General features: G+C 39.4%; 1 long non-coding RNA gene across 1 annotated transcript; it reads right to left on the bottom strand.

Annotated features, from left to right (window-relative positions):
- Positions 1-59,140: 59,140 nt before the first annotated feature.
- Positions 59,141-59,753, bottom strand: LOC148158736 (uncharacterized). The gene is made up of 3 exons (XR_015763151.1): positions 59,581-59,753; positions 59,306-59,509; positions 59,141-59,238 (listed from the first exon to the last, which is right to left on the bottom strand). It is a non-coding gene; the product is annotated as an uncharacterized LOC148158736 (long non-coding RNA).
- Positions 59,754-288,358: the final 228,605 nt, after the last annotated feature.

The following is a 288,358-nucleotide window of genomic DNA, read 5'->3' as shown; positions in this document are numbered from 1 at the left end:
AGATTTAAAATTCTGACACATTTCACTAACAGATTCTGAAGCTCTTGACCTCTCAGAGACAAAATGTGTTGCTGTTTTTTCTTGCTTCTTTTTCTTCCCGAGGAGCAAAGTTTCATGTTTGAGTATCACCTGCTGTAAAGCAGCAAAAGCCAAGGCAGTACTGGTTCAGCTTGGCAATCTGTGCGATAACCCCTGGAGAATCGGCTTTAGTCAGAATGCCTCTCTCTCTCTCTCTGCTCAGCTTTATGCAGTGGGTGGCATGAAGTGGCTGTGCTTCTTTGAGCTTTTGCAAACGGGCTCTTTTAATTCCTGCCAGCAGGCACGCGGGGTGTCCAGGTGCACAGTGTGCAGACGCGCCCTCCGAGAAATCAAACCTTCATTATTTATTAGGCTACAAAACGAGGCAGCAAGAAGAGGTCGGTCAGCCGTGAAGCCAGCAGCAGGATGGGGGGGGGGAACGCTCCTCGCTTCCCTTGTTTTGCCAGGGATGCAGGTTGGAACACCGGGCATGTGCCGCTGACCGCACGAGCGGAAGATAAGAGAGACGTGAGATTGAATTCCACCCACCGTATGTGTGTGTGTGTGTGTGTGTGTGTGTGTGTGTGACTGGGCAAATATAGACTATCAGATGGAGTTCTTAATTATAAGATGGCACGCCATTCTTTACCCCCCAAGAATTGACCATTTCAGGTCGTAGATAATCTTTAATCGGGCCAAGTCATTCTCTCTCTTTCTCTTTTTTTTCTCTATTGTAAAAGCTTAGACTTGGATTCAGCCATGATTTTTTTCCCTTCTCCTATTCATGGTAATTTCTTTGCTTTCATGAGCAATTTTCTATTATCCCTGTCCTGGCCTTATGTGCTCAGTAAATGCCATTTGACTTCCCTTTTTTCTGTGAATAGTGGAAAATAAAAAGGAGAAAGTAGGAAGCGGATTTTAATAATCCTGCCAATGTGATGACTCAGTTGATTTTCTTCCTGTTAGACTTATAGAAAAAAAAAAAGCCTTGTTCCCATACTCTTCGCTGTACCTAATTTATGTTTTCAGAATGGCTTTACAGAGAAAGAATTGCTAATTTTCCCTGTACAACTTAAGATAAGATCTTCCATAGTTTAATTTAATTTCCTATTTAAACCTGCAGGAGTTTCACAAAAAAGATTTTATTCACATATTTGTTGAAACTGTCTATGTCATGATAGTATGGTATGAGACAGATAATCGGCAAAAAACGTTTGCTCTCTGGCTCCTAGAATAAACCAATCAAAGCCAGGAGGCGGGTCTTAGTGCTGTCAATCACCCTCCAGGTGCATAGCCTGTCATAAATGCTAGCCTAGTTAGCATGGCCACTGATGAATGGTTTCTTTGTAAGTTGTTTCTCTGCCATTAGCACATTTAGGAGCGCGCTCATGAGGTTGATTGACAGCGCTAAGACCCTCCTCCTGCCTCCGATTGGTTGTTTTTGGTCAGGAGCGGATGGTTTCTTCAGACAGCAGCAGTAGCTCAGGGAGGAGATCAATCTTTTCTCAGATTATCAGTCTCATACCGTACAGTCACAACATACAGATTAAACAAATATGTCAAAACATGTCTTATAAAGGTTCAACACTGCAGCTTCAATGTGAAAAATTCCAAACCATGTTAAACAGTAATATATCCTGTACACAAGATGCTTGTTTCTGTGATTCAGTGGTTATATTCTGCTTAGATACTGTAACTAATTGCTAATTAGCTTTGCTTATTGTACCATTCCTCAGCTGCAGTGGTAATGGTCATCCTCGCAGAAGCAAAAACAAGCAACTTTCTCTGGATAGACGTTCAAAACATGCAGCTATCTATACATAAACTCCTCAGTGGATCTCGTCTTCCTTTTGATTAACATTAATAGGCGACTAAAACTGAATGTTTCAAAGCACTGCTGTTATTTTTTTTCCTGTCTGGTCCTCTGATGTCAGTCTCTCTACTTCTTATACCCTCTTCTAGTTTGTATTTACTTTTCAAAAGTTCATGCATCGCACTCAGCCCTCGTTGGCAGAACCCAAGGGAAGGCTAAGATATATCTGCACAAGCTCATACAATGTTGCTTTTCAAACATACTGTGATGAACTACCTATTCTATGTTGCTACCTATTCTATGTTGCTACCTATTCTATGTTGCTACCTATTCTATGTTGCTACCTATTCTATGTTGCTACCTATTCTAGATGCGTAATAAATCAGAAGTGTTTTGAACATGTGGTCAGCAAGTGGGCGAAAGTTTTCTGTTTGGACATTTAGTTGTTTTTTTTTATTAACTACCCACGGCTTTGTTCCCAAGAGACTCTGAAAGCAGACAAGCTGTCGGACGTTATAATTACTTCCACTTGGGGAATATTTAAGAGGTGTTACATTTTGAGGCCTCAGAGGGCTCACCAGTTCATTAAAAGAGTCTCTGAGGGCGTCTGACCAGCCTCACGGACCGTGGATGTGCCTGGCTAACAGAGGTTTATCGTCATCAGAGCTAACGGCTGCTGGAAACCTGAGGTTGTCAGGTGATCGAGATATTTGGATTGTAGTTTTCCTTGTTAATGTGTTTCAGGCTGAACTTAGCTTCCTGAAACATCCCAACCTGCTGAGGTTAATTTTTACAGTTTTGGATTTCAGACAACTGTCTTTGTTAAAGAGAAGCAGAGTGGACAGTTCATGTTCATCCAATTAAAAATGTTTCATGTACCCAACTAACTCTACACGCTCTGATCAGGGGATGCTTCGCTAGCCGGCTGTGTGGACAGGACAGGAGGTTTGCCAGGAAGAGGGGCACTGAGGGGTGGAGGTGGTCTACGTCGAGAGGCGATCATCAGAGCAGATCCGTTCTGGTCCCTAAGGGCCGCAGAGAGGAAGAATAGGGCAGACTATGATATCACTGAAATTTAAGGACATACTAGAGGAAAGTAAAGTTTAGCATCGAACACACACAAAAGATCCTAATAATTTATATCATCCTACATACAGGAGCTAAGCAGGATAATCGTAAAACTCATGATACGGACAAAAGAAACTTCCACACCGTACAGGAAACTGTATCTGCATTTCCATGGACCTTAAAATTGAACAAATTGAAATTAGGAAAATAAATTAGCTTATCGGAAACATGGCAATTATGGAAAAAAAAACATTTTGTGATAAAAAGTTTATTGCGCTAGGATGAATTGGTTTTTCGGCTGTATTGAAATTAGTGTATTTAGCAAAACTGCAATGGAAACGCTTTTTTATTTTTGCATCACCAGTGACTTGATCAACAGCTGGATGTTACTACTGGCGGAAAAGACGAAGAAAAAGACGACAGGAAGTTGTAGGGGGATGATGACGCGGCATGTTTTTTACTGACCCAAACTTATTCACTGCGTTTGTTGTAGAGATGCACAAGATTGTGAAATTTAGTGCGAGGCACGTGCTGCAGCTATGGAGGGGGGTACTGAGGAGGAATCACTAGAAAAAACATAAATCACATATCAATCAAGATAACAAAAACATTTGGGAAAAATTGACCCAGGAGACAAGGACACACTGAACCAGAAGAACCACAAACAGAAAACAAGACAAAAGAATATCCTCTCCTATTCCAGGTTGAGGAAGAACCTTCAGTCTTTAGACCTGGTTTAAAGCCATGTAGTTTAAAGCCATGTAGTTTAAAGCCATGTAGTTACATCACTTTCAAGACCGGAGCATCTCTCTCCAGATTAGCACAACATTTACCTAAGAGGTAAATGCAACAGCTAATGGCTCTCAACATCAGATGTTTCATCTGGTGCGTAGCACATCAGAAATTAAAGCTGTTGGTCTCACCGACAACCCTTGTGACCCGACAGAACAAAGATTATGTATTTTTAAATCTGCACAGGACTCAGGGTTGTCTGCTATTTATATGTGCCAGGTTTCTTTGTTCAGGAATAGAGATGTAGAGAAGTTTAAAGCAGGGCTTAGGTTATGAAACAACATCATAAGCTTTGAATATGTTTCAGCGTGCTTTTTAACCCATTACAGGAAAATGGAAAGACTGAAAACCTGCCAACACATGACTGAGGCGACGTTCAGCCTGGTCATGTCCATCAGCTGCAGCTCATCAACTTATCAGTTCACAATACAAACAGACCAGTGAAACTCTCTCAGCTTTTGCTCGTCACTGTTAGTCGCAGAATTCAGCATCTTGACTCAAGTCTGTAGTAGTCTGCTTGGTACTAACTCCATGTTTTCTTGTGCCCACAAATAATGTATCTAGAGCGTGCCTCCAGGTACAGAATTCTCTCCTCGAGTATTTTCTTAGTCCTCTGTTCACTTCCTGGGAAACTCAGTTCACAGGAGCTTTCCACTCACCTGTCAGTCTGGCCGCTTCACATCACATCACCTGGAGAACAGCAAACGTTTCTGCAGGTCCTCTGTCAGGTGCAGCCACCTCAGGTGTAGAGAACTAAGCCTAAATTAGTTCTCCTTACGTCGGAAATGTATGTAAACTTGTTGCCTCAAAAATGTCTTTAGCTTTCATTAAAGGGGTGGTGTCATGTAAAAATTGACTTTATTAGCTTTGCGTCATGTTGTAATGCTGTTCACTCATCATAAACATACCTGGAGTGTTGCCTTGATTCTTTCATGCATTTTGAGAAATCCTTTAATCTCCATGGAAACCATTGAGTTGAGCAAAACGCCTTGGTGGACCTAGCTCCGCCTTCAAGGACGAAGCTCCAGCTTGGAGCTGCAGCTTCTGGGCTTTGCCTCACAGAGCAGCCCTCCCAGGCAACTCCATCGCTCAGCTCCTTCAGACTAGCCAGCAGCAATTAGCAAACGCCTGGTGGAACTGCTGAGCTCATTATAGGAGCCACTTCTCAGTGCAACGCTGGTAAAAACATTGTTAAAGGGTTAATAGAAGAGCCATGTTGTGATGACTTCCTGAAGGCGGAGTTTTGGAGAGTGCAGGAGTTTTTAAGGAAACAGAGGCCCAATTTCAAGGCGAACTCAAATATCTTCAGCGTACGCTCAACTTAAATAAATCAGGTGCTTAGTATAGCTACTTTAAAAAGTTAATGTATTTGAATAGAGTCAACATTGTAATTCACTATATGCTTAAATTAATTGAACTTGGTTTAATTTAGTGCCAGCAAAACCTTCTCCAAAGTCAAGTTATATTCACTCATCTTCCGATAAGATCCCGCAAATTAATTAGATGCTTAAACACCTCCACTAACTTTCCTCTCCTGTGCCTCACATATTACCCCCGTCTGCTGGCTGTGAACACAGGCATGAATCAGAGCATCCTTAAAATAAGTGCAACCAGTTGCCTGTAGGGCTCACCTAATTAGTAAACACAATCCACCAGTGAATAATTTAATCTCGGCATAAATACAGCTGTTGTTTCCTCGGTGGCTTCGTCGGATATAAACCGTTTCATGAACACCAATGAACATATTAAAAAAAAAAAAAAACATGAGAAAGTTGTGGAGAAATTCAAGGCAGTTTTCCACCTCACAGAATGTCGTTCAGTCCACTTTCTGAAAAGCATTAAATTAACCAGAGCAGCACCCAGGAGGTCAGTGGTGCTTCAGTAGGAGCTTCAGAGATCCACAGCTAATTTTGGGGAGGATCTGTTGGCATGACGACTAACAGCGACGCACTCGCATCGCCTTTATGCTTTACAGAAGCCTGTCACGAAGGCTATTTGAACAAAGTCACAGGAAGTCCTGTTTATAGTTTTCCATGAGTTTTACCATTTGCTTGTGGCAAGACCTGAACATTTTACTTTGCACACATTGAAAGCTGATAGAGAAACGTCCAAAAGGCCGATTCTTCTGAAAATGATGGCACTGGGGCGCTGCATGTAAACAATGTGGCAAACTATATTTTATTTCCTTCTGCCCCAAAGTCTTGCGGTATTTTGTTTTGCTCTGCAACACAAAATCCCAGTGAAAAACCTTAAAGTTTATGGATGTAATCTGACAAAAAGTGAAAAGCAAGGCAGCATGTGTGTTACTCGGATGCATAGTTCCTCTGTCACTTTAAAACCTCTGTGAGGCGGAAGCTTGGAAATTTTGAGCTCAGAGGAGGAGCTGCGCCTCAAAGGCGGGGCTAGGTCCACCCAGGTGTTGTGCAGAGCTGAATGGTTGCCATGGAGTTTAAAGGATTTCTCCAACATGCATGAAAGAATCAAAGCAACTCTTCAGGTATGTTTTGGATGAGGGATTAACATTATAACATGATGTAAATCTCAAAAACGTCAAATTTACATAACCCTGCCCCTTCAAATCAAATCAAATTTTAATTGTATAGCACATTTCAGCAAAAAGGCATTTCAAAGTATTTTACATCACAAAAACACAAAATTACAAAGTCAGCAACTCTACATTTTGCACATCAGATTATTGATTAATGTTTCATGATTAGGTTTCAAAAGCAACTCTAAACATCTGAGTGTTTAGTCTAGATTTAAAGGATCTCAGGGTTTCGGCAGTTTTGCAGTTTTCAGGAAAAGTTTGTTCCTTTTTCCTAATTCACACAATTATACAGTCAATGTAAACGCAGCTGTTGGGGATTTTTGATTTTGGTTACGGTTTCAAATCATACCCGGATTGTGTGTGAAAAGGGTTTTTCTCTCCATAAATATGTCTGAGAGAATGTTTTAATCGGGTTACATTTTTGTTGTTGTTGCTTAATTAAACAGAAGGCTACACATGAGCTGAGAAGGACTGAAACAAACTGGTGAAGCCGCCAGCAGTAAACGCTTTGGCAGATGGCTCCGCGGCTCCGGCTTCATTCCTGCTCCGGCTGAAATTGCCTTTATAAATCGCGGCGAAAATGGACCACTTCTAACCCTTGTCCTTTCTCCCCTCTCCGGCTGGCTTTGTCCTCCGGGGTCCTGCCTCGTTCTCTTTGTCCTGACGCTCTCTCTTCCTCACCTCATTCTCCTCGCTGATGCACTCATCCCCTACCTCCATCCCCTCCCCTCGCGGCTTCTGACTTGATTTCCCACTCTTCAACTCCCTCACACGCTCTCATCCTGTTTCTATCTCATTCCGTCTCTTTCTCTGCGTCTCCCTTTCTGGTCGTCAGTGTGGGAGTAAAAAAAGGATTAGCCACAGAGAGAGAGAGAGAGAGAGAGAGAGAGAGAAAGAAGGAACCAAATGATGGTATTGAATTCTGGCCAAATAAATGTGAGCCTCTCACGCCAAGTGAGAAGTTAAGTCGCAGCCACTCGGGTTTCTAACACATCTAACGTGATAACGGCGCATAATGAACTCATTTCAAAATGACAGTCACATTATTAAAAAGGCCTGCCATTATGCAGGCTTACAACATTGAAACTTCAAGAAAAAAGAAGAAAAAAAAAGAGGTGGAGATGAGAGAAACCGGGTAAGTGTCTCTTAAAGGGCTCATTACCGAGTGTTTTTTTTTTTTTCTTTTGTTCTGATATGGCATCAATTACCTCGTCCCAGTCGTCCGCTGTGCAGAACACAGTGAGGTCAAGCACATAACAGCTGTTAGTTTTACGAGCCTTTTACGTTGTTTTAATCTGTAAGGTTTCAACAGATGTCATTAACTGTGATTCTATTGAAGCAGCTCACGAGTCGCCTCCTGAGTACAACTCCGCTGTTTGTAATATTTAAAAGTGTTGCTGAGCTCTGTGTCTTGAAATAATCAAAACCTTTTTTTACATTCCAGAAAAAAAAAGATTATTGAGGGAATATGATTTTTTTTTTTTTTTTTTTTTTTGCTGTGCACAGTATGTACTTGGGACATGAAAGGTGAAAATAAGAGTCGCCTCCTGCATGAAATACTAACAGCTTTTTCTTCCTTGGTAGATTTAGTGAGCAAATGCACATTTCCAGTTGGAACTGGATCAACGTTTTGTATTTTTGTAGGGGAAAAGGAAGCAGCTCCTGGTCTGGGTCGACAGCGGCCAACATGGCCGCGTCTCTGCAGCTCCACAGGGTCAACAGTTCACCTCGAGCAGATTCCAGCCAACACCTTGAGCTATTACTTATCTATATTTTTTACAAAAAAGTACATATCAAAAGATGCTTGTCAATATTAGAAGCATAAAATCAGCATAATATTAAAGGTCACCTGTTATGCTTTGAGTAGATAGGATAGGCTACAGGTAACACAAAACATGTTCAGTAGCTTTTTTGTTTTTGTTTCCAGAAAATCACTCTTAGATGATGATTGCCATGTTGTGACGACTTCCTGAAGGTGGAGTTTCAGAAAGAGCAGGAGATTTTAAAGAGACAGAGGCCCAGTTTCATTGAATGCACATTTTTTCATATTTGATTTATATAATATATGGAGTTTTTTATAACTACTAAAGTTAACATAGTAACTTGGCTGTGCTATAAAATGGCACTATGTGCCTGGAAAACACATAATGCTGCCCCTTTAAACTGCTGAAGACATTGATGCTGGTCCTGATAGAAAGCTGGTTGTGAAGCCACAGACCGGTGAGGTTGAACACGCTGGTCAGAATGTCAAGTATTGTTCCTGAATGCAGTTTCAGACTCCTTTTTGACACCGTAACATACACAGTGAAACTTCCAGCAAAAAAATTCACACAATTTAGCGCCATCCAAACCACACAGAAACACACGACTATAAAAACCAACGACAAAACAAAATGTTGCAGCAATGGCCCAAAGTCAACATTTCTTCATCTTACACTACGCCTGCAGGCGCTCTCTCTGCAGATACAGTTCACTTATATTTACATGCTGAATGCTGAAACTGACCAACTTCACAATTGGTCCGGCTAACACTTATTCGACCAGTAGGGGGGCGATAATAGAGCAATGCACTAATCCAGATTGCCCTGTTAAAACACTGACAGACACTATTAACCACTTAGGGAGTTTCATGTAGCATTTATCATTTGACTACTTTATGAATATTATATGTGAGGCTATGCATTTTTGAAATGCACAACAAAGAGAGGTTTCGGTTCTCTTTGTTGTGATATTAATATTGTGGTATTAACAATATTTTGACTTGCATTCATGTAGCAAAAAAATGAAAAAGACTTAAATACATACATATTCACAAGTTTTTGCCTATTTACTTTCTTTATGTAATCTGTCCCATCTACTCTTGCCAACATGAGGATCTTCCACCCATCAAGCCAGAGTTTGATTTAAAGACACAGAGTTTTCTTCCAGAAATATAAACTACTGATGGGTCTCACCAAATACACTGAAAGAGGACTAGGTTGGTTTTTGTCATCATGGTATGCCAAGGTTTTAACAAGTTACTGTTTCAAAAATGTTTTCGATTTTCAGTGGTGCCGCCCCATCAGTCCATCCATTGATCCTTCGTTAAAACCCACTTGTTCTTAAAGTTGCGGGGGGGGGGGCTGGCGCCTATTTCCAGCAGTCATTGGGTAATAAGTGGGGCACTAGAAGCTGGATGGCACTATAGAGGGGAAGAGAGCTTTCTTCACAGTCTCACACAAAAAAATACCCTCCAGCAGTCCTAGCATGGTTTTCAGGAAGAGTGTCTTTCATTGCTCTATCATTAAGAAATTAAGTTTGACTTTTTCTTGTGTGTTTTTAGGCTGTATGTAAGTATCTGGTTTCAGCTGTATCTTCTTTGATCCATTAAATCCAGGCCATCAGGAGGCTGAAGCTTTGCGCTCATCACAAACTAGTTAGAGTACATCCTGCTTGTTGTCACAACCGTTTGAATTTTTTAACCGTCTGAGCGTCTTGGACGATTCCCAGTCCACAGCAACTAACATTTGCTCTCATATGCACAGTATGTTTCTCCAACTGCTGAATTGCCTCTCTTGACAAGACCTCCTTTATGTGTGGGAGTAGGAGTGTGTACATGTGTGCGTGTGTGTGTGCGTGTGTGTGTGTGTGTGAGCGACTGTCCCTTGTAGGATGCTACAAAAACTAACTTGTGCCACAGGGTGCTTTGCTGTGCCAGGAAAAACAGCAAAGAGCAGCCTCCAACCAGCTCGCTAGGATTCTGTGGAGGTTGTGGGGGTATGAAGTGTCCTGTGTGGGTGTGAAGGAGGGGTGGCTGCTGGGTGTTAGGCTGTGGTGAGAGGCCTGAAGGGGGTTCAGGAATGCTATGCTAAATGCGCTTATAATTTATTGATTGCTACATTTTTATTTAAAGGGGCACTATTATGTAAGATTGACTTTTTTAGATTTACATCATGTTATAATGTTATTCCCTCATTACATACCTAACTGGAGAGTTGCCTTGATTCTTTCATGCTTGTTTGAGAAATCCTTTAATCTCCCGTGGCAACCATTCAGCTGTGCAGAACGCCCGAGTGGACCTAGCTCCGCCTTTGAGGACAAAGCTCCTCCTCTGAGCTCCAGGTTTCAAGCTACCGAGTTTTTTTTGCCTCACAGAGAAGCCCTCCTCCACTCAGCTCCTTCAGACTAGCCAGCAGCAATTAGCAAACACCTGGTGGAACTGAGCTCATTTTGGGAGCTACTTCTCAGTACAATGCTGGTAAAGAAAGTTTGTTAATAGAGGAACAATGTGATGACTTCCTGGAGGTGGAGTTTCAGAAAAAGCAGACATTTTTAAAGACACAGAGTCCCAATTTTAAGGCGTTAAACTACAAAGTCAAAATTCTTATAAGTCATATTTTGTAATTTTCCTCAAAATAATGACCCAAGCATTTTTTTCTACCAAAAAAATAATTACCCCCCCCCCTTTTTTTTGTCCAAAAGAATGATTTAGGGAAAAGAAAAAAAACACTTTTGGCAAAAAATTATTTAGGTCATTATTTTAGGACGATTTGATATAAGTAGCATTTTTATAACCACTTTAGGTAATATAGTAAATTGTGCTATCAAATGACACTATGCCTGAAAAATACATAATACTTCCTTTTTAAGTCTGTAAAAAATACAGGTGAGATTATGTCAAAATCAACTAGTGCAAATGATTTTTCCCCTCCCTAAGGTTAGAGTCGTATGTAACTGCTGCTCCCATCAGCGGCAGATGTTCCACAACCCGATTTGGAATAACGAGCGACAAAGAGCGATTATTTTCTCCACATGGCGACATTAAAAACACATTCCTGCGTTTCATTTTCGTGTTCACCACTTCGAAGGCGGATGTCACGTGTGTGTCTGCGATCACGGCCTGTCTGTTAACGTTCTGCGAGGCATGTGTCTAATGACTTTCACGTTCTTCACCTCCGGGATATCACATCTCCTTATGTTGACAGAAAGCCCGCTGCCAGGCTTCAGAATCAGAGCAACGCGGGGGAAAACAACTCACGGAGATGCTGTGCGCATTGTCAACATGTCTGCCCGGCTGCCTCCGTGAGGTATTGTTTTCATTATGTCACGGCAGCTTAAAAACCCAATCTGGAATTTATTTGGCCATTCAAGGCTCAGCCGTATTCAAATGTGGCTTAGGCTGAATCATGGGCTTATATAGATTTTATTGGAAATCGTAATGGGATGGTACCCGAAAACGTCAACAAGCTGTAAAACACTGAACAGTTGTCAGATCAGTTCCGTTTAGCGAAAATCCGCCGGCACAGAGGGTCGTGAAGACAATACCAACGTTTGTCCAAGTCCTCTGCAGACTAACTTTATAAGTGCTCAAACACCAGTGAAAAATAATTATTAGAATTTTTGTTGTTTTTTTTTCAGCTGAGAACAGAAACAATGTTTTGTTGATCAGTAAGCATATTGTTTTTGGTCTAGAACTTTTTTAAGCTGTCAAAAAAAAGAAAGAAAAGCATCTAAAAAATACCAGTTGTTCCTTTGATCTCAGCAGATAAAGAGCAAAATTAGGAACGCTACAATCAGATTTTTTTTCCAATACACTTGTGCAAGGTATTTGTTACTGCCGAGTCATGATCAAATATGACTAATAAAATCAGATATACTCAGTAGATTAAAGTAACATTACATTCATTGGTATTACATGGTATTGTGATTGACGTCGATACCTGACTGTGATAATCAATATGCTTCAGTACATGACACCAATACTATTATATGAACAGGAAGACAAAATAAACACATAAAAATGTTTTTAGTTAATTTGGACTTTGGATGTGGGGATGATTTATTATTTTATTTATTAGTATCCCCTAAAGTTAAGTGGTTTTTTTGCTAGCTTGTTTGTCCGTTTTGTTACAAATATTCCAGAAAAAAATCACAGACATACATGATACTAGCATACTAGATGATCCATCCTGCTACCCTCCTGCAGAACATTAAGTCAAAAGGAAAGAGGGCAACTTGAGAGGGCAGGAAAAAGCATCTAGAATTTTCCTCTGCTAATGGCTAATGGCTGCGTTACTCTGTAGATGTGTCACAGTGTTCTGATTCAGTTTTACTACTCAGCTAATAAACACAATCGGACAAAAAACATTATCGGCCCACTCCTATCAAAACTGTAGCTATAAGGGGACAGTTCAGGATAATGCAGTGATTGCCACCAATGCCATGGCCAATTCAGAAAACCGAACATATATTTACAAGTATAAAGGTGGATGATCAATTAAAATAATCAAGAAAATTTGGGTGTGGACTTAGAAACGTTACTGTTAAAAAATGTTCCCATGCAGATAGATGTGCCATGATCACACGGAAAAGCTATTTCAGGTGACCCTCACCGTCTTTTGTTAACGGGTCCCAACGTGGACATTTCGCCCTCACATGGTGGACAAAGGAAAACAGATCATTTGCAGAAAAGGCTGACATATTAGCTAACCTTCCAACGTGGCATATAATCCCAAACACATCTTACAAAACAACAACAGTAATGGTGGACTACGTATCGGTCTTCTTTGAGTAGTTTTATAATCCAGTGTGACACGAGGAAGAAGTTCAACGTTAGCTGCGTTTCCATTACAAATGTGCGCAAAACTTTGTCCGTATTCTGCTAATGTAGAAAAAAAACACGATTCCGCTATTGTGTTGTTTCTTTGTGTTTACAAAGAAACACAATGAAAATCTTTGTCATGATATGTGATTATAAAACAACCTGCATCATCATCCTTCTACCACTTCCTGTCGTCATCTTTGTCGTTTCCAGCAGTAGTAAGCACCACATGTTGATCAAAAAAGTGCTTCAATTGCAGTTTTACTAATTTGACACAAAACACACACAAAAAAACACCTCATTGTAGCTCATAAATATTTTATCGAAAAACTTGTTTTTCAAAATTGATGTGTTTTATATTAATCAAATTGTATTTCTGTTAATCAAATTTGTTCAATCATGTGACCAATTGAGACGCAGCTGTTGGCGTCATTTCACAAAGACTCCCATTGTGCTTTTAGGATCGACATGCTGTGGCGCCTTCCTCCATGTTTAGCTCCACCTACAGGTCAGAGGGGGTAGAAATGACGGTGTCACGTCTCGGGTCGACGGGCGTTCTTCAAACAGACAACATGCTTTAGAAAACAACGTCACAATTTGGATGGGGCCTTATTATTTCCACCCTGGAACTCTTTGCATGAATAACCTTTCTTTAATATTTTAATCAACTTACTCAAATTTAGATGTCTGCTTCAAATGTGTTATTTACTATTAAAAATATGCCTTGGCTTTAGTTTTGCAGCATTTCCAAACGCTAAAGCTTCAAAACCCCTCTGACTTTTTAGGTAACTGAGCTCCACACAGTCCATAGGGGCAACATTTTTTTTTCTATGTGATGCTATCAGGCTGAACATCAGTGCTGTTCACTGTCACTGGTTGCAATTTAGCTCTCTGAACCTCCGAGCTCAAAGCAGATCTGTGACTTCTGTACTTCAAAGACGGCGGCTTAACAGACATGAAGGAACGAAGTCTGAGAGCACATAAAGCCTTCTTCAAAAAGGAGATAATTGGCATGGCTGGATTATGAGGGTGATGAAGATGAGAAAATTGTTTGTTATCTTTGTAATGCCCTTATCGAACGGACGCTGGCCTGACTTTATCTTGTCCGTACGCCGTCTCCGCGGAGCCACTGAAAACGGAACAGGGAGCGAGTTGGATACGAAACTTTCGAAACCATAAAACTCCCCGCTAATGTTTTTGCCCACTGTGAAATGAGGCTCACACCTCTGGTAAACCATCTGCCTCCCCAAATAGAATCCTGCCGCCTTTGGATGGAGCTTCCCTGTGCAGCAGCGTCCTCCTTAAATCAGCCGCAGACTTGACAGTGGAAGCCCAGACGCTGTGTGAGCAGAATGAAAGCACGGCATCCGGGCAGCAGGCCGGCGGGGGGGGGGGTAAGAAAAACCTCTGCAGAGCGCGCGCAGTACCACAACCCGTCACCTGGGGGCCACATCGTGCTTCAGTAGCTCACCTTGTGTTTTTCTGTTTTTTTGTTGTTTTTGTTTTCTCTCCCCCGTTTTAAGTCAGATAAACATGGCATGAAAGCAGAGCTCACCTACCATCAAATGCTCGATAAACGTATAGCTTTGCGAGAGGAAGCGAGAGCAGCTGATGGGGAGGGATTTCAAAGAGAAATCCCGGGTTTTCTGGTCTCTTTGCAGATGGAGCAGAGCTTCCCTCGTGCTCTCTCAAACCACTTGTTCTCCATCATGGCGTCTGTGGTAATGAGAGATTAGTGCAGAGTAATGAAGACGGAAAAGAGAACGGGAGAGGATGACAGGGAGGTGTTTGCAGAAAAGTGGAGGATATAGGCAAAAGAAGAAAGATCAAAACACAGGAAGTGAAATCTAGTGGGAAGTGGAGGAGTACAGTTATTTAAGTACTGTACTTAGGTACATTTGCTTGAGGACTGAGTATTTATTTTTTGGGGAACTTATGACTTTCGACTCCACTTGTTTAAAATAATAATTAAAAATAGTGAATATAACTGATTTTTTTATTGCATTTTTATGCTGAAGGTGGTGCAGATGTTTTGTGGCGCAGTGGTTCTACGTGTCAGTGAACCACGAAGTAGTTTCAGCAAGTAATAAACCCATAAAACAATGCAGCGCGGTACTAATACTAGAAAATATCATTTATACTTTTGTATACTAGGAAAAGTAAGTACTTACGTTCCTTAACGTGAGTACGCTCAAGTTACTCATGGTTAAGATCTGACCAGAAATATCAGCACTTTTAATAAAGCTCTACATTTCTGTCCTTTGTTTTGTACGCGACACAGGATTAAAATGTTTAATCGAATTGAGCATGATGAACAGATTATTGAAATAATGAACTAATTTAGTGATCGACTAATCTGAAACTGGAGCATACAGACTCAAAAGCCATTTGCTGAAAGAACAAAACACTCAGAGCAAAACTGTGCAAAAAAACAAATATACAGGTGCTGGTCATAAAATTAGAATATTGTGATAAAGTTCATTATTTTCCATAATGTCATGATAAAAATTAAATTGTCATATATTTTAGATTCATTGCACACCAACTGAAATATTTCAGGTCTTTTATTGTTTTAATTTTGATGATTTTGGCAAACAGCTCATGAAAACCCAAAATCCCTGTCTCAAAAAATTAGAATATTATGAAAAGGTTCTCTGAACGAGCAATAAAAATAATCATCTGAATCAACAAAGTAACTCTAAACACCTGAAAAAGATTCCTGAGGCCTTTAAAAACTCCCAGCCTGGTTCGTTACTCAAAACCGCAATCATGGGTCAGACTGCTGACCTGACTGCTGTCCAGAAGGCCATCACTGACATCCTCAAGCAAGAGGGTGAGAAACAGAAAGAAATTTCTGAACGAATCGGCTGTTTGCAGAGTGTTATATCAAGGCACCTCAGTGGGAAGTCAGTAGGAAGGAAAAAGTGTGGCAGAAAACGCTGCACAACGAGAAGAGGTGACCGGACCCTGAGGAAGATTGTGGAGAAGGGCCGATTCCAGACCAAATTAAATTTTCATCTCCATAAAACTTTTCAGCAGATGGAAGCATGAAGTGCTCCAAAATCTTCTGATAGCTGCTGCATTGATCCTGCCCTTGATAAAACCCAGTGGACCAACACCAGCAGCTGACATGGCTCCACAGACCATCACTGACTGTGGGTACTTGACACTGGACTTCTGGCATTTTGGCATTTCCTTCTCCCCAGTCTTCCTCCAGAGTCTGGCACTTTGATTTCCGAATGACATGCAAAGTTTGCTTTCATCCGAAAAAAGTACTTTGGACCACTGAACAACAGTGGTCCAAAGTGCTGCTTCTCTGTAGCCCAGGTCAGGCGCTTCTGCCGCTGTTTCTGGTTCAAAAGTGGCTTGACCTTTGACCTGGGGAATGCGGCACCTGTAGCCCATTTCCTGCACACGCCTGTGCACAGTGGCTCTGGATGTTTCTACTCCAGACTCAGTCCACTGCTTCCCCCAAGGTCTGGAATCGACCCTTCTCCACAATCTTCCTCAAGGTCCGGTCACCTCTTCTCGTTGTGCAGCGTTTTCTGCCACACTTTTTCCTTCCTACTGACTTCCCACTGAGGTGCCTTGATATAACACTCTGCAAACAGCCGATTCGTTCAGAAATTTCTTTCTGTTTCTCACCCTCTTGCTTGAGGATGTCAGTGATGGCCTTCTGGACAGCAGTCAGGTCAGCAGTCTGACCCATGATTGCGGTTTTGAGTAACGAACCAGGCTGGGAGTTTTTAAAGGCCTCAGGAATCTTTTTCAGGTGTTTAGAGTTACTTTGTTGATTCAGATGATTATTTTTATTGCTCGTTCAGAGAACCTTTTCATAATATTCTAATTTTTTGAGACAGGGATTTTGGGTTTTCATGAGCTGTTTGCCAAAATCATCAAAATTAAAACAATAAAAGACCTGAAATATTTCAGTTGGTGTGCAATGAATCTAAAATATATGACAATTTAATTTTTATCATGACATTATGGAAAATAATGAACTTTATCACAATATTCTAATTTTATGACCAGCACCTGTATATACATTTTATGAGACGAAAAAAACCTTTGTCTGTAAATATGTTTTAGCCAAAACTAAAGTGGCAGTTTTAGCTTCACTCGGTTCAAATTCTGTAAAAGAAAAAAGATTCCTATTAAGCCCTTTTTGCTATACAATTATTAATCAGTTGGTATAAAAACAATAACCAGATCAGCCCACAGTGTATTGAAGGAAAGGGCCGAGCTTCACATGTCGATGGTGGAAGTCATTCTCATCTGTAGATGCATCCTTTGCTATAAATGATTAAGCGTTCACTAAGAGAATGATGTTGCTGCATTTTAGGCAAAAAAAGAGACTTTTTCTTATTTCAAAAAAGGAATTAAATTGTGTATTTGTATTTATTATGTATTAAATAAAATCTGTAGAAAGTGTCAATTTCTTTCACCGCTTAATCAACAGAATAACTGATAGAACAATTGATTACCTTAATGTGACACCTAGATGATGACGCAATCGTTAATCAGCCTCGAGGATGCGCAGCAACCAGACTGCCGTTTTGTGCCGCACTAACAGTTGTGCTGCCTGGTGGAGGAAAAACGGAGTCAGGCCACCAATTAGCTCATCAAACCTGCTAGTTTCCATTTGGATTTTGGGAAATGAAGGAATCTGTCACGAGAAATGCAGGCGATCGCATCTCGTGAAATGTGTGCATGGAGTTTACACAGCAAACATAATACAGAGAGTTTATGGAAACCCTTAGGACCAAATCAAATGTTTTATATCTACCTAGAACATTTCTACATAGCACTCCTCCTCCACCTCCTTGATGCTTAATTCAAGAAGTGATGAAAATACACCTAGAAATGGGACATTTCTTCAAGAAGCATGAATCCCTTTCCCCTAATCTGCCATGTAAACATTAATGATCAAACAATCAACTTCTGAGCCTCTTCTTCCTACACCATTGAGAAAACAAGCTAACATTTATATCAAAGCATTCATTCATACTCAAGGGAATCAAAATAACTACTAAAAAAACTTTAAGTTGTACCTAAAAACTGAAGCTCAGTGGGTCAAACACACACAGGCATTGCATACAGAGAAACGTTGAAAAATGCAAATGTATTCAGCGACTCATCAGTGAGCGAACAAACGGTTTCCTAGTTGGGTTGTTTGATTGAAAACGTTTTTCGTCCTGATCTAAAGGAGCCAACAGTTTCTGCACCTCTCAGGTCTTCAGAGTTCGTTCCAGAGCTGAGGAACGTAAACGCTAAATCAAGCAAGCACGTCTCTGGGGACCTGAGGGGTCAGACTTGGAAAAACAGCTTATAGATGTATTTTAGACATTTTTGGTGCTTTATAGACCAACAGAAAGTGCAGCAAAAAGTTGTTTATGGAGGTAAAAACAGAGGCGTAAACATAAAACCTTTAAAACACTGGGGACATGCACAACAGAAACGGTCAAACCAAGTAAAAACACAGAGAAAACAAAAATAACTTTTGGCCGCTGCAAATTCTCACACTGATAAATAAAAGGATTTCTATAGCGCTTAGTCGTACCAACCACTCAAAACACTTCACACTACAGCCACTTTAACCCAGTTGCACTCGCATACATACAATGATACGCAGATCGCTAAGCAACCTGGGGTCTAGCGCTTTGGCCAGGGCGACATTGACATGAGAAAGAAGAAGAAGGCTGGAATTGAACCCAAAACCTTTTGATTGCCATCGTTCCAATCATGAGACCAAATCTGCTTCTACCATCACCAGAAGAAATTCTGGAGTGAAACGTGAAAACCGTGGCGTACTGGGAAGAGAGGAACTGGGATTCAAACCTTCTTGCAGCACTAAATCAATAAAATGGAGAGGCCAGCTGCATTTCCATCGACTGTATAAATGCTCAGTTTGACATTTTGAGCATACAATTTATTCATGCAAACGGCAATTTATGGAAAACTAATTTTCCAATAATGTTTTGGGGTAGCAGGAAGTGTTGTTTTTCGGCCATATGGAAATTGATTTATTGCATCAAGAACCGGCGCAAACCATGAAGAAGACGACGACGGGAAGTAGTAGGAGGAAGATGGCGCAGCCTGTTTTAATGACTTATTTATTGACGTGAACAAACTTATTCACATGTGATTTTTATTGCATTTCTTATTTAGCGGAAACACTGCAATTGCAAAATTGTGGTTGTTTTTTTTTTGTCAGTGGAATATTGACAGTTTTGCACACATGGAGGCGCAGCTAGTGACAACATGCTAATCAGACATTTAGCGTCTCCCACCATGTCAGATTCTTGCTAAAACCAACCACAGAGATGGAAGCGATGCAACTCTTCAAACACCCAGAGGGAGTTCTAAAAAATTCATGAGCAAGATCAGTTTTCCATATATATTCAGTATATTTTTATTTCTTATAAACCAGCAGATATATCGTGTGCAGCAGAGAGGTTTAGCAGAACCCAGGGGCCTCCATTCACCAGGCCTGAGGCTCAGGCCCCATGTTCATTGAAAGCTTTGCCAAACTAGAATCAAACCGAAACCATAACAGTGATTAAAACGAAGACGATTAGGAGCAGGAAGCAACGGTGGCAGATGAAGACAGAGGCTGACATGAAGGTTTAAATCAAAGTTACGGACTGGATTGATGATGAAAGGGTCAAATTACCAACATGCTGTCAGTGTGATTATTTAGGATCAGCCAGATAAGCAGAAGTAAAAATAAAACAACAACAAAAAATCCAACATTGTCACTTAAAAACCTCACACAGAAGTAAATAAATAAACAAGCATTGCAATTTAAATGGCTAAAAAACCCAGTTTTACAGAAATCTTATCTTATACTGAAACTTTTAATTTGGAGAAAACAGTCTTACAGTAAGATATCACCAAAGCTGGAATATTTTTGTTTTATTAAACCATGTTGTGCTTTCTCTCCTTAAAGAAAAAGCTTTTAAGTTTTTAAACTTATAACATGAGACAAATCATCTGTGAAAAATTCAAACTCCTCCACCTCCTCCCTGTGGTCCTACTGCCATCTGCAGAAATCCACCGCTCTGTCAGAAACAACCAATCAGATTCAGGAGGAGGGTCTTAGCGTTGTCAATCACTCTTGTATAAGAACATATTCCTTATAAAAGAGTTACACGCTGCAGTCGTGACGGCTTGCAGGTCATTTTAACTCATCTGAAGTCGCTTTTCAAGTCGACTGCTGCACATCGACTTGAAAAGTCGGGGAAGGAGGGGAAACAGGAGCACAAGCGCAAATGAACGCAGGGAACCTTCGTTCTTGACACTTTGTCCATTGAAAGTTTTCCGAAAAGCTTCAATAAAAATCTAAATGGATTCACAGGAAGTCAGTGATCCAGGCATGAGGAGGAGGATGTGATTTTTATTTAGTTGGTTTTTTTTTCATGGCCCTGGGGATTTGAGGGGGGGATGAGGGAACTGCATTGCACCGAAAAAGTGCACAGTGTATCTGATTCCTCTTAGCTGGGTGCTCCCTGCGCCCGTCTGATACCGATATCAGTGCCAGCTCTTGCTCTCCTCCTGCTAACACTCGTCACCCTTCCTCCTACTACTCCACCTCCTCCTCCTCTTCCTCAATCCTGCAGGGATGCAAAACGCTGGGCAGCTCTCGCCTGTGACAGAAGGTGAGGAGAAGCCTGTAGGAGAAATGTGGAGGGGAGAAAAAAACAAACCAGAAGAAGCAAGAAGAAGAAGTAGAAAAAAACCCGGTGTATATAAAGGAGAGAAAGAAGGAGCAAAGTGGGAGTTAGTTGAGGTAAAGACCTTGACAGGGAAGAGGCTGAAAGCAAAACATTCTTTGCTCACCCTCTGTGGTGGTGAAACATCGCAAAAAAGTAGACAGACAGAGAGGAAAAGGAGGACAAGGGCTGGGAGGAAAACACGAATTACAAAGGCGAGGAGGAGAAAAAAATGAAAAAAGACAGAGAGACAGTGACAGAAGGTTGAGATCTACAGGAGCGAGACAGCTGTTGTTGGAGAGGAAAAAAAACAAACAAACAAAAAAAAAAAAACGGCACAAACAGTGAAAAAGCAGGTCGGTTACACAGCTTCAGCACAACTTCTGTTTAGACAAATAAAGCCCCCAGGGCTGTTTGAGCGTCTGCGTTTGTGTGTTTTCACTGCTTCCGCCTTCATTTGTGCAAGTGGCTGCGCATGTGCTCCTGTTTCCCCTCCTTGCATGAGAAACACAGTCGACCAACACATGCAGCTCAGGGCGGACGGGCGGGGAAGCGTCGAGGGGCAGCAGCTGCGTAGCTAAAAGCCGACCCCATGTTGCAATCAGGCCAGATGATTGCGCTCAAGTGCTCCCCCTGGGGGGCCGTTTTGACAAGGGAAATACAGAAACTCGGCAGCGACGACGACGTCAACGAATGCGCTTTTCTTTTTTTGCGACCCTGCGTTTATTTTTCACTTCCGCATGTTTTCTGTATTTGACTCATAAAAGCAACAAAAGAGGGAGATATACTCGAGTCATGTTGTGAATATTGTATTAATGTTGAACGTTTGATTTATTTGAGCTTTTTTCTTTTTCCCTCATACTATATAAATAATACAGGCGCAAAAGAATCGATTCTATAGAGAATCGCATTTTGTTGTCCTGAGAAGTAAATTGATTCAAAATGTTTTCATTGATTTTAATCTGCTTAATTTTTTTTAAATATATTTTGAATAATATATTTTTATTTAGGAAAAAGCCAGACCACTGACCTTACGTAATGCTGGTAATTTAAGTCACAGAATTGTATGCAAATTTGTTTTTGTTTCAATATAAACTTATGGAATTTGATACATTATATCATATAATTGTTTTAAGTAAATGTTTTGTTTGTTTGTTTACACTCTTTTCCTCTTGTCACTCGCACTGAAAAACTGTTTCAGAAACGAAAATCGCTTCTGATTATTAAATCAGAATCATTTGCTCAACAATTGATTTCACAATTGATCATTTTTTTACTATTGGACTTTGTTCCTGAATCAAATTGTTTCACAATTGAAAATCATTTTCATTGAATTGTGACGCTAAAAATCGGACCGAATCGGATTCACTAAACACCGAAAGATTTGCATGTCTACTAAATACAAAAACCATCATTTGAGATGAAAACAATCATTCAGACGACTGCGGATCTCCTTGAATCCTAACATGGTCAAACATTTTTATACTGGCTCAAACATTCACATTGACCTTAAGTATTACTTCAACAAATACATAAAAACTTCTTCTTAAAATGTAGCTGAAATGGCACAACCCCAACGTTTAAACTGTCCAATTTTTCCACGGCACGCAATTGCAGATTATTCACAGAAATCTCAAATATTCCCAGAAATATATATTTTTTTGTTATAGACATCTAAAACACCAGAGAGAAAATGCATCTTGGGAAACTGACATTCCCGAAATACCTAGACGCATCACTGCTCAACGTTGTCGTTTGCAGTGCAGCCAATCCAGAAGCGCCGCTTATTTTCCTGCCTCTGATTGGCTGCAGTGTCTCCCGCGTTCATTTGTGCATGTGGCTGCGCATGTGCTCCTGTGTCCCCCCCCCTAACGGGTGATAACATCGTCCAACACATGCAGCTAACGGGGCGCACTGGGAGCGTTGAGGGGCATCAGCTGGGTAGCTAAAAGCCGACCCCATGTTGCAATCAGGCCAGATGATTGCGCTCAAGTGCTTCCCCTGGGGGGCCATTTTGGCGAGGGAAATACAAAAACTCAGCAGCGGCGACGACTTGGACTTGGCCAAACGGCGCTGCTCTTTTCTGCGAGCGACAGGCTCGTGTTTAATCATCACTTCCGCTTGTTTATGCCACAGGCGACATGTCGTTCCATGGAGGAGAACCCCAGCCAACTTTGCTGATGCAAGGTCAAGCGCACAGGCGCACGGGCCCTGGGTTTGCTTTGAAACAGATGTTACCCCCGCGCAGATGCTCCGCTCCCCCTTCTCCCTCACACACCCCTCCTCCAAAAAATATATATATCGCTCAAAGAATCTATTGCCTGTGACAGCTTCTGTGCAGGGATGATGTCTGATTAAATTCATATGACAGACAACACAGATTTGGCTCCCTGACCAAAGTGCACGCCGCTGGGTATAAAACCACCTCCTGCATGTTAAAACGTGGGAGACCCCGGGCGTTCACACGCCCTCTCTGATTCGACAGAGATGGTTTCACATTTAACTTGACTCTTCTGTTTTTCTCTGTTCTTTTTCCCCCCATCTTACGGTCACATCTTGTCAGGTTTTGTCTGAACAATCCGGCAATTATGAGGTTCGGGGTTCCGTTCTGTCTGAACGCGTCAATGGATCAAAGTCAAATGGGTCTTGAAAAATGGGGTGTGTTTCAAAGCCCTTTGTTGCCCATATGAATCAGAGTCTGAACAGAGACGGTTTTGGTCGTTTTTATGTCGTCGGCCTGACAAAGCCGGCGCTCAGACGTAGTTGCAGAGTGCAACTAGTCTCTCATAATGTCACTTTCTTCCCTTAGGTTGACTTTCTACATCCTACTGCATTTTGCTGGGATATTACAAGAAAAATTAGACTTTTTCTATATTTGATAACATAAAAAGCAACAAGAAACGTGGATATGTTCTCACTATGGCATAAATATTATATTAATGTTAGACTTTTGAGTTGCTTGAACAGTTTTTTTCCCCCCTCATACTATATAAATACTACAAAAGCTCTGGTTTGAGCTTGAAAACAAGCATTCAGATCACTGTGGACTTTCTTCAATCCACGCAGAATCAAAATGTGCATTTAGGCTCAAATACATACATAAACCTTAAATAATATTTACATTTTTTGTTGTGTTTTGACTAAAAATGCATCTTAAACAGCAGAACCCCAGCGTTTAGAGATACAGTCGACTCCGGCCCGTTTGCTCCAGCTGTGTTCCAGTTGTTAAGTTGGGACTCAGAGTTGGGTTTGACCTCAGACCCGAGCTCACAGCATCATAATCAGGAAGACTGAATTTCAACATAGACACGGTTTGCAGAAGCTCTTTCAAACATCATCTTAACCTTTACTATCCATAAGGAAACATCACTTTTAATCTGTGCAGTTTAGAGCTACAAGCGCTGCATGTAACGCTGATTTAAGATGCACTCTTAATTATATAAAATAAAGGTGTCCACCACACCATATCGAAAGGCAAAGTTCGCCTTGCATGTTGTAACTTGGAGTTGCTCCCAGTTTTCCAGTGTGAATCCAACTTCAGAGTTGGGTTCCTGTTGATTTTTTCCCGACTGAGAAGTCGGAATCTCCCGGTTCCAAGTACGACTGGATCTCAGCGTAAGGTTTAGCCATTCCTAAATCAGCTTTGATGTTTGTTTTGAAGCATTGTCCTGACAGAATAGTGGAACTGATTTCTCTAAAACTCCTGCCAACATGTGTGTTGGGGTCCCGTTCAGCGTTCTCTAAGTGGGCCTGGGCTCTCAAACTGTGTAGGGATCATTTTTAACCAAAGCTGCCATGCATGAAAACCTCAGAAGCCTTTGACCCATTAGCTATGTTGTGGACAACCCCACCAACCACATGTTGGTGGCGTATGAAAATGCTGGCTTGAAGAATTTGGGGATGGTTGTCTTTTTTTCATAATTTGATCGTCTTTGTTCAACGCACCAGAGACCCCGGTCCCTCACCATGACGCTACTGCCACCACACTTAACAGCTGATAGACAGTTTGAAGGTTGAAAGACTCACACAGTGCATGTCATCATTGAAACTAAACAGCTCAGTCTTTGTCTTATCTGATGATAAAACATGTCTCCAAAACACTTACCCAAGTCAATCAGTCAAAAGGTGAAACATTTAGAGATGAAAGACCTTCAGCCTTCTGGAAATCCCAAACATAAAAGTACTTGGCCAGACTCAAGCCTCTTGGCATCACCAGTTTTCTTTAAATTGAGTTTGGATTAGTTTGTTATTTAGGTTTAAGCCAAATAAATGGACTATGATCCCAAACACATCGAAACTGAAGTGGTACTGGACGATACGGGCCAAACTTTGACCGAAACGGAACCAAACCTAAGCTGAAAATCTATTCTCTGTGTTTACGGGTTCAATCAGCTAATTGACATCAGCGCCATCAACTCTAAGATCAAATATCTGCCCAGAATTATCGACATGACATTCACATTGACGTGTGCATCCCAACGTCTGTTAAAAACATTAAGCATGTGAAAACTCATTGAAAATAATTTTCACCTTCCTCCAACAAGTGTTTAATTTACCCCAAAACAGCAGGAATTAAACATTTAGTGGAATCCGAATCCATTACGCAAGTATATTTCTATTTAGGTCAATCAAAGATGTGCTCTGCTTGTTTTCCTTTTAAATGTGTGCTCCAACTCTGTGGTTGTTTGAGTTTTTCTGCAGGCGATGTGACTCAGAGTTGCACAAAAAAAAAAAAATAAATAAAAATCTGAGGTGTAGAGAGTGGACAGGAATGGAGACGGTACGCTCCCCTGTGGAGCTCCTGACTTACTAACCGCATCATCAGTTTAGGATCTCCCTCGACATACAAGGAAGCCAAGCAAACACCCTGCAGAGGAGGTAGAAAGTGAGCATATTGTGGCAGATAAAAACAAAAATTGTCTTTGGACACTTTAAAAGGTCAAAGTAGCTTCCATGTGTAGTCAAATTTAAGGTAAAACCAAGTGATCCAACAAAGCAGCTGCAAAAAAACGTTCAATTTCAGACACCAGGTTCTTTATTTTGGAGGTTCTGTCCTTGATTAACTTTCTTTTCACCGTAGAAACACAGAGCTAAACACAACTATAAACCAGATCTAATAAGAGTTTTATTCTTCTGAGTACCTTTGAGACTTTTAGGTGGAAAAATCTCCTTTGGTTCATCAAGTCTTCCCTGGATTTGATTTATTTTCTCTCTGTAGCAATGATTTCACGTTTACTCGAATATTACACATTGTGTTAGGTCTGAGCTTCGCCTCAGGTGTCGTTTTTAAAAATAACACATTTAAACTGAGAGCCAGAGAGCGGCAAAATGAACGAAAAGAGAGAACCGTAATTAAGACGGAACGGAGAACACAGGCGAACTGCTGTTGGAGGGACGATTGGTAAAAACAAAGCAGTGGTTAGAGTTTTAAACACTAACCTGCAAAAAAATGCTATATCTGAAACACTCCAAATAATTTTCATACTATAATAATTATTTCATACTATAATAATTTTTTTTTTTAAATAATCAAAGTCTTCCTACTTCCTAAAGAGCGACACTGATCATTTTGAAGCGCTGGTCAGTTCCAAACTGCCCACTTGTTGAAATGCTAAAACATATTGATAAAAAATTAGACATAAGATGTTTTCAGTGTTGAATAAAGTACAAAAAATATATATGGAGGTTTTTCTTTTTCTCTTGAATAAAATATATTAGAACACCACCACCATCCAACTCACCTCGATAAGAACTTTAAAATCAGGAAGCCAAAGAGCTTCAGTCTCTTGGTGCCACGTCAACGTTAGCTTCGTTAGCATCATTAGCGACAGTTAGCAACTTGTGGTATTCTTCTTCTTGATTCCTGCAGGACAGACAAAATGCTGTCACACATGCAAAATAAAACCACCTCCCTTTTTACTTCAACATTAAACATAAAAACCATGAATACACACTGATAAACCTGCATTAGCTCTCTGATAAACCTGCATTAGCTCTCTGATAAACCTGCATTAGCTCTCTGATAAACCTGAATTAGCTCTCTGATAAACCTGCATTAGCTCTCTGATAAACCTGCATTAGCTCTCTGATAAACCTGCATTAGCTCTCTGATAAACCTGTATTAGCTCTCTGATAAACCTGTATTAGCTCTCTGATAAACCTGCATTAGCTCTCTGATAAACCTGTATTAGCTCTCTGATAAACCTGTATTAGCTCTCTGATAAACCTGTATTAGCTCTCTGATAAACCTGCATTAGCTCTCTGATAAACCTGTATTAGCTCTCTGATAAACCTGCATTAGCTCTCTGATAAACCTGCATTAGCTCTCTGATAAACCTGCATTAGCTCTCTGATAAACCTGTATTAGCTCTCTGATAAACCTGTATTAGCTCTCTGATAAACCTGTATTAGCTCTCTGATAAACCTGCATTAGCTCTCTGATAAACCTGCATTAGCTCTCTGATAAACCTGTATTAGCTCTCTGATAAACCTGTATTAGCTCTCTGATAAACCTGTATTAGCTCACGTTGAAGTGTAAACACTTCTAGGTCTGTTTAGGCCAGAATAACTTTGTTGCATGTTTATTTTTAGAAGACTATGACATCTAAAAACAATTAAACACAGTCTTTCACATAGAAAAACAGTCTTTCCATTTCCAGTTTAGCATAGAATCCCTGTTAATCTAAATGAAGCTGACATTTTGAGAGAGCAGGAGCGGCCATGTTATTCAATCAGGACTCCATCTTTCTCAATTACAGCTGGAAAGTCATCAGTCTTATTTTCCACCAACATAACCATCACCCGTGACGACTGTTTCCGCCTCATATCTGCATCCACAGCTTCCTCCTCAAAACGCAGGTCCACCTCCAGGCAGGAAAGTTGATTTGGAGAGCTTTAACAGCTGGTGCCTTCCACTGCCAGCAGCAAATTGAACAAACAGCGAGCCAACAGCTGGTCAACTCCACAAAACGCAGCCTGCCCTACGACTGCAAAGAGGGAAATGAGGAGAACAAAAACAAAGTAAAACAATGTTTTATTAGTAATAATGAAACTAATTCCATTTCTAAACCATGACTTAGAAATATATAAATATATGCTTTAAATTTGTGGTTATAGTTGGGCAACAAAAAGTTTGCAAACCTTTCCTTAATTCACTACGTTCTGACTACAAACTTTATTGTTTTTTGTTAGTTTGATTAACTGAGAACAGTGAATAAAAGATTCACAAGGAGCCATTAGACACGTAAATCTGGCACAAAATTTTTAACAACAAAAGAAAAAGTTTAGAACCTAATCCTGAACGTTATCAGGACAATATAGACAAGCCGCCATTTTTAGCGCGTAAAGAAGCATCACTTCTGGGTATGTCAGCTTCATTTCCTTACATTTTAGAAATACTCTGATCAATCAATAAATCGGGACATTTTCCATGAATAAGTTTAAGTTATGCTCAACAGAAAAATCTGCAGACAGGTGAATTTGTGAAAACTGGATGCTGCATACAGCAGTCGTGTCAGAAAATGTGTTCAAGGCTGTAAAAGACTTTAGACTGAGGTCAAGGTTCACTAAGTATGCAGCCAGAGTAACAGAGGAAGGGTTCAGGTCATGTGACCTAAATCCTGTCAAAAATCTATGGCTGAGTTCAAATGCATGACACAGCTTTGGATTTTTATTCCAAAGAAACTTAAATTCTTATTTTCCTTCCACTTAAAAAACATACACCATTTAATATTGTCCTGTTGCAAAAAAGCCTCAGAAAATCCTTCCTGGTTGTAATGAGAGAACATGTGACAAAGTCCAAGCGCTATGAATACTTTTGGAAGGCATTGAAACAATCAAATTTTCCACAGGTCATCATTCATTTATTTTTTAATCATCTGTGAATAAAATTATACTCCCATCAATGTTTGTGTTTGACAAAAAGTTTTTTTTTTTTTTTTTTTTAAGTTAACCTAAAGGCCGCAGTTGCTTCCTGGATTTGGAAAATTAGCAGAAACAAGTTTGTAATTTGTCCTTTTTACTGTTTTGTGACCCTACAATAGATCTTCAAAGACTAGATTGCAGTTTCTCCTGTGATTTATTTTTTTATGAGCTCCCATGATAACCTAGAAATATGTAAGATATGCGAATACGACGACACGTACGCGCACTTTAGCAGTTAGCAGCTTCCCCCCTTTAGCCATGACTGAACTTGATTTAACACACACTCACCACCATATTTCTCACAAATATATTGCCTGTGACAAAGCTGCGTGGGGCTGATTAAATTTATACGACAGATAGCACAGATTTCACTCTGCGACCAGAGTGAATGCCTCTGGGCATCCAAACATCTTCTGCATCTTAAAAATGAGACGAACCTTAGGCACTGCATTATGCTCTTCTCGAATTGGTTGGATCAAACAAGATTTAAATTGATTTTTTTATTTTTTTACCTTTTTGTCGTATGTCACTATTCATGTCTAAACAGGACCGCCGTCCAGAAATTGTTTTTCCATCTGTGACGGATATAAAACCCATTTCAACAGGAAGAATATATTAACTATGAACCGTCTAAAAATGAGTCACAACGAAGCTCCAAGTGACGGGCTAAATTTTGTTTTACTCATTTATTATTTTTCTTTTTTTTTTTACTTTTACCTACATTTTTCTACTGGTTTGATTGCTAATACTTTAAATTTGGCAAAAATATCAAAGTTCTTTTTTAATAATAGAGAGCTTTTATGCAAATGGACATATGGCGGATTTGCCATGGTCCTGCTAATTTGCTGGCTGTATTTTTCCAATTTGAGGAAAGGGCACCTTGCTTTTTTTGTTCTTTCTGTCCTCCGGAGCCAACATCGGTCTCTGGAAATATGAATCACAAATATGGTTTTCGTTTTTTTTCTTTTCAACTTCCGTTCTTAGTCACAGCCAAATGATGGATGAAGTAAAGCCTCTTTTTTTTATCCCATTTGAGAAGATAAAATGTTACCCTTTCTAACCACTGTTTGCCTTCTTTTGAATTAGTCAATTTTCAGCTTTTTTGGCTCTGACTAGCCGGTGAATGCATGTTTAGAAAACGAAAAATCACATCTTCTTTACATTCAGGGATCACAACATCTTTAAGGGCTACCAAGTCACGCTGGCAACACTTTTCTGTGTTGAAGAAGACTCAGAGTTGGCCATCGTCAGCCTGTGAGCTGATTAAAATTTAAGAAAGTCGAAGCAAAGGCAAGAAGATATTGAGAAGGAAGTTTAGGCTGCGAGAGCAGATAACAGGAAGCCTTACTCTTCTACCAAACGCAGGTTAAAAATAAGAATAATTTAGTGATAATCATAACTCATTTGTCATAATTAATGTAAAGAAAAAATCACCATGTAGTTCAAAACTTCTTTGCAGTTTGTGTCGATGTATGCGTATTTTATTTTGAAGGTGAAGTCAGTTGGGAAAAACATTTTTTTTTACTGACAAAATCTGCTTAAATCTGTGATTACACTTTCGACAGCAATGGCAGTGAGTCTGCTCTATGTTTGGGTTAAGTTTGTATATTTTATAAAAGCGACTTTAGTGATAGTTTTTGTGAATGTGATGGTACCAGGAATTAGCCTATCCCAGAAGCTCATTTTGTTTTGCTGTTTTGGTACTAGCATAGCAACGATGCTAACGATCTAATTAGCATATGAAAAGATCACTAAAATGACTGTCTTAAGTAACTGCTAAAGTTGACTTTTATGCAAGCTTTGTGACACTAGCAATTGTATTTAGTTAATTTATTTCAGATAACAAAGAGCTAAAGCAAATGTGCCGCTCGCGTTTTTACTGATATTAGGAGAGAAGATCACTCAAGTTCTAAAGTCCTTCCATTGACTCCCTGTAGCTCAGATAATAGGCTTTAAAAGACATTTGTTAGTTTATAAATCACTGAACAACTTGGCACATCAATACAGAACATGTTGTTGCTGTTGTATCAGCCTTCCAGACCTCTCAGGTCTTACTCTACTCTGCATCCCCAGAACCAAACATGAAGAAGCAGCATTCAGTTTTTATGCTCCATTGATCTGGAATAAATTTCCAGAAAACTACAAAACTGCTTAAAACAGAGTTTCTTTAAATCAAGACTACAATTCCACATGTTAAGAACTGCCTTTGATTAATAACTACAACATCAACAATTGCAGTCTACATTCCAAATTTGCCTTCAGTGTAATGTAATCTGTTTTTATAATATATACCACTTTAAATGGCCTTGATGCTAAGTCCAGGTAAAGCTACCTGTGCTTATCGCTAATGTAGAACACCAAACTCTGTAATCACTTTTTCTTCTTTAATACTCCAGTAAACCCTGCTGTACAGCCGTCGCTCTCTCACACGGCAGGGGTCAGGGTTGGAAAACATGAATGTGTGGTTTACTACGTTTGCTCTTTAACAAAACATCTCAAAGGCTAAGAGATGTTCTACAGGTGACACTGATGGCAGTTTGATCAATGGTGCCAGACAACATCAACAAGCAGCTAACCTCTTGGGCCTTGCATGCTCTGCTGCTCTTCCTTGTAAATGTTGAGGACAACAAAAAGTCTGCAGTGTTTTTTGGGCCTGGAAAGGCCAAGATCATAACGGGACGTTTCCACCACCTTGTCGATTACACGCCTCAAAGAGCTGAGGACGTAAAAGCAGAAAGAGGTTCTTTCTTCGAGGTGAGTAACACTTTACTCTCTGGCACTCTGCTGAAACTTCTCGAAACTCTCAGAGGGAGAAGTGATGTGACACAAGGAGGATGTTTATTTAAAAAAAATGACATTGTTGGTGCCAATAACATCAGCACAAACCATTTGCTGCAAATTTGTGAGTATGGATGAGCTTCAGTCTTGTTGAGCGTTATAAATATTCCATTAGACGTCAAGTTTTTCTCGGTGGTGTTGCTGTAGTAAGTCATGTTAAAAACGATGGTCACTTAGTTAAAAAGCTCTATTCAGTCAGTGTCAGTTTATCTGTGTTTTATTTTGAAGGTGAAGCAGCAGTTGGCTGGTAAAAACGTTTTACAGAGAAAACCTGCCTATGCATGTTCAACCTTCCCTCGTCAGACCGTCAGTTCCCAAAACACACACACAAAAAAAAATCCTTTTAAACCTCTTACACCCTCAGGGGGTATAAATAAATTTAAACTTAACATTTTGGGCAAAACCTTTATGCGGAATAGTTTTTGAAAGATCAAAGCCTCTTTTAGCGGAATATAAAAAATAAAAAAAAAATTTAAAGGCACGTGGAGCCTTTGTTTACAGAGCGAGCCGAGGTCGTGGCAGATGGACCCACCGGTGGGTCCATCGGGTTCTAGGGGCTAAAAGCGCGTCATTTACCACATTAGTCTGTTTTGTGTTTGTTTTTTTTAATTATTACTGGACTACCAGTAATTTATTTAGAGACTTTAGGAAGATCTGCACTTCTCACTCTCTATGCAGTTAAAAAGTGAATGTTGTCTTTTTCACAAAACATTCGGTGTTGATCTATTTTATGACAGAGTTTTAGGTTAAGAAAAAATCAATATATCACAAGAATAAAGTTTTCGTATTATTTAGTTGTTTAGTTAGTTATTAGTTATTCTTATTGTTATGATGAGAATAAAGTCATATTGCAAGAAGAATTATGACTTTAATAATATTTGCTTTATTTATTTTTTTATATTTTGACTTTATTCTCATTGTTCGAACTTTACTCTCGTATTATTTTGACTTCATTCTCATACGGCTTTATTTTTCCTATTGTGGCCCTAATACTCCATTTGTACTATTTGGATATGAGTGTTATTTATACTTTTCAGAAGTTTTTTTAATCTGGTAATGCAATTCTTTATGCTTCTTCTAACAGAAAATAAGGACATACTAGTTAATGCTGCTCAGATATCTCACACAAAGAGTTTCTAGCTAAAGTAAGATTGAACATAGCATTTAGCTTTAGAGAAGAACAAAACAATTAAATCTGTCCATGTTGTCTTTTAATTAATGTCTTTAGTTTTTTTTTTAGCGCACTCATTAGTTGAGAAACAGTGTTTTCAAGATTAGAGGATTCCCAACAAAAGTTACTAACGTAACAGACTGGAAAGAAAAATAAATAAATAAATATAAATTGTGTGTGCTTTTTTAGAATGTGTTTATTCAAAATGCAACTTATTTTTCAGGAGTTTCAGACAAACTAGGAAAAAAGCATTTGCACTACATTCACCATCGTCATCATAACTGAGGTAACATTCTGCTGCTGTAGTTCAGCTCCTTTGTGACATGGAGAACTCCAGTTTGTCTGAAACTGTTCACATTCCTCTTCCTACCTTTCTGGAAAATTTTACTCTGAGTATTTACAAGCCCTCCTACACCAGGTAGTGCTAAGTGTGTGTTTTCAGCAATAATGCTAATTTATGCATCTCATATCACTTTCTGTGCCTCACAAATTCCTTCATTCTCGTAAATGTTACTGTGAGCGTCTGAAAAGATTGCCTATAAAACAGAAAGAAAAACCAATGTAGCAGGTGGAAAGCTAATTATATCCACTTATGACCATTATTTGCACCCTTCTAAAGGGCATTTATAATCATTTTGACAACTTTGTCTTTTCAGTTACGTCTTAGCTTTGAGCTCCCAGTAGGGACAATCATGTCAAAGTTGAAATTGAAGAAATATCTTAACAATCATGGCGTTCTGTAAGGAAAACTGAACTAGGGGTGAGCAATATGGACCTGGTTTTATCACAATATTTTTTGGTTCTATTGTGATTACTATAAAAATGACTATAAGAAATACTTATTCCTACTTTTTTCAGTTAACTGCATGGCACAGCAATCATTGACCCACAAGCACAAAACACAAAGAAAAATCACAATTCTTATCACAATAAGATATTTATCCTGAGAAATGATAAATTATATGATAAATACTCAACGCTACACTGAACTCGGTGCCTAAACCTATGGCCTCTCAAAGTTACAAACGTGATGAAAATGTTATTTGTGACCTATAGCTTGGATATGTAACCGATTAACTTTCTTCAAAAGGATTATAAAGTGCTACGTGTTGATTGTAGTGGTGAAACCCTGCAGCTTTTTAAGATGTAGTTTAAAAAATAATAAAAGAAGTTCTGACTGCTCCAGTTCTGACCAGCATCATATCTCTGATGCACATTTCTTACAACTGTTTTTAGTTACCTATTAGTAAACAGTGAGGTAATTGTCTAAAGCAGAGCAGCAGTGAATAGAGGAAGCTGAAAGTCTTTACTTCACTTGGTCTTTCCTTCACTCATGTGGGTTTAACTGCACACTAATCACTATCTAAATAGCAACATGCCACAAAGGGATTTAGCCCTAAAATATGACGTCAAGCTAATGCTACATATGTGATGGCTGGAAGGGAAAAATGCTGATAAACAATTTGTTGTTTGTATAATTACGCCAATATTAGTGACATATTCTGTGAACATCAATTGAGGTTTTGTACTGGTAGAGGACAAAAAGTAAAAAAGAAAAGAAAAAAGGAAAACAATATAACAAATTTGACTTTAAGCTCACAAACAACATCCAACATACTCTAGTGTTTTGGTAAGAAGACATTTCTTTGTTGAAACCAGTAGACAGTGGTATTTTAAAATCAAGCATTGTCAAATTTGCTTTGACAGGCAGAATGTGAAGTATGGATCCCCAAATTTCTTATTTGGGAAACTCATTTTAAGATAATTGGTTACTCTTAGGAAATTATTATTATTATGATCTTAATGATGATGATGTTTGTTATTGGTCTTAATATATTTTATATATTTTACCCTGTAAAACTGTTGAATGATCTCACAATCACAGGAAATGACTTTCATTTTTCTCTATGTACTTGGATTCTTGTTTTCGTCAAGTTGAGTTGTATCTCTATGGTGTGTGTGGCTGCAAAACATAATGCATTTTAATTTGTCATTTTTTATTTTCCCAGCAAGTGCAGTGTACAAGTCAGCTTCTCCCTGTTCCAATTAAACATGCTTGCTCATGTGCATTAGGCATGAACAAAAGAAAAATCCTCCTGAAAAGGAAAGGAACGCTTTAATGATTAATATACGGGGCTGACAGAATCTAAACCCCTGAACTGACAGATTAAGTACAGCTACTCTTTGCTTACTGGAAAGAGGAATTATTAAATAATTACATTTTCGGGGAAAATTGAATTCTTATTGAAGTTTTTCATTGTACGTGGAATCCTTACAAACTTCAAACTGCAAACGTTTCCTCTCGAGTTCGAAGTGGACTCATTTTTTCTGCCCTATAGTCTCCCTTCATCCCCACACACACCCTCCTTCCTATAAAACTTAATCTGTGAGAATTTATCCTCAATCTCTTTGCCCCTGAAACATTCACTACTTACCAGGCTTTTCAGGAAAGCTTTCACCATTTCAGTTTCTCTCGGCAAAAATCGTAACTGCGCCAGCGTCCATAGAAACGTTTGAACAGCCACACCAAAGATGGATCGACTCAACATCGCTCATCTCCAGGTTATCTGTTTGTGCAATCTTACATATCCAGAAAAAAACCATGACCTGTCATGAGGGCAAAGATTGCAGCCATGCTGCATCAAGTGATCAACTGAGCTCCACTCAAAAACCTCAACATCATCAGTTGGGTTTCCATTGACCATGTAACTCTTAATAAAGTTTTGCAGCTAGGATGAGGTGGTGTGTTTTGGCCGTATCGAAATTGGTTTATTTTATAAAACGGCGATGGAAACATAAGTCACATGATCAACAATCGGATCTTGACAGGAAGTAGTTGGAGGATGATGGCGGGAGCATGTTTAGGACTTCTTCATGTGTTTATTATTTACTGGAAACGCCACAGTTTGCTAAGCTGTGATTTTTTTATGTTAATGTAATCTTTACGCACATTTGTTATTGAATCGCAGCAATTGATTACCTTTTACTAAGTCATGTTGTAGCTTAGCTGTCTTTTGGGATCAGCAAAGCAGACATTTTGGACAGTACTGAGAAATAATGAAAGTCAGAATAACAAAAAAGTCGTTCACCTCTGCTAGAAAATCAACGTTCAGTGTTTCGTCCATCTCATACCTTTTTTTTTTTCCAACCATCTGCAAGAATTTAATGTATCACCACACTGAGACGAGAGCACAATATGAAACAGCATTTTCTTTTTTTAAAAAACAATCCCACACAAGTTTAAGAGAAGACAATATGATTCATAAACAGGATGAGTCATCCACCAAGTGTTTGTTTGCCTGTTGGGATGCGGCTGCATATGAAGCAGAAAAGCACCAAACAAGCCTCGCATGAGGCAGAGGGAAACCTTAATCACTTTCTGCTGTCTGGCAGAGGTTGAAAACATAAAGTGAACGGCCCTGCTTGTCTCTTCGCGTCTCGCCCTCGCTAACCTGAGCCCATGTGTTGTGGGGGACACTAAAGCTGAGGAAGTTCAGTATAGCCTCATTATGTCACTGCTCTTCTCTAGATAATGCATTCATGTCTCAGAATGATTCAAAACTTCAAAGTACCCTTATGATGTGTGCAAAACCTGTGGTGCATATTTTAAATGTAATTTGATTTAGCTCCTGTTGCTATGTGAATTGCATGTCCAGTTTCTTGCCAAAGTATTCTTTCCTTATTGGTGTCGTTGGTATCATTAAGTCCAAGATGATACAAATACACAAAGTCCACAGCACATCTGCAGATCTACCAAGACCAAGGGGTATCCTGGAGAGATCAGGTGACAGGACAAGTTTTAATCATGGAAGCCACAATTCTGGCCTTTATTGAAATGTGACAGGAAAAAAATAATAAAATAAAACTGAAAAATGTCCCATTTAAAGTTCATCGCAAGCCATTTGAAAATGTGGAAGAGTGTGGTCAGGTTACCATTCATATTCCCCTAAACCTAAACATACTGTCCTCATGGGGAAACATGTTGGTGGTAACATCGTTCTGTTAGGATATTTTCTTCAACAGAGAAAAGAAAGCTGCTTAGAGAATCAGTTAGTTACTTCCTGGAGACATGGACTATGTTGAGGTTTTAAATTTTACCCAGAATTTGCCCACGGTGAATGTAATGTGTCCGTTCGGCGCTATGAAGCTTACCAGAAATTGCCTGTGCTGTAAACGACCATCCTCCACTACAAAGAGAAAGGTGTTGAGCCGAACGAAACAGCTGTTAATGTTTATCCAATATTTGGAAGCGTGGCCAACACGGACTGAAAGGATTCGTTCACTTCCTCCAATGACATTATCAAAACTACAGGCAGACTACAATTCCAAACCGGCGCAGAAAATCAACGTCATCGTTTGCTGATTGGCCCGGATGAAATTCTACCTGAGGAATCCAATTCAATGGGAGAAATCCCAGACAGAGCTGTGAAGGGAGATCAGGATCCGCAAAAAAAACAGGATAGTAAGTGACCAACCAGGAAGCACTGAATAAAAAGGAAGCAAGGATTCATCTTCAGAGACTTAGATCTCGAGTATCTGTAATCAAGTATATGGAGGTTTGATAGTGGAAGAGAATAAAAAGTCAGTTTACTGGGGATTGTTTCACCCACATAACGTACAGAGGAGGAGACTCTACCTACTGGAAAACGTGGATGATGACGTTAAGTAGTTCAGAAAATCCAGTAGCAGGATAAGCCGGTTCACACTAACTACTAAAACAACCAAAGCTTCACCTGGTGGAAGTGAGCGACCACTTTGTCCATTATCCAGTAGCAATAATAATAATTCATTTTATTTCAAAGAGCCTTTCTGGACACTCAAGAACATTGTACAAAAACCAGCAATTAAAAATAAGAAACAGATGTTCAGCGGTCAGGTAAACAGACCCGGTCAGCAACGGCAATGAGATTGAACAAATTAAAAATGTTTACGGCAGAGCAGGAGTTGATGTAGGAGCAGAGTGGGGAGGGACAGAGCTGTGGAGTAATACGAAACCCAGGAACGCTGAAGATCGTGACAGTATCGGAGTAAAGGTTGACAAAGCTTTAAAAAGATTTCCATTGAGCTCGTCTATTAAAGTATATCTTCTGGTTCTGGTCTGATTTGCATCCCCAGAACCAAACATGGAGAAGCAGCATTCAGCTTCTATGCACCACAAATCTAGGATAAACTTCCGGAAAACTGCAAACCAGTCGAAACACTGACTGAACGACAAAATACAAAAACATATTTGATTTGTATTTGCTTGATGACTTTGACAATGGCACTTGACAAAACGTGTTTGTTGGTTGTTTCATAATTGATGACGTTTTATGATGTGAAGCACTTTCAACTGCCTTGATGCAGAAATGTTTTATGCAAATAAAATGCCACTGAAACAAATTGAACTCTGTCTAAAAACATGAAAAGGTTTGAAGAGTGGATGAATGTTTCTACAAGGTAATGTGTTATTTCAGGGGGGCGACTGAACTGTCACCTTCTTCTCTTAAATAAGAGCATTGCTCTGTTTTCTTTAAGTGAAGAAACAGCGGTGACAGGGACGTAGTGAACATGGCTTCACTATCATTTTGTTGCTCACACAGTTTACGCAACCGGGATTCTGCCAGAGCCTTTTCATCTTCTTTACCCAGATTTATTTGCCCTGCGTGTAATTCAAAATGCTGACTCTATGTATGCATTTCCCCCCTCTGTGTTTGCAGTGTGAAATGCTGCCCTGAACCGGTTCATCTTCAGCGCTCGTTCACATTTCCATTTCAGTCATGTATCAAACATTTCTCTTTCAAAGCGAACACTTGTATGCTCGTCTGCCAGCTATTGTGTCACAACTCGTGTGGATTTATGTTGAAAACCACTGTGAGGATTGCTGATAAGTGTCTGCTGGAACGGGATAAACAGTCATTGGTATTTGAAACTGTCAGTCCGTCATGCGATTGAAAAGGTGCATTAACATATTTTAAGACCAGTGAAGGGTGAATTCAGCGCTTTTCTCTTTGGTTCAAATTAGGGATTTTTCACAGCCGATACCGATATCTGATACTGTATCGGCCGATCCGATTCAGAAAAGTGTTGAATTGACTTAAAACACTTTTTTTTTTCTTTTTTTTTTTACACAGACATTAATGTAATAAATTACAAATTTATGTGATAACTCTGCTCTGCTCACTGTTCATTTAAAGGGTTAACATTATGTATTTTATAGGCACATAGAACAATTTTATGGCACAGTCAATTAACAATGTTAATTGAAGTTGTCATAAATATGCTACATATATCAAATATGGCTTAAAAGAAATTTGACTAAGTAATTTAATGCTAAGAAATTGGGCCTCTGCCTCTTTAAAACATTCCTGCTCTTTCTGAAATTTCAGGAAGTCAGAAAGTGCAATTAGAAATTCTACATATAACATAAAATAAATAATAAAGCATAATGTCACTTAGTGCACAAAGCATAGAATTGGCTAAATAGATCCGCCCTTATGGATCAGGTGCATTGTCATATTGCCTCATCTAAAAAAAATGTTCAATCCAGTAACTGAGTCAGATATTAATGTTGTCGCTGCATCTCTAATTCAAATAGTCCTGAACAGTTTATCTGACATAAACTAGTATGTTTCCTACTTAACTTCTAGTCTGCAAGGTTAAGTCAAAGACATCTTTGTGAACTACGGAAAAAATGTTTCAACCTAAACTGAAAACAAAGTGTGCGCTCGACAGCTTTCTGAACATGCTTTAGACAGGTACAAAGGAGGAAAAGGAAAGAGAGAGAGATGGTTGGAAATAGCTCAAAGACCCAGAGCTTCTACCGAATTCTCAGATCTGTCAGAAGCCGAATTGAGCTCACGTGCAGACTCCCACAAGCGTGGCAATGCTTCAATTATTTGAAAGTTTGCTGCTCAACCTGAAGACACAGTTAGTACACTGGCTGTTCATGAACATCTGCTTTGATTCTCTGCTCATCTCGTCTTCACAGGTTGGTAGTTGCCCTTTCTTGTCCGCCTTTTTTTCGTATAAATAGCATAAGAATTTGTTTTTGTTGTTGCTGCAGTCCATCCTGAAGGGTGATATTAGTTTCTTCTGTAAGAATCGAGCAATGCGAGTCCATAGGTGGCTCACGAATTCGATCTTCTTCCCAGGTTTGCAGGGCTGTCAGTGCTTTGCAGCTTTGTGGTGTGGAGTTATTTTACAGTTCTAGTACAGAGCCCGTCTGATGGGAGGAGAAAACACAACAAACTTGTGGCCACAACTTAATGTCTCGTGGGAACGACTTTTTAAATTCGTGACCACGACTGAATCGCTAACACTTGTTAGATTATGTCGTTCCCACAAATTAAACAAGTTGTCCCCATTAGTTATAACGTTGTGGCCACAATTATTATTATTTTTTCCACGTCACCAGAGGGGCTCCGTAGCCTGGTCTTTGTTTCTGCCCAAATGTATTTCTTTAGAGCCTTGTTCATGACAAGTAGTGGTACTAAAGTACTCAACTTTTCTAAAGGTATTGAGACTCATGGTCAAATATTACTCAACTGCAAGTAAAAGTTGCTTGGTCAAAAGTTTACTGAAGTTAAAGTACTGAGGTACTTTGAAAATACTCAAGTTTCAGAAGTACAAAGTATATTTTCTGTATTATTTTCTGACTGCTTTTATAGAACCTTGCTGGAACCGCCTCATGATGTATTGACATGTAGAACCACTCTGTTACAGAAAGTCTGTAAAAACCCATAAAAACTTCAGCATGAAGACTGATTTAAAAAGGTAATCTTTTTTAGTTATTGAAAACGACTTCACTCTCCTGCCCCCCACCCCTCATGCTAAGATACAGCCGCTGGTTTCTTGAGTTTCTCCACCGTCTCCATTCTGTTTGATCGAAAGCGAGGAGCTCAGTTTGCGACACTTAACCAGAACTCCAACTCCCAGGTGTGAGCCGTGGCTGTGATTGGTTCTCCGTCTTGTGAGGAGCATCCAAAGCTACGCTGAGCCTAAAGGAACAAGTAACGACAAGCTTCGTAGAAATGCAGCGGAGTCACAGGTTATACGTTCCCCAAAAAATTAAATACTCAAGTGAACATACTCAAATGTACTTAAGTACAGTACTCATCTTTCTGTAATAGGCAAACCTCTGAGTCCCCAGGTGAAGTAGATGCTTGATGTCAGCTGTCTCGTGAGGGTTAGCCGGGTTTGTGGCTTGAGGGTTTTGATGTAGTGATGACAGACGGTCTGACAGGACTTAAGGCTAATACTTACAAAGGACCACAGTGATGTAGTGTAACACACACACACATCCTCTCTTACGATTAACACACACACTGGACAGGTGCTGCTGCTGCAATCCATCAAACCAGAAGAGATTCCTGAACTTTTGTCAAATGGTGGCTTTCTCTGTAGCAGCTAAACTAAAACACACGACTGACAAAGACATCAGGCAATGGAGATGTGATTTAGCCTTAGGAAAAGGAGAACACTGACTTTCTATGTAGAGCACTGAGTTGATCTCTCCTGAGTTGCACTTCAGATGCCTTTAATTTTTAAAGTTCACATGTGTGCTGGATATCATTGACTTAACACTGTGAGTAATGAGTGACCCGAGGTAGTCTAGAAAAGGTCTTGTCTTCATTGGCTAATGAACCTTTAGTCCGAAAGGCATTTTTTACATTTTAAATTTGGATAAATAACGACACCATTATTTACTAAATGTCTCTTCATGACAACAGTCATAAACATTCATGAAGACGCCTTCATGCTTATGACTGTGTCACGTCAATTTTGTGCACACCCCTTCAAGTAAAGTGTTACCATTATATTTTTGTACTTGGGTATTATCAGTCAGATTTGTAAAATTATTCATTATTATGTTAGCAAACATAAAATTCCAGATCCTGCAATTGTGAGCAAAACCTCTGTATATATTTTAATGCTGCAGGCCTGAAGCCTTTTCTCTTCTGACGTAGTTTTTTTCTGAGCTCCCTCCCACCACCCGCTTCCAGTGCTCAGGCCTCCAGCCGCTGTCCCCAAAGCTGCAGGTTAGGCTGACTGGTGACACTAAATGGTGGTGTGAATGTGAGCATCCATTGGTGTCACTCTTTGTATCAGTCCAGGGCTTCACTGGCGACCTCTCCGGGGTGTTACCTCCCTTTCGCTCTCTGTCAGCTCGAATCGGCTCAACGTGTTTCTCCACCACTGCCGTTTTTGTGATCAGACCTGCCCTGTCAAGATTTCCCTTCTGTCTCAGACATTCGTAGCCATTACTTTGTAGCCACAGTTTAAATTTTGAAACTGAAAATCAAAGCACGTGTAAAAGCAGTGTCTTAAGGCCATCCGTCCGTCATCCATTTTCTTCCACTTATCCCGAGTTGAGTCGTGGGGTCAGGAGCTTAAGCAAAGAGGAACAGACTTTCCTCTTTCCAGCCACGTGGTCCAAAGTGAGACCATATTAAGATGTTATTTCATACTGCATTATATCTATACCCACTTCTCTTTGCAGAGTCTCACAAGGTTGATGCCTTTGCTGCGGCAATCAGTGGGGAACCGAGAGTTCACCCTGGACAAGTTGATGTCAAAACAGATGACCAAAGTGTGTCACGATTTACGCCAACCATCATAACAAAGATTAAAACAATAAAAATAAAACAGACATATTAAACAGAAAACATGTTGAGTATAAAGGTGTTGTGATGACTTCCTGAAGGCGGAGTTTCAGAAAGAGCAGAGGTTTTTTAAAGAAACAGAGGCCCAGTTTTGAGGTATCAAATTACAAAGTTAAACTTCTTTTAAATCATATTTGATATAAGTAGCATTTTTATAACAACTGAAGTTAACATAGTTACTTGATTGTGCTATGAAATGACACCAAACCCAGCTCCACTTTTCTCAACGGATTACAGATGGTTTAAAACAGAGTTTGAATTTGTGAAACCTTTGTTGAAGAGTTTTACTCTAACAAAAAACTGTAATGTTTAGTTTTTCTCTGAATTACAGTGAAAGTCTCCCCTTGTTCTTCCTAAGCCAGTCTCGTGTGCTCCCTCAGAAGGCAGGTCTCGCCCAGAGACTTGGCTTTTCCTCTGGACTTTTAGAAAGCCTTCACCTTTTCCCATTTGTAAGCGAATTAACTTTATGGAATGCACTTTTAAACTAAACTCAGTCCTTTCAGGAAGTTAGTGGGTGCGTAAAATATCTGTTGTGGAAATGTAAAACCTCCTTCTCACACACACGCTGTTCTGTTGGTGATAAATCTGCAAGTACGTCCTTCTTCCAGGAGGTGCAATTATGCCTGACAAATTTAGACCGTCTACCTGCTCGCACAGTGGTGACGACTCCTGTCATTTTCTTCCAGTTGATAGTAAAATTGCCTAAATGCCTTGTTACCAAATTGACTCCAGCAGACTTGCTCTGCAGCCGATGGAAACGCGTCAGTGAGGCGTAAAAGTGGCCTATTTCCGCCCTGGATTGACAGACCAGCTGACAAGAGAGATGACGAGCAGATTGGTGCTCTCATTCAAAGGTTTGAGGAGCAGAGAGCAGCAACTTGTCACTGTGAAACGTATCGGCACAAACAAGTGGGGGCCATCTTTGTGAGGCTTGATGCCTCGCTGCGGTGAAAGTGAGCATCTGTGCCGTTCAATTAGCTGGCGGGTGTTTACGTGTGTAGAAATCTGCTGTGGGTTGAGAAACTGAAACAACCAGAGGGTTTTTTGTTTTTTTTTCATTTTGCTTTCTAACGCAGCCAAAAAAAAAAAAAACAGGAATCCTTCACTAGTCTGGAAAATTTGCTTCAATGCTACAGTGTGACATAAACACAAGCGGCCATTTTGTGATCGCTCTTGTGATTTGGACTGTAGGAAAGAAAACTATGTGCCACCACAGCTATAAATGTTGTGAAACAGTTTAAGGGTATTTTCACAACTGAACTTCCGGTTTTCTGACTTTGGCTGATACCATTTTTTTTGTCTGAAATATCGTCCACTCAGCAACTTTCTTGCTATATTCAGCAACAGTGGGGTGACTGTCGTTAATTGTAAATGTGCAGATGTGACTTGGTGGTTGGATCTCAGTCAGTCAAACCAGAAGAAGATGGTGACTGATTTTTAGACCAGCTTCACATGTAACTGTTGGCCGATCACCGATCTCCTAAATTAAGGAAGTTGGCACTAATAAATCAGTGCACCCCCTAATCCAACCACTTTGAAAAACTTGTTCACCTCCTTGCCTGTGGTGGCGCTGCACCAAGACCCACTGAAGGAAATGACACTCTGAAGTGAAATAAATCTCTGAAGGATAGACTGAGCGCAACTTTAGAAAACGTAAACAACAATGGAGTGGCGTCAGATTTTAGCCGTTTTAGGTTTTCTCTTTTGTCTTTGATAACCACGACCTATTTGTCCCTGTAGTGCTAGACACATGCATTTGTTTTGGTTGTATTTACCCAGAATGCCCTGCTTTTGGGGAGCGGTCTTCGATCCGCTTTTCATTCACATATGCACTTGAACCGTGCCAGAATTCACTTTAACCGAACCGAGACCAAGGTTTTAGGCGGACCAGAGTTTGATCACTCATTCACACCTCCCCAAACGAAATGGACTTCCCAGGCAAACGAACCAGAGCTGGATTAAAGCGGACTAAACTGGGCTGGTGTGAATGAACCCTGAAACATCGCATTCAAGGCAATTTTTCACTGTGATTCAAAAGGACACTCGTCGGCACGTTTGGGCCGCTGTAGTAAGTACATCACGTTCAGCATATAGCAAATCATCTGCATTTAATCTAGCAGGCCCTTTTCAACACTTTACTGTTTAGTGAGTTCAGGACCTGACATTTGAATCAGGTCATTAACTTATAGGCCAACTGAGTGTGCCACTCTGCCAGCATATAGTTTGACAATGCCACAGCATCCTTTTGCTACAGTGGACACTGTTTAACAGCTGTGCAATTTTCTTTTTTTTTTTTTGGGCCAAAGAACTCAAACTGCTATTTCTGTAATGTGACATAAGAGACTAAGATTGGCAACAACAGCAACGGTCCAAACATGGGTTGCAGCAAACGGCGAGATGCAGAATCTGGCCTTTTCACGTGGCCGCAGTGCTGACATCTCCGATAACATGATCGCCGTTGTCATGCAGAACTTCTCATCTCCGACCGGATTCTGTCTGACACTGCAGACAAAGAAAATTATTCTTCCTTCTGGTCCCCCGAGGTCAGACTGAATCTGCTGATTCTTTCCTTGTTGTGTAAGCACTAAGTGACCCACGCCTGGCACCGGTTCTCCTCGGCGACATTCACCGTGCTACAAGCAAACAACAGGTACTTCCTGGGCAGTGGAAGTGCGATTCAGCTGCCCGCGACGCGCTAATCTGATTTAGCGCTTTCTGTTCCTCACATTTCGTGTGCCTGCCACCGGCACCTGTCGAGAACATGCATCACGCCGAGCAAGAGAGAAGCAGAACCACTGACACGGCACCATCTGCACACGCAGGTAGCAATCTGCGCCGTCCTCGCCAAGTCCTGGCCTGAAATCAGTGTCTTCCAGCGTGCGACTTATTGATTGAAATCTGCAGCTGCTCTTAAAGGTAGCTGCTACGAGTTTAAGGGGAGGAGGGGAACTACAGCCCTGCTTCTCGCCCATAAATTTCCAAGATTAATGGCTATAGAGACAAAAAGCGGAGAGACTGTTCAGAGACGGAGATGCATCGTTAAAGGATTTCACTTAATTATGTGGGAACTACTACACATTTATTTTCATGAGATATTCAACCCAATTTCAAAGTAATATAAATGAACGTGTTGTCATTTGAAGACAAGGATTTGTTAACTTGTTAGTGTCATTAGGAGAAATTTTTGGTTTGTTTTGGGGGTTTTTTATCTTTGATGTTACAATTTTCTTTTAACATTTTGAGTCATTTCTGGTGCTAATTTGTCTTGTACCACTCAGTTTCTGTCCTTTTCTAAAACATTGTTAGCCTTTGAGAAACAGTTAAAAAGGCAATTCTATGAAATTTTAAGTAAATGTAAAATGTTTTACAAAATATCTTAACTCCTTCTTAGATGTGTTATTTGACCCAGATTAGATCAGAAATACAGTTCAATACAATGAATAAAAACAACATGTAACATTACTTCTGAAGAAAATATTATGCATTTAAATTTATTTTTTAAAAAAAATTCCCTTTTCACCTCTGCGGGTGGTCTCTTTCATCCTCTGAGCTCGGGTCCTCTACCAGAGGCCTGGGAGCTTGAGGGTTCTGCGCAGCATCTTGGCTGTGCCTAGAACTGCACATTTCTGGACTGAGATGTCTGATGTTGTTCCTGGGATCTGTTTTAGCCACTGCTCCAGTTTGGGGGTGACTGCCCCGAGGGCCCCGATGACCACAGGCACCACTGTGGTCTTCACCTTCCAGGCCTTCTCCAGTTCCTCTCTGAGGCCCTGGTATTTCTCCAGTTTCTCATGCTCCTTTTTCCTGATGCTGTAGTCACTTGGTATTGCTACATCCACCACAACAGCTTTCCTCTGTTCTTTATCCACCACCACAATGTCCGGTTGGTTCGCCATTACCTTTATATATATATATATATATATATATATATATATATATATATATATATATATATATATATATATATATATATATACCGTATTTTCCACACTATAAGGCCCACCTTCAATGAATGGAATATTTTAAAACTTTTTTCATATATAAGGCGCACCGCATTATAAGGTGCATCGAACAGACGCTAAAGTAGAGGCTGGAGTTACGTTATGCATCCACTAGATGGAGCTGCACTAAACAGAACGTCAACAAAACGGTCCGACTCCGGTTGGCGAGGAGAGCCTTCCGACTGGGCCGGGGCGGACGATGGTCACCGTCACCCTTCTCCGTTCGCCAGTATGTTGGTGGAGAACGTGGTGCTAAATGCCCTGCATACGACCTGATTCTAGACAGTCTGTAGGTAGATAGGTCAGTCAAACTTTATTAACAAACCAGCGTTCTGACAACTATTCCAGCATGCACCGTGCGCTTCTTCTTCTATGGGAGAAAATGAAGTCGGCGGCTGCTTACCATAGTTGCCAATATTGGTCCATATATAAGGAATACCGGATTATAAGGCGCACCGTCGGCTTTTGAGAAAATTTAAGGTTTTTAGGTGCACCTTATAGTGCGGAAAATACGGTATATATACAATTTCCAGGGACATTAAAACATTATTCATAAAAATACATAGTTTCCAAGAGAAATCCACTGATTAGATATGGTTAGGTAGATGGGTATGAAATGTTAGCGGCTAGCTGCCACCTAGAAGGAAAACAAATATGAAACATTATCTGAAATTTGAGTTTTGTGAGACAATACTTGTTTTTAAGACAAACTACTTCTCAGTTCAGGATTTAGGGTTGTAAATAACAAAATGGCTACATTTCCATTACAGATGTGCGTAAAACTTGGTTGATATTCCTCTAACTTAAAAAAACAAAAAAAAAAAACAGAAACATTTCACGGTGTTTCTATTAAATAAGAATTGCAAATAAAATCACACATGAATAAGATTGTCCATGTGATGAAAGTCATGCTGTGCCATTGTTCTCCAACTACTTGTCTTCTTCTTGGTTTGCCTCAGTGGGAACATCCAGCTATTGATCATGCGACTCGTGTGAAGAAGTGTTTCCATTGCAGTTTTGAGAAATAAACCAAAGCTGACACGGGCAAAAAAAAAACTCAACTCATCCTAGCGCTGAAACCTTTTATTGAATGACGAGTTTTTTCATAATCAGATTTTTTCCATTTAGCAAATTTATGCCAGAAATGTGAAACTGCACAATTATATGATCAATGGAAACACAGCTACTGAAAGAACATAGTTACATGTATGTCTTGCAAAATCCACTTTTTTTTAGCCTTACATAAATTTTTGGTGTACTTTGAGTGTGTGAATGCAAGAAACTGAAATATGTTCTCTATTTAATTTTTATAACTGTGTCTGGAAAATACATAACACCCCCATTATTAAGATAGTCAAGATGGAGTTAATGTACAGTCTGATGTGAGACATTAAGTACAGCTGCCGTATTGAGATTGAGTTAGTTGTACATTGATGTGGATTTCAGTCATGGACTCTTTTAATGTGAGGACTTGTGGTTTTGTCCTACGCTTACAAAAAAGGTAAATTAAAGAAGGACTGGACTGTTTTGGATGGGACATTTGTGTAGAATTAATTGTCCTTGTAAGCTGTGATTTGTTTTTTAAAGTTGCTAACTTTAAGAAAGCAACAAAACGACTGAGTTGCTCTTTTCAGAAAGGACACTCGTGTTGTACAATAAACTGTTTTGTCCCCAACACATCATGAAGCTCAACACAGTAAATTCTCCACGGGATTCAAAAAGACGTGGCCCGCGTTCAGGTTTTGTCTTGGCAACTCAGATTCTGTGGCAAAGATGCCTCGCTGTGGTGGCTCGTACAGGCTGTCACAGTCCCTCTAAATACAAGCTTCCAAACGAGATTATATTAAAAAGTCTGTCTGACCTTGTTGAACAGTCATCACTCTCCTTGTACAGTGTGTACTTTCTGCTTAACCCACCACTGGCACAAAGAATAAAAAAATGAAGTGTCCAGAGATGGATTCACATAAAACTTGCACATGGTCAGTGTTGTGTTTGTTGACCCTGAGCCCGTATTACTGTTGGGTTCCTCCATGGTTTTTTTTTCAGTACATCTTTCGCCACTTATCCACTTATCTTATTGTGCTATTTCAGCTTTTCAACTTCGACCATATTCTGCTCTTTCAGGACGTTACTGTGACGTCTTTTGGTCCTGATGTTGTCTACGGTTTATGTAACATTCAGCTTTGTGTGATCATTTGGACCCCATTAAAATGAGTGGGTGGGCCTGTGCCACTTTATACTTACATTCCCGGAAAACAGGAAACATTTATTTTGTTGTCTGAGATGCCAGTAAATGGTAATTTTACTCAACATTTCTCTACTATGTTTGTTCCAACAAGACAAATCTAATCAAATAAAAGGGTGGATTATTTTATTGCATAAATGAATAATATCTCTTCATACTTTTTAAACGTGTGCCAATAACCGGAGGGCATTGTAAGAGATGCAATGACATGAGACAAACCAGGTGGTTTTACAATTGCCAGGCTGATTTATTTACCTGAGGTCCCTGGCAGGGAACCCACTTCTGGTTTACTGAAACAAACACAGAAAATAAAGCAAATAATAAAAAACCCTCCATAATTAACTTGTTTTAGCCTCATTGTAGCCTCACGTGTATGACACCTGCAGAATTTGTAATAAAAATGTCTGGACTCTGTTGGTTCTAAAGAAACGACTTCTGTGTTTTCAAAGTTACCATTAAAGTAAAGCAATTTCTTTAGAACTGGCTGAGTCTAATAATCTATCTAGAAGTAGTTCTGCCTATAAATTTCTCCACATAAATGAACCTCAGTTTAATTCATAACAGAAAGTAGTGGTTGTTTTTATTTTTAAAGAAATCTGATTGGCTGACATAGGTTTTAGCATTGCGCTACACTGCCCCCTATGGGTTTGGCATGTTTAAAACATCGTTCAGGGACGGATTTGTGCATGTTCATGTGGACAAATGCTTTTTCTGAAAGTGATCCAGTGTCTCCGACGTTTTAAACGATGAGCCGAGATATTTGTTTTCACAGGACTTATGCAAGTTTCACCAGCTCAAATTTAAAACTTTTTAATACCATTATGATGTAATTTAAGACCTACTTCGCCAAAGAAATGTACAAACACCCAGTGGTGTTATCTCCGCCCAGTGTCTGCAGAACCCCACATGCAACACATACAGGAAACCCTGAAGAGTCTCTGAAGCCAATTAGCATCACATCAGACACAAACGCATCAAGCTCTGTCTGCTTTATAAGGAAAGTGTTTGAAGTTTGTACCTCATGAGCCACCATAGAATGTTGCTCCCGCTCCTCTGGCCCATTCGCCCAACACTGAAATAAACAGCAGCAGTTTGAGACCAAGGCTAAAGGTTTTGGGGGGGATTTGTAGGATTTTGCTCAGTTTTTCTTTAATATTTAAAGCTTGTCTGTCGACTAGTGTCTGCATTCATATTTACAATTTACATCTGTGTTTCAATACAACAGCATTAAAAATATCTTTTATTTCAGTAATTTAGCTTTGAGCTTTTCTTTAATGTTGGTGATCATGGCTTACAGCTGTCAAAAAAGTCAAATCTTTCTGTAAAACCATTTTCCTCTTTCTAATTTACACTTCCTTGGAAAGTGGCAGATGTGTGAACCAACACATCTGGGTCAAAATTCCCCTTCTGCGTGGCAGCTGCTTTATTAAATACACTCTTTACATAGCTGGCAAATCAGCAAATATCAGGCCAGCAGTTCAATACACTTCTGCATATAGACATGGTGGAAATGACTTGCTGGAGTTTAAATGGAGCTTCAGAGTTAGGAGGAAAGGGAGATGTGAGTGACTTTGAACAGAGCATGATTGTTTCTGCCAGATGGGCTGGTCTGATTATTTCAGAAACTCCTGATCCACTGGGATGTTTCCTCACAGCCATCTCTCTGGTGAACATAGGATGGAATGAAAACGAGAAAATATCCAGCAGTCGTGTAGATAAAAATGTCGTCTTGATGTCGGTGGAGACTGGGCCGACTGGTTTCAAATGACATTAATGTTGGTTACAACTAAGGTATGTAAAGTAACGTCCCTGTAATGGACAAGACAGAGGTCAGTGAACCAGACTAGGTGCAATGCCTGTGAGCTAAAGGGGAAATGAGGATACAATCCACATAGGTTTGCCTAAATTGAACAATGAAAATGTAGGAAAACGTTGCATAGTGGTTTTTCATTCCTCCACTGAGAAGAGATAAGTGCCGAGCCGAACGATCTGGCTGTTGATGTCGGCTTTGTTAATTTCCTCCGCTGCTGCTGCTAAAAACTACAAGCAGACTACAAGTCTAAAACAGGAAATGAACGTAATTGTTAAAGACTTCTCCTCTTCACTGAATAATCACATTGAAATTCTACTGGAGCAATCCAAGTGAATGGGGGAAAAAGCCCAGACAAAGCAGCTTGAAGGGAGATTGGAATCAAGCAAAACTGCGTAGGGAAGATAAGGCCAGAGACTATGTAGGAGGGGACTGTGATTTAAACCTTGCCATGTTGCATTCATGGTCCCGCAAATAAATAGAAATGCCCACGATTAGAGCTATACGCTGTCTTGATTAATATGTATGCTGTTGTGATTTCATGATATTTTGGCAGGATTGTGACACCATACAGTAGATTAAATGATGGATGATTAAAGACCTTTCTGAGTCCAGCAAGTGGATGATATTAGCATGGTGTACCTAATAAAGTGAACGGTGGCTGTACATCAATGTGGTGATCAAAAAGAAAAAAGAAAAAAAAGTTGAACATTTTGAAAGGTTACAAACAAGAGATTTCAGTGAGATTTGTAATCACGTTTACCTCAGAGGAACCCATTTGGATGCTGGACTAGACCAGAGCCGAGCGGACGGAGGCTTTGATTTAGTGGCAGAGACAAAACCACAAAGGTTATAACTTGTTTCTGTCTAACAGCAAGAGAAATAAACACTACCCATTGTGACACAAATCACAGAAGGAAATGTGCAGGGTACATAAACATTTCTGCATGTGCATAATCGATGTGCGCACAAAAGATTTACTCGTATTTACCTCAGAGTTGTTGTCCGTAAGCGTCGCCAACTGAGGAGGTCATCATTTAGCAGAGCTCCCTCGTTGCTCTCCGTTGTTATTGTCCCCTTTTCATTGATTCAGAGGCCGGCCTCATTAAGTTTTCGCTACAGATTTCCCACACAGGGGCCCACTTTGGAGCCGTCCCTCCAGGACAGGTTACGATGAGTCTAATGCGTTGTGTGGCGACGGTGCCCTTTAAGATCGGCTCTGTCAGAGACTTTAAGCCAGCGATCCCTGTTTTGATGTTAGGAACACAAATGGAAAATGCAAAGTCATGAGGGTTGAGGCAGACGAGTTGCTTTGACTCACTTTGAGGGTTCTGAAGTGACAGGACGCCCATCGTGTCCGTCTCGTACCGGGAGGACCCGGCGCTCAGGCCGGACGTACGCAACGCGACAGGCTGCAGCGTCAAGCAGGCTTCAGAAACAGACAGCCAGGCATGGCTTGTGTGGTTATGTGACGCACTTTAAAACGTCCTGATGGGAGCGTGTGGAACGAGGCTATGCAGAGTGGCATTAGTGTTTGCACTGCGACTCAAAAGAAAAGAAAAAAAATGCCAAAAGGTCTCTCTTAAAGGAATATTTGTAGTCTACAAAATACTCGCAAAATTTCAGGTCAAGTCAAGCTCAAACATATGCTTTCCTTCCCTCTTTCATTACCCGTGACATTCAGACGCTCTTCTTAAAATTGGTGCGTGTCAAAGAGTAAAATTACTTATTGAGCAGGTGGAGTTCAGGACTTTCAATTAAATGATATTGACTTGCTGTACTTTTTGCTTTGACACGGAGTCCTCAGCCGACTAATCCCCCGATATTGCTTTTTATCCGTGGATGAGATAAAATAAATGAAGAGACTAGAAATGCAACCAGATAGGAATCCAAAAATATACATTTCACATACATATGTTATTGAAATATATCTATTTCTGGATTATGCTTGACAGTCAGGTCTTCACTAGAGGCCTAGATGTATGCAACAATATAAATATGAGTATGAAATCTTTAAATACAAATACAAGTTTTGTGAAGTGGCAGGATTGTTTTAAAGTAAAATAACAGTTAATCTAAATTTATGATGAAATTGTTTTAAAAAAAAAAGGGGGCAAGTGAACTCTAAGATCATAAAAACTCCAGAAATTGCTGAACATATTTGAAAAAATAACCAAAAAATAACCCCTGTAACCTCATAAGTAAAAACTGATTTCCAAAAGATAAATAAAAATATGTAACATGCAAAAAGTGTATGTTTTTACTAATCGATTTCTTTTATACAAAAGTACAACAAAATTGTTTTATGTCCAAATAAAAGCTGATTTCTAAACAGTTTTGACAATTGCATAAAAATATGTTGCATGAAATAAATGACTGCATGAATATTCACTCCATTAAAAGCGACTGACCTTATTCAATAGAGGTTCAGCCAAATGCTGCCAGGTGTCTCAAAATGAGTTGATTTTGACATTAAAAGCTTTTTTTGTGTGTCAAAAAAACAAATTATGTTGATTATGATCGCCTTTTAAAAGCAGTAAAACATTCAAGCGAGTGAGTAATTTTGATAGGTCTGGTAAAGCCCTCCAGGAAAAAAAGCAAGAGATTTTTCTCTAGCTGCAATTCTTAGGCAATTTTAAGATGTGCAGTACCTATATTACATTTTTAAAATGTGTAAGTTAATTCAGGAGTTTGCATTCTTTAATTGTGAACAAAATGTAACCCAAACATTCCTAGGCTTTCACTGTGAGTTCTAGGTAGAGTAAGTCATCCCTCAGCAGATTTAGGAAATTATAGAGAAAAAATACGTTTAGGCCGAGTCACCGAGCGCTACAAAAGGAAATGACAGATGGGCTGAGAGACAGAAGCCTGTTAGGAAGCAGATAGAGGCTGGTAAATGGAAAGAGAGAGAGAGCGTCAAACCAAAGTGAATAAAGATGGCAACACAGAATATGTGGGTCATCCGGCCTGCAGTGAGCGGTCCCTCAGGCATACACCCTGATGGAAGACTTTGAAGAACTTTAAAGATGGATGTCGCAACGAAGACGGCAGACTTGGCTCACACGGAATATTGGAGGATCTATTTCAGATAGTTCAGAAGGAATTAATATGGAAGCAGGGAGGTCTTGGCCCGACTCATCATCTCTTGAAAGAGTTCTGATCCAAAATCGTTTGCCAAGTATTTTTTATTTATTAGTCAACTTTTCTTTTTTTTTTTTTTACGATATACAAGATATAATTTATGTTACAAAACATAAATAAATCTCATACTGTCAACAATTTCATACACATATGAAACTCATCAAGGAAATATCTTCATTTCAAACGAGACTTTAATTCACTTTCCTAAAATAAACAGCCGCCATCACAGCCTTACTTCTTCTCTTCAATACTTTTTTATTCTGAGATACATTTCATCTAGGGATGTGCCGATCAGGTTTTTTCCTGCCGATACCGATCACCCATGAGGGCCGATACACCGATACCGATCACATAATTATTTTTATTTTTTTTATCATAAACCCTACCAGTTACATTATGTGGAAAAAGGAACCATGAATTCACCTTAATTTAGACAAAAACTTGTTTTTAATAACTTTTTTCAAGAAGAAAACTAAACCAAACAGGCATTGTGCAAATTGTACTGCTATCAATAATACTGTCTTTAACAGACTGATAACATATGAAGGCTCTGAAGAGGCTAAATAATGCAAAGAGCCAAAATAAAACCTCTCAACATTGCCAAAAAAAAATTCAAGTATAAAACTTAACATTCAAAGGCAAAAACAGGTTCCATTACAATAAACAATCCAGAGTTACTGAATGAAAACTTCCTGATAGCATGGCGGCTAGCTGATTACTGCTAGTTCTGATTGGCTGTTTCTGACTGAGCGGAGTAATTATGCAGATCAGGGAGGAGATCGATTATTATTTTTAGAGATTATCTGTCTCATGTTAGGACAGCGAAAGTTTTAATACGTATGTAAAATTTATTTTTTTAGTTTAGATGCTGCAGCTTTAAACAGGTTCGGTGTGAGAGTCACTACTGTGAAATATTACTACCTGTAGCGTAGCAGCGGTTCAACAGGAGAGCAGAACCAGCGTCTGACATCGCAGCTCGAAGACTTAAATAATTTTCCAGGTTATTTGTTTAGCTTTCTGACCGTCATGGTAATCCGGGTGAGTGTTTGTAGCTGTGCGCTGCTTTACCTGCTGTCTGATCCTCCGTATGTCTTTTTTACTGCAGTGAGCCTCGATGTAGCCAAACTCCGTCAAGTATGGCATTGTTTTTATGTCGTATTAGCTTCGTTGTGTTGATGCATTTTGACCTGCTTCAATTTTCCGCCGCAACACGCAAACTTCCCCATTCACTCAGTGCGTTATAGTTCCACATCGCTTAGGATCTGTTGCTGCGAGTTTGCGCATTGTGAAGGAAAGAGGAGACCAGCTGCACAGGCAGGCTGGAAATGAGATGATCGGTATCGGCAACAAGAGCCAATGATCGTCGATCACCGATCATGCACTTTTTCACGAAAATCGGCCCGATTATGATCGGTGACCGATCGATCAGCACACCTCTAATTTCATCACATAAACAATGTGTGCTTACCAATCTTTTAATTTATAAAAATGATGTGTGCGAAGGTCTCATTGTCATTATATAAACATTATTTATATGTCATTGTTCACTGACAAGCTATACTCTCATTCAAAACGTTAAATATTAACTATAAATATAACCATTGGTTATGTCAAATTTATAACACTGGTGCGAAATTATAAGTAATTTTTATTATCTAAATGTAAAATCAACAAAAAGGGAATTAAAAAAGACAAGTAAGTACACAGAGACAAGTGAATTTGTCATATTTAATCTAGTCAGCATTATTGTTGGTCACTTGATATGCAAATGTAGCTTTTAATTCCCTCTTAAAAATGCAAATATATTTGATCTCAAATTATTTTTCAAGCCTGTTGCTGCTTTTCCGTTGAACTTAAAATCATCAAAAAGAATCTAGATTCTTGATTAGCAACTCTAACATATTCATATCTGCTTTTTTTAAAAATTATTTTATTTTGGTGTCTTTCATAAAACAAAGTGTGGTGGCCATTTATGTAATGTTTGCAACTTGTAATTTCTACTAATTTAGTTTTCTATTTTGGGAAGTTTAGAATTAATTTAAGTTAAGTTTAGATCCACAATCTGTAGTTAATTTGTATATTTGAATTGATTAGGTTATGTTGGTAATTGGTTAGACCCTCCCATTAATTTGAGTAATTAAAACACACCAGGTGCTGAGTGGAGCGATTGTTTGGCAAATGTTTGGTGTATGGATGGGAGGTTTTTTGTAAATGATTTTTTTGACCACTTTCACTTTTCATTTTTTTGTACTTGAAACGTCATATTAAGTTTACTTTCATTTTTGACTAAGTTGTAGGACATTTTTGGTAATTTTGTCGCTATTTTTACAAGAAATATTTTTTTTTTTTCTAACAAATTAAGTCGGAAGTGCGTTCAAATCAAAAACCACCTGTTAACATCCACGGCCTTTGTTGGAATATTGTTTTTGGAAACGAGAAGGCCGCGACACAAAGTGCTGGTTAAATTTTTCCATGAAAGCATAAAAATATGAGCCAATAAACATTGCTAAGTACTGCAGCAGCACCAGCTGCGTGTCCATTACGAAACCAAACTTTGTCGATATTTCGCTGTCGCCGAAAAAACAATTTCGCAAATACGGCGTTTCGTAATAAAAATCTCACGTCAATAAGTTTGTTCATGTGTTAAACCATTAAAAAAAAAAACAACAACATGCTCCTATCACTTCCTGTCGACTGGGCCAACCTTTGCTTGTCCATCACGTGACTCGTGTGATGCGGGGGGAAAAAAACGTTTCCTTCGCAGTTTTGCAATAAACTTTAATTTCAATACGGCCGAAAAACAACCTCATCATAACGCAAAAATCTTTTATCAAAGAGTTTTTTCTTTAAAAAAAAAAAAAACTTAAAGATTAAGTCATTTATTTTCGGAATTCCAATTTACACGATTTTGCAGTCAATTGAAACGCAGCAACTGAAGGGTAAAAAACCGAGCAGCTAACCTGCAGCGCTCCATCTGGCCAAACGCTCCACAGTAACAGTAACTCATTCTGATCAGAGGATCGACTCCTTCCAGCTTCCAGCTCCTCATGTCTCGTCTTCTTAGTTGATGTGCTCCGTCCCTTGAGGCCAGTTTAAATGTCACAGGAGGACTGTAAGATGAGGTCTGTGTCGAGGTCACTGTCTTATGCCCGAAGACGAAGCGGCAGATGCTATGGCTCGAGCAACGAGAGCTCATGGCGAGCAAACTCAAAAGACTGCAGTCAGAAATGGTCAGCGCGCTGCAGACTAAGAGTTCATAGGCAGCAAAAATGTCATAACATTTGTCACGTTGGGTTGAGATTGTTGGGACAAGATAATGTCAAAGAGCATTGAAGCTGAAAGATTAAAGCGCTGTGCTCTTTTTGACGAGCGCTGCGGTATGGCGTGTTTGCCTTGACCTGGAGACGTGAAGAAACGTGAGAGAGGAAGGGAAAATAGAAAATCAGAAATCTGTTTTGGACTTTAGTTGGAGAAAACTGTTCCAACTCAAGGCTGTAGCCACAGCTCTGAGTTGACGTTCGGTGGTCAGAGTGATGCTCAGCCAGTCGTCCAAAGGCTTCACTCTTCTCAGGCAAGTTGATGAAGCTAATTTTTTAGCTTTGGAAAACCTTGATTTGTACACAAATAGCAGTCATTTTCCATCATTGGCTACATATGTGCTGCACAGATTTTATATTAGTCCTACTAATTTTTAGTAGCGTTAGCAACATTAGTCAGGAGTGAACGTTGTGGCATCTTAAATGATTCCTCATCAAGAATCACTATTAAACTAAAGCTTAGATCAAAATTAAGTTATTTTAGTGAAAGAGACAAAAATGATTGTTTTTCTTAAGGTTCTGTTGGCAAAAACAAAATTACAATATCAGCAACTAAACATGATAAATTTGACTCAACTAAATAAGCTAATAAAATTTTAGCTAAAACCAAGAGCAAGTTTCAGAAGATTTTTTTTTCTTTTGGTCTTAAAATACATCTGAATTGTCCCAAGGGAATTGTTTATTTCTTATTTAAAACACTGATCAAAAACAGTATACTAAAATGTGGCACCAGCTGTTAAAGAAACAGTGATACGAACAAGACCGTTGTTCTTTTGTTCCCCTTTTCTTTTAAAGAAATACATCATGGGGGAAATCTACTCATTCTAAATAAATTGTTTATTCAGAAAAAAAACTACAGCGATATCTTAGTGAGAAAAGACTTTTTAGTTCCTTTCTTCTTTTTCTCTTCTGATTAGATGAGGTACAACCCGGCGCATTATCGCCCTCTATGAAGCTAAAGATAAACGCAGTGGGCCAAAACTGAGCAAAAAAAAAAAAAAAAAATGAATGAGGCATTCACAGACACGAAGAGGTATGTTCGGACCTGAACTCCCCCCTGGGTCAGTAATGAGGTCCATCCGTCAGTTCAGATTTCATCTTCATGAAAACCCAATGGTTGCACTGGCCGATTGATAAAATGGTAGGTCTCCACCACATCAGTGTTTTAAATCAGAGCTTCGCCACAGCAAAAAAGATTTCCACCGCTTGGTTATCTGGAGAGAAGGATGAGCGCTGCGAGCCGGCCGGGACGTCCAGCTGGACTCAAGAGATACGGCAACAGAAACCATCACGAAGAGAAACACGACGGCCTCCTACCAGCGGAGGCTCCTCACGCGTCTGGCCAAGCCACGCTAATTCACATGTGATTTTAATTTAATTTCTTATTTAGCAGAAACAAGGCAAATTGTGAAATTCTGTTTTTTTTTTTCGACATTAGCAGAATGTAGACAAATATTTCCGCACATTTGTGAAGGAAACACAGTTTACATGAAATGTTAGCTTCATTAGTCAGGAATGAACGTTGTGGCATCTTAATTTATTCCTCACCAGAAATTACAGTACATTCCCCCCCAAAAAATTTAAAGTACTGTATTTATTTTATTTTATTGAGGTGTTCAGAACAGATAAAATTTATAATATCCATGTTTCAAAATTTGTTGGAAAACCAAAGGTGTCCTGTTTTTTTTGGCTTCAGCTACTAAAATCCTTCTCAGATTGGGATTGTCAACACATTTTTTTCATCCTTCAGCAGGAGTAAGTCAAGTATTTCAAAATATAGCGTGTTATCAAAACGAATAACTTGCGTAGCATTTTGACCGTTGATAATTACAGACTTGGTGATGTAATTTTTGCTGCGTTTTGAAAGCAGGTGCACTTCTCCCCGTCCTCTGCAGCCACAACCACCGTCTCATCTTGCTTGTCTTCGGGTTTAACTTTTCATGTTAGTCACATTGCGCCACGTTAATGGAATATTTGACTTTGATATTGTCACTGTCAAAGCTGAGGCTGACATCATTAGCTTCCCCCTTTGAGTCCTATTGCAGGATGGCACAGCGAGGAATCTGTCAGCTTCCCTCCGTGTGCGTCTCCAGCAATCGGTAGGAGGGCCTGAACATGCACTGCGCACATGTGGGTGTTTCTCAGTGGGCTGCGTGTTTGTTTTCAGTCTTTTTTTTAATTTTTATATTTTTCATTTTACACTTTTAGCATTAATTGACATGAGAGAATATGTGAGCAAATAAACGTGTTTCATGCCATGAGATCTTTTTTGTTTTCTCTTTCCAACAAACTTTTTTTCCTTTCTTAGAAACTTTGAATCATAAAACCAATTTGCAACGATTCATGGTAACCGATTTAAGCTCAAGTCAGAGAATTTGATTTGAATTTTCATTAAAAAGTCGCAAAAGGTTTCTTCAGTGAGTGATTTAAAGTGATCAAAATGAAGTTTGTGAAACAAGATGTCATGTTGAGGTTAATTTGACGAACCCACATGCGCAGAACGCACTCAGGAGAACCGGTAAGGTTTAAGTCGATTTATTGAATACAGTGAGAACAGATATATTTGTATACACTAGATGGTCTGGAACTGGTGCTCGTCCTCGGTGGTTCAGGTTCTCTGGTGAAGATAACACAGGTAAGAGGCGTTCAGGGGTCGTGGGAATTTCAGTTCAGTGGAGACCTACTTGTTGAGGATTACGTCTGAGCTCGGGAAGGAGTACCGCAGGGATCCGAGGCTGCAGGCTGGACAGAGGGCCGGAGCTTCTCGAGAGGGCGGACAGGTGAGTTGGAGGGAGACGTCAGAATAGGAGCCGGGAGGGAGCCGCTAGACCGGGGAGCTGCCGAGGTTCGCGGAGGTTCAATGAACTCAGGATTTCACGGAAGATGACCTAGGAGAGTCAGCACAGAAGGAGATCACTAGGAGAACAGGTTGGTCGGAGGTGAGCTATCTATGATTTACCATCACAGGCTAACACTCTGGCACCGGAGTGTCGGCGGCTCCGTCCTGATAAACCCCTCCAAATGATGGTAAGTGGCAGCAGGTGTGCAGCTCCAGGTTCACGCCCTCCAGAAGGTCCCAGGATGCCCCCTGGTGGAGAAACTAGAGACCCCCAACCAGCCTTCCCCAGATCCTAACACAAGATAGTTTCATCAAAGTTCATCCTTCTTATCAAAACATCTACATTTGATGTTCAGCATCAAAATGTACATTTTAAAACTAATAAAATCCACCAACCCTGGCCATTGACTTCCTTCGCTGTTCCACTCGATTCTCATCTCTCATCAGTTCTCAGTCTGGACTTTCTCCCATTCATTTGAATTCCTCTGGTAAAATGTCAAGAAGTTGTGAACAATGTTGATTTTCTTCAGCCGTCTTATAATTTTATTCTGTTTTAGCAACATGAGAACGTGAACAAAGCTGTTAAGTCCAAAAAAAAAAGATTATGTCAATTGTTTCTTATAGAGCGCTGCCTCCATCGTGTGTTTAAGCTAAAGTTGGCTAAGACTAGTAATTAGGATGTTCTTTTGTTCTCTAAGAGTAAAGATTACATTTCAATACTTTGTTTCATCAGTAAATCTGGGTTAATGTCTTATATGTAGGTGTACTAAAGTCATTTTGACTCCAGATATAACTAAAAACAAGATTAAACATTAACATGTGAACATTTCTTTTAAAAGAGCTAAATGTCAATCCAATTTTTATTTTTCACTTTGAAGATTCATGGAACTAACTACAGGCTTTCACTAGAGTATGTTAACGTGTTTAAAATTTGGCCATACGAGGATCTTACGAGGTGTCTTTCTGAGCGGCTCAAATGGATTACATAACACATTAAAGGATCTGAAGGAAGAGAGAGTTTAAATTGAAAACTGTAGAAAATCACAAAGGGTGCAGGGCTGTGACCTTTAAGACATTTACCAAAAGCTGAGGAGGCTTTTTTTCTTTTTCTTTTTTTTATCCTTTACTAAGGCAGCTGTCGGCTGGAATGCCAGACAGTGACTGTGACAGAGATGGGGATGAAAGGAAAAAAAATAGGAGAGGAAAGCTCCGTCCAATCTGCTTCGCCCAGAGGACTTTACTGAGCACCGAATGGAACTGAGCAATACCATTTTTCATTCTCAAATAAATATCTGTGCTTTTTAAATTAAGATAACTGTTATCAAGTAAAAATATTACCTTGTAAAAAATGCAAAATATATATAAAGATGTATATAAATGTATAGACATACAGTAGGCTGTTAAGCTCTTCAGAGATACCCACAGAGTTTCTGTTTGAATCCTGGGAAGAACATTTCATTTCTAACCTCAAAATATTGACCCTGAAGTAGTTCTGAAGTCCTGTGTTCTTTACTTCTGCAGCTGTGACATGAAAATTAAAAGGCTTTGAATATATCCCTTCAAGGGATGTCCTGACATTTCATTGCCCAATCCAGACTATTTAAAACTATGTACAAGAAATAAAATAAGTACTGGAAATGTCAAAAATCTGGTAATTTCAGGTGTTTTACCTTATTTCTCTGTTCAAGATTTTTTTTTGTTCTTTTGAGAAATCCACACTCATTTCATCTTTAGCTTCTTATCAAGAACACCCCAGTATATTTCTACATTCTGCCAGTACTACAACTCACCAAAATCATAATGTTGACATTTGATACGCTGTTTTTTGGAGTAACATGTTCTTTCTCCAGATATGGTGTGTGTGTGTAACGTCATCCAAAGAGTCAACCCTGTTCCTCATCCGACCAGATTATTTTCTTCCAGTATTTTCCTGGCTTGTGCAGTTGGTGGATAGAGGTTCTTGTACATGAGTAATATATTCCTGAAGCAGAATTAACGGATTTCTCTAGATGGCTGTTTTCCCCCATGCAAATTCATAAATCTGTACCTGCTCTATATTGGTGCTGAAACATACAATTAAAGTCTTTATTAAACTTACACGCTTGTGAAGATGATGGGTTTAGCTTGCTGAGGTGTTAGGCTAAAGCTAACATGTCAACACAGGATGGGCATTGTGTATGCTTGGGGCCAGGGCCAAAGTTGAGACGACTGCACACCCAGTGAAGGCTACTTCCTTGTCACATGAAGCTATATCCATCTCAAAGCTAGTTAGTGATTTGATTAAAGATAAGCTGACATTTTTTAACTAAGCAGCTGGCAAACGAGAAGGAGGTATACTTGTGTTAGCTCTGGTCAGGCTGGTGACTAGCATGCTAGGCTGGTCGCCCACTGGGTTCCCTGCTTCCTCTGCTGTCCATTAGCACAGACAGGCTAGCATTAGTTTTAGATAGGCTAACAATTAGCAGGTCACTCACAGGACAGGACTGCCTACCTCCTCATACACGCTGGCATTAGTTTTAGGTAGGCTAACGACTAGCATGTCTAGGCTTATCAGCCACTGCTTCCTCTGCTGTCCATTAGCACAGAACGGCTGACATTAGTTTTGGTTAGGCTAACAACTAGCCTGTCTAGGCTGGCCACCTGCGTCTTGTACTTTTTTTCTTTAAATTAAACTATAAAGAAAAATTATTGGCATTCAATATCTGTGAGTCACACAACATAACACAACATAACACTGTGAATTAAATCTTTAGTCCCATTATACATGGTCAGCTCAGAATGGGAGCACATTAAAAGTAAACACAACTTAACATATTTTAATCTGGTTCCAGTTAATCATGATAAAGTTTATTTTCCCTCCTTGTTAAACTTCGCGCTCTTCTCTAATTGCTGCTTTCTGAGCTCTTCTTCTTGGATGCTGGGAATATCTGACCTACATAGTCTTACCAAAGATCACATGTCTGTCGATTGTCTGCACCCGCTTGTCCATGCAGCGTCGCAGGGGGTTGGTGGCTCCTTGAGCAGGAAATTAGTTGGGCTCTGCTGATCTCCCACATAAATCAGTTTTATACTGAGATAGTTACTCACCACCACAGATGCTGTCAAATAAACCCCCCGCAGTTAAGCCTCCAGAATGGGCATCCACATCTGCAGACATTTTCTTACGCGTCAACATTAGACCATTTCTAATAACGAGAGCCAGAACGGAGACGTTTGCCATTGCAATATTGACGGAGGAGCTCGTTAACGTCGCGTCTCGCAGCTGTAGTGCAAATAGCTTGTCAATGAAACTGTCAAACGAACAACTTGGTGAATATTATTAACTTAATAAGAACACACTTATGGGTTTTGTATAGTCGAGCAAAGAATAACAACCGTTTAATGTTAACAAGCGGATTTTATTCGTGTTGTCGGTTGGACAGAAACAAAAAATAACACGGTTCTGTTCAGTTCATTCCAATATCCAAACCGTAGGTCCTAAAAGTGGTATGAAGATAACGAGATAATAATAAAAAAAAATAAAATACACCACTTGTTTTAGTAGTGAACAAAACCAAAACAAGTATAGGTTCTCATAAGAATTTCTTTTTTGAGCGACACAATGGTCAAGTTGTAGAAAAATGTCATCAAAGGCGTGTTAAATATAATATTGATGAGAAATTAGAGTTTATTCAACCAATATCTGGACTTTAAGGGGTAAATGACAATATATCAAAAGGGGCAGCAAGGCCTTGTTCCAGTTATTGAATTGCTCCGGGACTAGTTTGGGAATTTCGTGAAGAAAAAAAGCACAAAATGCTTTTTTTTCCTATTTTATAGCAGCAAAAGACCCCACGGGAATTATGACAGACTGCAAAAAATCCATAACCCAGGTGGGAGAATCTGTTGATGGCACAACTGCTTGTGCACTTCTGCAAATCTAGCATTAATGGGAGACTGGCCCAGAGAAAAATCCTTCACTTTTAAAGTGACTCCAAAATGACTCCTTTGAGTCTCTCCAGCTAAAATGAATTTCTTTGTCACAGTGACTTTGTTCAACATATTTTTTTCTCCTTTGTGCCTAAGTATATGCTTCAATTTCTCCTTGAGAAATGTTGAGTAGTCCTCAAAAAATGAATTAAAAAAAAAAATAAAAAAGTGTTGCTCCCACACGAAGGCACCCAGCCTGCACAAACTCCCCGTTGCTCTGATTTGAGCGAATCACTCCTCCACCAACAACACAAGTGATGTCACGGCTCTTCTTACCTAATCCCACCAAAGATATGGACTGCTAATTGCATGTGTGGATGCAAATGTGCGTGTGTGTTCATCAACTCAGCAGCTGATATTGCTCCCGGTGGGCGGCTCATCTGCTAGTGCTGCTATAATTCACATCAGTAGGATGGAGGCTCCTGTGCTGCAGTCCAGTCCATACAGATCTATAGGAGACAGGCTGAGGTTAATCTTTAGCTTTGTCATTAGCACCTATTTTGGTCAATTTTTTTTTGCACCCTTCTCCCCTCTCTCTCTCTCTCTTAGCATTCTTGCAGGGAGACGGAGTTAGAATGCAAAATCAAAATCGTCTCATGGTATAACAGCTGTCTCTTTTGTCATGTTCCACAGCCTTTGCAGACGACTTACAATAGGAAATGACTGACAAGTCTGTAACTTTTTTTTATTATTATTTTCAAGCCAAGCAAGATAAACCTTTTTTTTTCTTTTTCAGACGGCGACAACAGCAATGCAGTCCAGATGCTTGCAGGTGCCACATTCATCTGTTCAAACAAACATGTGCATTCATAAACACAGCGGGAATGCCATGTCATCGTACCGTTCAGGAACAACTGAAATGTGAGTTTCAACCAGAGAACAAAAGCAAAAGATCATTTCAGGGTGCTGACTGAGTCTGGTGAGAGACATGGGCTGAAAGACCAGTCAGCAAAAGAAAAAGTCACTTTTCCAAAAGCAACAGAAGACAGATTGCAGTTTTGAAATGCACTCAGGAACAAGGACCTTATTGTTTTTTTTTTTTGGGGGGGGGGTTAAGTTCTTTAGTCTGAAGGAAGTAAGGCAAAAGTGTTTGACTACAATGACTATTTTGAAGCTACCTACTGTGAAGTTCACAGCGGCAGCCGCATCCGTGTGATGTGCAACAAGAAGGACCGGTGCACTTCATACGATCGGTGGAGCAACTTTTATAGAAATCTGCCAGGGAGGCAAAGTTTGGGCACAAATGGGTCTTTCAAAAGAAGCAGGGAAACCTAAAACCTAAGGCGCAATGACTCGAGGATCATGGTTGGGAAACATTGATCTACAGGACTGTTAACCTTACATACTCCATGTGTTCGAATCTCGTCTAAAGAACTGGGATTTCTGTATGTTGATAGGTAACTAACTTCTTATTGGAGTGGACAAAAGTCACATGTGGGGTAAGCCAAGGGTCAATCATGGGACAAATCCTATTTTATATCTACGTGCATAAGGTTACAATAAATGATAAGATTTGCTATCATAACTATGCAGATGACACACAGCTCTACATTACGATGTCACCAGGTGACTCTGAACCCATCCAAGCTTAGAATAGATAAATGTCTGGATGTGTCAGAACGTTTTTCAGCTTAATAGAAATGGCTGAAGTTATTATCTTTGGACCCAAAAGGAACAAATTAGACTCGGCACTCAGCTTCATTTATTACAGATAGCAACTTGTGATCAGCCTGAAATCTGGGTGTAGTGATGAAATTCAGACTTGAACCTTCAGAGTCACATAAAGACAGTAACAAAGTCGGCCTTCTATCACCTGAAGAACATTTCCAGGATTAAAGCACTAATATTCGAAAAGATCTAGAGAAACTCACCCATGCGTTTATCGCATTGATTACTGGAATAATGTCTTCACTGGTCTGCCTAAAAGTCAATCAGACAGACGATCGTCCAGAACGCTGCTGCTCACGTTCTCACTAAAACCAGCAATACAGAGCGCATCGTACCGGCTTTCAAAGTCCTTCCACTGGCTCCCTGTAGCTCAGACAAGACTTCAAAATCCTGTTGTTAGTTTATAAGTCACTTGAATGGCATAGCACCACAATCTGCTGTTTCTGTATCAACCTTCACATCTTCTGGTTCTGACCTGCTATTAATGATTTTGATTGTGGCTTTTGACAAAATTATATGTTCTTTGCTTGTTCCATAATTGCTTATAATGTGATGTTTTTGTGTTTCAAAGCACTATGAACTCTCTTGTAGCTGAAACGTGCTGTGCAAATAAACTTGACTTTAGTGCTCCTTACGTGTTGAATTAAAGCACATGAAGTGCTAACTGGAGCAAGATAAAGGCAATGAGGCACCAAGTTCATTTTTTTCACTGAAAGACACAGCTAGCTAATTTTGCACCCAGCATTTACGTTATCAAACCAAATCATCCCAAAGGATCTGTTAAACAACCGAAGGAAGGTGTTGCTGCAGCCAATTATCACATGTTGACTTAATTTATATTGTGCCAGGATAAATTTAGCAAAGCAAATGCATGTCGAATTTTACACTCCAGTTTCTGTCTTGATTTTGAACAGGTGCAAATTTGTACTACTTTTATTTTTTTCTGTGAAAGATTATGATTTCTTCCAGCAAAGCTTGGCACCAATCGTACAAAAGCGTTTACGTAAAGTGACTATGGTAAAAGCATCCATGTTGTTGCTTGCACAATTGAGATTTTCCATGTGGCTCAAACTCTTTGCAGTCTGCACCATCACTCTGCCCTTCCTCAAAAATCCTTCTCTCCGTTGATGAAGGAGCAATCTTTACCTCTTTAGCAATCTGGACGGCTTCCTCCCCGTCTCCTTCTAATTCTGCTCAGGCGGTCGAAAGATCGTGGTTTGGTATTTTAACATGCCTTCTCGGAGAGGGTTATTGGCTCCTCATACAAGTATACCCCGAGGTGCGATTCAAAATCACACTCATAAAATCTGGAGATATCAAAACCAGCAACGGCTGACGTGGATTGCATCAACACTTGCTCCCTGTGAAATACCCATAGGGGCGCGCAGCTGTTTCATTAAAAAAATCGGTTGGATTGAAGAGCACACTTGTGTGAAGAAAGACTAATTATTCACTTGGGCAGATGGATAGCAGCTAGAAGAAGTCTTTTGAAATGATATTTGTTGAATTCTCAGTACTGACAGCGCCCATAATCTGTGAGGCATGACAACGACCTTTTGGTGCTTTCACAGAGCAGACAGCAAGCCTCTGTCACCAAAAAGGACAAGACGAGCAGAGTTAACACTTGTAATTGTGTCCGACTTTGGGCCGCCTCTGTTGCACTTCAACAAGTTCAACTTCCCGACTCGCTGTATGACCAATTAAGACAGAAGTAGGGTACGGCGTTGATGTGATGGATCATTGAGTTATCTGGTCAATATGCATATTATATGCTCACCACTTAATGTCATCTCCACACAAATCAGGTTAAGTCAACTAGTCACATATCAGCAAATCAATATGTGACTGATTTCATGTGGTGAAATTGACTTGTGGAAGTTGAATCTGAATGGGAAGGATAGGGAATTTAAATGATGTTGAATGTAATGTGGTCATTTATACCAGACTGACCCGGTAAAACAGCCCCTTGTTCTACGCTTCTCTTCGTACAGAGGTTCTTGACTCTCAGTTATTGAGAAACGATTGCTCTCTGGAGGCGTGGTCTCTGCTGAAGTTTTAAATTTTACCCAATCAATAACGTCTGACTGTGACGTGTGTAATGTGCTGGTTCGACAGTGTAGCTGTGTCTGAATTCAAGGTCTGCGTCCGTGAATAAACGAAGACCGTAAGAGAAAAGCTGTCCCCTCCCCCACCTTAGTGCAACTTATGTTGCTTAGCAACCGTGACAGCGTGAAGCGGAGAGCGGCGAAGAAAAATACAACACAGCCAAAGTTTGTCTTTTAGCCATGTATTACTCCTGATTTCTGTATTATTCTTTACCTTCATAGTAAAGGCTGTTCCATAGTTAAAAAAATAAGAAAGAATTCTGTTAGTTTCATTCTAAGATGTTCAAACCTATATTACATATTTCTATCAGGAATAAATATAAAACTGTTATGTTTGAAGGTTTAACTTTAATCAAACCGATTTGCTCAGGAATAAATGAAATACTTAGTAAACCACACATTTTACAACTAGATATTACTTGTCTGACTAATAACGGTGTTTAACTTCCAGTCATTGGAGAAAACTAACGTCAGTTTTTAAAACAATGTGCCGGGACCCTTACAAAAATATCCAATGAAATTCACATGGGATCACGTGTGGTTTCCATTTTCCACATGTGATAAAGTATTTTGTTCATCTGATCCATAGTTTATTCAACATGTGATCACATATTTTTCCCATGTAAAGATTGGGTGATCATACTGAATAAGTAATAAAAAAAAAAAATCTCATTAATTTTACACGTAAAAATCACATCTGAACATACTGTACCACAAAAAAAAATGCACATGTGGTTCACATAAATTCTCATATGTTTACGTGTGATTTTGGAATACTTTATGGTAAAAACCCATGTGATTCCCATGTGTACCACAATGTGTATCGCATGTGTTTTTACCACAAAGTATTCCAAAATCACACATATGCGTGTGCTTTCACATGTGATTCACATCATTCACATGTGAAACGTTGTGTGAACCACATGTGCAGTTTTCATGTGGCACAGAAATTAATACTGCCTTTTTGAGGACAATTTACAATGATCAATCACCCCAATTTACATGATTTGGGAAATTTGGGGGGAACCAGAGCACCCGGAAAAACCCCCCACTAACACGAAGAGAACGTACAAACGTCCACAGAATGAGGCGCTTGGTAAAGAACTAAGTCTTCTGTTCTGTGAAGATGCAGTGGTTAGGACTGAAAATCAGAATGCAAGTCAGGTAGACAACCAATAAGTAGTCTCTCAATAGTCCAAAGTTCAGATGGCCGATCAGGCGACCCAGCAGACCACATAACACAAATGATGGGGCAGCCAAGAGATCCCTTGGCCGAGCCCAAGCCACAACAGGAGGGCAACCAGCAGGCCACTAATTTAACAGAGGAGACAGAGACAGAAGACTAAACCCATGAAACAAAAAAAACAACACTACCTTCCAAAACACTGACATCGTGACACAAACGTCCACAGAAAGAGGCGCTTGGTTCAGAATTTAATTGTAATTTGAGGTTTTGGAAATGGCTCTTGAACCATTAAGGATTGAACCTTAATCCTTAATGATTCATCCTTAATGAATCAGGTCCTCTAAAACAAGCTTCTTGCTTTTCTCACTGCAAATGACTTTTTTTGTTTCTCCAGTCTGAATCGTTTGCAAATTAAATGTTCTAGAAATTAATATGACCTTTTTTGACGACAATTTGCATTGGTCGATCACCCTAATTTGAGGTTCTCCTCAAATTATTTTGGACATTTGAGGGGAACCGGATCACCCGGAGAAAACCCCCACTAACTCGGGGAGAACATACAAACTCCCACAAAAACAGGCGCCCGTTAAGAACAAAGACCTCTTTCTGTGAAGATGCACCGCTAACCACTTCATCACCGTGCTGTCTTTTTTTTTTTTTTTGGTCCAAAATATGAGATGTAACTTCAAATGGTTCTGACCTGGACACTTTTAGCTACTTGCTTGTTTTTGAGGTTTTCTTGCGCCTCTTCCTTTTTGGTTGTTTCTTAAGTTTCAAAGTGTGTTGCATCATTTTCCACACTGAAGATGTTTATTCGGCGACTGCCTCCACTGTGAGGTGGAGCCACTACCCCAGCAGCTAGCAGTGAACAGCTTACAGCCACGGCTAACTCCGAGAGCCAAGGTAGAAAAGTCTTTTTCCCCATAGTCCAAAAGACTTTTTTTACTCCAAAATGCAGCCACAGTATGTCCAGAAGAAAACATTTGCATATTGAGAGTCTACAGAGGCTGATATTCTCCTCACTCAGCTCCTGGATCACTGTTGAAACTTTGAGTTTTATGTCAAATCCACATTAATTAAATGACAGAAACTAATTTTCTCATTGCATCTTTGATTCATTTTGTCCAGCTGTAGACTGTTAGACTTTGTCCAATCAGAGTCAGGTATGGTGTAGTTGGTGCTTTTTAGTTTTCAGTTAATTAAATTCAAGTCTATGGAACATGAAATTTCACTAAAATCACTCTGTCCTTCTAAAATCTTTCAGAAAATCGTAAAAATGCATTAAATCGTATCAAATTATATAGTTTACCAAATATCGTGATACATATCGTATCGTGATCAGAATATCGTATCGTGAGATTATTGTATCACTACACTTCTAATTTGGTCCAGCTCTTGTTGAAGGGCGTCACTTTTTTACTTTTTCTGCCTGGATTTCTGATCTGAGTGCTTCCTCGTTGGCTGCCTTCAATTTCTCAAAATGCTGCTGCAGCAGCATTTTCTGCTTGTGAGCACCTGGGAAACGATAACAGCAGTGCTGACAGACTGAATTGGAAAACTCTTCTTCTGTTGGTTGTTGTCTCTTCCTCTCATTGAGTCTTATCTGCTTTTGTATTGTCCAGTTCTCTTTGGACTTAGGCAACCTTTTGGTTTTCCTCAAACCATCTGGCTCTCTCCATTTCCAAAAGAGAGTCAAGTTTCTGGAGCTCCATCTGGAACTCAGTGGGAAGTTGATGTTGTCCGGCTCTCCAATCCCACGGTTGGGGTCTCATTTCATCGATGAAGTACTGTAGCCTTTAACATCCCATGTCTGGACAAAACAATACTTGTTCAAATCAGTCTTGAAAAACGATCTCACCGTTCCACTCTCAAAGCGCTTCGTATACGTCTGAAGTCGTCAGTAGTGTAGCAAGCAATGACAGGAAGGTAGAAGTTTGTTACATACATAGATACCCTTCTCAATCTGTGCACTTTAGGAAGACTGGGGAAATCGTTCCCTTCATCGGCGGTGTCTCTATCAGAGTGATCTGAATGATCTGTCCGTTTGCTGTGGCCTGATGAGCTACAGTAAACTACCCCAGCCGGGGAAGTTTGCTGTGAGTTTCGCTGTGAAGTTTGCTTCACAGTCGGGGAGAGTTTGAAGAGATAAGCGTCAAACTCATCGTACTCATACTCATCCTTATAGCTACTTATGTCAAACGTGACCCCAGGAAGCAGCTTGTTAAAAAGCTTCCTCACTCCTGTGATCAAATATCCTGCGCCAAAAGTCAGGGGGAAAAACATGGTAGTTGCGATCTGTTCCATTCTCAAAATCTTTGTTAAACACGGTGCTAATGGTCAAAAAGCTGCTTGTATATTAACTTCCTGTTTTGAGATCCAAGCATTCATAACCTGTGATCTATGTCATAGATAAGGTCGTAGCTACAGTGAGTCTCTGTAGTTCTGGGGGAATGTCTTGCTTCTGATCGTTGCTATGGTAATGGTCAAATCACTTCTGCATGACTCAAACTATTAACCCTTTGCATTCGAGGCGCCATGACGGAGTTCAGAAGGGTATTTCAGGAGGCTAGGGATTAAAACAGGGATTTTAATGGTTAAATATTAAGTTTAGATTGACATTGGTATATTAAAACCATTACTTTAAGTAGGATTTTTCATCATTCTATCACGTTTAAAATTTTGAATCATACTTGACTTAAAAATATCTTAAAAGTAAAATTAAATGTAACTTACAGATATGTATGCTGCTGCTGTTGCTGTAAATTGTGACAAGAAATTTTGCCTGCTTGGAGAAGAGCTACAAAGAAATAATTTTGGTTTAATAATTTTAAGTTAGCATAAAAATAGAATAAAGGATGATCCCAAAGAAATGATGCTGCCGCTCCATATTTGATGGGTTGTAAACGACCCACTCGAACACATTTGTTCTGTACGGTGCGGAAACGTAAACAATAGACAGAACGTAACGTCTTCCAGCTTTTTCTGTGTAAATGAGAGCTTGACACCAACAGCAGCACAGCGTCAGCCGCCAACGTTGCTGATAGCCGGGAAGGAGATAAATGAGTCCATTTCTATGCTTTCCTGTAAACTGGTTATGAGTCTGTTGGTTTTTCACTTTTCTTGTATTTTAAACCAACTGGTAAACACATGTTTCTATCTGTTTTTAAAAGAATAATAGCTTCTCTCTTATGTCTCCATCAGATGAGCAGCATTAGCAGATTTTGGTGACATTATTATTAATAATAATTAGATTGTTTTTGAATACGATGCAGGATTTAAAATGAACTGATGAAGATGGTCTATGTGTCTAGTCTGGCCTGGGAGAGATGTCTGTGGTTCCCTTCTGGACCTGTTAACCCATCATTATCACATGAACAAGCTTATTCACATGATTTTAATTGTGTTTTTATTTTTTATGGAAACATCCCATTTGAAAAATTTGGTGTTTTTTTTTCTCTACTTTTAGGTATATATATATACATAAATATAAAGTTCTGCACACATTTGTAATGGAAACAAATGTTAGCAACGTACTTTCCTTTCTCAGAGGAAAGTACGTTGTTGACACATTGTTGAATCATTGCCACACAGAATTAAGGCAGTGCTGACGTAAAAAGAGGGTCAAAACCGTCACTGGCTCTTTCTAAAACGTCACCATGGAGTGTGTGTCACAGATGCATTTGAACTTTTACACACTGTTCCATTCCAGGCACATTCTACTGAGAATATCTCGCCAAGTCAGATTTCCTTATAAGCTGATTTAAAACCAATGCAATACAAAAGTGCTGCAAGTAAACAAAATGAAAACACAAAATATCATAACTCTGTTTGGTTTCAAAGCCGAATAATAATAATAAAAAAAGTTTTGATTTGAGTTTTGAAAGTCTTGAGTCCAACTGTGAAGGGACATATTGTTCCAGAGTTTTCATTACAGCGGCAACAAAAGCCTGATGTCCTCTGTGCTCTCCTCAGCTCCTCAATACGTCCAACTCAATCTACTTCCCTGACCTTGGCGATCTGGCAAGAATGTGCAAAGTTAGAAAACTAGAGAGAGGTGACGGTGTTAATTCAAGTTTATTTGTACGGCACATTTCAGCAACAAGGCAGCTTAAAGAGCTAATGAGTTTAATAGTCCCCAAACAAACAAATGGGTCATGATTAATTAATAAATGAACGGGGAGCCTGGGCAAAAAGTCAAGAGCAGTCTCACTTTTATCTGCCTTTCAGTGAGGAGCTGAACCATCTGGTTTAATGAGTGTTTATTTGATCACGTTACTGACTAAATTACATAAAGAACTATTTTTAGATAATATGGTCATTCTGGGCCTTTGTTAAAGGGGCTGTATTTTATGTTTTCCATCCTCACATAATCATTTCATGCCACAATTGAGTAACTATGTCACCTTCAGTTGTTTTAAAAATTAGTAAATATCAAATGTGACTTAAAAGATATTTGACTATGTGATTAAACGCCTTGAAATTGGGCCTCTGTCTCTTTAAGGAACTTCTGCTCTTCTTTCTGAAACTCCACCTTAAGGCAGTCATCACAAGATGGCTCCTCTATTAACCCTTTAACAACGTTTTTTACCAGCGTTGCTCTGAGATGTAGTAGCTCGTATAATGAACTCCGCAGATGAGCAGTTCCACCAGGTGTTTGCTAATTGCTGCTGGCTAGTCTGAAGGAGCTGAGCGGGAGAGGGCAGCTCTGTGAGGCGGGAGCTCGGAAAAGGCAGCTCTGTGGACGAGCTTCGTCGTTTTTCACTTCTGAACGGTTGCCATGGGACCCGAAAGGATTCCCCAAACATGCATGAAAGAATCAAGGCAACACTCCAGTTGTGTTTTGGATGTTTGAATGGCATCATAACAAAATGTGAAGCTAAACAAAGTTGATTTTTCATAAAGCTGCCTTTTAAAGAAGAGGGTTGTTAGCTGTATTGATTGGTTTTATTTCTCAAGCCACTGCAGGCTCATAATAAATCTGGAATGCCATGGAGAGAAGGAGACTTATTTAATTATCCTATAGGTAACTAAAACCTTCATAATAATAATTGTGGCTCTGCCTTTATGACTGCCTCAGGCCCTTCGAAGTTGCAATGAAAGGTGGATATTGTCGAAAGTCTCTTTACACTGCAGTGTAATATATTAGAGCAGTGATTCTAAACCCTCGGGGCTCAAAGTCATTCATGTTTTCAACGTTTCTATGATTCAAATTATTGCCAGAAAATCTTCGCATTTCTTCAGTTTGTACAGTCGTGTCACCTGCTTCATAACTCCGGTTTTCCAGATGGCATTCCTCTGTTAAATTGTCTCATCAGAAACACCTGGCGAGAGGGAAAGAAAAATACCACCAGTGGCAATTTCCCATTACAGACGCCTCAAAGGTGTGACTAATAAAATTTAAACATGATTCTGTGACTCAGAAGACGAGCCAGGAAAGAATCCACCGGTGAGTCAACAAGCGCAGTAAAAGGACCCGACACTGAAAAACCGAAATGAAATGAAGCTTTCGTTAATGTTATTAGTAGCACTGCCGTTTGGTGAGGCAGCGCGTCCTGTTGCCGAAAGGCTTCCGAAACACTTTGATTACTGAAATTGTTGCTGCGAGATTTTTCTTGGAGGAAGTAAATATGATGACCTTTACACCTCACATCAACAGTCACATTTCTGGCTTGTTAATGTTGATTTGTGGGTCTAATTTGATCGACTTTGGTAGTGTTTTTGCTCTTGTTGGGAGGAGTAGCATTTTTATTTTCTGAAAGTAAAAAAACTTCAGCTATAGATTCCTGAGAGTATTGAGGCAGATAGTTGTAACCAAAGATCTATTTAGCCTCACTTATGTGTTTATTTAGATTCACGGTGAGAAGAAAATCAGCAGTGAGCCACATTTTGTCCAATCGGGACAAATAAATTAGTTTGAACTGAAGGGCGTTCTCACACGTTACTTTTACCTTATTTCAAATAATTGAATAAACTGAAGCGTATAACTTTTACCAAACAATTTTCCCCCATGTTAGTTAAAACTGTTGCAAAAGTATAATTCACATTATACTGTTGTATATATATTATACTGAAAAATTAAAGCTCCTCCCTGAGCTACTATCACCATCTGAAGAAACGCACCGCTCCCGGTCAAAACCAACCAATCAGAGCCAGGAGGAGGGTCTTAGCGCTGTCAATCACACTCACATACACGCTGCTAACCATGCTAATGGTGGAGAAACTCCTTAACCGTTCCAGGGAAACTATTTATCTGCCGTCATCGGTGGCTATGCTAACTTGATTAGCATTTGCGGCAGGCCATGTTGTGGACTAAAATCTTTGACAAACACGTCTAATGCTTTCTATAATTTATGTATTAAAGAGGCGCCAGGTATTTTCTTAAACAAAAATACCTGGTGAAGGTGAATCATTTTCTAATGATTCACCTTCTGTTTTTTTTTGTTTTTGTTTTTTTTTAATTAATATTATTTTAGGCGTCATAACAATCGGAAAATAAATGCAAAAATCATTCAGCGGACTAACACCACAGCAGTGTAGGCATGGCAATCTGTGTGCCATGATCACTGACTGGTGTTTTTGTATTTACCTATGCAAATACAGTGGCTGTGTTCGACAATTATCACACCCCTGTGCTCAATTAATGAAACAATTTGCATTTTAATAGGCAATTGGAATGGGGTTAGCTAAATAAAGAGCTAAAGGAAAATAGCTGTTACCCGTTCAACCTCATCCTCTCAATCTACAGCGTTTGACAAGGAGGAGGTTCATCTGTGGATGGAAGTGGCAGGTGGATAACCCGTCTGTTCTTCACTTCACCTCTTAATTTAAAATCCTAACAAACATTTTTTAAAAAAGTCCTCATCCATCATCCATCATCAGCCCGGTTAAGATTGTTCATGATGTTTGAAATCTGACACAATATGTCTAGTTTTTTTTTTTTTTTTTTTTTTTTTTTTTTTTTTTTTTTTTTTTTCAAAAAAAGAAGACGCCTGAGCAACACTGAAAGGAAGCAGGGCTTTAGGAAAGAGAGAGAGAGAGAAAAAACAGAAAACAACTTTGCTGGATCGATGTAATTAATTTATTGACTGGGTGTCTGGACAAGAATGAAAGATGGACAGAGAAAATCAAGGTAACCCCTTTTGACAACCTGTTTATGAGGTGTCAGTTTGGATTTGGATCAAGGCTTGTAGGGCTCCGCAAGGGCAAGTGTTGGCTGATTTCTAGTGGCTCCCGCTGGCTGCGTGCTGGCCAGCTGGACAGGCAGACGGCTCCTTTTCCTTTAGCTTACAGTCATCAGGATCAGAACAACAAACCTGAGCAGAAACATGAGTGACCTTTGAACCCGACGTATCTCATTGGTTTCACTGCAGAAATGTAGTTAAAAATGCTGGTTAGAAAAGGGAGGAAAAAAAGACAGTTTCACAGCAGATCACAGCAATTATTGTGATCTACTGTTTAAATGTTATGTTTAAACATCATTAACGTTTAGAATTCCTGAGTGAGTTTTGTCACTCAGTTGACGTAAATTCAGGTTTACTTCTGCAGATGTCACATTTTCCTTTGTATTATCCTTCTATATTTATACGTTAAACCTTTTCCATTTCTGTTTTGCAGTACAAATACTAACTTTTTTGTTTTACTGGGATTTTATGTGGTTAGAAAACAGGAAATAGCACAGAATTGTGTTGTGAATGAAACATGACATGTAGTTTAATAACATGTTTTTTTTTGTTGTTTTTTTACAAATAGAACATGGTGACAACCCAAAACATGTTGGCAGCAGCGTCAGGGTTTGGAGATGCTCTTCTTCTGCAAACACAGGGGAGGCGGGTCAGAGTTGATGGAGCGAAATACAGTTCAATCAAAGCAAGCCAAGCCAACCTGGTTGGGTTTAACCTTCCAGCAACAGAGGAATGGTTTAGATCAGGTATTACAATGGTCTAGTCAAAGTTCAGACCTAACACCACTTGAAATGTAGCTAGCTATCTGTGTGAAGCCGTGTTGGACTTTCTCGCCAAGAATTCCAACTTTCAGACAAAGCTGTGACATTTTCAAACTACAATCTTGGCAACTTCAACTTTTGAGAATGTTTTCCGCTTTTCACTTATTTCATTGCATTTAGTATGTCTTTTTTTATTTTGTAAAAAACACTTTGGTCAATGTGAGGCACCGATGGAAGGTGTTATACAAACTCAGTTTGATTGATTGATTTAGTCTTATGTTGCCTCACAACAAACTGAGAATGTCCAGCGTGTCTTTAAAATCTTCTGTACTGATGTAGTATCTGCTATAAATAGTCTGAGCACCAGTTCAGTTCTCTTGCATATGCTGAGTCAGTTCTCTGTACAGCACAGAACTGACTCAGCATACTGCTGCAAAGGTAAGGAGGGACAATCCTAAATTATTTTAAGTTTCACGGACGGCGAGTTTCTTCTGAGACTCTGTAGCAAAGCTAGTTGTAGCCACCATGACAGATGCAGTTCTGTGACAGGGAGCAGCGGTCAAGGTAAACCTTTTCCTCACCTGTCATTACAGTGCTCGTCCAAACATGCTAGGATTTATGCCGTCATTTGTATGAGGCGATGCCTCCTTAGGAGCCCATAACGTGGAAGTCGGGACCATGAAGCGGGCGTGCTAACGGCTCCTCTGTGTGTCGGCGCCAATTTATTCGACACACAAAAACAACATCCTGCTCTCGCTCACATGCCATTCCCCTGGAATAAAGCGGTTACCTCCAAGGTCCCTTCCTTCCGTCTTTTGGGTCTCGTCCTAAACTCCAGTCATGACTCACCGGGTTTCCAAGGGGGGGGGGGACAAACGCATCGCAACCCATTAATATTCCAGCAGCTTTGCTGGTGCCATTCTCATGTTTTATGCTTGCTCGCTGCGCCTCCCAATTCTTTTTATACTTTCTCTTCCCCCCTGCTCTCTCTCTCTCTCTCTCTCTCTCTCTCTCTCATCTCTCATTCTGCCTTCTTCTAGTTACACATGCAAAGTCAGCTGGATTATCCGTGCAACACTTTTCTTTTTTTTAACGAAAGCCTGCTTCATTCTTTGTGACACATCATTTGTTTTTGTTTTTGTTTGTGTGGAGCTGCTGCTGCTGCTGCTGCACAAATGCTGATGCTCCACTTCTGGGCCGGCTACCTTAGTGCTGTAATTTCGAGAGCAGCCGCCTCATATTGTGCCGCCTGTATAGACTTAATTAAGGTTTTAATTAAATCTCCATTTAAGTCCTGTGTAAGTTGGAGTGATGAAGAGATCGAGTTAACGCTGGAACAGATGGAGGTTCTCTAGTTGGGTCTGAAGGGCTTGTTTATGGCGAACATCAGGATGAGTTCCAGCGTGTTGTGTGTTTGCTGCTCCGATGTGAGAAGAAGAACAAGGATCCGATCAGCAGTATACGCTGAAGATTTCTCCCGTCCCATCTCGCCCAAGACTGATATCCACAACTCTGATTCAGAATGTGATTCACACTGATTCCTGCTTCTGGAACATTTAGTATTCAGACGGATCAGAGCTGCTCCCTTCGGCTGTTTTGGGGTCCGAGCTGAAGCCAAGGAATACTCATTTCTTTTGTTTATTTTTATTATTTTTTTATTTTACCAACAATGGAGGTCAGAGTTTAAACGTTACTCCCGAACTGTTTCCTCGGGAGCCGATTGGTGGTCTTGCTTCCAGGCCCTCCAGCAGGACAGATGGCTGGAAAGGCTTTATACAGACGTTATAACAGCACCTGAGGCATGAAATAAGACGTTCTGTAAAAGGCAGGAACGGGAGAAAGGTTATTTCACAAAATTCTTCTAGTTTTTGTCAAATAAGCGTTGTGCTCAAAAACATGTTTTGACCAAATGCCTCTCAGTGCTTATCAAAATTCTCATTTGAAAATGTTATTTTTCAGAACTGAGTAGTTTGAAGAAAAAAAAAAAATCTGAAGCCATTGTTTCTGTAATCGATTAGACTAAAGATGGACACCTAGATGAATTTCTCTAGATTTGGGAATATTCTTTAGGTGATAGAAGGCCGACTTTGTAACTGTCTTTCTGTGACTCTGACGTTTCAGGTCAGAGTCCATCACTACACCCAGATTTTGAGCCTGATCACTATTTTCTAGGTGTATAAGCTGAAGGTGCGTACTGACTCTTCATTGTTTCTGTTCAGGAAAGAGATAAAAACTTCAGTTTTGTTTCTGTTCAGCAGGAGAAAGTGACGACACATCCACACACTTATTTGTTCTAATCGTTTACTCCAGTGTTTTTCAACCTTTTTTGAGCCAAGGTACACTATTTTAATTGAAAAAATCACGAGACACACCACCAACCAAAAATGTAAACAAAAATACTCCGTAGCCGCCTATATTAGTCATTCTTATCAAAATGTCTTGAATAGGAATCAAATAAACACAAAAATGTATTTTTATCACATTTTACATTTCTTATTTCAATTTTCATGTAACATGTGCACTTCAAAAATACACCTGAACACCTGAACAGGGCCACAACAAGGTGGTCTTAAATTTGAAGAAGTTGTAGAAAACTTCAAAGTGTTGTACAAACTAATCCACAAGCATTCTTTTAGCCGGAATACAGAAAATAATTCTTATTCTGAAAGAAGCAATAATATTTGGGAACTATTTCACTGTTACAATATGAAGATTTGCATGTACAAAATGTCAATATCTGTATATTTTACCCATCTAGTGTGAAACCTGTGCATGTTTGGATGAAAACAGCTGATTTCCTGGCAGAAATTGAAGAAAGACAAAGCTCTTCCTCAACAGCTCTCAGTCTCTCTCTGGTTTCAGTTTCAATAGTATCCAGGCTTGAGAAACTCACTTCACACAGACATGTTGTGGGAAATGGACCCATGTTCTTTCCAACTACTGCTGAGCTTCACTGTCTTTTCCATCACTGTTGTCACAGTCTTGCTAGATACGATGCTCTCACCGCTACCTGTAATATTCATGCATCACTAATTCTCTTGTTTTAATGTAAAATGCTTTGTACCTACTGCCATCTAGTGGTAAGAAAATTACATGATTACGCCGCTAGCCACTACTACAGCAGATGCTTGAAGATGGCATTATTTGCAGATAATTCATTTTCAAAAAATCTTTTAAAACCAATTACCGTATTTTTTGGACTATAGAGCGCACCATACTAGCACCTTCCATTTTTTTTTTGAAAAAAAAAAACAACAACAAAAAAACAAAAACAAAACAAAAACAAAACTGGAAGCTGCTCTCGGTTTTTCATCAGGACCCAGCAGAGGGCTGCGTCTTAATAAATATGCTGGATTCAGTCTCCAAAGCCGAACCAAGGTTTCGTTCACACCAAGCTTAAGTGCAGCAGCTCTATTTCCCTCCTGTAGTGCCAGATCGACAGCCCTCAACTTAAAAGCTCCACCATACGAGTTTGAAAACATTTCTCCGTCGTGCCTGCTGCTAGCATGTGGTTGTTCTAAATGAAAATTAACGCATTCTTCTTTGATCTACAATTTTGACTTCTAATGATTCACTTCCTGCTAGAGAGCCCCCTGGTTGTTGAAGAAAAATACACAGAAAAGCCTCACCGGGCTACAATCCGCATGGTTCAAAATTTAGGAAAAAAGTAGCAGCTTATAGTCCGGAAAATACGGTACCATAGGTGAAATTGGATCATTTCCACGGCACACTAGTGTGCCGCAGAACAGTGGTTGAAAAACACTGGTTTACTCAATTCTCGTATGGGTTGAGAGTCGTGTGGCGACTTTGAAATGTAGATCTGTGTAGTTATGGTAGGCATGTAGATACCAATTGATACCAATTAGAAGGAGTCCCAGGATCGAACCCTGTGGTGCCCCGCAAGTGAATTAACCCTTGTGCGTGCGAGGACTGAGGCAAACGTGGAGAACTGTGGCAAATGATACAAGTTTTATGGGTGTGGGGTCGGTTGGACCCCATTTGTAAACACAAGGGTTCAGTCCACTCTGATGAGAAATTCTCTATTGACACCAACCTCAGCAAAATCCTACAGAAATACTCTGATATTTTATTAGCTTCCTGCTAAGATACAGTTTTCTCTTTATATTAAATAATTTGCTATGACTGTCAGCCTCATGTATTTATTACATTTTGGTGCTTCGTTTTTAAGGAGCTCTTCAGTCGCTGATACAAGTGAGAAAAGGTGACTTCTTATTTCAGTACATCAATCAGTAGTTACAGCTCTCTTGGTAATTTGTGACAACTTATCTCTGGCTTGATTCAGTGTGTGTCATTTGAAGGCGTTTCTCCACATTTATCTTTGATTTCACCAAGGTTGGCTCTGTGGCGAAACAACATTAGGCGGCTGAGATTTATGGCTGTAAATCCACCTTCCATCCTCTCTTCTCCATTCTCCGGACTCCGGCCGCCTGTCCGCTTCGTGAACAGTTTCATTTAGGAGCAACCAATCGCGGAGAATGGCCGTTAGCTTCTCCTGCTGACGGCGATGGTTTGTTTCCTTCCAGTAAACGTCTCGTGCTCAGACCGTCTTTGTACGTTTCGTGGACGCTGGCGTCCTTAAAAGTCAAAAGCGAAAATCAGAAGGTCCCCTCCAGCTCAGACAAGTCAGGAATTGCTTCTGACATTTTATCAGGCCTCGAATGATGTCTGTAATTCTGGATTAGTCCCTGAAATGGCCTTTCGCAAATGGAGGAGAGAGGGACTTTCATTGTGTGTAATGACAGATTGTATCTGTGGCCACTGCTGCGCCTCGCTGTGATGGAGCTCTGCCTTAAAACCTGTCATAAATATCTTATTACTGCCTGGGATTTAGCATGTTCATGGGGAGGCGGCGGTTTATATTCCTGCATGTGTGTTGCACAGTCTTGCACTAAACGGACACAATTGACCTTTGTTTTTGAAAGCTGCTTATATTTATGTTGATTCCGAACGTAGCGTGTGTTAAAAGCGATCACTTGGAAAAGCCAGTGTATTGAAATCCCTCGCTGTAAAGTCGAATCTACACCTCATAATGGCATCCCAGACGAGTTTGAGTTCTCGAAGCGCTTTTGTGTTCGTGTCAGCAGCTTGTAATTTGGAAGAGATCATGGCCAACAGCAAGGACTTCTTCTTCTTCTGTGATCCTTTGAAGGATTTATTGAAAACGGGAAGCTGACGTCCTCAGAATTGAGACAAAAACATCTGACGGCAAAGTCACTCTGCTGCGAAACAAACGACTTCAAATCAAAAACAAGTGGAAAAAAAATAATTGAAAATTCATGTGAAGAGATTACAGCTGCTAATATCATAAACTGGTTTTGCCCCAAAGAGGTTCCTTAGCCTTAACTTTTAAAATCCGGCCGAAAGCAGTAAATTAACATTTTGAGACATATGCTGATTAACTTTGATTCCATCGCTGGATCCAAGGAAAAAGTCAGATCATTTTATTTTGATCATGTCGGAAAAAGTCGTCATGCCCTTTCATAGCTACCGTCTCGGGACAGATGTCAAGCTAAATGTATATTTGAGCTTTTGTAGTGTAGCCTAACTCATAGCGGCGCACGACTGCTTTCCGGCTTGACTCGTGGCCGTCATGACGTCATCACGAGATCTTGGCCGTGATTTTTTGTAATCATTACGAGATCCCACTGTCCTTCACTCACCAGCACACGCCACGGAAACGTGCGCAGAATCGATAACGCCCTCCTCCGAAGCCACACGATTTCATGGCGCTGCAGCCATGGGGGATGTGCACAACCTTCATTCACCCTTCCGGTTCCACAGAGAACCCCAACACACCACAGCCGAGGCCCGGCATGCAGAGTCCCAGGTGACACGGGCTTCTCCGAAAAGATCAAAAAGGAGATTTTCTTAAAACAGTTAGGATTTATTAGAAACAGGTAGGATTTATTGTTTATTAGAACAATCTGAGGGTTTCCAGACCAGCCATTGTTTCTGCCTTCCTGTCACAGATGAATATCTATTGGATTAAATCTTGACTCCTGTGCTTTTTTCTATTGGAAAATATAAAGACAATCGTGTCAGAACCAACCCATTCATTGTTTTTGTTTCCAAACTGATTTAATATTTATTTCATTCTTTTTTTATATCCACCCTAAGCCGTTAAATGATAAAGTGAGCATTTTTGATGAGTGCTAACCCTTTTTATTTTTTCAAACTTTTCAAATAAACTTTCCTTTTTTGATATGTACAGATGGCATGCTGTGTGTTATCCAGGGAACATTTTCTTCTACATGAAATTTTTCTAAAGTTTGAGTAGAATAGGGTTTGGCATCTTTTTTTTTGTGTGTGTGCGCGCGCGTGTGTGTGTGTAAAATCTAAGAAATTTCTCCCAGCCAGAAGCTGGCAGGACGACTCTTCCTTCTGGCTTATAGGTTCTTCTTTAATATGTCTCTTTCTATTTCTGATCCTACCCCTCTTTTCTTTCTCCACTCCTTCCCTTTTTTATTTTCACCTTGCTTTAGATTTGTTCAGACTTTAGCACCTTTCAACGATTGAAGGCAGAAAACTTCAATAACCTTTGGCGTGTGATGTCTAAAAAGAAAAAAAAAATCAGCGCAGCGATTTCGGAAGTGCACTTTAGCGAGGCACGGCTCCTCTCTGGCGTAAAGGAAGTACTAAATCAGTGGGTTGTTTCCCTTTGAAAGCATGGGAAAGCATGTCTGAGTTTACTGTCATTTTCCCAATGTTTTGCGGTAATTACTGCAAAACATTCCACGCAAAACAATCCGAGCAGTTCCTCGATTTCTGCTCGAGTGTCAAATTGCACACTCAGAGGCGCTGGAGCGCACCACAGTTTTTTGGGGGGGCTGGCGCAGAAGTCGTCTTTCACACACCATTTGGAGCCAACACCTGTAACCGCTTGACGGATAATCTTAAAACGAACACCTGAACACCGTAACCCGGATCCCGTTGTGAACGTTTTACGTGTTAAACAACATAATCTGCAACACAAACATTGCTTTGGGAGCTGAACGATCGCTATATGTTGTGATGATCCTCGCTCCCCAGACCTTTCCTCGCGGCCTTCCTGGATCCGCTGCTCTTTTTTTTTTTTCGTGGCATATACCCGTGAGCCTGTTTTTCAGCCTGTGAAAGAAATGTGCCAACATTAGACAACACTCATCAGTTTCTCTGGGACCTAATCCCTGCCACGCTGAAAGCTGATTATATAATTACCAATTCTCTCCCAAAGATGGGAATGAGAGGGAGAGACAGAGAGAGGCCTGTGTGTGTGTGGATGAGGGCTATAGAGTCTGTGTGAGAGAATTAATGAGCGCGGCGGAGGGGGTGACTTGGTTTTAACGGAAAAGTTAAATATATGGAATCAGGCAAACAGGCAGCTGGCAGCGAGGGACCAAAGTTAATCGTGTTTTATGCCACTGGATATCTGAGATTGCAGAGAGAATGAGAGAAGGCAAAGAAAACAAAACTAGAGCTGCTGAACATAATTTAATCATGTACTATAATAAGCATCTGAGAGGAGTCACTTTTAAAACCGAGGATGGATCAACGTTACTCTGTCGGTGATGAATTTCCCTCAGTGATCAGATGGGAAAGCAGTGACTGAAATGGACTTTAAATTGAGCACTGAAATTTTAGAGGGTAATTTCCACATAAATTATTAAAGTACTAGACACAGACTAACTATGATTTATGGTTTTAGAAATGCTTTCCACCTTTGTGGCCTAAAGACTTGCAAATATTCACCCAATGAGTATCAACTACTATTGACTTAGCACATCTAGTGGTCTCACTTTTAATTGACTCCATTATTATTTAATTGTAGTTGTCAAAACTCTGTTTACCTAAACTGGTTATACACTACATGTAAGAGGCAGCCACCAAGGAAAGCAAACATCCCTTAACACACAAAACCAAAGATCCCTTACAGAAAACCAGAGCCACGAGATTGTTCCCGCTTACTTTCTCTGCAGTCATTGGTACGATGGTGGCGACGGCGGTAGGAGTTCATCCCACGATGGTTCAATTCCTGCTCCTCTGTCGTTGTATTCTTGGGCAAGACACCTCACCCGCCTTATGGTGCCGGTGCATGGCCGCCTCACCTCTGTCAGACTACCTCAGGGCAGCTGTGGCTACTGTCCAGTAGCTTACCACCATCTGTATGTGTGAATGAATAATTGTAGTGTGAAACACTTTATGGCCATGTGGACTTGATAAAGCACCATGTACAGGAGAAAGTTAGTAAATGTATTCTTGACTGACCTCTTTTGAAGGTTTCCATCCCGCCAGAAGGTCTGAAAAAAGACAACTACCCACACACACTGAAAGGCCATATGAGTTTTGACAATCTAGTGGAGAACCTTCCCATCTGGCAATCCTTCCAGAGGCCCTTAACTTTTGCAAGAACTAGGAGATTGGTGGAACCTCAACGGAAGGGTGTTGTCACCTGCTTCAAGGTCATGTTTAAGAGACTTCCTCTACAAAGTACAGCAGCATTTCAGGACAATGTGAAGCAACCTGGAGTTTCTGGGACTACCCTGATGTCCATTGACATGAACAGGAATGACCAACAGAGTCAACGGTGATGGCTATAGTGGGGGACATAGTTGTGGAAATGGAGCATTGTGGGTTGTGCTATGCATGCATCATTGAACGCCACAAGGAAAATGCAGTACCCTGTCTCACTGCGATGCTTTGGCAAATTCCAGGAAGGTGGGCGGAGGCCACGATCTTCAAAGTGGTTGTGTTTGAACAACAGCTTTGTCTCTTTCGCTAAATGAAAACTACTCATCCTGGAAATTGGGGGTGTTGCAGGCAGACCTCTACAGATTGAAGATTCTGTCTACGTCCTCTTGCCCAAAGCGTTTGTTTTCATTTTATGGTAACTCCACTACGAGATGACATACATGATGGTAACCACCACTGGCCTCAAAAAGTGAGCCCCCAAAAGATCCTCAGGTGAAGGAGGAACAAGATTCCTGGAAAACAATGAGCTTGTTCTCAACACCGTCTTCTGCCAGCAGACACAAGCCGTCATTGGACAAATTTGGAGGTGGGAATGATTGACATCAATCAAAACAATGAACTTCAATAGGCCTACAAAACATATGTAAGGCATCGCAAAGTAGCTGCTTTACCTGCAAGGTCTGATAAGGCTGTTGGTTCTAAGCAGTGAGACGAACTGTGACATTTGTAAATTTGGCTGTGCTGTTTGTTTGTCTTGCCTCTTCCGTTTAATGACAGTGTGGTGTTTGTTACTGTCCGTCTTTCCACTTTAGGTTTATTTTACTTTCCATTTTGGTTTCAATTTGAAAACAGTGTTCTCAATTTAGACGGCCATGTTGAACTAATGAAAGAAACGGGGATATTCATAAATGACTAATCAGCAGGTCACATAAAAAGGATCAGACTAATCCCACAATTTAGAAAAAACATCCCAGCCACAATATGGGTCTATTTTCACTTTAATTGCATTAACACCAGTAAAACAAGGATCTTTCAGTCAAGCAAAGAAATGTCAGAATTGCACAAATTAGAAAAGACAGATGAAATGAAGGATTGATGTGCACCTAATCAAAGCAACTGGAAGTGGCCAAGGAAACAAACACGGCCCTTTGATGTACGACTGCCTTCCTTTCTGCCAGCGTTATTGAGATTAAGTAAAATGAGATTGCTTTCATGCCTTTGCAAATATCTCCATGTTGGGAATTAATTTTCTATTGGCACGAGATATGATAAATAATAAATTGGCAGAGAAGTTTCCCATCTGTGAAGATGGCTATGAAGGATGAATCTCTGAAGGGGAGAATCTTAGACCAGAAAGTCTTTGGAACACCAGCAGACCGTCGTTTTCAGAAAATTAAGTCATAAATGGCGGGGAAAATCTCCCATCACTTGTCAGTTAGCAGAATAAAAAGGCGTTTAATGAATCATTTTGAAGGCAGTAGTATATTGTGGTTGGCATATCAAATACGAGTTAAATGTAGAAACAAAAAGAAAATTATTCAAAATTCCTTTGATGTCCAAGATGGATTATACGGGTCCTTGTAGATCTGCTGAAGATTTCTGGTTGTCAAAATGGATTGTGGATGGTGATGGGTTTGAGAAACTAGGGTTGCCAGATAATTTTTTCCCACCGCTATTCCAATTGTATATGGTAACCTGAATGCCTCTCAGCACAATTATGTTTTTATAATGGCTTGCGATTACGATTAACTTGTGGTAGATAAACAGGTCTTGTCTTGTGTACTTTGCCTTGTTTTCACAAAGGCAGTACCTCATAGGTTACCATGGCAATTTATCCTGCAGCTAGCCTGGCTAAAATCCAGGTTTAATTCTGGTGCCTTGTCTGTTCAGTCAGTGGTCATGCCAATCAGAAACAAATGTCTGAGAAAAAACTTCTAAGCATTAAGTAAAGTACAATTATTATTTTTAAAGTGGCATTATTATATATTTTCCAGGCATGCAGAGCCATTTTAAAGCACAATGAAGTAAGAATGTTACCTTCAATTTTATACATCAAACATGACTTTCAACAAATTTGGCCTCGCAGTCTGACGCCTTCAAATTGACCTCTGTCTCTTTAAGAAGCTCCTGCTCTTTCTGCACATTATCACGGGTGAAGAATGCCTTTCGATTATGCCGAGCTCATAACTGTTGTTTGGACCATTCAAGAATCTTTTTCAAAAATGCATGAAAGAATCAAAGCAACACTCAACATTAGGACATGATCTAAATCTAAGTTTACATAATAACTCCCTACCCTAAACTTTTAACATTATGATGATAGGCTATATCATTATCAGCTTTATAATTATCCATGCAGGCATTGTTACTGTTTAGTTGTGTGTCTGAAGATTTCTCTCTCTCTCTCTGTCTCTCTCTCTGCCTCTCACTGTAATGACAAATACAGTAGAATGATGTTTTGTGTGGTGTGATTAGTTTTATTTGTTCTCATGTTCTGCATTGCTACATGTTGAATTTTAATATTACTGTACATTTTGGGGACTACAGGTGGAAGTTAGCATTTGTAGCTAGAGCCTGGTACAGTACATCTCTCCTTCAGTTGTTAATGATGTACATTTTACCCTTTTAAGTACATTTTAAATTTGTGGAAAAGCTCTTGCATGTAATGCTTTTTTTGTTTTGCTTTTAATGTCGGTGCTAATAACCTGAAGTAATATTTCTGCCATGTTATGGTACCATGAGAATCTCATCCTAGCCTGTGTGTTATCAATGCTAAGCTAACGTGCAGCAAATTGAGAAAGCAGATATTTGGTGTGTAGTGCTTTACGGTGTGACTTGACAGTGAAATATCTGTGCCATCCATCAGTGCTCCTGACATGACTTTGTGTCTGCACGGGTTTAATCACAGCAACCCCCCCTGCCCCCCCCCCCCACACACACACACACACTCCCTGAGCAGTGATGACTCATCCTGTTTGAGTGGGACCTTCTCGTCAACCAAATTGCGGCTTTCTACTACCATGTAACCTCCACTCCCACCCCTCTCCTGGAAAAACAGAGATCTTTTGATCTCAAGTTTTCTGCCTGCCTGATATTTTTATCCACCAACCAGCCCGAGTGTTAATTATAGCAAATATTCATTCATTAAAAGTGAAGCCTCTGTGACTTGGCAGGGTGCACACTCTCTGGCACAGCAGTAACAACCACATGTGTCAAACTCGAGGCCCGGGGACCAAATGTGGCCCACCGTAGCTTTTTTTTTTTTTTTTTGTGGCCCTCTAGACTCCAAATTGCATCAATAAGTCCCCAGTTTTTCACAAATTTACATAAAATTAACAGATTCCCACATTTTTTTCTGATTTTACTGCAATTTTGTATTTTTAATCAAAATTGTCCGAAAACACTGGGTTTAAGTGACTGCTGCCTCAGCCTCACTTGATGTCAAGTTGTAGTATGTGATCAACATGGCGATGAATAAAAAGTAAAAGGTCACATTTAGCACGACACATTAGCGAAAATATCGTAAGAATTCCTTACAAGTATTTCTAAATTACCACCACTAAATCTTTGAAAAACGATCACAAAATCCTGGATGGATTGAGCAGCGTGAAAAGATTTTCAATATTATTTAATTTTAAGAAACGCTTACTGAATGCTGAAACAAACAGCTGTTTATTGATATTTTAACAGTTAATGGTTTTTATCAATACATTCTGGCACAGGGTTTTGATTTGGCCCAAGATGAAAATGAGTTTGACGCCCCTGGGATAAACATGGCCGCTCCCTCTGAACTTATGTTTGGCTCGGCACTGGAAGGTGGAAAAGTCGTACATGTAGAAGACGAGCATCAGAGCTGACGTCTGTGTTTATCTCTGTGTGCAATATTTAAAATGTAATTTGAACACACCTGCAAAAATAAAATCACCAGTTCAGTAGTGAGTTGCTCTCGAAAGTGTGATTGGCTGGCAGAGTGATCAACTTTCAATAAAGATGTTTTCACACAAAGAGATAACAGAACGGAGTTCAATAAAAAAAAAAAAAAACTTGTTTCCATTAAGCTAGTTTATTTTTGTATTTTAAATTTGCGCTAGCTGCGTTAGCTTAAAGGCATCTTGTGTCTTTATGGTTCAACTTATTCAAGAACAAGCCAAAAACAACATTGCATTTTTGACGGTAAGCTTTCTGAACCACAAGCTATCCACCTTGATGGATATTTAAATCCATATGTTTTTGATCCCAGGATCCCCCAAAAAAACCCTAGATTGGAGCATCTGTAGCTACATTCACACCAGATGATGACACATCACCAAGTTGGTCGTTTTTAATCAACTCTCGGGGCTCGAGCCGACCTGGGATGGGCGTAAATTCACTTTTGCTGCTTCAGTGGCGCTTTAATTGTTTGGCAGAGCCTCCACAATGGCTCTTCGTTCAAACACAATATACAACGATGTCAAGAGGCAGGTCATTAAAAACCTCACAGTGGACTGCAAATATTTTAATAGCTCAATAATGGCGACTGAACGCTAAAGATAAGGATTAGAATTACTGTACAATGAAGAAGCGTGACGTGTGTCTGCTGTGCAAGAGCAATTTATCAATCCTCCTCTGACAGGGCCTAATTGAATGAAAATGACTCAGGCCTTGAAAGATTGTTTGTTGAGCAACTAATCTGTGCAACCCTCCACCCTCCTGTCTTGCCCATAAGGCCAAAGGAAAAAAAAAGTGGGGAACTCAATCAATGTCCCATTACCACTGTGAGTCTTTAAACCACACTTACAGTATGCAGTACTCTCCAAACGGAGCATGTTTAACTTGTACTGAATAGGAGTCTCATCAATCAACCCGAATAACATGAGAGGAGGCGGTGTGGGGGGTGGAGAGGAGTTCACCATCGATGAAACAACAGAGGTCATTGCCTCACACCGTATGTGGCACTGAAAGCAATTCTCTATCCAGCTTTATTCTGGGTGTATAGGTCTGTCTTATCTGAGAATGAAATATTAACCCCCAGACCGTTGGTTAAGTGTTTCATAAATGTTGCATGGTGTAGAAGAAGTAATTGGTTCCCTCATCCATTATGGTTGTCGCCCTGGCCCAAAGAAAAGGAAATGGCTTCTGTGGAAGACGGGAGCAGGAATCCTAATGGAATTCCACGGACCTCCACTGGATTCGACGCCGCGTCTGTGGAAAGGCACTTTAGGAGACGCTGCTGCTTCTCAATTATGGATTCATTTTAGTAACCGCCACGTATCGGTGTCAAGGAAAAATTTTTACTTGACATTGGAGTTATTTTTCTAATATTTAGGATATTCTAATAATAATTGCTTTTTTGCAGTTTGTGTGGAAAGATGTGAGGGTTCTCTTATTATGTTGATTACCAGTTCAGAAAACAGATTATGCTAAAACCAAAAACTGCAGACTTGGTGAATGTTTGATTACCTTCATCAGTGGCTCAGTTTCTCTGACTAGTTAATTTAATAAAGAGTCAATACACTACTTTGTTTCAATTACAGCAGTAGGTCTTTTAAGAGATGAGACACTGTTTCTCATTCTTATTTGCAAATATGCTGAGTCTAATTGTTAAAAAAAAACATGTTTCAATTTCTGGTACATTTTCAGTTGTGTTTTGGTCTGACTAAAATATTTGAACACATGTACGTCTGTATTAGGAATATTAAGACGGGCCGGACTTTCTAACTAAGAAGTTTCACTGGATCAGAAACTAGCTTTGTATTTTTTTCACCGTATAATTGGGCAATTTGACATTTTGAAAATAAATTAGCTTAATTGAAACGAGCCAATTTTGACAAAACTTGTTCTTGCTAAAAGTTTTGGCGCAACAATGAAGGTTTTTTCTTTTTGGCCATATCAGAATTAGTTTATTTCACAAAGCTGCAGTGGAAACACTTTTTTTCGCATCACATGAATCACATGATCAACGTCCGGATGTTGCCGCTGGCGCAAGCCACAAGCAAGACAACAAAACGTAGTTGGAGGATGAAGGCGTGGTGTATTTTTCAATAACTTATTGCATGAACATACTTGTCAGGATCTGGGGTTGCTTGAGTTTGGCTTTGGATTTTTGTCACTTTTGGTGTTCCTTAGATTTTTGTTTGCCCTGTTTTCCTCTTCTGATTCTAGTTATGTTTTTCTGTGTTTATAGTTATTTTCTGTTCTAGTTTCTCATGCTTATTTAGTCTTAGTTATTCTTCAGTGTTAGTAGTATTTCCTGTTCCCTTGCGTTTTCTCCTGTGCCATTTCTCTCTCCTTCCCTTCAGTATGCTTCCACTCCTTTCACTCACACCTGCAATCAATTAGCTCATCAGCGCAGGTCTATTGTTCCAACACTCAACCCCCCAGTATTTAAGCTCCTCATTGTCAGTCACTACTTGCTGGTTTGTCATGTCACCTCTCCTCGTCACTCTCCTCACTTCTCCCTGGTTCTTCTGTGATCTTATAATGTTTTTGATTTTCTTGTTTCTTGGACTTTGCATTTTTTATTTGTTGTTTTTTTATTAAATATCCACAACTAAATTTCGTCTCTGGTTTGCTGCATTTGGGTCTGGATTTAAACAAAGCAATTTTTAATTTCATTTCTTGGTCAATGGAAAGAATGCAATTGTGAGTTCTTTTATTTTTTACTTTGGCTGAAGTTCTGCTCATATTTGTAATAAAAATGCAGTTCTAGTGAGGGGTCAATGGGACTGATTTTACCATGTCCATTTTTTAAAAGCCTTCATTGGCGGTTCCCTTTGTTTGTGCTTGGAGCAGAGAGTTATGGTAGTATTTTTGTTTTTCTATGTTTGGGGTCTAACAGAATATTTTTCAAATGTTAAGGGGGCACATTAAGGCATGAGTTTGTCATATGACAAATATGCAGTAAATTTCTTGACTACTTTTGTGACGGAATTTGAAACAATCAGATTTCACAGACCTTTATTTATAACTTCTTTCAATAATAATGTTAAAAAATAGTATTAAAAATATTGTAAATTAAACATAAAGAGACACTGCTTGAATTTACATAGTCGAGAGTTAATTATCACACAGCGTCGTTCATTTCCTCTTTTATCTATTCAATCAAAGTGACATCTGCATTGCTGCACCGGGTCGACGTGTTTGAGCTCTGCACAGCTCTGCAGCTTTGTATCCGACAGACAATTGTCTGAAGTTTTGGATCAGGCAGGGATTATGGATCTGGGCTCAAATTTCTGTCAGAAGAAAGGCTCATCGGTGTCAAGCCATCCGCTGTTGAGAGCGGCCGTAAGAGCTCATCCTTCTGTGGAGAATTTTTGGATCCGCATCCAGCTCTGTCTTTTATCTCGCCGCTTGCAGATGCCTCCGTCAGCGTGGGGATGGCTATCTGGGACTCTGTTCCAATACAGTTTGTCTTCTCACTTCCAGAGTTTTCTCTGTGTTTATGTGGCAATTGTGGTTTAAATACCAGCATATGTTTAGGCATCTGGATGGGATTCAGGCACGGAGAGGAACGTGCGTCGAGGTAAAATCACATTGCCTTTACAAAAAGTCGCTCTGTCTCTTGCTATATCCGCGACGCATTTTAATTAATTCTAATTGAATTTTATGTAAAGGAAACATGCAAAGACGTGCATAAATATCAAGTGGAAGGTAAATGACACATGGCATTAAATAAACAGCTAAAAAGAAGTGAAACGCCATCTTCAGGAAGTCATCACAACATGGCTCCTCTATTAACCCTTTAACAACGTTTTTACCAAAAGAAGTAGCTTGTATAATGAGGGATTCAAAGAAGACGGATCCTCTGTGGGGCGGAGCTGCGCATTGAAGGCGGAGCTAGGTCCACCAAGCGTTTTCCACAGCTGAATGGTTACCTTGATTTTTTTTGTTTAAAAAAATCATGGCAACACTGCAGATATGTTTTTGATGAGGGATTAACATTATAACATGATGTAAAGCTTGAAAGCGTGAATAGTACATAATATTGGGACTTTAAATGTGTTGTTTTTAAAGTGACAAAATGTAAAATGGCTCAAAGGGAATCTTTTGCACATTACTGTATGTCTTATTAGAAAGAGGAAGGAGGTTTGTTTTGCCAAAAACCTTTCTGGGGCTTTATGAAATCCTTCTATGAGACAAAACAGTGAAGTTATTGAGAGGTTTTATACTTCTGTGTTTGAAAACAGAACTAGATTTGATCTGTCAGACAGTCTGTAATAACGGGGCAGCGTGGTATCAGTCAATCTTGCTATGAAAAATGCTGTCTGTGTGGATGACCCGGAGGGCACCCACCTAATAAACAACTTAATGCCCCGGCCCTCTCCGACTGCAGATCCGATCCGTCCCCGACACACACGTTTCTGTCAAGTTAGATCTTAACATCTTTTCATGTGTTTCTCTGCGTCACTTACACACTGACCTCTCTGCAAGCGTCAGAATCAGCGCAGGCAATCAGGGCGCTAAGCTCCCGTCGGCATGCGGATTCGCTCGTTCAGACGGGGAGACTTCACGTGTTTAAAGGTCCTATCAAGAGACTTGATTGTACCTCACTCCGCCGGGCTACAAGCCGGGATCTGATAAGTTCGCAGGGTTGTTTTGGTCTCTTGGAAGACGAGGTTTCATGACTTTAATCCCTTTCTTCACAATTCGCGTCCTATAGGGCAGGAGCGGGAAAGCTGCGGCGAAAGCGGCTTACCGCTCCAATGTGTTGTATATGGCTCCAGGGCAAACCTTTGCTTTCACACACGATTAAATGCATCTGACAGATATTCATAATTTACGAGAGATTCCAAGGATCGAGCCCTCAAGTGCCAAGAGGTTGCCTTCTCAGGTACAAGCGATAACGTTGGCGGCTACGTTTGTCTGCTTATCCAACCCTTCCCCTCCGCCGTTCTGATTATGTCACTTGGAGTAATGTAGATCTGCTTGTACGTGGTCTATATTTATATGAAACTGAATATTCATGAATCGCAGAATGGCGTTGAGCTTAAGAGAATAAAACATATTTGATAGTTGAACAGTTTTGAATTTCTTTGCATTTTTTGTCTTTAAATTTTACTTTAGAGCTGTATACTTTTTGGTTTTACTTTTATAAACTGTGGAGTACCTATTACTTTACACCAAATTTTAAAACAGAAAACTGTTTAGTTTATTACTTTTAGAAATTGTGGAGTACTCGTTACCTTAGATCAACATGTAGCTTCATACTTTTAATAACGGAGCAAGATCTAGAGAAACTCCTGTTAAGTTTACAAATCTAGAACAAACTTAGAAAGTATCATAGACGGTATAAAATAGATGGTACTTTATAGATGGCACTTTTTACTTTATTCTAGTTTAATCAGAGCAAGAATCCAGAGAAACCCCTACTAGCTTATAAATTATGGACTTCTTATTCTTATTAAACACGGGGAACCAATATGAAGTTTTATACTTTTACCTTTTTGTCTTTCTTTTGGTTTTGACTATTTTAAAGATGTAATACTTGTTTGAAAGTTAAAATAGTAGCTAGGTTTTGAAACGGGTTGCAAATCCAACATTTCACAGACAACATGCAACAATCTAGAGATGAAACATTTTGTAGATAATCGTCCATAACAGATGTCGTGCAACACATTTTGTATAACGTAAACTGTGCAGCAAACCGCCAGTGTGTTTTGTACACTCCCCAAAGTTCATAAATCCAACGTAGAACTGGTTCCCCAAAGTGACATGTGATCAGTCTTCTACCGAACCCCTTTCAAGTTATATTGATTTTCATATTAAATCACTTGTACAGTATATCAGCTTCCATGTTACATAATAGATGCAACATGCGTTCTGAATCACATTTCATCGATTGTTGGTCTTTCAGAAACCAATCTTCTCTGTTCCACCGACGTTGTCAGCCTCTATACTGACGTTTCCCAGAAAGAGGGTTTGGAAGTCTGGTTGTGTTCTCAATAAGAGAGAAACTCTCAAAATCCCTGCACATTTATTTATTTATTTTTTGTTGGATCTTACAAAATCTGTGTTGAATAAACATGATGTTGCATTTTTAGAAATTCTTTCTAAAAATGCCAGGGAGTCAGCGTGGGTAGAAGATTTGCTCCTACTGAAGCCGTCCTATTCATGGATAAATATTTGTTTCGAGCAAACTTTGAAAGAATTTTTTTTTTCTGTACTAAAAGAAAAAAAAAACTTGAATGCGTTTCCGTGTTTTTCTTCGAATACTGCCAAAATTCAGCTGTTATTTTTCATTTATTTTCCTTCCGGGTTGATAAAACTTACTTTCAAACATAATGTGCTCAGCCTCATCAAGGAGTCCACTCCTCTCCATCCGTATGTCAGGATTTATGTCTTGTTGACAACATTTCCTTTTCGTCCCTTATTAAACTCACCTTACACCACAACGTGCGTTGTTCGCCGTCTTCCCCTCGTCACGCCTCATCCTCACAATTCCTGCACATTTCCATCTGCCCCATTAAGGCTCCACCCTCACGCTAACCCCTCATAAAGAACGCCTGATTGGAATAGACGCCGACCTCATACTTGTCTTGATGAGCAAGTGGTGCATGCTGAACTGATTAATAACCTGTCACACAGAGCTGTTGGAGATAATGATTGATTCATTTCCCCCCAGACTGGCATTTATCCCACCAATTCCCCTAACGCCATTACTATGGAGAGAAGCCACCGCGATGTCGGCGAGGAGACGGACCATGACTGTGTGATCTCAAAACAAATCCCCCGCTTGTCACGAGACACAAGTTTCCAATTTCACAGATATTACCACATATATAAGAAGTCGAGCTGATATGTTGTTTTGTCAGTTATCTGAAGATGACGCCTCAGGCTTGATTCACTGTTACTCACATGGTTCACTGTCTGAACGAATAAACAAACTTTGCATTAAATTTAGCTCCGATGCCGACTCAGATTTTATAAGTCGGCCTTCTAGTGCCTTCTAATACTTTTTACTAAGTATTTTTATCCTGGGGTTGAATATATGGAAGTCAAATTGGGGGGGAAAGGTTGATAAAATATAGAGAAAACTCACTTTGTGTACGGTAAAACAGCATGTAGTTTCCATCGTCTCGATTGAAACTGTGAATACAGTAGGTTTAAAAAAGGAAAGGCATGTACAGTGAAATAATGCATTTTGCCTTATGGGATTGATGGCAGGCTGGTAGTGTTTTCTTTTTAAGCAGGTAGATAGTGGAGGTGAACATAAACTCTCAGATCTCAACATCATACCAAACAGAGGCATAGCTAAAAGAAGCCATGAAATTACGGAAATAAATTTGCTTAACGGATACATGCCAATATCAAAAAATCTCATGTTTTTCGATAAGTTTTTGCACTGGGATGAGGTGTTTCTTTTTTCAGTCATATTGAAGTAGAAAAACTCCAAAGGAAACACTTTTGTTTGCATCAAATGAGACACATGATCAACAACCGGATGTTACTACTGCCGAAAACCACAAAGACAACAGGAAGTTGTGGGATGATGATGATGATTTGTTTTTGTTTTTGTCAGACAATTCGCAGCTGGCTCCACCAGTGCCAGAGTGTTTGCTAATTGCTGCTGGCTAGTCTAAAGGAGTTGAGTGAGGGAGCCAGGGGCTGTTCTGTGAGGTGAAAGCTCGGAAACTGTAACTCTAAGGAGGAGCTGCGTCTCGAAGGTGGAGCTAGGTCCCCCCCAGGTGTTTTGCACAGCTGAATGGTTGCCATGGAGATTAAAGGATTTCTTAAACACGCATGAAAGAACCAAGGCGACACTCCAGGTACGTTTTTGATGGGGGAATAACATAACATGATATGAAGCTCAAAAAATCTGATATTTACATAATACTTCCACTTTAAAGACATTCAAAGTCAGACTCGGTCACCCATTTCATCAACCTTAAACACACTCAGGCATGAGTAGACATCATGATTTCACTTCGATGGTCAGCAATGCCTAATTTTCTATGTCCTTTGAATGGCGGTGCTCAGTGAGTTGCTGCGTCCTCACTCAGTCTGCTCTGGAAGATGGCTGCCTCCTCAGCAGCTGGTCATGCGGTTTCTCCGCCATCAGAATCGGTCTATTATCTTCCATCCCTCACAGATTTTCCTACCCCCATCAGAACCCATAAAAAACACATTACATTGTGTCACATGGAGCTAAAAGAAAAACATTTAGGAATGGAGGACATGCGCATTTGTAAATGCTTCCTACAGAGGTGGCTGCAGGGAAGAAGAGTTACAGATACAAGACAAAGAATAATGGACAAAATTTGGAGGAAAAGACTTTTAAGCTTTTCCTCATTTATTTGCCGAATATCACAACAGAAAAAGTCTGTTGTTGTGTTTTCTCTGATTTCTATTTAAATTCTGAATATAAATCCAGACGTTATGTAAATCTTCAAGTGACCCAAGTCAGTAGCACATTTCTATTAAACAGACTATACTGTCTTAAAGTGGCAGTATTAAGTGAAATCAACTTTTGTGAGCATCAAAAACACCTGGAGCCTTGATTCATTCATACATGTTTGAGAAATCCTATAATCTCCATGGCAACCATTCAGCTGTTAAAAACATATGAAGGGACTCAATGTGCATCTCCTCCTTTTTTCCAGGTTTAGCTCATCCTTGGTAATGGAGTTTCCGAGTTTCCGTTTCACACAGCAGCCCTCCTCTGCAACTCCCCCACTCAGCTCCTTCAGACTAGCCAGCAGCAATTAGCAAACACCTGGTTCATTATAGGAGCTCGTTTTCTAGTGAAATGCTGGTAAAATTGTTGTTAGAGGGTCAATGGAGGAGCCATGTTGTGATGACTTCCTGAAGGCGGAGTTTCAGAAAGAGCAGGAGCTTCTTAAAGAGACAGTGTCTTAATTTCAAGGTGCCAAATTACAAGGTCAAATTTCCTTTAAGTCATATTTGGCATTTACATAGCTGAAGTTAACAGTGTTATTTTATAGCACAATCTAGAAACTATGTGCTTGGAAAACACAATACTGCCTCTTTAGATAATATTATATATCTGACATTGTAAATTTCCCCTTACTGTACACTCGCTTATTCTAGTTTTTCTGTTTTTATTTTTAGTCTTTAACTTAGTTTGGATATCCATGTCTCTTTTCTAACTTGCTGCTGGCATGCCTGAATTTCCACACTTTGAGATAATAATCATATAGTATCTATATTCTTTTCTATTTCCTCTTGTTGATTTTCATTCCTTGCCCTTCATACCCTCAACATTGTGAGAACAGCTGGAATGGGGATAATCTAGGAGTCATTGGATAAAACATGGTGGTTTAATCGATGTTTATATATGAAGCCTGTGATGAGCTGAGGAATCGGAAATAGCTGGAGAGCATCGATTGCACACTGAAGACCATTGTAATGCAAGACGGAGCCAGGGGACATAAAAGAATGTCATCTAAAATGGACGTTCGAGCACTGAGTAGAAAGACTGATATTATTAATGTATGATGTAAAGAGTAATGGACCACCAGCGGAGCCCCATGGCAGTCCATTACTGATCATAAAAAGACCCGACTGAGCAGCGGCAGCAGCGACAACGGAGACAACATCCTGAGAAGTCATGTGTGAGGAAGCAGCTCCGGTTATTAAGACTGGACACTCACCTACTGACATTTGTCTTCAGCTCACCCACGCCTTTCAGTACATGCTATAACATCCACAGGAGGAAAGTAAAACATTACATTAATACATGTAATTAAGGACTAACATATTGCTTTCCCTTTTAAATAATTTATCATTTTTTGTTTCTTCATCTACCATGTAAACAAAAAACACTCTATTCTGCAAATGCCTAAGATTCTCCACTGGACTTTTTTTTTGTTTTTGCACATTTTGTTTTTATTTCTGTTTGCTCACTTGATATCAATATCTGAATTTGATTTGCCTATATACATTTACTTACATTATTGTAATATTAGACTATCAGATGAAAGGTTTATAATGTATTTTTGAGCCACAAAGAATAATTTTATATCACAATCGAGTAACCATGTTACCTTCAGTCGTCATAAAAATGCTGAATGCAGAACATGACTTAAAATAAATCTGACTTTGCAATTTGATGCTTTGAAATTGACCCATGTCTCTTTAAAAGTCCCTGCTCTTTCTGACACTCTGCCTCCAGCACGTCATCACAACAACGCTACACCTGTGTTGTCCTGTGTTTCTGTAAGCTGAAAAGAGTGACTTAAGATTAAAGAGCATCACTACGCTGTGTGGGGAACCCGGTAAAGGAGCTGCTGCTCCAGGTGGGTGTGTTATCTACTGGGCCATCCGGGCACTTAAGAGTTTTTAGTTCCAGAGTTTAATGAAACAAAGATGGCCTTAAGTAAAGAATCCAGTCAGGATGTTCCTGTGACAGTTGTTATTCTCTGACAATGTTTTATTGTGGAAGAATGTTGCACGGTAAAACTGTTCATCTTGTTGGATGAGTTGGCAGAGATTTCTGAGGCCTCCGTCTGCTTTAGCCTTGGGCTTCAGGGATATTTATCCATTTTTCAATGTTACTGTAATAACATTTTAGCAACTTTTTATTTCTTCCAAACCATCTTTTCTGCCATATAAAAAAAATGACCTTCAAACACATCCTTTTACTCGGTCACATTTGTGAGCTGTTCCAAACATTCTGCAGCTTCCTACCGCTCATATTTAGAACAACCTAAATATGTGTAGCCCTCCACATGACTGCTGGAGGGCTACAAGGCCTTCATTCTGAAAATACAAATGAATCAAATAACAGGAAGGCATGTAAATATGGCTTAAAAAGCACCAGCATATATATCCAGCTATAGACATAGCTGGATATATTGCTATGTAGCTAGTTAGCTCCTTTCAGCTAGCTAGCTCCTTTCATTTAGCTAGCTAGAAAAGAGAACGTCTCAAAATATTCTTCAGTTTTCTATAACATTTTCAAACAGTGTGAAGATGCTTTGAAAGTTTCCAGTAGCAGTCGATGAAAGGAAATGTTGAATTTAAAAAAACAACAACTGGATTTTCAGCTTTACTGAAGATCCTTCCCATATGTTCTTGAAATTTAGCTTTTTCTTGGTTTATCATATGTCAAACGGGTTAATTTGGGTCTTGTGGCATAACCCCAGATGACGCCTCCACTGCAGCCGCCTCAGGATCTTCCCCTTCTCGGCCTGACCCAGTTCATGGTGAGACACAGTGGTCCACCCAACCGCAGGCGTATCCCAGCAGGATCTTCCGTTCCCGGGCAGGCCTAAGTCTGTGGACGCTGTCCAGATGGCTCCTGAGTCTCCAGGACTTGCTATGACAGACGGGGCAGCGGTTATTAAACTTGGTTGGCGTCATCTCTCGGCTCAAAGCAGAAAGCAACTGGATGAATGGATACCGTCCACTTGACCTGGTTTTGGTATGGAGAGAGTTATAGGTTGAGAGCTAAGAGTTTACATGGATGTCGACTGGGATTGTGGTGGGAATCTGAGCCCGACTCATGTTGATGACGCAGCCCGGAGATGAGGGACCAGATTCCCACCTGGCCTCGTTTACCTCAGCTGTCCTCAGGTTGATGATGACACCAGACAAGCGAGGTAAAGTGCCAGGTAGTCAAAGAACTTGTTCCGGATGGCCACCGTGGAACCGACTTCCAACTCATCCAGCAGCTTGGAGGTCCGGTCCTTGGCCAGCTTCCAGAACCTGCGGAGATGGCTGGGCGTTACAGACCTCTTGACCTTGGATTTCTTGACCTGGATCTGGCGGAGCATGATGGGTGATGATTTGGATCATGGCCGACTTCACGGCCCTGGTCACTGACATGATTTGCCTCTTGGTAAGTCGGGACTCTCTGGGCGGTGTGTCAGTGAAGTAGGCGAGGAACTGGGACATGTTACCAGATACACTTTCACCGTGGCTATGGCTTTTGTGGAGAATTTTATTATTATTATTATTATTATTATTATTCCAAGAAAAAGTAGTCATGGTTTTTCATGACTAGCATAGCATGATTTATTCTACTGGCTTCTTTCTGTGTGTCCTTTTTAACAGTTATTAGGTTCTCAACTAAAAATGAGAGAAAACCCGCTGGTATCATCAATGACTGAAGATCAGTCCGCATTTCTGTTTGATTGAATTTGCTCTCTGAAAACACGCTGCTGAAAAGAAGTCAATGTGAATCGTCCTTTCCTCTATAAAATCACCAGTGATCCACTGCCGCATGTGAAGCATCAGGAAAACAGCAAGTCAGATATTTGCTTAAATATGAAAACATTTTTCTGCTCATGAGCAGAAAAATATGCTACCAAATTTTCAGAGTGAGGATAAGTACCTCAGCCCTCAGCTTAACACTTAAAGAAAAAGAACTGAAACGTTCAATTTGTAAGCCTTTAGGGGTTTCTATTTATCTGCTGTTCAAAACAAACAGCTGTAAAATATGTAATATTAGCTCAACAAATTACTAAAAATATAAAAAAGTGTGTTTCAGTGGATCCGTCTGTAGTATAGAGGAATGAAGTCAGGAAAAGTCTCACCCAACGTTCAGGGCTTGATGATGTTGCACATATTGAGCACCGAGAGCGTTTTATGTATTTTTTTATGTTTTTTTTTTTACCTGGCTGAAATTCAGTGGTACTCCCCTGAAGATAGATTTTGCCTCTATCTGTATTTTCTTGGACAAGTTTTAATAAGCAGAAACCCGAGTCCCTGGAGCACGACTAGCAGCAGAATGCTTGGCACAGCACAGATATGACTTTGACTGCGAAGAGAACACAAACAAGAGTTAAAGTCAAGTAAAAACAAGGCTCGGATTTGACGTGTAAACATGGTTTTTGTATCAAATGCCACTACAAAAAGTTTTGGTGTATCTCCACAGCACTATGCTAAAATGTACGCTTGAAATATTGTTTGCATTAAAGTGCTGCAGGCTGCGTAACCATGGCAGTGTCGAGTTGGCGAAACATCTGGGAAAGTTTCCTATTCTGTCATGATCAACTTTTCTTTCTCTTTTCTCGCTCCATCAGCTTTGAAAAAGTGGCTTCCAGTATTATGAGACTTACTTTTGACAGGATGAAAAATCATCAAAAGACTTTTAAAGACAGTTAAGCCTCAGCTTTCTGAAGAGCACCAAGTCATGCACTTAAGTGAGACATCAAGTGGAATACGTTATAGATTTTCTCACCTGATCATTAATTTAGAGGCATCGCCGTGCTTCCTGCGTGTCTCATCCAGGTTGTCATGCATCTTTTGTAGTTTGCCAGCAACCTACAGTGTAGCGCTGGCTCGTGTGTTTGCTATTTACAAAGGCGACAAAGGTAACTTTTATTTTTTTATTTTACCGATACAAATTTTAAAAGTGTGGCGTGCATTTATTTTTACCTCACTTTGACCCGACACTACATGAAGCCATGATTAAGTGAAATTATAATTACAAATCTTTTGTGGTATGACTAAATGACTACATTTTGCTAGCTTAGCAAATCTTGACAATAAATACAATGATTAATTGAAAGAGGAAAAAAAAAATTCAAGCGCAATCAATTTTGATGGAGAGTATGAGTGATAACCAGTTTTTAACACTTGCCATAGATTTAGGTCTGGAATGTGACTGGGCCGTTCAAATGCATATTAAAACTAAACTAACTAATCCTCTTTCCAAGTCTCAGGCACTTTGCAAACTAAAATGTTTCTTTCTTTCTCTTTGCTTTTATCTTGGTCAAGATGCCTTTGGAGAAGAGATTAGGAATCTCAGTGGGTTCATTTCCCAGGAAAACACAGAAACCCGTGTTTAACCATCAGGATAGTATGTTTGAAGATGTAGACATACTTTATCGTAATATTACAAAGTACATATTGAGTGAAATGCTGTTGCAATAGCTAAAAATATGAAAACTTTTTTTTTTTTAAAAGTCGTAAAACATTATATGCAAAAACAATTATGGCAATGAGGGAAGACCAAACGTCATATTTTAAATTTTTATTCCATATGACTTCAGAAAACTTGCAAATGTGACTTCTAAGATTTATTTTAGAGTTGTTTCTTTTTCTTGCCACTATAAGTTGCTCGCACACAGCTGATCATTGTTAGTTTTCCCACATGAGCTGTGAACTGCTGTAGATCCTCCAGCATTTGGCTAGCCTTTTATTCTACTTGCCACATATGCACACAACATTTTAGTTTACTTATTTGTAAAGATGAAAGCTATACATTTTCCTACTTTGTCACAATTGTGAGCTATATTGTCTTTGTCTCTCACGTAAAATCCACCCCAAAAAGTTTGAGGTTTGTAGCTTTAAAACATGCACAGGTTCGATAAAGCACCACATACACATCATTCACCAGTGAATATCCCCCCAGCCCACTATTTGTAGTTGGCAAAACATCTGGCCTTGAAATTTTCAAGTAAATTTCACGGCCAGAGTGCAAAACATGATCGAATTAGTTTCAAAAATGACAACCAGTCAAACAAGTAGCATTACACAAGCTATTTACAAAGTTCTTAGGTACCCCAATTGTAAAATGGGGAATTTAATTGTAGGACTAAAATATTCAATCACCAGCCTCATTATTTAAACCAAGAGGCTCTCCATTTGGATTTGACAAAGAACCCAGGCACCCTGCGCGCGCCTGGCAGCGACTGATAGTAGCGAGTCGCTGCCGCTCGACTGATGCTGGTTTTCCCGAGGACAGGAAGCGCACACCAGAGGAAGTGGCATATTCTGCTAATGAGCCGTGAATTTGGTATCAAATACAGGGTCCTTCTCATTAATGCTTCAGAAAGGGCCTGTCAAAGAGGCTTGCACTCACAGTGTGAAGTTGTTTCATCATTCTTGCCCTCTATTACAAATGACTTAAGTAAAGCGTGTAGTGTATTTTTTTTTTATTTTTGGTTCTTCAAAAACTTTTGTCGAATATATGAAGCCTTCGCAGAGAAGAACATAAAAGTTTATCACACTATCAGTGATTCGTGATCACTGTTAGGATGTTTGTTTGAAGAAAATCTTGCCTGCGTTCTTGTTCTTGTTCTTTCTGATTTTTACTGTCGGGTGACGTCTAACATTAAGATGTATTATCGCCATCTACTATGCTGGAGTGTGGACCAGAGTACCTTCCATTTAATCTAAATTCTTATATATAATCCTGTTTCCTTCAAAAATGTAATAACTGATTTATTTATTTTATCTGACCTGCGTTCATTGAACAAAAAAATAAATACAAATTCTTCTGTAGCGGGTTTTCTGAAACTGTGGTCCGCAAGCGCCCCCTGGTGGTCTGAAGGGTACTGCATGCAAACAACTGTTTATATGCCGTGACTAGAGCTCAAAGTGTGACTCATACTGTTACCTTACGAAATGATTGTGTTTGAAAAACATAATGGAAAAATGGCTTAAAACCGGGTCACTCAAAAGAAAAACCAAACAAACAAAAACAGTGGAAAGAAAAAGCCAGGACCTCTTATATTATCGGAGGAAGCCAAGTCATACCTTCTGAGAGTACCACCGCTGTGTTGTCACTTATTGATAAAATCAAAAATAAACATGAAGCCTGAAAACATAAAACTACAACAGACTGCATGATCTGGGAAATGTTTGGGTGATTTTTGGTGTTGTGGATCTGTTGTCAATTGCTGTGGCAAAGGGTCTGTGTGTAGTGTAGCCACAAAAGGGAAAAAAAGAAGAATACGAGGGGTTTTGAGTTGTTCATTGTTTTCTTCTTAATTATTTGTTGTTGGCATGGCGAATTTCACTAAATTAATCATACTTACATATCCAGGGTAAATGTCTTTAACGTAATTGGTGCACCGCAGCAGCTTATCTATATGTAAAAGAATCGTCTTTTTGCCCTCCGGCGTTGTGAGCATGGGCAACATTTCCAGATGTAAACAAAAACATGCAACAAGTCTATATTCACTGGTCATGACAAATTGTTGATGCAATCCCGAACTACATTCATGTCCGATAGCTTTAGTGGCACAAATGTTTATTTCTCTGCTTCCCATGTTGTTCTGAAGTATAATTAAAACCATTCTGGTTAAAATAAATCTACTACTAAATATGTCAAAATTAAAGGAGTTTTTACTCTGGCATTAACATTTTTGCCTTTGTCACTTCAAACGTACAGTAAAGAGAGGATGGTTGCCACGGGCGATGTGTACATAAACAATAGCTGGAGATGGTGTCTTACTTGTGTGATACACTTTATTAAATCAGGACTAGACCTGACATTACAGGTACCACTTAGAGTCAGTAGTAACGTGCTTGTATGACCTTAAATCATTTGGGTCATATGCGTGTTGTTCCACGTGTGTCTGTGTCTGTGCATGTTGGTGGGTTGGTGAGACCATGTGTAGAAATAATTGCGTTTGAGTTGAGTGGGCGTATGCAAATGAAGCCATGACCAGTTCTTAGAGTGGAAAGATGGGTGGAAAGCCTGAAACCCACAGCACCAAGAGCAGCAGAGGAAAAGTAAGCTCGGCTCTGGAAGTCCGGAACGGACAGACAGCAGGCAGCCCCACGCCCCACAAAGAGCTAGGTCTACACTGAAGCGAAGGAGCTGCAGCCTCTACGGCAAAGAGGCACAAGCAGATCCAGGATCATCCCCAACCCAAGACCCAGCTCCTCTGGACTGGGCTATCACATCCTTACTGATGGCACCAGGACTTCTTTGTGTCAATAGGTAACTTTCCATCCAAGTAGATGGCACGAGTGGGGTACCGCAAGGTTCGATCCTGGGATCCCTTTTATTTAACATTGGCATAAACCCGCTAGCTCTGGTTATAGCAAGAAGTAAGATTAACTTACATAACTACACAGACGATACCATATGACTATGAAACCACTGAAGCGTTGAACAAATGCTTAGAATAAGTCAATGTGTGGACATGTCATAACTTTCTCCAGCTGAACAGAAACAAAATTGAAGTTGCTATATTTGGACTTAAGTGTAACGACAATGAGTCGGCACCTGACTTCAGTTATTACAGCTCGAAACTAGAGATCAGGCCCAAAATCTGGGTGTTGTGAGAGAGTCTGACCTGGACATTCAGAGATGCATAAAGACGGTAACAAAGTCGGCCTTCTATCACCCGAAGGACACTTCCAGGATTAAAGGACCAATGTCCCAGGAGGATCTAGAGAAGCGGCGTTCAGCTTCTATGCACCACCAATCTGGAACAAACTCCCAGAAAAATGCAAAACAGCTGAAACACTGAGTTCATTTAAATCAATTCTAAATCCCCACCTGTTTAGAGTTGCCTTCGATTAGTAATAACTGGAACATTGATCAACATGTATGTGATGCGCATTGATAATTTTAATAGCATTTGTTAAAATGTAATGTTTATTGCTTGTTCCGTTATTGGTGACTGTATGATGGTTTTAGTATCTAAAGCTCTGGTTTAGCCTGGTTGCTGAAATGTGCTGAACAAATAAATTCAACTTTATTTTCTTTCCTCCAATAGAAGAGGTCATTGCATTTATATGTTTTTATGCATTAAATTTTTCAAAGAGACATGTTGGAATAGCACATATATTCATATTTCATATAACTCAGAGTAGCTGCCCACTCTGTAACGTGTTCAAACATTTTGACAACAGCGGTGTTGTTTTGACAAAAGTTGTAGGATTCCTGTGAAAAATACCTTACCCATTCTCTTTCTCCTCTCATTTGAGTTGTGCAACACAGTGGAGGCTGAAAGATGATACTTTTTTAGTGAGTGATGAAATGTATCCACAGGGGTTGCAGGGGGAAGCTGAAAGAGAACTTTTGTTTCGGATCCCCAGGTTTTGCTTCATTGTGTAGAATTAGTCTCAGTTTGTCTTTGAGTAGCTTTAAACACACAACCATACATTTAGGTTACATTCACATACATTTGCAAAGTAATGCAGAGTTGTACATTTGAAGGAAATTAGCACATTTTTCTAATTCTTTTTATCTGAAAAATGTGGAGTGCCAACATTAGCTGCAATTACAGCTTCCAGTCTTTTGGGGATATTTTCCATCAGCTTTGAACGTCTTGGACAGAAGTCTTCAAATCCAGACCTTGAAGACTCGCAAACTTCAACCTTTACATGTCTCCCTGGTCCGACACACCTGAGTCCTATATTTGGTATAATGACCCGATTGTGTGACGCAGGTCTGTTGCTGCAGAGACATAAAAAGTGACAGGACTCCGGACAACAAGGCTTGAATTTTAAGAACCTAGAAACATGGACTTACATTTTTGCAAATGTTAATTCTAAAATCCTGCCACAAACCAAATTAGGCCATGCTTTGACGACAGGCAGACTACAATTCTAAAACAGCCCAGAAAAGCGACGTCATCATTCACGACTTCTCCTTCCGTTTGCTGATTGGCCCAGTTGAAATTCTATCAAAGGAATCCAAGTCAATGGGAGAAAGAGCTGTGAAGCGAGATTTGAATCGAGCAGAATTGTGGAGGAATTCAATGGCCAGGCTAGAACAGTTGTATTTTCAGTTCAAAATTGCACATAGGTGTAATTACATTAGCAAGTATTTATTTTATTCAAGGGCAATACAGTAAGGGGAGGGCTTAAAACAAATATATAGAACACAAATTATAGAAAAAGTTGGAAAGCCATGTATCCTTTCCTTCTTTTCTATAAATTCAGTTAACCTCTATCTGTGACGAATAACGCCCTCCGTCCTGCGCGCCAGTCTTTATTTTGCTGACATTGGTGTATTTGCAGTTCACGGTTGAGTGGAACATGAACCTGAACGAGGACCGAAGCACACAGGTGCTTGTTTAATTATCCTTAATAAGGTCCGAAATCGAAGCTGTTAGAAGACGATGTGCATCTTGTGTAGATGACTCAAAACCGAAACCACAAAACCAAATTCTCCCCGCAAATAGAAATACGTACCCCACCAGAACGTGCCCTCACACCCCACATGCATGTAGGAAATGAAACCTAATGAGGTGGAAGGCAGGGGGATGGAGAGAGAACTGGCTGAGTGCCACGACCGCACGGAGCAGAGCCAGAGCAGGTGAAGCCAAATCCGCGTGATGGCCCACCTCCGCCTGGCGGAGTCCCGCAGCGACAGGCCTGTGCCGGATAAAGTCACATCTGTCAGTCAGCAAATATTATCCCCACAAAAAAATAGATCTAATAACAAAGGCTTAAGCAGAAGATTTACTTTGTTTCCCTTAAAAGACGGCGGCTAAACAAGGAATACTTGTAAAGACCAAGCTTTAGAGTATTCAGTTCAGACCACATGAATATTTGGCTTTGCTAACATTTCTCTCAATATACAGAAAAACAATTATTCAGAATTGTTCACGTTGTAAAATATTAGACAAGAGGGTCCTGTGTGGAAGGTCATAGGGAAAGTCCACCGTAGGCAGAGGCTTAAAAAATGTCCAGGCCTTTATTTTGAGGTTTTATTGGCTCTTCTGGCTTTTATTTGTTAGTGAATTGACAGGAAGTAGGTCATGGGAAAAAGGGGAAGACATGCAGCAAAGGTCACCAGGCTGGGAATCAAACCTGCGACGGTCACTTCAAGGACTTAGGGCTCCATATGTGGGTTGTGTTTAACCCCTGCGCCACCAGAGCACACCCAGGGCTTTATTCCTGGTCTGTGGGAACTTTGCTGGATATTTATTTCCTGTGAAATAAAGATCACTACTTAGATATTTGAAAACTTGTGTGTCTAAAAAGTCATTTTTTCTTTCCATTTGTTGCCTGAGGTAACTGCTCACCTCTGCTAATATTTGCCAGCCTGACCCGTTGATCACTTCTGCTGAGCCATTCGGTTTGCTTTCCAAGTTCTTGGTTTTCACACCTGATAGTCCGGTAGGCTTGGTTCAACTGGGGGCCAAAGTTGCAAAATTTGTGACATTTTCAGCTGCAATTCACTTTCGTGTTGCACTAACAAACGATCCTAACTAATTGAAAAGCCTGTTCCCCACCTCGCCTGGTGGTGGCGCTGCACTGAGAACTGCTGGAGGAAACAACACGAAAACCTCAGAACAAGACATGAGCGCACCTTCATGAAATGTAGACAAAAATGGAGTGATGTCAAACTTTGGAAGTTGTAGGATTTCTCTTTTGTCTTTGGCATGAGATACGAACGTTTGTTTCAGTTCTATTTACCCAGAATGCTTTGCAGTATAGCCTACTTACATCACACTATGCATTTGAACCGTGCCAGAGTTCTCTCCAAACGAACCCAGACGTAGGGCTTTAGGTTGACAATAGTTTGCTTTTTTCAGAGTTAGATTACACATTCAAACCTCCCCAAACGAACTGGACTTTATAGCCTAAGAGTACAGTTAGTTTAAAGTGAAATAAACAGAGCTACATATTAAATACATCCAATTTAAAAGGGGCATGTCATAAATTATTATATGCTTTTCTATATTCAGCGGAAAAATCCTCATCGGCATTAGAGCCTCTAAGTCATTTCTCTAATTGCCGCACAGCTTTGTCCACATTCTCACCAGGATTTAAATGATTTATCTTCATCAGCGACTCTGAGGCTGGACCGCCTCCTCTCCATCACTCTGATTGGTTAAATTAAAAGATAACTTTAAAACCCAAATCTGCCTGGGATGAGAGTCGTCTTAGTCTTAACTGAAAGGCTGACTGGCATTACTGCGTTTCCTCCGTGGCGGTGAAACGGCCTCGGCACGGCTCACTTTTTCACAACACAGGATTTGGCTAAAGGCTTCTGGCAGATAGCGACGTCTCCAGAGTCCCAGCAACAAAAGACCAAGAAACAAAACGCCTTTCTCCACTCCATTTAGTTTATGACTCTCCTGCCCAGCTTTTTCGGTACCCCATCCACCTTATAATGGACCAGATGCTGCATCTACACACAATGGATGTTTCCGCCTATCTGGATGTCACTATCCAAAGTGTCCAAAGAAACTCGCGGGGAGTCCCAGAGGCGCCAACCTGAAGAAGTCTGCTGGTAGACAGAAAGCAATTACAGTATCGGTGGTTCTTCTCCAGACGGAGCATCCAGGAAGTCCGTGGTGGTTCTTAAAGAGCCGGAAAATCCCTCCATTGTTATTCCACAAATCTGTTGAATAGTTGAAAGAAAGTCCTAATAAGTCCTGTTTTAAGGAAGAAGGTGCCACGAAGGGCCAAGTTGAAATTTGTGGCATACAAGTAAAATTAGAGGTAAGACTTAAAGCTCTGTTAAGGGGACCAAATCTTCGGGATCCATTTTTAAAAATGTACATTTTTCTAAGAACAAGTCATTTTATCGGTGACGTAGTTTTCATGGGTGAAAATAATTGATAATTAATCATTTATAATTGATAATTTGATAATTAAATCTCAGTAAAACACATTCTGGTTTTTAGGTTTGTAAGATGATGAGACACTCTGGATGTTTTTAACCTTCGCCGTATCTCTGCGAATCCTTCCAGTTCTGAATACTGAGACTCGGAGTCGCCTTCTTTTTCTTTGAGTTTCATCTCAGCTTGTACTTTATGCGTTAAGTCACTGCAATGGGAGAACTTTGTCTGAAGGCAAGAACAGCTTGAAGAATTGCCTATTATGCAACATATTTACACTCGGGGACTTTTTTTTTTCATTCTCACAGGCTCTTAAGTTTTTATTTACTTGGAGGCAGCAAGAAAACAATGAGAATGGTCTGAAAAGTAAATATTCTGCTCAGTGGCTCCTAAATAACATGGAGGTTAGAATTTCCTTGATCTAAACTGAGATTTTCATTTTCGTTTTTTTGTTGGAAATGATGGCAGAGAAGACAGGTAAGCATGTTCAAAAAGTATTCATATTTATTTGAAAAATCTTGATGTTGTGACAGGCTCAGTTAAATACATTTGTTAGACATTTGCCCAATAAAAAACAGCTGATAATATTCTTATTTATTATTATTTTCTACAGATAGAAGAGAAACACCAAACCTAGGAAATTCTAACTTATATCTTTAGATTACCAGAATGATACTGTGAAATATTTTTATCCAGTTGGAAAAAAAAACAACACATATACATTAATTGTCATCATCCAAACAACACAGACTACAACAAAATAGGACAGAAAATATATTTGAACTTCCCGAGTTTATAGAAAATCTGTCAGAGCTTTGTGACAGCAGAAAAACACAATGAACTCTGGGTAACGACTACAGCCGTCTGCTAACAGCTAAAGTCTAATACCAGAGATCCACATTTTAAAAAACATACACACCTGCAAATTTTAATAAGTCCAGCACCAAACATGCCTTAATGTTGTCACGTTCCTCCAGTAATAGGTGATAAGTCAATTTTAGCAAAAAATGTTTTTTTTTTTTTTTTTTGTCTAAATCATCTTTTGGTAATAGAGGTGGTGTTTTTTTATCTGTTTTTATTTATTTATTTATTCATTTTTTTGCTCACTCTTATGCTAATATCACACACAGGTGGACTTTATTGGATTTAGCTTATTCTACTCATGGGAATCAGGCTGAAGTGGGGTGAATACATGAATTTTCTATTAGAAAAGTCTCTGAAAACAACGTACAACTCCCTTTTCCAACTACTTAAAAATCCTTTTGTGGTTAAAATGTGACAAAAATGTGAAAAAAATACTTCATGCAGTTCCTCACCAACACAATTACGCCCCTTTGAGCTACTCCTGAATTTGCAAATTCAGGAGTAGCAGGAAAAAAAAAAAAAAAGATTTCCTGCAAGGCAAAGGGAGACCTGTGTGCAAATTTTAACCTTTTTCAGTGTTCAACATCTTAATCACTGCTGGCCTCTGGTTGATTACTCTGGGTGAGAAAAACGCTACAACTTTCAATTGCACCTGTCAGACAAGAGGCCACTCACCTCATTTCTGTCTTCTCTGAGCTCCCTGACCCTCCAGGGGGGCAGGGCGCCGCAGCTATTCATCCCCTTCCCTGCGATACGGATCCCCCCCGCCCCATGCAATCATTGTCCTATCAACGGTGCAACAGCTGCTGACCTACAGCCCGGACCGGCCCGAAATCCTCCTGCCTGCATCCAACAACTCTTTTTGTTTGCAAAAGGAATTGGTGTGTGCGTACTCAATCGTTCTGATCGAAAAGCCTCGCAAATGAGATTTCACTTACTCTGGTTCCTCTGCACTGTAAAAAAAAAAAAAAAAAAAAAGTCAGTTCTATGGTAAAATTCCACCATGAAAATTAAGGGTGAAACTTTATTTTTTCTTTCTTTCACAGTTAGAAGGCATTATGATTGGAGCCGGTGCTTCACTGTAAAAGAAAAATGTAAAAAAAAAAAAGTTTTCTGTAAAATGAATGTAAAAATTTACAAATTACAGTTTTACCAATAAATTCATTTACGGCAACTTCACATCAAATTGACAGCTCTAATTTGTTTTTATAGCTTATGGATTTTTACTGCTTATTGCCATTAAATATACAAGTATGTCTATATATATATATATATATATATATATATATATATATATATATATATATATATATATATATATATATATATATATATATATATAGATAGATAGATAGATAGATATTTCTGTTTTACAGTGCATGCTGGTTGAGTGACACCGTCGTGATTCTAGAGTTCGCTGCGTCTCGTAGGGCCAGATAAAAATCAATGGGTAATGTTTCCAAATTAGCATAATTTGCTGTGGCACTAGTCACCTGTGGAGAGGCGTATAATTAGAAAAAGTGACTGACTATGTTTTTCATAAAAGACCTGGGGGGATGTGGAGTTGCTTCCTCAAGCTTTCTATGTTTTATCCTGCAGAACAGTTCAAAAGGCAACACAGAACTTTGAATCTTATTGTGTGCGACTGCTTCTCATGTCCCCGATCCTGCTTGTCCAGATGTTTCAGTCCCACTTTTTTGTGCGATAAGGCAGAATTAGGTTTATCCGTCTCTCCTTAATATCGATGCGTTCAGTGCATACGAGTTCTCGTTGCTCATATGGCTTCCACTGTTACACTTTAACTTTCCCACCATTTAGCACTTTGAAGACATTACAGCTCTTGCAGCGAGCCGTACTGCAGGTTGGAGCGCTGAAGCAGAAATAGGAATATTAATGCTCACCGAGGGCTGTGATCTGCCGAGGCCTGCGTGGCATACAGAGCAGATCTAACTCCGCTCTTTATTTTTTTTGTTTTTTTTTGTGCCCCTTAAGCAAAAGAGGATTTTATTGTGTAATTCTGCGTCAAGGATCATTGTCTCCGTCCCTCATGGTTGGAAAACCTGACGAGGTTTTCTCCATGCAAAGTTGGAATTTCCATAAATGTCTGGCTGCGTGTCGTAACATGTTTTCTACATGAACTTTGACATTCCAGAGTCGTATGCAGCATCAACTGCAGTGTTGGGCCTCGTGATCTTATTCCCTATTTTGTTTCATAAGTAAGAACCACAGACATCAGAAGCTGCGTTTCCATTACAAATGTTTGCAAAAGTTTGCCGATATTCCAGAATTTCACAATTGTCATGTTTCCTCTCGGTAAGAAATGCAGCTGGAATCAAATATTCACAAGTTCATCCACCTTCCACTGCCTGTCATCTTCTTCGTCTTCTCCAGCAGCGGTAACATCCGGTTGTTGATCACGTGTCGACTTGTGGGATGCGGAAAAAAAGTGTTCCCATTGCAAATTTGCGGAACACACTCATTTCAATTTGACTGCATGAAGGACAAGTCATCAATTTGATAAAACTTCTGCTCTCATCTTCCGCAAGAATATACAGAGAATTATCCATAAAGAGCTGCAGCTGTATATCTGACATAAGGCGGACAAAGCATTGACTCAGAATATGTGTCACACTTTTCAGCTGATAATCAACAACAACAAAAAAAACAATTATCCCAAAATGTCCAAACATGACTGAACAACTGTAGCAAGGAATTTCTTGTTGAAGTCGTGATAAACAATGGAGTAGAAGATTTTCAATCGATAACATTTTTTTTTTTAAAGTTACTGACGCCGTAGCAAATCAACCAGTCGTTCATTTTCATTTAGCAGATCAGAAAAAGTCTGAATAAATGACTCTATCGTCAGGAGGGAAAATTCTTGGCAAAGATGTGAAGGAGCCGAGAGCGGGGCAGACTGAGTGGCTGTCAGTGCCCTCCAGAATCAGTTTTCTGCTCTGTGCTTCTGTTGTTTACTTTGGATTAAGCAACCGCTCGCTGTCAGAGGTGATGTTAGCCAAAAAAAAAAAAAAAAAAACATTGACGCTTTTCTAGTCTCTCAGCTCACTTTCTCTGGTTTCACCTGATCTGATCAATTTTTTTTTCTCAGTCTAAAAAAGACTAAATTCTACATTCCAAAGTTGCCTAAAGCGAATACAGTCAAGTTGAAGCAAGAATCTGTTTCAATGTGAACTTTCTTTCCCCAAAAGTGAGAAGATTTTCTATTCATGTTTCCTCTACTTCAGGGTCTACGCTAACTTCCTTATAGTTTGATTAATCCATTAGCATGCTAACGCCATTTCAGAAGTCAGCAAAAAAAAAAAAAAAAAAAAACCTCTGAAAAAAGCAAAAACAAAAAAACATGTCACTCTATTCCATTTGCAGATTTACATTGTTTTCAGACCAAGGTTCGGTTGGAGACCAAAATTGTAATATTTGTTACATTTTCAGCTGCTGCTGTTCACTTTCACTTAAAACAAACTGAAAAACCTGTTCCCCTCCTTGCCTGTGGTGGCGCTGCTCCAAAAACCACTGAAGGAAATGACATGAAAACCTCTGAAGAAAACACTTAACGTAACTTTCTTCTTTGCGAAATGTAAACAAGATCGGGGTGGCGTCAGATTTAATGTTTTCTTTTTTTTTTTTTGTCTTTGGCAGCAGAAAATCCAGCCATTTTTTTTTTTTACCAGTGCTAAACTCGCACAGTTGTTTTGGTCATATTTGCCCAGAATGCCTTGCGCTGCTGTCCACTTCCTGCTTTCGGAGTGGTCTCTGATCCGCTTGCATCCAGGTACGCATTCGAACAGTCTTACACTAAATCCTTTTCATAAGCAAACTTTGCATATTTCAGGACATTTTCCAGGAGAATTTTCAGATTTGCTATTTTTTGACAAAATCATTCTGGAGATGAGCTGTTTAGGGAATTCAGATGTTTTGGATGTAAGAGCTACAGGAGGAAACAATTAATTGGTGAATATGATGAAAATGTACGAATTTTGTAAACTTTATTTCAGACAAAACTTGATGCACTTGATATCGCTCTGAACTGAGTTCAGAACGTTCAGGTTGTGTAATATCATGAATTGTATCTGTTCTCCAGAAACGTTGTCATCCAGTCCACAGGCCCCCCGCATTTGTCCTCTGATACTTCACACCTCTGTGTTTCATCACATGTTGTTTCTACTGTAGATTTCATCCGAACCAGCAGTCGAGCACAAAGCTGGAAGCGTAGAAACTCGAAAGTGACCTTGTTCTCATTTCTTCCCATTCCACGCGGACTGACCTCTGTCTACATCCAATGAAAGAGTCCATGGGTGTTGCCTGGTGAGGGGTTTAAGTGACAGAATCTAATTCTCAGCACATCAATCAAAAGGGGTCGCAGGAGGGACCCCGCGGTGTGAGCAGGTAGTCCAGCGGAGGCAGTTCAACTGGCTGAGGGGGTCTTATTAACCCCTCTGTCTTTGTCCTCCAAGCGTTTCCTTATGTGGCCAGAAGATTTCAATGCAGGTCAGAGTGTGGCGATGTGAAAAGTGTGACAATGAGCTGCACAGGTCTCTGAAGGAGGGCTTGACATTTCGATGATGAATGTAAAGCTTTTCTTTTGCTGCATGAGGTTTGTCAGTGGCAGCATCACAGGAAAGTATAATATATATATATATATATATATATATATATATATATATATATATATATATATATATATATATATGACAGTTGCTTTATAGCAGTTTGACCGTACACTTTTCTTTCATTATTTTACTTAATGAACAAATAGATGAGGCTAATTTAAAAAAATGAAAATGGTTTTCTGGAAAACAACCTCAAGGGTCAAAATCTCAATAAAACTGAAACTTTATTCTGTTGTAAAAATATATACATTTGCATGTTTCTAGTGGGTCTAGACTTATTTATAGAATTCCACTGTTTTTTTAAAATCCCACAAAATACAACCAAATTATATATAATGTTTAATGTCCAAATTAAAAAGGTTTATTTGAAATGATTGCAAATCTATGTAAAAACACAAGAATTCAAAGGTTTTGCAACCGTGTTTCCACTCAGAATAAGCAGGAAAAAAGTAATTAAAGAAAAAGGCAGCTCAAACGAAGAGAGCTTCACCACAAAGGTACATTAGTACAAGAGTACTAAAGGGCTTTCAAGCCTTCACAAACAAATGAGAGTTTGGCAGTCAAATGGCCAAAAGGCAGAGAATTGCAACTTTACAGTCATTATAAAGGCCACAGCTAATTAAAACCAGGGAAGCAGCATCCAATCACAAAGGTGGAGGCGGATCCTACAACAAAGCATAACATATTACTTCACTTTAAAAAAATAACAAAAACAAAACATCCACGTTGTGACTATAAAACCACAGGAGGGTCAGGCTTATAGGAGCACATCCAAGAAATTTTGAATGGGTGAATTTTTTAAATTTTACCGATGGTGTAGTATGTAACTTTTATTTTAAAAAAGTTTAGTTTATTTTACCGATTTATCAACACTGTCGCCATGTCATGACAGCATAATATGAAACAGATAAAAGAGCAGTCTACTCAAAAACAACCAATCAGAGCCAGGAGGAGGGTCTTAGTGCTGTCAATCATCCTCGTGTTTGCACTGCTACATGTTCTAATGGTGGAGAAACAACGTACCTGACAGTTACAGGAAAACTATTTGCTGTCGTCGGTAGCCACGCTAACTAACCTGAGCATTCATGACAGGCTGGGAGAGATGGTGATTGACAGCGCTAAGACCCGCCTCCTGGTTCTGATTGGTTGTTTCTAGTTGGCATTGGGAACAGGCAGAGGAACATATTTTTTATTTTTTACAGATTATGTGTCTCATTCTGTACCGTCTGTTTCAACATAAGTTACATACTGAAGTTTTAAAGTCATGTTATAATTAGGGGCATGACATTATTATTATTTTTTTTAAAATAGCGATTTCATTGTGAAATGAAGCTGTAACATAATAAAATGTGGAAAAAGTGACGCTCTGTGAACACTTTTTATATTCATTCTGCCGTTTGGAGCTGAATGGAGCCGACTTTAAGAGTATCATCATGGGAAGAGATTTCAGACTGTTATCACATTTCAACCTGGGATAGCATACAGAACACACTGGTGTATCTAATCTCTTGAGTAATGGTAAGAAGAATAAAAAAAAGAACGTCTTTGCACTAAATTCAAATAGACACTATAGTTATCGGATTCAACAGCCGTCCCTGCGATAAGGATCCTAGCCAGCTGAAAAACGTATCTAACGTATTACATAGACCCATACTGTCTTCCTGTTCTGTGTGGAAAAAGAACAGATGATTCCTTCCTGTACAAATCAAATAAGGATAAGCACATCCAGCAGCCAACAAGGAGCTCTGTTGCTCATAAAAGGATACGCTGGCAAACCTCGCGATACACTCCTGCCAATAGCTGCCAGTAACTTGGAAATGAGTTTGACTTTCTCGCGACTTTCATCTCGCATGTCTCAGAGCTCCGAGAAAGGAAGGCGTTACCTCACTGGAACCAAGACGCTCCGTTTATGTTGACAACTCCACTGGTCCTGTCCGCCTGATTTGCATAATGAATATGACAGAGCAGAACAGGTGTTCAAGGAAAGGCCACAGGATCAAAATAGATTATTTATGTGATTCAGACTGTATATGGTGCTAATATGCATGTGTGAGGTTTCATCACGAGGCCATACCTTCCAGAAATAGTCAACCATCGAGCCAGAACCTGTGAGGTCAAAGTGTCGCCGATGTTAAAGGAGGGCGCTTGCAATTTCACAGTGGTACAAAAAGCGTTATTGGTTTCGGTGAGCTATGTTTCTGAAACACTGTTTTTACAAGAACCAGATCTGCGTTGTACATCCAAATATCCATCCATCCATCCATCCATCCATCCATCCATCCATCCATCCATCCATCCATCCATCCATCCATCCATCCATCCATCCATCCATCCATCCATCCATCCATCCATCCATCCATCCATCCATCCATTTTCTGTACACCCTTGTCCCTAGTGGGGTCAGGAGGGTTGCTGGTGTCAATCTCCAGTGAACGTTTCAGGCGAGAGGCGGGGTCACCCTGGTCAGGTCACCAGTCTGTCGCAGTGAATGCACTCCATTTGATTGAATAGCTTTTAAAGTATTAGACTTCAGGATGAGTGTTTCTGCCCCCTTACTGTACCGTTCGTAGCGAGGGCACGATGTCTGCGCACATTGACAAACGAGATAAAAACTATAGATCACAGTTTTGCATTCGCTTCGAGATGCAAGAGTGTTGCTTTCAAGTTGTCATGTAAATATGAAATGTGTTGCACCTTCTCTAAGCTTGCCTGTAATAAAAAGACAAAAAAACAAACATATTTCTTAGGTGAAGCCATTGACAGAGCTGCTGCTGCCATTAACACTGTGTGCTTTCGTTTTGTTGATAAAATGTGAGTCCAGACCAGCGATAAAAGCGTCTCGCTCCCGGCAGAGGGAGGTTTGCACTGAAAATGTTTCTGCTGGAAATTAGTTAATGTTAAACAGGAGTGCTTTCTCTCGTCTATCGCCGTATATTTCATCAGGATGAGGGATTGCTGCAGGTTTCACTCACACACTCGATGAATCAGTTGAACCTTTTTAGACAGAAGATCAACTGAACCTGATTACAAACGTTCGTAAAAACCACGCCGAAAAACAGTGTAATGACGCAATTGCAGTGTTTCCATTCGATAGGAAGTGCAATTAAGAATCACACGTGAATAACTGTTTCCACGTGATAAGTCATTGAAAGACATACCATGCCATCTTCATGCTACTGCTTCCTGTCGTCTTCTTCATATTTCCCAGCAGTAGTAACATCTGGTTGTTGGACCAACAACATCTGGTGACCAACAACCAGATGTTTCCTTGGGAATTTTGCAAATATTTTGATGCAGTCGAATAAACCACCTCACCTAGCACAAAAAAACGTTTTATTGAAAAACATGAGTTTTTTCCATTAAGCAATTCCAGCTTGGACAATTATATAAATAATGGAAACGCAGCTTGTCTCAAATATATCCCAGTTATGATGCTTTTCTCAGACATGTTTAACCATCTTTACTTAAAAAATATTAATTCTTCAACCTCATAGGATCATGTATGCTTTCATTTACTGTATTGTGTCAGTAAACATATTACAAGAAAAACAAAAATCAGTTTTGAGCAAATTAGAGTGCAAGGTGTCAGGAGCTGGCATTTGTTTTAATCAAATGGCTATATATATATATATATATATATATATATATATATATATATATATATATATATATATATATATATATATATATATATATATATATATATATATATAAACGGGGCCATTTCTGTAACCGGAAAGCAATCACTCTTGCAAAGTACTGGAAAGAGTTTCTTCCATCTGTGACGACAGTATTACTGTTCCATACAAGATGTTTTCTTTTCCTTTCTTTTGTTGAATAGACCAGTTTTTTTTTAAGTTACATTACCCTAGAAAGTGGCCCTGGAACGAATAAGGCATAATCTCTGAGGTCTTTTGTTGTTGAATAAGTACAGGTCCTTTCAGAGACGAAGCACTCGTTATTGTCCCACCATGTAAAGTATACACTGCAGAAGCTGTTACTCTGCCTCACATGAAGAGAAAAGAAAGCAAGAAGAGGTGGATCTGAATACAACCTGTCCAGACTGTCCAAGTTTCAACACAGAAAGAAAATGAGGGCCTGATTAAAAGCAACAGTTTAATATTTCCAGCTGCTCTAGTTGGCAAAGGTTTCTTAGTAACATCTTTAAGCCATTACTGCCGGAACTTATTTAAAGTAAAAGAAAAATAACTTGTGCTGTTGCTGTCAAACACATTTTTGATTATTCCTTTGAATGCAGCACATCCAATAGATATTAGTTTTGGGGAATTAGGTACAATTTGGTGCAGTCGCTCCCATATGATCCATGGTTTGCTAAGAATATTTGTGGTAAGCATGAACAACCTTGCCAGTGTGGTGAATTTGTGACAGTCCTTTCGAGGGACTTAGACTCCTTCCACACTACTTCATAACTCATCATGTATGTTGATGTACTGAATAAAGGTGAATTCTCCAAGTCTGAAAGTGTGAAAGATAAATGGAGTTTAAGACCTGAGAACGTGATTTAAATAGGTTTGTCACTGATGAGGTTTTGTCGATGTGAATAGTTCATGCATATTAGGGTAAAGAGTGTGGAAATGAGTGGTAACGTGCATCAAAGGGGTAGGTTACTTTTACCTTTATATCGCCAACTCTTTTTTAAGGCTTAACTCAGGGCCTGTGAACGAAATGTAATTGTGTTGTATTTATTATGATTGTATTGTTTCTGTGAGAGGGACAGATATCCAATGTCCACATCACAGTGTTTGTAGCCATAGCTATAATTCACAACACCTGTCCCTAGAGAGACCATTTTAACTCTTTATATCCTACATTTAAAATGTCCACCTGCATACTTTTGCTTATTTTAATTGTATGCAGTTCTTTCAATCTCCTGTGAGTAAATATATATTTGCCCTTTCATCCATAACAACTAGAACTTTCAATGCCTAGCTAGTTATTTTTTTGCAATTTAACGTCTATTAAATAAAAGTTTCAGTTTCAAGCATCTACCATCCCGACGTGAGTTAATCTAAATTGGTGCAGATAAGGCATTTTCATGAGATTGTGTGGAATCAAGTAATGTGTTAATGGGACGATCCTGCAATAATGAGCAGCAGGAGTCTAGATGTTGTTACAGCAGTGCAAATGTACAGTTTTAAATGCACTATGTGAGTTGCAGTGGATACATACGTGGCAGTGTTTTTGACAGGCAAAGAACAAAACACCTCTCTTGAAATCTGCCTCAGCCGGCACCGACGCCTCAAACAAATACAGATCTGAGGCTGAAGCAGATCTGACAGGTATCTAAAGAGGCAGCTGGTTCTCAGCTATCACCTGGCGCTGCCTGTAAACCCATTACTCATGATTACTTTGAAATGAAATATCAAATTCCTGAAACATGAGTTCAGTTTAGACAAAAGTGGAGATACTGAACGTCTGAGGTGAATGCGATTTGGGAAAAAGAAAAAAAAATAAAATAAAACACACATGTTTGATAAATCTTGATAATTAAAGAGCAACTAAATCAATTCCACCGCGCCGGGTGATACAAGACTTGATGATGGGGCCCTCAGAAGGAAAATAAAAAGAACCTCTTCAGACAGATCACATAGGGAGGGATCGATATCTGTGAAAATAACAAAGCCCCAAAGAGTAGATTTAGCCACATGCAACCTGACATGTGTTTTTGCTAACAACTAGGGAAAGACTCGACGGCCACATTCCTCGATTTTCACCTTCAAATGGAACCAATTACTGTTTGCTGTCCAGTTTAAAGAAAGGTTTGTATCAACAGGCCACGCCTCATCCACAGACACAACAGACGACTCGCATGTGAATCTGCAAAAGGCATTCTGCTATGAAATGGCACAATGTGCCTGGAAAACATATAACACCCATCCATCCATCCATCCATCCATCCATCCATCCATCCATCCATCCATCCATCCATCCATCCATCCATCCATCCATCCATCCATCCATCCATCCATTCATTTTCTTTACAGCCTTGTCCCTCAGTGGGGTGGGGAGGGGTGCTGGTGCCTGTCTCCAGCTAACGTTCCAGGCGAGAGGTGGGGTCACCCTGGACACATATAACACCACCTTTTTAAATTAATAGTTCATGCATTTCAAAAAATAAATCTCCGTTCATATTATTGTTTATTTTAATGTGTCTGCGTTGAAATAGATGCTACATTAGAAACGACATCATCGTTTAAGAGTTTTTTTCTCACGATTTTTCAACATAAATTTAAATACATACTTTACTTTTTCATTCCGTACTTTTAGATGAATTTGCGTTGTGTTCATGCTAGTTTCTGAGCAGAAAAGTCTTATCTTTTTGGGTGGTTTGGATATTTTCACAAGGCTCAGCTCGACAGGGACTGTGTGCTTGCAGTGCTGAACATTTGTTTCTGTGCTTGCTTTTGTCCTCACAGACTTCAGGTATGGAACATGTGTGGAACGTATCTGGCAGGTAGCTGACATAACTCCAGGTATGAAACTTATTTTGAGTGCAGACACTAAAAACAAACCCAGACCATGTCCTCTGCTGTCAAGTATAGACGATGAAGGTTTGTTTACTCCCTCAAACTCTTCTTTCTCTGTGTTTCGTAAGTCTGGATTTATTTTATTTTATTTTATTTATTGTTTTGTTGTGCCTTTTGCTTGAAAGCTTTAAAGAGAACATACTTAGTATAAAAAATGAAAAGTGTTTCCAGGAAGACTGAAGAGAACATCTAAAATGGTCCTCACTTTGTTCTGTGTCACCAACAAACGGAGCTGGAGTCTAATGCTTTGTGAGGTTTCTGAAGTAGGTCAAATTGCACTGCGGGAAGCATAAATGTACCGTCTGAGAGCTTCTCTCTGCCCCCGATGAGCTAATCAGATGTTTACACCTTCGGTAGAAACATTATTTGACTCTCCATATTAAGAAGTGGTGACACCGGCTCCTGATTTCTAATCATTTTGTATCGGAGAGATGGCTTCTTCTGCTTGTGTTTTCATCCACTTTGATATTAAACAGGTTATTCAGCAACAAAGTAACCATTTTGTTTACCTTTGCTCCTTCGGTGCACATTGATGTTTTTTTGTCTGAAGACAAATATTAAACTGAGATGTGCTTATTTAAAAAAAAAAAAATTAAGTTAAGCTCAACATGTTTGAAATAAGAGGAACAATTCGTGGTAAAGCAAATATTGCAAACTTTACAGGAGTCCAACTCAAGGTATTTACTTCCCTTAACTTTTTGTTACCTTACAAACACATATTTAAGAGTTTGGAGTATTTTACTTGAGACGTCAAACAAAGTTGCAAGTAATTATCACGTCAAAAGAAAATGATGTTGAGATTGTTTTCCTTTTTTTTTTTTTTTTACGAATAAAACAAATCTTCAGTCAGACTTTTGACGATTGATGGAGAGTATCTGTGAACATCAAGATTCAAGTCTTAATACAGACTCTCAATTGGGTTGCTTTCTTCTCCTTCTTCTTCTTCTTCTTCTTCTTCTTCTTCTTCTTCTTCTTCTTCTTCTTCTTCTTCCTCTTCTTCCTCTTCTTCTTCTTTTATTTTTACATATTTGACAAACGATTTCATTACGATTGTTCATTGTCCAGACGGTGTTTCCAACTCTACTTCTGCATTGCATTTGTGCTTCTTCTTCTTCTTCCTCTCAGGACACACTTAAAACTGTAAAGACATGCAGTGTGATCAGTCACAGGAAGTAAAGTAGGATTCAGACTCACTACCAGTGTTATTTTTTCTTTTTATTTTCGGTCCTATAACATTTAGTGTGATCTCTCAGGGCAAATATGCTGTAATCGCCTTGAGTTTTGTAATTCAAATTCATCACACGGCCCTTTAATAGTTTATAAATTATGTATTTTTTTTATTATGGCTGCCAGTTTTGGCAAAGAGCAACTCAGTGTGTGAAACAATATGTGGCACAAACTACAGTTCAATCTGGAGAGACTCACACGGAGAAAGAAGGCGATTAAAAGAGTTTAATGACAAAATGAACATGAAAATAAACAAAGTCCTTTGGCATTCAGGCCCCAGCCGGGGACATCGAGCTGGACTTCCATGAGCTCGATGAACATTCCTGATGCAGCATAGGAATGTAGACCCCCGGGGCCTGTACTGGTGGCGGCGGTCGGAGGAAGATGAGGCCTGAGAGCCGGGAGCAGAAGGTGGAGATGGGGTGGAGGTGGGTTGATCGCAGCTGGTGAGCAGAGGAGGCTATGGGTGAAGGTCCTTTTGAACTGGAGCCCAACGATGATTGGCTGGAGCGAGGCTTGGTCCGCGCCGATAGGTCCAGGTTGCAGAGAGGCGGGCGCTGATTGATGAGGCAGGTGCGACTAGAGTCTTCCAGACTGAACTTCAGTCAAAACTCCATTACATTCAAAACTGGCTGATATGTCGACACGTTTTTCTTTTTCTCTGGATCCGTTTTGAAAGGAGTCATCTACTGGAGCTGCACTGCCTTTCAAATGCAACCCCCAAAACCATCCTGCGTTTGTCACAAATGAACAATTCTTCCCGCAAACGCCACGTTGTCTCGCACGGCGCCTCGGCGAAAAACATTAAAGTGTCAGGAGCGATCGTGCCGAGCGACGTTTCACTTTCGACTCGATAATGAGATGCTAATCTGGCTCGGTTTTGGCTGCGTTCGGCTAATTAGGGGGGCCTTGTTGAAGGCTGCATCTCTAAATGTTGTTCATCAACAATCTTTGTTTGCGTTCATCCATATTAAAAAGCGTCACATTTGTGTCTCTAGGCCTGATTTCTTAAACTGATTCGTGAACAAATATTTTTTTTTTTTTTTACGTGAAACCACGAATTGAAAATGAAACCCGTCTCTGCATGTAAATGTATGAAATGAGCGACAGAAACAGCAATGTGGAGGCATGCACAGTGCCACGTCAAGAAAAGAAGAATCCATTTGTGAACAATATTTCTAAAGATGTTTGATTAACATCCGTAATCAAACATTTGCATTACTTCTCCCCCTGACAGATTTTGTCTTCCACTTTGTTTGTCCTAAAATCACAGAATTGAACCGGATCATGACGGAGGGTTGAATCGTACCGTGTCATCAGATTGTTTTGCCCTTAGGAAACATATTTTGGCTGCATACCAGAGATTAACAACACTAGACCGTATTAAACATCTTTGATACCTTGGGGCCCCTGACAGTCTACCACAAAATCCAAAAGTTTTTTTTTTTTTTCAGTCTTGGCAGACTGGAGCAGACAGATGAGTCACAGCTGATGATGAGGGGAGTTTGATACATTCAGCAGTGTTACAAATGTTGTTTCATTGTAGTAACACACATGTGGTTTGGCAGAAAAAACATCAACTGCATCTTGTGAAAATGAAGACATTTGATATCTGAGACTAGTGTTGAATCCGAAGGGTGTGATTCATTTCAGCTTGAGTTGTTTTATACGGTTAAAATAGACCAAGACGTGGAGTTGAGGGTTTCATCGCCTTGTTACAGTCCCTAACAGAGATGACAAATACACAATACGTAACAATGAAAATTCGTACTATCCTATTAAAAATGAAAAACAAAGGCTTTTGGAGAATAATGCGGTTTTGGATTCACAACCAAAGAGAACCGTTTGAAATCCTGGTTTCCAGTTTTAATGGGAGAAGCCTTTGATCAAAGGACCCTGGGACAGATTCTCACTGTTGAAGTTATAGACATAGTTGCCTGAAACTATTTTGTGAAATTTGTAATTCTTTACATGCATCACCTTACCACCTTTAAGGTGTAAGTTACTCCACCCGTTCTGCCTGCAGGTGGTGGTGACAGAGTCTGGTGGCGCTGTTTTATGGCGGCCCTGCTTCTGTCAGACTTGCCTCCATCATTAGGTGTGTTTCCGTTGCAAATGTGCACAAAACTTTGTTGATATATAAAAATAACACACACAATTGTGGTGTTTCCATTTAAAAAGAAATGCAGTTAAAAATCACACAGGAATAAGTTTGTTTATGCAATAAGTCATAACAAAAACCTCATTTCCTGTTGTCTTCTTTGTCTTTTCCACCAGTAGCTGTAACATCCGGTTGTTGGTCATGTGACTCGTGTGACGCGGAAACAGTGTTTCTATTGCAGTTTTGCAAAGTACAATAAATTTTTATACAGCCAAAAACCCCACCTGATCCTCCCACCAAAAGGTTTGTTTGTATCACATAACAAGAGTTTTTTTTTATATATATATATTTTTTTAAATTAAATTCGAGCATTTCCATTTAGCAAATTTATTTTTGAAATATCAAATTGCCTAATTTTAAGGTTAGTGGAAATGCAGCTTATGTGTGAATTTGAGTTGTGGGTTAATGAGTGAATGTGGAGTTAAGTCCTCTGGACTTGATAAATGGCTTTACAAGAGCAGGTCATTTACCACTTACTAATAGATTCCAACTCTTAAAGGAGTAAGCACTGTCTTGCAAATCCCCAACTGTATCGACATAGTAAGAGACGTTCCCCTCTGGGAGGCTCGGTCAGGTCCAGACGTTCTGGGTCCGGCTCAGAACCCGTTTATGACTGCTTGCAGTTCTAGTTTTCCTACTTTAATTAAAGACACAAAACAGCAGAGAATCGTTTCTTGGTAAATAAATATTTTCACATAACCAAATACCAGATAAGGCCCACATTGATAAAATATCCATAAATCCTTTTATGACCAATTTAAACACTCAAATAGTTGCGAGTATAATAATCGCTGCGTTTAGCAAGAAGATGAGAGCAGTGTTCCGTCAGGGGCAAATTACTGCAATTAAAGAGCCGGTCTTTAAGTATTTTGAAGCTGAAAGGTCACATGGGTCCCCACTTAGCTGCTGACTGAACATTATTTCTGTATGCGATTAGTGTAAGGTCCCTTAGGAAAACTAAAAAAAAGAAAGAAATCTCCCTCTGCCAGGATGTTTTATCAAAGTCCAGTGGCATGCGTCTCTCTTACTTCCTTTCAGTTTCCCTGCTTTATGAGGCGCTCTCTGTTATTTAGGGAGCAGATAAAGCATCCAAACCGCTGACTGAACACAGCGCAGACTCGACTATGTTTACCAATACAGTTGGAGATGAATGCATATCCTCAACAGTTGGAACAGTTGCACTCCTTCATGCAAAATGAAGCTTTTGCCATAAATATCTAAAAGCCTAAACTGTCAAGCTCATAAAGATCATAAAATGCTCACTTTAGAAAGGCACCAGTGATATTTTTATCCAAGCGCACTGGGAGAGCGACAGATTTAAGATTCATGAGCTTGCATAATTGCGGCATTAATAAACCCTTCGGAGACATTAAGAAAAAGTTGTGTGGTATAAACAAGATGGAACGACAGAAGATGTTTTAAAACTTTTTAGTTCGTCAAGTTAGCGACAAATTGGGTTAATTGTGACAATATTTTACTGGAAAGTGTACATTATTGTAAGCCATATATATTTATTAGTCAGTTTGTTGTGTGTATTGCAGTAAACATTAAAACAATCCCGTTTTTAAAGCTTGTTTTGCAAAAATGAGCTGCATGGTTAGCAGAGGGAGAGAAAATACTTTTCCCCAAAGGTGATAAAAAAAACGACTTGGTGGACATTTGCAAGAGTCTAATGATTCTTCCAATAAATTCACCTCTTTCTCTTTTACGATTATTCTTCTCTTCTTCTGTTTTGTAATAGTTTTTGCCATAAACCAAATGTTCATAACCTCATCAGATCAACTGGATTGAAGCGTTCTGACCTGAGGAGACTTTTGAACAGCAGCTTCTCTTTTTGGTACCAACACTTGTATCTCGCTTTCGAACGTCATCTGGGCTGAGTGTTGGCGCCGCAGAATGGGACAGTAGATTACAAACAAAAACACATCAAAGTGCTGCACAAATCCACATCATGGCTTTGACTAATGTATGCAAACTGGATGCGCTCCCCGCGAGCCCAGAGGGAGAACAGAAGGGGCGCTTTCACAGATCCTAGTCGCAGGCACTCTGGGAGTGTAGAGGCCTTTTGATTGCACAACAAATTCAACCTCATCTCTTGATCAGTCACTTTCAAATAAAAATGTCTCTTTTGTGTTCTTAAACCCTACAAACCCATCAAACATGTTTTAGTGACATGTAAACAAATATTGCAATATTCTAAAATTATCACAAATTCCACGGTGTGGTGACTGCTGCAGCTACATTGGGGAATCCATTATGAATCCTACAATGACATCATTTTTTGAAGAGGTATTAATTTGCCTGGTAATACCTAATTTGCTCTGTGTAATGGTTCTCTGGCATGTTTCGTTCAAGCAAATTTGTTTGAACAGCGAGGCGCTAAAAGTCATTTTTTCTCATGGTGACATGCATTAACAATACAATTTTTGCTTTAGTTTTTTTTTTTTTTTTTTTTTTCGTTTTTCTGCAGTTCCACATTAAAGTTTGATGCAGCTCTTCTTTCCTGAATGGACCATCTTCATCTCCACTGCAGCAAACAGGCAGCTCTTTTTTATAGATTACAGTCCACTAAAAGGTTGCATTGTGCCCTTGTTTATATTTTTAATAGTGTAATTCTGTAAAGACACAATATGTCTGGTGGTTTAACTCTGATTTACATATCTTGCTAAATTGCGGGTTTGAATATTGCAATACTTTCCTATAACAAAATAGACCCGCAGAAAGAAATTACTAATAAATTATCTTACATATGCATAGTTGTATGCTTTATATAGAGATTTTCCTTAGCTTTGATTGTATATCTCACAATTTTGTAATTTATCGTTGTTTTTATTAAACTCTGAAAGCTGAGTGGCTTTAATATTCTGTCCTAGAAGGCGGTTAGATGTGCCCTTTTTTTTTTTTTTTTTTTGAGCACCTGCCCCTTTAGTGGTCTCTGCACGGCCCTCAGTCAGTGGTGTGTTTTGTGGCGCAAGTAACTTCAGAAAGTATCCTGTCGAAACGTCCTAAATTGTCTGGCGCCCAAGGAATAAAAGAGAAATGAAAAGAGGAAGAAGAAAAACGTGACAGAAATGGAGGCTTTAGTTATTTAGCAGAGTGTAGCAGCTATGCTAGCTAGCCAAACACGGAGCTAATCAATTTGTGGCCTAGCCAGCGGTTCGCCATTGCTTTCATTCAGCCGTCAACTCAAACGCCACATTTTCATGACAGTCAACACACCGGCCTGAACTGTGGCACCCCTGGTCAAAGTGACACGTTTTGTCTTCCGCTGTTGTCGTTGAGAGAATCAGGGTTTTCATGCCACTCCATTCACTTGCAGAGTTGAGGCTGTGCTTAATGAGGCTTGGCTGTTTAAAGGCCAAATCAGTCCCAGTTCAGTACTGGTGATTGCATGGAGCTGCTCATCCAGAGTCAATAATTAGTGTCTTATTATGGAAACAAAGTTATGCACAAAATTCTACTACAAAAATTTAGCAAGATATGACAAGTCCCCACTGCTATTACATGTTACCAGGCTTCCAGTAAAATCTCAACAATATTTAGATATGATGCCGATTTGTCTTTTGGCCAAGTTTTTGAAATTTTATTTATAGGTATTTATCGTTTTATCAAATCCTCGTACATTTACTAGTCATTATGGTTCAGATAAACAATTTAGTGATCCTTAGTTGTAGAGTGAGTTATATTAGGTTTAATAGGAAATACTTAACCTGTTTTAAAGGCATGCATTCTTTTTTGTAAAAGAGCAATCTGTATAAACAAGCAGATTTATCCACAAACATGATATCTAATAAACAATAGTGAAATTTTAATTTATCCAGTCTTTAAGTTTTTACAAACTGAACATGATTGGTTAGTTTCGATTATACTTCGCTGTAGGGTTAGGATTGAACTGGAATTTGCATATGATAAAATGATTGCGTTGAATTGAAAGGAAATGGAATTGCTTGGTTTCATTTTGAATTGATTTGCATTCTCTCTAGTGTAAAGATGTTTGTGGTAATTTGGGGATAAGTAAAATAAACTGGCCTAAAATGACTGAATTGCCAAATGAAACTAAAAGTCCAATATGTTTTATTTTATTAACCAGTAGAAAGAAAAAGTCAATATTTCCAAACCAATCAATGCTTTTCATTTGATAACTTTAGTTCTAATATTGTTTTTTATTAAGATTTATAATATTTTAAATGGTTTGGAAAAGCTAAGCAGTCGGCCATGACATAACCAAATCTTTAATGCAAATTGAAGATGATTTCTTTATACTTAGATACCCGACGTGACAAACACAATATATTTATGTTGCTGCCTCACGTTTTGAGTCGGCTTTGTTTTTCCAAGTCTCAGACAAAACTGAAGTAACCAATTCTCTACAATGATTTCCGTTCAGGTTTTGCAGTTTCATTAAAACAAAACAAGGACAAACAAAACAATTGTTTTAGACAATTAGGATTGTCTAAAACAAGGATTTTCCTACAAACACTTGACACGGCATGCTGGTATTTGGGTAGGCCCTCCTGCTTTGCTGGATGTGATAAATACTCACAATTAGTCATACATGAACAACCACATTGATGCACTAAGCTAATTGCAGGTGCTAAAATCAGGGAAAGCATTACAAAGCATGGAGGGCGCCCGCAGGCAGAAACCCAACTTACAAAAAACTAATGAACCGTATGTAAACAATATTCCTCTCAACCTTCACTCCCCTACGGCGGTGCATTGTGTAAAACATTGGTGTATTTCATCACACAGAAACACAAAATAAAGTAGAAGTGAATATAAGTTCTGCTTTTTTTTTAACAGCAATGAAATAAAAACAGTTTTACTACTCCTGTCAAATATATATATATATATAAACAAAAAGCAAACAATAACTCCCATATACACCACTTAACATTCTGAAAAAACACACTATGGCCTCTGCATTGAAACACTTCTTGAATAAATGTGGAGATCATTTGTTTATTTGTATAGCATAAATAGACGAGGCAGTTCAAAGTGCTTCAAATCATAAAAAAACATTATACATCAATAACCAGTACATTTAGTCAAGTCCATCATCAAAATAATCAAATTTACCAATCAATGTTCCATTTATTGATAATTAAAGGCAGCATTAAACATTTGGGTTACTAGCCTTTATTTAAAAGAACTCAGTGTTTCAGCTGTTTTGTAGTTTTATGGAAGTTTGTTCCAGATTAGAGGAGCATAGAAGCTAAATGCTGCTTCTCCATGTTTGGTTCTGGTTCTGGTGATGCAGAGCAGAACCAGAAGACCTGAAAGGTCTGCAAGGTTCATACATCAAAGATGTTTGTTTTGAGGAAAACAGTTTTACGATATTCTTTTAAATTGTAAAAAAGTGCAGTATTAGATTGAGCCACCATACATCGGCATGGCTTTGATGTGCAAAATTTAAAACAAGTTTCTTAACCAAGAAGATTTTTTTAAAATCAAAATCTGTCCTACTAGTTATTGAGACTGTTTAGTAAAATATACTTACTTAGTAAAATGTTGTAGATATAAAGTAAGTGTTGATGTTTGAGTATTTCATACTCTTATTTGTTAGAAAGAAATAAAAAGAGCTTTAAGTGCTCTCTTGTTTTGGGTAATAAAGACCGCTCATCAGGACGACTCTCAACATTTAGTCAAAGAAAGGTTGTAAAAGAGCTCCACACTTTGAAATCATTTGGTGTTGCTGATTTGTATTAGAAAGTAAAATGCTGACAAAAAATATATCAATGGGTTACGCAAAAGATATTTATTAAAACATAGTTTGTGATTCTGTAAACCTTGAGTTTAGGAAACAAAAGCTGATTTTCTTAATTGTCTCCTAAATATTATTAAAATATCCTCTTGTTTTCGGATTTTAATGTTGATCATAGCTGTAGTGTCATCTATGGTGGTCTTTGACAAAGTTTATGCAATACATGTAGAGAGGTTTTTGTAGAATTTCTTTGTTTTTTCTATTTCCAGAATATCCCCCAACTCTTCTTTGATTCTTTCTTCTCACACATTGCTCAATATTCTGTGGGATTTTAGGTTCAAATCCTAAAAAAGAAAAATTGTATAAAAGTAATAATCATTTGAATAAAGACATATTAAGAGAAATATAGAAATGGACAGAAAATCAATAAAAAAATAACTAAAAAACCCAAAACAACCAAAAACAAACGTGTAAGACATTTATTTTATTTCTATTGCTATTTAGTGGTGTCATGTTTTGATCCTTATTTTTTTTTTTCCTTTGGTCTGATTTAACGTATCATCACAGAACGGTTTCAGACCTTAATTTGAACTGAATAAAGTTGTCCAACATTACAGCTCAGCTCTGCTGGTGCTTGAGCATCAACAGCAGTGGCGTACACAGACATTTTGAGGGTCAGGTGCTCAAGTGGCAAAACACAGGCACCTTGAACTACCAGTCACTTTAGTAATGTGAATTTATTTTTTTTAAGTCACATCTCCTACATTATCTGTATATTTATGTATTTCAAATCAATAGCCATATGCTGTCAGGGGCCACATACAATACACTGTCAAAAAAACAAAAAAAAAACAATCTGAACGGCTCCGTTTTGTCCAGAGGAAAAAATGTCAGGTGCTGTAGCGCCTCCTAGTGTCTTATCTGTGCTCGTCAATGATCAGGAGAAAGCTTCTTCTTCACCACCGGTCCTAGTCGCATTCTGAGTGACAGGAAAACAAAACTAGTACTTACATTCTCATTGTGAGTAATCGCTGTGGTATTGCATGCTCACAAATGTAGTTTTTTTCTTACTGAACTTCATGGCAGCATGTTTTGTGAAGCTATTATATGAAACACACAAGACATTTTCAAATACATATGTGTTGTTAAGTATGTCTATATTTTAGGGGCAGCTTTTTAGTAGATTTGCATCATCATCCCAGCTGTACCTACTATTTTCCAACAGAGAATATTTTTATTAGCATCTTTTGTGAATAACATCACATTAGGGAAAATCTAGCCTTTAGTGAAGCAGTGGGAACTTGTGCCATTTTTGAATTGTGGTTTCAAATTGGACAAAAAAATAATGCTAATGTTGGGTTTGGGTTTTCCACATCTAATGGGACGTCACACAGGCAGAAAACTTTCTCCCAGAATGCTTTCATATCCTTCTGCTCTCACAAGTTTTATCATTTGCATAAAATGTCCTATTTGTTTTTTTACGTCCCTTCCTGCAGTGACAGTAAATAAAGCAGTGGTGAGCGCAGATGTCCTGATGTTCCTTTTTCCTGGCCTTTCCCTGAATGTTTAGAGTCCACTCCTATGGAACTCTGTTCCTTAAATATTTTTAGGTAGCACAGCAGAAATTAACATACAGAATAGCTGTCTGGAGAAGGTGTGTGTGTGTTCATGAATTTCATACATAGGTAAAATATTTCCTGTATGCTTTCTCTCGAATACATTTCCTGTTTCAGAGTCTAGTTCAAAACAAAAGATTTAGATTGGTGTATTTTGCCATCTAAGGTTCTCAAGCACCAAATAAACCAAGTATTTCATTATGCTTATTTCCCAGCTAAGGTGAACATTAGAAGAAAAAATATGCTGAAAATGCACAGCTCAGTTAGATTTTCTTATATTTATTGACATAAAAGAATAGCTAAGTGAAAGCAGATGTGTCTCAAAACACCTGCGATCACACGTCCTGGCTACTGACTTTAACCATAGCAATGTGAGGAACTGTTGAGTTAATCCAAGTTATTTCTAAGATTGGCTAGACTTAATATGCCTTAATTCATTAACAGCTATTAGTAAATATACACATTCAATAGAAGTAGTTGTTAAATTAGTGAATTGTCACAAATAGGCATTATATACTCTGATCTCAAGATGGCAGCAAAGCACCGCCAAAATAATTATTTTTGTGTGTATATTAGCTTACAAGAGGTCACACATTTATCTGTTTTGTCTTATGGCTAGTTCACACAGCAAGATTTTAAAATTGACTGACAATTTTCAAAACCTGAGAGACCACACACACCATAAAAAATATTAATATGAGGTTTGGTCATACAGTGTGTGGTGTCAAGCCACATGGCAGGAGCAACTCACCAACGTTCAGATATCAGATGGGAAATCTCGCAAAGCCTCTCAAGTCTAAACGCGAGTTCGGAGTAAAGAAACATGGCCGACTGAGAAGAAGTAACGGCAGTAGTTTGTGGACTAGGAAAATCCAGCATATAAGAAGTCTAAGACGTCTGCTGGACTTTCTGGAGGTCCATGGAAGGAGCATGTTGAATATCCCTGATATGAAATCGGACCAGGTCACTCTGGACACATCACACATGTCATGAAAATCTCTGAAGATTGTCTTAAGAGCCATACCAATAATCAGAACGTTCTTAAGATTGTCGGAAGGGAAAAATAGGGACTAAAATCAGCATAAAAATCTTACCGTGTGAATTAGATATTTATTGCATTCATGATGGGAGCGTGGTGGAGTGATTCTGGTGCATAAGTTCTTTATAGAGACTTTTATTCATAATTAGTTTTTTTTTTGGTTGAGGCATTGCATGTTTGGATAATTGGATGTCCCTACAAAGAAATCTGTATTACTTATAAGTCAGCAATGCCTGTCTACCGGCCTCAGTTCAGTCTCCTTGGTAACCAACGGCAATGTTGGTCAGCTCTGCTGGCCCTGCTGCTTTTGGGTGATGTACTTAGCTTCTCGAAGAAAGAGATAACGTAGTCCTGTAGAAATGTTGTATAAACACTATAAAATCCACCTTTTTCCTCCATTGTTAAAATCCAACTGAACAGTAGTATTTAAATTTGCACCACACGAAGCTCTGCTGAATCCATGGAGTCTTTTTTTAATCGAAATACTGAGTGTTTAGCACAAAGGTTTGAGGCATGAGGTTTGAGTCTACAATAAGTAGAAACTGATGTGCAGGAGGTCATGGTTCACTAAAGCAGTACACTGACCTTTTTCAAATATACGTCACGCTGTTAATAGGATTGACGGAGCTAACACAATATATGGTTTAAATTTCTTCCAAAACCTGTGATAAGGGATGAATAAAGGTTACTGGAACATTGAACAGATTTAAAACTTTTTTTTTATATTAAAGGAAGATGGAGGCATCAATATAATGGCTGCTCCTGTAAATCTGATACATCAGGCAACTTTAGTCTCGGTTTGGAGCCCAAATATCAAGTTCATCACTGAAATCTCTTATTATTCTTTCATTTACAATTACAGATTGGATGCTCTGTTTTTTGTACCGTTCACATAAATCTGAAAGTAAAAAGTGATAAAGCCATTTGTTTACTGCATGATTACTAAAATATTGTCAGCCTCATTTTTTTTTACATTGTCCAGGTTTCAGTGTGCTTTGAGAACGATGCAATCAGAACATCAGTGGTGATAAGGTTAATGAAACTTTGGATCTTAAAAAGAAAACCTTTCACCCGCCCAGAATCCCTCAAGCCAAAAAGTGGCATCCTGAAATTAAAGCTCGCTTGATTCGTTTGCCCAGGTTCAGGTGCTTGTTGGCACAAAGCATATCAGCCAATCACGTGGCAGCAACTCAGTGCTTTCTGGCAAAAGGTTTTCAAGCTAATAACCTCTAATTTAATTTGAGAATCATAATTGGAAAGAGTGTGAGTTTAATTGCTTCTGTTGTTGGTGCCAAATATGATGGTCTGAGTATTTATTAAAGTGGAAATATGACTCATCACCATCCGTTGGCTTTACGGAGAATAGTGTTAAAAAGAGGAAATGTTGCTGTGCAGACAAAAATGCCTGCATGATATCAAAGTTTAGAGAAGGATGATAAAAATGCAGCTGTATCTTAAATAAACCACTGTGTGAGGAAATATTTGTAAAGAGATGCCACATTGATACTTGAAGCAAATGGAGAACTTTTCTCAACAGGTGAGGGGGTGAGCAGGTTGTTCAAAGGGCTTGGCTTGTTTGACACAGTGCAGTGTGAAAGCAAACCACAGCAGCTGAAAATGTAACAAAAGTTGTAATTTTAGTCACCAATCGAACGGAGTGTACCAGACTACCAGGTGTGAAAACATCCTTACACACCACAGCCAAGCTGAGCCACTTCATCACCACAGTGGACTCATCTTCCAGTGATTACTTCCAGCATTGTGCCAGGAAGCTCAAATCATCTCAGATTAGTTTCTTAAACATGATCATGAGTTCACTGTTGGTTCGTTAGATCTCAGTCCAGCAGAGCATCTTAGCCGTGAGGTAAAACGGACGGATGTGTCTGAAGCCATGTGGACGATTTGAGAATTAAAGCTGAAAATATGTCAGACAGTTTCTTGAGTATCTTGGTATAAATTATATTCATGGTTTTACAGTTTTTTTTTTTTTTTGTTAAACGTTGAGGATAAAAAAAAAACATGAAATGTCTAAATGAGCAATGTTTTTTCCACCTTTTGAGTTTCACTGTGCTGGTGGGAAAATAAAACACCATGTTATACAGCTTGGAAGGTTCCCACTCTATAACCAAGCAAACTTCCCAAATGTAAAACATTTCAAAAGAAAATAGTCCATGGGCCAGAGGCCAAAATTTGACATTTTTGTCCGTTTCAGGGTGGCAAAGTCTATCAATATTTTTTGAAAAGATACATGTCTCTAGTTAATATTTTGATATGATAGCCCTTCCAAAATGGTAGCTGAGTCATAGTTATCATCTCATGAAGTAAACAAACCCTTTGGAAAAATTCTGTATTTTGGGACTGCTGTAACTCTGGTTTAGGGTCATGGTATGGGCATTTGTCAAAGGTCTGTAATGCAATATTTGGTATCATCTTAAAGGGGACACTCTTGGCTTTCATTTAAGCCATGTTTTGAGTTTCTCTGACCAACACAGAGGTCATTAGAGGTCGTTAAACCAAAATTATTACACATTTTTCCACATCTTTTGACCAAACTAGATACCCTTCTTTCATCCCATCGGTATCCAGGAACATCAGGGACACAAGAGTTAATGACTAAAATACTCAACAGACTCTAAGGAGTCAGAAAATGTATGATATGCCTACACTGTCTGTCTATGGGAGGCGAATATGAGCTGTAATTTGAAGTTACAGACTTGGGCTATAACCTTAACTGGTGTATATGTTGGGGGTTTAGTGGGGGTTTGTTTAGCGTGTCACTCTTGTCTAGTGTGTTAGTTATAAAAAAGTTAATCAGTAATAGTAGAAATGTACACTTACATAGACTTTAGGATGCTGTATTGGCCTATTTATCAGATTTTGTGAGTTTTTCCATCCTGGGCTACACAATAGTAGCCCAGGATGGCCACATAGAGACATAGCAGAATGAGAGAGGATACCACCCTCATTAAATGACTAATTCTGAGGTAAAATAAAAAAAAAATGATTATTTTGAGATGCTTAGCCAACTATTGACAGCATAATTCAGATTATTATATTACATTTCTGCCAACAGATGATAACCTTAGGCATATCGGTACCATCTACATTATGCTTGCTGAGGATGTTAATTTCAATCAGGCCCACAAATGAGTTTGTTAAAAAATAAAATCAGTAAGATGTAACCATTTAGATTCAGCATGTAACTTTTATTTAAAAATCTATGTATTTATTAAAACTATTACTATGTTGTCCTGAGATCCTCCTCCTGGCTCTGCTTGGTTGTTTCAATTTAGCATTGCGAGAAGGCAGACGGGCTTGATTTTTCTTCACAGATTATTTGTCTCAGCATACTGTGACAATATGGTGACAGTTTCAACAAATATATAACATAATTTTTTCCCTAAAATATACATACTGCAGCATTGAACTGCCTTTGTTTGGATGCTGTTCCTACCCTCTGATAGCTACACAATTTAGCTGAATAGTCTTACTCTGTACTTTCAATTTCTACTTATCTGGAGCAAAGTTTAGTGCTGGTTTACAGTTACAGACCTGGAAATATTATTGACTTTTTGTATTTATTTCTTCAGATGACACATGGCTATTAACAGTAAATTAGAATGTTCACCATCAGAGTATCATTAATCCATTTGGAAATAATCCAGTGTGTGTGTGTGAATAAGGATACTAAGACACCTGCAGGAACCAAAGGTTTCATTTTAAAAGCCAGATACTATCTCGCCTCAGAAAACAGACTTCAGTATCTAAGGTAACTTAAAGTGCTTTTCTACTGGAAAGTCACGCACTAACCAGTTAGTGCGTAGTTCAGTTCTACCCCTGGTAGTGAGTTTTTCCATTACCCTCTCTATTCCTCACTATTGTGGGAGGGCCTTTAGCACAGCAATTGGTCAATTCTCCGCAGAGGTTTGAAGTGACACTCAGCCATGGAGAACCTCAAGGTTATGGTTCAGATGGACTCAAAGATATTTCATTTTGTTTTATAGAAATTTATTGCTGGCCCAAAGATAATGATAAAGGCTTCGATCAGCTGATTATTTTGCGATATATGAAATCGCTTTGGTCCCTACCCTGATTGGTCAGGCTAGTACTACACTTGAAGTAGATATGGAAATCTGAGAACAGCCAGCCAGAGCCGCTCTGGATCTGCTAAAGGAAAATGAATCTGGCCGAGGTGGACTGAGGCCAAACCAGTTAGAGGCAGGTTGGTAGAACAGCACCTTTAGGAACATGACAGACAACGAGCCCACAGAAAGTGAGAGACATTATGGCCTACAGAAGCCTGGGATAGAGATGAACAGATATTCCTTTGTAGAACTTATAGAGAAAAGCTGGGTAAACGCTCTAAGTCAGCCTCAGTCAGACATAGTCGGACTTTTCACCAGATTCATTGTATCACTAATCATAGTCAGTGATTTGCTGTAAGCTCATCATGCTGGAGAGGAAGCTTATATAAAGTTCAGAACAGGTCATTTAGAAAAATACTTACCAAAAACCACATTCCATGACACAATAAAAACATTCCTAAGCTTCAAAAATAGTGGGATAACTCTTTTACACCACTGTTTTAGCTATCTAACAAAAGGAAAGAAAACAGATTGAAATATTTTTGAGTGTATCATAATAGTTTAACAAAGAAGAGACCTTCATATTTAAAAAGTCTTTGGTCATCCGCTAGATCAATGGCCTTTTCTCATGTTCATAATAACTCTAGCAAGTTTCCTCTTGCAAGAGAGTTGGAAGAATCAGTTGATGTTGAATAATAGTCTTGATGGATCATTGGTGAAATGAAAGTTGTTCAAAAACTAAATGTTGATGGCAAGACTTATTATAATAAGAATACTGATATTACTTTATACCTACGTAAGGATGCTGGATGTGGATTACAGCTCAGCTTTTAACTCCAACTCCTGACAAGTTGGTGGAGAGGCTAGAGTCCCTGATACTAGGAGCAGGACTGTTCTGGTGGATCAGGGATTTTTAAATCAACAGACCCCAGCATGTCCAAATCAACTCCCTTACCTTCTCCGCGGTCACACTCAGCACAGGTATGCCCCGAGGCTGTGTCCTCAGCCCCATCCTTTACTTCCAATTTACCCACGACTGCAAAGCCACCCAGAATAATATTGTCTTGTTCAAAAATGCGGATGACATACAGAAGATGTTCAAAGGCTAATAACATGGTAAACCCATGGTGAAGGGAGAATTCCCTTACCTTGAATACCAAGAAGACAGGAAATAATCCAAAGAGGACAATCCATCCAGGGCTGAGCATAGATGGTGAGCAAGTAGAAAGGGTCAGTAGTTTCAAATTTCTGGGAGTCTACATCTCAAAGGATTTCAACTGGACCTTTAAAACCAAATACCTCTTTAAAAAAATCCCAGCAGAGCTTCATTTTTTCTGAGAACCCTCAGGCAGTGTCGTCTGTCCAACAAGCTGATGACCAGATTCTGTCACTGACTTACTGCTGTACAGTGAAGGTACTTCCACTGTACAGAAGCAGACAAAGGCACCGCTCTACTCCAGTTTTCCTGGGACATTAAGTTGCTTCTCCACCATTTGCATATTTAGAAGCATGAGCATTAGGTTGATTGACAGCGCTAAAAGAACAACCAGTCAAAAACACCCAGACAGGAGGAGGGTCTTAGCACTGTCAATCAACCTCATGTTTATGCTTCTAAATATGCTAATGGTGGAGAAGCAACTTAATGTTCCAGGAAAACCAGGGTAGAGCAGCACCTATATGAGGATGACTGACAGCGCTAAGACCCTCTTCCCACTCTGATTGGTTGTGTCTGACAGAGCAGAATATTTGTTCAGATGACAGCAGGTCCAGAGGGAGAAGACAGAAGAGCTAATTCTTTACACAGATTATCCATCTTATATTCTCAGGACATAGAGATCATTTTAATTAAGTAAAAAATATTTTTTTTAATAAACGTTACATACTGCAGCTTTATGTAGAGAGCAGGAGACAGTCTTGCTGAAGATCCTAAGGGAGTTTTTATATATTAAAAACTGAACTGACTGGACATACAAATTAATTGACTTAAAGTTATACATTTACATATTTTTCCTTTTAAATATTTATTTTTATTTGACTATAAACTTTTATACTTTGAGCAATTTTTCACTTTTTTATTGGCAATTCTATTACTCAAGGCAATACATTTTAATGTCAGCATATGATGACAATAAAGTTCTTTGTCTTTCTGTCTGACTATGGTCTGCCTATCTATTTAGCCATCTAGTTGGTACAGGTTTATGTCCTCACATCTAATAGTCTAATAGCCTACTATCTTGCTATGTATGTGAGGACCCCCAGCATCAGGAACAGTTGGGTAGCATGCAAGCTACCTGATGTGCAAACAGGCTGAAGAGCTCAGAAATGTGCAAGCTCTAATGTTGCACCAAGACTGCTTTGAAATATAAGACTGCATGCTGGTAAGGTAGTTCAGCCAATGAATTTAGGTGTGTATAACAAGGGACACATCTAAAAGTTGCAGGACTCTGGCCCTTGAGGAATGCAGTTTGAGACCACTGCCTTAGTCTGTTGAGTATTGCAGTTGTTAACTTCATCTCAGGTACAGCTGGGTTAAAAGAAATGTGGTAGTAAATGAATAGCAGACAAACAAAGGCTGTTCAATGCTGCTGGTCACCTGAAGCTTTCTGTAGCTTTCAGTGTACTTCCAAATCTGCTCCTTAGTTGCATCTTTTTGGGGTTGGTACTGCCTCTAGTGGTGTGGGGATGGTAACACAACTAATATAATTACATTACTAAATCAGAATACCGCAAAGTCTTTATTATTTATTATTAATTTTTCATTCTCTTAAGAATGTAGAGCTAATTAAATGATCTAAACGAGACCTTAAAGTGGTTCCAGTTTCTCTCGATGGCCAACTTGTTGAAACTGTGGCAAATTTTAAATACCTTGGGTCGTTCATGGGCAGTCAGCTCAACTTTGCTGACAAAACTGACTATATTTTGAAGAACTGTTCTCAGAGACTCTACCTTTCCAGAAGACTTAGTGATCTTGGAGTGAATTTGGAAAAAAATCATTTTATTTGTCACAAAAGAAGGGTTCGGTGAATGCGCATATGAATCTGATGGGTTTGGTACCTCAAAAAAGGTTAAGAACCACTGGCCTAAGGTTATCATCTGTTGGCAGAAATGTAATATAATAATCTGAATTATGCTGTCAATAGTTGGCTAAGCATCTCAAAATAATCATTTTTTTTTATTTTACCTCAGAATTAGTCATTTAATGAGGGTGGTATCCTCTCTCATTCTGCTATGTCTCTATGTGGCCATCCTGGGCTACTATTGTGTAGCCCAGGATGGAAAAACTCACAAAATCTGATAAATAGGCCAATACAGCATCCTAAAGTCTATGTAAGTGTACATTTCTACTATTACTGATTAACTTTTTTATAACTAACACACTAGACAAGAGTGACACGCTAAACAACCCCCACTAAACCCCCAACATATACACCAGTTAAGGTTATAGCCCAAGTCTGTAACTTCAAATTACAGCTCATAATCGCCTCCCATAGACAGACAGTGTAGGCATATCATACATTTTCTGACTCCTTAGAGTCTGTTGAGTATTTTAGTCATTAACTCTTGTGTCCCTGATGTTCCTGGATACCGATGGGATGAAAGAAGGGTATCTAGTTTGGTCAAAAGATGTGGAAAAATGTGTAATAATTTTGGTTTAACGACCTCTAATGACCTCTGTGTTGGTCAGAGAAACTCAAAACATGGCTTAAATGAAAGCCAAGAGTGTCCCCTTTAAGATGATACCAAATATTGCATTACAGACCTTTGACAAATGCCCATACCATGACCCTAAACCAGAGTTACAGCAGTCCCAAAATACAGAATTTTTCCAAAGGGTTTGTTTACTTCATGAGATGATAACTATGACTCAGCTACCATTTTGGAAGGGCTATCATATCAAAATATTAACTAGAGACATGTATCTTTTCAAAAAATATTGATAGACTTTGCCACCCTGAAACGGACAAAAAAATGGTCTGGCCCATGGACTAAAAGAAGAAAAAAGTTTCTAAAGCTTCTGGCAGAATGCTAGTTTCTTTTTACTTGATTTTCACATTAGTGTTTTCTGTTCTCTTGTACTCTATATTTTATCACTTAAAATCTAAGTGAATGTAGGTCATTTGTGTTTAAGAAATATATTTCTCTAAAATTATCCAGTTTCCATTAGGAATATTCTGTAGAACTAAAAACTCTCCATTTGTATTCCGACACTTTTATTTCAGGCCTTTTTCATTGTTACTTTTCCCTCTAATTTTGACAGAGGTCAACCAATGTAAAACATTTTTAATTAGTTCTTTTCAATTCACTGTTAAATATCTTTTTTTTTTCTTTTTGCATTTTGAGAAAATTTATACATAAAAAAGGTCTTTAAACATGCATTTATCTGAGAAAAAAAGAATCCTTGTATCCACTTTTGTCAGCAACATTTATAGTTCTAACACATAACATCAGTTTGACCAGAATAACATAATTTTATGGGCCGAGTAGTCAAAATAACGCTTCGGATGAACATAATGAAAGTGAATGGTGTGACATTTAAACATTTGTATCTTCTTCACAAATGATTTAGGAACAAAGGGAGGCCGATTACAACGGGTGTAATGTTATGGATGGACTTTAAACGTTGACAGTAACCAGAACTGAGTCATCATGCTGTTACGGCTTCGTCTTTTATGTGAGGCAGACGTTTTCACACCGGTTAAAGGCAGAAAAACCTAGGATTTAAAAACGAAAAATACTGATAAATATTGAGTAGTTTCTGCAAGAAAACCCACATTTATATTGATTTTTTTGTACAGCCATGAAGTCCAAGGAATCAAGCCCGAGTAATTAGGGAAGAATCATTACTGCGTGTATCCAGATTTAGACATCTGAATGCACCGAGAGATAACCGCCAACGAAGTCGTGGCCAAACCCTAATTGCATTTTCGAGTCAAAGGCGTCAGATCAATGACTGTCTGCAGCCTTTTACCGTGTCCTTCACCCAGGAATACACCAATGAGGCTGATAACAGGGAGATGGAATCAGTTCAGGTCAGTGGATGTCGTCAGGCTGCCATTTGTATCAGTCAAACAGCTCCATAATAAAACTCGCAGATGGAAATTTCATTAGGGAGCTGCTCAGTATGCGCACTGACCAACTGCTGCCATCGTTTGGCTGCCTCTCATTATTCTACATCATCGTATCTGAAACCTGCTTGGTGGATTAGTTTCTTTTTTTCTATTATTATTATTTATGTATTGAACATTATCTTGCTTTCTGTCTTTATCAGGAACCAGTCTGAGAGAAGAATAACCAGCTGCCTGTTGAGTGGGAAGTAAATGTACAATTTCATGTCTAACCAGCCTGCGAAAGGCATAATTACCACATAAACAATTCTCATTTGAGTCATTTGAGTAAAGGGAACATAAAGCGCAGTAGTTATGCGGATGCTTTTGTTTCAGGGGAAATGACTGGCAAGTCATTGGGAAAATCACAAAACTGGTGTTTCTAAAGTTTTGGTAAAAATGTATTAATTTTTTATTTTAGTTTTCTTTACCCAAATGTTTAGACCACTTTTGATATTAAACTTTGGAAAACAGCAGTAAATTATGTATATCTTTAGCAACAAACACAGAGGCTCTCAAAAATATACACGCTAACGTGTGACTTAAATAATTCTTCAGTTTATATGGATGGTTGAAGTTTATCATCTCCAAACTTCAACCATCCATATATCATGTACAATTTAACTGGAACACAGACACACAGCGTGGAGGGAAACGCATAAAAGATTAAAACTAGAAGAAGCGAGATGAGTATGGTGTCCTTGTAGGATTTTCTTGATATTTGTTTTCTTGCATCCTTGAGCTAAATCCCTAGTCTGCACAAAAGTGAGAAATCCTTAAAGTGTTCACATTGTGCGAAAATATCAGTCAGGAAAATGGTGCAAAATGCAAAAAGTTTGAACAAAAAAATAAATGTGTTTGTGATTATTATTGTCTTTGCTGTAACATACTTGACTGTAAATTTTACACAGCTGGATTGCCTGGTTGTCGGCCTTTAAACTGTACCACATCTGTAAGGAAAGGTGTACTGAGCAGCAGAGTTAAATATGTTGGTTACACACAGGAAAAATGGTGCCGTTTGTGTTTGTTTTTGAAACTACCATCGAAATTACTTCAGGTTTTTCAATGTTTTCTGAAATTATTCCCATTTTTGACATTTTTTTAAAATGTGTTTGTGTTTCAGGTTTCTTGTTCTAATATACCACCCTTTAAAGCAAAACAAAAAGACTACATTTAATTCAATTTCTTTTCATAGCTCCAGTTGCCGTACAAATGCCATCATAGGGGGTTCGCATCCATTCTAGTAGAATAATGTATCCAGATTCAATAGCAAGGTAAAGTCTAATATCTTCTCAGAAGTTAGACTTCACCCAGGCTGGAGATTTTTTCATCATAGTTCCAATAAAGCACTACAGAAATCACTGCAAAGGGTTGTAAACAATTCAAGTACTTTGCAATTTTGATTAAAGCCCTTTCTGATGCACATTACTGTTGGAATCCAAGGTGTGCAGAGCATGTTTGGCTCACAACACGGCCACCAGCTTTGGTGTTGTCGGTAATGAAAGGTTGCTTTGAGCACTTCTCATCTAATGGCTTGGCAAATGACAGGTGGAGTTCACTCAAACAAGAGAGCCAATCAGAAACATTATTTAGACATTTCATTGCATTCTACTCAATGAGTGTAACGGTGTAGAAACCCTGGCCTTGGTGGACCACTTAAATTTGTTGAGCTGAGTTGTTTGGAAAAAGATTCCAGCGCACAAAGTGTACAGAATAATTAGATGAAAATAGATTTATTTTAAATGGACTGCTAGGATACATGCTAAGTTAAAACAAATTAAATGTACTCAGTATGTTAAATATTTTTTGTTACTCATTTCAGAAATAAAATTCATGTTATATAGATTCATAAAAGAGATAAAAAATGTACATCTTTATTTCTGGTAATTGGAGGATTGTGGCTTAAAGGGGCAGTATTTTGTAAAATTTACTTTTTTAGCTTTACATCATGTTATAATGTTACTCCATCTTCAAAAACATACCTGGAGGGTTGCCATGATATTTTTTTTTCATCCAAGTTTGAGAAATCCTTTCATCTCCACGGCAACCGTTTAGCTGTGTAAAATGCCTGGGGGGACCAAGCACCTCCTTCGAGGACGAAGTTAATCCTTGGAGCTGCAGTTTCCGAGCTTCTGAGCTTCTGCCTCACACAGCAGCCCTCCCCCACACTCAGCTCCTTCAGACTAGCCAGCAGGAATTAGCCACTTCTCAGTTAAAAATATTGTTAAAAGGTTAATAGAGGAGCGATGTTGTGATGACTTCTTGAAGGCAGAGTTTCAGAAAGAGCAGTTGCTTCTTAAAGAGACAGAGGCCCTAATTCAAAGCTTTCAATTACAAACCCAAATTTCTTTAAGTCATATTTGATATATACACCATTTTAAAAACTGAAGGAACTGAAAATACATAATGCCGCCTGTTTAAAGAAAGCGAAAGCTCAAAATGTAGTGTCTCAGAAATGTAATATTGCATAAGATCAATTAAAACACATTTTATAAACCAAAATGTGCATAAAAAATAGAAATAATAATAATGATTTAAAGCCCTACCTCTAATTTAATGAATGGCTCCAACGCTCGCTACTAACATTCCACTAAATCTGTCAATGACACAATTGACATTATAAAAAGAAGTTTATTGTTCCTGTTGGATGTTTCTCAATGATTTCCCTCCCAGCTGTCCGGCTCCCCCAGCCAGAACTTCACTGTACTGCCTCTGTGTAGCCCTTGATAAGAGAAGTGAAGCCACTGAAAGTCTGAGCATGGAGTTGGACCAATTAGAGGGAAAAAATACACCATACCCTTAGCCTTAGATCAGCCAAGCACATAGGTGGCAGGTGTTTTTTTTTTTTTTTCTCAGCTCTTTCTCCTGGAAACTTATTGGTGTGTTAGCTTGAAGGAAAAAGCCTAGAGTGTACTTTAAGCTTGTTGAGACGGTTGTTGTTTCTTGTTCTATCGAACCAGGATAACAAGGAGCCATAATGACAGAGGATGCTTTTTCTTCCTCTGTTCACGCTCATTTGAAGTTTCTTTTTAAGATGTGCAGACAAATTGGCAAAATTGACAACTTTCCAAAAAGGGACCCGAATAACAGCATACGAAATTTGATAAAACTTTAATAAGCAAGGCATAACTCCTCATGGCATAAGCATTTTTTTCTTTTTCTTTTTTTTCTTTTTTTGGCTAACATCAGGGCAAATTTCACAAAAACACCACCATCAACCCTTCAAAGTGTTCACGATGAAGCGTTTCTCTGCAACAGCAAGGTGAGAAAAGTCACCGATGCCGGCGAGCAAGGTGTCACCGCGTCCTCCCCCACAGGACATCCGCACGTTGCAAAGTGGCAGAGCTGTTGTCATGGCAACACTCCTTTATTTCAGCTCTCTTTGGCAGGTTCTGACAGATGTGTTAAGCCTTATGGGCAACTGGAATCGAGAGGATTGACCCCATCCTGGCTGTGTTCTGCTGCTAAGTTTTGCTTTTGATGGGTCAAAAAAAAAAAGAAGAGAGAACGAGCAGAGAGAGTCAGAAAGTAGAAGACAACCACCAGCGGAGAGCAAACGTGATCAGTAACCTCCTTTCTGCTCATCCTGCTGTGTAATCAACGTGACATTTGTGACATTGCAGGTGGGGAAGCTCAGGGAACTCTTCTCTGCCAACAGACCTCGGGGCGAGCCGTGGGGATCGCTGGCTGACGGAAAAACTCCACCTCGGGGACTTGTGATGTTCCCTCTCAGTCCGTATCACTCTCAAACAGTCCGCCGCATGAACCCGGCTCCGCCGTCATCCGGATTACCTCTAACAAACATTTCTGGTCGGCACTTTCAAAGCCTTGAAGAGTACACCCAGCCGTTGAAGGGGAACAAAGCATGCCTGACTGCAGTTGTGGATATTTTCCTGCTTTGCATGTATTATTGTGTGAGGAACCTTGGAGTCTCTGATATGATTCAAGTCAGTTTTACCTGACTGTGAAAGAAAGAAACCAGCTGAGTTTGTGTGGTTGGAGCAGCAGCATTCCCATTGCAGTCCAGCACAGCTATTTCCTTCCTATGCAATTCTGCTTGATTCTAATTTCCCTTCAGTGCTCCATCTAGGATTTGTCCCATTGACTTGGATTCCTTCGGTAGAATTTCAAACTTTGATTGTTTGCAATCAAAGTTGATTTTCTGTGCTGCTTTAGAATTGTAGTCTGCCTGTAGTTTTAGCAAGGGAAAGAAGCCTTTCATGTCTGTCCATGTTGGCCATGCTTGTTCAGACTGACGCGATTGCTTACGGTGCAGGCAAGCCGGTAAGCTTCATAGCGTCGAACTGGCACACTAGATGCGTGACAGCCAAGCTTTAGCGATTGGGTGAACCTTAAAACATCATTTGAGTCCACGACTCCGGGAAGCAATCGTTATCCAACAGCCGAAGGTCCAGACAGTCTGTATGAAGTGAAGCGTAGAGAAGGGGCTGGTTTTACCAGGCTATGTTCAATCTGAACTGCTGCCACTAATGAGAACCGAACACTAACCGAGCAAGACTAAACTTTTAAAAATGTATGATTTCTGCTGTTTCTTATTATGTACAGCGCCTTGCAAAAGCATCGAATCGTCTTCCGATTCAACATGTGACATCCACAAACTCCAGTGTATTTATTGAGATGTAACTATTTAATAGCCAACACAAATTACTGTATCGTTGTAATGTGCAAAGAAAAGAATGTACCATCCATCATTCTATGCATTCTAGACCTCCTCTTTGCAGGATCACTAACGTATCGCTGTCATTAGACGAGAGGCAGGGTTCACCTGGAACAGCTCATTATTCCACATCACCGAATCTGACTTAAAATCAGTAAATATGCAGCCGTTCTGTGTGGGCCTCAGAGAGAACAAGAGGACACAGCAAACGTATGGAGAAAGCAGCTCTGGTTTGACGAGACCAACATTGAACTATTTGACCTGCATGCAAAGAGTCACTTAGAGTTAATCAGGTAAAGACATTGTTGTTTTGAAGCTCTCCAGTTACTGCTTCTCATTAACACATGGATTAACTAAAACCTTTTCACACAACACCGGTCATATCTGCAGTACACTGTGAAATCTACAATTGAACATTACAGTCAGATTACACACAAGCTGCATGGAAATGTGTGTATGTAGTATATTTAAAGCCAAACAGACACAGAGAAAAGATTTTTCATTGTAATATCTTTGAACATAAGGTGCCATATGGTGTTTTGCTTTGTTGCTGGACTATTTAGGGCCTGACTGTTTGCGGTGTAGATTTGTATTGCAGAAACTCCCCATTGTTCAAATACAGTGAAATGTCAAAGATTGTGAATTTGACCATTTGATCATTTAGGCTTTGATGTATGGGCCGGTTAGTTTCACAAAGCTTTAGTTTTGAGACTCACCCACAGACTTTCATCAGCAATTATCTCTAAATACTAGGGCTGTCAATTTTAATACGCTTACCATTAATCTGAAAATGTTAACACATTATTACATAAAGCAGATTAATCAAACTACCTATTTTGACCTAACAGCAATAGTGAATGTTGGGAGTCATTTTCCTTTTATCATTAGCTCATGATAAACATGTAACAATATTAGATTAAGCTACGTTTGTTTTATGTATAGTTTGCCCTTGAAAACTGATACTTTGCCTATGTCAATATTTGGCGCAGAACCAAAAAGAAAGAAAACCACACAGAGCAGCAGCTGGAAGACAGACTGCTGCTCTCCAGCATCCCTCACATTTTGACATGTTGAATGTGTCACTAACATATGCAGAGCTGACGTTTCAAACCCACCGAGATCTACTATTCAGAAAAGAAAAATGTGTATAATGTTTTAAAGGCACTTAAGATAAAATCCCCAAACGGATTGAATAAGCTTTGTTACCATTACGCACTCAAACAGCATGTAAAATGGCTGCAATTACACAAAACTATGCAAAATAACTGTTTGGAAATACAGTCTTCCTAATAATGTCTCAGAACACATTTACGTCTCAAAGGACAGAGTATAAGGGCATTAAAAGCTCTCCGATGAAAGACATCGGAAGCATGAAAGAAAGACGCTTTGTTGCACACACATTTGTACAGTTTAGATATGAACACTATGTACTTTATATGTCTTAAAGTGCCAGCCACAAAAGTCTTAATGTTTTACTCTGTAATTTCTAGCTGAATAAAAACCCATTTCTGTTATTTTACGTTGCTGTGAAGTCACCATCTCTGGCCGTGATACAGCTTTCTGACAGAAGTGCACATTACGATGCACAGCCTTTGTCTGCTACAGAACTAATGCAAATTATATGCATAATACAGTAATTTGATGATGCAGAGGCTTTTTTTTTTTTGGACACATGAATTACTGATGAGATTCTCAGGCCCCTGATATAAAGACATAAAAGCCTCTTGCTATGTAGGAAAGGTTCATTCCAAGTCCAGCATCCAATAAGCGAAAGGGAACTAATGAGCTTTAGAGCCACCGTCCAAAATAAAAAAAGAAAAATCCTGGAGAGCATCAATAAGATAACCCTTAATGATTACTTACTAAATTAATGTCTCAGGCAACAGAGCACCAGGAGGAACCATCGCTGAAGCACGAGCAGGTGGAAAATTCAGGAAGTCTCTAATCTTGAAATGTCCAACCAGTGGTAGTGAAGGGTGAACTGCAACCGTATGACGGGAGAGAATCTTCAACACATCCAATGAACATTGTAAGAGCAATGGGTGTCATGTCACAACTGTAAATTTAAATCATATTTCAAGCACAACACATTCACGCCTTGCATGTATTAAGTTTGGCCATTTCATTAACCCAAACTACCCATCGATGTTTCTACTTAGTAACCGAGATTTTAAAGATCCTGAAGTGTTACGGGATTATTGTGATTAAGACAAACATTATTTTTTATTGAACATGGCAGATTAAAAACCCTTAACTATCGCCCTCAAAATGTTGACATTAAAGTCAATGGGTCCAAGAGGACACCAGTGTCACCATGACGGTTAAGAGGTTAAAGCTATTTACGTCCTCCTCATTATCCCCGGGTCGGGTCGCAGGGGCAGCTGCCCTCTCCCCAGCCATGTGGGTCAACTCCTCCAGGGGAATCCCAAGGCGTTCCCAGATCAGCCAAGGAACAGACCAGTGTTGGTCTCCTCCTGATTGGATATGCACAGAACACCTCACCAGGGAGGTGTCTGGGAGGCAAACTAACCAGGTGTCTGAGCCACCTCAACTGGATCCTCTTGATATGGAGAAACGGGCGCTTTGCTCCTATATGACCAAGGTTTTCACCCTGTCTCAAAGGGAGAGCTCAGACACCCCGTGGAGGAAACTTCCTCTGGCTGATTGCATCTGCAGTCTTGTTCTTCCTGTCACTACTCAAAGCTCTTGGCCAAATATGAGGGTAGGAATGTGGATTGATTAAATTGAGAGCCTCGCCTTTTCATTCAGCTCCTTCTTAACCATTAAGATCGGCACAAACCCTTCTTCAAATTCTTTCTTTGCTTTTTGCCTTTTTTCTCTAGTATTTTGATGATTTATCTCGAGAGTTGAGCTCCAAGTCTCTGCTTTTGGAAGGATTCTTTGCCATCACCCTAATCTTTAGTTCTTGCAACTGATTCTACGTCAGGTTCAAGTTGGAATGTCCAGCTGGGAGAATAATGGAGCGTACATCTTGTGGTATGATCCAGACATAGAAATTGTCGCTCGTCAAGCCAACATTGTGATGAACATAGCAGACGTATGGGAAGAACTGATAGTGTAGAAATCCAGAGTGACACCAAGATCAAGAACAAGAAATCAACTTAGAGGGCAAGGAAGAAGTTGTGGGAAAAGCCACACTCATGCCAGTGGTCATGACAAACTTGGACAGGTGCTCCTGCAAATCCCAAGAACAACTTCTGATATATTTGAGTAAAGGGATCAGACTTTGACGCCCAAGATACTGATGTGACCATTCAGCTCCCAGTTCTGATGGAGGACGTGAGGTCTGGGTTTTATATACCTTGATACTGAATGTACGGTACCAAGTCTTGGATTGGAAGCCGAGAAAATGCACGACATTCTGATTGTGTTCCCCTTCTTGCTGTCTCAGTGATACAGTTCCTGACTGCAAACAGACAATGGATCCACGGTGCAATTGCACAACATCCTTTTTTTTTTTTTTTCCCCCTGGATTTTGTTTTTGCTGCTGCTTTCAGATCCTGACTTACGGAGTGTCACATGCCAGAAAGACATCCATCTGTTGCAGTTTGTCAACCACCTTTTAACCCTCACCGGATGTGACAAACTGTGTCATATCTGTTGATTTTCGAAACACATCATATTCTTTCGCCAAAGGTCACGACTGATGCCTGTGCCAGAACTGCTGTCAGTGTGTATCTATGCCGACATGTCCTCCTCACGGATGTCCCCTGCGCAAGAGAGACGCAGCCCACCCCTCCCTGATGCCAGGAGGCGGGGGTTGGTGGTTGCCACTGTAGTTGATGAGGTGCAAGTTTTTTGCACGAGTGTCTCGTCGCTGTAGAAGGTGGATAAATATTTGTTGCCGTCAATGTCTGTATCCACAAGAGTCAAACAACATTTATACAGGATACTTTAAGCAGCTACACACTACAGCTGTAGGGTTCGGGTTAACAGCGTAATGAATCCTGTTCTTATTGTTTATAGTGGTTGCAATTGCACCTCGTTGCATCTTTGACATGGACTCACTTTACTCAAAGCAATTATGCATGGCAATATAATAGAGGCATCCAGTAGAACATTACAGTACTTAAAACATGCCATGTCAGATTTATGAGACGTTCATAAAGCCAAGGCTTTTCTGTCATAGTAACAGGAAACCTTTTAAGCACTGTTGACATTTGCTAACAAGGTATTAATAATCAATTGGCTTGCAATGTCAAGTTGTGAAGATGAGCTCATTTTAAAATGGCATTCATGACACATTCTTTCTGCACATCAGACACAGACTCTTTATTCCCATAAATGTGGTGTAATCTTTTTTTCTTCTCAAGAATAAAACAAAGGGATTTATTTTTTCTACTAGTATAAAAATGGTAATTGGATCCAAAATTAACCCAGCTTTACAAGCGCAAAGCATTGCCCTGACTGACTCCAGCCTCAGTTTGGATTTATTGATCTCTGGGTGAAGAATCTACATTCTGCTGAGCCAGCAGGGACGGCCTGGGCAGGGGCTTTCCCAGGGTGTAAGAACAGGAGGTGTTATGTAGATTTTATCGACTTGGTTTGACTTGTGTACTGTCACAAAGGGAAGAGATGCAAGTTTATTTAAAAAAAAAGACAGGTTGTTGAGTAATCCAGCGGTTAACGGACCAGAAAATGCAACAAGCACTACAGCCCTTGTTTTGTTGTGTTAATTGACACGTATTCATTTTTCCTGATTCTATATTGGCTCTAATGTGCAGCATGTCTGGCACTGATGAAATCTGTTCCTACAAGAATGTCGGGTCGGATAGCTGGATTGTTTACATATGCAAATGCTTAGTAATAACGTCAATATTTCATGCTTGGTCTCGGAGGTAAACACAGCTATGAAAAAAATGCCCGTTGTTTAATGGTGGCGTATTGGATAAAAACAAAGAAATTTCTGAGCTCCATAAGTTGAAAATTTGCAAGAAAGAAAAGAAACACTCGACATTTCTAGAATAATCTAAAAAAATTTCTAGAAAGAACCTTGGAAATTTAAGTTTTTTGATGTAAAGTTACTAATTTTTATTTTGTTTTTTTATCTTCTATAGCCTTAAAACGTCACTGTATTCATTAATATAGCTACTCATATTTTAAAAATACATTTTTGGATCAAATTGTGCATTGTTTGTTTGGCTTGGCTACAAATAACTACGCTATTATTAATCGGGAAATAATCGCCAAACGGTTATTGTATTATGAACGTCTGTCTGGTGAGGTTTTGTACTAAATAACAATAAATAAAGGATTCATTCGATCACTAATGTTTTCAAAAAGTGAGTTCTGCACACACACTAAGAATAAACACAGAATACAAGATTTTACTAACAAATTAATTCAAACTGCAGTTAAAACACTTTACTCAACAAACTCACTCAGACGGTAGGAATCAGCTAAACTAATAAGTCAAATTGAAAGAACATATTATGAGCGAGTAAAATCAAAACAGATCGTATGGTAACTTAATCCTAGCGCTTCAGCAAACGGCTCCAGATAAAAACATAATCAGTGTAATTAAGACATAAGCTTATTGAAGAATTAAGCTTTATGTTGTGAGTCAGATGTAGTTTTGAAAACAGATAATGAAGTTTTGCATGCCTCAAGAGAAAAATGTTTGGGGTCTCATGTGTTTCCTAACTCAGTTAACCCATGTTGGTCAGCAGAAACTCTTAATGGGACCAATAATGTCATGAAAAGTGTATATTGTAGTTTCTGAAACGTTATTGGTAAGCAAAACAAATGCCTCTCATTTGAAATACTAATGAAGACTGTGTGTTAATTTAAAATGGAGCCTGGTGTTTCACTACTTACATGTGGCTCTGATTTTAGGAGTCGTTTTGGAGCGGTTAAAGTATCTGCTGCTAACTGATTGTGTCGTGAAAACAGATTAAAAACATCATATTGGAAATTTTAGAGTCATTCTAACCTGAAAGCTACTGGCATTTAACACGTTACAGTTGGTTTAACAATAATAAACCTTTGAATATCAGCAAATTCAATGAACATCGTACATCTACAGAGCATGAATCCAAAGAAATCCAGTTCATTTTCGCAATACTTAAAAAAAAAGCACTTCTAAAGCGTCCCGCACTGTTTAATAAATTCTCTCAGTACATATTACTACAAATATCAGGAAACATTGCTCCACTGTATTTGCCTGTGCTATAATATATTTTTAATTTGTTCATGGATAAGTCAAGAAAGAGATGAGCTGCATAAATTAATCTGTAGTGTTATGTAAAATGGACTTTTCTGAGCTTTACATCATGTTATAATGTTATTCCCTCATCAAAAACATTCCTGGAGGGTTCCTTTGATTCTTTTGCGCATGTTTGAGAAATCCTTTAGTCTCCCATGGCAACCATTCAGCTGTGGAAAACACCAGGCGAGACAGACCTAGTGCCGCCTTCGAGGTGCAGCTCCTCTTCGAAGTCCAATTTCAAGATGTTAAATTACCAAGTCAAATTTCAAATTAATAGTCAGTCATATTTGATAAATGCAGCATTTTTATAACAACTGATTAGGTTATAAAATTATACTGTGTGGCTAGAAAACACATATTGTCTATTTACAGAGCATCCTTTTCTCAGTCCTCCATTTCTCAATTCGGCATTTTCATTCTTAATGTGCATAAATACAGTAAAAGTAATAAATCGGTGAACATTTCGCCCCTGCTGAAACATCTACTCAAGACGCGAGCGAACATGCTGATGATGGGGAAACGACACCCCGGGCCTCTCTCTCTTCGGAGCGCCCCGGTGACGACGGAGCAGAGCCGGGATGTGACTCGCCTAAAATAAAGTTGCACACATATGCATGTATGACAATTCCCTGCACAGCATCTTGATTTTTGACAGTCCTCCGTGGCCTCGCTCAAGGCTGAGGTTCAATATTCCAAAGTGCAAGGCCAAGCTGAGTGATGCTTGGCAGCGTGGAGGCTGAGTGTGGCTGCTGTGAATACTGCTGTGCCAGAGTTTGTCAATGATGTATCGTTTGTGGAGGAAGGGAGCGGCTTGGGGGTAGATTACTTTCCTAAACAAGGCAATGGTCTTAAAGGGTGAGTTACTGCTTTGGCTATTGGTTTCCCTTCCAGCCTCCCTTGACAGCAGTAGCATCTTAATACTGCCTGCAGAGCATGCCGGCAGATTCTCTGCCAAGTGGCAGATGCTGGGGCCGTTCAGCCCAGTGCAGCAGAGGGGCTGACTGACATGGCAGTGTGGGGGACAAATCAGTCAATTTCACAAAACACTCAGACAAGAAGACTCTTATTTCAGGCATCGGGGTGCAGTAAACAAAATATAATATTTTCCGTTGGGCGGGGCGGATGGTCACCCAACATCCGGATTTATATTTTAGACGGTTACGGGTTTTCAGGGCTTCGTCTGATTACAAAAGAAATGTTTTCTTTGGTTTTCTTTGGATTTTCAGTCCACATCCCTGAATGAAAATCCAGGGATGTAGATGTGAAAATCCACATTCCTTTTTTTATTTTTTTTTTTGGACAAGTGAAATATTTTATGTACATTTGATGTTTTTGAGAACCTTTAATAAAACCAGATAGTAATCACTTCATCTCCAAATTGTAATTTGATTGAGTTTTAGCTTTATAATGATGGCCACACTCATGCCTCTTAAACAAGACCGAGCATTAAAGTTGCATTATGTAACTTCTATAGAAAATATGTCTTTATTTAATTGTCGAAACTATGTTATGACCATGTCGTGACAGTACGGTAAGAGAGAGAGAGTCTGTGAGATATTGAGCTCCTCTGTCTTCTCCCAGTGCTACAAGTGCAAACTAGAAACAACCAATCAGAGCCACAATCTGGTGTGGCGCTGCTCCCCTCCGCCCCTGTATCCTCTGCTGCGCTGCAGGTAGCATCGTATGTTGTGAATGTCATGTACCACAGGATGTTCTGAAGTCCAGTTAGCGTGGCCCTGAGATGGTTTTCCTGTAACTGTAGGTTGTTTCTCCTCCATTAGTACATGATTTTGGTTGACGGCACTAAGACCCTCCTCCTGACTCTGATTGGTTGTTTTTGGTCGGGTGTATTTCTTCAGACAGCAGCAGTAGTTCAGGGAGGAAGTGGAAGACATTGATGTTTTCACAGATTATCTGTCACAACATGGCGACAGTTTTAACAAATATGTAAACTTTTTTTTTGTAAAATAAATTACTTACTGCAGCTTTAAAACATTTATTGACGCCAAGAAACAATTGAATAGCCGAGCTCCTAAGTGAGACCGACAGAAATTTAAGAACACATTTGTATTTTCAACTAAACTCTTCATACAGGAAGATTAGGAAGTCTCTTTGCTTCTCACAAATATCTTTCCAAATGTCTGAACAGAACGAGAAAAGAGCTGAAATAAAACATTTGATCTGTAGCTCAGTTATACATAACACAATATCAAGAATCATACTTCATGAATAATGGAGCCCCTGGTCTCCGTCACATCTCTGATTGAGAGTCAGACTGGATCAGTTCGTTTAATCAACTCTACTTGTCAACTGAAATCAGACACCACCAGACATATGAACGTCTTTTCACATTTCAACTGCATTTTCATGTTAAATTGAAAGAAATCATCTTTTCAATCTCTTTATGTATTTATTTTCCTCGGTGTGTCTACGTTACTGTGGACCATATCCAGTTTCTGATTCTCAAACACGCACATGCATGTGTGAGAAATCATTTAATCTCCGATGGCAACCATTAAGTTGTGCAAAACGCCTGAGCGGATCTAAATCTGCCGTCGCCTCCCACTCGTCTCCTTCAGACTAGCCAGCAGCAAACACCTGGTGGAACGTGGGCATCTGCTGAGCTCATTATATTAACAACTTCTCAATTAAACGCTGGTAAAAATGTGGTTAAAGGGTTAATGGAGGAGCCATGTTGCGATGACTTCCTGTGGGAGGAGTTTCAGAAAGAGCAGGACCTTTTAAAGAGACAGAGACCCAATTTCAAGCCGGTGAATTACAAAGTCCAAGTTCTTTTAAGTCAGATTTGATATGTATATCATTTTTTTAAACAACTGAAGTAAACAGTTACGTGATTGTGCTATAAAATGGCACTATCTGGCTGGAAAACACATATTTATCAAAATATGAAAAAGAATGTCGATGTCATGACTGGAAATGTTTTCGTTTTTTATTTGTACACGTTACCTGCAGACCGTAGTACTTTTACCCTCTGTTATGCAGGATTAGAACCTCTTGTGTAATGTTTGGTCAAAAACTGGCGTGTGCCTTTGTATTTTTTTGTATTTCTAAATATGTGTGACGTCAGTTGATTTTTGAAGGCACACATTCATGAAATCAATCCAAGGATGCTGTTCTGCAAAATTCCATTTTTAACTCGCACGTTAGCATTTTCTGCTTGGCAGATCTCCGCCTTGCCTGAATTTCCTCTATGTATTTGTTTTCGTTGGTGTAAAACAATCGCTTTCCGCTGCCAAAGCCTTCGCTCCTCCCTTCGACCAGGCATCCATGTGACAGCCGATTCTCCCATTGGCTCGCACGTGGCCGTGATGAATTAGCGTAATGCCGAGCAAATATTAATCACATTGTCACCGCGGCTGAGCAGGAAAGCAGTTTAGTACTGCAGCCACCATGCAGCCTCATTTATCAAACCCTGGAGCTCTCATCCTTTGCTTTACCCTCCTGCCTGCTGCCTGCAAAACACAAGCTGTTCCCACCCAGTTCTTTCTTTTTTTTAATTTCTTTTCTGCTTCCAGAACTGCCTTCAACCGTTTCTTGAGTGGCTCAGTTTACTTCAGTGTTGTTGTTTCTGCCTAATAAACTCGCCAAAAATCGTTTCACATTAAGACTGACGAGCGTGCACATGGAAACGTGACGCTACGGTTTATTTCAAATGACTGCAGACAGAATGCATTTGCGTAAGTGTCATTAATCTGTTGTAAGATAAATGGAAAACTTCTCAACATCAACAGAAAATTACCAAAAAAGATGGCAAGCGTCATTATTTCCAGCCCACTATATGGCAAGCAGTTTTCACAGCTTATCTATGTGGAAAGTGAGATTCCCTGTCATAAATTTCGCACCTGAACTCGGCGCCAGTGGGCTCTGCAAATGTGTAGTTTCCTTTCACAAGATACCCCCCTCACCCACCTCTATTAGCTGCACAAAGATATACCGAGGGATAAAGATGACCGATTACCTGCTAATCCATTCAAGGATGGGCGATGCACGGTGAAAATACTGGAGACTTTTAAAGACGAATTGTTAAATATTGCACTGCTCCTCAGACTTCCACATCCAACGAAAATAGCTTTCACTCCACATGTGGGGAGCGTTCTGCAGGGCAGGAACATAGTAGCCCAGCATGGGGCAGTCGCTCACTCCAGGGATGTTTAAACTTCAAGAAAACCACATTACATAAATGCAAAATAAAAAAAAGCAAGCAGACCTGTCAGATAAGTTCTTCACCAGCTTTTGCTGAAAGTGTAGTATGTAATGGAAGAGTACAAAGTAAGCAGGTTTGCATTTATGTAAAAATAAAATTTTTAACCTTTATGTCACTGTGGTGGTGGGTTGTATGAAAAATGCATTTACTTCTGAAGCTTTGAAAGAACTTTATTGCTCATAACACCAACAATTTTTGAGGTTTACAGCCAAAGTTAATTTTTATCACATTTTAAATATAACACATATTGCTAAGAAAATAGCATTTTTTCCCCACAAATTATTAAAAGTCTCACATTTCAACTCATCAACATTAGTTTTTCACACTGTCTTAAGAGACGGGGTCATTTGCACCCCATGAGCTATTTACTTTGTGCGCAGTCTGGCTTTGGCACGATGACCCTGCATGTGCTTTTACGACTTTCTCTTTTTGTGTGTTGTTTTGGGAACTGACGGTCTGACAGGACAATGCCCCTTTCCCTCGCTGCCTGATCCTGACATCTGTCGTGCTTCCCCTCAGCATTGCACTAAGACCACAGGAGAGTAAAAAAATGATAGATATCATGTCTCAGACTGGGGAGTACTTCCGTTTTAGGTGAGATGCTGTTTGCTGTATCAGAAACAGCTTGGACTTCTGGTTTAGGTTCCGTCAGGTCTCCTTTCTGCTGTTAATAGAATGGATAGGATTGTCAACATCGGCTCACACAGGTGCTAGGCTATGCGTCCATCCAAATGCCATGCGAATTTTGCACAAATTTTTAAAATGTCGCAAAAAAGAAAATGCGAATTATCCGTGTCCATCTACTGGTTTAGAGCTAAATCAATGCGGCTACTCAAACGTTATTTCATCACATGTTGACACTACAAATGTAATAAACAGGAAGTAGATGTTGCAAACTAGCATGAATCACACACCTTTGGACATAGAAATTCGTCCGAGTTTCGTGCCTCTGGTCAGGCACAGACACACCTGGTGGATGGGGGCGTTCGTTACGTCAGCACATTTGTTTTCATCTCCACTTTAGTGCATTAACTCTTAATCTGAATACCAAAAGCCACCTCAAGCAAGCCTAAAAACTAATTCGATACTTCAAAATGTGTATAAAAATTGGAAACGGAATGGAAACATGGCCACTATCTGCCCAGGGGAAATAACTGTGAGGCTTAGAGGCTGCTGGATGGCTGGTTGTTCCTCTGGCTGGAATTCAGATCCAAATATTGTCAATCCAAAGAAATGATGTTGCTGAAAGATTAGAGGTTCTTGGTGACTAAAACAGTGCAACCTTCATTTAACCAAGTTGATCCAGGTCTGCTGGTATCTCAAAAATTTTGCTAAAATATCATCCTCCAGATTCAACATTTAGAGTTCTTGTTTGCAGAAGGGTGTTCATTTCTTGTGCTTGAATATTGGGCACATAAAGTCAGTCTAATAACAGGAAGTGAATGCAATCAAGGGGTTTCATAATTAGGTGGTTTCCTAGAATGGCAATCATACAAGAAGAAAATTAACTGTGGCCTGTGTATAACTACAGAACAACGTACTATGTGATTGCTTTGTGCGCTTGCACAGTGCTTTTAATAGTCCAATGTGTTTTGGCTTTAGATATCCTCATCTCTAAAGCCAGAGCTTTAGAGATGAAAATAAAAGCAATGGCTGTTCAGCAGCACAGTTCTAGTTAATACAGCATTAATATTTACTCAACCAGAATCTATAGAAGGCTGCAATCATTTTCTTTGACTTAACACAGACAAAGCAAAAACTCTTGATTTGATTGCCTGTCGTTTAAAAATACCACTTTTCATAATCTTTGGTTTTCATTGCAATGTGTCTGAATCGACAACAGCTTGGGTAATTGGTATGTTACTATCTTAAGAATATTGCTGGAATGAAGTTTTATTTTTTAATCATTGATGGAGACAAAAGTTACTGTTCTTTTAATTTAATCCTCTGTTGATCAGTTTTATTCTCTCTGCACATGTTGAAACATTAAGTTTATGGCTAAATCATGCCTGTCATAAATACGCACAAACATTTATGACAGGATGTTATGTTGGCTTTTATCTGTGGTTACCAGCTGAACTTGTACGGCGTATCCAGATACATGTGAAGCATTTTAAAAATGAGCCTGGTTGCCGTAGGGGAATAAAACCAATGGACATGGGTCAGTTTAAAAATAGACATTTGATTTGTTCTCTTTAAACCTGCCTGCCATTTTGTAATTACTTTGGCCTGGATTCATGGGTACAAAATGTTTTGGCCATGTATGAACAATGCCTTTGGCTGTTTACTCTGGCAAATTGTTTTGGATTCATTTCCCATAATGTCGTCCAATTTAAAACTATTATATTTTCACTTTAGCTACTGACCATCTTTGACACTGTGGGTCGTCGCAGTCGCCTATAAATGCTTTTCCTCTCCTGTCACACATTTCTCTTGCTATTAGACAAACAGCAGAGGACCTAAAGTTTAGACGGTACAAAGCTTTGCAAAAGCACTTGGATATTTCCAGACTTCGCAAACCTTAATGCGTTTTGTTGGGATTCTATGATACAGCAGCACAAAGTAGAACAAACATATACTTTGTTTTCAGTTTCTATTTATTATTAGTTTTGGTGATAACCAGACCCCCAGAAAACCTGCCAAACCCGGTGGTAGCGGTGCGAGAGCAGTCACCATATATCTATGTAAATAAAAGAAAAGAAAATCAGAGGTGAATGAGCAGGCATCTTAATTTGGAAATAATAGGGTGTGAGGCCAGTGGGCAGGTGCAGGGATGACACAATTGGTGCAAACCTCATAGTGCCCAGTCCAGTGACTCAGCTATAATGCTAGCTTAATCCATCTTTACTGTCATGCCATGAAATTGGGCCTCTGAGAATGTGTCCTTGAATTGTTATATCTTTACGTTACATGGAAATGATCTCAAAGCAACAATATTATCGCTTACCGCAATAACTTCTGGGACAATTTATCGCCCAGCAAAATTTGTCACCTTGACTTAGTGGGTAGTTCAAAAATCTCACAAAAATACATTTTACCCAACCCCCTCTTTTTAAAATATTAACTTGGGGTTCAATGCAAATGCACAATTTGCAGATTTTTATAAGTTAACATTTTTGAAATTCTATCACTTTCCCTCCTTTTCACAGTCGTGATCAATTTGGTGTTGTTCTGTCACGTCCCAATGAAAATGCATTAAGGTTGGAACGTCACAGAATGTGGGAAGCTTCAGTGGCTATGAATACTTTTGCAAGGCACCCATTAATCACATACAAGACATGGACTGCACAGGAAAACGTACAGACGTCCCCCTCCCCTGAGGAACGGCCCGCTGACCTTGTGTGGAGCTGAGTTGCAATCTTCAAAGTACATTATAGGCCAAGAACTCACCCTGTAGCCTCATTCCCCTCACGGCCCGCTCCCAGATTCTTCCTAATTTCGCTTCATTGTCAGAAATCACTGTTCTAGAAAAGGGACTTATTCAGTGATACCACAGGGAGTGCTTTACCCATTAGTGGGCAGTGCAGTGACCTTCAGAGAGTCCATTCATTACCTTCTCCTTTTGTTGGACTCTTTCTTTGCAAATAAAAGTACGTGCCAAAAGGAGCGAGTCTTGCCAGTTCAAATTCATCTTCTAAATGGGCACAAAAAAATAAAAAGTCTTGTCAAGTGGTGATACATTACTTCATACAGCACACCAATAATACGCATAGGGATATCGGAGCAATGTGCGTGAATGTTACTTAGCAGCCGAATGGCCACTGTCCCAAACTCCCTCCACCCCCCAGAAATGACAGGGGGTCACTTTCTCCCTGTTGGTGCAGTTCCATCAATAATGACGATGACATTTAGAGAGGCCGTGTTTTGTTCCCTTTTTAAGGGTTCTATGATTTATAAGCAGACTTTAAAAAACAAAACAAAAAAAAGCCCTATGTTGCACGACAGGACAATTTATTTCTCCATATTTACAAACTAATATTTAGAGTGACTTATTTTATTAGTTTAATATCATGATTTATGTTTCTATAATCTGAGTGATTTAGTATGATTGAATAAAAGCAGAATGGCCTCCATGCCAAGACTGGAGCCATGCAGCTTACATTTGCAATTTCTAAGGGTCTATGATGCAATCAAGATGTTATGACAATCAAAGTTGGATAAACTCCCTACAATCTAATCTTATCACTATTATCATCCAACTCTTATTTTACCAGGTAAAATGTTTGAGAATCAATTATTGTTTACAATAATCTGGACATCGAAGAACTGCAGGGTTAGGTTATTATGCAATAAAAGATTCATTATTTAGTAGCTTTTTAAGCCTTTAATTTATTTAACTAATTGGCTAATCAATTATTAATTAACTTAAGTCGTTTCCTTGCTACAGGTCAGCATCTTCTCTATCAGTTTTATTGGTTTCTTTGTTTTTGGGGTGTTTTATTTTCAGTGCTGCCTTTGCAGAGTGTTTCGTCTTTGTGAACATGTAATTATTACCTTCACCTGGTTGCCTCCAGATTGTAGCCTCCATTTCACACCACCTAATGAGAACGGCACTGTACGTATTAGAGAAACAACAGAGATGTGCTCCCTGGCTGAGAGGTAATTCCTACCAACAGTTAATCATTCAGTTCTTAGTTGCATTAATTGGATGTGATGTATGGATGAACAGTTTCACATTTTGAGTGAAGTTAGAGTAACTCCATATCGTACTTCTTGAACAACAACAACAAAAAAAGCCGTGCTGGAATATTGTAAATTAACAAGCACACATTATAGTCATAAGCTTTGAGCTCTAGTTTTTTTTAATATTTTTTTTTATCCAGGATGGAGAAATATAATCTTACTGTTTTTTAAAAGCAAGATTTGACTGCTCTGGATACAAATTCCTGTTCATTTTATTTATGTATTTTACTACAAATTTACACAAGGCCAAAATTATAAATAAACAGCTAAATGATACATATGCACACTCACTAACATTTTAGAAGGTAGTTTTGACAGGGAGGACATGTGGCAAAGGTCACCAGGCTGGGAATCGAGCCTGCGACCACCAGCATGGGGACTAAGGCCTTGATGTGTGGGCTGTGCTTTGCCCTGCGCCACCACAGAACCCCACAAGTTTTATTTATTAACTTCTGTTGATTCGAGGTGAATAATTTGGAGGTAGTCTCCATTCTGTTATGTTCCAGTGCAAATGCATATGAACCGTAAAGCACAATTATAGGTATATGAAACAATTTGATCTTTTCTGCATGCACATCAAATTTGACAGAAAACCCAAAGTTTCTAAGTTCAAAAGAAATTTCACCTCACAGAGTTGGAACAGCGATAGCCACTGTTATATATTGGATATTTTTATTTGGTTAGATAATATTGACATCTTTCTAGAATGTGTTAAAGTTTTTCAGCTCAAATTTGTTTACAGAGAGCTCGTTTCAGTTTGTGGCAGCGAACATTGAGATATTTTAGGCAGTTTTGAAAGGACAGATGTTTAAATCTTAAACAATTGTTCTCACCCATCTACACGTTTAAATGTGCTGCCACAGGCATCAAGAAGCAAAGAGGGACAGACTGACACAGAATCACTTCGACGACATTTGGAAGCGGCCGAGAGCGTAAGCAGCTGCTGCAAAACGTTGAATAGATGGCATCCTGGGCGACACGGCAGGGCCACCTTGTCACCTGATCCGGCCCCATGCAAAAGGAAAATGTTGCCAAGACATCTTCCCCCTGTGTTTGATGTCCAGAACATAATTTATTCTGGGCAGTATACCCGGTGCGTATCATTAAGAGAAGCCCTACTGTGTCTGTTTATTTATGCGGTGGCAGTGAGCACAGCAACGGTGAAGAAGGAGCCAAAATCTCACGTTTATTCTGAGAAGACGAGCGCTCTTTGTTCTTTTCTTCCCTGGCATATGAGTCACAGTTGGGAGGATATGTAAAATGCAACTTGAAAATAAAACAGTTTTTACATGTATTTTGGATCCATTGCAGGTCATGAAATGGCTCACAAATGTTTAAGACCCTTTGATCTTTTTCCACTTTCTCACTTTACAACCAAAACCTTGGAAGGCTATGTGATAGACCAACACACATTTCACAAATAATTATGAAATGGGATGAAAGAGTTGAGTATTTTTCACTATTATATCCTTTATATCCCTTTTCAATCTGATGTATGCACCTGAATAAAATCCACTCAGACGTTTCACCAGCCACTATTTTTTTCTTTTGATTACAAACCCCACCAGTACAAGCAAAAACTTAGAAAATATATGATTTACTTGTAACTCTATGAAAACGAAGCTTACCATACACATGTACTTATACAGACTCATTCAAAACAAAGCATGGACACCTCAACAGAGGTGTAGTGCCATAAGTTCATTTTAAGTAATTACTAACAGCAAACTTTAACTACACATTCTTGCAGTCATTTCCTATGTTGAACATTTCCACATTTTGGCTACAACTGCCCCAAATAGTATCTGCTCACTTTTCTCAGACTCTGAAATTGTGCTAATTATAACCTGGGAGGAGGCCAAGGAGGACTGAGGGATTTCATTGGATAAGCCCAATGTCTGTCAGTAAAATCAACCAATGGACTATCGCTGTACATAAAAATATTTAATATACTTTTTTTTGGGTCAAATTATGACAACTGCGTTGCTCCAATTTCCACGTCACTTCATACTTTTCCCCCATTGGGCCAGTGGCGGGAGCCGATTTCCACCCCTGGTTACCTTTATAGTACATAGACTTGAACTGTAACAATTATTGGGGAGATTTAGTGAACAAACAGCATCATAAATGGTCACTACTTTTCCTCACTGCCTTTTATGTTTTCATTTACATTAAGGAACAATTTATTAATTAAAAATTTTCGAAATAATTTACCTGCTGAAAAATTAACTCACTTAACCCTTGGGCGTGCGAGGACTGAGGCAAACATAGAGGATTGAGGCAAATGATACAAGTTTTACATGTGTGGGGTCGGTTGGACCCCATTTCTAGACTCAAGGGTTAATATTCCTGATGGAAGGAAAAGATCCGACAAAGGAAACATTGTACCTTGAAATTGTTTGCTCTCGTAGGCTGAGGTCCATCTCGAAGATGAGGAAAGATAGAAATTAGCTATGACTACTTCTTTCCTTCTTTGTTTCGCAGCTTCCCTCTTCCCACTTCCATTATTAAACTTTCCGCAAGCAAATCAAGTCAGGCACCTCTTAATTAGATTGTTTCTCACAGCATTTCTACCATGTGACTAATTAGGGGGGTGGGGGGGGACCAGGAGGTTGCCCTGCGTTGCAACAGAAGAGAAGATGGGGGAATTTATGAAAGGCACAGTCCGTTGTTCTGCCAAACGCAACTGAGATGTCAAAAATACTTTTTACCAGTCTTAACCTTTGCTTTATAAAAACGTATCAAAATACAGATAATTTTCTTAGACTGATGTCAGTAGTACAAATTTTAATCATTCAAATTTACTAGTAATTGTGTCCCCACTAATAACTGTCCATCCGTCCACTTCTCCTTAACCAAAATTGAGTTGCAGGGGAACAGGTATTAAAATTCAGGCAACCAGACGGATTAAATGGCCCCTCCAGTGAGTTCTGGTCATATGGAAGTTACTAGGAAACCCTCCATGCATTGGAGGCATCCTGATCAGATCCCCAAGCCATCACAACTGATTTGTTTGCATGGAGACAAACATGGGCTCTTCTTCACTCATCTCTAAATCTGAGTCCAGTGGCTATGATCTGGTTCTTATGATTGTAGTCGAGGGTCGCGACATCGACAGACTTGCTCCAGCTTTTACTTTTGAATAGGAGAAGTGGTTACCCCTAACCCAAGAGGAAGCGGTCCATCTTTTTCTAGTTGAGAATGATTAAAGATTATCCTCTTAGAACCAATTCAGGCAAAATTCAAAGTCACAGCTTAAGCAGACCCTGATTTAAGGATTTCAAGGAATAGAGTAAAATGGAGGCCTCATGGGCTGATATCCTGCAACTTTTCGATGCGTCTCTTCTTCAACACACCTGAGTTGTTTGATGAGTTCATTAACACGACTGGACTGAGGAGATGAGTCGTCCATTTGATCTTGCTGTGTTAGAACAGAGACGTTGGCCCTTCAGGCCTGGATGTGAGGATCTTTAGAGTGTTAGTTTTGAAAAAGCAAACATGTTTCCCTCCATAGCTTTGGTTTCAGATTCTGTTCATTAAAACCACTAACAGCCTCGCAGTTTGGTGATGCTCACAATGGAAACAAATCAAACTTTGTGCTCAGATTGCGAACATAGCTCTGGATTTGGGAATTCAAAGAATCCATTAAGTTATTCAATATTCCACAGACAACCTTTTCTCCTGAATGCAAGGTTTCATAGTTGCAGCCTCCTTTCCAACGCTGAAGAGTTAACTCTCTCAGGGAGGCTGAGAAGTGTGATCCTTTAATAACTGGAATACGCTCTCTGTTCCTCTTTCTTGAAAACTGGAGCTACCATCCCAGTTTGCAATGCTTGAGATATTGATGAGGTCTGTCAAACACAGCGGCCAAATAAAGCCTAGAGTCTCTGGTATTTTTGGGATGAATCTCATCTACCCTTGCGCCTTTTCCTCAGGGAACCTTTCTATTATCCTGGAAACTGCTGCCTTGGTAAAGATCTTGGCTTCTTTTGAGGCCTCAGACTTCTCTAGAGAGGACATGGTGATTGGTGTCCCTTTCTGATTTGCCAGTCATATTGTTTTCTAGACTGTCCTTGATGCCAACTGAAAGTCCTGATAGCCTCACTTTCTCCCATGCCCAATTTTTTGCTTCTGCAAGCCAAACCGCAGCAGTCCTTCTCATCAGCCGGTAGCCTGTAGTTGTTTCAATAGCCCTCAAAAATGGTCAAGCCCTTCAGTTTTAAGGTTATAATTACCACTGGATAAACATAAGACAATGGAATATCACAGCGTTTATTAAAAACCTTAGCCATCTTTGCATAAAGTGACTTTATACAAACCTTGGATTACAATGTCATTGAAAGGTGCCCACAGAATATAATACAAGTCATATTGACAGGGGTCTTTGCTATACGATATATGTTAAGCAATAAATTTACTTTATGGTTCTGAAAGTGCCTGTGAGTTATCAAGAGTCCAGATCCATAAAACATCCATTTTGACCTATAAAAAGCCTTGAGGAAAAGTTAAACTTGAGTCAAATTTTTCCGCTTCAGATTTCATGTTTAAATTTAGCGTCTTTAATACAGTCATATTGTTAGTAGCCAGACTCATTAGCATGTGTGCTCTGTGCTGCTCCTGGTAAGTCTGAATTGATTTATACCCCCCCCTGTTTCTAGAACCCAGATCTCTGATGGTGCTGATTATCTTGGGGGAGCATCTGAATCAGCAGGATAGTGTTTCGACCAAAAACCCTGAGCCCCCACCTTGAATGACCTCGCTTTCAACCCCATCACCACCAGCTTTCATTAGAGCGTCGGGGCTGCATTCCACATTATCCCAGCTGGCCCGTTGTGTATTGCTGTTTTCATTCCAGCCTCCATAATTAATTGGCCTTGATGAGCATTGAGATGGTTACTAATTGGTCGGTTAGGGATCTCTTTCACTTGAATTTTTTTATGTGGGGATAACGCACCTAATTTTAAATGATTGAGCTCAAATAGCATGTATGAAGTTCCTCTGTGGCGACAAATTGTCCTTGTAAATCCTAAATATTTATTAGCGCATAAATGTTTAATTCATTATAGGTTAAAATGTTGTTTAGAGCATTTAGGCTCGGAAGTTGAAGCTCTTGCTCTCGCAAGTCTTACAGTGGACCAAATGACACAGGAACACGGTAAAATGCTCCTATTATCATTATTTTATGTTGTTTTGCATAGATAATGTTGCTAAGCAGGTCCAGAGGCTTGTGTTTTTTATGAAAAGGATAAGTTCCCAGGTACTGATGGCTCGAGAGGGAGTTTTGTATCAAATTATTGTAACAGGTCTGCTGCGATAGATCAGATACAAAGACCTACAGGGCTGCTGTGTCCCAAAAAGGACAAACTAAAAGTTTCTTTCAGAAATTTAGGCATTCAGCTTGAACTACCGAGTACCGATATCCCGTTTTCTTTGAGACTGGACATCCCAGTTCTGATTTGCCTGTAATTATCTCAGCGCATAAAAATAATTGGTGTAGATTTTGTTTTGACTTTCCCCTCCCATCTTATTGGGAGGCTTGAGTAGACATGTGAACCAAAGTTTTAGCGCCTGCTAGAATATCCCGTGGCAAATAGGCATCAGGAGACAAGTCAGACTCAGAGTGATTTATGGATCTCGATAACAGCAGACCATATTAATTGGCAAATTTTGCTTAGATCAGAGAGCTCCAGCCTTCTAGCCTCCTGGAGCCTTTCTGGCTCCTGGAGGTTTCCCCCATCGCTCTGATCTGAGCGAGATTCGCCAATTAATACGGCACAGGGTGAGTCAGGTGGCAGGCGAGGGTGGGGGCCTGAACCCCGACCACGCTTCCCATTTTACACAAAATATTTTTAAGAAAACACATCATCAAAATCATATAATTACTTTTTAGCTCAGCAGAAATGATCAAGAGTGGCATAAAGTCACAACAGCAAAACTACCAAATGCCCTTGGGGGAGAGAAGTGGCTCTAGAGCTTTCATGAAGACCACTGGTGATCAGGAAATGATGTTAGCTTTACATCGGGGTAAAGGTAACCTGATATCAGGATGTGTCAGCTCTACAAGCCAACAAGAAAAACACTCTGAGAGCCTCAGCAGTAGGAGAAGGAGCTGGAGCTTGTATGTGAAGCTGAGTAATACCAGACAAATAAATGTCCAAACTACCGTGTACACCTTGATCTATACACGGTAGTTGTACGACGATGAACAGCAACACAACCTCGATGTTTTCCATTTCTGTGTCACAAAGGAAGTCATGTCACCACATACCAATTTGTGCATTTTTGATATAACAATCCTCGTCCACCTTCGAGGCAGCTCTCTGCTCAACACAAACACAACCAGTGCCCAACGGCCACTTGTTGGTTCCCGGTGGTGCTATGAAAGTACCATCTCTGAGGCAATAGCAAAAGAATACCTGGAAGTTTTGTTCCAACAAACACATAATTGAATAGCTACAGGACTAAAACCACACACGCACCATCTCCAAACCCAATATACATTATTTTGTTGGAGTTCTAGTTATTCACCTCTTGATAAATGAAAATGTTCTTATTTCTAAGCAACAGCTACATTTTCCCCACTTTTACCAGGGACTGGAGAAGGACATGACCCACTTAGTATTACTCTTTGTGTTTCTCACATCTTTTTCCCCTCACCTAAGCAACAATTGTGATGACGCTCAGTTCTATGACCCAAATGTATTATTTTAAAAACAGACATGATCTAAAGACTGTCTAGGAGAGATCTGAATCTGGTAAAACAGATTACCTATAGCAGCTAAAGACCTGTGATCCAATCTGAACTCTGCGATAAAAACAGACTTGTATAACTTTGATTCAAACATTGAACACCTTCTTATTAGCTACTTCATATCAAGCAATATCTCAGTTGGAGATTAGTGTTATTTTTCCTTCATGATTAAGCTTACCAGGGAAAATGAAAATTCACTGAAAACTCCCACTGAGCCTTATATTAATATTATCTTTGGCCATTTTTTCCCGTTTCAGCAGATAGTAGCAGATGGCCACTTCTTTGATAGTTTTACATTTGTGCTTGCTTGTTCCAGACCTCATCTGTCCGTCCATTATGTGGCCATTTCAGCTTTGTTAAAATAATTGTGAGGGATCTTTTTATTTTTCCGAATCAGCAAAGGACAGATGTTTCCCGGAGTAAAGCCAGTAATCCGTATCATCCAGAGGCAGCACGATTTTAGAAGATGCTGAGTCAGAAGGCACTGGGGATGTTGATGGGGTTTCAGACTTAGGGAAGATAAGCGGACGTTATCTTTGTGTTTAAGAAAACATGTCAACATTTCATCTGTAGTGTCATCCAAGTTGTGAAAGGAAAAATCCTCATTGGCTACTTTTAGTTTTGGGTGTTCGACTCGGTAACTCTTATTTATTTTTGTTGGCCATTCAATCTTCCACCTTGGTAGAAGGAGTCAGATACACTTTCCCATGTGTACTCCCCTCCGTCACCACTAGTGGGATAAATACCCACAGCTCCACAGTGGCCAGAAGATCTTTTTGTTGATCTGCAGTGTTCGCCAAACATAGCATTCCATCGCACAGCCAGAAACCTTCATTTTTGTCCTATCAGAACAAAGAACCTTCATCCAATTGATCTGGAGTCTCACGTTTGCCTTTTGGTCACTTAAGGGAAAGATTTCATTAACATTTTAAGGTATATCAGGTGGGTTGGTGTCATTACATAGCTGCACTTTTCTTAAATTAGTAAATCTGTGTTCTCATTAGCAATTTAGAAAAATTCTGGGCTTAAAAGTCAAAATTATGTTGGTCAAGACTTTATAAAACCAACAACAGGGGAAAAAAATCAATGAGATTGAATATGCTTTCACGTTTCATTTCATGGATCATGAACAAAGGTGTACAATGCAGCTAAAAAAATACCTTCACTAGGATTTTTTTTTAATTAAACATTAGTCTTGTTGTTGTTTTGCCTTTCTTTCAACAGTAAAAGCCTTGGCCTTTAACCATGTAACCCTAAAGTAGTGCAGAGTGAGGCGAAAACTTAAACCGTTTTCTTTCCGTGGCTGTAGGTCAACCCAAACCTTTAGACGTTGTGTTTGTTCGCTTCCCCCTCAGTCCACACCTTTTATACAACCTAAGCTCGATGTAGTGAGTGCACCTAAATGCTTTGATGAGAGTGAAACTGCAGGAAGCTGTTTTATGTGAACGCTTTTCTGCTGCTCTCAGAAAGCTTTTCCTGGACCTATGTACAAGGGCAGCTGTGTTTTATTACTTTGGACTAAAGTCTAATTTATATCTGAATATAAGATTACACCCACGGCGCTGCGGTGCAGCACTGGTAAAGTACTATATGGAAAAATAAGACAATCGATAGCTTACTACCAGGCTTTGAGTTGTGTTTTTTTCTCTCTTTTATATTTTGGGTATTTTGTTCACGCTTGTGAACTTAAACACTATCGGTTTAGATAACTTATTATCAAGGGGGTGGCTTTTTTGGCCTCTTAAAAAACGAGATTTTTCAAGGCCAAAGCCGAAAGTATTGACGTATGAGCTACCTCTGCATAAACAATCCCAAATATCCATCTTCCTAAAAGACCTTTACGGCTCTAGCACCTTTCAAAAAGCCGATCTGAATGTGTTCTGTAGTGTCGCGTTTGGCGCTGAGAAGATCATTTGACTCTGATAAATGACATCCAGACGGAAAGTACTTCAAGCACAACACACTTCATTGAGGACACTCTTTCATCCAATTAGACTCAGAAATATAGTTTAGTATTCTGTTGGCCCAGGGCGACACATTCTCAGGTAGTGCTGCTTGATTTATTGCAGACAATAGTACGCTGTTTTGTGGCTCACAGGTACACTATACAAGGGTGATTAACTTAGATATGGAACATACAGTTCACATTATGAAGACGGCTTCTGCTGCCCAGTGAAGCAAGACTGGCTTACTGCAGAAATAAAGTCCCCACAGAATACCTGAGCTGCTCTGGAGATGGAGTTTAATGTGGTACGCATTGCAATTCTGGGTCACTTATTTACCAAGGTTGATGCGAAACAATGATCACCAGAGGCACAACTCATGGGAGCGGCAGAAGTGATTAAATAATGAACGAATTCAACAGAGTTTGCTGTAAAATTGTGGGGGATAGCGTTGGAGACAAACAGATCAACTTGGTATTTCCTCAAAGAGATCCACGTTTTCTGTTACCCAGAGATCCTCTGACCCACTCCGGCAATGTCAGGGACTCATGCAGACAGTCTGACCTACTTTTTTATTATCTCAGACGTTCCTTAGTTCAGACTGTGCCTTTGTCCGACATGACAGCAGCCATAAAGGAGTAAGAGAAATATTACACTAACAAGTAGAAAAATTCTAATAGTGTTACGATTCAGGTGTTTGTAATAATTGGTGCAATGCACTTATATTGGTGTTATATATATATATATATATATATACATACATATATTGTCGCACAATTTTTTTTAATCACTTTCTGCAGGTGCAGAAGCAAATTTCTAAGGTGACATCTTGTATTATCTTTCTCTCCTACTTTTCTATCCTTTCTCTTTTGTCTTTCTACCTCATATCTTTGTTTTTCACTTTCTTTTTGGTCTCTGTCTGTTGCATTTGAAACAAACCCAGAGTAATTTGTAACACTGTTTTTCTATTTATATACTAAGTGGAGCAGCATAGTTAAAGCTTTAATGCTCCACTTGTGAAAGTGCCGTATTTTCCAGACTGAGTCATACTTTAGATTCTTTTTCAAGAATCATTTTTTGACCGACGCCTTAAATGTTAATTCATACTGACTGACGTGAACAGAGGAGGAAACGTTACACTAAACTCAAACAAGATAGTTATGCATTTTTGTTATGAACTTCTATGAATCAAACTGAGACAACCTTTGAGAAGCATTTTGTCTTTATTCATAATATATTGAAAATATAAAGGGAATGTTTCATTTTGGCCTGTCACAATTATGAAGTTTGCTGGAAAGTTTAATCCGACAAAAGTATTATTTTGAGAACATTTTCAGGTAATATAATATAAATGGCATTAACTTTTAGCATTGGAAATGGGAGAAATTTGAAGTATCCAAAATAAATGGACAAAACAACACAAACAACAAATGAAATTAATTATAAAGTCTGTAAACAAAATTGTCCTTCACAAAAAGGGCTAGTTGAGCCCAAAGCACCAAACTGAAGACTTTTGTCATCAAGTTCTTGGTATAAAGCGAACAGAGAAAAACAATAAATCATTCAAATGGAAATTATTGAGCTTGTTTTAATTTATCAGACCAATAATTGATTTACAGATTATTGTGACTGGCCTGTTTTCATTTTTAACAGATTTATGTGCAAGTGATGCCCCGAAAGAGAAAAATGCACATCTTGATGAAACATATTAACATGTTGGATGATTTTTAAATGCAACAAGCTAAATATGAATATAAAGTGACTCTTATCTTTTATCAGAGTTTAAGCCCAGCATTTTTAGTGGTCAGCCAAAGGGGGTGGAGTGTGTGTGTGTGTGTGTGTGTGCGTGCGTGTGTGTGTGTGTCGCTGTGTCTCAAACTGAGGACATGTCAGTCCTTGATACGTGGAAAACATGTCAGACATGACTTTTGTCAGCGGTAGCAGAATATCCAGCGACCCCAGCTGCTCTTTCGCTGTCAGGTCTGCAGCTTTGCCTCAAGGCCGTCTGGATGTTTCACAGTAAATGTTGTCCGAAGCTCAACTGAGCTCACCGGCTCCCAACGCGAAGTGCGGCTCACTGACTCGTGTTGTTTCCCCCTTTTATTTCACCCACCTGTCCCCTTTATTCAAGGCCTATTGTGCTTCACCTTACTTTCAGTGGCCTTGGACACTTCACTTTCCTTTTCTATTATCTGTAGTGTAAGATGAAAGCGATCGGAAGTCTTCAAAGCAGACTTGAGCTTTTCTTTTTCTTTTTTTTTTTTTTAAAGGAGCTTAAAGTAATTGGCTGCTCTCATCAGGAAGAAGCCTCTGGAGGTAAGGTCAACTTACATCATCTCTCTATTCACCACCAAGAGGCTGTAATTAACACAAAATATCAAGTGAGCCTTCCACGTTGCACACAACTGATACTTAATTAGTCTAGAAATCAATCAGAATAGTAAGGAGGTCAAACCATGTATTGTGAGGGAGAAAATAGAACAAACCTGGAAGAAAGGCTTCACCGCAGCTATGTTTAACATTTTCTATAGAAGTATTTGCCGGGTCATGTTGATGTCTCGCATGACGTAGCGGATGAAAAAGGGGAGGGAGAGGAAAGTCTGTCTTCAGATGGAGTCGACATCCAGACTGATGAATCTTAAAGCTGCAGGATGCATCTGTTATAGAAAATGTTATTTTTCACATATTTGTTAAAACTGTCTGGAAGCATTAAATCTGAAACAAGATGGCACAACTTCATGCAATTTTTGGGCAGTAACCAAGCTGAAATCAATGAGTAGAATGGAACAAAATAAAAGATTAGCACCCAATAAGAGTAATACTAATTTATCAAAAAGATTGTGATACATTATCTAGGCATTACAGTTGGATGATTGACACTTTTTTCCTTATTTATTTTTTCAACATTTTTTAATTTGTTTTCTTTTTTTTTTAGCTGAATTTGATGGTTTCTGCTGATTGTTGATTGTGGGTGAGGTGTTCAATATTTAAGTCTATGTTTCTATGTTTCCTATGTTTCATATATGCAAAAACGAAATAAACATATTGTTGGAAAAATAGCAATTTTCCTAGCAATATGGGTGGGGGGATAGAGACAGTTTCAACAAATATGTATCTAATATGTGTCTTCTAAAAGTGACATGCTGCAGCTTTAAGTAATCCAGCATTTACTCAACTCACATTTCTGTGAAACCGTCATTGTCCCGGTCAGATTGTCCCCAAATACACTTTGCGTTTCTGAAAGTTTAATGGAATCTTCTGCTCGCTGCGGCGGATGTTAGCATAAAACTTTCTTTAAATGTTAAAAAGGTTTTTCTGTGGCATCAGAGGTAACTAAGAGACTATTCTGGATGCTCCCTGGCACCACCATGCATCCACTAGTCTCCAACTAAGTGCAAATGTCCGCAGGCAATCACTCCATCTGGCCGTACACTACAGGCCAGACCGTCCCCATCACTTCCCCCAACTCTCTCTGTCTCTCTCTTTCACCACGCTGCAACGCAAAGACGAGCAGAGGGCAACAACTTGCCTCTTATCCAACACCACCCTCCCTGGTCTCAGTGCCGTCCTCTGTCCTTTGGGTCCTCGGGGTTCTTTGATAGTCTCACAGGCGACATATGGGTGTCTGATTAGCATATGGCTGCGGGTTACTGCATTCCAGAACCCACAGCAGGACGCGGTGGCAAAGGCTGTAGGGAGGAGCATACTTGATTCAAAGAGCTTCCTCCCTGAGGCGCAGTAGGTGATAAAGAGAGCTTAAAATAGCTCGGATACCTTTAAGGTGTGCAAATTTGACTTTGTGAGACTTGGTAAAAAGAGAAAGGGATTACAAGGAGTAGAGACTTTTGTTTTAATTCAGTCACTCGCTCACTTTTTGTTTTTTATATCACTGGATTAACTCTGGACTAGGCCTGTCACGATAAGTTCTGCTGGACCATAAATTGTCCCAGAAGTTATTGCGATAAACGATAATATTGTTGTTTTGTATTGCTGTTTTTTAAGTAATGTAATAATGTGAGAACATCTCGTCAAAGATCAATAAACTTTCAGTTCTAATGAACATTTAACACTGGAACTGGATATTATCCAACATAAATAAACTGAACAGAAATGAAAAAAATGAATTACAAAGAGTCTGTAAACAAAATTATCCTTCAAAATAAAGTTCTGGTGGAGACCAGAGACTGAAGACTGTTTTCATCCAGTTCTTGGTAGAAAAATAATGAATCATGCAAATGGAAATTATTGAACTTGTTTTCGTTTATCAAGCAACTGATTGATTTATTACACATTGCAACAGGCCTACATATGTATATATATTTCAAATCCTGCTTCTCGTATATGAAAGTTTTTCAAGTGAAATTGGACAATATACCAAAAGCTATTGCACCTCTCCGAAACTAAAACTGTTTTGTGGAGGATTTAAACAGCAGTTGTGTCACAAAATGAACTCATGATTCTGTAAAGGAGCGCAATCCGGCCAGATCAAAATCACACACTTTCAGCTTTATGGTAAATAAATCCAGAGTGTATCAGATGGAGAGAGTACAGTGATTTAAGAGGGAAACGGTTTGAGAACTCGCCCTCTTAAAAGAGTAATTAGGAGGAAGAGGATAATCTCATTGGTTTTTCAGCTGATAAAAGAAGGAAATATCTGTAATGGGCATCAAACCTCATATTTAACTTCTGAAGGCTCCAGATCCCATCTACAGCCAGGCTTAAAAAAGCACTTATCTCCTTCAAATGCCACGTTAGATTCTAACAGCCTTCGCTCTCACGGTCTTAACTCCTTTATCTTGTAAGAAGAAAACCCCAAATGTTTTCTTAGATGGCGTCTCAACACTTGTAGGGAGTCAGTAAAATGCCAGAGGAGGATGTGATTTTTTTTCAGTCTCTTGCAGTGACGAGTTTTAGAATGAAAAAAAAAAGGCGAACTATTGTAGAACAATAGTTTGCCCACTTAGGCATTCAACCTACATGAATGAATGAACATAATGACTTAATCACATGTTTGCTGCAGTTAAAATATCAACCTTGTGCATAAGTCGGTAAAACACATCTCAGTTACCATGATAACACCTTTCCTTTAAATGTCTGATTAAGGGGTGAGGTGCTCCATTTAGCTAAGTTACAGACATTGTTTTAATATGAGAAACAAAAAAAAACAAAAACAAACCCACTCCTTTATAAAATAGACTACAGATAAGGTGCACTTTGTCACACAGAATTACTCTATTGTTTTTGCTCCTTTCAGAATATCTCACAGTGTTTCTTTTTCTTTTATTGGAAAGCTGACATCGTCGCAGCAATGAGCCTTTATCTCCCAAGACATGAACAGGGCAAGGGCGTGATTGTGCTCCCCCCCCATCCCCCGGACTAATGGCCTTTTTTCAAATGAAAACGAGAGCAGCAGCATAATTACAATCCACTCTATAGTTCACAAAGACTCCCTTGTATTACCAGGTGAGCCATGGCTCGTGCTTCGTTGCTCGGAGGTGAGTGCTTCAGTTAAAACCCAATATAATCGAACAGTTTGTATCAAAGTTTCCAGTTGTTGGGTGAAGGCATCGGCCGGGCGACAGCGTCAGGGTGTTGTGAAGTACAGTCCTCTTGTTTCTGCTGTTTGCTCACCTTTAAATATTTAAGATCAACAAACGAGGTTTAATATCGGACAAAATGAACATCTGCAGATACAAAATGCAGTTTTCATTAACTGATGGAGGAGGAAAAGGCATTCAAGCCAATCTGGCCTGATATTTTATATATTTGGTTTTAAAAGCCACGTTCAAATATATAAAATAACTTCATTAGGACTTGTGGGGCTACGTGAAGTAGAGTTATCCTGCCAGATTATTTAACTTGTAACATTAACACTGATTTACCTTTACAGTATGAAGGTAAGTCAAACCAAACTTCCTTAGTTTTAGGTCAGTTATTTGCTGTCAGCCAAACAACGACTTATGTAGCATCAGTCCGCGTGAACTGATGCCCTCAGACTGCTGTAGATCCACCTCACAGTCGATGGCGGCATTGAACTAGGCCGTTTTAACGTCCGTCTGTCACAACTCTAAATCACACTGAGCTGCCATTTGCATTAGGCCGCGTTCAGACGTCGTACCTGCTGTTGGTGTGAATGTTTCATTACAGTCTGTACCAGATGCTTGACTCTATCCTTTTGCCACATACCTGGCTTTGTAAGTCTGGGCTCCATTTGCATTATTCTTCGCTGTGAAAACCCATCTACCCCCTCCCACTGCATTTTTACCTTCAGGTGGTGAGTGGTCGGTGGAAACGTGTCGTTTTCTTTTAAGGATTCAAAATCCTCCGCAGTAGCTTCAGCCCACCTTTACGACTTGGATGAACTCGAGCCTTTTTTCCAGCTTTGTGACGTGGTATATAGTACGTAATAGAGGAAGAAGTTTATTTGAAACGAGGCAATGCACAACATACATTAACCACTGCAGAGAGATGTACTGTACCAGTTTATAGCTAACGTCCACCTGTAGTCCCCGAAAGAAACTATTAAAATTCAACATGTAGCAATAGAAAACATGAGGACAAATAAAAGTAGTCACACCGTACAAACATACAAACCATCATAGGAATAATATAAAAAGTCAGATCTCAATTGCTCAATAACAAACACATTTTTTAAAGCTAACAGGAACAATTGTTTTGCTCTTAACTTCATCAGACCTCAGTTTGAGTTTGCTGTAGCTGAGCTTCCACTACAAATGTGTGCAAATCTTTCTCGTTACTTTGCTAATGTCGAAAAAAACTTATATTTTCACCATTATGGTTTCTACACAAAGTTTTCATCAAAAAAAACTTGCTTTTTAAAAAATCGGTCTTACCATTAAGCTCATTTCTTTTCGTTATTTCAAGTTGCGCAATTCTGTGGTTAATGGAAACGCAGCAGCTACATGTGGCTTTAATGACGAACCTCACCGGCCAGGTGTGGCCAGTGATTGGCTCCGCCCACATGTTTGAATCCGTCTTCTTTTATGATCCCGTTTGTGTGCGTAGTACGCCGATCCAAACTCTTTTGTTTGGGTCGACAAAGATTTGCGCACGTTTGTAGTGGAAACTCTGCTCATTGGTAAACGACGAAGCTTTCACTGTGGCCTTGTCAAAGTCTGGACTTAAACGGATCGAGATGCTAAATGAGGCGTGGCTTTAAACAGGCCTTTAATGTTTAAAGTCCTCCGATGTGACGGAATGAAAACAATTATGCAAAGCAGCGTAGACCAAGAGGTTTCCATAGCGACAAAGAAGACACTGATGTCACATCAGGCGAGGTGGGTTGGAATGCTGTTTGTCAAATATAACATTTACTCTGGTTATGTTTGTTTTGAAGATGTGTTAAAATGGCCTGAAATATTTAAGTCTGTCCAAGAAGCAAAAGCAACAAAAAAAATAATCTACAAAGAGGTCAATATTTTACAGATCAGTTTGTGTTTTTTTTTTTCATAACTTGGACCCTGTTGGCTTTACCAATTGCACTTGAAAAAGGTTTTGTGAAGTCGTGATTAACAGGAGCTTTAAAAACCTTCAGTATTAGAAACTGTGCAGCTGATTCTCACAAAGCCTCTCAGCAGTTCAGTGGCAAGACAGCAGGCAGCTCATCTCCATTCCCAGGTAATTAAAGACTTTGACCTGCTCCGTCAGGTCAGGGTGGGAGGGTTTAAAGTCTTATTTTTACACTTTCCACCTTCCTCACTTTGCTCACCTAACTGTGTTTGAAGAGTTGGGTTCTGAAGGTGCTGTGGTTTCCAGTCTGCTGAAAGTAGAGGACTGCTGCTGCATCAACAAGACGAGTCACAAATGTACAAGTATTAGAAAGAGAGAGGTCAAATTTGAATGAATTAATGGTATATTTGAATTCAGAACACAAAAGCTCAGAATGTGGCGACCCCGGCGTTCAGAGAAAATGATTGCTGCTCCGTACGCTGACAGAATCGGGATATTGATTTCTGTCTCTGTTAAGCCCTGTTGAATGTCAGGCGCTGGGCTTCCATGACATTTCTAACAACAACCTTGGGTGACTGACAGAACTTTTAATTAATAATAAAGTTGGTTTAGGGCTCGCGGACTCTAGAGTCGAGGAAAACAACAGAGCTGGAGCACGATGAGGCAAAAGGTTGCGGTCAAACTAAGGTTCAAATTTGGTAGAAAAGCTGCTTTTTCCGTTTTCTGTTGCACCGCATTAGGAAGGAGTCGGGCCATATGGTGTTCTGTTGGTGTAGTTGTGAAACAAAACACGACAGTTTAACTGAATTTAAACAAAAAGTTTGCATGAAAATGTATAAAAAGTTGAATAGCCTTCATTTGCAGTGTATAGCAACAGGTGGAGGAGGAGCAGCACTGCATAAAGGTGGGTTCGCTCTCTACTTATCAGCTATTTTACATAAAATATTTAATAGTGATGAAACATTGTGATCTTACATCACTACTAAGTGACTGCTGAATGCTTGACAAGTCCAAGACAGACATTATCTGGCAACGTTGCTCAGTGTTGCTGCTGCTGGGACCAAAATCAGATTCTTCTACCCAAACATGAGCCGTTATGTTAACATGGAATATTTATTCTGCTCTGTACTCTTCACTGACATCATCATCAGCTGTGATTACATTATAAATGTGCACAAGTCTTTGTCTGTAAAAACCCCCCACAATTTTGCACATGATAAGTCATTAAAAGTCTTGGCATAAGCGGTTGGAAGCAGTTAAACAAGACATATTCATAATGTAGCCATCAGAGGAGACGTCAGCGTCTCATTCGTGTGTTGGAGTGACAGGCCCTTATGCTGGGGAGCATAAGGGCCTGCTGGGTAGTGGAAAAAATTCCACTACAATTTGGAAAAAAAAATTGTAGTGGGTGATTTTACAGAAGTGCTGTGGAGTCAAAACGTTTGAGTGACGCACAACTTTTAGTGAACTGTTCGATGCTGTGAGAGATCTGGTGGAGCCAGCTGGCATTGTCCGAAATAAAGCCAACGCGCTGGACGATATTTACTACGTTCTTTTTCTGAAATCCTGTTTTAGGTTCTTTGGCCACATGTACTATAAAGTCACCCACATTGGGCAAATCTTTGCTCTACCAGGACTCTCATGTAGATACCATTTTGACTCTCTTATTGTTCTGTCCTGAATGCTGAATTCATCTGAGGTAAACTTCTCCATGGGCGTCCACCAACCTGCTCTTGGACCAATTTTAGTGGGCCGGCCTCTTCTGGGATGATTCTCCACTGTTTCATGTTCTCTCTGTTTGTGGATAATGGCTCTCACTGTGCTTTGCTTGAGCCTAAGAAATGGCTCTGTAATTCTTTTCAGACTGATGGACGTCAATCACTTTGTGTCTCATCTGTTCTTGGATTTCTTTCAAGAGAGGAATGATGTGTTGCATTGAAAGCTGTTCATTGTGTCATAGCTCTCAAGCAGTGAGGGAAGACTTATTTTATTCATACATCCAGGTGGGTTTGGGTGCCTTTTTTCCCTTAATACGTGCCACCATCGTTTTAAAACTGTCACTCAGATGATCTCTGGCTGATATTAAAATTAGTTTGATCTGAAACATTGAGGTGCAACAAAAGGAGATCAGAGGAAAACCGTAAGAGGTCAAACAGACCGCTCATCCACAGCAAAGTGTGAACAGGAGTTTCCTACTGAACCAGTAACTCATCCGTTCTTCAAAACAAAGCGAAGCTTCCGGGTCGTCTGCCGTGCAAGGAAAGTACCACAACAAGCATACGGAGCAGAAACGTCTTTCTTGCTTGCATCAGTGATTCTTAACGGTTGTCGGGTCACATCGGTGCAATCCCTGTGGTCAGTAACGACAAAGGCTTTTAGTTCTTAATTCAACCTGATTGCGGCTCGTCAGCGGTTACGTGAAAAAGTGATTTTCCTTGTTTCTGTTTTTCCTCGTTTTTTTGTTTTTTTTAACGATGCCACATGTTTGGTTCCCAGCGTTGTAGTTTGATGTGTTTTTACCCCCTGGTAGACTATTAGCTTGTGTTTGATGGGCAGGAAGTTGTAAACAGCTTGTGCGTAATGTTAAGATAAATGCATTGAGGTTCTGAATGTCGGGTGTTTTCTCTTTGAAAAGCAGGAGTAAAATGTCAGAGCCGCTCTGACGTTCGCTGTCCGGCTTGTTTTGTGTGTTACAACTGGTTTGTATGAAAATAATAAATTGTTAGAACTACCTTCAAATTCTTGAGAAGAAATGTTTTTTAGATTTAGGTTGCAATTATTAGTGAAATTATTTTTCAACTACAGTGTCTCGTAAAAGTATTCATCGCTCGTGATCTTTTCACATTTTGTCACGCACAGCGTTTGAGGACATTTCAAGAAATTTGTGCCTAATTGTGAAGTAGGATGGAAATAATAGATGGTTTTAGCTTTTTAAGCTGAAAAAGAAAAATTGTTGGATTTTTAAAAAAAAAAATATAATGCTTGAGTCATCTTGCACAACAAAAAAACATGATTTGGGGTATGTCTCTTCACATATTTATAAATCAAAAGACAGATTTCGTTTTTTTCAGTCACATTTGTAAAACAGATCAAGCTCATTAGTTCAATAGTGGCCAAACGTCAATTTTCAACCGGCATACAATGGGAGAACAAAAGCTGAAAATGCACAATTACTTGCTATTTTTGTTGGTCTTAAAAGTGAAATCTGTGTAAAATCCACTGAAAATGTGAAAAAGGTGACATGGCACCAGGATAAAACTTCATTACTCAGCTCATAAAGGTCTCGTCTATCCTCCTTAATAATAATTAAAAAAAACATCGTTACACACAATCCTATGTCGACACTGTTCAAATTTAAATCCACATTTCCGTTATAGCTGTACTAATAAAGTCTTCGAAGTCCAAAGTATGCATCATTTACTCTGTTTTGAGGTAACCTCTCCTGGTACCTCTGCTCTGTTTACTTCATGTCAGTAATTTCTCAGCGGATGTCTTTGCTGTCATGGCTTCTGCACACGTCCGGCCCCTCTTGGCAGACCATGAGTTCATTAAAACCGTGCTTATGAGAAGGCAGACCCAGAACTGCCACTCTGTCTCGATACCTGACCTTCACCGCTTCCCCCAACTCCTCCCGACGTTATCTTTATTACTCACTTCCAGGGCATGCATGCCCTGCGCTCCACCCACAGCACCCTACCTTCGGTACACTTCATCTCTCCCGTTCACCAACAATTCTATTAGTGACCATCTATTTTACTTCCCCACCCCTCTCTCTCTGTCCACTTCCAGAATGTTGAGTTCAGAGATGCTGAACAGCAGAGACAGGGGTCTCCTTTGGGCTAAAGTCTGTCTTCTTTTACACCAATTACTGGCCCAGCTGTAGAACTCTGGAGGATTTTTCAATTGATATCCTTTGCCGATTTTTGAAATCTCTTTAAAAACTCCTGCTCTTTCTGAATCTCCGCTTTCAGGAAGTCATCACAGCATCACTTTTCTGTTGACCTTCTAACGTTTTTACCAGCGCTTCACTGAGAAGCAGCTCCTATAACGAGCTCAGGCGTTTACTAATTGTTGCTGGCTAGTCTGGAGGAGCTGAGTGTGGAGTCACAGGGAAGGTATACAGCAAGGGAGAAAGTGTGAAAAACGCGTACATGAGGATGATTGATAGCGCTAAACCCCTATTCCTGGCTCTGATGGACTAGTTCTACCTGACAGGTGTATTTCTGCAGATGACAGTAGGATCTGAGAGATGTTTTAACAAATATGTAAAATAAAAAGTTACCCCACTGGAGTCTTAGCCATCTTATGCCAGACAGGCTATTTTACTAATATGAGGCAGTTTTTGCCTCTTCCACACAAAGAGTGTTTAATGACAAACTTAAACTCAGAGGGTCTAAACCAAGGAGAACACATTGTAATCTCACATGGTGAGTGAAACCCTGGAGGTCAAGAGGGAAGGATGCCCTCCAGAGCTCCACAAATGTCAAGCTGTATTGACCCGCTGAAGGAGGAGTTGGTTCTTGAAGTACTTGCTAAATGAAGGCATCCTAAGAACTTCCAAAATATCATAGCTCTGTAAAGATCAATACTAATGTCCTTACTATGAGCAGTTGATCATTCATCGCTCCTTGACTAAATATGATCTGCACAGTACAGATGAAAGAAATTTCTGTGATCAAAGTAAAGAAATATACACGCGTTGCCAACAGCAAATTTCCCATCGCAGCTAAATCCCTGGAGTGAAGGAGATCAGAAAAACTGGCTTGATGGTTTACACTCTAAAGATGACTGTACAGGCAGAATGATTTGGTTGGTGGAAAGTCATGCATTGTTGAAGCATTATTTTAAGCACTAATGTAACTCACAGCTGAATTAGTGTATCAATATCAAAGGCCTTAGTAATGACTGTGGCACTCCCCCGATTTACCTCCATAATGCTAATCAGGCTGGGCTCCACAGCGAGAGGCGACTTGAAAAAATCTCATTTACTGCAACATATAATTTAAGCTCAACTCCCTTTAAGATTATGACGCAGTTTGCTTTTTTCTAGTCAGTCTTTAGATGTAAAGATTAGACATAACATTAAGGCCAATGACCTAATGCTGAGTACATATCCTCTGTTGTTGTAGAAACAACCTGCTTATGGCATGAGCAAGCCCTATGAAGTTATGCTGTAGTGTTTTGCATAAAGCTGTCAACAGGAGATGCAGTTCACATCAGCAAAACAAACAAAAAAAAAAACAGTGCTTGGCAAAAGAAATGGTAAAGGCCGGGTGGGTCATCACTTCAAATCCTCTACCAAACTCTTAGGATGTTTTCACACCTCATATTCTGGTAGATTTGGTTCGATTGGGTACCAAGCCTCCAATATTTGTTACATTTTCAGCTGATGTGATTCATTTTCACTTTGCACTGAGTCAAATGAACTAAACAAATTGAAAAACCCGTTCACCACCTCACCTGTGGTGGTGCCGCACCAAAGACTACTGAAGGAAACGACACAAAAACCTCAGAAGAAGACATGAGCGCAACTTCCTCTGTAACCTAAAATGGAGTAGGAGTTTTTATTGACCCAGAATCCCCTGCGCCACGGCCTCCAGTCTGCTTGGGAACAAACGCATTTGAACCGCAGCAAAGTTCACGTCAACCGAACCAAGGCCGAAGTTTTCAGGTGGACTGGAGTTCGTTTATTCTAGCGTATCAGAGTTTGGTCTGATCCACACCTCCCCAAACGAACTGGACTTCCTTGGCAAACGGACCAGAGTTCCATCAAAGTGCACCAAACAGGACTGGTGTGAACGCACTCTAAGTTCTGCAGCAAACTTTGTCCAAACCATCATAGCACCTTACATCTGTCCACTTCACTTCACAAGGTACAATTTATTCTACAGACAAGTGAAAACTATAATCTCCTCATAACAAAAGGCGATAATGTTATTCATCAGAAAAGCTGCACTTTTAGATTTTTTCCATTATCCAGCTCTGACAGTCAGAGCTCTGTAGGTTCTGGCTTTAGTGTGGAAAGGTCAACTTATCCACCTTGCCTGACTTGTACAGTCACACAGCCTCCGTTTAACACAAGAATCAAGGAATTCAAATTGTTTGCAAATGGCTTTATAACCCTTCCAGATTGATTGGAAATGGTAATCCCTTCAGTAGTCATTGTGGGTCTCTTTCCATCTTGGTAATGTGTCGAAACCAAACTGTGTGCTTGAGACCGGAAAACCTCCAAAACCTCCATCAGTTGTGGTGCATTTGATCAGCTGCTACTTTCCACACAAAGGCGTTAGAATAGAGCAGAAGTATCCTTTATTATCCTACAATGGGGAACATTTCTACTTTCGATCCGTGTTTGTTAACTTATTTAGGATAGTTTGGAACCTTTTCTCTGTTTTGAGTACTTGAGGTTCATTTAAAATACTTTGAAAACCTGACAAAGACCAGATCGTAATTTTTCTTTTTTTTTTCACGTACAAACCCTGTAAGTGAATGATTGTGATTATTTTCATCATACTTTAAGCCCATGAGTAATGCATCAAGCACCAAAGTCTGAAAGTGTAAATTTGCTCGTCTCATTCAGGGTAATATCAGGGTGCTTTGAAAGACGGCGCTTAATGCAGGCACTATTCAAACCTCTTTCTCTCTTATTGTAATAGCCCTTTCTTTTGGGCTCATGAGTAATTTATACTGTTTCTGATGACGGGCGTAAAATGCACCTCGCGTGTTTTCAGCGATGATACGAGTAGTGCTTGTCTAAATGTCCTCCATCTGTCTCCACTGGGCTTTCAGAATGCTCTCTAGAACCTCTTTATTTGACATTTTCTGGCACCACCATCCAGCGAATAGCCCACCGGGCAGACAGACAGAGAGCACTTTACTTCTTTCCACACTCCTCATCTGCAAATTCGAGTGGTGAGATATGGCCAAGCGGGACGCATTAGTTTGATGCAATGTGTCGGCGCAATTCAATCTACCAAACTCCGAAAGAGATGCAGCTTCTTAAAGCGAATGACGACGCGGGATAATTTGACAAAAAAAGATGCAAAGCAGTCGGGCCAGAAATGAAGTTGGCTTCCTCTTTGTTGCAAATGTGTTGGATGATTTCGAGTGGGAATGTCGGCTTAAACAGAGAAAATGATTTACTTCAACAGAGAGCTTATTGTGCAACCCAGTTTTATACCAACGAGTCGATCCATTAATTATCAGAGCAAATCTGTAGTTTGTGGTGTTCACAGGATTTACACGTTTAATTCTGATTTAGGAAATGATGGCCATGATGATTTATCTTTAACCTGTTTCATATGATCTAATAAAAGTTGTTCTTATAACATTTTATACATTTAATAAGCCTAAGAAATTACAGTTAAAATGTAAGGTAGGAGCAGAAAGAGACAGTTTAGTTCATCCTAAACTTATCTCATGGGTCAAATTTAATTGTATAAAGAATTTAAATTCTCCATACTTTTCTTTTAATTGCTTTGTCTTGAATTAAATTAATTACTTTTTGTCTTTTTGTCCTTCTAATTGTTTGAAACTACACAATGGTATAAGAACCATAACGTTAATTTCCTCTGAGATCCAAATTATTTGTAAAAGTCGATATTTTATATTGAATGTACTCAGGATTTTCATATATTTTATTAAAATAGCTAAGAACAATGCTCATACTTTTTTTCCACAAATTTCAACTTGTCTGGAAAAAGAAAACTTATGCTTTAATTAGTTTTTTGGTGCAAATTGTTTAAATTTGAAATTTTGTTTAAAATGAAACAATAATAAAATGAACAAAAATATGCATATTTTTGGGACTGTGACAGTAACCTTAGAAAAATAGTTTCATTTTCTAAAAACAAAAAGGGTGAAACCATCAAAAGTTAAAATATTATTTAGATTTTCTTCAGTTTTATACATTTTAAGGCTGAAAATACAAAGTATTCCTATGATTATTTATTCTTCAACAGCTTCTTTCTAACGTAAAGAAGCAAAGAAAGAAAAAAAGCAAGATGACTTTTCCAGCACTCCCGTACTAATTAAAAAACAAAAGTCAAACAAAAATTTAGTTTTTTTAAAGGCTGCAACGTTAACATTCAAGTAGTAAGTTATACTACTGAGCACAAAGGTGCATGTTGTTGGAAAGAAAAGCTAAATAATGAAATGGCCTCACTGTTCCATGTGCAGAAACACAAACATCTCTGTTGCTTTGGAGAGTTTCTTGCATCTACAATTTGGTAAGCTGCAGTAGAAGAACAGCTGGAAGCAGGAATCATCAAAACATCATGCCTCTGGTGATATTGCAGAAATATTCTTTTTTCATCGGCTAATCATTACTGTGTGTGTGTCTATAGAAACTAAAGCTCTCAGGAGCCTTGATGTCAAAGCTCAAATTTGTCTTGTATGTAAAAAAACAAAAAATCTGTTTACCACTTAAAGCTGAGGACTCTGAAAATGTAAAAATAAAATGTGGAAGTTCTCCATGATATTATTAATCACCATGACTTATATGCGGTTTAATGGATTATACTTTAGGATTTAGCCCTTAGCTTGCGGTTTTGTTCACCGGCCATTGAAGCTGCTCTCCAGCAGTGTTTTTCTGCCCTGGTCCTCCAGGCGCAGCGTCCTGCATGTTTTATTTGTTTCCCTGCTTCAGCACAACTGAGATCAGGCGATGGACGATTAAGAGGCTTTTGCTGAAGCGCGATCATTTGAATCAGGTGTTTTGAAGCAGGGAAACGGCTGAAGCATGCAGGGCCTTGAGGACCACGGTGGGGGATAAACTGCTCTGAAATAATCAGTTTGCAGTTGCACCTTGACAGTTTGATAGGGGAGACTCGGTTTTCTTTACTTTCTAATTAATCCTGCCGCGTCCTTTCTTGTTCCTTGAACTAGACGTCTTCTCTTGCTCTGAGCGTTCATGAAATGACAGCAGAGGTCCTGCTGAGTTCTCCGTTAATGGAACCATGGATTAATGGAGAACATCTGAAAGAGTTTCTATCAATTATCAATACGGTTATGAGGTGTTGGGAGCTAAAATTCAAAACATGTAAATAAAACTGCTTATATTACTGTTCTGGTTTTGCCTGACTGTCCTACATGTTTTTAGCAGTCCAAGTTAAGCCTGTTAAGCAATAAGCAATTAACTATATGATAAAAATAAACTCAGTATCCATTATGTTGATTCTGTAAAGGGTAATTTTGTTTAAGTCATAATTCATTTTTGTTTCTGTTCAATTTATTGTTTTTGGTCGTTGTGTTTCATTTTGGTTATTTAAAATGTTCTCAAAATTAAAGTTTACTGGTATTTCAGGGGGGAACTTACATTATCATGCCTCTGTCAATATGTTGCTCGAAAATCATCTCAAAACAATGATGTTACCGTTCACCGCAATAATTAATGTGACAATTTATTGTCCAGTAAAGTTCATTGTTACGGGTCGAGTCAAGATTTTTTTCAGAAAATATCTACAGTGCAGTGAAATTAACTGAAATTTCTCAGATCATCAAACTAATTTTAATATCAGACAGTGACCATAGAAAAAGGTCATTTCAGATAAAATAAATTATAATTAGTGATTTGGAATGATGATTCCAAATCACTAATTCATACCTTTGCTTTATTTCTTCTTCTTTTTTTTAGTAAAAAGCAGTTTGTACCCATGCACTTACCCGTTGCATATCAGCTTGTTTATTGGTAGTTAAAGGGGTCGTGTTATGTGAAATCAGTTTTTGTTATTCCCTCATAAAAAACATGCCCATTTCAAAGCTTCCCAGCTTCTGCCTCACAGAGCACTTCCCGCCACTCAGCTCCTTCAGACTAGCCAGAAGCAATTAGTAAACAACCTGGTATCTGCACATCTGCTGAGCTTCACATTGAAACACTGGTAACAATGTTATTAAAGAAAAACATATTTTAATAGAGGAGTGATGTTGTGAGGACTTTTCTGAAGGCGGAGTCTCAGAAAGAGTAGGAGTTTTAAAAGTGACAGAGGCCCAATGTCCAGGTGTTCAAATTTTTATAATGAAGCTAACATAGTTACTTGATTGTGCTATGAAGTGGTACTGTGTCGCTGGAAAACGCATAATCCTGCCTTTTTAAGTATTTTTGATGAATTATGGAATTAAAGATATAAGATCATAACATATTTTTTTCAGTTGTGCAATGTTTTTTTGAAGATCTTATATTTCACCTTATCTCAGCTGAATACAGTTCTGATCCCTCACTGGCCGTCCGGACAGATTCTGACCGCTGACCAAACCAAAACAACTGCGCGACCTTCTGCTCACACATCAAATTAAACGCGCAAAGCAACATTTCCCTTTCCAGTAAATAACAGAAAATAACTTCACAAAGTGAGTCCAAAACATCTTTGGAAAAAAAGAAAAAAAAAAAGAAAAAATCAGAACTTCAAGTCTGCAGAACAGAGAGGGACGCAAAAGGACGAATACCGATGAAGGAATTTGCAGCACCTCAGGGTCATTTCTGCCCTCAGTAGGTAAGTTTTAGAAAGTGATGAGTCAATCTCAGTATCTTTCCGTGACGAGGTCACTTTCCAAAAGCTCCGAAACGACAACATCACCAGACTTCAGCTCACGGTTCAAATGGCCACCACTTGGTTTCATCTCCGACTTACCCGACAGTGAAAGCCTTCTTTAATAAAATGCAAAAACTCCAAGATGCGAGCAGGAACTCAGCCTGACTGAACCCTCATTTTATATGAAAGATGCATAAAATACTTTGTGCCAGTTTCAGCCTGGCGGTGATTTATTATTAAACCAACACGATGACAGTTTATAGCATTTTAAAGTGTTCTATCACAAATAACAAAAGAACTAATAAAACCAGCATCCATATATAATGCCTTTAATGTCAGCAGCATTTACTGGCCTTATGTCGTCAAAGATGATGCTGCAACCTGAATGAGAAAACTATTGTAAAAGCTGAAGCATCCTCAGCTTCAAGCCTCTTCAACAGCCATGAAGCGTACAGCCCAGATGTGAGGCTGTACTTCCTGTGACAAGTAACCGAGCCACATAAATCAAAATACGAATATAAAGTCTCTCTTTTTTTTTTTTTTTTTTTGCATTAAAAGCTGTCACCTTACTTCTGTTTTTATACCTCTGCGTCGAATGTGAATCCAAAACCACCAAGCGACCCGGAAATCCACAAAGAGGCAAACAGAACCAGAGTATTTATCTGGTTGCCTGAGGCTGGTCTAATGTAGGGCTGCCTCTCTGGAGGATGTGTCTTTGTGGGAGAAAAGATGGCTCAGTTGTTAGAATGCGTAAGTGCTGACAAAAGGAAGAAAAAAAAAAGATGCATTGCGTCCGATCGTCCTTCCTTATAAAGAGCACCATGGTTGCAGTGTGGTTGTTCCTTTTTAAATGGCGGCACACCTTGATTTGCTCACTGATTGATTCAGACTGAGGCCAGCCAGCCATGAAAACGCGTGCATGAGAAATAAGGTGTTTTCAGTGAAATGCCTACACTGCAGATGTTAAGATTTGAAGTGTCCATTGCTTAAAGCTGCAGTATGTAACTCTTATAAAAAAATATATATATTTGTTACTTTATTTATTGAACCTGTCACTGTGTCGCTACAGTATGGCACGAGACAGATGATCTGCGAAAAAAAAAAAAAATCAAGTTACTCTGACATCTTCTAGCACTAACTAGAACCAACCAATCAGACCCAGGAGGCGGGTCTTAGCGCTGTTAATCAGCCTTCCTTCCCATGCTTGCTCTCTGTTATGCTAGGTTAGCATAGCCACCGATGGCGATAAGTTGTTTTTTCCACGAGCACATTTAATAATGTTGACACCAAGATGATTGACAGCACTAAGACCCGCCTCTTGGCTCTGATTGGTTGTTTATGACCGGGAGAGGTGTTTTTTTAGCAGGACAGGGAGGAGATGGAAGAACCTGATTTTTTGTTTTGTTTTTCACAGTTTCTCTGTCTCATACTGTCAGGACATGATGACTGTTTTAACAAATGTGTTTAAAAAAACAAACATTTTTAATTTATTTTTTATTATGAAAGTTACATTCTGCATCTCTAAAATGGGTAAACATATAATTCAGTAGCAAATTGCAAATTATACTTCAAACCGTAAATGAAAACAGTTCGATGGTGTAAGAAAAAAAACTAAGTTTTTGTTAGTTTCACTTCAATAGCTGTACTTGTCAGTGTTGGTAGAATGCTGTAGTTGTCAGTTTTTGTTTTGCTTGAGCTCATGTTACACAGCCTTTTTTTGTTATTTACTTTTTTTTTTTTTTTAATAAAAAGTAAAAACAAAAGAATCATGAAACTCTGAAAGCTTACCAGGCAGAAATGTAGCTGAAGAAGCAGGTATCTCACACACAAGTGTCCTAAACTGCACGCATCGACGGCAACAAACCTCTTCTTCAACGAGGCTTCATCTCCTATTGGGGTTAGCGCGGAAACAAGAACATGGCAATACGACAGGTATCTTTGTTCATCTCAGGCATGACAACAGAGCCGGCTGTGAGCGTGACAGTCGAGCCAGTTAAAATTCAAATTCAGCTCCTCTTGTCCTTGTTGTGGAAGAGAGGAAGCATAAAATGAAATAAGAGGTAATCTGATGGACAGGATGCAGTCCAGTTGGGAATAGTCCATCAGCCACAAACTTCATTGTATTTTACTGTGATTTTTTTATTTTTATTTTTTTTGTTTATGTGACGGATGCCTTGAACTGTATAAATCCGAAGTGAAAGGATACAGAAAACGCATTTTTTTCCAGTCTTCTGAATTGTGTGGCGTCTTATCACTTTCCTTCATAATGAAATATCGGCGTTTCTAGTTGTGAAAAAAACGGGAGAGGTTCACGGAGCGTAAAAACCTTTGCGAGGTTTACGGCGCTTCACGCAGCATTTGTAGGGCCACGGTAATTTGCGGCACGTGCAAATTAGATCGTTTTGTGTGCGACTCGTGGGGGGGATGGTGATGTATTATGTTTTCTTATTTGTGTAAATAACTGAATGCAAACATCATTAGAAGGAGCGGTGATCATTGTCTTCCCACAGAATGAACTTTTCAACATATTCCCGGCTTTAATGTCTGTCCCTTAATTGACTTCCCTTTAAGTATTGCACACATGGCTGGGCTCCCAAGGGCAGACAGCCCTGCAGATAAACCCAGATCACTGCGTCTTTGCTTCATTTCACGCGCAGGCCTGCGAGGATATCCGACTCCTATACCGTGCACAGCAAATGCAAATTTCTGGGTAGGAGTGTACACGTTCAGTGTTTTGGTAACCATGGCAACAAGGCTTTTTTTCCCCCCTTATTTCTTTCTTTCTCCTTTTTTTTGCTATTCACCAGCAGGAAGTGGTGACCGAGTCCTAGTTAATGAAATCGGATTCTCCAGATTACTCCGACATCACTTCAAAGCTCAGAGTCGTCGTTTTGAGAGAGTGAGCGTCGGCTTTAATCAGCCGCTGCCGAGGCCTCGACCGCCTCCTCTTTCCTCGCCGGGTGTTGGGAGGCATTCAGCGCTGGGGTAGCACGATGTCATACACGGTGCAAATAAAATGTTTGTTTTATTCATCAGAAATGGATGAGTTCTCTTGGGGCGCTCCTGCAACAGTGCTGCCTGGGCTAAAAAAAAAAAAAAAAAGTGGAGCTACTATAAAGCCGTTTGGGAAGAGCAGCGATTGGCCGGCTGACGAGGGGAGCGTGAGGGTAGGGGGGGTGGACTCTCCCTGCTGGCGTGGTTTCTGGCTTTGACTCGGTAAACACAGTGGACAGTGTGTGTTTGTGGGTGGGGTGCCAGTGAGGGGACTTCCACTTTAAGCACTACCGACTCCTGTTAGGAACCGTATTGTTTCTCTGCCTTTACTTCCTTGTGCTCCATCTGCAAATCAGTCGGCCTGATAAGGTCTTATGTTATTATCTTGTTTTTAATCACTTTTTGAATACAGTTCTTTTCAGACGGTCACCCTCACTCATCATTGGCATTGTGAAATGAGCAATAAGCACTACGTTTTGTCAAATGCCATCATCATAATCATCAACACACATGCAATGTGTTGATCAATGTCCCATTTACTGCTGATCAAAGGTAACTCCAAACAGGTGGAGGAGGACCTCAGTGTTTCAGCTGTTCTGCAGTTTTCTGGAAGTTTGTTCCAGATTTGTGGTGCGTAGAAGCTGAAGCCACAGGAGCAGAGAAGCCACACCTTTTTGTAGCAGTTGGTAATGTCCTAGCACAGTGGTCCCCAAACTTTTTCCTGTGAGGGCCACATAACTTTTCCCTTCTCTGGTGGGGGGCCGGAGATTGTTGACGGCCCCCCACCAATCGCGTTTCTCGATTGATTTTTACCCAGAAAGCACATGGGCAAAACCCATGAGTGAAACGGTCACTAGGACTGACTAGTATATTTTCCATTGAGGGAAAGTAACTTTAACATATTAATTTCTCATATGTTAACATAAAGGCTCGTTTTGAAGTATAAGTTGCTACTTACAGGCATCGCTTCAAAGAATTCAACCTGGAATGCGGCGTTCATAACAGACACGTGTGTTCATCTGCTCTACCGCTAGCAAACAACCGTACTGATTAAATAACATAAAAGTCAAGCAGTTCCCTAAAAGTCCAACAGATGGCAGCAATGCGCCATGCAAAACAAAACACCCACAGTTTACAGGACACACTTCCTGCTAAAGAGCCCCCTGGTGGTTGAAGAAAAATCCACATATAAACTGGAAAATACAATAAATGAAAAAAAAATCTGAATGCTCTCTGGTATTGTTCAGGGGGCCGGACCAAATGTGGAGGCGGGCCGGATCCGGCCCGCGGGCCGTAGTTTGGGGACACATGTCCTAGCATATTTCTGGCCGTTTATTTGACCTCTCCGCCTTTGCTTCAGGCTCTTTTCATTTTCTGTTCTTATTAAATGAGGTGGAGTTTTCTCTGTGGGAGCTGGTCCTATCAGACTGCAGCGCATGGCGGACTGAGCTCACATTTGTTTTGTACAAACTAGTCCTCCAGCCTTGATGACCAATGACCAGCAACCGTAGAAAACTGTTGAGCCTCATTTGTCCAACTAGCATCACGTCGCGAATCGTAAGCAGAAAAGTCTATAAAACCCAGTGGAAACAAAATAAATAGACGAGTAAATTCAACGTTTTTGTTGATACACAGCCAAGCAGTTAATCACTAAAAATAAGAAACATTGATTTTCAAAAACTACCCATGCAACACCCAGCTATGACTTATTCCCACCACTTGTATTATTCCTGCAGCATTTGACTGAAACCGATTAAATATTAAAGAACAACAGCAGACTTGATGACCTAACCAGTCAGAACCGTATTTAGAATAACAGGAGAGTCATCAGTGGAGTCATAGGGAGCTTTCAGGAGGTTGTGGGGAAAACGCAGGCGCGTGCTCCCCTTAACGACGACTCATCTATCATGGTCATGAGATGACAACACTACCCGGCTCTCCTCTGCCATACAAATGCAGATTTTTTATCTCCTACCAGCTAGTGGTTTACACCTGTCCACGGTCATTATGTAATAACTTTGTTACTGACTTCAGTCCTTAACAGTCATCAGCTAAACTTTAGAAGACTGAGTTCCTCATGTTACGGTTTGAGCTGTTATCAGAACCACGTCGACCCACCTGAGTGAAGTTGCCCCGACCACCTTCTTCAAAATTGGGATCAAACGTTTGTGCCGCTGTCATTTTAAAGGTATTAAGAAAAGTTCCCAGAGGTCATGAAAGGTCAACCAGCCTCCCCACTTTAAACGTTGTTGAGAAAATAAATTTAAAATAAGCTAGTTTTAAAACTTAACATGTCTTGATTCAAATGGCCTAATTGTGGTTTTAAAATCAGTAACTTATTCTGGCCTATTGACCTTTATTTTAACTGTAGTTCCAGCAGATGGTTTGCTAGGATCGTTTGAACTGCCTCTTGTCTGTGAGAAAACAATACAGTTGAAGTTGTGGCTTTTCACACTCATCTGTGAAAGGCCGTAAACACTGCAGGGGTTTAGGCTTCAGATAGAGGGTCAGAGGTAGCTCCTGGTTGGAGGAGCAAAGGTACGCCTTATTTGAATAAATTAAATACAAGAGGATAAAACTTTCTACACAGAAGTAACAAATCAGATTTGCTCTTGCAATTCTCCAAAGACGTCTTTGCACGTCTTTGCTTTTCTTTCTTTCTTTCTTTCCATTTATGTCAGGTAAATGAATGTATGTCTCCGTCGTTCTGCAGTTTCTGGTGTAAGTTTGTGCATTGTCTTACTTCTAAGTTTATGCATTGTCTTATATTGGATTAAACTCTGTAATTCTGTGATGTCAACACGCATTGTTGTTTCCTTGTGCCTACACGTGGCCCGCCGAGAGGACCTGGGATCTAAAGGAAGAGGGAGCCAAACTTTTTCTAAAGTTAACCTATTTTAGATAATATATTCTTCCTTAACAACGTTCATTAATGTCTTCAAAGCCAAAGCAACAGAAACAAAAATATTTCCTGCACAAACGTCGTCGAGTTGATTGGCACCATTTTATTGGGGGGGGGGAGCTGGTTGACCTTTCATGACCTTTCATGACCTACGTCATTAGTATCGTTCTACAAATTGAAGGATACATTACTTTTTTTTTCTTTTTTTGCATGATGGACGACAAAATCGTCTAGCACAGCCTCTGCATAATAATAAATGTTAAGTGTTAAGTGTTGCCTTATCCATAAGAGAGTTGGACAAAATGCCAGGACTTTGACCCCCAGCAGAGCCAGGATCAGCCAATTCTTTCAGCCGCCGGATATGATGACGGGACAAAAAATGCGAGGGAACAATCTGTTCCTCCAGCTGACTGCGATGCTGCCCACTGTGAGCAACCAGGTGCTGCAGGTCCTAAAATATGCATTGTGTCATTTTTGCCTCGTTTGCCTTATGCTAAAATGGTAAAGATAATCTGATTATACAGTAATTTAGGAACAGGGCATTTGTAAACTTTTGAGCATTTTACATGAGCCACATCTGAAACGGTGAGGTAAGAAACGTTTGTCAGGTTTTGCAGTGTATGCCTGTTTTTTTTTTCCAGTTCTAAGTTTTAATATCCAGCGGTCCCTCAGCGGAATATACAGTAATTAACAACAAACATCAGCACGGAGCAGCTTGGATGGCATATTGAAATTTTAGATTGAAAGTTCAAAGCAATATTGTGCGATGTGCTTTCATGGGAGTCTGACTAGAAGTCGATTTGTTCGGAGACCCTGACGCTGTAACGCCTCATTATGAGAGGAACCAGGACTGCTGGCTGTCCACCTCCCTGTTGGGCTTCCTCGAGAGAAAACTGGCAGCCAATCACAGATGAGCTTGAATGTTGTTATATATCTTTATAGATCTGATCAGAGGCATCGGGGGGAGGGTGATTATTAGACAGTAGTATGATTTGAAAGTATATTTAAAGAATATTGTTCAGATTATCGGCATATTAAAGTGTTGAGTGTTCTGAGTTTCTTCCTCTTTAACTAGACTGTAAAGAAAAAGAGAAACACTTTTAAACTCAGCAAATTTCGGGTTGTCAGATAAAACCCGAAATCAAAATTGTTGTATTCATGTTGTCTTCGTCAAATGTTTGGACCCAAACTAACCTCGTGATGTGCTTTATCACTGCTGAAACAACTAATTCAGTGTAAACGTTTCTTTGCAAACATTTGAACAAGATTGCTCAAAAGGTCATTGTGCCATATTTTGCAAGGTTTACATCTGAGACTGAGCATATTTGAAGTTGAAACAATTCAGTCGGATCAGCTGTTGTTTCAGCAGTCCAGTCAAAACTGACCCAATGCAAACCCCACAGCAACCCAAAGAGTCCATCTGGTTGGTGAACTAGCAAATTTAATCCCAAATTACAATGTTCAGATTCCAGCTCAGGAGTTCAGTGGTGTCTCTAAAGGCGCTTTCACACGGCACGGATCTGAGCGTGTTCACATTACAACTTGCGACCGGTTCCACCCGGCCCCATGGAACCACAAGAGCTGTGGTTCCAATCGTACCGGCCAAGCGGTTCTGCTTAGAACCAGCAGCTGATTGGCCGCTGGTTGTTATGGAGTCAGACGTTGATTTTCCGTTGACAGCTGGCTCTCACTACTATATTTTGTAAAGAGTGCTCTTTGCAATATTTTTATTAAATTGGCACTTAGCAACCAACCAACTCAAACCACATTGTTTAGTTTTAAAAATAATGACGTCCTGCACCGCTTCGATGGCGCCCTCAGTGCAATGCGAACACAACAGGGCTGGAACCGTTCCGTACCGTTCCGTTCCGTGCGAAGGCGCCTTAAGGATCCACACCAGATCATGTTATTTTTCAAAAAGGAGTAACTTTGTTTTAATTTTAAATATTAACTCTATTGTTATACGAAGTGCTGAACCACTTCCAGCAAACTTCCTACTCGGAGAAGTTTACACCCAACCAGCTGTCTGGTTTTCATTGAAAAACCTGTTTGTTTTTTTCTGAAAATTGGCATGTTACCATTGAGCAAATTTATTTTCGTCTTTCCAATTTGTGCAGTTATGCGGTCAGTGGAAACGCAGCGAGAGACTGGATGTCTCCCCTGAAGTTGTATGCTTCTTTAAAATGTGTTTATCAAGTATCAGTACAGAATCTTAAAAAACATCTAACCTATCTTTCCTTTGATATTAAAAAATACAAAGCTCTACATTTTGCTGCCTTCTTGGTTTTTAGGCGTCTTTGTGTCCCATCAAAACTCCTTGTAAAGTCTGGGCGACTTCCAAAGAAAATATCTGAAAAGTGACTCCTGTTTTTATGTGATACGCAAAAAAAAGAACAGAAAAGGAAAAAAAAAAAAAACTCACTGTCATGAAGAAAAAGAAATTCTCCATGCTAAAAATTCTCATAATGCGAAACCATTCTTGCACCGGAACACCTACCGTCTCTCAGCAGAAAAACAAAAGGAGCTTTCTGTCACCAAATCCTTTTTAAACAGTTGGAATTTAATTAAAGTTACTATTTAGGCGAACTCAGCACTGTTCCTGTAAACCAGATGCAAATTTTCCCTCCGTTTCAACACAGCAGTGGATACGAAGCGTCATCCTGCGCTATGAAATTTTACACAATTACACAAAGGCTCTCGGGGATCTCTGTTTCTTTTCTTAGGTAATTCAATTGCTTGAATGTGGAGCAAGTCACCAGAGACGTGTTGCTGAACCTGTGGCAGCAAAACAAACATTGAGCAACTACCGATTATTATTTTGTCGGGTTTCTTCTTTGTGCACAAATTCTCCTTGAAAATGCTCATGTTTGTGTTTATTTTAAAGCGGTAGGACAACGTTTAAAAGAAAAAAATCCTGCGTGCCACACCAAGCACCTCCAGTCAGATGTTTATCCATCACGGATCTGCATACACAGCCTAGTTTTGTTTTTGCTGGGTGGAACTAATATATAACATGAAATTTGAGCAAACAGACAAGAACTGGGTGTTAGGTCTGTCACAATAAGCAATAAATCTATTAATTGCATAATAAATGAAATAAAAACAAATTTTCATTGCTTGATTTATTGTTTTCTCTTTTTTGTCACTTTTTACCAAAAACTGAATGATAAAAGTCTTCAGTCTGGTGTTAGGGTCTCAACTATCCTTTTTTTTTAAAAAAAGATAATTTTGTCTACAGACTTCATAATTTATTTTACTTGATGTTTCCGTTGTTTTCTTAATTTATTTTGGAAATGTCTTCCAGTTCCAGCATTTAAGATAAGATATTCCTTTATTAATCCCACAGTGGGGAAATTTACATTGTGTTCATTAGAATTTAAAGTTTGATTTTTGAGAATGTGTTCTTGCATTTTATGCCATTATTACCATTGTATTACTTGAAAATGTCCTCAAAATAACAATGTTATCATTTATTGCAGTAAGTTCTGGGGCAATTTGTGGTTCGGCAAAAATTTGTTATTGTGACAGGCCTAATGGGTGTGTAGGTTTGAAATTACTTAACTATTCTTTATCGCTAATCCACACAGGGTCCAAACTGCACATAAAATGCTGAGTTCAGTCCTTACAGATTCCTTAAGTTTTTATCACAATAACATGGACAACAAACACATTTGGCTATCAACGATAACCTGAAAAAAATGTCTGACACACTATAAAAATATAGCACGAAGAAGTAAAAGTAAAAAAACACAGTAAAACCTTTTCTCCCATGTTGCCTAACTCTAGAGTTCAGTCTGCTGTTAACCTTGTGTTTACTGGACCCAGACATTATACATTATACAGCATAAATGTGGTGAAAAGCTAAAAGAGCTTTTTAAACGAAAAAGAACCAAGGCCAGGAAGGTTTAGGTTTAAAAAAAGCCATTAACTGCTTTACTGTAAACTTTTCTTTCCTTCTTTTGTGAACTTTGAAACCCAGTCGAACAGCTCAAAACGTCACACGACCTTCAACGAAGCACCAGAAAGACTTTAGTCAGCAAAACGGACCATGCCTTTAAGTTAAAATGTGTATTTGAGTGTATTTGTTTTGTGTTTAATTCAGCAGAAAACATAAAAAAAAAAAAAGTAAGCACGCCTATCTGGAAGGAGGCTTTGCTATTTATTTGAGGCAAACCTTTTACTGACACACTTGGTATTTCTCATCTCATTATTGGAGCTGATTATAATTCATACGCTATATTAAATGTCAGGGAAAGGCCAGGGATTGTTATGCAAATGTTAAGAATAAATGTGTTCTTTCATTCACATTGAATTTTTTTTCTCCCCCTCTCTGCAGCTGACTGAAAAGAAATACAAATAACAATTGAATACTATTATTAAAAATATGAAGAGATTTCCAGGACATAATTATCTTTTAAATTGTCCAAATATGGTACAGAGGGACAGAACTGTACAACCAATCTGCCATTCAGAATGTGAAGCAAGCTGCATAGCTTCCTCTCTCGAAATCAGCTGGGAGTATTTGATGTATCCTTATATTATGTCTATGGTTGCCGCCATAGACATGATATAAGGATAGACCCTCATGGACCGCTCTCGCCTATTGTCGCTGACGAGATTTAGGGCGGCCATCTTGGAGCGGTACTCCACTCCACTCAGCGTTACGTGTTTAGCAGGCACAATGACGTATCAGCGCATTTAATCGATCATAACACACTTTTTTGTTACTGGAAACCATATTCAAACATCTATCAAAGCAACATTTATAAACAATTGTATTTTTTAAGTATGTTTTTAATACATAGTTCATCATATTTAAATATGCTTAGTGGCTACACAATAGAATAGGAATGGAATATTCTGATATCGATGTATGAAGAGCATATTACAAAGCACACAGCCGTTTATAATTTATTTAATAAATTATTTAGTAATATCAATATATATGTATATAACTATACAAACACTAATAAATAAAGATTAATAATGGCACAAATAAATAATGATTAACAATGACACAAATAAATAATGATTAATAGTGAATTATATATATATATATATATATATATATATATATATATATATATATATATATATATATATGTTTTTCAGCCGACGAGTCCAAAATCGTGCTGCAGTGAATCCGTCTCTCTTTATAGATTTCTCCCTCCTCTTCCTCGCATCGTGTCTTTAGGAAACTTTCAAAACAAAAACGGAAGATTTAGGATGTATCTTACTTTGACAGAGTGAAAGAATATAAATAATAGTCTTTACCACTTGTGTAAACTTTGCCGGTGAATGTTATAACACGTAATATAAGTTTTATAATATGTGTTATATTGTTTCATTTCTAATATAGGCCCTTGTGTCAGATAATCTAAGTCAATGTTAGAGAATAATTAATTTTTTTTAGATTTACGGAATCTCAGTTAGCCTTCATAGCGGGGCTGTACCCGTATTACACCAAGCACTGTAGCTAATATTAGCTAGTATCTCACCTGGACATAAATACAGTAAAGTAATATTCTAATCACAATATATACACAATAATATCTCCATCTTACTTGTGAAATGTTGTCTGTGGAGCCCTCACATCAATAATCCATAGATCCGAACAACAATATCCCTCAGTGCTGAGGCATCTTCTGCTGTTTTGATTGAGCAAAGTAGGAGGGTATACCGCTCCAAGATGGCCGCCGTATTTCCTGCGCCGGAGCGGCCAATGTGTGGTCTACTCTTATATTATGTCTATGGCGGCAACCCCTGGAAGGTGCCGAAGTCAGCCGAAGTCAACCGAAGTCAGTGACAACGCTGGCAGCTAGCCCCGAAAACAGTGGCTGCCGTGACACATGCCACCGGAAGTGCCACGGTAGGTGTGGTGTCACGATTTGCGCCTGCTGTTTCTCAAAGGGGCAGCAAGCACCCAAGCACCCTTAGCACCCCCTGACCCCCTGCACGTGCCTGATAAAAACAGGTTTTCTAAAGTGGATTTTCAATCGAAACAGGAAATATTAAGACCAACACCGGAGCTGGAAGGTTTGCTTCAAACTGCGAGACAGAAGGATGTCCGCTCTTTTCAAATGGTTTTGTGGGTGTCCTGCTAGAAACTTCCTTTTCTGCTTTCCTTGCCATCTTTTCTCAACTTGTGTTGAGGATAGACTTGGCTTTGAATGAACTAATATTTTCATGCAGAACGGGCGGCACATGGACTTAATTTATAAGTAAAGGTAAGACGTCAGTAACATTTTTTATTTAGTTTTGTTTTTAATGAAATGTGCGTGTTGTGAGTTAGAGTTTGTGTATAAAGAATGCAGAAAAGAAACATGGCCCGCAAACTGCTGCATTAGATTAGCTAATAGCAGCGTTAGCTACAATCTACCACAGCCCTCACTTATTAGTAATCGCACAATAAACATTTAGCCTAAAATTATACTAAGGCAACAGACTAGATGTTATGTTCTTTGTGTGGGAAATATTTTAGTGTTTTTTTGTTTTTTTTGTTTGTTTTTTTGGTGCTGAATCCTGAAGCATATAGCGGCGTTGTTATCAGTTGCTATAGCAACGAGTCTACGTGTCGCTTGGCCGATACAGAGCGAAAAAGAAGTGGTTTTGAGTTGTACTTCAGTTTTTCCCTTTTCTGTGGAGCAAAGCACTAAATTAATAATACGTACATTTCCAAGTTTCATTGGGTTAACAGAATTATTCTACCGCAGTAGCTATGGATGACATGTAACAGAATAGTCTTTTTGCATTGTGCGCGAAATTTCCATATGTAAACAATACCATGCAAAGTGTCTAAATTTGTAAATCTGATTATGATTAAGTCAGTGCCTCACCAGTCACATTCTTTTACCTTTAACAAAATGCATCACAGGAATGAGGGAAGAGCTACTGTAGAAACTGTGATCGCATGAATTCATGATCTCTGCCATGTACCAGTGAAGTACTAGGCTTGAGAAAGTCCATTGTATGCTAAAGTAATTCAATACATTAGCATACTTTACTTAATATTTTCTCCCCTCAGTAGCTATGAACAGAACTCCAAGCATAAAGGGACGTTCCTCTGTCTGCTGTCCCCAGCAGACAAACCCCCCCCTTTTTCAGACAATTAGCCAAATATTGATTTCTTTGAGCTTCCACATTACCCCTCTCTCTTTCCCTCCCTCATTAAATACATTGTATAAATATGTAAATTCAGACGCTGTTAATTATCAGAACATCTTTTAAAGTAGGCATTGCATGACTTTTCCCGCAAATGCATCGCCTGTTAATTTTTATGTTTTGAAGGAGCACAGACCAGCAGCTGAACAAAGTTCTCAATAATTAAACCTGTGAAAATTGAAGAGGCAGTGATGAGCAATCTGCGGCTGATCTGGCACTTAATTAAAAGCAAAGTGGGAGCTAACTCCGTGGCCTGTAATTCCGGTGGCGAGATGGCGAGATCATTACCCTTAAAGAAGGCAGGAAGAAGTCGCACTTTACAAGCATTGTTAGGTTTCCAAGGTGAGGCAGCAAAGAATAAAATGTCCCTGTGATTTTATTTTATTTTTTTTTTCCCACCCTGCAATCATTATGCATGCTAAATAGATCCCTGTTGCACGCTGAGCACTTTGGGGGGTTTCCATTAGGTGTAGTCATTGTAAAAGCTCTTATTTATTTATTTGCTGCTTTATGGAAACCTCTGAAACACAGTAATACACAGGCGGAGATAAACATCAACACAAAGCTCTTAGAAAAAAAATAATGTCTTCATAGAGGGACTTAGCTGTGAGGACTGATGTAAAAATTCAATACATAAACAGGAAGACAGAAATTGATGATCAATTTTGTAGATAAAAATGAAAAGTTTTATTTTATTAACTTAAGATTATACAAAAATCAAGACTTGAATGCCATCACAGTCAAAGGTCATAAGTTATAGTCACCTGAGAACAAAAACCCATTTACAGAAGTTATGTGGTGAGAGAATAAAAAATAATTTCATGAGTAGCGGAAACCTTGTGCTTATTGGATAATGGAGTAACACTGAAAACTATTATTAGCTGACTTATGATCCAGGCTTGGCTCTCTAGCCTGCATTCTGCCAGAAAAGACGAAGTGTGAAACTCTTTTCCAGTGTTGTTTGTGATGAGCTGGCGACCTTCAAACTGCTGATGTGAAAAGGCAGAAGGAAAAGGACTCTGTTGACACAGACTATGCTGAACAAAGGAGGGTTTTATTTCCACCGAGCCCACAACAGACATTACAGATCGGCGCATGGAACTGGAGGAATCTTGTGCCAAATGTCAAAGAATCGCTATTGAGCTTTGAAACGCCGCCTCCGCACCTATACGGTTCGGTTTCTGGCATTTCCCAACACATGGCTCTAACTCTGAGGACAGTCAAGTATTAAACGCATAAATATGGTTCACCACACTCTTATTTTAAAAATGCATGCACGAACAAGCAAAAAATTCACTCGGTAGTAACTTCTAGCTGAGCTCTTACAACAAAATTAGAAGAAGATTAAAGAATTGTCATGTAGATTATTATCCATGCTTTGCTTATTTTATTTTTAGACATTTCTGCAGGTTTTTCCTCCCCCACTGACTGTCCAAAGTGAATGATTTAAAAAAAATAATAATTTAAGTTGCTTGGTTGCAGTCAAAGTTGAAACAATGTGTTTCTGGTGAATTGATGTGATCTAAATCACCATAGTTGGTTTTCATACCAGAATGTTGTTTGGATTCCAAAGACTGCAGTTTTAACCAGCATTGATTGATTGATTGATTGATTGATTTATTGTGTGTGATTGCTGGTTTTTGGAATTGCTTGAATTTTTACTTTTTTAAATGGTATTTATTTTTACACCTGAACAATCTGAGTTCAGTCAGATTTAACTCCAGATTGTGGAGCCACTGACGTCATCATTAAGTTGTGACTCAATTTTCTTTTCTTGTTTATTATTATTTTTTCTTTACTATGGACCTTCTCATGTATCTGGAATAAAGATATGATAATGATGATGATGAAGTTCTAAGTCTCATGAAGAGACCTCTGACTGAACATAGTTGCTAATGTGTCCTGGACGACTCCATCATCTGTTGGCAGTCGCTGCTAGTCCGCCTCGTTTGCTTTTGCCGCTCTTCTTTAAATCTGGTGAACTCTGGAGTCAGGGATATCGTGATCGAAGCAGGAGCTGTTTTGAATTTCCTGCTTTTTTTTCCTCCCTCTCTCTTAAACTACCAAGACAGGTTTAAAATGTAGATGTCTAACATTTTAAACCTCATTATAGCGAGGCGCGTTACTTCGCAGCTGAAGAACTCTGCCGGTGCAACCCGATTTGTATGTGGGGAAACGAAATACACAAACGGACACACAAATATGTGTAGAAGTCCACATGCATAGTTGCTTCATGCAGATAAAATGGCAGGTTAATGCTTCATAAAATGCTGTTTGGAGTTTAAACAAAATGGTAGAAATATGCTTTGGTCTTGGCCCCCTCAGGCAAGTTGTTAACTTCAGCCTGCAGGGAACAGAAACCGATTTAATATTTATCCCAAATGAGGATATGAAGAGAATTATCCACTACCAGTCAGTTACTAAGTGATCATTACCTTTTAACAGAACCTTCACGGTAAAAAAAATTCAGGAATGACTCTTTTTGAAAACCACATCCTTTATGCTCAAAGTAAAACTCCCCTTCTTGTTAGCCGCTTATAAAAGATCTAAAACTGAACAGAAATACAGGAACTCAACTGTATATCATCTGAAATTATTTAGAGACCATTAAGTCCCTAAACCACACCTTGTACTTTTCACTCCGTACCACTCTGATGCCACGTCACACTAATTTTACAGCTGTCGTATCTTTAAATGACTGTTAGAGTCGTGATGATGACGGCAATTAGCACACGGCACAGATGCCGAGCCGTGTACGCTAGGCCTAAATTTAAAAGCATTATCAACCCTCATCATCGACCAGATGTTTGCTTCTCATACAGTAGAGGAAGCACTCGCTCAGTCCTGAGAGCAATGCGACCATCAGTGGCTCTCGAAAGACGAGTGCAAAAAGAATCGGCTCACAAGAAGCAAAATCTATGGCGATTTTATTATTATTATTAAGGACCGTTACTACAAATGTTTTAATCTTAATTACTCTAATGCAGAACTACTTGATGGGAATGAACATTTTCAGCTCGTCTATTTTTCATACACATAATTAAATGAGCAAACCTCTGAATTAGTAGCTTTTATATTACATTGGCTAGCTGCTGATTTGGATGGCGTCGTTTACAAAACAATTAGCAATTCTGACAAATAAAGGAAACTACTCCAAAAAGAAAACTTAAACAATAAAACAATAGAAACAATGGATGTTTGAATAAAACCGCGGTAGTATGTAGCCTGTTGCAACAAAACATTTCCAAATTACATTTGGAACAAAATGACTTTTTTCAAACTGAGATGTTTGGTTTGAGACAATAAAGTATTTTAATAAATGTTTTTTGAAATGTGCTTCAAGCTTACAAAGTTTGATCTGAATAAGTTTTTAATTGACTGACGGCACTAGTTTCTACATAAAAGACAATTAAAGTTTGAAGTCGAGCCGTCTACAGCAGGACGTTTTGTCCTGACCATGTGTCAGTTCTTACCCAGCGAAGAGACATTTCGCCGCTCCTTCATTCCTCGTCTTTACATGAACTGAGTTTTCAAAGCACGGCTGCACAACATGCACTGCTGTAGCTTTCAAGTTGATAGCTGCATTTCCATTACAAATGGGTGCAAAACGTTGTTTATATTCTGTTAACGTAAAAAAACAAAACATTGTTTTTTTGCAATTACTGTGTTTCCACTAAATACAAATTGCAATTAAAATCACACATGAACATGTTCTTTCACGGGATAAATCATTAAAAAACATGCCGTTCCGTCGTCCTATCACTTCCTGTCTTCTTTGCCGTTTCTGCTGTAGTATCTGTTGATCATGTGACTTGTCTGATGTGAAAAAAAGTGTTTCTATTGCAGTTCTGCGGAATACACTAATTTTAATACATCAGGAAAACACACCTCATCCTGGCTCTATAACGTATGATCACAAAACAGAGTTTTTTTTATTTATTTATTTTTTTAATTGACAGTTCCATTAAGAAAACTTATTTTCGTAATTCCAATTACCGAAATGATATGGAAGCTTAACTAGTGACTCGACCGAATCTGCTGGTTTCCCTCAGAACATTTTAACCAATTTTGAATAATAAGCTCAACCTGACTCCACTGTTTGACACTCAGGACCGATTGGGATGCATGAATGATTAGATTGAATTGCATTGACTTTTCCTTTTTTGTAAAGTGAATTGAGAGGACATCTCTTTTGCACTTTGTGAATAAACTGAACTGAAATAAACCAAAATCCCCAACCTGTCTCACCGCAACACACTTCTTCAGTCCTTGATTTCTCTCTTAATGCTTAGTATTACATGCACCTTTTCAATTCTGTGCGGATGAGGTTAAACAAATGCTTGGTGCGCTGAACTGTGCCTTAGCCGCCCTCTGAGAGACCAAGGTAAAGATGCGCTGACTGCTTACATGCCTTCAGTGTCCTCTCTGGCATAATGAGCTCTGACATTTAACGCTCCCTCAACTAGCATAGCTGCGTCACTGTAATTAGCCCTGACCTTCCGTCTCCGAGACCAGAGCGGTTCTGACCCCATGTAGCAACTGGTAATGAGAAGCAGAACCTCGGCTGTGACAGTGTACCATACGGGTCAGATTAAAGGCAAATCAACCAATCAGACGTACGAGCGCAGGGACTGTCTTCGTTTGAATGCACAGGTAAAGCAGAGCTAGCTTGCTAGCTTACAAACAAGACTGAAACACTCCTAGCTTGTTTCATAAGCTAGCTTCACAACCTAGCCTGTAAAACAAGCTAGGTTTTTGAATTAATCTTCTAATTAATTCATAAAGGGTCAAAGATGATAATTCAATTAACCATGAGAACACAATCTTGAAAGGGCAGGACGTTGTTTATCAGGCTAATTTAGCCTTTACATCGATGAACAAGTGCCGAGGTTGTGCAGTTTTCTGAATTTCCTTTTCAGGTTTTGTTGTTACCCACAACTGGGTGATTTGAGCCTTGACCACAAGTGGTTCATGGCCAAACTTTGATGTTTTTTTTTTTTTTTTTTTGTTCCACTTTGCTGCTCCATGTTTCTCAATGTGTATTTTTTTCATTTATTAAATAATTTAACCAGGTGACACTCTACAGCAAAACCAGGAACATGTTGCCAGAGAAAAACTTAAAAAACCCATCTGTTTATGAGAAAAGTGTTTTTTTAAATAGTTGAAGTCTGAAAGTATATGTGCAGTTCCACCAGGTGTTTGCTAATTGATACAGGCTAGTCTGAAGGGTTTCAGCACTCAGTGTTTGCTATGGGAGATTAAAGGATTTCTCAAACACATCTGAAAGAATCAAATCAACACTCAAGGCATGTTTATGATGAGGCAAAAACATTATGACATTATGCAAAACTTAAGTTTATTTTACATAATTCTGCCTCTTTAGAGTAATCAAAATATAGAGGGCTGAATACGTACTTCTGATACATTTTCAATATTCTGACTGAAAATCATATATTTCTGTTTCCCATTATAATGTGAAAACGCTCTCAAGAACATTTTTGCAAGGAACTCTGCTGTAAAAAAAAAGAAGTACAGCTGTTCTACCTTGATAAGTGTTTGCTATCAATTTTATTTCCTCCGTCTTAAAGTCGTTTCCCCATTTCTTTCCATTTTTTTTGTCGATAAACCATTTTTAAATGTACATCTTTCCTGTGACTAGTTTGTTCGAGCTCCAGTTTCCCACTTGATTTATCAAGTGGGAAACTGGAGCTCAACTTTAATCTTAAAATAAATAAATAAATAAAAATGAAATCCCCCACGGGCACCCCTGCTGTTCCAATGTGCTTCTGAATGATCATAAGAATTAAGCGTAATGGATTGCGGTGGAACCACGCCAGGATGATTGTTGGTAGAGGGGCTGTATGGAGCCCATGCCATAAAGTGCTTCACACATTAACTACTGCACAGCTGATTAAGCCACATATTCTCTTCCTAACCCACCTTCATTCTGCCAACCCCTCCCACAGAGCGATAAGAAGATACGTAATGCACACTCTCGAATTGGGGAGTGACGTATTTACAGTCACCGTGGATCTCGGAGTCATTACATAAAGGCTAACGCCACGTCGCCAGGTCACCTTCTCGGTATGAAATCCAATTTTGAAAGGTAAACAGTAAAGTCGTCAGAGCTTTTAGAGGCGAGGGGCATTCTGAAGGAACGAGTCGCCTTTCATATCCTACCTGGGAGCGGGGCTCTGACGCGCCTCGCTGCCAGTAACTAGCCATTAGCGCTTGGCAAGCTCGCCTTCAAGCATTTCAATGTAAAACTGACATTTAGAAGAGAGCAGATGACGCTATTGACACTTGGATAGGCGGTAATTAGTTACCTCTTTAGGTTCCATTGTGCGAGGCATTTCATCACTAAATGTCAATTATCATGGCAGCTCTATTCAGCGAGTAACCTTCAGTTATCACTGTAAGCATTAAAGAGAAAAAGGGATACCTTTAAGATTAAGCTGACTTTATCCCCATGCTGACAGGTCCCTTTGACTGCGCCTGGCGATACGGAATAATGTAGCGTTCAGATATCCGGGGGATCCACCTGCAGCAGGTGTCGTCGCATGCTTGGAGAGGAAGTATATCTCGAATGTGCAACTTAATAGCAGCTGGAATACACTGTCAAAGAAAGATTCAGTGTGTGTTTGTGTCAGTAGACTGTTCACACTTTTAAAACGGAAATCTTTTTCTGTTCTTTAGCAGTTCTTAGTGGTTTTTGTGGCCAATCCAGGTTGACTGAATCTTTTCAGAGGGAATCTTACAGGTAATGCATTACAAGAAATTGGACTTAGATGCATATTTAGTTATTAAAAAAAAAACCCCCAAAAAATCTTTTATCCTTTCAATAACTCCAGTATCAACCCCTAATGCAAAAATCTGCCATACACTGCAAAAACACAAAATCTGACCAACTATTATTTGGTCTAGTTTCTAGTCTGTCTTATTTCAGGTGTACTAACTTACAAGTAACTATTCAGCAATAATATATGAGCTTGTTTTAAGTCAATCATCTCTAACATTGATGAAAAAGTACCAGCTCCACAGGCAGATTATTTCACTTATAACATGGGAAAACATTTTCATTCCTTTATTTTTGATCAAAATAAAGGAATTATTTTCTTAAAACAAGCTCTTGCTAAAAAGTTACTCATTCATTAGTGTACCAAGATAATTGCACTGGAAACCATGCCAAAAATACTTACTATGATTTTTTTGTAGTTTAGTTGAAGTAACCGTCTGAGAACGAACAGTCGTCTTCTCTTAGAATAAGGTATTTATAGCTGGCTTTAGAAAAAGAAAATATATATATTTATTTTTTAAATAGGAGATTGAATTGATATATGAACAACATTTTTCTTTTCTGCTTTAAGGTCAGCAGACAGTCACAGGTAATGCTCCATTCAAGTTCACATCTGACTCATCACTTGACAACATTCACACAGACGTTCCTTTTTTTATTAGCCCACTTGAAAACATATGACTAACATCTTTAATGAATTATTTTAGAGAATTTGTGCTTGGGATGAAATGCACTGTTTAAGTCTAAATGCAGTGAGTTGCTTACAGTTTTAACCTCTGCCTCAGTGGGAACTGTAGAGACGTTTGATAAAGATGACTTGCATAATTAGCACAGTGCTGTGAAAATTGCAGATTTTTTCTGCTTTGGCTTTTTTTTTTTTTTTTTTTTTTTTTTTGATGCGTAAACTACATTGCCAAAAGTATTCACCCTCCCAACAGATGGGGGTTTTTAGCCTTGATTTATAGGAACCTGGAAGTTTCTGGAAGTTTGTCCAGATTTGTGGAGCGCAGATGGTCCTGGGGATTGCAGAACCATCTACGCTCGTCCCATGTAATTTCATGTCCACACGTGCATACAGCCCAGAAGCTAACCATGCAGGGGTCCAGGTATGAGATTTCTTCACTACTAAATAATCTGCTCTCAACTTTTGGTGCCACTTGAACAGAGTGGAAGCGACTGGAAGTTACAGCAACTGAGCCACAAAGCGGCAGGTCCTGTGAAATTCCAAAGCAGGGTCAGAGCATGCTGCGTTCAATCCCCAGAGACCCACAACCTTCTGCAGAGTCGATAGCTTCAGACCTCCAAACTTCCCCTGGCCTTTCCTTCATCATCAAGGGCAGAGCAGTAACACCGCTCTGTTGGATGGAGGAGCGTAAAGCGCGGCCGACAGGGGGGACAATCGGGTCAGTTGTACTGAGCTCATCATAGAACCGGGCCCTTCAAATTAAAATTATGGTCCGGAGTTTTATTTTCTTTTTTAATAGGCATGTTTCTACAGAGCCCCTAATAGGACCCTGAAGGAAAAATAAACACTCATGCACTCCACATACATGTTAATTATTAGCAATATATTGATACATATGATACAAAATCAAATTCTAACAGATTTTAACCCACAAACAAATCCCCAGGCAGCAGACAAACTAAACTGGGGTAAAATAAATATCATTTGCACAAAGTAGAAAAAAGGTACAAATGAATAACGCCTTTTAAGATGACGATTAAAATTAACATCCACCAAAAATGTATGGAAATAATAACATTAAAAAGAGGAGTGTTGTGGGAAGATACTCAAAGACAATAGCAGTAGATTTCTCATAAACAGTTTAGAAGCAGCGCCAAACTTTATACAATCTATTTTCACCTGAAGATGCATTTGTCAAAAAAAAAAATCTATAAATATTTTTTTTTTCACTAAATAAATATATGTGAAAATGATTATTTTTAGCTAAACCGTTATTAGTCATTTGATAAATATTTAATCTCATGTCATTTATTTTATCTCTTCACCTCAAAAATCTGAATGACTCGGTGTGGTGAGCTGTAGTCTGGAGAAAGTGAGTGGACTGCAGCGGTGAGAGCCTGCTGACCCAGAGGCAGTCAGTCCATGTGTTTCCATGGCAGTGTAACACACACACACACACACACACACACACATGGACACATATGGAAACTTGGGATAGTAGTGTATGGCTTCAGGATTTAAGACTCTTTCTTTCTCTCACACAGACATATCCTTGTACTTCTATGCAAACTGGGGACTTTGTGTTGACTTCCATTCATTTTAGTATCTACATTTTTGCCTAATTTCGACATCTCCTGTTACTCTTACCACCACTAGTCTGTGCCTAACCATAACCAAAACGTAATTCACATCTGACCTCTAAATCTAACTAGTAGAGCACAGTAGACGTGCAAAATAAATCCTCCCTTTTCACTCTCTCTGTTGGGAAATTTTGTGAAAATGGTCCTCTTGATGTAGTATATAGAAGTACACACACACACGCACACACACACATTTACCCTTAAAGGTTGACACGGCTGTGGTGCAGCAGAATGAACATTGGCACCGTTTTGACCAACCCCTTTGGGAAAGCACTCTGTGTGACCTTCTTCCTCCGGTAAAATACAAAATCCAGCTCTATCAGACGTTCTGCTGCACTCAGTGTGATGATTCTGCTTTAGACAAGCTCTGAGTCAAGTCTGGCCTCAGCACTTTATGGAATGTAAACACAACTGGACCTCAGACTGAAATCAAAGGCTCGCTCGCCCCAGACTCTTTTCATCCTCAAGCCTATTTTTGGATTTACTTGACGCGAATTGAGTATAAAAAAAAAAGAACAGAATAGACTTTCATTTTTTTAGCTGTTAATGTCATCACAGCGGAAAACATAAAAGACTAACCCTGACAGTTTTTTTTGTGTGTGTGTGTGTGTGTGTGTGTGTGATTATTAGACTGTAAAATCCACAGAAGAGACACTATGGGAAAGCGAGGCGATGAGACCAAAGGAACGACGGCGCCTCATAGAGACGAAGACGTCACCATCAGACTGTCAGAGGAAGCATTAAAAAAACAGGTTTCAATAATTATCCTCGTTAGCATGATGTAACACTCTGTTATGCTCTAGCTGGTTTGGTTTTATTAGGCTTGTTGCTTTTTGTAGCGCTCCTTTGTTGGACTTGATGCTCTCTGTCAGGGGAGTCCAAAGTGTCCCGGGGGACATTTGTGGCTCTTTGATTGTTTGCTACCTCTCCAAATGCAGTTTAAAAATGACATGACAAAAGATTTTAAAAATGACATGTTGCCGTTTTTAAGGTGCAAAAAACCCCCCAAGAAACCAACGATGACTACCATTGGTTTTAGCCGTCAACATAACGCTTTAAATCTTAAATGTATGTGTGATATTTCAAAGATAGTTTTCGCTATCAATAGGACGACTAGAAAACAAATTCCAAAGGCGTCACATTTCACCGGCCAATAGAAAGTTTTAATTACAATTGCAAGGGCGATAGCAGTCGGTCAGCTAAGCTAGCTTGACTTTGAGAACCTTATCATGTTTTGATGTAAAGTAGTTGACACACAGAGAGCGAGTACACAGAAGAACATGAGTTGTTGTGAGTTCTTTGTTTTCCCTTTGCTGTGACGCTCTGCACTAAATGAATGTAACCTACAGTTCCAAGTTTCATTTTAACAGAATTGTTCTACCGCCGCAGCGCAGAAAACATAATCTTTTTGCCCTCAAGTATTGTAGGATGTAAAACAGTAACATTCAAATGTTAATGTAAAATTGACCCCCAAAAAAACTGAGAACTAGATGCTTTTCTTTTAATACATCAAATGTGCAATGAATAATATCCATTTTGAAAGAGAGAGAAAAAAAGTACTTTATTTGCTTGATTTCCCTCATTTATTTTCTTGACCCGTGAGTTATTTTAACTGAGTAATTTTGGCCCATGCGACAAAACGTTTGGACGTTTATGCAGCATTAGGTTATCAAACAACATCCCAAGCTCCCAACACCAGGTTTTCCCCCAGGAATATCGGAGACGCAGCAGATTTATGAAAGGAGGAGTTCTGATCAGATGAGCCCCCTTTGGCCTGTGCTAAATCCCATGTATGGCAGAAAACGAATGCTGCACATCCTTCTGAACACAGCATGGTGCCGTCACGATGCCGCTTTCCTTCATCAGTGAGTGAATTGGTGAACTCCTCTCGATCTGGGAAAATCCTAAACGTGCAGATGCTAAGTAGGAGGAAGATTTAAGTTTACAACCTCTTCAGTATTTTCTTCCTCTTTCGTTTGCAATGATCAGAGAGAGAGAGGTGACTAGAAATCACACAACCTGACGTCCACAGAAAAATGTCCACACTGATCCCCTCCGGTCCCGAAAGGACGACGCCTCAGATGAGTCTGTGGACACTGATAGCTGGCAGACGGGGCGAAAATGGCTTTTTGCACAGCATGACACCTTGACTGTTTTTTTTCTTTGACGATAGAGGTTTTTCTTTTTCCAAGATGTTGAAATGATTGATTTTGTTGTGTTACCACATAAATGCTGTGACACCTGTTCATATTCTGAGGGGAAATGATGGGTTTAGATATTCACTGGCAACTTGCCTGCACGACATATAGTTAATAAAAACAACTGCTTGATTGTGCTGTTCACACAACTGTGTGTACGATTAGACATGATGGGCAGGGAGGCAGATTCTGTATCCTGCAGTTTAATATGTTCTGGTCTGAAGTGTACAAATCGATTCAAGAACAAAAAGCAAAAGATCTTAAGATGCTGGATGAAGCTGGTATGACGACATCATTATCCAGGCTGAAATGTTGTGTATGAACATGGACTGAAAAGTCACTCAGCGAGGAGGAAGACATTACTCTAAAAGAAACATTAAAAAAAGCCAGATTGCAGTTTGCAAATGCGAACCAACACATTTCTTCTAGATGATGGTAATTTTTTACATTTTGCGGCGAGATTCAAATCTCCTGGATATGAATGATGACAAACGTTGAGGTGGCAACAAACAGGGCTTGTGAATGTTAAAGGCTTGGAGCTCATCTCCAAAGACAGACAGACAGAATACCAGAGGAAATATGTGAAAAGCTGGTCAGTGTTAACAAGCATGTTTGTAATGCCAGTAAAGCTTTTTCCATTGTTTATTGAGATTAGCATACATTATTATTCTGCAGTTTCCAACATCAGTACTTGCTCTACATCTACACGACGCCTCGAATCTACCAAAGCAGCTTTACTCTTCGCCATTTCTTTTGACGATCCGTGTAAACTAAAATTCAGAGACCGACCCAACTTGGCTCCTCTTCGCTGTGGTAGGCGGAGATGCCAACCTCGGTGTTAGAGTGAAGGTTAAAGCTCTAAAATAGCCATAATACCATCACTGCGTCGCCGAATGCACAATGTACCTTTTGTGTGCGACACTGCCACTTTTCATTTAATCAGCCTCTCTATTGTGAGGACGGAATTACCCTCGAGAGCTTTCCTGACAAAACCCTTCATATTCCGGAGCAAATTAACGACAGAATCAATCCCTATTCTGAAGGCACTCGCTTTGGCGCACACACACCGCAACCGCAGCACACTTCAGCTGGCAAAGGTAAGGATGAGATTAAGTTTATTTCTATTTGAAATTACGGTCAACGTGAATGGTCTGATGTATTTTCTAGTAATTCACCAATTGGTCCATACAAAACAAACACTGGACTCACAAACTGAGGTATTGAGCTACAAAATAACACACAACCAACCAGAGAAGAGAACAAACACCAATAAAAAAAAATTGTAAAATAAACAAAAGGAACAGTTACACATTAAAATTGGCAGTTTTTCTCTTATTTTTATGATCGTTTTCCTTTTCCCCAATATTCCCTGTCGCAATCAAACTTGGGTTTCACAGATACTTTAGTGGCAAAAAGACGGAGAAGAAAACAAAAACCACAAAAGATGAGATGGTCTGATTTTTAGTTTGTTTTAGTTTTATTCTCGAGAGCAAAAATGTTTGGAGAATCTCTTTTGCAGAAATTTTAAGAAAAAGCTTCAGAGTTTGAGGTTGTAACGTGACAAAATGTGGACATAAAAACGTACCTTTTTGGATGTTTTTACAAGGCGCTGAACCAAAAGCTCTGAAATGTGCAATTTCTTGGCCTGCGCTCGGGATGCTTCAGAGTATTTAAAAAGTAAATTGGGTCCTTAGAACTCGGCTAATCTCACTTTTCCCGCACAACCCGCAATATTGCCTTGTGCCCCCTTTTCCTTTCTTTGCTTACTGTAACATTGTGCCGAGCTACCGGGCCAACTGTTGCACGGCCAGCTGAGAGAAATTAATCATACAGTAATAAAAATGCAAATATTACGAACAGAAGCTCACAACAAAGGAACAACAACAAACGTCCTGTCTTTGACTTTCAGTCAGCCGAAAGGAGAAGTGCTCAGAACTCGTCTTGAAACAAAACGTGCATAAAAACAAACAAAAAAAAAAAAAGCTGCCGTCATTGAAGTGAAAAGGAAGCGGGTTTGCAAAAACTGCCTTCATGGGTCGAGAAGTAGAATTCCTCCCAGCCTCCCTTCGCCAAAACCGTCTTCCTTCTGCTACGAGTAGCCGCGTGAATCTTCACGGTGCCTCTATGCGTCGTGCTCTTCTGGCCGCGTGTTTATCGAAACGTGTTGCTTGTTTATGAAAGTGCAGGTTCCAAGTGCCACCCATGATCCCTGCAATCCCCCAAAGTCTCGGCGGCTGCCAAGCTCATCCAGGCTGCCTCTGTCAGAAAACAGCCCTGTGGTGAAAAGGGGCCAAAACTCACCCTCTAATGGGCCCCAGGATAATGATTACTTTGACTGATGGCATAATGAGGGCTTTATAAATATGCATGGGCCACAAGAGGTAATAATACTGTGGATTATTAAGACTTTGGGGTTAGAGGTCAGGCTAATGAGACAAGGCTGCAGGGAGAGCCGCGTCCGCCGACGGGGGGACCAAGGGGGGCCGGGTGTCGGAAACACGGCTTGTTCTCGTGTCACCCGGCAGTAAACTGGTGGGGTCTTACGTCATGTGTGCATAAACTGAAAAAAAAAAAAAGGCATTTCTGTTGTTGTTTTGATGCCAAAAATAAGTTTTAAAATCATATTAATGTTAGACACATATTACAGATTTGTGCATATTGGTGAAATGGAAGGAGGCTGATAAAATATCTGCCAATAATAACCCAAAGGAAGTCATTTATTGTTATCAGCACCCAGTGGCAAGTTTTTTAGGTTCGTCTCAGACAGAATATTTGCTCATCCATTATTGCAAGTTGCCTGGAAGACTGGATGCAGAGTATTTGTGCAGATCCCTTCTTCTGTCTTCCCTCTTTTTTTCTCTCTTTGTTTTTTTTACATCCCATGTGCCATTTTTTTCTTTCCTTTATTCTCTTTTTCTTCGTACCACACTTTCTTTTCTATCCACCTTCCTTGAATTAGTTCTTTTGTTGCTCCCTTGTGTCCTAACTGTCTTCCTTCCCTCTGTTTTTCTTTCTCCTTTCCTTTTTTTGTCTCTTTTCCCTTGCATACTTGTGTCCTGCGTCCATTTTTCCCCTTCCTTCTCTTATTCCTTATTTATGTGTCGTTTCTTCTGCTTACTCCTCGTGTCATATCTCTCCTCTGCTTTCCCTTTACTCTGGTTGTTCTTTTTTTATCTTACTTTCCTCTTTTTTTGTTAGTGCCCTGCCCTTTGTTAATAGCTTAATTTAAATGAACCTTAAATTAAGCTATTTGTCCTTTAAGAATCTGGTAGAAGATACATAGGAGTCCTCCTGTTTTACTATCAAGAACGTTATGGACAACCCAATCCACTTCATGAGACTGTCAGAAAAACAGCTTCTTCAGATTTGCTGTAACACAGACTGCTACAGGAGATCCCTGTTGCACACAGCCATCACTATCAACAATAACTCTCTGAAGAATTTTGAATTAATGAAATAAAACAGTTAATTTCCCTTTGGGATCAATATAGTATCTTTGAATTGAGTTGAGTTCAATTTTTTATTCTAACACCAACAGATAGAAATACGTAAAATTGCATAACTAGTATATAACCAGAGAAACCTGGAGCTGGTTGGGGCAACCTGAGGCTCATCTTCAATAAAAATAACTTCAGCCACAATGTTTTACGTAAGATTAGCTTCTACTAATACTACTTTTAATGTCAACAGATGCAGTGTTTGGAACATTTTGACTTTCTGCTTAGCATTTTCTCTGCCGACACACACACACAAACACACACACACATTAGTTCCACAGTTCCCGGGATTGGGGATCTACTGGGAATTCAGTGACAGAACACTTCTGGTGGGTCAGAACGGTTTCTAGGGGGAAGGAAAAAGCTGTCATGCACCGAGCAACAATTTTGTGCCCACATTACCCCGGGGACAACACTGCAAATGCTAAACAAGGACAAGAGCAAATGCCCGGATTGCAGTAAAAGCCAGGGCTGTCTCACGTTAAAAAAAAGAAGAAGAAGAAAAGCCAGGGCTTGGCTAGAGGAGCTGTTTATTAATTCATGACCGAGTATGATTGGATACAAGGAACAACCTTTTTCCATAAGCCTGCAGAGGAGAGCCTGTTTACCTCCGATGGAGAAGGTTCCGGTGCAATATTTCTGTAATGTTGCTGTTTACATAAACTTCAGTGAAGGCAAAAGAGAGAAGAGGGGGAAGAAAATGCATGTGGGTGTCAAAGTCAGTTATATATGCCGAGCAGGAGATGAATTCAACAACCCGGCTTAGGATGATCTGAAAATATCGACTCCATGTCTCCTGGCTTTCACTTTGCACTATTATTTAGAAGTGCAAACTGTAACCCAAACAGACTAACTAAGATTGTGTTTCCTGGACTTACTACTGAAACTGATTTGAATAATATTAAGATCCTTTTTTAAAAAAACCCCCAAAACAAACAAAAAAACACCTAATTGGTTCAAATCATTTGGTTAGACAACAATAAAGCTGGAGGATAAATCAGTAGTAATATATATCGTGATAGAGACTTTAAAATCAGTACTATGAGCCGAGTTCTGTGCAGTGGCCTTCTGGTCCTTGTCGCAATTCTTGCAGCTGAATTTGAGTCACAGACGTGTCAGACTTGGACTAGACCACTACACATTATAAAAAAAAATCCTTAAAACACAACGTGATCTGTAAAATCCTTTCCACATAAGCTGAAACAAAGAAAATGATTTTTTTAAGTTTCTCGCAAGGTGAGTACAGAAGGAGATAAGGACCACAGGAAAAACAAATCTGTGAATTCTGAGTTTAATTTTCTGAGATTAAAGTCAGAAATGTATTTTTGTTGTTTTTAGTCGCCCTAATCTTTTTCTGTCGCTGAATGTATCGTCACACTAGTGATCATTTTTTATTAACTAAAATATTACTGCAGCGGTGTGTCCAACTTAAACCGGATCTCACCCACATGCCCCACATCTCATCTCATGCGCATGAAACGGCTTCTGCGTCTGCTCCGCTTTCTCCGAATGTTCATAAAATCTGCTTAAACTAAAGGATCCCATGCCTCCACTTTGACTGCCTTTGCAGGGAGAATAAATCTGTCACAATGTGCGTTAATCAACTTTTTTTCTTTTTTTTTTTTTGCATAAAAAGACAGTCGTATTCATCCTGTAAGTTCAGCCTCTGATTCTCTCTGACTGACGTTGACGGTTTCACTGAGGGAAGCGATAACCAGAGACTTCTACGCACCACTACCACAGATTCCTAATCCTGTCTGTAAGCTCTTCACTGCGGGGTGTCCTGACCGCTTATGCCACCCATACTCTGAACCCCGGCCTCGAATCGAACACTGTTTTGGCGCATGAATCATCAGTGTAGGATTTATATGGAGTGAGTCATATCAGCAAAGGGATGCCCGTTGCACTTTACAAAGGATGCGTCGGTGTAGATTATTTGCAATATTTGCTGTAGTTTTTGGGGAACCCCCCTCCCGACCCCCCCCAAAGAAACTTAGAAGATGTGTGACTGCTGAAGCAGAGAGCAAAATATTACAGTTTTTATCTCGTCATCTGGGGATAAAAGAAATAGAAAATATCCCCATTAGGATAGTTTTGGATTGACTCTTAGCTTAGCTTTGTGATTGGAGGATGCGAAACATTTTTGGTTGAATAACCGCAGCATTTTTACATCTTTGTCTAGGTGTAAACACAACATTTAAATATCACATTTGCATTTAAACATATTAATAAAATCCTACAACCTTATGGATATATTTAACAGGAAGAAGTGGAGAGTTCAGCATTCGTCATCGGAGAGAGTTAAACTCGCATCAAAGCCTTTAACTAGTAAAGTTGCTCTATTTTCACTGTTTATGTTCTGAGACACAGATTAAAGTAATAAACAGCTGCAAAGGATTGTTGATCATTCAATTTTTTTTCTCTAAACTTGAATAGACCAGACACTAAGCAGCGTCTACAGTTTGTCTAGACACATTTCACAAGCATTAGATATTGAAGCTTTGTGGATTTTTGCGAAATTCTTCTGAGTCAGAAGGGATTTTAATTCACATAAATCACATAAATCACATAAATCACATAAATCAGTCAGTTGATTTCTTCTTGTGTTCAGTTGACAGGATCGACGAAGTTTCTTTAATATTCACTATAGCTATACATTTCCATTCAGTTCAGTTTTTAAAGTATAAACATGATGAAAGAATCTAAAATTAATGTTGATTTGGTCTAATTTTACCATTTTTTAAAATAACCGTAAGAGCCAAAAAAAGAAATCTTTAAGGAAATATGTTTGTGTGAATTTTGACGTATAATGATAGAACCTTTAGATACACGTTATCTTCTAGGTGTGGAGAAGTCAAAACAAAATGCAGAAATGTGTTTCAATATTTATTGCATGTCCATCCATCCATCCATCCATCCATCCATCCATCCATCCATCCATCCATCCATCCATCCATCATATAGGATCCAACACTCTGAAGGTTGGGGCTTCCCAATGGTGAAGAGCCCAGACGGTACCTTCACATACAGATGTGGCAAAATAATTCAGCCATCTCTCTCTCTGTGAGGTTCAAACACTTTTATTTAGATCGACTGAAAAATAAGACGGAAAGGATCGACTCTCCCTCCCTTCTCCCCATCTCTCATCATCCTCTGCTGCTGCAGCTGCTCCTCCTCCTCCCTCCACCTTCCTCCTTTCCGGATCAGCTGCCTTCTCCTCTGTGTCTCTCTTCCTTTCTTTTTTCTTTTCTTCCCCCTGCCGGTCTCCATCCCACTTTTCCTTCTCCCACCTCAGTCTCTCAGCCTGGATACACCCTCCCTCGCTCGTTCTCTGCGCGGACCCCATGTGTCAGTGCGTGTACACGTGTGGCTCCGCCGCTGACGGGAAACGGCCGTGGACTGGATATCAGATCCCCTCCACCCCGTCCTTATGCATACTTATCACTTTTGTTAACACCGCTGCAACATCGTTCCAATAAAGAAATCTCATTTTCCTCCTCTTGAGGCGGCATCTCAGATGGCATCTTCAATCCTTCCTCCAGCATATTGGATTTAATGAGCAGCCGCCGTGAATGGAAACGAGCAGTCTTTGGATTTCCTCTGTTACAGCTTTGGGTAAGGTTGTCTTTTCTCGCTTCTCTGCCTGCTTCTCTCGCACCTCCTACCCCCCCAAATTCACTTGTCACCACAAATTGACAGGTGAACGCAGAGCGCACGCTATCATATGGAGGGGAGCAGTCAGACTGAGCTGAGCTGGCCATTTTAAGTGGGACACGGATAGAGAGGGGGGGGATCTGCCTTTGGGTTAGCGGAAAGAGTCAGGTAGAGAGCAGGGAGACGTTCACTGTCCTCCCGACACTGGGAGCGTTGTTCGGCGGCTCGCTGCTTCTGCGCATTGATCTGCTGGTATTTTCAGCTTCCATCCCAGACAACTTTGCGATGCTCTACCTGCGCGACTCGGAGCAGTTTTGGCTGCGTGAGTGCTTGCGGGGGAGCAGCTTGGCCAGGGCGAGTGCCTGGATGCAGATAGGTGGGCGTGCACAGCTAAATCCGCCGAGCTGTGGGTGATATTTCCATCTTTATGAAACCGGGGAGAGTTTATTTTCTGCAACAGTTTCTGCGTCTGGTGCAGCAGAGTTGGACTCAAATCGCTATATTTGATGCTTACTTCCTGTTCTGGCAGCCATTTTTGGAGAGGCAATGTTGCATAGAGTTATGACCAATTCCCAAGAGACCTGCCTCAACATATAAGTCCATTACTAAGCACCTGTTTATTTCATTTGTGTATACCTTAGATGATTTATTTTACTCAATCAAGAACATTTGCTTCCCTCTAATTTTCACTTTACCAGCCCGGCGAAGTTGACTCAGCTGCTTTGGGTTGGCTCATGTCTGCTTGTCTCTGCTTGTCGCCGTTCGTCTTCCTCTCTCGTCTCTGAGCTCTACAAGGAGAAAATGGGTTGCTAGGAGGAAAGAAATGAGAGATCTTAGTTACTAAAAGTAGTGATGGAAGCAAGAGAACAAAAGGATCAAGAAGTTTGGAAATGACAGATTGACAGGAGACACGAGAACCGAAGTGAGTGAGAAGACGAGACTGTGTGTGTGTGTGTGTGAGTGAGTGTCCGTGTGTGTGTGCGTGTTTTAATACAGCTCAGTAAAAGCTTTTTAGACAGCCAAGCCTCTTCTGATTGCCAGGCTTTTGGCAGCTGGGGGTCAGTTTACACACACACACACACACACACACACCTTCAGGTTCTCTCTGACTGGAGTAGGAAAGCGCTATAGATCACCAAAGACCTGCACCCTCGCGCCTCGCTGGCTGCATTTCTTGCAGGGGACATCAATATTTATCACATTTTCCATTTCAAAAGAGCAAACTGTGGTAACGCCAGGAGATGGGAAAATAATAAAAGATAAATCAAATTACCCCACCTTGGGTGGACCTTCTGCTGCTGTTTCATTTAGGACTCCTTCCTAGCACTTAGCCAATTTTGGCTTGATCCCACTGCATATTGAAATACAGGTGCAGCACGGCGACTCGTGTTCTCACCGGTTGTAGCGAGGAGCTGGAATTACATTTGCAATGATAATAGGAAGACAGCAGCAGAGGAGTCTGTTTTGTTCTTTTTCTTTTCGTTGGTCAACATATCTCAGAAGGCCTGTAGTATAAAGAACAGAGGGTAGGTAGTTTTCTCGCAGAACCTCGCAGAGGACTCGAGGTAAAAAGGAAAATGATTTATTTATAAAAGGGAAGTGCAATAGATTTGGGGATAGGATTTCTGGAACCAGAGTCTGTAAATGAAAGAATGCGTGAGACAGCTGATAATGTGCAGAATAAATAATGAGATGGAGGTTGAGGTCTAGTGAGGTGGTGTAGACATGGGGACAGGCTAGATGGCTTGTGAGGGCTAAGTCTGAACGGTGAAGGCGTTGGGCAGGTGAATGGAAACCATGATGGTGTGGCTCACCAAGGTCTGGATAAGACCTGGTCTAAGGAGACAAGATCCAGTGAAGCAGAGGTCTCAAACTGCAACCCTCGACAGAAAGGATCCTGCAACATTTAGACGTGTTCCTTGTCTTCCACGCTGGAGTTAAATGGTGAAACTGCCTCACTAGCACGCAGTCAGAGCTCTGCTAGAGACATGATATTGGAGCCAGGTGTGCTGAAGCAGAGAGACACCTAAAGGTTGCAGGAGACCGGTCCTTGGTCCCGGAGGACTGGGCCCCTGCAGTGAAAGGTTGAACCTGTAGGGCTCAGAATGTTGGCAGAACAGACAGCAGTCTAGAGGTCCAAGTTCTCAGAACTTTATTAGGTTCTGAGTGTCACACAATGACACTTTAAGATCATACAATCCTGCTAGCTGCCCTACACGAGCGTAGAGTCCTCTGCTGTGCAAGACGGGAAGACAAAGTAGAAAAGTAGGAGTGGTAAGATAAACGTTTGAGGTGTTCAGTTTCTAACAAAACTCTGCTGTAGCCATACTGTTTGTTGATCCTATTTGAAATCTAGGTTATCGTTTTTAGTCTAAGATCTATAACTGCGTAAAGACCATCCAAGTAGATAAATGTTATGTTGTTGGCTGTTCAGTCTTGGATGAAGACCATCTATTTTAAAGGTCTTACGGTATGCTTTTGTTGTTGTTGTGTTGGGCACAGTTTACCCTAAACCCATGAAGAAAACACAAGTCAGCAATGTTAATAAATATGTTTGCCTAATGATGCCCCCTTCACATTTCTGCCTGCCCCCTCATGTATCCATGCCCAGAACCGGCCCTGTTTTGGGGCGACTGTGGCACGCTGTTGATTTGATTTGGGTTTTCTCCTCTCACATGTCGATGCGCCTCTGGGTAAGTTAACACCAGGTTTCCTACTGATCAGTGTGTGAACGTGTGGCTCGGATATAAAGTGTTTTCAGGGGTCAGTATGACTGGAAAAGCATTATAACTTCAGTTTATTCCTGAATTTAAAGTGCCTCACAGCTGCAACGCTTTGCTACCGTGTGGCAGCAGCAAAATGTTTGAGTCGTATCAGAGAACACCGTCTGGATTTCCACAAATAACAAAGTTGAGGACAACGGCCGACTGGAGTGAAACTCAAATGCTTCAGATTTATGTCAGAAACTCTTAAAAGTTTTTTTTTTTTTCCACCATAGCATTTACAAGCTGATCCGCTCCGTTCTTGTGCAACTTGCGGCGTCATTGACACACACGAAGCAGAATAATCATCTTTTAAATTTCAAGGTTCTCTTTTTTTAAAAACTTTGTATTTCCTCAAATTCTGCAGTGGTAATCCATATTTTATAACCTGGTGGTTTCCTAGTCGCAGCGTGCCTTTGTTAGAGGAAAACTAACACACACTGAAGGATAGTATCCTCACTGTTTTAAAGGTACATTTGGCAAACTGCAACAATATTCCTACACAGCTACCCAAAGGGCTAGCTTGATTAATTAACCACCTTGTTTTACCTGTTAGTCTAAAGAAAAGAAAGGCAAAAACACATAACATTCAGCACAGCAGTGCAAAACCAGCACAACATTTAGCTGATGTTCACTTTACAATTTAAGTCCAGGGTGCTCAGAAAAAAATATCCACCAAACAAAAAGTCTTGTTTGATGGTTGAAAAGCTCTTTTTTTTATATACTGCAGACATTTCAGACACTCTTATTTCACTCATTGTGAGACGACTAGCACCAGTTGACTGGACCTCTGTTAAATTAGGTCAGTCACTTTAATATTTATGCACTTATTTTATGTCTAAAATCTTTTGTTGACCATATTTGATTTGTAAAAGTAATAAAAAGAGGGAAAACATCCAAGGGAGGGAATATATTTTAAAGGCACAATGATTATTATTAAAATAATCATTATAATAGATGACATTGTAACTGTGATGATCAGTGTATGAGGTTAGCAGCAGTGTTTCCTCGTTTTTTTCTTTCTTTAAAGTAAAATCAACCAGATTGTGTTTTACCTTTTTTATTTTGAAAATGTTGGTCAAGCAGCTTAAAGCAAAATAAATCAGATCCCACCTTAAGTTTTTATGTGGCCCTGTAGACTGTAGAGCCATGTAAATAAAACCTTCAAGTTGTGTACTTTGATTTTATTGTATCATTCAAACCGAAGCCGTTCTGCTGCCAAATTACTTCGATGTGAGAAGATGTTCAGTATTACCCCAATTTAGGACGTACTCCTTGAATGCAGAGCCAGTTATTTGTCAGTACTGTTTCAGCTTCTTGATGGGTTTTATCAAGACATTCTGTCACAACCGGCCCTTTAAGGACATTCATGATCTTGATCTGGGCCAAGATGGAAACGAGTTTGCCACCCCGGCCTTAATCTGTATTTTCAGACCCCATTCTTACAGCTGAACATCTAATTTGGTGTTTTTATTTTAATTTTTTTTAAAGGAATGCATCCACTTTTTAAAATTCCAAAACAAAACACAAGACCCCTACGAGGAGGCTTCTTTTTTTTTTTTTTTCCATCTCCTCCTCTGCAGCGGTAAAACAACTTGCCATGCAGCAGGTGACTTGCATCCAAGAGTGACTCACGCCGCCGGTGGATGCCCCTCCTCCCACAGCGAGGAAGCACTGATACCACCCATCACCAAATGAGAAATTAACAACTCATCCCCCCGTTCCCTCAACTTCCACAGCAGCTTTCCTCATGGTCATTACAGCGAATAATGGTTATTACCGATGTGGCTTCATAATTTAGCATGATGCATGAAATGAAGTTGGCAAATTAGTTACAGCAATTGACAGCTAATGGTGTCCGCGGCGGCGCGCGCGAGTCGAAAAGTTCCGTGGGATTTGGAGCCTCTCATCCGAGCGCGTTTTGGCCGGACGCGATTGGACACGCAGGACCTCGAAACAAAAGAGATTCACTGCGACAGTGCGAAGCTGCAAAGGAGCGGCGGTTCGAAATGTAATTTTGTTATTAATGCACTTTGCAATGACAAAACGGATATAAAAATACTTCAGAGTAATGTGCCAACGATGAGCACATAATGTCTCTGAATCCTATTCTCTCACCGCTCAGCTGTTTTTGAGTAAACAGTGAGAAGTTCTTCCATTATCTTCCCTCTGCGTATTGATTAGCAAATAATTAACTTTGCTGATAATGTAAATAGGATGTAATGGGCTCTAACAACAGTGTTAGGACTATTTAAATCTTGCTCCATTTTATCCTGGGTAACAACCAGGGCCCTGAAAAAAGATCATATTTAGCTTTTCTATTGTTAGAATAATAATCAGCTCTTCTGGGTTTTGCACACAAACAAGAAATTTGACTTCAATTTTCCTTGCTCACATTGTACAGACAGTAAAGCTGCTGTGTGTAACTATGTGTGTAACTTTATCATGACAGCGTAACATGAGACAATCTGTGAAACAAAATCGAGCTCTTCTGCCTTTTCCCAGTGCTATAACTACAGAAACACCGCTCAGTCAGAAACGACCAAGCAGAACAAGGAGGATGGTCTCAGTGCTGTCAATCACTCTAACGTACATGCTGCTCACACCCTTTGCCTTTCTCTGTGCTGCGCTTCTGATGATTCACCACAACACAGCCTGACGTGAATGCTAAGGCTAGTTAGCATGGCCACCAATGACAGCAGATGAGAATTTTTCTTTAATGGTAACTTGCTTCTCCACTATTAGCACACTTTGAAGTGTACACTAGGATGATTGACAGCGCTAAGACCCTCTTGCTGTCTCTGATTGGTTGTTTTTGACCAGGAGCCATGCATTTTTTTCAAATGGCAATAGCAGCTCAGGGAGAAGGAGCTCAATCTTTTCTCAGACTATTTGTCTTATTAGTCTGTCATGGTGACAGTTTTAGAAAATATGTAGAAAACATATTTTTGTAAAAGTTACATAATGTAGCTAAGTATAAATATATAAGCGTTGAGGATATAAAATAGGAAACATGATTTATCTTGTCTTTTAAAAAAACCAGGTTTGTTTAGATGCATAAACACAAACTAAACCCAACTGCGAATGAATATTAATGTGATGTCTGTATTCATACCACCATGGCAGAATTTTAGCAATCTTTTGTTTAGGGAAGACGGTATTTGCTGTTTGGATATTTTAGAAGACTATAAAAATATTCCTCTGTTACATAATTTAAATAAACAAACCTAACATACTGTGCGTCTACAGGAGCACAGAATAGACGGCGTCCATTTCTAGAAAAAGAAAAACCAGCGACAAGCATCACAACCGCGTCAGTGACTTTTGATTTTTCCGTTCCTCTCAAAACTTTTGGAACCCGATCTGAAGCAAGGTGTGCTGAAAACGTCTCTTCAGAAATTTGTCATGGAAAAATTTATTTAAAATGAATAAAGATAAGTTCTACGGGGGCAAAAATAACGAACCCCATTAGGCGTGCATGCACGGGAATCTCTGGAATCGCTCGCTCGTCTTCCACGCAACGTAACCTGATAGTCGGAACAGAAAGCGCTCCGGAGCAGGTGAGGAGTTCAGCGCATGTTTGAACGGAGCCAAATTCAGGGCGCCGAAAACCTTCACGTTTAGCCCAACAGAGCCGGCTAAGCCGTTAATCCCACTTCCTAGTACATCGTGTTTGCATCCTCTCTGTCGCTTGCACATAACAGATATAGGACTTAACTTGTTCTGCTTTTTTTTTTCCCCATTAAATTATTTTATCACCCTGTTAATTAGTAATCACACTGATACTCGCAAAAAAAAAAAAGTTTTTAAAGTTGTTTTGGGTAAAGCCGTTGTAATCCTCACACCTGCAAATACATTTGGGACTTAAAGCTGGAGTCAGCCGGAACTGGGTTAGAGACGTTAACCCTCCAGTTGTGAAGGATGAGATTGCTATTTTTGTTCTCTTCCTTTGCCTTTGCTGTTTCTTCTGGCTGGCTGAGTAAATGTAAATACTATAAATTAGATTTTTTATTTTTTTTAATATAAATAAATAATGCAGGAACTGTTTTCATCTCGTGCATTTGGGTGCGCCGCAGTGAATCACGTGTTGCATTCTCAGGAAAAGAACAACCTTTATGTGACCTTTTGTTTTTTTTGGCAAAATCGCATGAATAGGCCTCCTCGTGTGCCCTAGTTTTCACTCCGGACACTCCGCCTCAGAGTCATTTCTGTTGTCACCGAGGCAATTTTGTTCTTCTTCTTCGTGAAATAAGCAGAGAACTGTGAATCTACAGTAACTCGTCTATTTAAACACCAGTAATATCGCTGTGTTGGTCTAAAGATTAAAGGATATTTGCCCTATAAATGAAATATATATTTTTAAAGGGGCAGTATTATCTAAAATGTACTTTTTTGAGCTTTACATTGTGTTATTTCGTCATAAAAACATACATGAAGTGTTGCTTTGGTTCATTCAGGCATCTTTGAGAAATCTTTTAATCTCCCATGGCAACCATTCAGCTGTGCAGAACGCCTTCGAGACCCAGCTCCTCCTCTGAGCTTCAGCTTCCAAGCTTCCTCCTCACAGAGCAGCCCTGTCCCACTCAGCTCCTTCAGACTAGCCCACAGCAATTAGCAAACACCTGGTGGAACTGAACATCTACTGAGCTCATTATATGAGATACTTCTCACTGGTAAAAATGTTTTTAAAGGGTTAACAGAGGAACCATGTTGTGATGACTTCCTGAAGGCGGCATTTTAGAAAGAGCAGGAGTTTTTAAAGAGACAGAAGCCCAATTTCAAGGCGTTGAATTACAAAGTCAAATTTCTTTTTACATTATGCTTGATCTATGGAGGATTTTTATAAAGACTGAAGGTTACATAGTTAATTGATTGTGCTATTAAATGGCCCCACAGGCCTGGAAAATACATAATACTGCCCCTTTGATATTTTTGTTAGTAATCACAGCAGAACCTTCACACCACCAAGCCTGAGCACGAGAGAATAATTTCTGAGGGAAATTTTGATTAAATATTTTATGATTTTCCAGGCATTGTCAGTGTTTTCTAGATAACCTTCCAGCTAATTTTACCAAAGGCTGGCAATGATGAAGCTCCTTCAGTGACACTGAAAATGGCATAATACAGTTATGGAACGATTATCACCGACCTCGTCATGCCTACCTTCCTTTGAAATGATTGACATTGTTAAGAAAAAGGTCACCAAACATTTGAAACACCTTTAAACCTGGTTTGGTTTTCTGAGCGATTTTCAAATTAGTAAGTGAAACTGGGACGTCAGTGAACGTCGCTCCAGTGCAATTCCCGGAAAAGTGCTCTTCTTATTTCAACCATGTGATTCCTTATTGTTGGTTTTTTTTATTGTTTGAGAAGGTCAAAACACTGATCAGAAACATTTCAATTTGATCATAGCGTTTTTGTTTGTTAGTGGGCTTTCTGGAACAATCAGCATTGAGCACAGGGATTTTTTATTTTATTTTATTTTATTTTTTTATTTTTTTTAGGAAAAAACCCACCAGGTTTGAATTTGCAGAGGTGAAGTGAGCCACAATATCTGGCAGCGGAGCAGAAAAACCTTCAGAAGATTTCAACAAAAACAAACACGGAGAAAGGCTCACGGTTTTAAAAAGAGAGCGATTGCTAACAAGGACAAACAGAAATTACCCCCCAAGGTTTGGCCAGGGTCAGATTGTTTTATTTCAAAATGTTGGACCTGGCAAACTTTGAGTGGCGCACAAGGTCGTGACCTTTACTTCTAAAAGAAATAGTTGTTTGAACTAAAGTACCAACATTTGTTTTATACGTTTGATCCTCTTTTGTAGGAGGATTTGTATCTGAAAATTGCGATTGAGCATTTATTAAAGACTGAGGGTAAAATAACGTTAGGCTGAAATATAAATGTTAATACCTGAATAACCCAACAAGCTACAATGGAAATTATTTAACATTTATATAGCTTGAAATGTTGCATTTTAATGTCAGTTTAGTCAGTTATTATTTCCGATTGTCAGGTCTCGTTTACTTTATTTTAATTAAAGTTAATTATTTGTTAAAAATGTTCTGCTCACAATGTGAGAAATCTATGCCACTGTTATTAACTCCACAACACTAAAGTCTGTTTTTAAAAAAAAAACATTTTTAAAGTTAATTGTATCAACAGCCTTAAGTAGTTTGGATTCAACATCACACCAGCAAAACCTCTGAGCTGATGTGTTTTTACATTTTCTCACAATTTTCCAATTTTTTCTCCTATGTTGAACATATTTTTTCTTTTTTTTATTTAGTTTATTTTTTATAAGCTAAAATGAACATAAAAGCAAACAACTCCAGCCACTTTTTTCAATATGTGAATCGATCCGCAGTGACCATCCTGAGTATCTGTATCATTTCTGACCAATAGGAAAATTCAACTGCAGTAGCCACCCTTCAACCAAAGAGGGCAGCACTAAGATGGTCTGAGGCCAAAGTATTGCAAAATTGCATGTTTCCATGAAAATGTCACAGTTTGCACAGTAAAAGATTATGGCAATCTTAAGGCCCAATTAATATAACTTATCTAAAAAATGATTTGGAGGTTAGTGTCTCTTTAAAGCTGACTTGCTACCCTGAATATCTGATCTAAAATCTAAAATGCCCTGAACCTTCAGTTTATCAAAGGTAAAATCTCCCTTACATACTGTTTTCTGGAGTAAGTTTTCAGTGAGGATTGTTATTTGTGACCCTGATACATCCAACGACCATTGAATGGTTCCTGGAAAATGTTTATGAAGAGAATCACTTTTGTTTTAAAATGATCTGAAATTGATTACAGGTACTGTAGCTAGTAGGTTGGTGGGTCTTAGCATTGCTAATGACGTTCATGTACTTGTTACTCATGGTCTCCATCTTGCTCTCCACTAGGCTACAGCTAGTTCCACCAATGCTAACTAGCCTTAGCATTAGTGAATGCTAAACGTAGCATCAACAAAGAGCTTATGCTAATACCTTAGGGTATTAGCATAATATAACCTATAATAATATAACCCTAATACCTTAGGGTATTAGCATAATACCCTAATGCTAATGTTGATACTAATGCATCAACATTAGCATTGTTGATGCCATAGTATTAGTGAATGCTAAGGCTAGTTAGCATGTTACCACCGTTGATGGCAGTTTCTCTGAAACAGTAAATTGTTTCTCCGCCATTAGCTCATGTGCGCTCTGATTGGTTGCTTCCTCATTGGGAGCGGTGTGTTTCTGCAGATAGGACCACAGGAAAGCGGCAGAGGAGCTCGATTTTTTTTCTTCTTCTTTTTTTTCCCCCCTCCACAGAGTATCTGGTTCACACTGTACCGTCATGAAATGGTGAAAGTTTGGACAAATATGTAAAAAAAAAAAAAAAAAACATTGTTTATTGAAGTTATATAATGCAGCATTAAGCCTCAGAGCATTCTGATTTCTATCTTTGGCATATTCATGACTGAACATCCTTCACAAGATCCCTCCACTTTTCCCTTTGGACTACAGGCACAGAAAACAAAAAAAAAGCATCACCACAGAGAATAATCCAAGGCATAACTCATAAACAACACGGACAAACACATTTGCAACTATGACATGATGATCAGGTTTAATGCTGTTATGGATAATGTAATTTGTTCTCCCTAATGAAGTCTGGCCTCCATAAAAAATAAAAACACCCTGTACACAGTAATTACTGGAACACAACACTCTGCTGCATTTGTTGATGGTAATGTGGCGGCTGTCTCTTGAAAAGGTGCTCTGATGCACTTGAATAACGGCCGTTTATGCTTCACGTAAAGAATGGAGGCACGCAGGCTAACAGTTTATAACTATAGCAGAGTTATGTTGCTTGAAGAGGATATATTTGATTAATGCAGTAAACAGTGTTGGTCCAGCTACTTTGAAATAGTAATTAGTTACTAATTACTGATTAATTCCCAAAGAAAGTAGTCCAGTTACTTTACTAATTTATTTTGAAAAGTAATTATTTTCTTAATTACTTAAGACGCACTACATGAACACGCAATAAAGCAATATAACTTTGAGCCTAATTTTATTCTTTCTGCATGTTCCTTCATAAAATCTAACCGAATGAAACCGTCTCTTGTTAAAAATTGGTTTGCTTTGCTCTAATTTTATTCATATTGTTTCACGAAACGTTGAACGAAATGCAACCATATCTTTTTTTTTTTTTTTTTTTTTTTTTTTAAGAATTGTGTTAAGTATTTTACTCTAATCGCTGTATCCTACTATATAATTCAAGACAGCCAAGTCTTCTGTTAAGCTGTATTCCACTGTCTGCAATTATTTTTGTGTTTACGCTCCTTCTTTTGAATGTATGTAAAATACAGGGACAAATACATTTTGAATTAAAGCCTGTCTTGACTGTGCTGCGAATTAGCAGCATTTACGCATTTCAGCAGCTGGTGAAGTGCAGAGAGGAGTAATAATGAGGTTTTTTTTTTTTTTTTTTTAAAAAGAAAGCATTATCTGTTTAGCAGCAGAGGGGCTAGCGGAGATTTCCCAGGTGGAATTAAGTGTGGGGGGGATCAGGTGGATTCCTGTGGCTTGCTAGCAGAAATTAAAATAAATTTTCTTCACACGCAGAAGAAATTTACCCGCTAAAGTGACAAAAACATTCACGTCCCCTTATGATTTTAGCAGACATGAGGTGTAGCGATTTATCACAATTAATCACAGTGTTAGACTGTGATTAAGCCGATCAAATGTTTTAATCGACTGACAGTCCTATTTTTTTTTTTATCTGTTGCACATGCGCTTCCCTTCAGATGCCGCCCTGGGCAACTGACCCTACGGTATGGCCATTTAAAAAAAACAAACAAACAAAAAACTCACCACCCCTACATTTAAGTGTTAAAATAGAAACTCTTATTCAACCATTTTTTTTGTAAAACTGCTCCTTTCCCACCCACAAGGACTAATATAGGTGAAAAAAAAAGTTCTAATTAAGAAGTCATCCCTCCAGCAATGTGGCTGATTCTGAAACACTCCTCAGAAACCCTTCTCCATTACTAATAGCTCAGAAGCCGCGACGCTCACAGCTTGCTTGGAAACATAACAGTAAAGATGTGATTAAACCATTGAAACTGTATTTATTTGTTGTGTTTTTTGATCAATTTTAGGCTCAAAGGAGCTAGATTAGCGCGTTAGCACAGCTGGGACGAGAGGTGCCTTTCTCCGAGAGTGTCGCTGCTGGATCCTTTCCCAGTCCTGACGGCGCTCCAGTCTCCTCTATGATTAACGTCAGAGATGAGTGAAAACACGGGCTGAAGCAAGCTGCCGGCAGCTCCAATTATTACACATGATACACCCAGAGGTCTATTTTTGGTTCAGTGCGTCAGGAGAAAAGTTTCAACCTCAAAGTCCTTGGAAAAAGACATGGAAAATGAATGTGATACATACTTTAAAAAAAATTAACTATTAAAAATCAAGGAGAGAGTATCAATTTGTTTGGCTCAACCTTCTGGACTCACCCTGTTCATCTATCACACACGAAGCGAGTCGGATGCAAAGCATTCCTGTTTCTGGACACTTGGATCATGATTTGCTCTTTTCACCTCCCAGTGTGATTAAGCCATGTCTCTAATGGCTGCATTTGCTCTAAATATGTAACAACGTCCACGTGCAAAAAAATTAGCCTGTTTGTTTTTAATGTTTTTGCACATAAATACACTTCATGCAGTATGCACCAAGCTTTTTTATGTTGTTGTTAGCAAGAACAAAATAAAATAAAATTAAGATAGATAAGCTGCAGTATGTAACTTTTATTAAAAAAAAAAAAAAATTTACATGGTTGTTGAAATATGGTAATCACAGAGTATCTGAATCTTTTTTTCCCAGATAATCTGTAAAAAAAAAAAAAAAAAAAAGTACATATTCTGCTCCCAGTGCTAACTAAAAACAACCAATCAGAGCCAGGGGGAGGGTTTGTGCACGGCCAATCACCTCTACCTCCTGCACATGCTCTCTGCTACACTACAGCTGCTACACATGAACGCTAAGGCTAGTTAGCATGGCCACCAATGACAGCGGATAAACGGTTCTCCTGTAAGTTGCTTCTCTGCCATTACCACATGTAGCGGCACATTCACGTGATTGATTGACAGCGCTAAGACCCTCCTCCTTGCTCTGATTGGCCGTTTTTGACCGGAAGTGGTGCATTTCTTCAGACAGCAGTAGTAGCACAGAGGAGGTGGAGCGGATTGACATTGTCACAGTTTCTCTGTCTCATAACACTGTCACAACATAGACAATTTTAACAATAAACATATCTTTTATAAAAGTTGAATGATAATTTCTACACTTTTCACATGACTTTACACTTCAGTGCCACTAATACTCCAAACATTATACATTTACATTTTCCTTTGTACGACTCATACTCAAGAAAGCTTGTCAAAGCTAAAGCAAATCACAAGCAGAAAGCGAGCTACCTTGGATCTTCTCCTCTCTGTACTACTTTGTAGATTTGCTTCCCCTGCCCTCGGCTTCCTTGGGGGGGGGGGGGGGTGAATGAAACCATCTACAGAGGGTCTTGGCATTCAATAGGAGGGGATGAAACAGTAATGCCAGGACCCAACATGGGCTAGCAAAACGGTGCAGGAGTGCATGAACCTGAGGTTGTTTCTTTGATACGCACTATTTTTTTTGTGTGCCTTTTTTTAGCAGCTTGGCTCTTTATGCTGACTCTCAGACAACAAAAGGAACATTATCAATGAATCGTTGGCTGCATTCTTTACAGTGAATGCATCATATTGTGCTAGCATGCGTAAAGAAGTGTTTGACATGGGTCTAAAGGTGAACAGGTCAGGCATGTTTTGGAAAAGACTGTCGTATGCGTGTCTCCTGAGATGCCCCCCAGTTTCACATGGTGCTGAAAGGAAAGGTGTAAAGTGAACAGCCTGCTGCTACGTCAATGAATCATTTATTTTAAGCTCATTGGGGCCACGTCAGGTATTCGGCTTGTGAGGGTGAGGCGGTCGTTGTTTTCATCTGTAGCCTTTGTAATCCAACGATCCAGTTTCGCCCTAATTCCAGCCAAATGACTTGTGTAGAGCCGTAAAGGTCACATGACATTTTCTTAAAAGAAATGTAGAAGTTTTGAGCAAGATCTACCACAGATAATGTGCTGCTATTTTTACAGAATCACCACTTTATTTTTCTTCCTTACTTGAGGTCACCCCACAGTCTGGACTGAATTTTAACACAGATTTGTCTTGGAAAGTCAGAAACATGCTGTCAGTTTGATGTTCTGTTAATGAAATTTTGTGTTTTTTTTTCCCCAAAATGTTCTACTTTCTCAGGTAATTCAAATGATTATCTCCAGAACCTTGGGGATCATCATCATGTTTTTTTTTGTTTTTTTTTTTTATTTTACTTGATTTTATTTTATTCTGTTTTTTTGACAAGCGTGAAATTGGCCTTCGTCCCCTTTTTGGTCAGTAGTTGCTCTTTCTTTTCAGCTCTCACCTTGCAACACCAGAAACTTTGTTTAGCCAAGTTTAATTTAGGTCTTCTCCATGTGAATGAATGTCTGTGGTTCAAACTGTTTCTATTTAAGACATTTCTTTGTTTTTCTGGTCTGGCTGTAATCAAACCTTGGTATTGTTAAAGCAACTAAACCAAAACCTGTGGTGAATCATTTATATTCTCACATAGGGGTTTGCTTGGTTAGCTTAGCTTATTTTCACCATCATTATTCAAATCATTGTTTTGACGGTGAGCGTTTGCATTTATCCTTGTTTGATCTTAAATTTTGGTTGTTAGTATGAAAATAGTGAAACTGGAGCAAATCCATTTTTACGCCCCTTTTATGTGCCGAACCGTCACATTATACTGCTGTGTGTCAGCTAACAGTAATTCATAGTCATTTGTAACTTTAATTTGCCCCCTGCAAGAATAACATTTTTTTTCTTTTACACCTTTAATGAAAACACCACTACACACACACACACACACACACGCACACACACACACACACACACACACACACACACGCAAACACACACACACACACACACATCTTCTTACAGGGCTAAGTATCCGTTGCAAAATAGCAACACCATGTCCTGTTTCCACAGCACTGAAGCTGAATGAATTGGACTCAGTCAACACCTCTTGAAAGAAGGATTCCTTTTTCATCTTTTTTATTTTTATTTTTTATTTTTACAGTTTTGCCTGTCTGTGCCTATATTTCTTTTACCTTTGTGGCCATTCGGCAGTAAAACACAGATCATTCGTTCTCCTTTAATACCACTGTCTTTCCACACATCCCAAAGACGAGACGAGAGACATTTTTAGATAGTCTGCACCAGGCTGTCACATTCACTTTAGCGATAATTTCACCACAGAGTTTCTTTCCTTTGGAGCACACTCTGGAGACGTTTGCGTGATAGTTCATGCAGTTTGTAGCCGGTAGTCTGCTGCCGGAAATTATGGCTGTATACGCATGCGGTTTGTAGTCGTTGAACAGCAGCTAAATGTAACCCGTTTTATCCGCAGAGATCTCGCCTCGAATCCGAACATGTATGTGTTTGGCAAACAAGTCACCAGACAGTTTACATGCGGCTTTTGTAAGGTGCAAGATGGGGGGGGAGAAAAAAAGCAATTGGTGGCTGGTTCTGCCAGACACGAACCGCCTACATGTGCAAGCATTCGGCGCCTCACGGCACATGGTGGCTCCACGTGTTTGTAAATGAGTGTCATCGCCACCTGGGACAAGTGATCTTCGTGGCATGATGTTATTGCTGCACTCCCACTCCTTATAACTGGTTCAGCGGGGAGCAAAGGCTGTCAGGAGGCACCGGAAGGAGATTTGGATGCAGGAGGTTTTCGTGGGGAAAGCTCTGTGCGTCTGCAGTTTTCAGCTTTAATGACCCGAGCTGAGGCCAGGCTCAGGTACGGCTCTATATTTAGGTCATATAGGAGAAGCAGTTCAGTAGTAATGGTAAGCTGGTGGACACGTGTCTTTGTAGGGTTTAGGAAAGGCAATGTATCGATCATCCTACAGATTACGCAACGACTCATTCTGTAGCTCAATTAAAAACGGTTGGATTGAGAAAAGCTGTGATTTAGTTCTCATTGTTGGTTAATCAGGGTCTAATGATGCGTCCAACCGATGATAGAGAATAATATGCAACATTTAGGAACAAGATGATGTTTTAGATTTTTATATTTTAGTGGTATGTTTAGGAGAACTATGAATGCCCCTTATTGTTTCTTGTCAGAAGTAAATTAAGGTCTTACACGCGACGAACTGCAGTTCAAAGCTGTTTGTTGTGGTCCTGGTCTCTGTCTTCTGGATGTTACCGTCTCCTTGTATTCAACCCCTGCTCATCGTCAAGGCTACGTTTACAAGAAACTCATGCCTGGAAACTGCCAGTATTTTTGGATGTTGATTGGGGAAATAGTTTCACATTAAGACGACGCATAACACACAGCTTATGTCAGCTGCAGTCGTCATGCCAGGCCACTGTATGGCGCTGTCATTTTAGCATGTCATCGAACGCGCACACCCTTTTGACCCTCAGCTTTCACCTCATAGTAAACAGTAACCCATCTCTGACTCCCATAAACAGAGTTTCCGTTAAACAAATGTATACCTTCTCAGAAATTGAACATGTTACACAGCACAACACAGAGAGATGCTATCCATCAATACAGCTCCAAATGTACCAAATGTACCATCTGGAGCTGTATTGTCCAACAGGAGGACATCCAGGTTTCTATATGAAGATACATTGGTTGATCCATATGATCTCAGTGCCATCTAGCTCTGCCAGGAATGGAGTAAACTCTTGGATTCGTCTGACATCGTATGGTTCAACACTTTTCAGGTTGTAAATTATCCTGACGGACAAACAAACGGTCGATTTGCCAGATCAGCTGATTGATACAGTGTCTTGAACAACTTGTCTACTTGGATTGTGAGGGTTAACCATTGTTCCATTGTTTTATGAAAGATCGAGAGAGCAGGAGTTTAAAGCTTAGAAAAAAACAAAAAAGGGGTAAAAAAAAAAAAAAAGTCTACTAAGTCCATTTCACAAAATGCCATTGAGGGTTGCAAACATGAGACTAATTTTTTATTCCTCAAAACCAAAGCTGACTCTTCACTTGCAACCAAAATGAGATGAACTTGAATTGAAGTGGGTCATTTAATACTGCTGTAACCAAAATGGCCTCACTTTGCTCCTAATCTGACTTGAACTATATAAAAAGCTATTGAATGGTGCGTGTGTGTGTGTGTGTGTACGTGTGTGTGTGTGTGTGTGGTTGAAACCATTCTCATTTAGGAGCTGTCATAAAACATGCATGCCATTTTAATACTTTCTGGACTCCTTTGTTCAAAGTGTGCGACAGCTGTGCGAGTGAATACTTTAAATAAGGTGACACCAGGAACCTGAGCTTTTAAAGCCAGCCTGAGGCCACATTCACATGGTGCCTTGCCTTGGCATTTTGAACTGTTTTCAGCTCAAACAGAATGATGTTGCAGAGAGAGAAACAAAGAGAAGAAAATGTCACGATGTGATCACACGAACAGCGTCGGAGGAAAAGAAAAAGATTCCTTTAGCTGATGCACAAAAGTCTGAAAAAGTCTTCTGTTTGGATTATGGATCTCAAGTCCTGCTCAAATAATAATCCTTGGCTCACAGTTTGCATCACTTACCACAGTATAGACTCTTTGGAGTTTGTGAAAATATCAACTGAAGGATGGGAAACTGGAGCAGCGTACAACTTGAGGAATTGATATGATGGCAAGAAAAATCTGGGAATTCAGAGATTTTGCACAGGATAGGAATTGGCCACCGGATGTAAGACCTGTGTGATGGCTGGACATGCAGATGTGACATGTCTGGAAGGTGATCACAACGAGGCCAAGCCAAAACTGACAAGACCAGATATGAGGATAAATTCTGTCCAACAATGGGATGGGAAAACTCCCTCTGGGAGTCGGGACAGCAGGCAGAAGATGCAAAAGGAGCAGGCATCTCTCCAGGAGCTGGGCAAGGGACTGGTGAAACAGGCCCCCAGGGGTTAGGCCGGATGCCGGCAGTGATGACCGAAGTCCTGGCAAGAACAGACAGCAGGGCCAGCTGGAATACCTGATTTCTGACTGAAAAAAAGAGGATTAACTGAAGGCTTTACACAAGACTGCAAAGCACCTGGCCTGCACAGGGGAGAAAGGGGGACAGATGCTCAGTAAGCGAGAGCTCAACCGAGACCGTAACGCGAAATATGTCAGCAGACTCCTACACCTGGAAATTGGATGTCTCAGCAGAGTCAGGTGCTACTAGAGGGGGAATTTACATGGTAATAAACCCTCTGTTTCACAGGGGTAGGATCTCCAAACTCCTCTTTCTGCTCAGGTCTTGCGGTTTGTATGTACGAGCTTCGCACAGTTGGAAACCGAATCTTTGCCTATTCTTGTTTGTCACTGAAATAATTCAAGCTCAATCAGATTGAATATATTTACAATTCAGTTAACTGAGGTGAGAACAGTTGTTTATGTTAGTCCCTACTGACTGGGACTAAGACATTTTTTATGCGTTTTCTTTGTCCTTAACACTTGTGGGAAACCTTTGAATAAAACCTTTATTCCATATAGGCATCATTTTCAGAGTGTACAACTATTACAATCCCAGTCAAGAGATTCACCAACCTGAGATGTAGCTCATCTAGAGTTACGATGTTCCTCTTGGCTGTGTCCCAGATCTTTTCGTGCCATAATCTGTTCTTTTTAGGACAATCGATTGAACAAGACTTGAGATGTTTATCGCTTGGCGTATTGTTTTATAGCAAATAGTTGTGAATTTGTTTTACTTATTAGTAGACTTTGCTTCATTTAAAGATATTTTTGGACTTCATTGCGTTTCAGAAAGGAAAAGGGCAAAACAGGACTCTGCATTCCCCAAGGAGTGTTTTGTGCATCTGCTTGATTTTATTTGGTGGATTAGAGCAAAGGGGACTGAACACAAATTCACACCATAAAAACACTGTAAAAAAACAATATATCATTTTTCTTTCACTTCACAATGAAATGCTACAAAAGTCTATCAGCTAAAATAAAATGTACATTTAGGTTTTGGTTGCATCCATCCATCCATCCATCCATCCATCCATCCATCCATCCATCCATCCATCCATCCATCCATCCATCCATCCATCCATCCATCCATCCATCCATCCATCCATCCATCCATCCATCCATCCATCCATCCATCCTCTTCTTATCCAGAACTGGGTCATGTGGCAGCAGGTCCAGGGGAGAATTCATGAGATCCTTCAGCAAGTTCTGGGTGATCCCAAGGCATTCATTGCCAGACAGCACATATAGTCCCTCCGTTCACTTCTGGGGTCTACCACCAATGCAACATGTCAGCAAATCCTCCAAAGGAAACTGCCTAGAGGGCATCCTGATCAGTTCACCAAACCACCTCAACTATAGAGATACGATAGAAGTAGTGGTCCTACTGTGAACTCCCCTCAGATGACCAAGATCCTCGGAAGTCACCTTCTGGAAGAAGCTTGTATCTGGGATCTCATTCTTTTGGTTTGTGTCTTCGCAGTAGGCGAGGCTCAGAATGGTTTAGCATTTTCTGCAGACAGACCGGCACTGTGCCTGTAATACTGCAGATGAAACACCAAGCATCGGGAACAGTGCAGAAAACGCTGAGGCAGCTGAAGTTTGACGGACTGCTAAAAATTCTGGTGGTATGAATTAAGGAAGCACCGGTTGCAGTTTTCTGGCCAATCTGCGATTACCGATCTTTAAAAGGCCTGACCTTCCAATTTCAATTTTGGCTGAGTTGGTAACAGTGGGGTATTGTTGACTCTAAATGTGCGGACATGACCTGGTGGACCAGTCTGTCAGTCAGACCTCTGTCACAACAGAGCAGTGGAGGACAGTGGCCGATTTTCAGACTTTTGCTGAGGTAAATGGGATCGATGGATACGATGGTCTTCACATGTAAGTATTGGCTGATCACTGATCCCCCAAAATTAAGGAAATCTGTGCTGATAAATCAGTTGGCTGAGAAATGGGGCACCTCTAGTATGAATACACACACACGGCACTCTGTGCTAAAGCAAAGCAGAACAAAAGGACAGATTTATCATGTTGAGCTTCATATAGAAACACACGTCTGCCGTTGAAGTCTTTTCATCTCCAATCCAAACTATGTTGATGACAACATTCTGAACATCACTGTAGTATGGATGAAAGACTAATCTGCAGGCATGCTGTACATACTGTCATTTTCCAGCACATATTGTTCTTCCATCTGGGGTTTTCTGATAACAGGGAGTGTGAGCGACACAAAACACACACACACACACACACATGGATACTCCTTTTTCTTTTGAATTTGCAGCTTTGTGTAAATGCGTGCTGCAGTGCAGTTTGGGCTGTCTCAGAGATATAATTCAGATATCATTTTCCATCCCACACACATACTTTGCAGGGTTAAATGTACATGAGCGCATGCTGCAAGAGCGTTGATATTAGAGGTGTGCCATAAGTGTTACCTTAATGCCTTTTTATTTACACTAGATTTGCTTCCACGGCGTCTTTCTGCAGTGGCCCAATTTCCTGGAAAAAGTCATCAAAGTTTCATTTCATCTTACTGGAGCCACAAACAGATGGACTCTCTTCCACCATGGGGAGCTGCTTTCACACCGCCAGTGTTTTCCCTTTTCTGTGGACTTTTGTTGTGCACAGAAATGGGAGCTGTTCTCGCCGAGTTCCAGCATGAGGCCTTTTTCTGTCATTTTTAGTCATTTCGGCACGAGCTGTTGGTGTCTATATTTAGTCGAAACAAAGCAGATTATAATTTTAAAAAAATCCAAATAGTGCTGTCTCTGCTACGCATTGCTTTCATGTGGCAGTAGAAACGCAGATCTCATTAGGGTGACTGTCGACTGGATGGAATAATATTTAAAAAAAAAGATTTTAATTGTTTTTCATGTAGCTAATCACTGATAATCAAACAAAACATCTTCCTTTCTGTTTTTAACAGAAATGTTTGGAGACTGCTTCTCCAAACATTTCTGAAAGAATGGGTCACTTTCCACAGAGGTGCACTCATTGGATGGCACCCGTGAGTAAGTCCGATTGTGACATTTCTTGCTCACTAAGCAACTAGAAATAACTCCCAAGTGGTATTTTAACAAAGTGGAAGTCGCTGCGACCGCAGGAAGTCACACGGTGATGCATTCAGATGTCCTGCGGAGAGTTTGCCATCTTGCTGCAGTCAGTAAATCCAGATCTCCAGACCTCTCGAGGCCAACAGATTAGCTCCACAGCGGCACACATGGAGCTTCACTGAATGTTTTTCCAATGTCTGAAAAGCAGCATCAAAAGCCTCACTTCATCAAATCGATGGATGCGGTGGCATAAAGCAAACAGCTACTGGATTATAAAGCATGGGAGACATGTTCTCTGAAGTACCAAAGTACACATCCCCTGTCCAGTAAATCCAATGAGCCTGTTTGAGTTTTGGTGGTTTCCAGGAGAGCAGTATTGTTCTGCCTCCATTTTGTCAAGTGGAAAGTTTGGTGGAAGAGTCACGATACAAGTTTTTAATATCAGTTGTTTGATATTAATTAGTTTTGTCATAAGTACTTGAAATACCGAAAACTGGTGCCATTTTTTTATTTTTTATTTTAAGCAGTTATGGTGGTAAAACTTTAAACAGCTGTTGCTAGGTAACCAATGAGTGAGTGAGTTTCACCCTGTGAAAGGTTGAGCAGCTAAAGACTTTCCTCTTCCTACATCCCCCAGAATGCCGTGTGGTTCTGGATTGGAGTTGAGTGAAATTATTGGATCTTCTTTCAGACGCCTTATCTATTGATATTGATCCCATCTATCGCAATCTGTTGTTATTGATTCATTGTTATTATTCAGTATATTTCGCTGTTTGTTCGGTGACCCTATAGTTTCAGGGAAGGGAAATTTTTATGTTGTACAGTAAAGAGGTATTTTGAACAATTGTATGGATCCAACTCAGTTTGGAGACGACATTGCAAAGTCCGTAAGGAGATAAATAAGTGACTTTCCTGTGGAGGAACTTAACTGGCCTGGACAGAGACTTGACCTCAACCTGACAGAACCTGTTTGGGATGAATTAGCCGCTGTGGCCAACATGGCGAGCCAAGGACAAGTGCAGTCCTGGAATTTCCAAATCTCTCATATGGTATAACAGATGAAATATCAGAAACCTTGGTGTTCCTTAACCATGAATCATCTAGGTACCCCCATGTTATATATCATTGTAGCGCTATGACAGCCAGACAATGTAGAATTGGATGACATAACATTTCTGCATCCAGTGAGTCTCCATGAGTACAGCAGCCAAAATACAGCCTGGACAAAGAAACAATAATAAGGTTTAGAGGAGCTTCAGTGAAAGCCCATCCATACAGCTGAAAGGACCAGCCACTTAATAAAGAGTTTTCAAAATGGTACCGATACAAAGACTGCTTTGCAGTATAATCCCATAGAGTAAGAGGTCGGTGAACAGGGCTTCACTTGTAACGGATGACTAAAAGGCTGAGCTTTGTGCCGATTCGGTAATGTTTGCGCAGACAGACAGTATGCTAATTCCCAGTGTGTCTCATCACATGGTGCTTGTGGTTCATCAGCCACGTGGGAGCCATGTGTGTACAAGCTGTCCTTTGGCTTCGCTGCTAGGAGATGGCAGCTTGTGTAATTAAATCCTGATTATCTTTGAAACGGCATCTTACTTAAGATGTTAAAGGTTGATTGGGATGAAAATGTTGTTGTTGTTTTTTTATTTCAAATAACGTGCTAGATTTGGCTTTTACTGTCTTTGGTACATCCTGTACCTCTTACTTGTCATTCCTGTAAAATTTTTGACAGGACTATACCTGGTTAAAGTTGCAATATGTAACTTTTATGAAAAATATGGTGTTTTTTCCTCAAACATTTGTAAAGATTTAATCTGTGAGAATCAAGTTCTTTTTGCCTTGCATCCTGTATTAACTTCAGAAACGCACCACTAAGTCAGAAATAACCAATCAGAGCCAAGAGGAGGGGCTTAGCGCTCCCAATCACTCTCTTGCACACTCCTACACTACAACTGGTTCACCACAACATAGCCTGCCAGAAATGCTAAGGCTAGCTAGCGTAGCCACCAATGACAGCGGAGAAATGGTTCTCCTGATGCAGTAGTTCCTCTGCCATTACCACATTTAGCGACACGTTCACGAGGTAGATTGACAGCGTTAAGACCCGCCCCCCGGCTCTGATTGGTTGGTTTTGATTGGGTAACAGTGCATTTCCTCAGACAGCAACAGTAGGCAGAGGAAATGGATCTTTTCACAGATTGTCTGTCAGGACATGCTGACGGTTTCAACAAACATGGCAGAAACATATTTTTGTAGAAGTTACATGTCGCAGCTTTGATGCAAAGGAAAATGTTTTACTGGAAAGAAACGACGGCGATGAACCACGTTCCACAGCCCTCGCCTCTCATACGCTGCCATCGGACGCTAAAGGGAGCCATCTGCAGTGTGACACAGAGACAACCTGTGCTTGTTCGAGTCACCGTTACAACCCCGACTCAGATGTTGCTGGGATTTCTTGAGACGACTTTCGCAGCTCCAAGAGGAAATATTTACGTGTCTGAGCAGAAAACTTTCTTCATTCTGCTGACACAGCTCAGCGTTTCCTCCCACAGCAATGTAACGTCGCCAAGCCTGAGTTCTTACAAGCTTTAACACGGTGCTTAAAAAGACATCTGACCTTTTTATTCTCAGTGTCACTTCAGGTATGATGAATTACTGCACTCGAGTTGAGCCTGCGACTCTTGTTTTTCTTCTTCACTCTGCAGTTAAAACTATATATATATTTTTTGGTAAAGGTAAACTAATTCAACAACTGTGCTATAAACTCTAAGATCAGTGCTGGACGTTTGTTTTTAGGACGTCACTGTTGAGATATTGTCTTTTAATTAATAGAACTTGTTAGCTGCAAGAATAAGACAGTCTTCGCTTTTCCATTTCTTTTTCTTTTCTTTTTTAGCATTTACAACCACAGAAAGCCATAATTACTTCTGAAGTGTAATTTCAAAAGGCATCAAGAGATGAAAATACAATTGTAGGATAATTTTCGCAACAAGAATGAGTAATTTGAGAAATTTGTCACAGCTCTGATTTAATATCTCTCTGATTAAAGAATCGCAGCGCAGCCAGTCACGGCTCGTGAAGTGACAGCCGTGTACAGTGAACCGTTTGGACTGTGCAGAGCGAGAAGTGAAGTCCTTCACAGCCCCGTTGTTACGTAAGGGAAGACCGGCCTAACTGCGTCGACCTCTGTCACGAGCCGATGATGAAACCCATCTGGAAGTGGAATCTATTAGCCTTTTGTGTCAGATTGAAAAATTTCAAACATTTTAAAGATCAAACTATGTGTCAGAGTCTCTTCTAGCCCCTGTGGGATTTTTATTCTTCTTTTTTTTTTTTCAACAATACTTTCAGATCTGCCGTGTGCCACTGAAGCAGAGGAAGTCGTCAGATTTTCTAACACAGGCCGACTGTACTGAGAAATGTTGCTGAACCTCCATTGTGAGTTTTTGTACCGGTATATCTGTGAGATGATGAACACTTACTTATTTTCAAATATTGTTTTTTAGGTTTTTTATTTTTATTTTTTTATAGTTTTGCATATTTAGTCAAATTTCATCTCATTTCTTTGGGATTTAGTCCAAAACACCCTCAGAAAGTAGAGATGCACCGATTGAGTATCTGTGTCGATAGTGAAGGAGTTTCTACGTTGGGTTTTGGTGACAAAGTGCCCAATCCATAAGTGTGGATCTGTTCAGTCCAATTCTATGCTTTGTGCTCTGTGTTGTGATCCGTAGTTTTCTGTGTTTATTTTTGGGGGTTTTCTGTTTATTGTGATCCTGGTCCCTGAGTCTCTGTGATGTCCTGTCCTCCCTGTTTTGATTGATCCCAGCTGTGTCTCGTTCCTGTGATTACCCTCCCAGTGTATTTAGTCCCACCTGTTGTCTGTGTTCCTCGTCAGATCGTGTTCGTTGTATGTCGTCTGCCAGTTCCCTGTGCTGCCATTGTTGGATTTCATTTGGATTTTTAAAAGCACCTTTCATCTTCTTCCTGGGTCAGCCCGCGTCTTCCCTCACCTTAGCAGACCTGTAGATCACGACACTCTGAGCGACATCATTCTTTATTATTTATTCTTGCACTTTTTCAACCTTTTGAAAGAAGATTTGTTGGTCTTTTTTTTTTTCCAAGTTAGTCAACCTTATTGTCTTTGTCAGTTTCTTTATTTTACATTGGCTGTTATATTCCTATTTACACTGACTGGATAAATTAAACTTTTGTTGTGTTTACATGTTTGACTGAGCTTGTCAAGTTGTTTTTGTATTTAAGTGTGCTGTACTGGTGCAAAGTTATCAAATTAATTTGTAATTTAGTACATTTATGTCTGCGTTTATAGATATCTGTACCAGAAGTGAAAAAGGGGATTTTTGTCTCCCTAACACGAAGTTCAGCATAAATCTAAATTTGTTTTTGTTTTTTTTAAACTACTTGATGAATTTATATATATATTTTTTTTTACAATGTGCATTTGTCCCCTCCATGGTGACTGTTAAACCCCTAAGTAATAGTAATATTATGATCGTTGTAAATTAACTGAGACATGGTTGTTCACCGGGACGCAAAGTAAAGCAGAACTGTGAACTAAAAGATGTATTTTTCCTTTACAATAAATATCTTAAAACTGTAATTTGTATTTGGTCACTTTTAAACTGAAGCCGATGGTCGATGTATGAGGAAGTCCTGGAGGGGAAACGGATTTCTCAGATCTTAACCCCACGAACATTTGAGTCAGAGTGAAAATCAGAGCGGTTTTGTTTGTAGCTGAAGGAAAAACCAAATGCACTTCAATACTGAAGTTAATATTATGCTTTTTTGTTGTTCGATTGGAGTTAGGACTGCATACGTGTTTGGATTATCAGCTTGTTATTTCCAGCTCTTTGGCATTTACAGCAGCGCCTCATTCCTGTGGCATTTGTCAAAATGTGTTCCTCAAAACTTTCAATTGCTTGACATTTAAATTTCATTCGTGTCAACTGCAGAATCTTGACTGATAACCGGAATAATGCAGCTTTATTTTCCTTTTTTATTTTTATTTTTTTTACCCCTGAAGGTCCTGATGTTCCCTAAAAGCATCATGGTTTTGTTTTTCTATATATTTACTATTATCTTTTTTTTTATTATTATTATTGTTGGAGTGTAACACAGACGTGGCAGTGTCTGCTGCCGCCCGCGTCGCTCACAGCTTGACGTGGCTCGAAACAATCTGTTACCTGGAACACATGATGGCCCAAAAATAGCTGTAGGCGCCCGCAAAACTTCCACTGAGTCTGAGGTGTTATTTCTTGATAGTGCTACAAAATGCTGCTCTCCAAGCCTTTTTTTTTTTTTCTCTCTTTTTTCTAAGTGAGACTGCGTTTGGTGATTTCAAAATCTGAGTGCCACTCAGGTTTCTGACACATTTCGTGGCTTTATCTCTTCGGCAAGATTGCATTTCGTTAAACTTCCAGTGTGACGGATAACCTCTGTGTTATTCCTTCGGGTTCGACAACAAAGACACGCTGAATGTTTCGGTGGCATGCTGATTACGTTGTGTCGCCTAATGTGGCGCCGCCGCCGCCCCGCAACACCAATCTGTTTCTGATCTGGGAATGGTTTATGATATCAATATGCCTGCTGTCCCAGTTTTTGCAGGAGTTGTTAGCAGCTGCTTAAAAACCCTTGCACCGCTGTTTTTATGGCCGTGGCACAGGTGCGTTCGAGTTGCTGCGTGGAACCGGGTCATTTTACAGACAAAGAGCTAAAGGGATGGGAAAACTCCTGCCAAAAACGGGATTTGTGTATGAAAAAGGCTTTTTTTTTTTTTTCGTCTTTGTTGTTGTCAAGTTTATGTTTTAGGTAATGGTGCTGTGGTAAAATATATATTTTTTCCATATTTATTAAAACAGTTACAATGTCAGTGGCAGTTTGAGACACATAGTTTGTGGGAAAACCCCCTGAGCTGCTATTGCTGTCTGAAAGAAATGCACCACTCCTGATTAAAAAAACAACTAATCAGAGTAAGAGGGAGGGTCTTAGAGCTGTCAATCATGCTCATGTACGAGCTGCTAAATGTCCAAATAGGAGAGAAACAACTTTTCGTTCATGCAAAACCGTTTATCCGCTGTCATTGGTGGCCATGCTAGCTAGCATAGCATTCTTGGCAGGCTATGTTGTGGTGAGCCAGTGAGCATGTGAGTGGCACATACATGAGCTGATTGACAACGACGAGACCCTCCTCCCAGCTCTTGATTGGTTGTTTTTGGTGCATTTTTGAAGATTGCAGGAGGTAGAGGAGCTTGATTTTTATGTTTTTCACAAATGTGTTCCTTAATATTTTACTGTCGCAACATAATAGTAATTTCTGCAAGTTTGTGAAAAACATATTCTTGTGAAAGTCACATGATGCAGCTTTTAGACAAAATGGAAAATAGTTTTCAAATCAGATTTAAGTTCCACTTCTCTGCACTGAACTATTTGCCCAAATATGTTCACATTTAACACAAACCAAAAACAGCATAATACATGTATTTGTAAATTAAAGGTGTTGATATATTTTTAAAAAAGCCAAAAGTTCTCAACCTTTACCCAGTTTACCAACAAGACTCAACCAAAAAAGGTGCAGGCATAATAGATCACTCTGGAGGATTACATGTTAGGTTGAGTTTATTAACGGGTTGCTAGTTGGTACCCAAAGCGAACCATTTGGTTTAATGGTGCAGTTTTTGGATCCCTTTAAACAGAGCAGACTTCAGTGGTCCGGAGCTTTTTGTGCAGGTGTGAATCCACTGAACCGGATCCTGGTCTGGACCAAACAAGACCGAGGCGTCCCTTTTTCAAATATATCAAAACTAACTTACAAGTAACTTTTCAGCAAGATATATAGAAGTTTGTTTTATATCAATAATTCCTGAATATTGATTTAAGAAGTTCTAGTTCCACTGGTTTATTATTTCACTTATGGGAAAAATACATTCTCACAAGTGAAATAATCTGCCAGTGGAACAAGAACTTTTTCATCAATATTAAGAAAATATTGACCCTAAACAAGCTCCATCTTTCTGAGAAGTTACCTGTGCTCTCGGTTTTGTCCTATTTCAAGTGCACAAACATATTTACACTATAAACTAAGCCATAAACACTTGGGGAGATTTGTAACTTTTGCTGTGTTCACATCATTGAGGAGAAAAAGTCAAACTTTTTCAAAGTTAGAAAAGAGCCGGAAGCTGTAAATTCCACTTTTGTCGGTAATGAACAGTTGTTCAGTCAATGTCTTGATTTAGTGTTATCAGTTAAATAGGTAATAAGAAGAAGGATTGGAGAGTTGGACTAATGGGATGCAGACTTTATTGAGTGGAAAACACCATCACTTGCCACTACTCCTGCACATTGGGGTGTGTGTGTGTGTGTGTGTGTGGGTGTGTGTGTGTGTGTGTGTGTGGGTGTGTGTGTGTGTGTGGGTGTGTGTGTGTGGGAGATAGAGAGAGGGAGAGAGAGATGATGGATGCCACTGTGACCACTGCAATGAAAACATTCAGTCTCTGTCTGCTTTGGTTTCACTCAGGCTGCACTTGTGGTTGGCTTCATAGTGAACTCTGGTTATTTATTCATGTATGACTTCATCTCCCACGATGCATCAGTCATCTAGCTAGTGCTAGTTGTGGTGACTTAGCCTTGCTGAAGCGATACAGCAGATCTACCTCCACCTAACGCAAACCAAACAGGTTTTCTGATTATTAGTGGCATTATTGGATTTCCTTCATATGAGAATAAGTTACTGATGTGAGTCTGTGTTTTTATGTGTTTGTAGAAGTGAATCCCAAAAGGCTCTTTGCTGAAGGCAAAGCAAGAGATTAAAACAGTGCAGATATGAGAGACCTTTGATTCACGCCTTGACCTTAAAACTGTCTAATTAATCAAAAACCAAAGTTTGTAAGGTCTTTCATATTTTCCTGTTTAAATCTACAGGGGATTTGCGAAGGTATGGCCTGTATTTTGCATTGATTCAAGGAGAGAATTTTTAAGTGCCTGAAAACGTGAATGAATCCTTGAGAAAACTACATGGAGAAAATACAAAGATGAGCAGAATTACTCCAATATTCTTGGCTAGTTTTAGTCTTATTGTTCTTTTCTGTTGCTACTTGGGCTCAAGTTTCTTTATTGTTCTTCAGTAACTAGTTGGTTGAAAGTCTTTGAGTTTGCCAAGACATGAACTATGACTTCTGTTGTGTTTTCTCCAGAAAGTGTTGATGCTGCCGGTTCACTACATGTAAATAAAGACAGAAAAACAGTAAATTATGGTTAATTTAAATAGTTTGAGTGAGACGTGTCTATTAATCATCTACCAGTGTCTGATTTTGGTCTGAGGAAAGTTTGTTCCTCCACTCGCTTTCCGCTGTCAGGCTCTGGTTGTTTGTCAGATTCGTTTTGTAAATTAAATGTTGCGCAGAGTCGATATAGGACTTTCCCAGGTTATGCACATGAAACGGGGATGTAATGTTTAGAACCGGGTTGATCAAAACTCAGCCACAGAACCTGCTGGAGTCGGTTGCTGCTGACAGAAAATCGTATCTGCCATATTTGGGCGATTGCTTTTAATCAGGAACTCTAATGGTCGCCATTTTAAATGATCAGTGATTGAAAACACGTAAAGACTTCTGCAGATGGACTGATTCAGAAACAACACAGTCATTTTCAAAATAAAGCCTAACCCTCTCATCTATGATACCAGCTTTCTTGTGGATTTACCCCCCCAAATATATTCATGACGATAAAATTACCCACCATGCAGTTTACATATGTTTGTGTTGAACTGAATCAGAGGGGTTTAGCTCCTCATCGTGTATGATTGTGACCGAATTGGGAGACGTCGCTCATTAACGTGCACTATATTTATCCATCAGCTGTCATTGTCGGACACAAACCGATGGTGACCTTCGCATTCATCACCAGACGGCAGTTCTGTCTCGTACGTGACTCCGTGCCGTCTTGCTGAGCGTCATTTAACCGCGTTTGCCTTGCACCGTTGTCAGGCAACGGCGGGAAACAATGACCTTTCCGCTGCTTCGAGAGAACCACCATCCACTCGCTCGTATTTGCATAAGTATCCCTACCTGAGTATAATTAGTCAAATAACCTTGAGTCAGCCGGATGAATGAGGTGTGACTAATTATCTGCCTTTTGTGTGGTGATCTGCAGACGGAGCCAGAACAGAGCCGAGAATATAGAAACACATCTTCAGATTTCAGTCATGAGATCCGTCAGACTGGAGGTTTATGAGATGTGATGACATACTGCTTGTGGGATGAAATACTCCATAATCATCACATGTGAATTCTGAAATGGGAAAACTGCATTTATTGGATTACAGTTCTCCCCGTCCCCAAAAGTACCAGATGATGAATTCCCGTACCATCCTGACACGTTTTACTCCCAACATTTCTAACATCAAAATCATTAGCAGCTTTTAGCAGGTGGTATTTTTTTCTTCACACACGTAGCTCCGGTCTTTCAGAACAACCCACCCATTTCGTCTATCTGGAAGCTGCGTAATTATCTGTTAAAATGACTGGACTTTCCCACAAACGCGTGCAAGATACTTCATCTACGCTGAGTGGTGTCAGCGTAGATAGAGACCGCGCTAAAATTTAGCATCCACAGAAACCTGAAAGAAACTCAACACTTCAAGCTTGGCGGGAGAGAAGAAAACATTTTACACGTAATTTGTCAGAAAAACTCAAATAAACCTTCGTGTCGACGTTAACGCCTGAATTTATTTTATCGCTTCAAGTGCAGAACTTTGACAACATTCATAATAATATCAAAGGGAGGAAAGAGGGAAAAACTGGAGACCGATCTGATCCTTTGAACTTTTGTTTGCCTCTCGATAATCTGCTGACATAATGCGCTCGCATTTGCATCAGACGCAACACAAACAAGCTCACACAATGTACATTTCAGCTCGAGTGTACACAAAGATATTGAAAATCAGATGGCAACCGCTGCCGTCGGCGAAAACAAGCCGCCCTACGTTGCCGTCAGCAGTTATTATCAATCTTTCATAAGTGCGCATCAGAACAACACATTTCTCGGTTTGGATCCTCACAGGACCCCCAGTGCAAACATGCAGTTCTGAAGGATTCCTCCCAGATGGCCTCTTGTTCTTTAAAATCTTTATCACTTTTCTTTACATACTTTTCACAGTTGGCTATCTGCTTCGTTTAACATTTTGCTCAAGCTACTGTCAAGGTTTTCTTTAATCCCCGCTTCCCAGGCCGTACAGATTCGAGATGTACTTTTATTCAGATTTTTTAAATTATTTAATTGAGCAAAGCCTACATGTGCATATTTGCGTCTCTGACAGTTTTCCATTCAACAATTCGGCAGCCAAAACAGATTAAAGCTCTAATCAGCTCTGACCTACACAAACAGGAAGCTCATATATGTCTGTTTACTTGATTACTTCCTGAGCCTCATGTGTGGGTTGTTCTTTCCTTTATTTTTGTAAATTATAGCACTCAGCCTGAGAACTTGACAAGTCCTTGCAGTGCATGAAAATAAAAATTTATTTCCTTTGTTCTCATCCTGTTTCCATGGCAACGTGACAGGGAATGAAGGACAGGCTGCTGGCTCTAATGAAAACACCCCGGGAAGTACTCGACCCTTCTCACTGCATATCTCTTGGCGCGGCAGAATTATTGAACCATTTTCTTTTCTTTTCTTTTTTTTTTTCTTTTTGCAGATTTAAGATGAAGTTTACGATGGTTAATTTTTATAATTAATAGCCTATTAAGCATCTTCTGTCTCAGAGGTTGATGCAGCCGTGAAAGTGGCAACAGAAACAAATTGCGCTTTGGAAAAAGTAAGTGATTAAAAAAACAACAACCACTTTTTATTGTACAGCAGATAAATGTGAAGTGGAAAAAAAGAGACCTTTCTACACATCTTGGAAGTGTGACATGTTTTTCTATTGAGCCTATTTTACTTTGTTACCTTAAGTAAAACTTGAAAAGTCCCCTAATGAGTCGTTAGCGCCCAGCTGTGTGTTTAACCACAATGAAATGAAGCTCTTTGGTTTGTTAGAGGACATTAATGAGCAAACAGAACCATGAAGACCCAAAGACAAGACAGACGTGTAAAAAGTGATGGGATCCTAATAAAAATTTTAGTCAAGTTGACTGTCTGTAATTAAATAATTAATTACAATTAATTGTATTTTAATAATTTTTTAGTTTAGTATAATTGCTATAGACAGTCAAGTCAATGTCAAAAAAAAAAAAAGCTGTTGCTGCAACTTGAGTTCAGTGTTTTCAACTCGACAGCTAAAGTTGATGCAACTTTACTGAGTTAAAGCAAGAAAGAAACTAAACTAAGTCAAGTTGAGTCGGCTAATATTTGACTTACATTGTATTGATCTCAACAGTAAAGACATTTACTTTTTAAAATCCTTTATTTAGGTTATTCAGCCATCAGATTGGTGCATTGTGCTACTCAATCCATTCAGCTTTCAAGTGTACAGAAACCTTTGATCCTTCATGGAACAAATTTGAAAAAAATCCTTCTTCAGAAATGTGGATGCTAACATTAGCATTGGGGACATCTGTGCTGCTGCAACATGCCTGGAGATGCTGTTTTAGGCTAGAATAGCTTCAGTGACAGGCTAACTCCTCCTAGCACAACTTGAACGCGACAGTCATCTTTTGCAGCGTCGCATCAGGATCGAAACGGCTTCGTCACCCATCGCTGTTGTTTGCAAATGTTGCTTGTGCGTCAGACTTACAAGCGTACCAGAAACACGTGAGTATAAAGGTTCCAGCCACACAAAAAAAGAGCAAAAAATCAACGTAGTTAGTCTATCAAAATTAACGCACTAAAGAACTGGCACCGAGTTTAAATCAAACATCACTCAGCAAAGTAGCCAAGAGGTACATCGTGACTTTTGAAAACCTACAAAGAGCCATAATTTTGGGACACATATACTACAAACTTTATGCAAGGATGGAGGGATAAAGTTATAGTAGGAAGAAAGTAAAAAAAAGATGAAAAAGTCAGATAAAATTGTCCATAATGTCTAAATAGAAATAACCTGTACTGAAAATGGCGAGGAGCTTTAAATCTCAATGAAAACCACAGAGCCACAATAATCAAGGTCACTTTGTTGTTTTTGTTTTTTTTTACATCCAAGAAAATAAATTTCTTATGGGCCGTCTTTATTTGGCTTTGACTTACTGAGGACAGTAATGATGACTGTGAAAAATGAGAGCGTGCTTCCAAAGTGCTGCATAAGTGTAAAAGATGCATAAAAGATGACATTTATGGATAGACCATGAATGCTTGTTGGTATAAAAACTGAACAAAACTTCACTTCACATTTTTCAGGGGTGCCTGAGGAAAGACATTTACTAGTACGAGTGTGAGTCCAAACACACTCCCAGCAGTCACATGAAAATTATGAAATCTGGTGACTGGAGCACTTTGGGGTGTTATATTATGGATGGCAGGACAGTGAAATATAATTCCAGCAGAGCAGCTGAAAACTGTGTGATACGTTCAGTGAATACTTATAGTCTCATTGAGCGTAAAAATAATCCCGGGGTAATGAACCAAGATGAGAAAGAGCTCCCTCTTTTTAGTTTCCTCCCCCCAATCCCATTAGCCAAACTAATGACTAAATAAATACTGATTCTCATTTGATATTTTTAGCCAAATTAAATTAATGTAAAATTTGTTGAATTTTTGTTGCATCTTCTTTCACCTCTGAGCCAATTCCGTCCAGCTCACACCAGCCTGAACCGGAAATCAAAGTTGAGACATCTACTGGCGGCCTCTTCAGTCTGATACTGGAGCAAAAAGTGAGGGTGTGTTCACACCGGTCTCGTTTGGTCCACTTTAATTGAACTCTAGTCCTTTAGTCCAGAAAGTCTAGTTAGCATGGGGAGGTGTGAACTCTTTCTTTTTTTGGGGTCCGCATCCACCAAAGAAACCTCTGCCTTAGTTTGGCTGAAGTGAGCTCTGGTACGGTTCGAACGCCAAGCAGAACGGAGGCTGCTCCAAAAGCAGGAAGTGGACTGCAGTGTAGAGCATTCTGGGTAAATACAGAATAAACGCGTCTAACAGGAGAAACGACTCGTTGCCTTTTACCAAAGACAAAAGTGAAATCTTGCAACTGCTAAAACGCCACTCCGTCTTTGTTTGCATTTTGTGACAAAGGAAGTTGCGCTCATGTCTTCTTCTGGGGTTTTACTGTCGTTTCCTTCAGTCCTCCAAAGGTTCTCGGTGCAGCGCCACCAGGTGGGGAGCTGAGCAGGTTTTTCAGTCAGTTTGGGTCGTTTGGCCCAGCGCAGTGTGAAAGCGAACCGCATCAGCTGACAGTATAACAAATGTTGCAATTTCTATTGTCAAACTATGAAAACGCTCCAGGTCTGCTGCATCTGATTTATCTTTCAAAGCGTTGTGACGGTGCTGCAACTCCTTCTCCCAGATAAAATACAGAAGAAACTTTTGCAAAGCGTTGCACAGTTCTGGTGGAGGCTGCCAGCTGCTGAGCCTCACCAGCCTGCAGCAGCGATGTGAACACACGCAGGTGTAATGCGGTCTGTGTGTCTGTTGCAATACCGCTCCCCACCATCTGCAGGAAACGCGTCCCGGGGACTGTTTTCTAAATCAATCTTGCTGTAAATGTTTAAATGGGTTTTCAAAATCGGCATGTAGTCCAGACAGCAAAAAACCTGCCAAACCAAAACAGAATGAAATTCAGGATCATCTGCCCAGTATGAGTTCATCCTGTATTATTAAGCCATCAAAGCGCCACAAATGTCTGTATTCATTTGACTATGGTAAAAATGTAAACAATTATAACGACAATGAAGTAATTATTACAAAGTTAAGCCCAATAATATAAAAAAGGGATGCAACTCGAGCGCAAGAGTAGCTAAACGGTCTCCATTTCGAAAGTGAAAATAAGCGACTCAAACATGACGCAGTCTGTCGACCATAAACAAACCCAGGCTCGTAGCAGCTGTGTTCCCGTTGCCCTGAAAGTTGCACAAATTGGAATTATGAAAATACATTGACTTAATGGAGACGCACCAGTTTTGATAACTAATTCTTGTCCTAGGTCGAGATGGTTTTTCGGCCGGATCAAAATTAGCGCATTTCTCACAACTGAAATGAAATCACACAGGTCTCACGATCATCAGCTGGCAGAAAAGACAAAGAAGACGTCAGGAAGTGGCAGGTAGGAAGACGATTTTGAATAACTTATTGAGTGAACCAATTTATTTAACTGCATTTGTTACCTCACAGAAACGTCTCTATGACTTCTTGTTGTGCAAATATGTCAAGAAACTCCTTACGGTAATTGCCAGGAACACGTTGGCCTCCTCTCTTGAGGATACAATTACTTCACCTCAAGACGGGTCGAAAGTAGCATTCAGAACGACCTTTGACCTTCCTGCTGGATTTAAAAAAAAAAAAAATCAGTGAAAGCATTTAAAAATCAATAGAGGACTTGTAACTAATACTTGTAATTGACATTTTCTGTCATTAGCCGGGGATAATGACAGCTGTAAACTCGGGTTAATGTTACAAAGCTGATCCAAGGACGCGGCCACCAAAGTCCTACTGAGTCGGATCGCAGAGGGGAAAAATGTTGATCCGGCACTCGGAGCGCCCGTGAATCACGGCCACATGCTGACATGCTGTGAAATCGATATGAAGTCAAGTAATAAGAACCGGCAATCAGCAGCCTTATGAGGGGAGCAGGTCGGATGCCATCCTTATACATAATTCTGTTGACACACAGCAGCACCCATGGCTAAAGGCCATGCAAGATTTAGCACCGCAATTTTGCGCTATGAGGAAACATAATTAGGCTCATGAGATGGTTTCAGCCCAGTGTCACTTTTATTTATTTATTTTATTTTTGTAGAAAGAAACAGAGCAGTGCGAGACAATGGATCTTCTCTAATGGCTTTGTACACTAGCTTATATATACAAATTATAGAACACTTAGATGTTTAGACAGGTTTTGCTAGAGACGATGCATAGAGTGCAACACACCGTGCGCTTTAAATTTTAACTTCTGTAATATATATAGCACTTCAGTAAGAAAGGGAAAGTATAAGAAATTTAATGCACTGGTAAAATATTGAAAATTCATCCATTATGGAGCTTTGTGACTAAATTGGATGCATTTTGTTTGTTGTTGTTTTTTTGCTTTCAGGAACGGTGGGGGAAACTGAGATAGGTGCTCCGCTTACATAACAACTTCCGTTACCGAACGAGCGAGTCGCTTTCTTGACACCGCTCTTAAGAGCCATTTTCTGCTTTCAAAACAAATTAATTGTTAATCAAATTGTTCACTGAGAAAAAAAAAAGTAGGGGTGAGATGTAATCTTGCATATGAAGCAGGCTCTCAATTGAGTTTTAATGGTTTCATTTATTTATTTTTTTTTCCCCACCATCAGCCTAATTGAAAATCAGTATGAAGAGACTCTGAGTTGACTTGATTAAAGCTTACAGCTATTTTGAGGAGGAAAAAAACATTTTCACACATATTTGTCAATGACTTAGCTCCTATAATTATCTATGGAATCGGTATCTTTCACAGGAATTATTTTGTGTGTAATGGAAACAGATGTTTGGATCTAATTCATCAGTTTCTGTTTGAATGGGTGGCCCTTTTTTTACTATAATCATAGGGATTCCTTCTTTAGATTACTCCTCAGGTTAATCAACATGACCCTAAAGGTCATATTGGTTGGAAAATGAGGAAAGCAGGTAAATACGTCACCAGATTTCACAAATAAAAGTATAAACTTCATCTTCAAAAAAAGAAAGAAAGAAGGAAATCTAAGCCTGAACAAATCTTTGACTTTACCTAAATACTAAGTTCTGCTCTGCATAAGTTTGACTTCATCCGTGTTGATACATGGAACAAATTCCTCAAATCTAATGGGTGCAAAACTCATCCTTTTTGCACTGTGTGTTAATATTCGTAAGCCTGAGTGAGATTAAAGATGTCTGCTGAAATTATGCTCTCATGTCGTATGCGCTATGCTAAGTGAACAGATGCACTATCCCCATATGGCCTCATGCACAGAGCCGCTCCCCTAATTAAACGTGATGGAGTTTCTCTCATTCTGAAATCAGCAGGGATGTTAAAAATCCATATCAATACTGCTGCAGAAAAAAAAAATGCATCAAGTTACAAAATGTAACTTGATCAACTTTTTTGTTGTATAAACAACAACAAAAAAGGCTCTTTTGCTACAAAATTGTTAAAGAAATGAACAGCTAATGCAGAGGTGAGAAGAGAAACGGTAACGAGAAATCATATTTATCAATAATACAGGAAATATAATTATATTTCTGTATACATTTTGAGAAAACAAAAAAGAAATGAAATCAAAAGTGTGATTTTGAGCAGTCAGTATCTTCCTTGAATTTTGTCTTCATATTAGAATTAGAGCTCTTGTTCTAATTCAGCCTTACAGAAATGTCATAACTATGTATTTTATTTGCAAACTACAAAAAGTAACAGTGTCAAAAAATATATTTAAGCATTTTAAGGAAAGATAATTTTGGGGTTTTTACACAGTCATGCTTTTATGACCAGAAATACTTAGCATAAGAAAGTGATTGTGAACAATCAAGGAACATCAAAAGGCTTTTTTGCACTGCTGGGCAGAGCTAGCTGTGTTAGCATTGAGCAAAGTGCCATCGACATGTCAAAAACAAATTCCTGCTGAGGCCATCTCCAGACCCAGCAGAAGACTTTTTCATTCCTCACTGGTCAACAAGTTAATCAATTTATCTAAACCAATCAAGAAAAATTCTCCTCTATGCATCATCTCTGAGATTGACTCTCGTCTCCTAGGGACGATGGTGGCGACATCTGGCTCTGTCGTGTTCTTGGGCAAAAACATTTGACCCGCCTTGCCTGGTCAGAGCGTCTGTCACCATCAGGGTGTGAATCCTGACAGACATTCACTTGCTTCACAGGCCATTTGCCATTCATTCAGAGACTCTTGTCGACTTCTGGTCATTTCACTTGGATGATAAATGTCCCCTGATTTCAAAACTTTGAAGTGGCACAGAGTGTGGATTTAGCCTCCAGATCAACATCCAAACCCTGAGACATATGTACGCATACGTACCGTTTTGTTACCCGCTTTTCAACAAATTCACGGAAACTCTCAGCCTTAGTATGGAAATTGACTGACAGTTTCTGACGCTCTGAAGTCCAAAGTGACAAAGTGCGCAGTTGAGCAGAGACGCATGCAGTGTAAACCGGGGGTATTACAGAAGCGGTTGCATTGTAAAAAGCACTAAGAAAACCTACCTGCGAAGTCATTTGTATTCTTCAAGTGGCCGTCTGTGGACTTGTTCTTCCACCTCTCGCCATTTAGCTTTCCTCTCAAATGAAGACGGTGTGGTTTTAATCCTTGGCTCATGTCCGTCTGTATGAGTTCACATTTAACGCATCCGTCAAAAAGTGCATCACGAAGAGAACAAGAACGTTTGAGTCACAGAACCAACCAAACTATATTCCAGAAAAGTGCTACTTATAGCCTAGGAAATATATTTGCTTTTGAACTTTTCGCTCAGACACCGTGATAGTGCGGTATTCTAATTCATGGTTTTTGTATGTTGCACTGTAAGGATCTCGTGTTGACCACACGACATAACCTTAAATAAGCGGTACTTATTTAACTCTGAGATCTCAAACCTGACAAGCTCGCATTGACCAACTCAACCTGTTTTTTTTCATAACAAGCTGTCTCTATTGTCTCTTCCTGCTTCTGCTCTCAGCTCAGCTTTTTACCTTTCCTACCAGATGGGTTGAAGTATGTTTAGAGTACACGTGCATCCAACACAGCCCAAGATGCCTGCACTCCTTTCACTACTGCTTACATGCGCAAATAATCTCGACAACAGCTACATCCTGTCTCGCGCTTGACACATGCTGCAGAGAAGAAAATGGAAAGAGCAAAGTGATAATGAGAGGGAAGGAGGGACAGTGGGAACCGCATCTCATTTTAGATTGCGTGCCATCATTTTTTATCATTCTTCCATTTCTTTTCCTCCTTTGTTCACTTCTCCTCCCTCCCTCAATCATTGCTCACACTTTACTTCCTCTTAAAAGATCCTTTCATCCTGCTCTTACCTCCACCGTGAGACAAAGCCAGCTTTGAGCGCGCCCGTGTCGCTTCTGTTGTACCCACTGCTTCCTTTCCTTTTATTTTCCTACAGTCCATGACTTTCACCTTTTTAAATTATACTCTCATATAGGTACTTTAAACCTCTACTAATCTGCGGGTGAATTTCCCTGAATCAGAGCTCTGGACTTTTAAGGACCTCTGTTATGCAGTAGAGCTCCCTTTTAGGGCTTAAGGACGCCAAAATTAAACCCCACTGTGGCTTTTCAGAGGCTCCAGTAATGGCACAGGAACTACTGATGAAAACACATCTAAAAGAAGCTTGAATGTATAAAGAGCCACGGCACCTGAAAAGCTAAACCCTTGAAGTCTACTGTGACCAGAAAAGAAGAAGCGGCAAAAGAAAAAAAGAAAAAGAAAAAAAAAAACATAAAAGAGCCCTCTCAAAGGTACCACTAAAAAGTCTGGCGTTTCTCCTTCAGAGAACAGCAGCTAATTATTCCTGGCAAAGACGAGGCGTTCATGTGATTTCCTTTTTTTAATTCCAGAGTTCTTTAGTTCCCAATATTAGTTTGGATTTTGGGCTCTAATAACGGGCAGGGAGCGGTTTTAGAAACCATTTTTGTTCAAATTTGTCAGTTGTTTGACGGTCAGTCCTTCCCAAGGCAGGTCGTCAGCGTTTGTCCTGGATTACAGCTGATTTAATTTACTAAGGATTTACACAGAGGAGGCAGCAGTGGCTGCACTGCAAAAACACAAAATCTGTTTTTGATCTACTTTCTATTGGAAATATCTTAGCACACGTGGAATGAAAGACAAAACTAACTTAGGAAAACTTTTCAGCAAAATATATGAACTTGTTTTAAGTCAGTAATTTCTTAATATTATGATACAGTTCTAGTTCCACTAGCACAGTAATTCACTTATCTGAAAAATGTTGCTATATAAAATCTCCCAGATCTTTTCAAATCTTTTCATCAATAATGAGGAATTAATGACTTAAAATTGTAAGTTAGTTTTGTTTTATTTCAGATGAACTAAAATATTTGCATTAGAAACTAGTCAGAAATACTTGGTAGGATTTGATGTTTTTGCAGTGTAGAGCAGTTTGGCCGGTTTGAACCTTTGTGTTGTAAACTAGTTAGAAAACCAGTTTACACACACACACACACACACACACACACGCACGCACACACACGCACACACACACCCCCACACACACCCCCCCACACACACACACACACACACACACCTCCAACAGGTTCTCACACTATTATGGACGTCTTAAGGCTATTTTTGTTGCCTGGTTCTCGCCTCAGTCAGGAAGCTGCATCATCCTGCCACTGAAGCCAATAAAAAAAAAAAATCAAAGTCTTGCTCTTCTTTTAAAATTCCTATTAAGCTTTCCTGCAGAATCGATGCATTGAACGTCGCGTTGTTTTCTTCTACTAACACACCTTATTCTGAGGAAACACACTACGGCTTACAACGTCAGCATCACGCTAGACGAGGCAACGACTTTAACTGTGGAAGATACAAGAAGAGTTTTAGGGATTATAAACGGAACCAAGTGAAGCAGTTTTTAAAGAAGTTTAAATGCAGAACATTATTTTTATTGATCAAAAATTTTTTATCTTAAATGACACAGGCATATCGCTTGGAAGATCGTAAGACAAGAACAAGGCAATAAGAGGAAAATAAATATCCTTGATTACATTTTGTTATTATTTATAACATTTTTGATAATCCTTTCTTGCCATCACCCTAATCTTTAGCTGCCTCCACAGGTTATTGATCGGATTTATCCAAAATGTTGAGATTACTTCCAATAAGAAGAAACCTAAGACAAGGATTACTTTTAAACCTAAGTTCACCATCGAGACAGAAACATGAGGATTTCACTGTAAAACAACGACGCGTTACATGACAGCAAAAATAATCAGTCATTAAGTACCAGCAATTTATTAAACCAAGTGAATGAAGCCACCCGTAAAAAGAATAGAGAATGAAGAGAAGAAAAAAAAACATGATGCAAATTGCAAAAGACCATCAAAACCCACTTTATGTTGCAAATAATTATGTGCCACTTGTATGAATTCGGTTTTGATTTTCGACGGCGCAGTGTGTCTGCATGGCGTGTCAGTGTGAATCACAGACATCAATAACTCAACAGACATTGAATTAGAGCGTTGTAATAGGAATATAATGAACCCTCTGTCAGCGTGTGCACAAGTAAAGAGGGTCTGGAGCTAATTAAAATGTTATCAACAAAGGTGCACATACTTGGTGTGTATCAAAGTGGGAACAAGTCCCGGCTTATGCAAATGAATTTCTCAAATGCACTGAGCGCTACACAAGAAATGCTAACTCTGCTTTGCAACTTTGTTTACACTGCAAAGCCTTGGAAGTTTGGCTCCACCCGGAAATGTCCTTGCTTTCCAGAGGGGGGTAAAAAACATTTTCAAGCAATTCACAAGTAATTACATCCATTCCAACAATTAGAAGACTTGTGTGCAAGCGTCAGTCGTCTGGATCTACTATGACAATATGAAAAGGCTAACTCACTTTTAGTAAAACCTTTGGGAGCTTTGCTGCAAAAACCTGATGTTCCAAAAGTACTTAATATCTGAAATTGGACTTATTTTAGTACCTTAAGTTAGGGTTTCTTTAGTATCTGAGGTTCGGGTTATCTTAGTGCCTGAAGTATGAACTATTGCTAAAAGGGCTACACTGCCCAGAAATAAATGTGTTTCTTGTGAAGGCCCATCAGTCTACCGCTGCGCTTTCAAAACAGAATCACAAAATGATAGAAATTGGAAGGAAACTTCCCACAGAAAGCAACACAAACTGAATTTAACAAGAGCTTAAAAAGGAGCGAGAGGCCCTGACATACACCACCACAAGAAAACAAATATCTGAGAGTGAACTTTAACACAGCTCAGTGTCTTAACAGGCAGCTGAATTAAATAGCATCTTGACCAGTTTGTAGGTCAAGAGTTAAGAGGCATCTTCAGCATGTCTGACTGATGACTGGTCAGGAAAAGAGTTGTATTGTAGATTGTCCAATAAAAACATCAGCAACAAGAAAAAGAGAGCTGATGATATTGGACAGTTTGGCTAAAAGTGTCCACTATGAGGTCTTTATATTAAACATAAATATATTTGAAAGATGTAAAGATGTAAAACAGAGGGAAAGACGCAACAACACTGCTTAACACCACCAGGCCAACAAGAAGAGGAAAGTATAACAGTCTGTATGGTTGATCTTAAGTTGATGAAAGTAGTATATATATATATATATATATATATATATATATACTTCTTTAAGTGTCTATACTGCCAGGTTTCAACCATCTGACTTGAACTGTTCCCCAAACAGGAAGTAGAGTGAGGTAGAATGACCAGGAAAAGTCTAGTGCTCACAAGGAACTTGGATTTTTTCCCACCATCAGCCTAATTGAAAATCAGTATGAACTTGGATTGAAGGATTGCCAGAAAAGAAGCCGATGCTTTAACCCTTGTGTGTGCGAGGACTGAGGCATTTGTAGACACAAAGGTTAAAACTGCCATCTTCAATTATGGCTATCTAAAGTAATCTGGAAAAAAAAAAAAAAAAAAAAAAAAAACGTTTGAAGGAAAGAGGACCAAACATTGATCTGTATGAGTAAAATGGAGAATAGCATGTGCAGGAGTCAAGGTGAGGCTTTGTGATGCAGCCACCATGATGAGAGTCTGTTCAGCTGCAGTCGGTGAACAACCTGGGATGTTTCTCTGCAAATTGATAAGCATTAATCTAGATAACTCATCTAAATATCAGTGGGGGTGTACTAATACATTTGAGCTTGTGTGTATGAATTTTATTTTCTGTAGATAGCAGAATATATATTTTTTTTCAGATTCCTATGCTAACAGCGTATGGCAAACCTGCATTTTGCTCGATAATAATTTAACTCAGGAAAAAAAAAATGGTTGATTCATTTTTAAATTCCTTTGTTAATACGTTGTTTGTGTCAACGATGAGTGTGTGTAAACCTCCGACCAACACCACAAGCCTTGCTGTGATCATCAGAGCTAAGTTTCAAATTTAGCACACAGGAAAAAAAAAAAAAACCTCATCTGCTTTTGCTTCTTCAGTAAAAACTCTGCTCTGCAAATGGAGATGGAATTCTGGCTGTTACTCATGATTTGTGTCAGACTTAAATGAGATTTTTTTTTTCAAAGCAGTGTTTGCACACTGTGTCATTTTGCAGAGTGGAGGGGGGAAAAATAATCTGAGTGGTATTTTTATCGAACAGATGTGGAAATCTTGCAGTCATCTTAACTGGCTCCGTTGCGCATGAATGCAGCTTTCAAACACAGCGCTCTGCCTTGCAAGCTTTAAACCCGTCTATTTCACACTCGCTGTGTTGAGAAGACCACCCTAAATGAGTGGTTTACTTTATCGCCTCCTTGGGATGCAACATATCATCTTTCATAGGGACCCTGGTTGGAAGGCTAGCATTGATACCTAGCAAAACATAACTAACCATCACCTTAATTTGTTAGCAACAGGAAAAAAAAAATATTGGTATTTTTATTTTTTTTATGTATGATCAAGATAAAATGTTTGATGTATTATGAAAACAGTCATACTCCAACAATAGTACAAGCCTTCAAATAAAAACTTGGTGGGATATCCGTGCTTTACTCATACTAGCTCAACAACACAGTCATAATACCAAGAACAACATTTAATTGTCAGTTTCTAGTTATCTGAGTTATTACCATTATAGAAATGTGAACCAGTACTTTCAAATCATGACTCAGCTCATCTTCTACACGCGTGGAGATGCTTTTTCTGACAGAAAAAGAGGCTATGTTTACATGTTTACATGCAGCTCAACAGAGAACTCCTTTGAAAATTATTATCTTCGTTTCAAGTGTGATTACACTATGGTGTTGTGCTGTTAGCAGATTTGTTAGGAGTGACGATTTAAAGTGGTGAAAAGGCTGAAGAAATGTGTCTTACGTACACGCCGGATTAACGATCACGTCCTCTTGTAAACAAACTACTTAGTGTTTCCTGTGCACAAATGTACACATCTTGTACATTTAAAAAAAAAATGATGCTGCTCAGTTTCAGGGTAACACATGGATGGTGTTGTGCTACAACATGTAAACACGTTACATGATTTAAATTGACCCTTTATGGGTCGATAACTTTAACGTGCATTGCTCTTAGTAAAGGATTGGAGGCCCGTTTTCTGCAGGAACAGACGTGTTTGCATTACTGGACTAATTGTGATGAAACTAGAATCAGGTTTGAACCAGTAAAATCACTTATATGCTCGGCTACAGCGTAGCCTGGTGAATGGTCCATTTTACACATTTCTAAATACTGTAAAATACACAAAAACTCTTAAAATGATCAGCCCAAACTTTTATTACTGCCCAGGTAGCACCTGCTGTCAATAGAGCTCCGATGGACAAGACAAACTTAGCGATTCGGGTGGCTACGTCTGTGTTGGAAGCTGTTAGCTGCTGCGGCTAGCAGCTAGCTAGCAGCTTAGCGCGTCCAGAAGTGGTAAACGTGGCGTCTCGTGTCTGCTCTGGAACAGCTGGAGTTCTTGGACAGAGTTTTATTTCCTGTTGGAGGTGAAAACTTCACCCAGAATCTCCTCCTCAACTTCAAGTCCTACAGTCAGTTAGCATTAGCTATGTTTGGATAGCATCGCTCGCATTATTAATTTTTCATCGCAGCTTATTTTAGTTTTGTGTTTGCGTGGTTTCCATTTGTCTATCTCTTTGCCACTGATGCACTATTGAAAACTCGAATACCAGATGTTTATACAGCTCACATTTTTAAAATATATTTTAACCAGCAATCTTGTCTGTCAATCGTTGTATAATTTAGCCACATTTGTATAACTGATCCAACATTTTTATCTCATGTTAAAGGGCCTTACTGTGTCAAGTAAAACAAAAATGAAAGACACAATCAATCTAGAAAAACTGCTGAATTTGTTTTAAAAAGAAAAAAAAAAAGTCCAATAAGACCGTTTCCTTTTCGCGAGGCAAAGACAGATTGTGTCAAAGCTTATAGGAGAGGGCTTTGATTCGGAAGGGCTCAGACAGACAGCTGGGAAAATTTGCTTGGACAAGCGGGTATTGAGAGTCAATGACTGATGTTACTTGTTTCATAATTGATCAGATCTAGCAGGTTCATGGTTGGTACATGTCACTGGAGAATTTGACATTGTTTCGTCAAATTAGGTTTCTTTTATACGGGCCCGGAGGATATGTAAAAATCGGCACATTGCCTCGCCGAACAAAATGAGGCAGGCTTAGAGAGAGACAGACAGAGAGAGAGAGGGAGAACGAAGCAGCCATCCAGCTGTAGCTGCTTAGGCAGTGAAGCTGAAAAAGATGAAAGCCAGATTGTTAGCATCAGTGACATCACAGCAGAGCGGGGAATTGCGTCAGCTTTTTCAAACGGCGCGCATAAAATACCAAACACTGCCTATTCTTGGGTTGACAGAGCGGGCCCCAGAGGATCTGTCGACGCTTGTAATCACAGCTGTTATTATTTTTGCCCCCCACGCACACAAAATTCAGAGTTTATCACAGAAAACGAAATGGCTCCAGATGTACTAGTTGTTAATATGGACCTTTCTCTTTAATTTTTGCTTAGTGAAAACAAACAACCCATATTGCGTATGTTGTGGAAGTGAACTGGAAAAGCTCCTGACTGACATGATTAAGAAAAAAAAAAGTAACTTAGCAACTGGTGGTGTTTCTTTTAACGTCATGCAGCTGACTTTGCTGTTAATCCGGGAGGTGTTGCACCAGCCGATGTTGATTAGCCCTGACCTGGATTCTTGTCATCTCAGGCTGTGGCTCAGGGGTTCTCTGATTCTGTCTGCAGTGTGACACACAAGGCCTGATTGCTTTTGTTCACATCACCAAATAGCCTCTGTGACATCTTCCATACCTCCAATACCATCAAAGGCTCTGTTTGCCACATCAGCAGAATTAGTCGTCCAGCATCATCAGCCTTCACTCTGCTGACTCGGCGCACAGCAGAGAGTTGAAGATGATGATCTCCAACGTTTGGTCATAAGACATCTCAAATACCTTGCAAAAGTATTCCTGCTTTATGCCGTGTTATGTCTAGAAGTATTGCCCATTTTCCTTTGTAAAAAAAAAAAAAAAGCTCAAATTCAATTAGAAAGATGGACTGAAACGAGATCCTTGTGTTTATTGCTTTAAGCCTTTACCCTGGTTTAAACTCATCTATAACTTTACTCCCAGTGCGTACTTTCTGCTGGTCTACCTCATGAAAAAATCTCAAGAAATACGTGTAAATATGCGGTTGCAACGTGACAAATTACAGAAAAGTTCGAGGTTCAGTTAGATGGCCGTCCACCACCTTTTTCTACATATGCTAAGCTACACTATAAACATGAGCGTGTTTGTTTTCTGAGAAACCAAAAACTATTAGCTAAAATGCTCCATTCAGTTTGCTTCTTTGTTTGGTGTTTGATGTGTGTTTCGCAGCTAAAAAAAAAAAAAAAAAAAAAAACAAGACAAAGGGACCGCGCCGGCTTTGCTACCTCAGATGACCTCCGTCGTTATGAATGTTCAAACGTGTCACAGTACACAACGGGACGGCAAAACTTCAGCTGACCTCCTTGTAGGAATTCCTCCTCTTTCATCTTTCTCTCTCATCCACATTCCTCCATAAGAGCATATTCTTGTTTACAGCAGTGGCCCAGGGGAGCTGTTGTGAGAACAGGCAGTGCTACACACAAAGGCACTTTTAGCCAAGAAGTGGCCAGTAAAACGTGTGGCTGCTGCTGCCCACCAAGTCATTTCAGCCCTTAGCGGAGCGGTGCGCTCAGAGTTATTTAGCATCGTGTGTTCATATATCATTTTGTGTCAAATTGTACCTTCGGCCTCCTAAACAGACTCAAGTGACGTTTTCTCATATAAGGCATATTCTCTATGCATGTTTATGCATGTTTAAAACTGCTTAACACTTAAAATATTTCATATGAGTTAATAAAGTAATCAAGTGATTTTCTTTTTTAATTTACTTTCAAATGGTTGGTGCTGATGTTGATGTACCCAAAGGTTTTGTATTTCATCCTCCATCAAAGACTTTTAAATTTTACAAGCTCATTAAATCAGGTTTGTATTGTTGTAATTTGTTATAAATATGTTTTTATTTATTTATTTCTTTAATGTTAATGTTGTTGTTTTGTTACAGAGGAGGGAATGGAAATGACAAACGCTGGAGGAAGTGGGGTAAATAGGGAGATGAGAAGCAGTAACACACAGTAACACAAATGAATACTAAATTTACCAGAACAAATCCATAAATCACAAACTTTAAGAATAACTGAACTAAATGAAGCATAAACAAAAATGACAAGATATAAGAAAGCAACAAAGAAATCAAAACGGAAGATAACTGAAGCCAGAGATTCACATAAGTCACATTTAGGGATCATAAAAAATGTTTTATTTTCATTTTACTCATTTTCCCAATTTACTGGTTACTGTTTACCATATCAAGCAAAACTAGCACTGTTTTCAGTGTTTTTGAAATTTAGCTCCTTTTGCTATTCTGGCAAACAAAACCATATCAAATATTAATTTAGTTGGTCAAATGTGTTAAGAATTAAAGGACTTGGACTTTACTTGAGATTTGGGTGAAAAGATTTGAGCTTTACCTTCACAAGCAGCCACGTCCATTACTTACCAAACTCAGCATAATCTTCCTGCACTAGTCAAAGGAAAAGGTCATTTTATTTATATAGCACACTTTCAGCAATAAAGCAATAAATACAAAGTGCTTTACATGGTTTAAAAGGAAATACAAACAAAACAACAAACCAAAGGAAAGAGCAAAAGAAGAAAAAGCTATTAATGTTGATCCAAAGTAAATAGACTAGAAACTGTGTTGTGTGTGTAATATTAAATGTAATTGGCTGGCAGGTATGACGGGCTGCAAAACCTTCGTACCACATCTGTTTAACTCTATCGACTTTGTTGGACTTTGAAGAAAACTTTGCAAAACAACTGAGATGAAAGGATGTAAGGAAGGTATAACAAGCCATGAATAACAACCTTAGATTTATTACTAGAACTGGCTTCCTGATGAGAAACAAAGGTAAAAATCAACAGCGCCGTTTCATAAACAAAGTAGTTATCAAGGCACTGTTGCATTTAAAATCCTCTGTTTAAACAGTATCTTGGAAGCAAAGTGGTCTTTTCTTATGGAAGCAAATAAGAAAATTTATTCTTAAGGTTTGTAAGTTCTGCACCCCAGCAAAGATAAGCGAGTATAGACATAAGATGTATGCATGTGTGGATGTTTTTAAGTTTAGTAGTTGATGTAAAATTCGTACACTCTTCATTGAATAACACACATAAATGTAAAACTAATGGCTGGTGTTGCTGCCAAGCATTGCTGGGCAGCCAGAAGCGCGTCTGAAAGCCGGAAGACGAGTGTGTTTTTATTGTCTTCTGCAGCAAAGCAAACACATGCTGAAGAATGAGCACAGTGGTTCCAGTGGTTCCAGTAACGGACTGAGTTCACACCAGGCACTGGGCATACCCTGTTATTCCTCTGTTAAACACTCGCCTGCTCTCTACATAGACACTTAGTGGACAAAAACTGTTTGAGGAAAATCGTTTTGAGGGGGCAAACAAAGAATCCTCATGGAGGCTGACTTTACTGAAACGATGGACATGAAAATCTCCTGATGGGTTTAAGAACGATTCTTCTGTCTGTTGTTTAGTTATGGATGTGTTTGGTGTATGGAAGCCCAACAATGCCATGCTTGCTACGTAGTTATGCTATTACAAAGGAATCTACAATTACTTGGTGGTACAATGTAGTTTACTCAAGCTAAATGTACAAGGCTGTTTTCTTTTACATTATTACCTACTCTTAGACCAGGAAATAATAATAATAATAAAAAAAGATTCTGTTGAATGATTTTGGCTAAATATCAGAATGAGAAACTGCAGTTTAAGGCTCCTCTGTTCCTAATCGGTCTAGTTAAAGGCCTCAGAGTGATGCAGCCTATCCCAGGTCCCAGTGGGAAGAGGCGTGCAGGTCACAACTCCACACTACATCACAGAACTACACCACAGAGAAACTGATAGCTAAGAACACACACAGTCAGTCTTAAATAACTTAACGCTTATAAGTTAAAAAATAAAAATAAAAACAGGAAGAAAAAAGCAGGCGACCTGCAGAAAAGACACACCAAGACTCAAAAGAGGCTGTTTTTCTTGAAGTGTGCCAGCTGTCGTAGCATCATGACAAACCCAAATCCAGGTATGGAAGCACAATAATATGTATATTAAATTGTGCTGATATTTTAAACAAAGAATAAAAGCATCGAGTTCTAATCATTTACTCATGTCTTTAGAAAGGTTGCATGGAAATCCAAAAGTAACCAATCATAACCGTTGTCTTAGTGCAAAAGAATAACATTTTTTACAAAACGGATGGAAACATGTACAATTATATTCCAGAACATAGAAATATGCGACAACTGATTATTAATATAATCTGTCATTTCTTTCTTTACATTTGAAATTAAGGAATACAAAAAAAAAAAAAAAAAAAAAAACGAGTCTGTTGTCTTAGTTTAACACAAATAATAAAACCGGTGTTTGTAGCTTGCTGAGCTGCTCAAACAAAAGAGAGAGGAAAAAAGCTACAATTTCAGCAAATTACCAAACTCATTTCAAACAAAAACCCCAAATAACTTTGTGGAGGCATTTTTTAGACAGTGTGAAAAAGTTTAAAGTCCCTTCAAAAGGTGTCAGTCGTTTCTCTAAATATGTCGTCTCACCGATGGCAAGTAAACAGGAAACACCCGCAGAGTTCACATGGGAATTAAGAGAGGAACGAAATTCAGGTCACCACTTCTTAGTTCATTAGATAAGTCTAAAAAAATATTCTGTCTTTTGTCTTTCACACTCACAAGCACGTCTGCAGTGTGTGGCAGGAGAGGCAAACACAAACGTGTCAAAACCAAAGTTGTAGCTTCTTGACGAGTTTTTGAGAGCGGCTCACTGGTGCCTTTTAAAGTTAATTGCTGCTTGAAAGAGTTAAATAAAAATCTGATTGTAATCACATCAATGATGTTTTTTGTTAAATGATAGTGTCATCATTCAGATCAGCAGGGCAGCTGTTAATTCACCAAACAATAACTGCATTTCAGATTGTGCCTGGTTTTTATAACTACCATGCTAGAGATGCTTCCTTACTGACAAAGCTAAGCAGAGCTGTGGTGGGTTTAAAATTAGATTTATTTATTTTTTAACTGTAAACTATCTAAATAAATCAGAAACAACATCTCAGCCAGGCAAATCGATTTAGCCCAGAAGCGTCCAAACGTTTAGCCATCGAGGGCCAAAACTGACTGAAGCCCACAAGAAATGATTTTTTTTAAGTGAAATACATTTCTTGTGCCTTTTTTATTGCATCTACACAGCAATAACTTAAATGTGCACGACTTTATTGATATTAGCAAAAGAAATTTGAAGGATCTGTAAACTGTTTCGTAATCTTTTGGGTTGATATTTTTTTTTCAACCTAAGTTCAGCAACAACTATGGGACCTGGGTAATCTTTTTTGTTGTTGTTGTTTAAATTACTGTTTTTGCTTACTATATTTTTGTTGTTCTTGTATTATTGCAGGCCAGATTTTGATTAATTCCAGCCCTGATTTAGCCTCCAGTTTCTGGGATTTCAGTCTTTCAGCTGCTGCATCCTTCCTGTTAAAGCCCTAAACTTTCACTCCACTTCCTTCTCCATCCTAACTTCACTCACAGGACTCCAGATGTTTGTAGTTTGCTCTAAATGGACCAGAACTCATATTATCAGATTAACTGTGTCATTGCAAATGTACTCAAAACTTTGTCAGCGCTCCGCTGATGTCGAACTTCGCGTTGAAAATAATCAGAGTGGATTTGAGTGACGTCGAGCTCCATCTGCGTTTCCATTACGAATGTGTCCAAAACTTTATTGGCATTCCGCTAATGTCAAAGATCACAATTTTGCAATCGTGGTGTTTCCGTTGAAAAAGAAACGCAATTAAAATCACACGTGAAAAAGTTTGTTCACGTAAGTAATTGGACAACACGCTACGCCGTCGTCCTCCTACCACTTCCTGTCGTCTTCTTCGTCTTTTCCATCAGCAGTAACATCTGGTTGTTCATCACATGACTTGTGTGATGTAAAAAAAGTGGGTTACGGCCGAAAAACCACCTCAGCCTAGAGCAAAATCTTCTTATCAAAAACTAAATGTTTTTCAGAACTGCCGCGTCTCCATTAAGCTGATTTATTTTCGTAATTCTAATTTGCCTGATTTTCTGGTCAGTGGAAACGCAGCTGCTGTCTGTTTCATTTGGGCAGATGTGAAAGCTCATTTCTTCAAGACCCACGTCAAGAAACTCGGGTTTTGGTGCGTTTGCAAGAGAATCCTGGTGCCTTTTCCTTACAGTGGGAAACAAACCAAAGAGAGAAGGTGAACCAAAGAAGGAAGGGTCATGTAACATAGACTGATGTGATCTCAAATGATCTGAAACTCCTTGCTTGGCATCCATGTTGCATCAGAAGAGGAAACCCTGTTGCCATCAGGCGGAAAGCATAAAACATAATCTGAACTTACTCGAACCAAGATGGCTGACTGCTAGACCAGTCAGTGCGGAGGACTCAGTTTGTTAAATGAATAATATATTAAGTTGCCAGTATGTCTGTGTTCTTTAAACTTCGATCATCTCATCCAGTGCATCACATCAAACCATAATCAATAACAGAATAGGCTGGTTTGACGTTGACACACAGGATTGTTTATAGATGCAACAGACACATTGATCTGTGCAGCTCAACCCACAAATGCATTCGGGATATAAATGGTATAATATCAAGTACCAGGAATCATTGTTACAGCTAAGCAGTCGATTACATTGAGTTTCATTACTCTTTTTACTAAATTTAGAGATTTGTAATGTTTAGGAGTTATACTAGCTCTTAATCAAACATTTGTACAAAAAATCTGCTGAAATAATAAATTAAAATGGAAACTGAAAAAGGTTAAGGAATCTGATACACTGCCCTGGTGTGCTACGAGGCTAATTTTAGCTCAGTGATGCCCATTTTAATGCTTCTTACTTTAACAGATGTGAACCATCATTTTAAAGTATTTCTATGAATTAAACATAACAAAAGTCTCAGGCAAAGGTTTGTTTTACTTTCTAAAGACTTTTTGGTACTTCCTGATCTTTGGGTTCTGGTTCAAGCAACTAATTATTTTGTTTTTTTGCAATATCTTGAGAGACAATAGAGCATTAAAAGTCTCTACATCTCAGGATACTTTGTGTCACTGCAACAATGTTGACTGACTCGTCGTATTCTCAAATAAAAAACATTTATATAGGAGGTGTGAGGGGAATATTTTGGCTAACTTGACCAACGTGAATTTATACACTATTTTTCTACCCACATGGTTTAATTTGACCCATTTCAGACTTTCTGCTATCAAATTCCAAGCTATTTTACCGTCCCAGCTCTTCTTATTGTAACGTGTAACTAGTTTTTGTTTACCGCAGCATGTCAGTAAGTTTACCATTTTCCCATTTATAAGGTAATGCAAAGACCCCTCTGTGAAAGGACAACTTATTTATTTATTAGTCTTTGTTTGTGAAATGGAAAAATACATTTTGCGGCTCACTGTTGCTGCCTTATTAGAAGAGTGATAAGCGCACATGCTGCATGGCAGATTTTTAATATTGCGCCGCAGCCGATTCCCAGTTGGGTTCATTACTCTCGCAAGCCAGGTGTTATGACGGTGCACTGGATGTATGAGACAGTGTTTGTGAAAGACTTTTTTATTTATTAAAATCTGTAAATAATTACCCTTTGCACAGCGTATTCCATTTACTTTGTCTTATTGTAGTTCATCTAGTCGTCCTTTTGAGTTAAAAACTCAGGATTATGGTGTTTGACTGAATCGTATCAATATTATTGACGAGGGGCTTCCAGCTTGATCACCACTAACCCTAACTTTTATGTACTAGAAAGGCATAGGCCAATTATCAGTACCAATATAAACAAAGGTTTCTATTAACCCACTCCTTCATGTCAATATAATGGGGTGCAAGAGAAAGAGTTTTGTCCAACCCCATCCTCTTCCTGTACACTGCTAGTCTAACCTGGAAATTATTCTGAAGTGTTAAAAAAAAACAATGTTGTAGTGTGGAAACTTAAAGATTCTCACCTTAAAGCTGCAGTATGTAACTTTTATAAAGAATAAGTGTTTTTTTATACATTTGTTACAGCTTATGAGATGCTTAATCTGTGAAAAGATCGATCTCCTCCACCTCTCAATCTACCTCGTGAACGTGCTGCTAAATGTGCTAACAGTGGAGAAACGAGTTACCGTTCGGGGCGATTTCCCCAGCTAATTGGTTGCCAGGGCAGATTACAGTATCTCTCAAACATGCATGAAAAAAGTCAAAGTAACACTCCATGTATGTTTTTGATGAGGGAATAATAATATAACATGATGTAAAGCTTAAAAAGGTCGATTTTGCATAACACCGCTCCTTTAACCACTAAGTCGAGGCATGTTTCTTGAATCCCAAGTTTCCAATTCTGAATTACCAGCGCGTCTCTTCCTTGGCTTTGCATGTCTGAAACCTAATTGTGTCAATATTCAAATCGTCATCAAGCGGGTTGTGTTTTCCTTCCTGATGTGTGCAGATTGTTTGCATTTGAAGCCAGTCTTGAGAAAAAGGTGTGTGCCTGGAAGGTGCAGTCCCTCCACCACGGCGGAGGCTGTCCGTCTTTGAAACGTCAATCAATCTGACAGACGGCGCTTATCTACCAGTGTGAGAGAAATGGACCAAGCCCCCTGTCCCTCCGGCAGTCCATCCACACAGGCAAAACTCGCAGTCTTCAAGGAGTTCATCAGTTGCACATCACAGATAAGCCTATTGAGATGGAGGGCTTTAGGTAGTGTGTGTGTGTTGTGTGTGTGTGTGTGTAGATTGGCTGTGCTTAGAACCGAGACCTTTGTGTACACCTCACCTGAGGTCTGATAAGATTATATTCACTTATTCCAAGCAGATTTTTCCCCGAGTTGGGCCAGTGGAAAAGGTCAAGGAAGTTTCTCAGAGTTTGACTGCATGTTTTACAAAGAGAATGTTTCAAAGGCAGAGAAATGTTCCCCAACGTAACCGTCGTGTTACGACCTGAACCGAAGTTTCATTTATCTGCCTGAATAACAATGTGGAACCATTTGTTGATCAGTAATTTGATTTCTGCCACAGGCTGTAAAATAAAATTTAAGTCATCTCGGTTAGCAGTCTGCTGGATGGAAGTGAAGGGAGCCAACATTATGGCAGACAAGAAGCTGCACAGAGTTCTGGCCTTCCTAAACATTTGCATACTTTTACCAGCTATTATCAATTTTTGGTTTTCTTTGAGGTCACATATTGGCAAAAAGAAAAAAAGACTGAGGCCTTTATTTTAGGAAGGTGACAATGGAGAAGACTTAACGTTCCACTAGAATAAAAAAATGTCTATAAGGAATATTTTGTTTCTTTTTTTGGAACATTTTAAACAAGGAATGGAAAATAGTCTGATTCTGATGACTAGCTAAATGGTTGGTTCATCTCTAAAGTGTGAGCAATTTTCAGTTTCACTCGACCATTTACGGACGTTTTATTTGTGTTTGTTGGTTTTATTGAGCCTGATTTCTGTGCTGGTAATGCAAATAAAACAAAATGGCTGTTCCATACTAACATGCTACATTTGCTACAAAATCTCCCAGTTTTAAAATGACTGGTTGTTTTCTTTTTCAAGTAAAATTCAGCTTGTAAAGCTCTATCCGGTTGCTCCATAAATGAGCTATTACTATGAACTCTGTGGGTTCTTTAAGCTTGATGCCAGATATCTATGTTGAAAAATTGACTTTGTCTCCAGCTGGCCATTTTACCAAAAGACCAAAGAAGTTTCCACACAATATATCACATTATCACATCAGTGTGGCAGCACTTTGGCTACTCAAAGCCATTTACACACACTGCGAGGATACGGCAGCTAGCTAACACAGCTAACAATCAGCTGCTAACAAATCAACGTCAGCAGCTGCTGTTAATCTTGTCATTGTAGCTAAACTTAATACTTGTTTCACAAATTATAAACCAAAGCTTTCATTTTACAATAATAAGGTCAAAACTTTTTGTCTTCTTTTAAATATAGTAGATAAGGAAGCAGAAGGGCGCGACATAGAAATGCTAACTGTTTCAGCTGCCCGTGTTAGCCATGCTTAGTGAATTGTGCTTTAAATCCAAGATAGATGTTTCAAATTGGGACACAAATTAGCCACCATAAATTTCATATATTTTCAACTGTTTATCTTTAGGATGAGGTTGAGAACAGTATTTTTTTGTTTTATGATTATTTAGAAATCCTTGAAAAAAGTAGCAAAACTGTGGTAAACTCTATACGTTTCAGAGTCAAAATTAAATGTAGTTGATAATTTGTGACTGTTTTTGTTATCCACAGATCAAACATTACAGGACAAACTACAGCTGAGAACAATCTCAAGATACCTAGAGTATCTAGAACATGACGTCCTCAAGCAGAAGCTGTTTTTCTTTCTTTTTAACCAATAAAAGTGCATCTGCTACCAAAACCAAGCTAAGATAGCCATGACTCTCCTCTAGTCTGATTCATTTGACTATACATGAGGTTTTCTTCCACTGTTTCAAACTAAACTAGGAGACCAAAAAAAAGAGAACATCTTTAATCAGTTTTTTTTTTTTTTTAACTTTTGAAAGAAACTGCGTGGAAGTGTGTCAGCACAATGTTATCTTTTCCGTTCAAAGTTTTACCATTTATACTTCTGAGTCTTAGCCAGCTCGATGACGCTGGACGCCTTACAGAACCACAAATTTGCATTTGCCATTAATCTTAAGACCCTAAAACGCCACTCCAGTTTTTCTTTATCTCAATTTTCCAAGCACTCACAGAAAAAGCTCAACTTCTTTTGGCAGCATTTTCACTGAATCTTAAGTCTTTTCAGTGCATCTGCTGTTCTTACTTCTGTTGTTCTTATTTTCCTTTCTGTTGATTTGAACTTCATATTTAAGATGATGGGCGTGTTTCTAATTTATTGCAACCTAAAAGCTGTTGAGTTATAAAAAAGAAGAGTCCATTTTCATCATTAATTTAATTCAATTCAATCTTCAGTTCGTTCAGCGCAACTGAATTGGTTTACAGTTTTTATTTTTTCTTTCTCACTTTAGACTCACCAAACGGGACATTGAAAACTTAACCTAAAGAATGAATTATTTAGGAGATATTTGTCTTAGAATTAAAATATTTTCATTTTTAGTTTGAGTTTGAATTAAAGCTACATTATTTACATTTTTTAAAACATGTTTTTTTTTTTGTTTTTTTTTTTTACATATTTGTTAAAACTGTCAACATGTTGTGACGATATAAATTGAGACAGATTATCTGAGGAAAGACTTATCTGCCGTCATTGGTGGCTATGCTAACTAGCTTAGCATTCACATTTCAGTTGTGGTGAACCAGCTGTAGTGCAGCAGAGAGAAATGTGGAGCGTGTGATCAGAATGTATGCAAGCTTGATTGACAGCGCTAAGACCCGCCTCCTGGCTCTAATTGGTTGTTTTCAGTTAGCACAGGGAACGGTTAGGAAAGGCAGAGGAGCTCAATTTTTTTCACAGATTTCTTGGCTGGTTTTCCACTGTCACGGCATAGTAACTGTTTCAACAAATATGTAAAAAAACAAAAACAAAAATAAAACTAATTTTTAATGAAAGTTAATCCTGCAGCTTTAGATGATTAGATATAATGACAATAGCTCCATAATTACCTCCTTTTTTAGCAAACAGCTGCTCATGATGCAGGGGGAAGCCAGAACCTCACAGTAGACGGAGAAGAGATTGTTTACCAAATCATGAGTGTCTGTGGAAAGTCCACTCAGGACCTTAAGCAGCTCAGATCCTGTGCCTCTGCACTCCGACAGAAAATTAAACATTTACGTGCTTCTGAAAACTTTAAACCCCACTGAGTGACGGTATGTTTTCTCCCCTTGCTTAGCGTGTGAGAGCCTTCTGAAGTGGTCGTTGGTTCAGAAGAAGCTTTTAAGAAGGAAAGGAACATCTATAACTCATCTCCTGAGCTTGTCGTCGTGTTGCCACTCCCGAGGCACCGGCTCCTGGGGCAGTCTGGGTCTTGTGACTCTTTTCCTAAACTCATAAATAAGCTTTGCTTAACAGTCTTCCTAAACCTGTTGGTAATCCTGCTGCTTTTGTACATTATTGTGCCACACTTTTTCCTTCCACCTGACTTTCTGTTATCCTTAACAGGTCACTGATGTGAATCACCAGTCACGACTTGTTGCAGCTTCTCCTCCCCAACATGACATTTCTGTCACAAAGCATTCTGTACTCAAAATCTATTTTTATTGGTCTTTTTGTTTTTTCATGTTGTGACTTTCTAAACTTAAGCAGCAGTGTGCCACTCAACAAAATGACTAGAAATAAATTAATACATTTATAAAGGTGTCAGTCTAGTGTATCTATGATGTGAGGTTCACTTTTTGAATTGATTTAGTGAGATAAATTAACATTACATTAACTGACAATCTGAAATGTAGCATTATAAATAAATAGAGATGCACCGATCTGACAGTAATACCCGTCGGTTCCGGTACTGAAAAATATTCTCCATTGGGTATCAGTGACGTTGTGCCCAATCCATAAGATCTACTCAGTCTAATTCTGTGCTTAGTTCTCAGAGCTTTATTAATTATTTTACATTATATTTAGGATATAATTGCTTTTTCTGAACCAAAACAGGTTTTTGAAATGAACTTTATTATCGATTTTATGTCGGCTGTTCTACTCCTAGTTCCACTGACTGAACAAATTAAAGTTGTTTTGATCGAGCTCGTGAAGCTGCTGGTGTTTATAAATGTGCTGTGCTGGTGCAGAATTATCCAATAAATGTATAATTCAGTATGTCAATGCTTAAAAAGAAGAAACATTTTAAGTCAGTTCGGCTCAGTTTTTTGTGTATTGGATTTGTATCAGCCGATACCTCAGATATCGTTATCGGAAATGTAAAAAAGTGAATCGGTGCATTCCCATTTAGAGACGGCGTTTTCCACAGCATGTGAGTTAATCTGTCTGCTACAAAAGTAAAGATAAAAATACTACTTTGTGTGTAAATGCTTGAATTTGATGAGTTTCTTTAATACGTGTTTTGAAAGAATACTCATTTATCCAGACAAAAATTCTCTGGACCCATATCGGTTATATCCATCTGAAAAAAAAAACAACAAAAAAAACACAAAATGAAATAAACAGTTCATAAGAGTCTCTGCTCTTTCTTCTGCTTTGGACTCTTTCTTCACTTTTTCCACATACTAGATTAGTCAAACTCACGGTAAGATTATCATTTTATCCCAAGATTACAATTTCATTAGTTTTCCAATTTGAGAGCATGAGTGATTACATTGTTCAAACAACGATAGGCCTGAAATAATAGCCTGGCGTTATAATGAGTCTCCATGGCCTCCCGGTGAGGTCGTAAATATTCATGACTGAGCCGCAGGTCCACAGGTCAGCGGCAAACGGAGCACAGTTTCCCCGTCCAGACCAAAACATTTTGAGCAGACGCGTCTGTGGGTTTGGCGATAACGAGCCGCAACGAATTAAAACGGATATAAAGTTGATCCCAAGTGTAAAGTCACTCGGGGATCTTTTCCCGCGATTCTAACCAACCAGTAGACCGACTGCATGTTAAACTTTTATTTATTGTGGTGGCTCAAAAACAGAGCAACCAACACCGACAGCATTATGACATTATTGTGTCGGAGAACAGAAAACAATAACGTTAAGGTTTTAATTTCAATAAGGGAGCCACTGTCAAGTCTTTTTTTTTTTTCTTTTTCTCATGGACAACGAATTGCAACCAGCAGTGTAAAAGTTGTTTACATTATTTTGTGCTTGTGCTCAAAAAATGGCGTTACTACTTCAGAAAGTAGAACCCGTAACGTTCCACAACGCTTGATTATGTTTTTTAATTGATTGTGATTTTTCTAAAAATAAATGTCATTTGTTAATGATATATAGTAAAAAAGATGCTATCTTAGAAACTCCATTGTTAATTTGAAAATGTATTGTGATTTGTCAAAAATTTTTAACATGCACACTGATGATATTGTAATATATTTTTTTGTCCATACTGCCCAACTCTATTCTTTCGAGCTCGCGCTCTGGCCTGACGTGCTGCGCTGCATAAGCCGAGTCATAAAAACTGGTGGGAAAAAAATATATATTTTCGTTAATCAGATACGTTCAAAATGAATCAAACAACACATTCTGAATCAGCCCTTTATTTTAGTGCCAGAGTGAAGCTATAAATAGTGCTGCATATTATGTCACATTGCAATCATCGTAGTGGTAATACTGTCACAGTAAAAATCATTTTAGTGTTTTAAATTTCAAGTTCTTTGCATTTAATTTCATGATGCCAAATATTCGTATAGCATGAAACAACCAGACAACCAAAACAGCAAACGTGTTAAATAGAGAAGGTAGGAAAACCTCAGGACCAGGAGGTCTGGTTCTCTGTGGAGGCAGCTAGTAGAAAAGCACATTTTTACCATAAACCACTTTCTACATCAATACACTGCGCTACGCTAACATGAGCTAACATTGAGTGTTCTTCTGACAGTAACATTTGCACTGAAGAGTGTTGGACGGCAGCCTGCTAGTGCTTCCCAGGACAGCGAAAGGTTCGATTTTTGCATTTCGAGCCAGAAGGCAAATCTGAAAATTCTCCAATTCCAGGCACTAATGTTTTCACAGCATCTTTATTTGCAGCCCTGTTGTTTGTTGTGCATCACTATGGAAACCAAGTAACCGAGGCCTGGAGTTGCCACCACAAACTTTGATAACCACTGATCTGACATGTAACAGTGTTTGCTGGTTTGGAGCCTCTTTTCACTCTTATGTTTACAACATAACCTGAGGAAATTGCTGTTGCATTGTTTAGTACAATGATTATATTGCTGTAAAAAAAAAGAAAATAGATTTGCTTTAGACAGATAAAAAAAATACATTATTAAAATTGGCACAGATAAGAGGTTGACAAATAATGAAGTAAATCTGATGGCATATTGATTTTATATGGCCACTACAGCAACATATGGAGACGCTCCCCAATTTAAGGAAAACAAAATGAAACAAAAGGCCAAATTATGAGTATATGGTTTTTTTAATTGCGATACACAAATGAGTAATTGATTCTGTTTGCACTAATTAAAGTTTTCCCGCTGCAGGACTCTCTCATTAGCTCCCGTAAAAAGTGGTGCTTTTCGATTAAAGACACAAACAGGCCGATCCGTGTTTTTAGCATCTTTCTCCCCGGTGACTCTTTAAGTCTGGCGGCCACCCGAACTTTTGTATGCTCCCCTAATTACCCTGATTGTATTGTGCTTTCGAATTAAGTCGCAAAAATGAGTTCAGAGTTCTTCTTGAGGCTAGTAGGGGGCAGGAGATGTGAACCATGGAAAACAAGGGCTCAGGGAGAACGTAATTACTTTTGCAGGTCAAAAGTTTTTTAAGTCGTCTCGTGGGAGGTTAACTTCGGTTAGTCTATTGGCTTGTGTTTTCGCACTTAAACGCACGTGTGTTATTTAAAGCCCCACAACTAATTATAACAGAGGCCCGCGAGTTGATGATAAAAATGAGGAATGCTTAATTCGATTAGGGTGTTAAATTTTGCCTTACTCACCTAAGCTTAGTGGAGTAAAACAGGCATGAATGCACTGCAGTTCAAGTCCGATTCACAAACATTCGTGTTATTTGCAGCTTGCTGCTAATTTAATGACGGGAAAACAATACGACAGTTTGCAAAACAGCCTTTAAGATTTTACACAAGGCAGGGATTCAGTGTAAAACTCATAAAACATTTGTGCACATCAGCTTGGAGAAGTTTCAGAGTGTGCATTGATTGTCCCATAGAGGTTTTTTTTTATTTTTTTTTATCAAGCTTAAAGTTAGAGCTTTATGCTTGACAGAGCAATTGCAGAGATACATGTTCATATGTTGGTTTTATAGCATCCAAAGTCCAAGTGGGAGTGAAATCTAAGCACAAAATGTAAACATGAAGCTAATAATTGTTTATTCACACAGACTGTGGTACTGAATGTGTCATGAAACAGTGTGTTCAGTAGATTAGATACACAAACTGTGTCTCTGCATTGACCGGAGCCCTAACAAGAGCCACGCTGATTACAAACAGCGACTGTAAAAAGACGGTTTTCCATGAAAATCAATAGTCATGATAGCAACTTGGCTAGAACTAAGATTTTACAACATTGAGAAAAAAACACACAAAAAAACCATTTTTGGTTGATTTATGATTTTAACAGTCTCTCACATTGCTGCTTTTTGCTCCCCTGTCTTTTCCAGTGATACTTCAGTTCAGTTAAGTTTGCAGGAATTTGTCCTTTTAGTTTCTGACAAAGCGCCGTCACGTTGTGGTCTGGATTTTGACTAGGTCAACAGATTTTTCCAGAGCTGCGGTCGAAGGCCAGATTTCACCGTTTGGCTTTAGGTGATGAATAGATTGTGTCGCAATCGACTCGTTAATAGAGAGGAGAAAGCCTGTCACGATAACACGTTTTATCCCAGTAATCATTGCGATAAATGATAATATTGTTCTTTTGAGAACATTTTCAAGTAATATATTGATGATGGCTTAAAAATGCACCTTCACTTTCTCAAAGGCTAATAGACTTTAATGTTGTAAAGAACAATTAACACTGTAACTAGAATGTTGTGTAAATATACAAAATAAAACACCAAAACCAATAAATAAAGCAAAAATAAAAACTACACAATCAAAACCATAAAGAAAATGGATTTTGACATCCCTGTAAGCAAAATTTCATGTCAGAGTTAATAATCAAATTATTAATCAAGTGCAGCCGAGAAGCAGAACCCTGACTGCTGAAGCTTCTGTATGGACTTCAACAACAGAATCACATCCAGCAGCTCCGCTAATCAGTAGAGCAAATACAACAACGCAACATGTGTGTAATTTAGCTATTCGATGTGCAAGAAACGGCAAACTGTTTATATTGCAGAACCCGGACAATAATGCGGGGAGACAAGGCTGTAATTTGAAGATGTGGCAAAATGGCTGCTGGAACCAGCTATTTTCTGCCACAACAGAAGTAAACAAAACAAAAAGTGACAGAGAAAAAGCAATGTGATGAAATCCTGATACAGTTGTGAGTTCACCGAAGCATGGGGTGTAGATGTGTCTGCTGAAATGTGATGCGACGGCAGAACATCTGTGAGGAGCTCGTTTTGTCATCACAAGCTGTTTGCCTTGCAAATACGGATGATAACTATTGAGTGGATCGATGTTTTCCCCCAATTAATGTGTTTTAATGAGAATATTGACATGAAATTTACCCCCAGACGCCGTTATCAACCAAATACACACATGCAAACGAAATCCAGGCATCTCGTTTAACGGTGGAATGACTGAGTAATGTTTTAAATCTGTAGAAGCGAAGCCGCAAAAAGCTGTGAGAATTATATATAATTATACGCTTATAATGATATGCAAAACCTGTTTTGTGTTTATTTTTCTTTGAATGCTATTAAGTTTTGCTAAATTAATGGATGCATTCAAGCTTTTGTGTTGAAGTGTGGGTGGAAATCTAACCGTGTGCTGCTGCCTTTTTCTGTTTGTTTTTAGTCTTATGTAATCTTGTTTATAAGTGCTTTGTTATGCACAATGTGTGGGACCCTCTTTGGGAAACGAGATGACTCGTGTCAAGGGGTTGTCTTTTGAGCAGATCCCATTAAAACGCTTTCAGAAATGTATTGCTTACAAAACACCAACTTTACCTAAATGCTTTTTACTGCGACCATTTCAGAGCAAGAGTGTTTGTCCTTCAGTCCATGTCGCTGTTTAGTTTTTGAACACATTGGGTACAATAGTGAAAAAAAGTTAATGCCCTAAAGCTCCTGCCACACATAACCTGATAAATGTGACACGCCCTCATTGAAAAACAGAACAGAAAACAAACATGAACATTGGAAGTAGTAGGCAATTCCTTGCTAATATACTATAACAGATTTATTTATATATATATATATATATATATATATATATATATATATATATATATATATATATATAAAATCAATGTATTCCATGTTAGTTTGGTGTAAACACACACTATCAATCAAAAGCAGCTTTGTTTGGTCTATAAATAACAACAGTTTTTAGTAGTTTTCCAGTACTTTGTTTTATAAAACATCAGGACAAAAGAAATGTTAGAAAACGGTTTTAAATCAGTGGCTCTCTGACTTTTTGTGTCAAGCTCTACTGCAGTAAATATGTTTATGCGTTATCTCATAAAATCAAGGCAAGAAACCTGTTATCCACTGAAACTGCATGGGAGCTTGTTCCACTCATGAGCTGAAATGTTTGGGTTTTAATTTGGAAAAAATGGCCAGAAATGCCTCCAGGACTCAGTATTTTGAGGACATCCTACAAACTCACTTCAAAAATCAAACATGGCTGACATGAATATAAAACGTGGAAATATCTGTAGCAAAGAAAAAAAAACTGTAATAAAGTAATTCATCTGTACTTTTGATTATGCTGCTGCCGTATGAAATTACAAAGTATTAATTGCACAGAAACTCTTATTGGCTTGTGTTGCTAAGCTAAATTAGCTTTGGCAAAGAGCATATCAAGTAAAACATCCTGCTGGTTTTCAAACCTTGAACTGGGAACATGATTAAAATCCAGTGGTCCGTGTTCTGGTCATCTGCTGATTGCTCCAGTTTAAGCTGGAAATTCTCTAAATCTTTTCCCTTTCACTTCTCTTTCGTCAGTTTCCGACGAGCAAAGATGCTTGAACATCTTCTCCTCTTTGGCTGTTGATGCTCAGTAGCTCCACATCACAGTTCATTCATTTGCATTTAACTTTGAAAATAATTGACACCAAAATGTATTTTGAGTGCCACTAAAGGCAGCAACTACCAGAGGTACTTGTACCGCGGTTTGAGATCCATAACGCTTAAATCATCTTCTGAAGTTGCACTTAAAATGAATCAAGGGCTTTGTACCTGCTGTCCTGAGTCGATGGCGGTTAAAAACCAGGAGACGTCGCTGTGTGTATGTGGACGACTGACCGTGCGTTTATCTCGACAGTCATTCATCTGAAGCAGCAGCAGACAGCTCAGTGGCTAGAAACAATTAGCATAAACGCTATGAGTAAAACGGAGAGGGTGACGAACTGGATGTGAAAGATCACAGCAAAACTTTGACTGACTAATGTGATCCAATCACAAAGCCCTGCAAAGTCCCTGAAATTATATTTTGTTCATAAAAAAAAAATAAAAATGATGGCATGTCGTTTACCCTAAGCAGAAAAATGATGCCATGCTTTGAAAGATGCTTTGTGAACGACTTCTATGGATTTTGCAATCAATTTTAACATCAGGCTATTTTACGAAACGGTTCTGGGTCGTGGCTGTGGATCACCATCGGTCCCCTGTTGCCACCTCGGTTCCTGCATAAAGTACTTGAGCGACTCTGTGTTGGAACCGGACTGAACATTTCAAACGGATGGACTGGTGAAGCATTTTGGTCCAGACACTTCATCAGAACACGGCCATTGTTTACTGGCAGCTCGGCTGTGACAATGGGCGGGTGTAACGTGAGAAGAGACAGTAATTATAGCTCCCATTCAGCGTCTGATTCAGTTTGTGTCTGCGGAGAAAGGCTTCATCCAGTCAATGGATGGAAATTCTTTCTGAATAGGGAAGCTCCCCCCCCCCCCCCCCCCAAACACCATTTCCTCATTTAACCCTTGAAATGCCATACCTTACAGTACAAGTGTGATAAATTGTTTGTGACTTTTTAAAAAAAAAATTCTAACAAGATTGCTGCCTGTGTTTTTGGTGAAAGATGCTCTGAAAGGCGTAAATTATACGAGTCCCGACTGAAAGGGATGCTGAGCTAACAGGACGCAGGGAGGAGTCTGTATAGGCTGAGGTGGGGCCATGTGGAGGCTGGGTGGTAGACCACCAGACGTGGGGTAAATGCACTGCAGTAGTAACATCTTTAAGAAGTAAGAACCGGCCTGCAAACTCTGAACTTGGTCTGCATGCTAAGTCACATGGTGAGAGGCAGAGGAGGACCTGCTGCATAGGGCATCGTTGTGATTGCAGTTCTTACCATTATGGTCGACTATCAAGTAATCAATCAAGTCATCAACTATTAAATTATTAAATTTAGGCTTGGCCTAATTTAATTAATGTACAGGGTGGGCCAAAAGTTTCCATGCATAGAAAAAATAAACATTTTATATTGGACGAACGTTTTTATTTTTATGAGACTCTCTGTTATCGCTCCACGTCTTGGATCACTTCGTGGTTGATCTGCAACATTTCCAGTTTTCTGAAACTTGCAAACAGGTTTTGCCACAGTGTTGTGTGTGTGTGTGCGTGTGCGTGTGTGTGTGTGCGTGTGCGTGTGTGTGTGTGTGATGCTCGTTACTTGTTTTCTGTTCAAGTTTCGTGCAGCCATGCAACTGCTTCCCGATCCAGCCGTCAGAATAATTTCAATTCTTTGCTATTTTGTCAAACGCATCTTCTTGGGTATCTGAAATATAAAAGAAATATACATTTTAGATTCTCCTATCTATGGAAACTTATGGCCAACCCTGTAGATCTGAATGCAGGTCGTCTCAAAAGCACTCTTCCAATCTTTCTGCTTCCTGGTTTATCTATTTTAATCAACAAGAGATCCTGAGGTGAAGCGTTGACGATGACCAACCGATGCTACGTTGCTGATCCACCTCCTGAGGTAGAAGTATAACTGTAATGAGCCACAAAGGTTAATCCTGGATTGCATAACAAGTGAGACATGTTGATGTGACAGACAGCAGGTCTGTGGATGTGAACAGAGGGAAACGATGATCTTTCAGTGTCCGGCTTATCTGAGAAATATTTTGATCAGTCGAATCTCAGGCGGCTGATAACAATTATGTTTATTATTGAAGAATCGAATGCACTGAAGCAGCCTGCATGAGGCTGGAATCAGACCTTTAGCCCCCCGCAAATCTTCCTGTTGATTTGATGCGAAGTTGCTGTAAATAAATGAATCAGAACAAACTGAAATTTGCACATTTTCAGTTTGTACATTTAATAGGTTGTTTTCATGTTCTTTTTTTTTCTTCCTTAAACTTTTTACAGTAAACCACTGACTCCAGCCTCAGTTTTAACCGTGAAATCGACAATCACAATGCAACCACAGCTGCCACCGTTCCACCATAGGATTCATTTTACAGTCTGGTTTTTACAATTTCACCTGCTTCTTTTGTCTTTTGGAAGCAAACATGGCATGTGGTCTTGGCAGGTCGACTTGTAGGAAGTGACAAGAAGAGGTTGTGTCTTTAATTTGTGCAACTGTGACTTAAAAAGGGTCCAAAAACCAGGAAAGGAAAAAACACCAAGTGCTTGATATATAAACAAACAGAATAAGGGAGTGGAATGCCAAATGTGACAAAAACTAAAAGCAGGAAGTGGACTACAGAGCAGGGCATTCTGGGAAAATACAACCAAAACAAAAATGTTCGACTGCTAGAGAATTTAAGTGCACAAATGTTACGGCAATTGCCCGATAATTTGGTCCTGCTGCGCTATGCAGATGATCTGTCTGCATTGATAAAGACTCCCTCACCTTGGGATGCCACAAGCTTTGAGTGGCAGGGAAGTTTAACCTACTTTTTCTTTAATTCAGCTAAAAATCATATCTAACATTGGGAGCATTAATATGCAATATAAAGAGCAATTAGCCTTCATTGCAGGATGGTAAGAGGGTAGTTTGGTATGAAAAAAAAACAATAAAACAAGCAAGTTGTATTATTTTCTTCCTACTGCATTGGGAACTGTTGAGTTTGTACTATGAGTACCACAACTTACAATCAATACATATTTTATACACCAACCTGTGACGCTGTGATGTTTCCTCACGTTTAAACCCAGGCAATAGAACGTTTTCTGACGAGCTTCGCAACAGTTTAATTCATTCCTGTTTTTCCCTGTAACATCCCACCATATTCAATTAATGTAATCACTTCCCATTTTTGCAAATCTACAACCCTACTTTCCTACCACATACTGCACAG

This window comes from Poecilia mexicana, unplaced genomic scaffold (genome assembly GCF_051168715.1).
Source record: "Poecilia mexicana isolate PSO_F unplaced genomic scaffold, ASM5116871v1 scaffold_6, whole genome shotgun sequence".
NCBI classification, from domain to species: domain Eukaryota; kingdom Metazoa; phylum Chordata; class Actinopteri; order Cyprinodontiformes; family Poeciliidae; genus Poecilia; species Poecilia mexicana.
This window is presented reverse-complemented; position numbering and strand designations above follow the sequence as displayed.